Source organism: Oncorhynchus clarkii, chromosome 31 (genome assembly GCF_045791955.1).
Source record: "Oncorhynchus clarkii lewisi isolate Uvic-CL-2024 chromosome 31, UVic_Ocla_1.0, whole genome shotgun sequence".
NCBI classification, from domain to species: domain Eukaryota; kingdom Metazoa; phylum Chordata; class Actinopteri; order Salmoniformes; family Salmonidae; genus Oncorhynchus; species Oncorhynchus clarkii.
The window spans coordinates 10,516,102-10,767,232 of record NC_092177.1 but is presented as its reverse complement, the minus strand read 5'-3'; the positions used below and the strand labels follow the sequence as shown (position 1 = coordinate 10,767,232).

General features: G+C 43.8%; 9 protein-coding genes and 1 pseudogene across 21 annotated transcripts; 6 read left to right on the top strand and 4 right to left on the bottom strand.

The window, feature by feature from the left end:
• The first annotated feature begins 7,538 nt into the window (after nt 1-7,538).
• LOC139391229 (UDP-N-acetylglucosamine--peptide N-acetylglucosaminyltransferase 110 kDa subunit-like) lies at nt 7,539-41,034 on the top strand. 9 transcript variants are annotated; one of them, XM_071138864.1, is made up of 22 exons: nt 7,539-7,937; nt 10,284-10,434; nt 10,976-11,219; nt 11,469-11,537; nt 15,210-15,326; nt 16,021-16,100; nt 19,780-19,975; nt 20,493-20,633; nt 21,586-21,686; nt 21,840-21,993; nt 22,219-22,320; nt 22,919-23,098; nt 23,676-23,834; nt 24,104-24,193; nt 24,765-24,890; nt 28,330-28,500; nt 34,186-34,302; nt 34,966-35,136; nt 35,815-35,967; nt 38,410-38,662; nt 38,960-39,083; nt 39,584-41,034. In XM_071138864.1, exons 1-22 carry the CDS (start codon nt 7,901-7,903, stop codon nt 39,762-39,764), a joined length of 3,117 nt encoding a protein of 1,038 aa, XP_070994965.1. In that variant the 5' UTR covers nt 7,539-7,900; the 3' UTR covers nt 39,765-41,034. The 9 variants fall into 9 exon arrangements, with proteins under 9 accessions (XP_070994965.1, XP_070994963.1, XP_070994964.1 ...); XM_071138862.1 differs by having other exon boundaries at nt 7,550-7,937; nt 22,919-23,116; nt 39,584-41,033; XM_071138863.1 differs by having other exon boundaries at nt 7,550-7,937; nt 19,780-19,990; nt 39,584-41,033.
• Nucleotides 41,035-50,209: 9,175 nt separating this feature from the next.
• On the top strand, nt 50,210-66,256 carry LOC139391001 (germ cell nuclear acidic protein-like). Its single transcript, XM_071138458.1, has 12 exons — nt 50,210-50,299; nt 50,606-50,816; nt 51,150-51,216; nt 51,618-51,667; nt 56,079-56,142; nt 56,226-56,305; nt 56,649-57,107; nt 62,189-62,366; nt 63,360-63,501; nt 64,233-64,368; nt 64,567-64,771; nt 65,935-66,256. Exons 1-12 carry the CDS (start codon nt 50,210-50,212, stop codon nt 66,164-66,166), a joined length of 1,914 nt encoding a protein of 637 aa, XP_070994559.1. The 3' UTR covers nt 66,167-66,256.
• A 7,786-nt stretch (nt 66,257-74,042) lies between these two features.
• On the bottom strand, nt 74,043-82,327 carry LOC139390802 (centrin, EF-hand protein, 2). The gene is made up of 5 exons (XM_071138196.1): nt 81,968-82,327; nt 76,643-76,804; nt 76,297-76,425; nt 75,305-75,442; nt 74,043-74,132 (listed from the first exon to the last, which is right to left on the bottom strand). The coding sequence occupies exons 1-5, from the start codon at nt 81,968-81,970 to the stop codon at nt 74,043-74,045; spliced, it is 522 nt and encodes a 173-aa protein (XP_070994297.1). The 5' UTR covers nt 81,971-82,327.
• A 365-nt stretch (nt 82,328-82,692) lies between these two features.
• Nucleotides 82,693-95,840, top strand: LOC139390736 (NAD(P) dependent 3-beta-hydroxysteroid dehydrogenase NSDHL). The gene is made up of 8 exons (XM_071138071.1): nt 82,693-82,767; nt 82,927-82,985; nt 83,126-83,287; nt 83,521-83,667; nt 83,833-83,961; nt 87,932-88,074; nt 88,312-88,414; nt 94,706-95,840. Exons 2-8 carry the CDS (start codon nt 82,965-82,967, stop codon nt 95,036-95,038), a joined length of 1,038 nt encoding a protein of 345 aa, XP_070994172.1. The 5' UTR covers nt 82,693-82,767; nt 82,927-82,964; the 3' UTR covers nt 95,039-95,840.
• Nucleotides 95,841-103,562: 7,722 nt separating this feature from the next.
• On the top strand, nt 103,563-131,512 carry LOC139390495 (zinc finger protein 185 with LIM domain). The gene is made up of 24 exons (XM_071137623.1): nt 103,563-103,608; nt 103,642-103,664; nt 104,045-104,162; nt 104,861-104,971; nt 105,579-105,605; nt 105,714-105,776; nt 108,147-108,197; nt 108,350-108,430; nt 108,701-108,781; nt 108,905-108,967; nt 109,095-110,201; nt 112,493-112,552; nt 112,833-112,910; nt 114,258-114,326; nt 116,995-117,030; nt 117,768-117,833; nt 119,351-119,404; nt 119,534-119,593; nt 122,711-122,773; nt 123,951-123,974; nt 125,238-125,312; nt 126,178-126,309; nt 130,806-130,911; nt 131,127-131,512. The coding sequence occupies exons 2-24, from the start codon at nt 103,655-103,657 to the stop codon at nt 131,223-131,225; spliced, it is 2,634 nt and encodes an 877-aa protein (XP_070993724.1). The 5' UTR covers nt 103,563-103,608; nt 103,642-103,654; the 3' UTR covers nt 131,226-131,512.
• Nucleotides 131,513-132,176: 664 nt separating this feature from the next.
• LOC139390712 (fucosyltransferase 11 (alpha (1,3) fucosyltransferase)) lies at nt 132,177-137,244 on the bottom strand. Of its 2 annotated transcripts, XM_071138026.1 has the most exons (7): nt 137,064-137,244; nt 136,343-136,711; nt 135,876-136,050; nt 135,350-135,555; nt 134,999-135,145; nt 133,041-133,516; nt 132,177-132,840 (listed from the first exon to the last, which is right to left on the bottom strand). In XM_071138026.1, the coding sequence occupies exons 1-7, from the start codon at nt 137,070-137,072 to the stop codon at nt 132,690-132,692; spliced, it is 1,533 nt and encodes a 510-aa protein (XP_070994127.1). In that variant the 5' UTR covers nt 137,073-137,244; the 3' UTR covers nt 132,177-132,689. The 2 variants fall into 2 exon arrangements, with proteins under 2 accessions (XP_070994127.1, XP_070994126.1); XM_071138025.1 differs by lacking the exon at nt 137,064-137,244 and having other exon boundaries at nt 136,343-137,044.
• A 447-nt stretch (nt 137,245-137,691) lies between these two features.
• On the top strand, nt 137,692-147,646 carry LOC139390713 (ras-related protein Rab-9B-like). Its single transcript, XM_071138027.1, has 3 exons — nt 137,692-137,764; nt 143,886-144,217; nt 146,269-147,646. The coding sequence occupies exons 2-3, from the start codon at nt 144,137-144,139 to the stop codon at nt 146,725-146,727; spliced, it is 540 nt and encodes a 179-aa protein (XP_070994128.1). The 5' UTR covers nt 137,692-137,764; nt 143,886-144,136; the 3' UTR covers nt 146,728-147,646.
• A 22,175-nt stretch (nt 147,647-169,821) lies between these two features.
• Nucleotides 169,822-183,081, bottom strand: LOC139390647 (proteolipid protein 1a). 4 transcript variants are annotated; one of them, XM_071137914.1, is made up of 7 exons: nt 182,863-183,081; nt 180,578-180,764; nt 179,246-179,402; nt 174,163-174,331; nt 171,485-171,558; nt 171,195-171,260; nt 169,822-170,209 (listed from the first exon to the last, which is right to left on the bottom strand). In XM_071137914.1, exons 1-7 carry the CDS (start codon nt 182,864-182,866, stop codon nt 170,129-170,131), a joined length of 738 nt encoding a protein of 245 aa, XP_070994015.1. In that variant the 5' UTR covers nt 182,867-183,081; the 3' UTR covers nt 169,822-170,128. The 4 variants fall into 4 exon arrangements, with proteins under 4 accessions (XP_070994015.1, XP_070994016.1, XP_070994014.1 ...); XM_071137915.1 differs by lacking the exon at nt 182,863-183,081 and adding an exon at nt 182,333-182,348; XM_071137913.1 differs by lacking the exon at nt 182,863-183,081 and adding an exon at nt 180,876-180,927.
• Nucleotides 183,082-205,386: 22,305 nt separating this feature from the next.
• Nucleotides 205,387-211,158, bottom strand: LOC139390494 (protocadherin-20-like; annotated as a pseudogene).
• An 813-nt stretch (nt 211,159-211,971) lies between these two features.
• On the top strand, nt 211,972-217,436 carry LOC139390991 (regulator of cell cycle RGCC). Its single transcript, XM_071138444.1, has 5 exons — nt 211,972-212,125; nt 212,401-212,586; nt 213,522-213,602; nt 214,649-214,711; nt 216,741-217,436. The coding sequence occupies exons 1-5, from the start codon at nt 212,104-212,106 to the stop codon at nt 216,746-216,748; spliced, it is 360 nt and encodes a 119-aa protein (XP_070994545.1). The 5' UTR covers nt 211,972-212,103; the 3' UTR covers nt 216,749-217,436.
• Nucleotides 217,437-251,131: the final 33,695 nt, after the last annotated feature.

Here is a 251,131-nt window from a genome sequence, read left to right as displayed (position 1 = left end):
GTAAATAGTCCGGGTAGTCATTTGATTAATTATTGTGCTGCTGTCCTGGGGCTCTGTGGGGTGTGTTAGTGTTTGTGAACAGAGCCCCAGGACCAGCTTGCTTAGGGGACTCTTCTCCAGATTCATCTTTCTGAAGGGGATAGTTTTGTTATGGAAGGTTTGGGAATCTCTTCCTTTTAGGTGGTTGTAGAATTTAACGTCTCTTTTTTAGGATATTGATAAATAGCCCTTATCGGCCAAATTCTGCTCTGCGTTATTCTCTCTCTCATTCACTCTCATTTATTGACACCAGGAGTTGGTTAAAACAAACTGCCAAAGGCACCAAAGGGACCGTTCTTCTGCTCATAAAAGCCATTTCTCATTTGACAGTTATTAGACTTGAGATGAATTTACTGCTCAGTGAGTAGAATAAGGTTGAGATAGATATCCTAGATCAATGACCAGAAATGCATTTATGTGATATTTTATTTAACCTTAATTTATCTAGGCAAGTCAGTTAAGAACAAATTCTTATTTACAGTGACAGCCTACCCCGGCCAAACCCTCCCCAAACCCCGGATGACGCTGGACCAATTGTTCGCTGCCCTATGGGACTATAAAGTGTTTTTCAATGAACACACTGTTTTTGCACCTACGCCCCCATGTTGCTGGAGGACAATCAGGAGGTTAAATGTCTTCAAACAGAAACAGACAGCTTTAAAAAGGGTAGATTTTTCTGTCTACTTATTTTGTTCGGGGAAACAACCCTGACCACAAAATGTGTGGCTATAAAACATGTGAATCAGTCCGCACCTGACAATCGCCTTAAATAAAGACCAGGGCCATGAATCAAACACACGGCACCTGATATTTAAGAACTAGCAGGAGGTAGCTGGCAGGAGACCCTACATTAACTCTACCTCGGATGTTTTCTCTCTCTCTGGCTAACTGTTTTCCACACAGCATAATTAGTATGTACCAGATCTGGGTTCAAATATCATTAGTTTTCTTTCAAATACTTTAGCTGCCTTTTAATTGAGCATGGTTGTCAAAATGGAGCTAACATAAATGTCCCCAAAGTGAAAACTCTGCCCATGTATATTTATATTTGAAATAAAATGAATACTATTTGAACCCAGATATGTAGGCTACATGTCCAGCCTTGTGAAACCTCTCAGAGGTGTCAACTGAGGTGACAGGAACCCTTAGCCTAATCATTTATCTTGGCTGAATAATGTATAACTATAGTAATGTGACTGACTGAATGTCATGTGTAATCACCTGGATCAGATCTGTGATGGCTGGAAGTATTCCCACAAGTTACCACAACACAGGAAGTGACTCATAACATAAGGGAACCATCTCAGTATGCTAGTGTATCAACAACAACAGTGTGACAGTTTGTCCAGAGCATAAACAGGATACTAACTAGCTTGTTATTTACTCAGTGTATCCATCTTGTAGCTCATTATTTATTGTGTGTATCTATATGGGCATTTCCCCAGTATGCTGTTTATATGGTGACAAATAAGAATCACAGAAATAGTGTTTCCCTACACAGGCTGTTTTATTACATTGAAGTAATTTGATAGAAAAGGTTGTCAACTTTATCTCCTCATTCATTTTCTCAAACAACCTTGAGGATTGGTCCTCAGTCAGAAAAATATCAGGATCAGCTGACAACTATAATATTTGTGTTTCTTCTGCTGCCGTGTTTACTTTACAAAGTCAGTGTACTTTCAAGGTAACTTTGTGGTCCACCTACTGGCTGTTCCACCTACTGGCTGTTCCACCTACTGGCTGGTCCACCTACTGGCTTTTCTACCTACTGGCTTTTCTACCTACTGGCTGTTCCACCAACTGGCTGTTCCACCAACTGGCTGTTCCACCTACTGGCTAGTCCACCTACTGGCTTTTCTACCTACTGGCTGTTCCACCAACTGGCTGTTCCACCTACTGGCTAGTCCACCTACTGGCTGTTCCACCTACTGGCTGTTCCACCTACTGGCTGTTCCACCAACTGGCTGTTTCACCTACTGGCTGTTCCACCTACTGGCTGTTCCACCTACTGGCTGTTCCACCTACTGGCTGTTCCACCAACTGGCTGTTTCACCTACTGGCTGTTCCACCTACTGGCTGTTCCACCTACTGGCTGTTCCACCTACTGGCTGTTCCACCAACTCGCTGTTTCACCTACTGGCTGTTCCACCTACTGGCTGTTCCACCTACTGGCTGTTCCACCAACTGCAAGTCAGGGACAGGGGGAAAGGGGGAAGATCCCAACGTAATCCAACTATATTCTACACAGTATTGTAATCTTCTCTTCTTCTGAGATTGATAATTTATGGTTCCCTAAAGGTGAACAAAAGTGAACAAGAATAGTGAACAAAAATATAAAAGCAACATGCAACAATTTCTAAGATTTTACTGAGTTACAGTTCATATAAGGAAATCAGTCAATTGAAATAAATTCATTAGGCCCTAATCTATGGATTTCACATGACTGGGCAGGGGTGCAGCCATGGGTGCAGCCCAGCCTATCAGAAGGAGTTTTTCCCCACAAAATGTCTTTATTATAGACAGAAATACTCCTCAGCACCGCTCAGATGATCCCGCAGGTGAAGAAGCCGGATGTGGAGGTCCTGGGTTGGCGTGGTTACACGTGGTCTGCAGTTGTGAGGCCAGTTGTAAGTACTGCCAAATTCTCTAAAACAACATTGGCAAGCTTATGATAGAGACATTAACATTAAATTATCTGGGGGACATTACTGAAACACAACCCAACCAAGCCGCACTGCTTCTTGACACAATGCCAATCCCAACCCAGAAGCAAGCCACACCAATGTGTCAGAGGAAACACCGTACACCTGGTGACCTGGGCAGTGTGCCCAGCCTGCCACAAAAGTCACTAGTGCACAATGAGACAAGGATATCCCTGCTGGACAAATCCTCCCTAACAACCATAAATTGTGTACCACCCCATGGGCCTCCCAGTTGCAGCCACCTGCAACAGAGCCTGGACTGAAACCCAGAATCTCTGGTGGCATAGCTAGCACTGCGATGCAGTGCCTTAGACCACTGCTCCACCCAGGAGGCCTAATCAGCCTCTTGACATGCCACACCTGTCAGGTGGATGGATTATTTTAGCAAAATGCTCACTAACAGGGATGTAAACACATTTGTGCACAAAATTAGAGAGAAATAGCCTTTTTGTATGTACGGAAAATGTATGTTATTTTTTAAATTTCAACTCATGAAACATGAGACCAACACTTTACATGTTGCGTTTATATTTTTGTTCATTGTATATTCAACAGGGATACATTGTAGAATAATAATGTATCAATACTATGAAATAACACATGGAATCATGTAGTAACCTAAAAGTGTTAAACAAATCAAAATGTATGTTATATTTGAGATTCTTCAAAGTAGCCACCCTTTGCCTTGATGATAGCTATGCACACTATTGGCATTCTCTCAACCAGCTTCATGAGGTAGTCACCTGGAATGCATTTCAATGAACAGGTATGCCCTGTTAAAAGTTCATTTGTGGAATTTCTTTCCTCCAATAATGTTCTGTACTGATAGTTGTGTCTCTTGTTTGGGGATGTTGTTGTGCTTCTTAGTTAAACCTATTGGACCACATCTTATCTCATGGGTGACCAGAGGGATCTCAGTCCAAAAAATGTAGGGTACGGATGGTCCAGTTTCAGATACCGGCAAATATAGTACCAGTCAAAAGTTTGGACACACCTACTCACTCAAGGATTTTTCTTTATTTTCACTATTTTCAATATTGTAGAATAATAGTGAAGACATCAAAACTGTGAAATAACACATATGGAATCATGTAGTAACCAAAATATGCTTAACACTTGTTGGCTGCTTTTCCATCACTCTGCGGTCTAACTCATCCCAAACCATCTCAATTTGGTTGAGGTCGGTAGATTGTGGAGGCCAGGTCATCTGATGCAGCACTCCATCACTCTCCTTCTTGGTCAAATAGCCCTTAAACAGCCTGGAGATGTGTTGGGTCATTGTCCTGTTGAAAACAAATTATAATCCCACTAAGCGCAAACCAGATGGGATGGCGTATCGCTGCAGAATGCTGTGGTAGCCATGCTGGTTAAGTGTGCCTTGAATTCTAATTAAATCACACAGTATCACCAGCAAAGTACCATCACACCTCTTCCTCCATGCTTCACGGTGGGAACCACATTCATTCACATGATCATTCATTCACCTACTCTGTGTCTCACAAAGAAATGACGGTTGGAACCAAAAATCTCAAATTTGGTCGCATCAGACCAAAGGACAGATTTCCACCGGTCTAATATCCATTGCAAGTGTTTCTTGGCCCAAGCAAGTCTCGTCTTATTGTTGGTGTCCTTTAGTAGTGGTTTCTTTGCAGCAATTTGACCATGAAGGCCTGATTCACGCAGTCTCCTCTGAACAATTTGATGTTGAGATGTGTCTGTTACTTGAACTCTGTGACTCACTTATTTGGGCTGCAATTTCTGAGGTTGGTAACTCTAAATAAGTGCAGCAGAAGTAACTCTGGGTCTTCCTTTCCTGTGGCGGTCCTCATGAGAGACAGTTTCATCATAGCCCTTCTGCGACTGCACATGAAGAAACTTTCAAAGTTCTTGAAGTTTTCCATATTGACTGACCTTCATGTCTTAAAGTAGTGATGGATTGTCGTTTCTCTTTGCTTATTTGAGCAGTTCTTGCCATAATATGTACTTGGTCGTTGCCAAGTAAGGCTATGTTCTGTATCCCACCCTTAACTTGTCACAACACCAATGATTGCCTCAAACACATTAAGAATGGGCTCAGTACTGTATGGCTGCGTTTACACAGGCAGCCCAATTCGGATCTTTTGCCGAATTATAGGTAAAATATATGATCTGATTGGTCAAAACACCAATAATTGGACAAAAGATCAGAATTGGGCAGTCTGTGTAAACACAGCCTATTAGGAACAACCCAGACTGAGAGAGTTTAGTGAATGGGTGATATTTCTGGCCACCCTTGTTTTGGTGAATCTGCCCAGCAGTTAACTTTGGGGTTGAAAAGAAGTGGAGAGTGTGTGCGTGTGTATCCACCCTGACTGGCCCAACCAGTAATGGGGCCTGAACAAAGATAAAACCTGTGAGATAGAATCGCTGCAGACACTGCCCATTACCCATGACATCATTCCCCTTCCCTGGCCCTAGCTGCGTTAGGCGATCGTCAACCGGCACAGCAGAGCCGAGTGGAAAGAGATGGAGGGAGGGGAATGGAATGAATAAAGGGGGGACGAACACACAAGCTGGATGCGGCTGTGCTCTGAGCACACAGAGAGGACTAGAGAGGACCCGACATGGTCAATGATGTCAGCCTTGTTCCCATAGATGGGCTCTGGATAACAAGAGCGGTGCAGAGGATCTCCTTTTCAACATACTCAGGCAGGGCAGAACATAGAATGGGAAGTTAATGACTCTCATATAAGGTCTCAACATCCTTTAGGGTCTCTTTAGACATGTCAATCAGCTGGACAGGCTAGGGGGAAGGGGGTGGAGGGGTTAGGGAGGAGGAGAAGGGGTGAAAATGTTTGGGGTCTGTTCTGTTTGTTCACAGACCCCAGTTTTTCATTTACATGGTAAAGAGCAAGGATCCTGGCTTTTCATTTACATGGTAAAGAGCTGGAGAGTGAGGATACAGGAAAGGGCACAGGTTGAAGAGAGAGAAATAGAAATAAAGATAGAGAGTGGAGAGAAAGGGAGGAGAGAAAGATAGGAAAGAGAGGAGAGCGAGTGGAGAGAAAGAGAGGAGAGCGAGTGGAGCGAAAGAGAGGAGAGCGAGAGTGGAGAGAAGAGAAAGAGAGGAGAGAAAGGGAGGAGAGCGAGAGTGGAGAGAAAGAGAGGAGAGAAAAATAGAGAATGGAGAGAAAGAGGTTGCACACCAGAGATGACATGTTACAGGCCCCTCATGCAATTTTTTAAAAAGTATTTACAAAAGTTATAGCCTTGTTAAACTGGCTACATTTGTGAGTAACAGTGTTGGAAAAAGTACCCAATTAGTATCAAAAGTAAATGTATTTGCTAAAATATACTTAAGTACCAAAAATGTAAGTATAAATAGTTTCAAATTCATTATATTAAGAAAATATTTTTAAATTACAGATAGCCAGAGGCACACTCCAACATCCATAAATAATTTACAAAGAATTTGTGTTTAGTGAGTCCGTCAGATCAGAGGCAATAGTGATGATAGTTCTATTGATTAGTGTGTGAATTTGACCCTTTTCCTGTCCTGCTAAGCATAAAAAAATACTTTTGAGTGTCAAGAAAAATGTATGGAGTAAAAAGTACAAAATTGTCTTTAGGAATGTAGTGAAGTAAAAGTAAAAGTAGTCAAAATTATAAATAGTAAAGTACAGATACCGCAAAAAAACCCACTTAAGAAGTGCTTTAAAGTATTTTTTGCTTAAGTATGTTACACCACTGGTGAGTAACATGTATTCACATGTCAATTTCGCCACAAATACAGTCAAAAGTTCAACATGACATGGTTATGCATGAATGGATATACATAGAATGGATATACATAGCTGTGTGTAATTGGATAATAATAAACATGTACGGTATAATAATAATAATAGGCTGTGCATGAAAATCTTGCAGAGCGTTTACATCAGGGGTGTCAATCTCATTCCATGTCTCCAGGTTTTGGATTTTTTTCTTTCAATTAAGCCCAAGACAACCAGGTGTGGGGAGTTCCTTACCAATTCATTAATTAAGTAAAAGGAAGGAGCGAAAACCGCACACTCGGCCTTTCTTTGGAATGAGTTTGACACCTGTGCTTTACATTATTGACATTTCCGTACAATAATGAAATAAATGAAATAATAATGAAAAAAACAAAAAACAATGTATCAAAAGGTGTGTGGCGATTGCCCCCTGTTGGTCGTGGACAAAAATTAAATGCCCAAAGTCGATGGCGCTCACCTTGCCAAAGTGTGCACTATCACTGTACATTACCTACTACTTAGTTGTACATGGACACAACAATTCTCAAACAGGGGGTATAGGAAAAGAATGAATATGCATCAATCGTTCCATCATGTTGCAACGACGGTCAACCACTATGCATCCAGCCCTACCCAGGCAAGTTTAAACTACTTCTAGTTAGCCAACAAACACATGCATTTGTATGTCTTTCAATCAATATCATAACAATTCAGTCTCTCCATCTGCTAAATGCCGTAGTTTCTCTTCACAACCCTGAAATGAACGTCATCTTTCAGAACATTCTCTTCGCCTTCGATTTGCCGCAGTGCACATGCGTCACAAAAAACCTCACTGCGGTTATGTATCCATCCGCGCTAAAATGATTATTTACAAAAAGTTTGCATATACTCGTTTTTAAACGTTGGGTTTGTGCTCTTTGAATAATGAATGAATATTTCATATGTCATCAAAATGTTAATAAATGACGCTCATTTTCTGTATAGTTTGTGGATTTATTATGTTCATTGGATCTATTTTCTGTCAAAAAATGTGTCCCTGGCTGATGCTTATTCGCCATTTTGTGTCCCTTGAGTCGCTTTGTTGAAGACGAAGCAGCACTTCATGATTGCGAATTTGAAGGAATAATTATTTGAGTCCCGTAGCAGTACGTTGATTGTTAGCAGTCAGACGTATATATTACAAGGACAGTAAATCGCTTAGGAGCTAGCCAACTCTTGAAAAGAGAGTGGCTTTCTTCTTGACTAGCTAGCATTGACTCTGGTTAGCATAGCTAGGCTAACAGCTTTAGCTAGCAACAGCTCAAGAAACGTCGACCAATCGACGACTATAATTAAACGTTTCTCTTAATTTGATATCATCAAACCACAACACTGACGACCACCGTGCAAGACTCGAAGACCGAGGAGATGGCGAGCTCCGTGGGAAACGTGGCTGACAGCACAGGTAGAGCTCTCGCTAGCGTTGTTAACATGACACGAGTCTGCTAACATCTTGCAGAACCATTAAAAAAAACTTTATGCCGGCGTGTAAATAATTCAAATGTTGCTTCAACTTCAATTATAGCATGTCACTTAGCCAGGTGTGGCTATGTAGCGATATACACAACACGGATCATGTAGGTAGAACCCGCCAGACATGGAGCCCGAAGGATGTTATTGTATTAGCAAGCTTGACCATAATCTCGCAACATGTAATTTTAGGTATCTTCCCCAACGTTCGATACAATGACATTTAGCTAGGTAACGTGGATAATTATTTGACACTGTGTTTATTGACTATTTTGTCTATAGACCGTTTAGTTTTACCTTTACATTTTTAGGCATCAATCTAATTTTAGCTAGTTAGCGAACGTTAGATGTTGATGGGTTGTTTTTTCCGCCAACTAGCGTACATTTGTAAACCATCACCTCACATTTCATCTAACTATGTACGTTACTTTGGTCCATTTTCATTTAATCGCACAACATTGCGTCTTCCATAATATTTCGTGTCAGACAGTTCTAACTAGCAAATGTTGATGCTTTTTACAACGAAGCTCATCAACATTTGCTAGTTATAACTGTCTAGCTAACTAACGTTAGTTAAAATCCCAAGTGACAATTTTTCTTCAGCTCTTGACTGTTATATAGCTAACAGCGTCTAATCATTTAGCTAGTTAGCTACACTATATATACAAAGGTGTGGACACCCCTTCAAATGAAAGGATTCGACTATTTCAGCCACACCCGTTGACAAGTGTAAAATCGAGCACACCGCCATGCGATCTCCATAGACAAACACTGGCAGTAAAATGGCCTTAACGAAGAGCTCAGTGACTTTCAATATGGCACTGTCATAGGATGCCACCTTTCCAACAAGTCAGTTTCAAATTTCTGTCCAGCTAGAGCTGCCCCGGTCAACTGTAAGTTTTGTTATTGTGAAGTGGAAGTCTAGGACAAACAATGGCTCAGCTACAAAGTAAGTGGCTCACAGAACGGGACCGCTGAAGAGTGTAGAGTGGAAAAATCGTCTGTCCTCTGTTGCAACACTCACTACCGAGTTCCAAACTGCCTCTGGAAGCAACGTCAGCACAATAACTGTTTGCCGGGAGCTTTATGAAATGGGTTTCCATGGCCGAGCAGCCATACCCAAGCCTAAGATCACCACGTGCAATGCCAAGCATTGGCTGGAGAGTTGTAAAGCTCTCCAACATGGAAACATGTTCTCTGTAGTGATGAATCACGCTTCATCATCTGGCAATACGACAGGCGAATCTAGGTTTGACGGCTGCCAGGAGAACGCTACCTGCCTGAATGCATAGTCAACTATAAAGTTTGGTGGAGGAGGAATAATGGTCTGGGGCTGTTTTTCATGGTTCGGGCTACGTTCCTTAGTTTCAGTGAAGGGAAATCTTAACGCTACAGCATACAATGACATTCTAGACGATTCTGTGCTTTGTACTTTGTGGCAACAGTTTGGGGAAGGCCCTTTCCTGTTTCAACATGACAATGACCCTGTGCACAAAGCGGCAGGGTAGCCTAGTGGTTAGAGCGTTGGACTAGTAACCGGAAGGTTGCAAGTTCATATCCCCGACAAGGTACAAATCTGTCGTTCTGCCCCTGAACAGGCAGTTAACCCACTGTTCCTAGGCCGTCATTGAAAATAGGAATTTGTTCTTATCTGACTTGCCTAGTTAAATAAAGGTAAAATAAAATGCGAGGTCCACACATTAATGGTTTGAGATCGGTGTGGAAGAACTTGACTAGCCACCACAGAGCCCTGACCTCAACCCCACTGAACACCTGCTGGGCTCGCCGACTGCGAGCCCAGCATCAGTGGCCCGACCTCACTAATGCTCTTGTGGCAGCAATGTTCTAACATCTAGTGGAGGCTGTGAAGGGGGGGGACCAACTCTATGTACTTTTGGTCATGTAGTGTATCTTTCAAAGGAAGAATGCCTGCTGCTATTTTCAAGGACGGTTGACTTCTTGGCCTATATAACAGTAGCTATCTGACCTGGAGCCCCATATTTGTCTCTAAAACATGACTAATACCCTGTGATTGACAGTCCATTGCTACACAGCGATTTGTATTAAACTATTGATTGATCTACAACGGTGCAATTATTTAGCACCCAGGGGCATTTTTATAAATGGTCTGATTTGATTTCTCAAGTACCTAATCTTGTTTATTATTTTGTCTCTGTCCTTGTGTTCTTCCATCTCTTCTAACGTGTTGTTTCCCCCCTCCTCGGGTTGTTGGGTGTTGGTGATACAGAACCGACAAAACAACGTATGCTTTCCTTCCAAGGGTTGGCCGAGCTGGCGCACAGGGAGTACCAGTCGGGTGACTTTGAGGCTGCCGAGCGCCACTGTATGCAGCTGTGGAGGCAGGAGCCCGACAACACGGGCGTGCTACTGCTGCTCTCCTCCATCCACTTCCAGTGTCGCAGGCTCGACAGGTGAGGTGGACAGCGAGGGTTGTCAGCTCACACTGCAGTCAGTCTACATGGTGCGGCCTGGTCTGGAGAGAATACTGGGCCCACTGTGACTGGCTGGAGCTGCAGCGCTCTGGCTGCTACAGTGCATTTTACTACTACACCTGTGGTGTTGGGGAGTAAGAAATGGCTGGCTGTGCAGCTGGTCTGTCACTAATCTTCATGCGTCTCTAAAATGACTCTTACAGGGGTTGGTGGCTGTTTTCTCTTCTCACAGGTGATCCAGCTGTTGGCTTGGATTTTGCTGTTTTTCTCTGGTGTTTTGGCTTGTTGCTCTTACTATGTACTATAAGCACAAGGAAGTGATTTGAATGAAACAAGTTTTACCCCCCCCCCCCCACACACACACACAATCATTTAGTCGTCCCACTATCTCACAACACACCAGCTAGCGTGTTACTAAATGAGATCTCCCATTGGCCAAAGTACCAGTACTGGACCACACACCACCACATCTCTCCAGTACTGCCTACCCGCCCCGTGACCACCACCTCCGTCCTTCCAGATCTGCCCACTTCAGCACCTTGGCCATCAAGCAGAATCCTATGCTGGCTGAGGCCTACTCCAACCTGGGCAACGTGTACAAGGAGCGTGGCCAGTTGCAGGAGGCTATAGAGCACTATCGCCACGCCCTGCGGCTGAAACCAGACTTCATCGACGGGTACATCAACCTGGCAGCAGCCCTGGTGGCAGCGGGGGACATGGAGGGAGCCGTCCAGGCCTACGTCTCAGCCCTACAGTACAACCCTGTGAGTAGACCTTGGACCCAGTTTGTTGTACCTCATAAGGTAGCAGCCCAGCACAAAACCCAATGTTTTGGTGTTCTGCCAGACCGTGACTCTGAACATGTCTTGCACCTGCAAGCTACCCCAATCTGACATCAAATGTTATTGGTCAAATACACGTATTTAGCAGATGTCAATGAGGGTGTAGATCTGAAATGACATGTGTTGGTCAGTCTATTAGTGTGTTTCTCTAATCTGTTTCCTGTCCCTCAGGATCTGTACTGTGTCCGCAGCGACCTGGGGAACTTGCTGAAAGCGCTGGGGCGTTTGGAAGAGGCTAAGGTATGTTCCAGGGGCTTGACACCGGCACAGCTTTTTGCTTATCTATCTTTTATTTTAAAATTTACTTTGTACTTTGATTTCTTTGTAGATGTTTTGTTTGCCAGTGCTCTTTTGCCCCCCCCCCCCCCCCACTCTACTCATTCACTTGAGTGTGATTTTTCTGTCCCTGATGCCAATCTCAGGCCCCCCCTCCTCCCAACTACGCCTTGGGCAGGCCCTATCGCCCTGGGCAGGCCCCACCCCAGTACACCCTGGCTCTGGGCAGATTCCCCATCCCTCTTATGAGGCTTTTTTTTTAAAGGGGGGGGGGGGATTCTCTAGACCCCCAACCCATTAAACCCTTTTTTTTCTCTCTCTCCCTGTAAGTGACTTTTCAGACCGCTTTATACTTTGTTCCTGTTGAGCTCCACTTCCAACACCCCCACACAACTCCCCTGCTTCCCCTCACAATGCTTTGACCTCTCAACCTCAGGTCATTTCCCCTCCCCTCACAGGAAGAAAGGCTGGGCTTTTCAAATTGCTAGCAATAATGAGGGTTCTGTTAAACTCCTGAAATGATAAAAACAAAGGTGGTTTTGGAGGGATAATGCTGGCTCGGTCTTGGAAGGATAAATGAACTGATGAAGATAGTTCATCTCTGCAATGCAAAAGATAAGATGGCCTCTAACCAAACCACATTACTCCAGTTATTTAACAACAAATCGACAGCTCCGCCAATCAGTCCAGTTTTCCCACTACTCCGTACCATGCAGATTTGCTAGTCTTGTATTTTATGGAGTGCCCTTTGACCCTGTTATTCCATCTTTATTTACCTCCTCTAAGCCATGCATACGTTGGCTATTTTTTTTTTTTTGTGATATCTCTATTCATCTCCCTGATACGATATCTATACCTTCCCTGGGTTGGGTGAAAGCTGGAGCTGTGGAGTTGACATCTTGCTAGGTGACCTGGTGCCAGGCCATCTTATTTGGTGCCAGAAGGGGGAGGAGCTCCAGGGAGCTGCCAGGCCAGCCATCCCTGCGCTGTTGCTCCTCCCCCCCGCGCGCTCGCTAGGTCCGGTGGAGTGTGGCGCTAAGAGCTGCCTTCCTGACACCCCAGCTACACCCCAATCAGAGGCTCCACCCCCCCAACCCCCTACTGGTTATCTTATCTGACTGTCCCTGCTGTAAGAGTGGGTTAATAGAATAGTCAGGACTGTACCACGTTTTCATACCCTATCTCTCACACACCCCTCCTTACAAGAGCCCGTAGTACAGTCTGATGCTGCGTCAGGCAGACAGCTCACAATCTGCACTCCGCCGCCCGCGTTCAGTTGGCTGGGTTAGAGAGAAACCCTCTTTATTTCAGAGCTACCTATGGAGGCTTCTAGATGTCCAAACATTACACAGCTAAGGCTTTTCTTCTCACGCCCCATTGGCCAGGATTCAAGCACAACAGGACAAAGAAAAGGCCAAGCATAAAAAAAAAGCTCATTTTTGAAGAAGAGGTTGAAGGAGAGCGTATGCTATGACATATTATTCCCAAAGAAATGTCATCAGTTCATTTGATGAAGATCAAGCTAGTTATCGTCCCTCCTTTCTCCTAGCTTGGCCATAATATTAATATTAGTGGTTGATAACACATTTTATTGAAGCCTTTCTTCCCTCGTGCCAACCCCCACACCCCCAAAACATCTATTTTTTTCCCTTGGAAAATAAAATAAACATGAATGTTAACAGAGCAGGTTGTCTTATTTTTGTGCTGTTTATTTCTTGGGATGTTTTATTTAATTTCCATATGACAGGAGAAAAAAAAGAATGTATTGTTTGCCAACTTTTACTAACGCTCTTGTTTTATTTTGTCTCTTGGGTTTTTTTCCCACAACTGATGATGTTATTTAGAAGGTTGTTTCAGGTGGGTGATGACATTACTCCTGCTACCGTACCCTAGGTGCCCTGGCTGAAACACGGATCACTAGGGCAGCATCAGTCCTCAACCACCAGCTGCTGAGGCTGCCGCCCTCCCCTCTGACAAAGTCCAAACAATGTGGTAACGGGTTTGTAAACTGCCAGCAAAAGAAAACCCCACGAACTACTACTACGTCATGCCTCTGTCTTTGTGGGTTCCTCTGAAGAGCAGAGAAACAAAACAAGAAAAGAACAGTAAAACAAACAAAAACAGAAAGAGAAGTACAGTAAGCATTCCTTTAAATACCTTAAATTACCATGACAACAGCGGCCAAAACCTATATCAATAAATTCCAAAAATATACCAAACATGGAAGCAATTAGCGGGAAAATGTGAATTTAAAGAAAAAGAACCATCTAACTCTGACTTGTTGGTTGCGTTTTTTTTCCTGTTGATTTGATTTCCTTCTTGGTTTTGGAGCTGCAGCGTTCTGCCGATGGTGCAGACTGCGCTGTGAGTGTGCAGTAACGCAGGGGCTGCGCAGCGAACAAACCTTCCAAGGCCAAAAAGGCCTCAGGCTCAAGCGACGCTTCCCCCCCACTCCCCCCCCGGCCTGCTGGGTACAGACCCTCCCCCCGACGCCCCCTGTCAGCCTGGCACCCAGCGTACCCCCAAACTCCAACAGGACACAATTTGTCTCTCTAAAACAACTCCTCTATTTCCGCATTGCCCTGCAGAGCAGTCCCTGGGCTCTGGTGGTAGATCAGCTCTCCTGTCCTCTTAGGGTATCAGACACTTGGCCGTCTTGATGCCCCTAAATTTCAAACTCCCCTTCTCTGTATTCCCCCTCTATCTAATCAGCCGCTTGGCTGCGGTCTCAATGACCTCTAACCCCAACCCTCTCCCCTGCCGCATGTTGGTTATGAAAGGCATTGTGGGTACAGAGTGTGACAGTCTGGGTAAGCAGGGCGTCTCCCGGGACTCTGGGTCTGCAGCCGGTCCGCAAGGCGGCCGGGGTCAGCGAGCGCAGCGGCGGCGAACAACGACCTTGTGTTGCTAAGCAGCAGCAGGGTCGGTGGCGTGCGGGGTGACTTTGGTTGTAGTCAGACACACACCTAGGACACGCCCGGCCCACGTAGATTTTTGTGCGCACGCATTACAGGGACCTCCACCTGCACGCAGCACCCGCCATTCAAGGTTGTGAGGGATACAGCTATCAAATAGACTGCAACTAATGATTTTACTGGTTGTTTTATACATTTGAATATCATTTTAGGTATTTTCCTTCACTCATATCAGCAGCTTAAGAGCTGTACATTTTCATAACAAAACAGAAGAAAAGTCTAGTCGTTTCGGTTCCTCGTGTTGTGAAAGAGGCCATGATGATAACTGCAGAATGTCGGTCTGCGTGTGGGTGCTGGTTGGATCTGCGCAGCGTAGGAATAAGCAAGGCAGCTTAGCGCCGCAGATTTCAGCGCAGGCGAGCCCATGCTGCACACGCACTTTTTGCTTTAGTTGAGAACGGTCACTAATTCTGTTTCCTCTGCCCTTTTTTTATTTGATTTTTTTTCCCAATTTTTATTTGATTTTTACAACCTCTACCACGACTCTTCCTCTCCTCCTACCACGACTCTTCCTCTCCTCCTACCACGACTCTTCCTCTCCTCCTACCACGACTCTTCCTCTCCTCCTACCACGACTCTTCCTCTCCTCCTACCACGACTCTTCCTCTCCTCCTACCGCGACTCTTCCTGTCCTCTGGTTTTGATTGTTAACCCATTGAAGGCGTGTTACCTGAAGGCTATTGAGACTCAGCCCAACTTTGCGGTGGCTTGGAGCAACCTGGGCTGTGTGTTCAACGCCCAGGGAGAGATATGGTTGGCCATACACCACTTTGAGAAGGTGAGACTTTTCTACACAGCCGATGATGTAAAAACAAAGGACAGACCAGGATAGTCGAGTGTCACTGACTAATGATACATGTCTGGGCTGAAACATTTGATAATTCACACACAATACTATTAATGTCTGAGAACATTTTAAGTAGAGTACTGTGGAATATTCTGTCCCTGTTCACTGGTCTAAAGGGGATTTTTTTTGGGTGAACAAAAGCGAGCGCAGTGGTGGATATAGTCAATCAGAAAATCTATTTTGTTTAATTCAAGTTGCAACAGGAGCAGAGAGAATGTTTAGCTTGGCCTTCACAGAGAAGGTCCTTATCGTAATTATACAGAACCAGAAAGCCAAGACCTTGTCAGCTGCTATCCACAGAATCCGTGTTCCACAGAATACAACAACAATCAGTCTCCTTGAAACTGCAGTCTAGCGTCAGTCCCTTTTCAACAGATATGAGTAACATCCAGCATTACAACTCGTGACCAACCTGTGTCACAAATGGAACACTTAAGATCATGTGGATAGCATGGGGAAAACGTATAGAAATATGCTAAACATTGTGTTAATTACTCTAAACTGAAAAGGAACTTTATTAATCTTAAATATTTCCACATTACAACTGGTGTTTGGAGGAGATGTTTAACACCCTTCTAATACAGTATGTCCTGTCTGTTTTGATGTATTTATGGCTGTTTGTCAGGCTGTGACTCTGGATCCCAACTTCCTGGATGCCTACATCAACTTGGGCAACGTTCTGAAAGAGGCTCGCATCTTTGACAGGTCAGAGACTTTTTCCGTGGCACAACCAGTTAGACCTGAAGACACTCCCTCGTTCACTCCTAATTATCCTCAATTCACCTAGTGAGTCTTAGGCTAATAATAGGGAATGTGTTCAAAATGACACCCTATTCCCTGTGTAGTGCACTACTTTTGACCAGGTCCCGTAGGGCTCCAGTCAGAATTGTGTGCTGTATAGGGAATAGGGTGCCATTTTGGGACGCAGACCTAGGTATGACGCTCTGACACCTTGTAATTACATTTTGAAGAAAGTCAAACACACACACAGAACCATATGCATGGTGGTAGTAGCTTTTGTGCTGGTAGGCAGAGGTAGTGGTAGGTAGTGGTAGGTAGTGGTAGGTAGTGGTAGGTAGTGGTAGGTAGTGGTGGGTAGTGGTAGGTAGTAGTATATTTGGTGGTCAGTGGTAGGTAGTAGTATATTTGGTGGTCAGTGGTAGGTAGTAGTATATTTGGTGGTCAGTGGTAGGTAGTAGCTGTAGATTTGGTGGTAGGTAGTAGCTGTAGATTTGGTGGATGGTAGGTAATAGCAGCAGCGCACAAACCCAATGTTTCTGCCGCAAGTAGAGCTTTTGTCGAGCCTTGGTTCTGGTTTGTACGGGTAGTATATTATGTTGTGGGTAAGTATGTTTTATATTGTATAAATTGTACATAATCTGACTTTCTGTAGTATTTAACCTTTTATTTAAAACTGGAATATATACCATTTTTGGCGACCCAACCATATTCACGTAGAAATGTGAGTTATAGATCTGTCTTTCTCATTGAAAACAAATCCAAGATGTAGAACTGTTCTATGTGCACTATTTCTATTCTTCTCGTACTTTCGGTTTTGTCCACTAGCTGAAAATGCTAAATTTTTGGTTATGGAAAATAAACTCTGCAAAAAAAATCTGAATAACTTCACAGATCTTCATTGTAAAGGGTTTAAACACTGTTTCCCATGCTGTTTCCCATGCATGAACATGCACCTGTACAGACGGTAGGGAATTAAGGTCACAATTATGAAAACTTAGGACACTAAAGAGGCCTTTCTACTGACTCTGAAAAACACCAAAGGAAAGATGCCCAGGGTCCCTGCTCATCTGCATGAACATGCCTTAGGCATGCTGCAAGGAGGCATGAGGACTGCAGATGTGGCCAGGGCAATAAATTGCAATGTCCGTATTGTGAGACACCTAAGACAGCGATCCAGGGAGACAGTACGGACAGCTGATCGTCCTCGCAGAGGCAGACCACGTGTAACAACATCTGCACAGGATCGGTACATCCGAACATCACACCTGCGGGACAGGTACAGAATGGCAACTACAACTGCCCAAATTACACCAGGAACGCACAATCTCTCCATCAGTGCTGAGACTGCCCGCAATAGGCTGAGAGAGGCTGGACTGAGGGCTTGTAGGCCTGTTGTAAGGCAGGTCCTCACCAGACATCACCGGCTACAACGTCGCATATGGACACAGTTCCACCATCGCTGGACCAGACAGGACTGGCAAAAAGTGCTCTTCACTAAACACTAGATGTTGGAACATTGCTGCAGGGACGTGCTTCCATTCAGTCACAAGCATTAGTGAGGTCGGGCATTGATTTTGGCCGATTAGGCCTAGCTTGCAGCCCAATTAGGTTCCAATTCACCTCAAAGGTGTAAGATGGGGTTGAGGTCAGGACTCTGTGCAGGCCAGTCAAGTTCTTCCACACCGATCTCAACAAACCAGTTCTGTATGAACCTCGCTTTGTTCACAGAGACATTGTCATGCTGAAAAGGGAAAGGGCCTTCCCCAAACTGTTGCCACAAAGTAGAAAGCACAGAATCGTTTTGAATGTCATTGTATGCTGTAGCGTTAAGATCTCCCTTCACTGGAACTAAGGAACGTAACCCGACCCATGACAACCATGAGCTTTACACCACTCCAGCTGACACTTGGCATTGCTTATGGTGATCTTCCATAAAAACTGAATTCATTAAGTTCCCGACAAACAGTTCTGGTGCTGGCGTTGCTTCGAGGCAGTTTGGAACTCGGTAGTGAGTGTTGCAACCAAGGACAGATAAAAAAATTTAAAAAATTATGCACTCAGCGTTCCTGTTCTGTGAGCTTGTGTGGACGACCACGTCGGGGCTGAGCCATAGTTGCTCCTAGATGTTTCCACTTCACAATAGCAGCACTTACAGTTGACTGGGACAGCTCTAGCAGAGCAGAAATGACTTGACTGACTTGTTGGAAAGGTGGCATCCTATGACGGTGCCACGTGACAAGGGAGACTTGTTGATGGAAGTTGGGCATCAAGTGTCTTAATGATGCAGAATAAAAATCTCCGGCAACCTGAAAAGCAGCCTCTGGATGGAAAAGGGACAGCGTATGACCATGTATTTCAAAACTGGTGAACAATGAGTCGACACCTCCACCACGCTCTAGTCAGCACACCAGTTGTCGAAGTGGCAAAAGCCCGTCCTCCTCTATTTCTCCCACTGTCCTGTCGACACGGTGAATGGAGAATCCATTGAGTTTAGGGCTGACCCCATTTAGTCGATGGGTCAATTTGTGTGGTTGATAGGCTGTATAAATCACATTGGCTAGCATGGTCTGTCTGCAAGGAACTTGGAACGTTGTATCGACTATTTACTTGGGTTCGGCCTGAAGTTCACGATAGCAAACTTGCTAATTGTATAAAATATTCTCGTCTGTTTCCCAGTGAGCTCCGGGCAGACATGTCTGGAAGTTATCTGTGCAAGGGATGTAAAGTAAACCGGTAGGCCTGTTTTACAACGTTTCTATAGGATCAGAGCATTACTACTTTCTTTTATTTTTATGCTGCGTCTTTATTGAAAGAGAGCTGTAAAGATTTTTCAAATAAGCAACATTGAGATACATTTTTTTTTTTTTCCATGGTTAGGCTCTCTTGAGTCATTTGTGTTATTTAACCAGTGTGCTTAAAGCATCAGATGAGCTCAGTAGCCTACATATAGTTAATATTAATAAAACGCAGGTTGTGTCTTTATTGGGAAAAATAAGTTTTAAAATTTCTAACAAACCATTGAACAAAATAACAAACTCAAGTTTTTTTTTGGGGGGGGGGGGGGGGGGTGACAGCCCAAATCGAGTTGAATAGCCATGAGGGGGCATCTTGCCCAAGAGCCATGTTTCAGAAAAGCAGAGACCATTTCAGCTTTGGGAGTTCCGTTGGTAGCAAATCTGTGATCAGAGGTTCTTTCTATCAAGTGACTAGTAGAATGGAGAGAAGAGATGGCAGGTTCTCCCTTCACCTTAATCTCTCCATGACCCCCCCCCCCCTTACCTCTAATGTTGGTGTTTCCTCTTGGGTAGCCTGAATTTGGTCAGAATAACATGAAGAGTCCAGGGCAGATAAGGTGAAGCCGGAATGCAGTAACTGCCGATCTGATGTTCAATTGTTGTCCGTTTGTAAGAATGATAGCGAATACATTTAGAGAAAATAAAGTACCAAATTATCTCAAAGTTGGCAAAATGGAGACCATCCAGTACAGCACCATCTTAACAAAGACTAATGTTACTACAGCTCAGTAGCACTAGTGCCACTCTGTTCTCTGCTCTGCAGAGCGGTGGTGGGCAGCCTTTAGTAGTATTTGCCTTAGTTGGTACCAGTAGTTTACCCACCCTTCTCTCTTCTTCCAACCTTTCAGAGCGGTGGCTGGCTACCTGCGGGCCCTCAGCCTGAGCCCCAACCACGCAGTCGTCCACGGCAACCTGGCGTGCGTCTACTACGAGCAGGGTCTTATCGACCTGGCCATCGACACGTACCGCCGTGCCATCGAGCTGCAGCCCCACTTCCCCGACGCCTACTGTAACCTGGCCAACGCCCTCAAGGAGAAGGGCAATGTAAGGAAGAACACGGTGTGTGTGTGTGTCCACGCAGTGAGCGACTGCTCCGTTATTCTGCATCCCTACTCCCAGTGTGAGAGGCACGGCTGTCCCAGCAGGCCGCAGCAGTTCACTGTGCCCTGTGCATGCCATGTCCTCCTTGACCCAGTTTAGGAGATGACGGGGGTGTGGTTAGATGGATATGCATGACACACTGGTCTTCGTGATTGTTGCAGCTATCCCTTTCACCACTACTCTAAACAAAGATTATTTTGGGATGCTTAAATGTATTTTGTTCAGCTGCAAATAGATGAAGATTGATATGGGTTCCAGCTGTCTGTTAGCCGTCGCTGTTGTCTCTGTTCTGCCTCTCTGTTGGCCCCCTCTGGGCCTTGGCGTCTGTCTGTTGGGGTTTCCTTTTCTGTTGGCCCTCTTGGGGGCTTGGTGTCTGTCTGAAAATGTGTTTGTGTGGGGTGTCTGTGAATGTGTGTGTCTCTGGTTTAACCATGTGTGGTTTGAACCCCGCCTCTCCCAGGTGTCCGAAGCTGAGGAGTGTTACAACACGGCCCTGCGTCTGTGTCCCACCCACGCAGACTCTCTCAACAACCTGGCCAACATCAAGAGGGAGCAGGGCAACATCGAGGATGCCGTCCAGCTCTACAGGAAAGCCCTGGAGGTGAGAGAGTTAACTATATGGCAGAATGCTCATAGAAAGCATTGACGGTAGCATTGAAAAGTATTTTACCTGATAGGTTAAAGGAAGGCTGTTTTATAAGCCCTTGTTTTGTTTTTTCCGCAATCTTAATCACGTCAGCTCAGTGTTCTCTTTTTAAGGAAGTGTCATTTCATGAATCTGGTCGTGACTGAACCTTTTCAGGGGTGGGGGGGGGGGGGGGGTTATTTCCAGAGTTTACAGCAGGCCCACTCTAACCTGGCTAGTGTCCTGTTGTAGTATGTATTTTAACCTATTAGGTGTCTACTCACTCTGCCCAGAGTGGGTGAAAACGTGCTTTGGCGATCATTTCGCCTCCTTGTGTTATAACATACATTTTACCAAGACAAATATGATTAATTCATGTTCTGAATCGTTCGGTGGTGGTCTTTCTCTAACATACCATTAACATGATATGTAAAAGTGTTGGATTTCATAACGTAGTACATCCGGTAATATGAACGTAACGCGCCAATGTAAACTCAGATTTTTTTTAATATAAATATGAACTTTATCAAACAAAACATACATGAAGTCCTATGAGTGTCATCTGATGAAGATCATCAAAGGTTAGGGATTAATTTAATCTATTTCTGCTTTTTGTCACTCCTCTCTTTGGCTGGAAAAAATGGCTGTGTTTTTCTGTGGCCTGGTGGTGACCAAACATAATCGTTTGTGGTGCTTTCCCTGTAAATCCTTTTTGAAATCAGACACTGGCTGGATTAACGAGAATTTTATCTTTAAAATGGTGTAAAATACTTGTATGCTTGAGGAATTTTAATTATGAGATTTTTGTTGTTTTTGATTGGACACCCTATAACCTGTGTGTGTGTGTGTGGTTGTGGTTTGCTGCGGCCCACTCTAACCTGGCCAGTGTTCTGTTGTGATATGTATTTTAACATGTGGTTCTCTTCAGGTGTTTCCAGAGTTTGCTGCGGCCCACTCTAACCTGGCCAGCGTTCTGCAACAACAGGGGAAACTCCAGGAGGCCCTCATGCACTACAAGGAGGCCATCAGGTCCGTAGACAGACGCCTCCCTCCGTCTCGCCCTCTAATCTCAATCAGTTGTGGTTTGACAATCGACAGAGGCAACTTTTAGGGATGCTGTTTCATTTCAAGGTTCTGAATGGAGTTGATTGGCCTCCTACTGAATTGTTTGTATGTCTGTAGAATCAGTCCTACGTTTGCTGATGCCTACTCCAACATGGGCAACACTCTGAAGGAGATGCAGGATATCCAGGGAGCTCTACAGTGTTACACCAGAGCCATCCAGATCAACCCTGCCTTCGCTGACGCTCACTCTAACCTGGCCTCCATACACAAGGTGACTCATCTGCCATCTCTGTTCTCAACCCCAATTCTAAATCCACTCCTATCAGACCTACAGAAGGGCAGTGAAGTCGACTTCACTTTTCTTCTGTCACTGATATTCCGCAGAACAAAATTGGGTCTGCAATTAGTTTTTTAATGAATGGAAATATTAAATTTCATTTTATTTATAAAGGAAGTTGTGTTATGATTCAGTTATTGTTCCCCCCTCCCCCCTCAGGACTCTGGAAACATCCCAGAAGCCATTGCTTCATACCGTACAGCCCTGAAACTGAAGCCTGACTTCCCTGATGCCTACTGCAACCTAGCACACTGCTTGCAGGTACACACACACACTAGTCTCCTATGTCAAGTTACTGCAGATACGCTCGAGGCCAAATCCTCATGTATTGATGAGTTAAACCAAGTAAGGCTCAAGTTACTGCAGATACGCTCGAGGCCAAATCCTCATGTATTGATGAGTTAAACCAAGTAAGGCTCAAGTTACTGCAGATACGCTCGAGGCCAAATCCTCATGTATTGATGAGTTAAACCAAGTAAGGCTCAAGTTACTGCAGATACGCTCGAGGCCAAATCCTCATGTATTGATGAGTTAAACCAAGTAAGGCTCAAGTTACTGCAGATACGCTCGAGGCCAAATCCTCATGTATTGATGAGTTAAACCAAGTAAGGCTCAAGTTACTGCAGATACGCTCGAGGCCAAATCCTCATGTATTGATGAGTTAAACCAAGTAAGGCTCAAGTTACTGCAGATATGCTCGAGGCCAAATCCTCATGTATTGATGAGTTAAACCAAGTAAGGCTCAAGTTACTGCTCTTTGGTTTACATTTCCCAGATGTTCCACTTCAGACTGCCTCACAAAACTTCTCACACCAACACACACCTCACCATTTAGACAGCAGTCCTCTCCTCTCCCCAGATTGTGTGTGACTGGACAGACTATGATGATCGTATGAAGAAGCTGGTGAGCATCGTGGCTGACCAGTTGGATAAGAACCGCCTGCCCTCGGTGCACCCCCACCACAGCATGCTGTACCCCCTCTCTCACGGCTTCCGCAAGGCCATCGCTGAGAGGCACGGCAACCTCTGTCTGGACAAGGTACAGGCCCTCATCAAAGCAAGTACAGCATTGACCTTCTATTCAGGTGAAAGTTGGGCTGGGATGCTTGCATGGTGAAGGGTAAACGGTAAGGTGGGATGGCTTGGAAGTTACCCGCCTGGCGCATTTTAAGGAAACTTAAGCCCTTAGTCTTTTATTTAGTTGAAAATATACATTAAAAGCAGCCATAGATGGCAGAAGGTGGTTGGGTTGCTTGCAGGGGGAAGAGCTTGGTCCGGTCATAGATTGGTTAGGGTTGGATGTCAAGGTCAGGTTCAGGCTAGTTGTAACTGCGTAATGGACGAGGGATCTGGTTTCAATCTGCCTTGTCTAGTTGGACCACGTGAAAGGAGTTAGGGTTTATGATCTTTGTCTGACAGGCTATGATGTTCCAGTGTCCATACTAGCAATCATTCTATGTAGTATGCTAGAATAGAGCCTTGGACTAGGTTTCAAATGGCACCCTTTTCATTACGTAGGGCAGTATTTTAAGTTAAGTAGTTCACTATATAGGGAATAGGAAGCCATTTGGGATGCATCCTGGTTAGTCTAACGCAACCCCCCCGTCCCTCCACAGATCAATGCGCTCCACAAGCCGGCCTTTGAGTACCCCAAGGACCTGAAGGCCAGCGCAGGGCGTCTGAGGGTAGGATATGTCAGCTCTGACTTCGGGAACCACCCCACCTCCCACCTCATGCAGTCCATCCCCGGCATGCACAACTCTGAGAAGTTTGAGGTGAGGGTTTCTTACTGTTGTGTGACATATTACCACTAGACTGGCAACAACCAATGATTTAAAATGAACAGATGTTTGTTTACTTGGATTTGATTGTCATTTAAATCAATGTTTTTTTTTTTTATTTAACTGAATAAATAATGGATAAGTAAGTGAGGTGTTATAGTGACAAACATTATTTTAAATTTGTTGCTCATAACATGGTTATAACATGTTTGGCTGGGGTTCTAACAGTTGGTCGTAACATGGTTATAACATTCTCTCCCCAGGTGTTCTGCTATGCCCTGAGCCCAGATGACAACACCAACTTTAGGGTTAAAGTGGTGGCCGAGGCCCATCACTTCACTGACCTGTCACAGGTGAGTAAACTCCGATTGAGAACTGAATCTAAGTACTTCAGAAGTAGCTTCATTTTCTCTGTCCACTCAGCCACATCCAACACTTCAGAGTTAAGATTTAAATCCTCTCCCTTCCCTCTCCTCCTGTCTCTCCCTTCCATCTCCTCCTGTCTCTCCCTTCCATCTCCTCCTGTCTCTCCCCTCCATCTCCTCCGGTCTCTCCCCTCCATCTCCTCCGGTCTCTCCCCTCCATCTCCTCCGGTCTCTCCCCTCCATCTCCTCCGGTCTCTCCCCTCCATCTCCTCCGGTCTCTCCCCTCCATCTCCTCCTGTCTCTCCCCTCCATCTCCTCCTGTCTCTCCCCTCCATCTCCTCCTGTCTCTCCCCTCCATCTCCTCCGGTCTCTCCCCTCCATCTCCTCCGGTCTCTCCCCTCCATCTCCTCCTGTCTCTCCCCTCCATCTCCTCCTGTCTCTCCCCTCCATCTCCTCCTGTCTCTCCCCTCCATCTCCTCCTGTCTCTCCCCTCCATCTCCTCCTGTCTCTCCCCTCCATCTCCTCCTGTCTCTCCCCTCCATCTCCTCCTGTCTCTCAGCTCCCGTGTAACGGTAAGGCAGCAGACAGGATCCATCAGGATGGACTCCACATCCTGGTGAATATGAACGGCTATACCAAAGGAGCCCGCAACGAGCTGTTTGCCCTGCGCCCCGCTCCCATCCAGGTGAGATACAGGATTAATTTAGCCGTGTTCATTTCTATACTGAACAACAATAGAAACGCAACATGTGAAGTGTTTGTGCCATGTTTAATGAGCTGCATTTCATTGTTTTAAGGTCATTCCAACGATCCTTTTGCTATTTGATTTAGTATTTTAATACTCCTTGAAGTATAAAACAAATTGTAATCGGCCTTACTGCTATTTGACCATACAAACGCATTGAATAAAATAATGAAATGCATGCTGTAGCGTTAAGATTCCCTTCGATGTAACTAAGGGGCCTAGTGCAAACCATGAAAAACAGCCCCAGACCATTATTCCAACTTTAGTTGGCACTGCATTGGAGCAGGTAGAGAACTCTTGGTATCCGCCAACCCCAGGTTCGTCTGTCAGACTGCCAGATGGAGAAGTAAGATTCATCACTCCACAGACAGCGTTTACGCTGCTCCTGAGTCCAATTGCAGCGAGCTTTACACCACTCCAGCCGATGCTTGGCATTGCACATGGTGATCTTATGCCATGGAAACCAATTTCATGAAGCTCCCAATGAACAGTTCCTGTGCTGACGTTGCTTCCAGAGGCCGTTTGGAACTTGGTAGTGAGTGTTGCAACCGAACAACAGACAATATTTACGGGCTTCAGCACTCGGCGTCCTCGTTCTGTGAGCTTGTGTGGCCTACCGCTTCGCTGCTGAGCCGTAGTTGCACCTAGACTTTTCCACTTCACAATAACAGCACTTACAGTTGACCAGGGCAGCTCTAGCAGGGCAGAACTGTGACTGACTTGTTGGAAAGGTGGCATCCTATGACTGTGCCACGTTGAAAGTCACAGTTCTTAAGGCCATTCTACTGCCAATGTTTGTCTATGGAGATTGCATGGCAGTGTGCTTGATTTAAAAAGATATGTATATATATATATATATATATATATATAATACACACACACATACAGTTGAAGTCGGAAGTTTACATATATTTAAGCTCAGTTTTACAATTCCTGACATTTAATCCTAGTAAAAATTCCCTGTCTTAGGTCAGTTAGGATCACCACTTTATTTTAGGAATGTGAAATGTTAGAATAATATTCGAGAATGATTTATTTCAGCTTTTATTTCTTTCATCACATTCTCAGTGGGTCAGAAGTTCCACAAGCTTCCCACAATAAGTTGGGTGAATGTTGGCCCATTCCTCCTGACAGAGCTGGTGTAACTGAGTCAGGTTTGTAGGCCTCCTTGCTCGCACACTGCCCATACATTTCCTATAGGATTGAGGTCAGGGCTTTGTTGTCCTGCCACAAATGTGGAAGTATGCTTGGGGTCATTGTCCATTTGGAAGAGTCATTTGCGACCAAGCTTTAACTTCCTGACTGATGTCTTGAGATGTTGCTTCAATATATCCACACAATTTTCCATCCTCATAATGCCATCTATTTTGTGAAGTGCACCAAAGCACCCCCACAACATGATGCTGCCACCCCCGTGCTTCACGGTTGGGATTGTGCTCCTCGGCTTACAAGCCTCCCCCTTTGTCCTCCAAACATAATGATGGTCATTATGGCCAAACAGTTTTATTTTTGTTTCATCAGACCAGAGGACATTTCGCCAAAAAGTATGATCTTTGCTCGAATGTGCATTTGCAAACCGTGGTCTGGCTTTTTAATGTAGGTTTTGGAGCAGTGGCTTCTTCCTTGCTGAGCGGCCTTTCAGGTTATGTCAATATCGGACTCGTTTTACTGTGGATATAGATACTTTTGTACCTGTTTCCTTCAGCATCTTCAAAAGGTCCTCTGTTGTTCTGGGATTGATTTGCGCTTTTTGCACCAAAGTACGTTCATCTCTAGGAGACCGAACGCGTCTCCTTCCTGAGCGGTATGACGGCTACGTGGTCACATGGTGTTTATACTTGCGTACTATTGTACAGATGAACGTGGTACCGTCAGGCGTTTGGAAATTGCTCCCATTGGTGTTTGGAAATTGGTCTTGGCTGATTTTCTTTTGATTGTCCCATGATGTCAAGCAAAGAGGCACTGAGTTTGAAGGTAGGCCTTGAAGCCATCCACAGGTACACCTCCAATTGACTCAGGCTAATTGACATCATTTATCAGAAGCTTCTAAAGCCATGACATCATTTTCTGGAATTTTCCTAGCTGATTAAAGGCACAGTCAACTTAGTGTATGTAAACTTCTGACCCACTGGAATTGTGATACAGTGAATAAAAGTGAAATAATCTGCCTGTAAACAATTGTTGGAAAAATGACTTGTGTCATGCACAAAGTAGATGTCCTAACCGACTTGCCAAAACTATAGTTTATTAACAAGACATGTGTGGAGTGGTTGAAAAGCGAGTTTTAATGCCTCCAACTTAAGTGTATGTAAACTAGTTTTAATGCCTCCAACCTAAGTGTATGTAAACTAGTTTTAATGCCTCCAACCTAAGTGTATGTAAACTTACGACTTCAACTGTATTTATACGCCTGCCATCAATAGGTGTGGCTGAAATAGCCGAATCCACTAATTTGAAGGGGTGTCCGTATTTTTGAGTTGCACCCCCTTTTTCAGAACCTTTAATTCGTCAGAGCATGAACTCTACAAGATGTCAAATAAATTCCACAGGGGTTCTGGACCATGTTGACTCCAGTGTTTCCCCACAGTTTTCACATTGGCTAGAAGTACTTGGGGCGATAGCACATTCTTGACGCACACAGGAAACTGAGTGTGGAAAAACCCAGCAGCGTTGCAGTTCTTGACATTCTCAAACCGGTGCGCCTGCCATACCCTGTTCAAAGGCACGTTAATCTTTTGTCTTTCCCATTCACCCTCTGAATGGCACACACACACAATCTGTGTCTCGAGGCTTTAAAATCATTCTGTAACCTGTTCCCTCCCCTTCATCTACACTGATTGAAGTGTATTTAACAGGTGACATCATTAAGGGATCCTAGGGTTCACCTGGTCAGTCTGTCATGGAAAGAGCAGCTGTTCCTAATGTTTTGTACACTATGCTTTAACTGAAACAAAAGAGGCCTAGAAGAAAGGCTGATATTTTAACAAAATCTTATTTTTTGCTCACAAAGTAATTCAAGAAGATCTAACTGCATATTTCCATGAAACTGATTGAGATCAAATGATTGGCAGGCATTCAGTTTGGACATTTCATCGTTAACACATGAAGAATTATAATTTACGATTGACAGTGATGGCCTATTTGGAAATGAGTTAAGCCTTGGTGTTTTGAGGGTATTAAAAATGTCACATTTCCTTGAGACAACATATTTGGGGGTAGGCCTGTTCTACAATGATATTCAGTAGGCTACATCTGTCATTAAACTTTGAATTCTTTTTTTATTTAAGTGCGCTCCCTCATCAAAAAAAAGTCACTACACCACAGCTGGGATATAATGTCCAAATAAAGTTGACTGTGCCAACTGTTCTCTCCTTCTCAGTGTATGTGGTTGGGCTACCCGGGGACCAGCGGAGCTCCTTTCATGGACTACATTGTGTCAGACAAGGAGACGTCCCCCTTCGAGGTGGCAGAGCAGTACTCTGAGAAACTAGCCTACATGCCACACACCTTCTTCATCGGAGACCACGCTAACATGTTCCCCCACCTCAAGGTGAGATTCCTGTTTATCAAGTAAATAAAAGTTTGTTGAGTGGCTTGATTTGAACGTTATTATGTTGCTAATGTGCAGTGATAGGTCAAATTTGCAAGCCCTCACATAATATATAGGGAATTGTTGATTTTGCCAAACAAATTGCAATCAGGGAATCCTGGAGGGACTGTTTTGTCCTGTTGCAATCAGGGAATCCTGGAGGGACTGTTTTGTCCTGTTGCAATCAGGGAATCCTGGAGGGACTGTTTTGTCCTGTTGCAATCAGGGAATCCTGGAGGGACTGTTTTGTCCTGTTGCAATCAGGGAATCCTGGAGGGACTGTTTTGTCCTGTTGCAATCAGGGAATCCTGGAGGGACTGTTTTGTCCTGTTGCAATCAGGGAATCCTGGAGGGACTGTGTTGTCCTGTTGCAATCAGGGAATCCTGGAGGGACTGTGTTGTCCTCTTGCCATGTTTCCTGTGAATGAATGAATTTTATTTTCGTGTCAAATCGCCAGTTGGCAACACATCCCTTGGGTTTAGTTGTCGCACAAACATTACAATAATTCACTATGATAATTACAATTATTCTTCTTGTGTTCTATGCATTGCACATTGCATAGAATGGGGGGGGTTTATGCATAGTAAATTACTTCCCTAGAGCAATAAAATAATATGCATATATACATTTTAATTTTTTTCTGTATATGTTTTTCTGAGTCAAAGGTCAAGTTTCAGCATCAAGGATATCACTGCAGTGAATTTACATATAAAGGTGTAGTAATTGGTCGAGAGCAAGCAGCCTGGCTCAATACTAGGCCCTTTATTATACACTATTTACGTTTAATAATGTTGGTTTGTACCTTTTTATTAATACATGGGACTGTGCTGGTTTGTTATTCCCCTACAGAGCAGCAGACCATTTAAAACCTCTTAGATGTAAGGTCCCCTGTTTTGGGGACCAAAGTGCTCCTGTTACCGGTTCCGACCGTCAATGTTGCTTAAATCGATCTGTGGACGCCGTGGATCAGAATGGCCTGCATTGAACGATAGCCCTGTTTCCCACGGACAGTTTGTTTGTTTTATTTTTAATTTTTAAATGAGCCTGTGACGTAGGATGTGAAATCTGAAACCACTTGAAGCTGGGATGTCCTTCCTACCATTTCATTCGCTCTTCCGACTGTCCATTAACTCAACCCTACATCGCAGCCACTGACAAAGCACATTCCTGTAATCGTTACGTCGTAGCGCATTCATGTAAAATAATGAATAGAATAAAACACTTTCTGTTTATCATAGACGGAGAAGATGAATATGAGATTAATGGCGGGTTCAGGAAGCCAAGCTAGAGCCCTGAGACGTTCGCAGCGATGGGGGCAGACGTTTTGATCAAGAGAGACCATTGTGCATATTTTCATTTCTCTCTAACACTAAACATACAAATATGTACTTTACAGTTATAAGGAAGGCAAAATTGTATAATTAGTCATTTTTATAATGCTTTATTTAGAAAGCATATGTCATTTCAAACCTTATTCATACATTATTGTTGAATAGGAAATGCATCATAAAATGTTTCATATTTGTAACTTTGTGCTTGTCTTCAAGTGAATACTCCTCAACAATTTATAGTTATTTTTATCAGAAAGTATGCAGCATTAATTGTTATTGTTTATGGCCTTATGATAATGAATGACTTTGCGGCATTATGTAGATGACATTTAGCTGGTTAAAGACCTTCAGCTTGGCTTGGCCGATCTTAAATGAATGCTAAATGGTGATAAAACCAAGTTTGTTTTTCTCCAAGTCTCGTAGAATTGACCCTGAAGATCTGCGTATCTGCACATTGAAAAACCTAAGAACCGGTACATATTTTACAATCAGGAGAAATGTCTGTCTGTCTCCATTCCATGGAGTCTCACTGGCCTGTTATGAAATGTGTAATTAGATTCTTTAATTTGTTACATTGGTAGAGGAGCAGTATACCATGTCGCAAACACCCGCCTATAACTCATCACTGATAGTCAGACCAAGGTCCTTTTCCCAGATTTATTTTCATCGTAGTAAAAGAGGAGCCACCATTCTCAAAGGAGTCTATAGATAAAGGAGATTTGGCCTTTGATGGATTGTGCTGTAGCAAGAAGGGTCTCAACTTCATTCAGCTGCGCTCCAAACCTCCCCTTGGAAGTCAATGAGGAAATTGTCTAATTTCTATGTGTGTGTGTGTGTACATGTGTCCATACACGCACACATTATATATATTTTTGGGAGCACATTGGATTCACTGCAGAGCTCTTGAAAGAATGTCCGTGTAGTTGTGTTGTGATGAAACAGTCCCGATCGATAGAGTACGCCAAAGATGAAAGTTGGCATCACTCAGGGCTTTTGGCAAGTCTGGGTTGCATGCATAGAGCTGGTGAGTGTAAGATTGAGAGGGGAAACAAAGGATTTGTTCAAATGCATCTTATATCCTGAAAACTTGCCGTACTATGCATTTGTCTAAAATGGGAGGGATTTCTCAGGGTTGGGTATGTAGAGCAAGACATCATCCGCGTAGAACGAAATCTTGTGCTGAAGGCCGCCTGCAGAAACACCCATAATACTTGGATTGCGCCTTATCATTGTGCCCAACAAATAGAGCAGGGGCGACAGTGAGCATCCTTGCCTTGTGCCACGTCCCAAAGGGAATCTATCAGAATTCAGACCGTTAGTACTCACCATGGCATTTGGGTGAGAATATAAGGACTTAATCCATTTAATAAAGTTTGGGCCCATATTGAACTTTTCTAAGACTGAGAACAGTTCCACTCCGTCCTGTCCCAACACCTTCTCAACATCCAGTGACGACAGTGGTCTTCTGTGCGTTTTACTTGATCTATAATCTAAAAAAAGATGGTGAATGAAGAGTAAATGTTTCTAATAAATATAGTTTGATCCGCTTTTATTACTTTGGGAGGAAGTGTTTTCGTCTTTTGCCGAGCAATTTGGTAGTTATTTTATAGTCAGAATGGGCCGGAAGGACGTGCAGGATAGAGGGTCCTTGTCTTTTATAGCAACGCTGTAATGAGGGCTGTGGACATAGTCTGGGAGAGCTCCTGTTTTTAACAACACTAATAGTCTGGGAGAGCTCCTGTTTTTGCAACAAAAAAAAATCATCCTGCATGAAAATAGGGCTAAGCTGGGGCCCAAAAGCTTTGTAGAACTCTCTGGGGAAATCCATCTGGGCCTGGGGACTTGTTAGGTGGCATGGAGATGATTGCTTCGATGATCTCAGGAGTGAAAGGGGAGTTGAGCTCTTGGTGGGTCTCTGATAGTTTTGGTTGCGAGTATCCCTCTAGGAAGGAATGGAATTCTGCATCTGTATGTGTTCTCTCAGAAGTATATAATTTGCAGTACAAATCATGGAAAGTTAAATGCATTTTATTTGGATCGTATGTGAACTCGTCATCTGCTGTTCAGATGGCGATGATTGTACGCTCTGACTGCTCTTTTTAAATTGGCAAGCAGTCTGCTAGGCCTATTGCTATACTCATGTTTTTTCTGTTTTAGTACATCTCCTGAGTATAGTCCAAGTTTAGTTTAGCTTTGGCTACTTTAAGTTGACTCCAGGAGGTGCTGCCTGGGGATTATTTATGTACTTTTTCACTGTGTTCCAACTCCCTGAAGATCTAATCTGTGTGCGTTCATTGCCTTGTTCTTAGAGGAAGCATATGCAATTAGATGACCTCTTAAGTGTGGCTTTGGCAGCGTCCCACATTGTCCGGAGAAATGGGAGAGACGTTGTTTGTAGTTGTCTATCCATGTAGTAACCGATGTATGGAATGCTTCGTTTGATAACATGGAGCTGTTGAATTTCCAGCTCTTTGACCTCAGGATGTTTTTAGAGGTCGGGGCAGACAAAGACATGATCTGAAAGTGCTGTGTGTCCGATTTTGTAGAAGTGGCAGACTTTATGGAAACCTCTCTATACGAGAGTAGGTGTTATGGACATTGAAGTAGTATGTATAGTCCATGGATTAGCTATTAGTCTCTCTCCAGATATTTATCATACCCATCTCTTTAAGAGTTCCACAGTATTGAGCTCATGGCGAGGATCTCCTTCCAGAGAGACATCAGGGATTGTCAGGGATTTACTCTGTTTCACAGAAACATGGCCCTCTCGGGATATACTGTCCCAATCCATACTGCCATCTGTGTTCTCAGTACATTGCGCAGACAGGAATAAAGAACTCTCCGGGAAGAAGAAAGATGGTGGTGTATGTTTCATGATTAACTACTCATGGTGTGATTGTGACAACGTACAGAAACTCAAGTCCTTTTGTTAACCCGACCGAAAATACCTCACAATCAAATGCCGACTGTATTTCCTTCCAAGGGAAATTTCTTGTATCATCCCCCTAAAGCCGATACCACGACGGCCCTTAAGGAATCACACTAGACTTTATGCAAACTGGAAACCACATATCCTGAGGCTGCATTTATTGTAGCTGAGGTTTTTAACAAAGCAAATTTGAGGGAAACGCTTCTGAAATTCTACCAACATGTTAGTACTGTAGTACGGCAAATCTGATCACAACTCTGTTTTGCTCCACCCTTCCTATGGGCAGAAACTCAAACAGGAAGTACCTGTGCTAAGGTCTATTCAACGCTGGCCTGACCAATCGGAATCCATGCTTTAAGATTGTTTTGCACATGCGGACTGATGTGATCCGGGTAGCTTCTGAGAATACCATTGACAAATGCACAGATACGGTGTCTTGGTTAATCAGGAAGTGTATAGGAGATGTTGTACCCGCTGTGACTATTAAAACCTACTCAAACCAGAAACTGTGGATAGATGGCAGCATTTGTGCAAAACTGAAAGTGCGAACCTCTGCATTTAACCATGGCAAGGTGGTTCCCAGACTGGGAATATGGCTGAATACAGCCTGTAGTTATTCCCTCCATATCAAATATCAAATCAAACAGGCAAAACATCAGTACAGAGACAGTGGAGACAGCTACACCTGCAATTACATCTGCTAAATATGTGACCAATAGAATTAGATTTACTACTAAATGTTTGACATCAGATATCTTCTGGCTTTCAGCCAGACGTCTAGTGAGCTCTGGATGGGTTATCTGTACAGCTGCCATTTTTCCTCCCCTTGTGCTTCCTCATAGTTTTTTCTTCTCCCCTCTGCTTCAGGTGAACATGCTGCTCTTCCTTCTGAAAAAAGCATGCATCACAACTTTGTTCATTTGCACAATTTCTCTCATTCACTTAAGCGTGTAAATGTCCACACTCACTGACAATGGCATTCGGTAGCTACTAGCTCTGCTTGTGTAACTTTGAACTGGATTTGGCTGTGCAAAAAGTTTGTTCGTTTTCCTTCAGCTAACGATGGCTATGTGACTTCGCTATTAGTTTGTGCTAATTTTGTTAGCATTCCGGTGATGGAGGCCCAATGGGCTTTTCTTGCGTTGTCAATGCTCTCTTGTGTGCTATGGCGGTAATTATTATTCCCAGGGCACCCTTGAAAATGAGACCCTGGTCTCAATGGGTTTCCCCTTCTTACGGAAAGCTTACATAAAAATAAACTGACATCTGAAAGGAAAAAAGGTGTGCTTTGATGAATGAAAAATAATGCTTTTAGGTCTTCAACCCCGACTTCACATGCAGTTCACCTCTTCACCTCCCAGTATTCTTTTTATTTTCTTCAACAGAAAAAGGCGGTGATTGACTTCAAGTCAAACGGCCACATCTTTGACAACCGCATCGTTCTGAATGGTATCGACCTCAAGGCCTTCCTGGACAGCCTGCCTGACGTTAAGGTGGTCAAGGTGAGACGGTGACATGGTGAATAGCCCTAACCCTTCCTGAACAAGCCTGTCTGACGTCAAGGTGAGACAGTGACATAGTGAATAGCCCTAACCCTTCCTGAACAAGCCTGTCAGACGTCAAGGTGACATGGTGAATAGCCCTAACCCTTCCTGAACAAGCCTGTCTGACGTCAAGGTGAGACGGTGACATAGTGAATAGCCCTAACCCTTCCTGAACAAGCCTGTCTGACGTCAAGGTGAGACGGTGACATAGTGAATAGGCCTAACCCTTCCTGAACAAGCCTGTCAGACGTCAAGGTGAGACGGTGACATGGTGAATAGCCCTAACCCTTCCTGAACAAGCCTGTCTGACGTCAAGGTGACATAGGGAATAGCCCTAACCCTTCCTGAACAAGCCTGTCTGACGTCAAGGTGAGACAGTGACATGGTGAATGTTCTGTGAACATATTTATATTGGGCTATGAACTATTGGGCTATGAACTATTGGAAAGGTAGTTCGTAGTCCAATGTCATTCATAGTCATTGTCTGTTCCTTGTTGTGTCCTTTAAATTTGAACAGTGAAAACCTGCCCTTATCCTCCAGAAAGTATGATGCAAATGCTTTGTGGATCACTGACTCCTTCCTTCCTTCCTTCCTTCCTTCCTTCCTTCCTTCCTGTCCAGATGAAGTGTTCCATTGAGGAGAGTGGCGCAGCAGAAACCAACGGGGCTCTGTCCATGCCTGTCATCCCCATGAACACAGCAGCTGAGGCCATCATCAACATGATCAACCAGGGACAGATACAGGTCACCATCAACGGATTCACCGTCAGCAATGGACTGGCCACCACACAGGTACTGGAGGGAGGCACACGCGCACGCACACACACACACACACAGGAAATGGATAAGAGTGAGTGCCATGCTGTTATTTTGCTGTTTGTAGTGAAGCAGTGAGGTCCCTGTGTGGTTGACCTTTGATCCCAGCCATGTGACATGACGAGGTTCTGTAGTGTTACATCTCATGTATACTGTGTGTTTTCAGATACTTCCAGGGGAGGAGGTTGTAGTATCAGGGTCTGTAGTGTTACATCTCATGTATACTGTGTTTTCAGATACTTCCAGGGGAGGAGGTTGTAGTATCAGGGTCTGTAGTGTTACATCATGTATACTGTGTTTTCAGATACTTCCAGGGGAGGAGGTTGTAGTATCAGGGTCTGTAGTGTTACATCTCATGTATACTGTGTTTTCAGATACTTCCAGGGGAGGAGGTTGTAGTATCAGGGTCTGTATCCCTCCAGGTATGATACAAAGACTGGCTAGTACTGGATAAAGACATTGGGTCACTTGCATGTCTACTTTTGGGTCTTTTGGGGAATTTGACACCTGGGAAAGCGGTTCCAGTACTGTAGTGAACAGGGGTCAGAACAGGGGTGTAAGGTTAACACGGTCACTATGCACTGGCCTCTCCTCTGCCCCCGTCTATCTCTCTGCTCATAATAAATCTCTCCATCATAACCTCCTCCATCTCAGCTCAACAACAAGGCGGCTACAGGAGAGGAGGTTCCTCGTACCATCGTGGTGACAACCCGCTCCCAGTACGGCCTGCCTGAAGACTCCATCGTCTACTGCAACTTCAACCAGCTCTACAAGATCGACCCTCCCACCCTGCAGATGTGGGCCAATGTAAGCATCATGCTAGGAACCCCTTTCTCCTGTTGTCTGAGATGTTAATGTTGCTTCAGGAATACCCCGTTTCCTGACTCAGGGTGTCTGAAATGGCACCCTCGTTCCTATGTGACGGGGCACTAGCTTTGACCAGGCCCTATGCCCTGGTCAACAGTAGTGTACTATATAGGGGCCCTGGTCAACAGTAGTGTACTATATAGGGGCCCTGGTCAACAGTAGTGTACTATATAGGGGCCCTGGTCAACAGTAGTGTACTATATAAGGGGCCCTGGTCAACAGTAGTGCACTATATAGGGGCCCTGGTCAACAGTAGTGTACTATATAGGGGCCCTGGTCAACAGTAGTGTACTATATAGGGGCCCTGGTCAACAGTAGTGTACTATATAGGGGCCCTGGTCAACAGTAGTGTACTATATAGGGGCCCTGGTCAACAGTAGTGTACTATATAGGGGCCCTGGTCAACAGTAGTGTACTATATAGGGGCCCTGGTCAACAGTAGTGTACTATATAGGGGCCCTGGTCAACAGTAGTGTACAATATAGGGGCCCTGGTCAACAGTAGGGTACTATATGGGGGCCCTGGTCAACAGTAGTGTACTATATAGGGGCCCTGGTCAACAGTAGTGTACTATATAGGGGCCCTGGTCAACAGTAGTGTACTATATAGGGGCCCTGGTCAACAGTAGTGTACTATATAGGGGCCCTGGTCAACAGTAGTGTACTATATAGGGGCCCTGGTCAACAGTAGTGTACAATATAGGGGCCCTGGTCAACAGTAGGGTACTATATGGGGGCCCTGGTCAACAGTAGTGTACTATATAGGGGCCCTGGTCAACAGTAGTGGTACTATATAGGGGCCCTGGTCAACAGTAGTGGTACTATATAGGGGCCCTGGTCAACAGTAGTGGTACTATATAGGGGCTCTGGTCAACAGTAGTGGTACTATATAGGGGCTCTGGTCAACAGTAGTGTACTATATAGGGGCCCTGGTCAACAGTAGTGTACTATATAGGGGCCCTGGTCAACAGTAGTGTACTATATAGGGGCCCTGGTCAACAGTAGTGTACTATATAGGGGCCCTGGTCAACAGTAGTGTACTATATAGGGGCCCTGGTCAACAGTAGTGTACTATATAGGGGCCCTGGTCAACAGTAGTGTACTATATAGGGGCCCTGGTCAACAGTAGTGTACTATATAGGGGCCCTGGTCAACAGTAGTGTACTATATAGGGGCCCTGGTCAACAGTAGTGTACAATATAGGGGCCCTGGTCAACAGTAGGGTACTATATGGGGGCCCTGGTCAACAGTAGTGTACTATATAGGGGCCCTGGTCAACAGTAGTGTACTATATAGGGGCTCTGGTCAACAGTAGTGTACTATATAGGGGCTCTGGTCATCAGTAGTGTACTATATAGGGGCCCTGGTCAACAGTAGTGGTACTATATAGGGGCTCTGGTCAACAGTAGTGGTACTATATAGGGGCTCTGGTCAACAGTAGTGGTACTATATAGGGGCTCTGGTCAACAGTAGTGTACTATATAGGGGCCCTGGTCAACAGTAGTGTACTATATAGTGGCCCTGGTCAACAGTAGTGTACTATATAGGGGCCCTGGTCAACAGTAGTGCACTATATAGGGGCCCTGGTCAACAGTAGTGTACTATATAGGGGCCCTGGTCAACAGTAGTGTACTATATAGGGGTTCTGGTCAACAGTAGTGTACTATATAGGGGTTCTGGTCAACAGTAGTGTACTATATAGGGGCTCTGGTCAACAGTAGTGTACTATATAGGGGCCCTGGTCAACAGTAGTGTACTATATAGGGGCTCTGGTCAACAGTAGTGTACTATATAGGGGCTCTGGTCAACAGTAGTGCACTATATAGGGGCTCTGGTCAACAGTAGTGCACTATATAGGGGCCCTGGTCAACAGTAGTGCACTATATAGGGGCCCTGGTCAACAGTAGTGTACTATATAGGGGCCCTGGTCAACAGTAGTGCACTATATAGGGGCCCTGGTCAACAGTAGTGTACTATATAGGGGCTCTGGTCAACAGTAGTGTACTATATAGGGGCTCTGGTCAACAGAAGTGCTCTATATAGGGGCCCTGGTCAACAGTAGTGCACTATATAGGGGCTCTGGTCAACAGTAGTGTACTATATAGGGGCCCTGGTCAACAGAAGTGCTCTATATAGGGGCTCTGGTCAACAGTAGTGTACTATATAGGGGCTCTGGTCAACAGTAGTGTACTATATAGAGGCCCTGGTCAACAGTAGTGCACTATATATAGGGGCTCTGGTCAACAGTAGTGCACTATATATAGGGGCTCTGGTCAACAGTAGTGCACTATATATAGGGGCTCTGGTCAACAGTAGTGCCATTTAAATTCCGTTTCAGACACACAGCACCTCTTACTGACCTCGTCTCCGGTCTCTCCTGTAGATCCTGAAGCGTGTTCCCAACAGTATTCTGTGGTTGCTGCGTTTCCCTGCGGTGGGCGAGCCCAACATCCAGCAGTACGCCCAGAACTTCGGCCTGCCCGGCTCCCGCATCATCTTCTCTCCCGTGGCGCCCAAGGAGGAGCACGTGAGACGGGGCCAGCTGGCCGACGTGTGTCTGGACACGCCCCTCTGTAACGGACACACCACCGGCATGGACGTCCTCTGGGCCGGGACACCCATGGTTACCATGCCAGGTGAGACAGTGTATGATCGCAGAGACGTCTCCTCCTGAAGTGTTCACTACTCTCCATAAATTAGAACGTCTTGACTTCGGTTAGAGGGGGTTTCTATGTCCCAGTTATTTCCTGTTCTAATGCATTAAGGGAACTACGGAGAAAGGGGAGAGATAATTGGGATGCACGGTTCCGTGTGTTGTAATAGCAGTGGTGTGTGAACGACAAGTCGGTCTTTAAATGTGCCGTGTGTTGTAATAGCAGTGGTGTGTGTGTGAACGACAAGTCGATCTTTAAATGTGCCGTGTGACCATACAGGTGAGACCCTGGCGTCGCGCGTGGCAGCCTCTCAGCTACAGTGTCTGGGCTGTCCCGAGCTCATCGCCCACACCAGACAGGAATATGAGGACGTGGCTGTCAAACTGGGCTGTGACATGGAATAGTAAGGACCTCTGACCAACACACACTCCAGCTAGCTCTCTCTAAATCTCCCCCTCTTCTCACACTCCATCTGTCTCTCCATCTCTTCTGTGGTTGAGCATCTCTCCCTCTTCTCACCATTGTTGTAACTGACCCGGTTCTCACCATTGTTGTAACTGACTCGGTTCTCACCATTGCTGTAACTGACTCGGTTCTCACCATTGCTGTAACTGACCCGGTTCTCACCATTGCTGTAACTGACCCGGTTCTCACCATTGCTGTAACTGACCCGGTTCTCACCATTGCTGTAACTGACCCGGTTCTCACCATTGCTGTAACTGACCCGGTTCTCACCATTGCTGTAACTGACCCGGTTCTCACCATTGTTGTAACTGACCCGGTTCTCACCATTGCTGTAACTGACTCGGTTCTCACCATTGCTGTAACTGACCCGGTTCTCACCATTGCTGTAACTGACCCGGTTCTCACCATTGCTGTAACCTACCCGGTTCTCCCCCCCAGTCTGAAGATGATCCGGTCCCGTGTGTGGAAGCAGCGCATCTGCAGCCCTCTGTTCAACACCAAGCAGTACACTATGGATCTGGAGAAGCTCTACCTGCAGATGTGGGAGCGTCACGCCGGCGGCGGCAAGCCAGACCACCTGGTCAAACTGCAGCCCGTCGAGAGCAGCGAGAGCGCCTGAAGTCCCGGACTCGGGGTACGTCCCAAATGGCACCTTATTCAGTACACTGCTTGTGACCAGGACCTAAAGAGGACTTGGACAAAGGTAGTGCACTACAAAAAAGGAACAGGGTGCTATATGGGATGCAGCCCCCGACCAGATGTCCCCCCCCCCCCCACCCTGACCTCTAACCTCACCACCTGACCCTGTCCAACTCCAGCCCCTCCAGAGCAGTGGAAGAGTCTGGGCTGGAACTCTGACCCCCACTCGCCCTTCACTCTACCCATCCTGCCCAAAGCTTCGCGCCCATCTGCTCTTCTTTAGCACCTTTCAACCCCGCATCCCCTCCCCTGTGACTTGGACTCTTCTCTGTTGTAGAGCCTACAGGTGTGTCCACCGTGTCGTCACCTCATCCCACCTTCCCCCTCCTCCACTCTAGTCATATCCCATCCATCTCTGTTTCCCTGAGCCAGACTGAGCCTGAAGCACTTTGCTCTTCACCTGAGACTCTTCCCCAAACCACATCTTCCATACAGGGTAGGAGAGGACGAGGAGGAACACTCCCCCTCTCCATCCCGCCCTCCATCCAGCGCCTGGAAGAGACTCCCGTGGCCTTTTCTCTTCTTCTCTCTGTGTGTATATGGGACTTGTTACACAAGTCTGCATCAATGTTTTTCCATGTTAATATAATAATTGAATGTGGAGACTGTTGCACCGCAGTCTGAACATCTAGTAACTCCGGTCTAAAAACGGTGAATCCGCTTAAACATGTTTCAACATTTTGTTTTTAGTCTTGCGGCTGCTCTTGGTTTTTCTCCTCTTAGGCTATTGGTTATTCAGGATGAGAGTAGATGTCGGTGTTTATTATCACATTTCAGAGAGAAAGATCATAACCACTCCCTCCCCCCCACCACCACCACCACCAAATGCCAACTTTAAGGATTTTGTCATGTTTCAATGTAAGAAAACAAAAAAATGACTCTCAATTGCTTTGTCCTCTTGTTCGATGTCACTCACCATGCTGGTTAAGACCAAACTGTATGGATAAACTGGACAGACGGGAGGTTCTTGTCAGTATGACCCATTTGTTTCACCCGTAGTTATGCCCACCTTTCCCTACATAATGATTGATTTTATCACTCCAACCAGGAATGGCCTACAAAGTATTTTCTAAGCAGTTTTAGTTTTGTACTTGTTTTTCTGTGAACTGTTTTACTGAAGCTTTGTCTGGTATGCTGCAAGGCTCGGACTCCATTTCTGTTCAAATAAAGAAAAATATGGTAAACCTCTTGGAATGTGTGATAGTTTTGCTGCTTTAATCAGGGTAGTGTATGGGCACGTTCCCCCAATACTGCTTCCACCTTACAAATATGTTTTTCTCAATTTGGTATAACATTTTTTTTTAAACCATGTAGATTTTCAAAATGTATACACAAGACACAGAACTGTTGCTGTAAATGTTCAGAATGGTGTACACAAGACAACTGTTGCTATGTCTGCTACTGTTCTCTCCACCTCCACTGATATGTCTGCTACTGTTCTCTCCACCTCCACTGATATGTCTGCTACTGTTCTCCACCTCCACTGATATGTCTGCTACTGTTCTTTCCACCGCCACTGATATGTCTGCTACTGTTCTCTCCACCTCCACTGATATGTCTGCTACTGTTCTCTCCACCTCCACTGATATGTCTGCTACTGTTCTCCACCTCCACTGATATGTCTGCTACTGTTCTTTCCACCGCCACTGATATGTCTGCTACTGTTCTCTCCACCTCCACTGATATGTCTGCTACTGTTCTCTCCACCTCCACTGATATGTCTGCTACTGTTCTCTCCACCTCCACTGATATGTCTGCTACTGTTCTTTCCACCTCCACTGATATGTCTGCTACTGTTCTCTCCACCTCCACTGATATGTCTGCTACTGTTCTTTCCACCTCCACTGATATGTCTGCTACTGTTCTCTCCACCTCCACTGATATGTCTGCTACTGTTCTTTCCACCTCCACTGATATGTCTGCTACTGTTCTTTCCACCTCCACTGATATGTCTGCTACTGTTCTTTCCACCTCCACTGATATGTCTGCTACTGTTCTCTCCACCTCCACTGATATGTCTGCTACTGTTCTCTCCACCTCCACTGATATGTCTGCTACTGTTCTTTCCACCGCCACTGATATGTCTGCTACTGTTCTCTCCACCTCCACTGATATGTCTGCTACTGTTCTCTCCACCTCCACTGATATGTCTGCTACTGTTCTCTCCACCTCCACTGATATGTCTGCTACTGTTCTCTCCACCTCCACTGATATGTCTGCTACTGTTCTTTCCACCTCCACTGATATGTCTGCTACTGTTCTCTCCACCTCCACTGATATGTCTGCTACTGTTCTTTCCACCTCCACTGATATGTCTGCTACTGTTCTTTCCACCTCCACTGATATGTCTGCTACTGTTCTCTCCACCTCCACTGATATGTCTGCTACTGTTCTTTCCACCTCCACTGATATGTCTGCTACTGTTCTCTCCACCTCCACTGATATGTCTGCTACTGTTCTTTCCACCTCCACTGATATGTCTGCTACTGTTCTCTCCACCTCCACTGATATGTCTGCTACTGTTCTTTCCACCTCCACTGATATGTCTGCAGCAGCTGGTGTTCGTTCAGTAACATACACGTTCAGCAACTGTAGTCTAGACATTTTGAGCAGACTGGAAGTCGACAAATTCGGATGATTCTTGTCAGCCAGTAAAGTTCAAATTCATAAGGTGGAAATGTAGTAGTCAGAGATACTTTATAAATTACCTGCAGAGCATTTTCAAATATAATTTTCTCTAGGTTTATGTTGTCAGGACCGCAGTTTCTAAACCATACATGCACTGTCTCTGATATCTTCAACCTTCTCCGGAAGAGAGATGTATTTTTATTAACAATAATTAGTCAATACATCGGTACATTGGGAAACATATAGAGTATACAAAGGACAGTTGGGCTAGGAGGTACAATAACACATTACACAAACACCTTAAAGGATATACACATCATTTTAACAGTTTTTTTTTTTTTGTAAGAATATTTCATTGTCTTAAAATATTGAAATCAGGCATTTGCTTTTTGCAAACGCAAGCTTCTGCTCAGCCAGTTTTTAATCTGCAGAGTGTCTTTGCCTGCATGTTTGCCTTCCTGTGGTCTCACAAAAGTAGTCAATTTAATTCTCTGGCTTCTTTGTTGGATGTTCCTGCAGTCAGCATGCCAATTGCAGGCTCCCTCAACTTGAGACATCTGTCATTGTGTTGTGAAACACATGCACATTTTAGTGGCCTTCTATTGTCCCCAGCACAAGTTGCACCTGCGTAATAATCATGCTGTTTAATCAGCTTCTTGATATGCCAAACCTGTCTGGTGGATGATTTATCTTGGCAAAGGAGAAATGCTCATTAACAGGGATGTAAACACATTTGTGCACACGGAACATTTCTGGGATCTTTTATTCCAGCTCATGAAACACGGGACCAACTCTTTACATGTTGCATTTCTATTTTTGTTCAGTGTTGAAGCTGGGACCTAGAGACTGAAAAACAGCTTCTATCTCCAGGCCATCAGACTTAGTGGAATTATATTTCCTACAAACGTTTCATCTTAAATGTCGCCATAAGAAGAATTAAATGTGTCGTTTTATGCCAGCAGCATACCACCCTGCAGACCACCCTGCAGACCACCCTGCAGACCACCCTGCATACCACCCAGCATACCACCCTGCATACCACTGCTGGCTTGTTCTGAAGCTAAGCAGGGTTGGTCCTGGTCAGTCTCTGGATGGGTGACCAGATGCTGCTGGAAGTGGTGTTGGGGGGCCAGTAGGAGGCACTCTTTCCTCTGGTCTAAAAAAATATCCCAATGCCCCAGGGCAGTGATTGGGGACACTGCCCTGTGTAGGGTGCCGTCTTTCGGATGGGATGTTAAACGGGTGTCCTGACTCTCTGAGGTCATTAAAGATCCCATGGCACTTATCGTAAGAGTAGGGGTGTTAACCCCGGTGTCCTGGCTAAATTCCCAATCTGGCACTCAAACCATCACGGTCAACTAATAATCCCCAGTTTACAATACACTCATCCCCCTCTTCTCGCCTGTAACTATTCCCCAGGTCGTTGCTGCAAATGAGGTGTTCTCAGTCAATTTACCTGGTAAAATACAGATAAATAAATGAGTCACCTCTTGCCAGCCTGTGCCCAGTACCCTGCCACATAGAGACTGCTGTTTTACATACATAGTCATAGTCACTGGTCACTTTAATATTTACATACAGTTTTACTCACTTCATATGTATATACTGTATTCTTGTCAAGGCTCATCCTATGTAACTACTGCTGTACACACCTTTTCTATTCATATACTGTCTATACACACCCTCATATATATATATAAATATATATATGAGATGTGATTTTATCCACTTGTGTGAAACGGTAACAGGTGGGAATTATTTGCCAAATGAGCATCATTGGAGCAAGTCTGAACTCAAAAGGAAGAAGCTCAATTAGATTTCCTTGACTCCTGGCATCCTCTCTTCTTGCCTCCTCCTCAAAACCTATTGGAGGAGAAGTTAAGAGGGAAGGGACCTCTGACGTTGTCATCCAATGGGTTTTTGAGAAGGAGGCGAGGAAATAAGACACGAGGAGTCAAGGAAACACAATTGAGATTCTCATATTGATATACTTCTTTCAAATACTATACCTTGTGTCCGACCTCTATTTAAACAACAACTGGTGTTGAATAGTCAGGTAGAAACTCTCATGTGAAACAGCCAAAATCACAAAGAACAAATAAAACTTCCATTTAGATCTTAAAGGGCAACTCTACCACTTTTCAACCCAATGCCCCAGGGTAGTGATTGGGGACACTGCCCTGTGTAGGGTGCCGTCTTTCGGATGGGACGATGCATTATCTCCAGTACAATAACAGTTTCTACATATGTTAAGAAAAGAGGTAAGCAGCAATGTTGAATGACCAACATCTTCCAAAGATGCTCTAAGTGTAAGCAGAGAGAATCTGCAATAAATGGGCAACAGCTCTTGCTTTTTTTCATTCAACCTTTTATTTATATAGCTTATTCTCATTGAGATAATCTATTTAGGCCAAGAAAAGAAACAGAACATGTCCTAAACAGAAATGAACTCGCATATCCAGAGTAGGGTTGTAAAAGATTTGATGAAAATATGTGACCGCAGGTAAACTGTAGAAAAAGAAAACAACAAGAAATGTATTGTATAGAAAATACATGTTTATCTGTCATGTCACGTGTAGGTGGGGTTACTGCTCGACTACATTGCAGAAGCCAGATCTTACAACGCATGGATAGGTTGGAGGAGGCCGGTGGCACCTTAATTGGGGAAGACGGGCTCATGCTATTGGCTGGAGTGGAATCAGTGGAATGGTATCAAATACATCAAACATATGGTTTCCATGGTTTCCATGTGTTTGATGCCATTCCATTTGCGCCGTTCCAGACATGATTATGAGCCGAACACACAAGCCAACACTTCCTGTTTTTCCACTTCGTTCGTCGTTCAACACCGTTTCCATTTAATTGAACATTCCACTATGTTTTTTTTGTACTGAACACAGCCCGGACAGCAGCACCTAGATCCTCTATCCCCCAATGAAATATCGACCTATCAGCAAGGCTGGTAATTATTTTAAAATACTTACTGCACGAATGTGGAATTATATTTCCTACAAACGTTTCATCTTAAATGTCGCCATAAAAAGAATATAATGCGTCATTTTAAATAACTTGAGACTACAATTGTATTAAAACATATACTCAGTCACGATTAGCTTGATTTAGTTACACATTTTAGATGTGGACAGTTCAGGGATATTTTCTTCCCCCCCTTGATGAGATAAGATACTGTGTTAATGGATTACATCAATTAGAAATGAAACAGTAGGTACAGTGCCTTCGGAAAGTATTCAGAACCGTTAACTTTTTCCACATTTTATTACGTTACATTTTATTACGTTACATGGATTAAATATAAAATATTCCTCAGAAATCTACACAGAATACCCCATAAAGACAAAGCTAAAACAGGTTTTTAGATGTTTTATTTGCAAATGTATATCAAACACAAAACAGAAATATCTTATTTACGTAAGTATTCAGAACCTGTGCTATGAGACTCCAAATTGAGCTCAGATGCATTCTGTTTCCATTGATTATCCTTGAGATGTTTCTACAACTTGATTGGTGTCCACCAGTGGTAAATTCAATTGATTGGACATGATTTGTAAGGGCTAAACACGTGTCTATATAAGGTCCCACAGTTGACAGTGCATCATTCTTAATTGGAAGAAGTTTGGAACCACCAAGACACTTCCTAGAGCTGGCCGCCCGGCCAAACTGAGCAAGAAGGGCATTGGTCAGGGAGGTGACCAATAAACTGATGGTCACTCTCACAGAGCTCTAGAGTTCCTCTGTGGAGATGGGGGAACCTTCCAGAAGGACAACCATCTCTGCAGCACTCCACCAATCTGGCCTTTATGGTAGAGTGGCCAGACGGAAGCCACTCCTCAGTAAAAGACACATGACAGCCCAATTCATGCTGTGGGGATGTTTTTCAGTGGCAGGTACTGGGAGACTAGACAAGATCAACGCAAAGATGAACAGAGCAAAGTACAGAGAGATCCTTGATGAAAACCTGCTCCAGAGCGCTCAGGACCTCAGACTGGGGTGAAGGTTCACCTTCCAACAGGACAATGACCCTAAGCACACAGCCAAGACAATGCAGGAGTGGCTTCGGGACAAGTCTCTGAATGTCCTTGAATGGCCCAGCCAGAGTCCGGACTTGAACCTGATCGAAAATCTCTGGAGAGACCTGAAAATAGCTGTGCAGCAGCGCTCCCCTTCCAACCTGACAGAGCTTGAGAGGATATGCATAGAAGAATGGGAGAAACTCCCCAAATACAAGTGTGCCAAGCCTGTAGTGTCCTATCCAAGAAGACTCGAGGCTGTAATCGCTGCCAAAAGTGCTTCAACAAATTATTGCGTAAAGGATATGAATACTTATGTCCTTTTTTTTAATACATTTGCAAACATTTCAAAAACACTTTTTAGCTTTGTCATTATGGGGTATTGTGATGTCATTATGGGGTATTGTGATGTCATTATGGGGTATTGTGATGTCATTATGGGGTATTGTGATGTCATTATGGGGTATTGTGATGTCATTATGGGGTATTGTGTGTAGATTGATGAAGGGGAAAACATTATATAATTTATTATAGAATAAGGCTGTAACGTAACAAAATGTGTAAAAAGTGAAGGGGTCTGAATACTTTCCGAATGCACTGTACATCAACATGAATTTTTCATAAATAAAATATGTAGGGTAGATTTGTAAACGAGGAAATACTTTATTTCAGCACTATGGAATGAGTGTCAAATAATTACATATTTGCTTCGTCTGCTCAATGAGAAGATTTGATTTATACTGAAGATTTTATCCTGTAGAGGGAAAAAATGGTCTTGAAAGATTTTGGGAGAAAGTATGACTTAAAGTTAACATTGACATCAGCTTTAGGGAGCGGTAATACAGTAAACAATAATGGTTGTAACTGAGATTGGTTGTGCGAGTGATTTTAGCACATATAGATCATACAGTAGCCATCGATGGTTGCAATAGCCACTATATTTCTATCCGCAGGACAGAATATGTTGTTGACTTAGGTCTCTCTTTATGCAGTGTGGTGTTGTCTCTCTTGTTGTGATGTGTGTTTTGTCCTATATTTATATTGTATTTATTTATTTATTTAATCCCAGGCCCCAGTCCCCGCAGGAGGCCTTATGGTAGGCTGTCATTGTAAATGAGAATTTGTTCTTAACTGACTTGCCTAGTTAAATAAAGGTTAAATAAATAATAAACTACATTGTAATGTGCTATCACTCTTGTGAACAGTCGTTGTGTCTTTGACAATTTCCATGATCATTGAAAAATCTGCCACAATAGCTGCAACAATGGTCTTTCTCCCCTCTGTGAATCTTCACGTCTGCTCAAGGTCCTACTCAGAGTGAAGCATTTTCCACATTATTTGCACCAATATGATTTTTCCCTTGTGTGAACTCTCATATGCCTGCTTAAGGCTACACTCTCAGTATATCCTTTTCCACATGATTTGCATTGATATGGTTTTACACCTCTGTGAACCATCATATGATTGGACAGGGTTTTACTAAGGCTGAAGCACTTGCCACATTCTTGAAACCAATATGATTTCTCTCCTGTGTAACTTCTCATGTGATACAGTATGTAAGATTTACTTTCTCTGGGAAGCATTTCCTACATTCTTTGCACCCGTATGATTTCTCTCCTGTGTGACTCATATGTATTTTGAGAACACCACTCTTAGAGAAACATTTGTGACAAACATGACAAGTTTTTCTTCAGTGTGAGTTTGCAGATTATGTATCATTTTGTTTCTGTCCGTCCTGCCTCCAGCACTGGTATGGAACCTTTCTCCTTTCTTTGTCTGTTTTCTCTTTGATTTGAGTATCTTAGACCCTGACAGTAGTCCTCCACTCTCCACTTCATCATTGAAAGATTAGTGGAATCTGTGTGGGTAGCTGGACCGGTCTGATGACTGACAGTGAAGGTGAACAGGTGGTCACGGGTCAGGTGACAGAGGAATGGATGAGACTGAGGCAGGAATTCCTTTAACCATAAAGTGGTATATTTACTGAGTAGTGTGGATTCATGGACGCACAGAACTTCTGGATCAGATGGAGTTAAGGAAGAGAAAGCAGTGAGCTCAGGCAATGGCAATTTCCTCCTCTTATGGAGTTGAGATCTGTCTGACATTTCCACCTGACCTAATTAAAGCACCCCTGGCCCAGCTGAGTAAATGGCAATGAATTAAAGGATTATTCCACCAACTCCATGGGCCTTTTCTACACTTTCCCTGTTTTCACTCTGAGCTGCAGAACAATCTGGATTTACTGCAGAGAGGTTGAGAGTCACTGGTTGGTTCTGATATTCTGTAATCCTCTCCATCAGAGTCTGTTTTCTTCTGTTATGTTGGTGGGTTAGAGAGTCCCTCTCTCCGTCCTCCACAGTTTGGGTTTGGTGAAGATGTGAGGGCTGAGGTGGGTTCTCCTGATCACAGTCATTTTCCACATATGCAGGAGAGAATTTGAACTCTATGATATTAGCCTCCCCCAGTCCTTGAAGCTGCTCTTCCTCCTGACTGGTCCTGAGTTCCTCTTCCTCCTGTTCATTTTAATGTGTGTGAGCTCTGGGTACTCCTGCCTCAGACTGGGGCTCCGCTCCTCAGTGCTGCTCAGGTAAAACCTCTTCAGATATGGGGAGAGTGAGCATTTGGGGATCTGATAAAGTCGCTGATAATTCAATAAACATTTGGTCTAAAACTAAATCCCAAAGTGTTCTATTCTAGGTCCTATCTAAAACATGCAATTACAAAATTTAAAAAGCTAACCAGTTTATTGGTTTTAGTACACAGAGAATATTGCTATGGGATTCAACATTACAATTGCAGCGTTGCCTTTCTACTTGTATATTTACAATCGTGTACCTTTGGCTTCTTCTATCTTGCCAAGATGAATGATTTATGTTAATACAATTGCAAGTCGTCAATTCAAACCTGTTCTGTGTAACTTTATCTACGTCATTACCACGAGTTTTCCGCTCGGCCTATGAGAACTTCCGGTGCACCGTTTTGAATCTTCGTTTGGTCTCTTTCGGTTGCTATCCGAGACTTGGGCCCAAAGCAAATGTATTGACCATCATCTTCAAAGGTAACGTTATGTCCCGATTTGCGAACATCTGATATTGAATAAACAAATAGTAATGCATATTGAGTTAAACTTGAGAAACGGTAACGTTTAGAATGTATTTACAGTCGTGGTTATAAGGGTTTTAGTGGCAGGCATTAGCTAGCGTCCAATCCGGTATCATTGGGTCGTTCATATCCCCTCATTGAAGTTTACATTTAAACTGGTTTGGTAAGAGTTAGTCTAATGTTGCAATACCTCAAATCACGTCTATGGAAGCCTGGATCTCGACGATGCTAGGTAAGAGTTATGGGTAGGTTTAGGTTAGTTGGGGTTAGGCTTTAGGTTAGTTAGGGTTTAGGTTAGGGACGTCCCAAGGATATATCGGATAGCACACACCATTAGCTCGCTAGGCTACTACTTACACCCCACCCCGTGCATAATCAAATACCTAGCTAAAATACATTTGCCTGCTACAAGAATGTGTCTTGCTACTAGCTATTGTTAGCTAATCAAGATACTGCATCATCAAAATGTGTCTTCTTTGTTTTCATTGCCCAAAGAGGGCTGGCCAGGGCATTGCTAACTATCCGTGGGTTTGCAGCCCGGACATGTTGTTACCGTGTTGTCTCCAGATAATAGTCATATTGTCCCCCTTACAGAGAGAGAGAGACCATGGATGATGATAATCACAGATTATTTCAAAGAGTTGCAGAGAAACTGGGCTGGTCAGAGAAGGGAGGATTGGAAACAGCAGAACAACAGGTATGTTGTGGTTACTAAGGCACATGAATTACAACCACCAGTGATTATCTTAATCAATTGCACACAATTTCCTATGACCAGGTCAAAAATAGTGAACTATATAGGGAATACAGTGAATAGTGCACTATATAGGGAATACAGTGAATAATGCACTATATAGGGAATACAGTGAATAGTGCACTATATAGGGAATACAGTGAATAGTGCACTATTTGTTTTGACCAGAGTCCTATAGTCCCCGGTCGAAAGTAGTGCACTATATGGAGTAGGGTGCCATTTCAAACACATCCTGTGTCTTCTCTGCAGCTGATTAAGAGCGTCGGTAAGACTCGGCGTCTGGCCACAGGCTGTCATGGCTCCAGGGGTGCTCAAAACCTTCCTCCCCCAGTCCAGATACATCTGCTCGACGCCGAGGAAGAGGATGACAGAGGCTCAGGGAAAGAGAACCAGGTCTCCAAGGGCAACGGTTACAGGACCAAGGTGTTCATGGAGTCCAGTGACGATGATTTTGACCAGTGTAAGTGAGAGTCGGTGGGTTGGGTTACTAGACTATTAGGATATAAAGGGCTGTTTCCAAGAGGGCTGTTAAACATGTTCTCTGTTTCTGTGCTGAAGGGTGTCACCTTGTTGTGAGTTATATTAAACCTGAATTGGTTTTTGCTTGACTTTACCTACGACTGCTGTCTTTTTGTTCACCTGGAAGATTCCTTTACACCTGGTCCAGAGCTGTATGAGCATTGGCCAACTCCTGATTATGGTTGTCATGGTGCCAACCATGTATGCCTATGACAGCTATCCATTGAAATACTGTAGTTGAATGAATTAATCTCCGTGTTCTTCTTGTCTGTAGTTCTTGTGGAGCAGGCTACACCCAAAACTGCTTCTCGGAAACATTGCAGTTCTGCTAAGAAAGTCAGGTAAAGTAGTGATTTGTCCAGCTAAGGTTGGCACAATTACCGTATACTTGTGTAACTGACGGTTATGTATGAAGACCGTCATGAAAATAAAATAACCGTAAAAACCAAAAAAGATGGGACGGCATTAGTGCCCTGTTGAGTCCGTTTCAAACATGGTGGATAAATTAAGATAATTCACTTTACCATAAAAAAAGTGGTCAGTTCTGGTCTGCTTAATGGGGTGATTCTCTCATAGACACCAATACAATAGCAACTGACTGTAAAATGAGGGAGTGGGGTGTCTTGTTTCCTGTTTGGTATTGTGTTGCAATAATTTCCAATAGTGCCCTTAATCCCCTTTTCTCTATCATTCAATTGGACTAAATGTGTTATTGTTTCTTCTCTGATTATCTCCCCTCTAGTGAACCAGTCCTTGTATTAAGCTCAGACAGTGATGACCACTTTGAAAACTGTAAGTATCATACTGGTGCCTTGACATAAGTATTGGGGAAGTCATGTTTTGATCATTGTCATCATATTTTGAAACCCAATGAGACTTCAGAATTCTTCATTGAAACAATGTTGTATGTAAATGGATCTTTGCCATGTCTAATTTGGTGTATGTCATTTCTAAGTCAAAGAACAGAAGTCTTTCTGACTGTCCGGGGCCCGGTTTCCTAAATGCATCTAAGTTCATTGTTAGAACCTTCGTAGGAGCATCGTTAAATCTCACAGCTGTTTCCCAAAACAGTCCTTACTAAAGTTGTACTTGAAAACACTTACAGTGGGGAGAACAAGTATTTGATACGCTGCCGATTTAGCAGGTTTTCCTACTTACAAAGCATGTAGAGGTCTGTAATTTTTTATCATAGGTACACTTCAACTGTGAGAGACGGAATCTAAAACCAAAATCCAGAAAATCACATTGTATAATTTTTAAGTTAGCATTTTATTGCATGACAAACAGTCGTATGAAAAAGTTTGGGCACCCCTGACAATTTCCATGATTTCCATTTATAAATAATTGGGTGTTTGGATCAGAAATTTCATTTTGATCAATCAAATAACTGATGGACACAGTAATATTTCAGTAGTCAATTGAGGTTTATTGGATTAACAGAAAATGTGCAATATGCATCAAAACAAAATTAGACAGGTGCATAAATTTGGGCACCCCAATAGAAAAATCACATCAATATTTAGTAGAGCCTCCTTTTGCTAAAATAACAGCTAGATGCTTCCCATAGCCTCTAATGAGTGTCTGGATTCTGGATGAAGGTTTTTTGGACCATTCCTCCTTACAAAACATCTCCAGTTCAGTTAGGTGTGATGGTTGCCGAGCATGGACAGCTTGCTTCAAATCATCCCACAGATTCTCAATGATATTCAGGTCTGGGGACTGGGATGGCCATTCCAGAACATTGTACTTGTTCCTCTGCATAAATGCCCGGGTAGATTTTGAGCAGTGTTTTGGGTCGTTGTCTTGTTGAAATATCCAGCCCCGGTGTAACTTCAACTTTGTGACTGATTCGTCAACATTATTCCCAAGAATCTGCTGATATTGAGTGGAATCCATGCGACCCTCAACTTTAACAAGACTCCCAGTACCGGCACTGGCCACACAGCCCCACAGCATGATGGAACCCCCACCAAATTTTACTGTGGGTAGCAAGTGTTTTTCATGGAACGCTGTGTTCTTTTGCCGCCTTGTTATGACCAAATAACTCCATCTTTGTTTCATCAGTCCACAGCACCTTATTCCAAAATGAAGCTGGCTTGTCCAAATGTGCGTTTGCATACCTCACGCAACTCTGTCTGTGGCGTGTGTGCAGAAAAGGCTTCTTCCGCATCACTCTCCCATACAGCTTCTCCTTGTGCAAAGTGCGCTGAATTGTTGAACGATGCACAGAGACACCATTTGCAGCAGGATGATGTTGTAGGTCTTTGGAGGTGGTCTGTGGGCTGTTTTTGACCGTTCTCACCATCCTTTGCCTCTCCGATATTTTACTTGGCCTGCCACTTCTGGCCTAAACAAGAACTGTGCCTGTGGTCTTCCATTTCCTCACTATGTTCCTCACAGTGGACACTGACAGCTGAAATCTCTGCGGTAGCTTTTTGTAGCCTTCCTCTAAACCATAATGTTGAACAATCTTTGTTTTCATGTCATTTGAGAGTTGTTTTGAGGCCCCCATGTTGCCACTCTTCAGAGGAGAGTCAAAGAGAACAACAACTTGCAATTGGCCACCTTAAATACCTTTTCTCATGATTTGTTGTGGAAATGTCCTCTATTACCAAATCATGAGAGCAAACCACACACAGGTCAGAGTTATCATGAAGTCCATCTTTAATTATATGAGCTTCACCATAGCCCTGTGACTCTTAGATCAATTCAGTGTCATAAATGAATTATCTGAGAGTGCTTACATAATGGCAACTGAGATCCTTTATAGCAAAGACACACATAGCCAGACAGCATTGGCTACAAATTATCGTTCAGTTTGGTCTCCTAAACTAAGTTCTTATCTCGTTCTTGGTACCACTTAGAACCAAAAACATTACCTCATCCAATGGCATATATCAAATACACCCCCTCCTGGACAAGCTCACAGAGAGACGTGACTGGCACACAGACATTGTGGAGCCACCTAACTGGTTCCCCATTAATCACACCATCCCTTCACATGGTTTAGGAATAGTTAGACACATTCACAGATAAGACTAACCTGACGTCTTCCCTCTCTGGGCCCAAGTAACTTATCTCACATAAGCATGCTTATGAATATAAATAAAATATCTTATTTATAAATGTTACCTAAAGAATTCTGATTCTGCCACGACAGATTGGATGCACTTGTCTATGAAGTTCGAGGCTTAATGAGCTCACCAAACCAATTGTGTGTTCCAATTAATGAGTGCTAAGTAGTTACAGGTATTCAAACCAACAGAATGACAAGGGTGCGCACATTTTAGCCTATTTTTCACATGTGATTTCATTTCATACAACTTAATATTGCTCGACTAAAAATCTTTGTCTGGACAATACCCCAGTACTCAGCTTTTATTAGAAAATGAATGGCATGCCACTGTGATCATTTTCTGTGACGACAGAGTAAATTATTACGCAGCCTCAGAGGGCTGCCCAAACGTTTTCATACGACTAAGTATTTGATACATCAGAAAAGCAGAACTTAATATTTGGTACAGAAACCTTTGTTTGCAATTACAGAGATCATACGTTTCCTGTAGTTCTTGACCAGGTTTGCACACACTGCAGCAGGGATTTTGGCCCACTCCTCCATACAGACCTTCTCCAGATCCTTCAGGTTTCGGGGCTGTCGCTGGGCAATACGGACTTTCAGCTCCCTCCAAAGATTATAGACTATAGGCCTATATTATAAATAGCCTACCTACATTATAGATTATAGGCCTATATATTATAAATAGCCTAACTACAGTATAGACCTATATATTATAAATAGCCTACCTACATTATAGATTATAGGCCTATATATTATAAATAGCCTAACTACAGTATAGACTATAGGCCTATATTATAAATAGCCTACCTACAGTATAGACCTATATATTATAAATAGTCTACCTACAGTATAGATTATAGGCCTATATTATAAATAGTCTACCTACATTATAGATTATAGGCCTATATTATAAATAGCCTACCTACATTATAGATTATAGGCCTATATTATAAATAGCCTACCTACAGTATAGATTATAGGCCTATATATTATAAATAGCCTACCTACAGTATAGATTATAGGCCTATATATTATAAATAGCCTACCTACAGTATAGACTGTAGGCCTATATTATAAATAGCCTACCTACAGTATAGACTGTAGGCCTATATTATAAATAGCCTACCTACACTATAGACTATAGGCCTATATATTATAAATAGCCTACCTACAGTATAGATTATAGGCCTATATATTATAAATAGCCTACCTACAGTATAGACTATAGGCCTATATATTATAAATAGCCTACCTACAGTATAGATTATAGGCCTATATTATAAATAGCCTACCTACACTATAGACTATAGGCCTATATATTATAAATAGCCTACCTACAGTATAGACTGTAGGCCTATATATTATAAATAGCCTACCTACAGTATAGACTGTAGGCCTATATATTATAAATAGCCTACCTACAGTATAGACTGTAGGCCTATATATTATAAATAGCCTACCTACAGTATAGACTGTAGGCCTATATATTATAAATGTTTCATAATGTGAAGCCTAACTTTCAAAATCTTAATTTAATGCTTTATTATAGGCTAAGCGGTAGAATAACCCACCCCAATATTTTCAGCCATAGATGGTGATATCTCTTTAGGAGCTGATCTGTTGTCAGTATTATGAAATAATTCTAATGTTAAGGTAAGATTTGAATGGAGAAAGCTGATCCGAGAGCAGCGTTGCCTTTCTTTCAATCCTATCAGTATGGAAACATTCTCCAACAACGTACTTGGTGAATGTTCTCTCTGCGTGGGGTTTTGGGAAATGTATTTTACGTCTTGGGCCGTTGTAGGAAAGAGGCATCGTTAAAACACTTGTAAGTTCCATCACTATTGGGGAAACCGGGCCCCTTCCACATCTCCAAACTTGTGTCATTGTCCCCACGAAGAAATCGGGGAGGGGACTGTAGATCGATCTCCACCCGCCTGTTCATACATTCGTACGTTAGTCACATGATTTTGACTCATCTCTGGTGAATGATGAGGTAATTAACGGAAATGTGTTAGTCACAGCAGAGAGGAGAAGGCCAAGCGAGCGGTATAACTGGCGCTGATGCATTATGGGGGATGACATGTTTACTGTTCCCTTGTGTCTCGTCTGGTGCCCCTGAAGTCCTGAGCCGTGTGAAAACTCCCAAGCCGAAGCCCAAGGAAGCGGAGCGTAGCAGTGGAGACAGGTACAGTGGTCCCAACCTCTTACCGTGAATATGGTCCCTATCCTGTGTTAAATACTCAGGTTTATCTCCTGTTTTTTCCTCAGCCTCAGAAACTTCATTGTCGCCAGCTTTTCCTCCGATGATGACTTTGTCGTTGAGAGGAAGAAAAAACCTTCCTCTAAAGGTAACAACGACTGCTTCCCTAGTGGCAATATATTCCCTATGTAGTGCACTGCTTTTGACCAGGGCGAGTAGGGCTCTATTCAAAAGTGGTGGACTATTTAGGGTATAGGTTGCCTTTTGACACGCTGTCGTTGACTGTCCTCATACATGCTTGTAATAATCTGAAATCTGTTTCTAATAAGTTATTTCTACTTGATTTCAGTTCAGCACTGTGATTACTTCTATTTGCATAGCCAGACTTGAAGTAATACCCAGGACGCCTTGGTTAATATGATATATTGTCACGGCTAGGGGGAGTTGTTCGGCCGACAGCGTTACATGGAGACTCATCCTGTCTTCTACAGGTGCCTTTAAGACCCCTAAGCCGCCATCCTTCCAGACCCCGGTCAGAAGACCCTTGTCCCAGTGTGACACTCCAGTTTTCCTCAGTGACAGTGAAGAAGACGATGGTATTGTGATGAAGAGCACGTGGAGGACATGCCACCCTGTGCACCAGCCGCCGCCACAGACGCACAAAGTCAACGTCCTACAAAGTAACCAGAAGGACAACATCTTCTTTCCCTCTCCCTGCCCTCCTCCTCTGCTGTCCCTCTCTCCCAGCTCTCCTCCTCTCCACTCCTCCTTCACCCCCTCCCTGACCCCCCTTCCACAGTGGACCCACTCAGCCCCGTCGAAGCTGGAGGACTCAGCCAGCTCAGAGGAGGAGTTCCTCAGCTTACTGGACAGAATTAAGAAGAACCACAAGACCGGCAACACCCCAACACCTAAACCCAACACGGGTAACACCCCAACTCCCAACACAGGTAACACCCCAACACCTAGACATAACACAGGTAACACCCCAACACCTAGACATAACACAGGTAACACCCCAACTCCCAACGCGGGTAACACCCCAACTCCCAACGCGGGTAACACCCCAACTCCCAACGCGGGTAACACCCCAACTCCCAACGCGGGTAACACCCCAACTTCCAACGCGGGTAACACCCCAACTCCTGAACACCTAGACATAACACGGGTAAGGCCCCAACACCCCAACACAATAGGGGTACCGCCCCAACACAATAGGGGTACCGCCCCAACACAATAGGGGTACCGCCCCAACACAATAGGGGTACCGCCCCAACACAATAGGGGTACCGCCCCAACACAATAGGGGTACCGCCCCAACACAATAGGGGTACCGCCCCAACACAATAGGGGTACCGCCCCAACACAATAGGGGTACCGCCCCAACACAATAGGGGTACCGCCCCAACACAATAGGGGTACCGCCCCAACACAATAGGGGTTCCGCCCCAACACCATACGGGTTCCGCCCCAACACCATACGGGTTCCGCCCCAACACCATACGGGTACCGCCCCAACACCATACGGGTACCGCCCCAACACCATACGGGTACCGCCCCAACACCATACGGGTACCGCCCCAACACCATACGGGTACCGCCCCAACACCATACGGGTACCGCCCCAACACAGGTCACAGTAATAAATCAAATCATATGTTTGTCACATGCACTGAATACAACCTTACAGTGAAATGCTTACTTACAAACCCTTAACCCTTAACCAACAATGCAGTTAATAAAAAGTTTGAAAGTATTTACAAAAATAAGCTGAAGTAAAACATTCAGAATAATTAAAGGAGCTACAATAAAATAAGTAGTGATGCTATATACAGGGTGTTACGGTACAGAGTCAATGTGGAGGCTATATACAGGGTGTTACGGTACAGAGTCAATGTGGAGGCTATATACAGGGTGTTACGGTACAGAGTCAATGTGGAGGCTATATACAGGGTGTTACGGTACAGAGTCAATGTGGAGGCTATATACAGGGAGTACCAGTACAGAGTCAATGTGGAGGCTATATACAGGGTGTTACGGTACAGAGTCAATGTGGAGGCTATATACAGGGTGTTACGGTACAGAGTCAATGTGGAGACTATATACAGGGTGTTACGGTACAGAGTCAATGTGGAGGCTATATACAGGGTGTTACGGTACAGAGTCAGTGTGGAGGCTATATACAGGGTGTTACGGTACAGAGTCAATGTGGAGGCTATATACAGGGTGTTACGGTACAGAGTCAGTGTGGAGGCTATATACAGGGTGTTATGGTACAGTCAGTGTGGAGGCTATATACAGGGTGTTACGGTACAGAGTCAATGTGGAGGCTATATACAGGGTGTTACGGTACAGAGTCAATGTGGAGGCTATATACAGGGTGTTACGGTACAGAGTCAATGTGGAGGCTATATACAGGGTGTTACGGTACAGAGTCAATGTGGAGGCTATATACAGGGTGTTACGGTACAGAGTCAATGTGGAGGCTATATACAGGGTGTTACGGTACAGAGTCAATGTGGAGGCTATATACAGGGTGTTACGGTACAGAGTCAATGTGGAGGCTATATACATGGTGTTACGGTACAGAGTCAATGTGGAGGCTATATACAGGGTGTTACGGTACAGAGTCAATGTGGAGGCTATATACAGGGTGTTACGGTACAGAGTCAATGTGGAGGCTATATACAGGGTGTTACGGTACAGAGTCAATGTGGAGGCTATATACAGGGTGTTACGGTACAGAGTCAATGTGGAAACTATATACAGGGTGTTACGGTACAGAGTCAATGTGGAGGCTATATACAGGGTGTTACGGTACAGAGTCAATGTGGAGGCTATATACAGGGTGTTACGGTACAGAGTCAATGTGGAGACTATATACAGGGTGTTACGGTACAGAGTCAATGTGGAGACTATATACAGGGTGTTACGGTACAGAGTCAATGTGGAGGCTATATACAGGGTGTTACGGTACAGAGTCAATGTGGAGACTATATACAGGGTGTTACGGTACAGAGTCAATGTGGAGGCTATATACAGGGTGTTACGGTACAGAGTCAATGTGGAGGCTATATACAGGGTGTTACGGTACAGAGTCAATGTGGAGGCTATATACAGGGTGTTACGGTACAGAGTCAATGTGGAGGCTATATACAGGGTGTTACGGTACAGAGTCAATGTGGAGGCTATATACAGGGTGTTACGGTACAGAGTCAATGTGGAGGCTATATACAGGGTGTTACGGTACAGAGTCAATGTGGAGGCTATATACAGGGTGTTACGGTACAGAGTCAATGTGGAGACTATATACAGGGTGTTACGGTACAGAGTCAATGTGGAGGCTATATACAGGGTGTTACGGTACAGAGTCAATGTGGAGGCTATATACAGGGTGTTACGGTACAGAGTCAATGTGGAGGCTAAATACAGGGAGTACCAGTACAGAGTCAATGTGGAGGCTATATACAGGGAGTACCAGTACAGAGTCAATGTGGAGGCTATATACAGGGTGTTATGGTACAGAGTCAATGTGGAGGCTATATACAGGGGGTACCGGTACAGAGTCAATGTGGAGGCTATATACAGGGAGTACCAGTACAGAGTCAATGTGGAGATTATATACAGGGGGTACCGGTACAGAGTCAATGTGGAGGCTATATACAGGGAGTACCAGTACAGAGTCAATGTGGAGGCTATATACAGGGAGTACCAGTACAGAGTCAATGTGGAGGCTATATACAGGGAGTACCAGTACAGAGTCAATGTGGAGGCTATATACAGGGTGTTACGGTACAGAGTCAATGTGGAGGCTATATACAGGGTGTTACGGTACAGAGTCAATGTGGAGGCTATATACAGGGTGTTACGGTACAGAGTCAATGTGGAGGCTATATACAGGGTGTTACGGTACAGAGTCAATGTGGAGGCTATATACAGGGTGTTACGGTACAGAGTCAATGTGGAGGCTATATACAGGGTGTTACGGTACAGAGTCAATGTGGAGGCTATATACAGGGTGTTACGGTACAGAGTCAATGTGGAGGCTATATACAGGGGGTACCGGTACAGAGTCAATGTGGAGGCTATATACAGGGGGTACCGGTACAGAGTCAATGTGGAGGCTATATACAGGGGGTACCGGTACAGAGTCAATGTGGAGGCTATATACAGGGAGTACCAGTACAGAGTCAATGTGGAGGCTATATACAGGGAGTACCAGTACAGAGTCAATGTGGAGGCTATATACAGGGTGTTATGGTACAGAGTCAATGTGGAGGCTATATACAGGGGGTACCGGTACAGAGTCAATGTGGAGGCTATATACAGGGAGTACCAGTACAGAGTCAATGTGGAGATTATATACAGGGGGTACCGGTACAGAGTCAATGTGGAGGCTATATACAGGGAGTACCAGTACAGAGTCAATGTGGAGGCTATATACAGGGAGTACCAGTACAGAGTCAATGTGGAGGCTATATACAGGGAGTACCAGTACAGAGTCAATGTGGAGGCTATATACAGGGTGTTACGGTACAGAGTCAATGTGGAGGCTATATACAGGGTGTTACGGTACAGAGTCAATGTGGAGGCTATATACAGGGTGTTACGGTACAGAGTCAATGTGGAGGCTATATACAGGGTGTTACGGTACAGAGTCAATGTGGAGGCTATATACAGGGTGTTACGGTACAGAGTCAATGTGGAGGCTATATACAGGGTGTTACGGTACAGAGTCAATGTGGAGGCTATATACAGGGTGTTACGGTACAGAGTCAATGTGGAGGCTATATACAGGGTGTTACGGTACAGAGTCAATGTGGAGGCTATATACAGGGTGTTACGGTACAGAGTCAATGTGGAGGCTATATACAGGGAGTACCAGTACAGAGTCAATGTGGAGGCTATATACAGGGAGTACCAGTACAGAGTCAATGTGGAGGCTATATACAGGGAGTACCAGTACAGAGTCAATGTGGAGGCTATATACAGGGAGTACCAGTACAGAGTCAATGTGGAGGCTATATACAGGGTGTTACGGTACAGAGTCAATGTGGAGGCTATATACAGGGTGTTACGGTACAGAGTCAATGTGGAGGCTATATACAGGGTGTTACGGTACAGAGTCAATGTGGAGGCTATATACAGGGTGTTACGGTACAGAGTCAATGTGGAGGCTATATACAGGGTGTTACGGTACAGAGTCAATGTGGAGGCTATATACAGGGGGTACCGGTACAGAGTCAATGTGGAGGCTATATACAGGGGGTACCGGTACAGAGTCAATGTGGAGGCTATATACAGGGGGTACCGGTACAGAGTCAATGTGGAGGCTATATACAGGGGGTACTGGTACAGAGTCAATGTGGAGGCTATATACAGGGGGTACCGGTACAGAGTCAATGTGGAGACTATATACAGGGGGTTACTGGTACAATGTGCGGGGGTACAGGTTAGTCGAGGTAGTATGTAGGTAGAGGTAAAGTGACTATGCATAGACGTTAACAACGGTGTAGCACCGACGTAAAAGGGGGGCAATGCAAATAGTCTGGGTAGCCATTTGATTAGGTGTTCAGGAGTCTTTTGGCTTGGGGGTAGAAGCTGTTAAGGAGCCTTTTGGACCTAGACTTGGTGCTCCGGTACCGCTTGCCGTGCGATCGCAGAGAGAGAACAGTCTTTGACTAAGGTGGATGGAGTCTTCTGCAATTTTCTGGGGCCTTCCTCTGACACCGTCTGGTATAGAGGTCCTGGATGGCAAGAAGCTTGGTCCCAGTGATGTACTGCCCTCTGTAGTGCCTTGCGGTCGGAGGTCGAGCAGTTGCCATAATGAGTGTAATTCAGGGGGATCTTTCTGTAAAATGGGGAGGCACATACCTAAAAAGGTGTTAGATCAGAGAGGGTAACGTAACAGAGTAAATATGCACGCTGGTATACTGCTCACTGCCAGCTGTGGTCTTTAATTGGTACATTTCCTTTTTCGTTTCTATATCGTGTCATCTCATTGGCTACTTCCTGGTGTGTGTCAATCCAGGGCCCAATCAGAAGCCCCCCCCGTCAGCTCCACGGCAAAAAGCCTCGAAAGAGGTGTGCCCTCGGCCGTTGGTGAGAACGCCCTTGGATCTGAAGACCCCGGTGCGGCCGCTCGTCTCCAAACCCGCTGTGTCCCAGCCGGAATCCAGACTCAAGACCAGCGGCCTTTCTTCCTCCAGGTAATACTGACCAAGGCCTGGGAGTGTAGCTCAATACTCTACTGACCAGGGCCTGGGAGTGTAGCTCAATACTCTACTGACCAGGGCCTAGGGCAGGGTGTAGCTCAATACTCTACTGACCAGGGCCTGGGGCAGGGTGTAGCTCAATACTCTACTGATCAGGGCCTAGGGCAGGGTGTAGCTCAATACTCTACTGACCAGGGCCTAGGGCAGGGTGTAGCTCAATACTCTACTGACCAGGGCCTAGGGCAGGGTGTAGCTCAATACTCTACTGACCAGGGCCTAGGGCAGGGTGTAGCTCAATACTCTACTGACCAGGGCAGGGTGTAGCTCAATACTCTACTGACCAGGGCCTAGGGCAGGGTGTAGCTCAATACTCTACTGACCAGGGCCGAGGGCAGGGTGTAGCTCAATACTCTACTGACCAGGGCCTAGGGCAGGGTGTAGCTCAATACTCTACTGACCAGGGCCTAGGGCAGGGTGTAGCTCAATACTCTACTGACCAGGGCCTAGGGCAGGGTGTAGCTCAATACTGTCTCCTCTCCTTCACCTGTTCTACACTGATCTAAATACATAGGTTCAGTGAAGTGTTTGTGTGAGGCTAAATCTGGCTGTTTTTTTCTCCTCAGTGTGTTGGACTCCTCAGTGTATCAGCAGGGTGTATGACTCCTGGGTGTTTCTCTCCTCAGTGTATCAGCAGGGTGTATGACTCCTGGGTGTTTCTCTCCTCAGTGTATCAGCAGGGTGTATGACTCCTGGGTGTTTCTCTCCTCAGTGTATCAGCAGGGTGTATGACTCCTGGGTGTTTCTCTCCTCAGTGTATCAGCAGGGTGTATGACTCCTGGGTGTTTCTCTCCTCAGTGTATCAGCAGGGTGTATGACTCCAGCCTGTGTTTCTCTCAGTGTATCAGCAGGGTGTATGACTCCAGCCTGTGTTTCTCTCCTCAGTGTATCAGCAGGGTGCATGACTCCAGCCTGTGTTTCTCTCCTCAGTGTATCAGCAGGGTGTATGACTCCTGGGTGTTTCCTCCAGTCTCTGTCTGGACCAGGCTCCAGCCGCAACTTCAAACAGACCAAGGAGGAGCTCACCAGCAAACTGTATCGCCTGTACAACACCAGCGTGTTCGACAGCAAGGTAAACACACACTTTAACTATACATAGTGTTAGTTTTTACCCTGTTATTAAGAACCTGACTGACAACTATGAAATGCTCAAACCAAGTTTACTCATCCAGTGGGTCAGACAGGTGAACAGACAAAGACATGTTCCCACCAGCACCAGTATAGATACTCTGATTTAGGTCAACTCCTCCTTCCCCCTAAACATCACATCTTTATTGCTAGGCAGGAAGTTAAGTGATGTGGACAGTAAACTGTTCCTTCTCCCTTAATGTGACCTGACCTCCCATTCCTCACTCATCCACAGCTCTCCACCCATTCGATTGCCTTTCCATTTACTCAGTAACATCCCAGCTTCATCGACTCCACCATATACATTCTTCCTACCATTAAGTTCTGGTGTAACGACCAGACAGTGGCCCTTCTCCTTTCCAAAGGATCCCTGATGTCCAACAATAACATGCTCTGACAGAAAGTAAACGTTCTACGTTCCCCTCTCTCCCTCAGTGACATGAATAAGGATATTTCATATTTTCACGTTTAGAAGTCAGAACCCATCAACAGGCTATATATACAGTGTTAAACACACAGGTTATAAGCATACATATACTGCCAGATCACTTGGAGAGTGATAAAGATGGAATCTTATAAAGTGTTTTGTGTTGACTTGCATCTTACCATCATGTGACCTGGGATTATCTTGCATGTTTTACCTCTTCTTTCCTTTGTAACGTCTTTGTTCCCCAGCTGCCCAGTAACATGTCAGTGAGCTGGAATAACAAGATGAGAAAGACTGCTGGCTACTGCATCACAGGGCAGGAGAGAGGAGGAGGGAACCGATACGCCCGTATCCAACTCTCGGAGAAAGTCTGTGACTCTGCAGGTAAGGCTTCACTGGTTGAAGAACTAATGACATTAAATGTATGTTATAACATTTTAAATTAGGTTCTAATGTAAGTCATTTAAAGTTCAACTTTAATGTTAATAGACTGTGTCTGTATGTCGCCCACCTTCCCTCATTCCCTCTCTCCTTCCTCTCCTCTCTCTTCCAATCCCCATCCTCCCCCTTCTCTCCTCCCAGACCGCCTGCGTGACACGTTAGTCCATGAGATGTGCCACGCTGCCACCTGGTTGATCAACAGTGTGAGGGATGGACACGGCCCCTTCTGGAAGCTGTACGCCCGCAAGGCCACGCTGGCACACCCCGAGCTGCCCGTGGTCACCCGCTGCCACAGCTACGACATTAACTACAAGTACCAGTACCAGTGCAGCCGCTGCAAAAACACGTAGGTCAACACTAACTTCCTGTCTGTCCCCAGCTTACACTTAACCCAATGCTAGTTTTAGTGCTGCAAATGAAATGGAGTTTGGGGATATTAAAATGGATTTATTTAATCCAAGGAAACAGAGTCATTCCTTCAAATGAAGCAGTTGTCCTGTGTGGCTCAGCAGGGGTCACGTACACCAACAATATATACTCACTGTGTTAATCACTGCGGATAAGTGTCCACTAAATTGCATTATATTATTGCTCTATTAGTTGCCTGAGACTAAACTACCGTATGTATTGTCACAGTTTATAGTTATACTGTCAGACTAGGTAGTTCAAGCCCTCAATCTACCATGGATTCCCATCAATTCATGGCTAAACTCTAAAACCAGTTGATGGCTAAACTCTAAAACCAGTTGATGGCTAAACTCTAAAACAAGTTGATGGCTAAACTCTTAAACCAGTTGATGGCTAAACTCTTAAACCAGTTGATGGCTAAACTCTAAAACCAGTTGATGGCTAAACTCTAAAACCAGTTGATGGCTAAACTCTAAAACCAGTTGATGGCTAAACTCTAAAACCAGTTGATGGCTAAACTCTAAAACCAGTTGATGGCTAAACTCTAAAACCAGTTGATGGCTAAACTCTAAAACCAGTTGATGGCTAAACTCTAAAACCAGTTGATGGCTAAACTCTAAAACCAGTTGATGGCTAAACTCTAAAACCAGTTGATGGCTAAACTCTCTAAAACCAGTTGATGGCTAAACTCTAAAACCCAGTTGATGGCTAAACTCTAAAACCAGTTGATGGCTAAACTCTAAAACCAGTTGATGGCTAAACTCTAAAACCAGTTGATGGCTAAACTCTAAAACCAGTTGATGGCTAAACTCTTAAACCAGTTGATGGCTAAACTCTAAAACCAGTTGATGGCTAAACTCTAAAACCAGTTGATGGCTAAACTCTAAAACCAGTTGATGGCTAAACTCTCTAAAACCAGTTGATGGCTAAACTCTAAAACCCAGTTGATGGCTAAACTCTTAAACCAGTTGATGGCTAAACTCTAAAACCCAGTTGATGGCTAAACTCTTAAACCAGTTGATGGCTAAACTCTAAAACCAGTTGATGGCTAAACTCTAAAACCAGTTGATGGCTAAACTGTTCTCTTCCTCCCCTCTGTAGACTCGGTCGTCACTCTAAGTCCCTGGACACCCAGAGGTTTGTGTGTGCCCTCTGTACGGGTCAGCTGGTCCTGCTCACCCCAGCCAAGCCCCGGGCGCCCACGCCCTTCGCCAACTTTGTCAAGGAGAACTATGGCAGTGTTCGCCAAAACCTGGCGGGTCAGAGCCACGGTGAGGTAATGAGGAAACTCAGTGTTGACTTCGCCACCAAGACTAAACTCAGCCAGAACTGAGAAGGAGAGAGAGAGCGTGTGAAAGATGAGGTGGAATCATTCTAACCTGGATTAGACCTACATTACTCTCGTCTCCTGGACTATAAAGCACTCTTGATAAAGCACTCTTGTTCAGTAGTATCTGTAAAACCCTGTCTGAACATCTTCATACCTTGAAGATTTCCACTGCTCTGACGCAATGGTGGGATCCTTCTCTGTCATCCATCCTAATGTCTTAGATTAGTGGGATCCTTCTCTTTCATCCATCCTAATGTATTAGATTAGTGGGATCCTTCTCTTTCATCCATCCTAATGTCTTAGATTAGTGGGATCCTTCTCTTTCAACCATCCTAATGTATTAGATTAGTGGGATCCTTCTCTTTCATCCATCCTAATGTATTAGATTGGTGGGATCCTTCTCTTTCATCCATCCTAATGTATTAGATTAGTGGGATCCTTCTCTTTCATCCATCCTAATGTATTAGATTGGTGGGATCCTTCTCTTTCATCCATCCTAATGTATTAGATTAGTGGGCTCTTTCATCCATCCTAATGTATTAGATTAGTGGGATCCTTCTTTCATCCATCCTAATGTATTAGATTAGTGGGATCCTTCTCTTTCATCCATCCTAGTGTCTTAGATTAGTGGGATCTTCAAGTTGATAGGTCTGTCTTAAATACCTCTGTGTATGTATCAGGTTTTCAGAGGCAGCTATGGTGAGTCTGTCATTCCTCTGTAGCTGGCGTCTCACCGTTACAGTGAAATGAGCCAGGAGACACACTGGACAGTGATTTAAAGGCATCGTGAATCAGTCATATTGTTGAGCCTGCCTGTGACATGGATTCATACCCTTCAAATATCATTTTGTGACCAACTGCTTTGAATTACTTGAAATATGAATCAGGAAGTAGTTCCATGAAGGTTCATACGGTGAATAGAAGGCCGATCTGGCAACTTCACATACAATTTATGTTACATTTTGAATGTTTATCTTGTTTTTTTTCATGTTTTGTTTTTGAATAAAGATTTCATGTTTTACATGTCGGTGTCAACTGTACAGTATGAAGATCAGTGATGTTAGTTTACCAGTGTGAACATTAGTGATGTTAGTTTACCAGTGTGAACATTAGTGATGTTAGTTTACCAGTGACAACATTAGTGATGTTAGTTTACCAGTGACAACATTAGTGATGTTAGTTTACCAGTGACAACATTAGTGATGTTAGTTTACCAGTGACAACATTAGTGATGTTAGTTTACCAGTGACAACATTAGTGATGTTAGTTTACCAGTGACTCATCAGTGATGTTAGTTTACCAGTGACTCATCAGTGATGTTAGTTTATCAGTGATGTTAGTTTACCAGTGTGAACATTAGTGATGTTAGTTTACCAGTGTGAACATTAGTGATGTTAGTTTACCAGTGACAACATTAGTGATGTTAGTTTACCAGTGACAACATTAGTGATGTTAGTTTACCAGTGACAACATTAGTGATGTTAGTTTACCAGTGACAACATTAGTGATGTTAGTTTACCAGTGACAACATTAGTGATGTTAGTTTACCAGTGACTCATCAGTGATGTTAGTTTACCAGTGACTCATCAGTGATGTTAGTTTATCAGTGATGTTAGTTTACCAGTGTGAACATTAGTGATGTTAGTTTACCAGTGACAACATTAGTGATGTTAGTTTACCAGTGACAACATTAGTGATGTTAGTTTACCAGTGACAACATTAGTGATGTTAGTTTACCAGTGACTCATCAGTGATGTTAGTTTACCAGTGACTCATCAGTGATGTTAGTTTACCAGTGACTCATCAGTGATGTTAGTTTACCAGTGACTCATCAGTGATGTTAGTTTACCAGTGACTCATCAGTGATGTTAGTTTACCAGTGACTCATCAGTGATGTTAGTTTACCAGTGACTCATCAGTGATGTTAGTTTACCAGTGACTCATCAGTGATGTTAGTTTACCAGTGACTCATCAGTGATGTTCGTTTACCAGTGACTCATCAGTGATGTTAGTTTACCAGTGACTCATCAGTGATGTTAGTTTACCAGTGACTCATCAGTGATGTTAGTTTACCAGTGACTCATCAGTGATGTTAGTTTACCAGTGACTCATCAGTGATGTTAGTTGACCAGTGACTCATCAGTTATGTGAGGAATGTTATTCTTCTCCTGTTCATTACAGCCATTCTGTTTGCTTTGGTTCATGTACCCTTCATTCAGAGGGCAAATGGGCAAGGCACAAAATGTAAGTGCCTTTGAACGGGGTATGGTGCCAGGTGCACCGGTTTGTGTCAAGAACTACAACGCTGCTGGGTTTTTCACGCTCAACAGTTTCTCGTGTGTATCAAGTGTGGTCCACCACTAAAAATGACATCCAGCCAACTTGACACAATCTGTGGGAAGCTTTGGAGTCACCTTAGTCTGTGCCCTGACGAATTGAGGCTGTTCTAATGGCGGTGTGCAGTATGGGTAAAATTGTGACTGACTGATCTACAAATAATATTGAATACTACTTTTTTAAGCAAGGTGATTTGTAGTTCTGTTACTTGGCAGTCTCCTGCAATGTCAAACAAGAACATTGTATGGTTAGGAGAAACATGGACACCGGGCCTATAGCTCCCTTCTTTCTGGCCCATTAGCCATTTCCCCTTGGTTGAGGATTTAGGATTGGTCTGTCCCCACACTGCCTGCCGCTTCCACTAATCTAATAACCCCCAGTCATTGGCTGGAGCTGCCTAAATTCTCTCCTGTCATTGGCTGATGGAGCTGACCATAACTTGGTTGGTTTGGCCGGTAGCAGCCTCTGCAGCTCCGTGGACCGGTAACCATACACCAGTAGGAGCAGCGATATCCCCAGGTTATAGGTGGTGATGGTGGTGGCTATATCCAACAGTGGACCCAGCAGGGGAGCAGACCAGTGTCTGGAGGGCCAGGGTAACTGCTGTCTGCCTGGAGCAGAGGAGCCCACCTCTACCCCTGGTGTCCCAGCACACCAGCAGGAAACAGGCAGGGAGAACCACACCACTGTGAAGAGGCTCAGACAGACAGGGAGCCAGGATGAGAGCTCTGCAACAGGGAAGAGAGATGTTAACCTCCATAGGAGGGGGTGGGAGGAAGAAGATAAGTAACAGGTTAACTATTGCTTTCATGAATGTTGGGCAGCTCAATAGGGCACTACCTATTGAGTCAATAGACTACAGAAGGGTATTTTGCGTCAACACAATACTTACACACAGACATACAATACTGTACAGACGTACAATACCAGTCAGTTCAGATGCACCTACTCATTCAAGGGTTTTTATTTTTTCATTTTCTACATTGTTGAATAATAGTGAAGACTTCAAAACTATGAAATAACATATGGAATCATGTAGTAACCATAAAAGTGTTACACAAAGCAAAATGTATTTTAGATTCTTCAAAGTAGCCACCCTTTGCCTTGATGACAGCTTTAAACACACTTGGCATTCTCTCAACCAGCTTCACCTGGAATACTTTTCCAACAATCTTGAAGGAGTTCCCACATATGCTGAGCACTTGTTGGCTTCTTTTTCTTCACTCTGCGGTCCAACTCATCTCAATTTGGTTGAGGTCAGGTGATTGTGGAGGCCAGGTCATTTCATGCAGCACTCCATCACACTCCTTGGTCAAATAGCCCTTTTACAGCCTGGAGGTGTGTTGGGTCATTGTCCTGGGGAAAAACAGATGATAGCCCCACCATCACACCTCCTCCATGCTTCACGTGGGAACTACACATGCGGAGATCATCCGTTCACCTACTCTGCATGTCACAAAGACACAGAGTAGGTGAAAGGAAATCTGCACAATTTCCTTTAAATAGCCTACAATTGTAAAGTATTTGAGTTATTGTATTCTAGTATTTAAAATTAAAAAAACTTTCCAAATGTCTTTGAAAGTAATTGAAATACCCTAAATAGTATTTGAACCCAGGTCTGGCTGACAGACACTCACCTTCAAGCTGTCTCAATGTGGTCGCTCACCTTCAGCTGACTCACTGTGGTCGCTCACCTTCGGCTGTTTCAATGTGGTCGCTCACCTTCAGCTGACTCACTGTGGTCGCTCACCTTCGGCTGTTTCAATGTGGTCGCTCACCTTCAGCTGTCTCACTGTGGTCGCTCACCTTCAGCTGTCTCACTGTGGTCGCTCACCTTCAGCTGTCTGAATGTGGTCGCTCACCTTCAGCTGTCTCACTGTGGTCGCTCACCTTCAGCTGTCTCAATGTGGTCGCTCACCTTCAGCTGTCTCACTGTGGTCGCTCACCTTCAGCTGTCTCACTGTCTTTTTTTTCCTCCAAGAAGTATGATCTTTGTCCCCATGTGCAGTTACAAACCGTAGTCTGGCTTTTTTTTTTGCGGTTTTGGAGCAGTGGCTTCTTCATTGCTGAGCGGCCTTTCAGGTTATGTCGATATAGAACTCGTTTTACTGTGGATATAGATACTTTTGTACCTGTTTCCTCCAGCATCTTCACATGGTCCTTTGCTGTTGTTCAGGGATTGATTTGCACCTTTCACGGAACGCGTCTCCTTCCTGAGCGGTATGAGGGCTGCGCGGTCCCATGGTGTTTATACTTGCGTACGACTGTTTGTACAAATGAACGTGGTACCTTCAGGCATTTGGAAATTGCTCCCAAGGATAAACCAGACTTGTGGAGGTCTGTGGAGGTCCGAATTTATTTTCTGAGGTCTTGACTGATTTCTTTTGATTTTCCCATGATGTCAAGCAAATAGGCACTGCGTTTGAAGGTAGGCCTTGAAATACATCCACAGGTACACCTCCAATTGACTAAAATATGTCAATTAGCCTATCAAGTTTCTAAAGCCATAATTTTCTGGAATTTTCCAAGCTGTTTAAAGGCACGGTCAACTTAGGTTATGTAAACTTCTGACCCACTGTAATTGTGATACAGTGAATTATAAGTTTAAAAATTTGTCTGTAAACAATTGTTGGAAAAATTACTTGTGTCATGCACAAAGTAGATGTCCTAACCGACTTGCCAAAACTATAGTTTGTTAATAAGAAATTTGTGGAGTGGTTGAAAAACAAGTTTTAATGACTCCAACCTAAATGTATGTAAACTTCCGACTTCAACATGCCAATTCTACAATCTCTTTTCAGGTTTCACTCATGTTCCTTAGGAGCTTTCCAGTGAGAACATCTCGTAACATGGTGGGAGCAACCAACCCATATCCTGCACCTCTCAGCTCTCACCACCTCAGTCAGTGTAATAGAGTAAACTCTGGAGTCTTACTGTACCTCCCTGATCTTCTCATCCCCCCCTCCTTCTCCCTCTCTCTCTCCACCCAAACTCTCTCTCTCCCTCTCTCTCCTCTCTTTTACTATCTTCTCTCTCCTCTTTTACTCTCTCTACTCTCTCTCTCCATGCTCTCTTCTCACTCTATTTCCTCTCTCCTCTCACTCTCTCTCTCTCTCTCTCTCTCTAATCTCTCTACTCTCTCCTCTCTCTCTCTTTTTCCATGTGAACACTCACTGCAGTCCCCTGTCCCTAAAGCACATCACAAATACCACTGAGCCAATAGTTTGTTGCTGCTATCAAATATTACATGTGCCTATTCACAGCTCTGTCGTGGAGGAAGATATTGTATAGTGATGTAACTCTGCAGGAGTGCATTCTGGGTAAGCGTCACAAATGGCACCCTATTCCTAGTCCACTACTTTGGACCAGGGCCCATAGTGCTCTGACCAAAACTAGTGCACTATGTAGGGAATAGGGTGCCATTTTGGACTGGCTGTCAATATTTGCCCGATAGCACATAAAGGACTGGCTTTTAGGGAATCTAGAAACATTTACAGCATCTGTTACCCACAGGGCCTCTGTTAATAAAAGCATGTCAGACAACGAGTGCTGATCTAGAATCAGTTGTCCCTTTTTAGAATATAATGAATAAGATTATACGGTCAGTGAGGGTCTGATCTTAGACCAGCACTACTACTTTGGGATGAAATGCTTTGTGAATACGGGCCCTGAATGCATCTTAGAATGAGTCCACTCTTAGCAATAATGTACTAACATTAGACTAGAGATTAAACATGGACATCTGTAACACTAGAATGGACACTGGCATCCTGCCAACATGGCTGTAGGACAGCCATCTTGGTCAGGGGAATCTTTCTTTCTAGAGACTCCGCCAACATGGTGACACAGTACATGGCTCTCTATGATCAGAACATGGTACAGATCTCTATGATCAGAACATGGTACAGATCACTATGGTCAGAACTTGGTACAGATCACTATGGTCAGAACATGGTACAGATCACTATGGTCAGAACATGGTACAGATCACTATGGTCAGAACATGGTACTGGTCCTCTATGGTCAGAACGTGGTACTGATCACTATGGACAGAACGTGGTACTGATCACTATGGTCAGAACATGGTACAGATCCCTATGATCAGAACATGGAACAGATCACTATGATCAGAACATGGTACAGATCACTATGGTCAGAACATGGTACAGATCACTATGGTCAGAACATGGTACTGGTCCTCTATGGTCAGAACGTGGTACTGATCACTATGGACAGAACGTGGTACTGATCACTATGGTCAGAACATGGTACAGATCACTATGATCAGAACATGGAACAGATCACTATGATCAGAACATGGTACAGATCACTATGATCAGAACATGGTACAGATCACTATGGACAGAACATGGTACAGATCACTATGGTCAGAACATGGTACAGATCACTATGGTCAGAACATGGTACAGATCACTATGGTCAGAACATGGTACAGATCACTATGGTCAGAACATGGAACAGATCACTATGGTCAGAACATGGTACAGATCACTATGGTCAGAACATGGTACAGATCACTATGGTCAGAACATGGTACTGATCCTCTATGGTCAGAACATGGTACAGATCTCTCATCATGTACAGTACCATAGAGGGGGGGAGGTGACTAGGGGTAGAGGAGGTGGGCTGTTGGAGGGGAGGAGGTGACTAGGGGTAGAGGAGTTGGGCTGTTGGAGGGGAGGAGGTGACTAGGGGTAGAGGAGGTGGGCTGTTGGAGGGGAGGAGGTGACTGGGGGTAGAGGAGGTGGGCTGTTGGAGGGGAGGAGGTGACTAGGGGTAGAGAAGGTGGGCTGTTGGAGGGGAGGAGGTGACTAGGGGTAGAGGAGGTGGGCTGTTGGAGGGGAGGAGGTGACTAGGGGTAGAGGAGGTGGGCTGTTGGAGGGGAGGAGGTGACTGGGGGTAGAGGAGGTGGGCTGTTGGAGGGGAGGAGGTGACTGGGGGTAGAGGAGGTGGGCTGTTGGAGGGGAGGAGGTGACTGGGGGTAGAGGAGGTGGGCTGTTGGAGGGGAGGAGGTGACTGGGGGTAGAGGAGGTGGGCTGTTGGAGGGGAGGAGGTGACTAGGGGTAGAGGAGGTGGGCTGTTGGAGGGGAGGATGACTAGAAGAGGTGGGGTAGAGGAGGTGACTAGAGGAGGTGGGCTGTTGGAGGGGAGGAGGTGACTAGGGGTAGAGGAGGTGGGCTGTTGGAGGGGAGGAGGAGGTGACTGGGGGTAGAGGAGGTGGGCTGTTGGAGGGGAGGAGGTGACTGGGGGTAGAGGAGGTGGGCTGTTGGAGGGGAGGAGGTGACTAGGGGTAGAGGAGGTGGGCTGTTGGAGGGGAGGAGGTGACTAGGGGTAGAGGAGTTGGGCTGTTGGAGGGGAGGAGGTGACTAGGGGTAGAGGAGGTGGGCTGTTGGAGGGGAGGAGGTGACTAGGGGTAGAGGAGGTGGGCTGTTGGAGGGGAGGAGGTGACTAGGGGTAGAGGAGGTGGGCTGTTGGAGGGGTACAGGCTGGTCTTCTAACCCCACAACACCCTGGTCTAGTTTCAGTACAGGCTGGTCTTCTTCATGATGCGGAGGAACTCTCCCTGGTTCACCTCTCCGTCTCCATCCCTGTCTGCCTCCTCGATCATCTCCTGGAGGTTGGAGTGGAGGAAGGAGGAGAGGGATGGGGTGGGAAGGGAAGAGAGAGGGAGGGGAGGGGGGTGGGAAGGGAAGAGAGAGGGAGGGGAGGGGGATGGGAAGGGAGGAGAGAGGAAAGAGGGGAGGGATGGGAAGGGAGGAGAGAGGAAGCAGGGGACAGGGGAAGGAGAGGGAGAGCGATGAGGAAGGGGGACAGGGAAAGGATAGGGATGGGAAGGAAGGTGAGAGGAAGAGGGGATGGAGAGGGAGTGGGATAGGAAGGGGGGAGAGAGGAAGGGGGGACAGGGGAAGGAGAGAGGAAGCAGGGGACAGGAGAGAGGAAGCAGGGGACAGGGGAAGGAGAGTGAGAGAGATGAGAGAGAAAGCAGGGGAAGGAGAGGAAGAGAGATGAGAGAGGAAGCAGGGGAAGGAGAGGGAGAGAGATGAGAGAGGAAGCAGGGGAAGGAGAGGGAGAGAGATGAGAGAGGAAGCAGGGGAAGGAGAGGGAGAGAGATGAGAGAGGAAGCAGGGGAAGGAGAGGGAGAGAGATGAGAGAGGAAGCAGGGGAAGGAGAGGGAGAGAGATGAGATGAGAGATGAAGGAGAGTGAGAGAGATGAGGAAGGGGGGTGACAGGGGAAGGAGAGGGAGAGAGATGAGGAGAGAGGAAGGGGGGTACAGGGGAAAGAGAGGGAGAGAGAGGAGGAGAGAGGAAGGGGGGTACAGGGGAAGGAGAGGGAGAGAGATGAGGAGAGGGGAAGCGGGGTACAGGGGAAGGAGAGGGAGAGAGATGAGGAGAGGGGAAGCGGGGTACAGGGGAAGGAGAGGGAGAGAGATGAGGAGAGAGGAAGCGGGGTACAGGGGAAGGAGAGGGAGAGGGGAAGCGGGGTACAGGGGAAGGAGAGGGGAAGCGGGGTACAGGGAAAGGAGAGGGAGAGAGATGAGGAGAGAGGAAGCGGGGTACAGGGGAAGGAGAGGGAGAGAGATGAGGAGAGAGGAAGCGGGGTACAGGGGAAGGAGAGGGAGAGAGGAAGGGGGGTACAGGGGAAGGAGAGGGAGAGAGATGAGGAGAGCAGTGGACCAGTATATTTCTTTTGACAAATTAAAACTATCTTGTAACCTATCCCATATCATCGTGTGTGTGTGTGTGTGTGTGTGTACACAGTGCTGTCCAGGTGTATGTCTCACCTGCAGTTCCTCGTCAGTCAGGTTCTCTCCTAGTTCCTTGGCGACCCTCTTCAGGTTCCTGAAGGAGATCTTCCCCGTCTCATCATCATCAAACAGACGGAATGCTTTCAGGATCTCCTCCTTAGAATCCTTCTCAGCCTAGGTTGGTAGACAGTTACAACACAACGTAATACAACACAATACAGCATGGTGAGACAATATCACAAAAATACCCCGTAATACAACACAATACTCTGTATAGTTGGGAAGTAAAATGTACAACTCCTATCCAGTGGTGGAAAAAGTACTCAATTATCATACTTGAGTAAAAGTAAAGATACCTTAATAAAAAATGACTCCAGTAAAAGTGAAAGTCACCCAGTTAAATACTACTTGAGTAAAAGTCTAAAAGTGTTTCATTTTAAATATATTTAAGTATCAAAAGTAAACAAATTTTCTCAAATATACTTAGATATCAAAAGTAGAAATAATTTCAAATTCCTTATATTATGCAAACCAGACGGCACAATTTGTTGTATTTATTTGTAATGTATGGATAGCCAGTGGCATGCTCCAACGCCAACATTAATATACAAACAAAGCATTTGTGTTTAGTGAGTCCGCAGTAGGGATGACAAGGGATGTTTTCTTGATAAGTGTGTGAATTGGACAATTTTCCTGTCAAAATGTAATGAGTACCTTTTTAAAATGTTTGACACTTTTGTGTGTCAGGGAAAATGTATGGAGTAAAAAGTACATTATTTTCTTTAGGAATGTAGTGAAATAAAAGTAAAAGTTGTCAAAAATATAAATAGTAAAGTACCCCAAAAAACTACTTAAGTAATACTTCAAAGTATTTTTACTTCAGTACTTTACACCACTGCTCCTATCAATTTTTTTTTATTTGCTAAATTGTAATGTTATGTTACAAGCACTGACAGTGTTTGCTCTTGACAGTACATTTTTTATTACAAGAACAGACATTTATTTATTCACTATGTTGTTTTTCTTACCATCTTCTGAGTCATGACAGTGAGAAAATCAGAGAAGGAGATCTTTCCTGTTCCGTCCTTATCCGCCTCCGTTATCATCCTCTTAATTTCCTCTTTCTTCGGCTCAAACCCCAGCGCCCTCATAGCAACCTAGAGAGAGACAGATTGATAGAGAGATAAAAACAGATGAGTTGGTTAAAATCAGGTGTGTTAGTGTTGAGATGGAACAAAAGCACACCTTAGCTCCCCAGGACGATATTTGTTGACCGACACTGTATTACTAAGCATTATGGGTACTGTAATACATTATGTTACGCAAACATTGTCCCTGTGCATAACCCCTAACCCTGAACCTCTGACCCCTGACCTTTAGCTCCTTGACTTCAATGTGTCCGGAGGCGTCGGTGTCGAACAGTTCAAAGGCCTCTCTGATCTCCTGTTTCAGCTCCTCAGTGAGCTCTGACTTGGGGCTGGACTTCTTCCTGGGGGGAGGGACCGGACCTAGGGACGGCCTCTTTACACTGGTTGCCTAGCGATGACATCAAGGAAGCACATTAAGGGTTGATGGGCATCTCAATGGTTTTAAGGGGATTCCTTGTCTAATCTCCTTCAGTGCAGCTATGCTAGACTATTGATATGCAGCCGGGAGATAGAGACAGGGACAACCTTAGAACGGTGTATTTTCAGTTGTCGTCTTGTATTTTTTGTACCAAAAAATGTGTAGCAACAACAATGTTTTTGCTCCAGCCCTGCTCTAACACACAGTATAGTCTAAATACTGCAACAACTGATAGCAAATCCTTGTTTTTGATAGATGAATCTGAGAGTGGGTACCAATTATTCACACTGATGCAATCAATCCACCAACACAACTGATTTTCCATTCTGATAATACAGTAGCAGTAGACAGTCACACTTGGCCTATATGTTTCTACCATCTGCTGGTATACGCTTAAAATTTCAGCTGATTTAATTTATCCACAATAGAGTACCACAGTATGTGTCATAATACCCATAAAGCCTAGCGGTCAAACATGGAAATGGTTCCAATATTTTTTTCACCATTTTTCCCATAGGGGAAACACTTCAAATAAGGGCTGTGTTTCGTGTAGGCTTACCCTGGTGTGATGTTTTGATAACCGTGTAAATCCCTCTCAGACAAGGTGACGTTTATCAATATATTCGCCTGTATTTACCCCCCCCCCCCCAGCTAGGTTTTATGGGTATTATGACACGTGATCCTAACTGATCTAAGACAGGGAATTTTTACTAGGATTAAATGTCAGGAATTGTGAAAAACTGAGTTTAAATGTATTTGGCTAAGGGGTATGTAAACGTCCGACTTCAGCTGTATTCTAGAGAATACAGACCATTTCCAATGAATATTTTGAGTTTTGTGAATATACACCCTTCTGTAAAAAAAAAAAGCAGACACTGAATATCCCTTTGAGCATGGTGAAGTTATACATTTCGATTTTGGATGGTGTATCAATACACCCAGTCACAGCAAAGATATAGGCGTCCTTCTTAACTCAGTTGCCTGTGAGGAAGGAAACCACTCAGGGATTTCACCATGGGGCCAATAGTGACTTTAAAAAGTAACTACAACATTGTAGTTACTCCACAATACTAACCTAAATAACAGTGGAAAGAAGGAAGCCTGTACAGAATATAAATATTCCAAAAGATGCATCCTGTTTGCAACAAGACACTTAAGTAATACTGCAAAGAAAATGGCAATAAAGACGTTTTTTTCCCCAAATAAAAGGGGAAATTTTGCCTGTGCTTATAGCTGTATTCTGTTTCTTTTTTATCTTAAACTCACTAGTCCTTGCCGATGACAAGCATACCCATAACATGATGCAGCCACCACCATGCTTGACAATATAAAGAGTGGTACTCAGTGATATGTTGTGTTGGATTTGCCCCAAACAAAAAAACTTTTATTCGGGGAAAAAAATGTTTTTGTTGCCATTTATGAATGTGTTATTCAATGCATTTCTATGGGGTATAATAGTAAAGGCCTATTTTTTTGTATATATTTTTAATACCTAAAGGGGACCTAAAATTCCCAAATTAAATAGCTAAATGATCCATGGTATGATCATCTTAAAACAATTCCATATGTTACAACCCCCCCACCTCCCCACAGTCTGGAGTGGAGACTTTTATCTCCCTCACCAACTTCAAACATCTGCTATCTGAGCAGCTAACCGATCGCTGCAGCTGTACATAGTCTATTGGTAAATAGCCCACCCATTTTTCACCTACCTCATCCCCATACTGTTTTTATTTATTTACAGTGCCTTGCGAAAGTATTCGGCCCCCTTGAACTTTGCGACCTTTTGCCACATTTCAGGCTTCAAACATAAAGATATAAAACTGTATTTTTTTGTGAAGAATCAACAACAAGTGGGACACAATCATGAAGTGGAACGACATTTATTGGATATTTCAAAAATTTTTAACAAATCAAAAACTGAAAAATTCAGCCCCTTTACTTTCAGTGCAGCAAACTCTCTCCAGAAGTTCAGTGAGGATCTCTGAATGATCCAATGTTGACCTAAATGACTAATGATGATAAATACAATCCACCTGTGTGTAATCAAGTCTCCGTATAAATGCACCTGCACTGTGATAGTCTCAGAGGTCCGTTAAAAGCGCAGAGAGCATCATGAAGAACAAGGAACACACCAGGCAGGTCCGAGATACTGTTGTGAAGAAGTTTAAAGCCGGATTTGGATACAAAAAGATTTCCCAAGCTTTAAACATCCCAAGGAGCACTGTGCAAGCAATAATATTGAAATGGAAGGAGTATCAGACCACTGCAAATCTACCAAGACCTGGCCGTGCCTCTAAACTTTCAGCTCATACAAGGAGAAGACTGATCAGAGATGTAGCCAAGAGGCCCATGATCACTCTAGATGAACTGCAGAGATCTACAGCTGAGGTGGGAGACTCTGTCCATAGGACAACAATCAGTCGTATATTGCACAAATCTGGCCTTTATGGAAGAGTGGCAAGAAGAAAGCCATTTCTTAAAGATATCCATAAAAAGTGCAGTTTAAAGTTTGCCACAAGCCACCTGGGAGACACACCAAACATGTGGAAGAAGGTGCTCTGGTCAGATGAAACCAAAATTGAACTTTTTGGCAACAATGCAAAACGTTATGTTTGGCGTAAAAGCAACACAGCTGAACACACCATCCCCACTGTCAAACATGGTGGTGGCAGCATCATGGTTTGGGCCTGCTTTTCTTCAGCAGGGACAGGGAAGATGGTTAGAATTGATGGGAAGATGGATGGAGCCAAATACAGGACCATTCTGGAAGAAAACCTGATGGAGTCTGCAAAAGACTTGAGACTGGGACGGAGATTTGTCTTCTAACAAGACAATGATCCAAAACATAAAGCAAAATCTACAATGGAATGGTTCAAAAATAAACATATCCAGGTGTTAGAATGGCCAAGTCAAAGTCCAGACCTGAATCCAATCGAGAATCTGTGGAAAGAACTGAAAACTGCTGTTCACAAATGCTCTCCATCCAACCTCACTGAGCTTGAGCTGTTTTGCAAGGAGGAATGGGAAAAAATTTCAGTCTCTCGATGTGCAAAACTGATAGAGACATACCCCAAGCAACTTACAGCTGTAATCGCAGCAAAAGGTGGCGCTACAAAGTATTAACTTAAGGGGGTTGAATAATTTTGCACGCCCAATTTTTCAGTTTTTGATTTGTTAAAAAAGTTTGAAATATCCAATAAATGTCGTTCCACTTCATGATTGTGTCCCACTTGTTGTTGATTCTTCACAAAAAAATACAGTTTTATATCTTTATGTTTGAAGCCTGAAATGTGGCAAAAGGTCGCAAAGTTCAAGGGGGCCGAATACTTTCGCAAGGCACTGTATTTTTCTGCTCTTTTGCACACCAATATCTCTACCTGTACATAACCATCTGATCATTTATCACTCCAGTGTTAATCTGCATAATTGTAATTATTCGCCTACCTTCTCATACCTTTTGCACACAATGTATATATAGACTCCCCTTTTTTCTACTGTGTTATTGACTTGTTAATTGTTTACTCCATGTGTAACTCTGTGTTGTCTGTTCACACTGCTATGCCTTATCTTGGCCAGGTCGCAGTTGCAAATGAGAACTTGTTCTCAACTGGCCTACCTGGTTAAATAAAGGTGTTCTCAACTAGCCTACCTGGTTAAATAAAGGTGTTCTCAACTAGCCTACCTGGTTAAATAAAGGTGTTCTCAACTAGCCTACCTGGTTAAATAAAGGTGTTCTCAACTAGCCTACCTGGTTAAATAAAGGTGTTCTCAACTAGCCTACCTGGTTAAATAAAGGTGTTCTCAACTAGCCTACCTGGTTAAATAAAGGTGTTCTCACCTGGCCTACCTGGTTAAATAAAGGTGTTCTCAACTGGCCTACCTGGTTAAATAAAGGTGTTCTCACCTGGCCTACCTGGTTAAATAAAGGTGTTCTCACCTGGCCTACCTGGTTAAATAAAGGTGTTCTCAACTAGCCTACCTGGTTAAATAAAGGTGTTCTCAACTAGCCTACCTGGTTAAATAAAGGTGTTCTCAACTAGCCTACCTGGTTAAATAAAGGTGTTCTCAACTAGCCTACCTGGTTAAATAAAGGTGTTCTCACCTGGCCTACCAAGGTGTTCTCAACTGGCCTACCTGGTTAAATAAAGGTGTTCTCAACTAGCCTACCTGGTTAAATAAAGGTGTTCTCAACTAGCCTACCTGGTTAAATAAAGGTGTTCTCAACTGGCCTACCTGGTTAAATAAAGGTGTTCTCAACTAGCCTACCTGGTTAAATAAAGGTGTTCTCAACTGGCCTACCTGGTTAAATCAACTAGCCTAAACCTGGTTAAATAAAGGTGGCCTACCTGGTTAAATAAAGGTGAAATAAAAAAAATAAAAATAAAAAAAAGTGCGAGGGACCATCGCTGACGACCTAATCTGCACCCATCCCATCATCCATAGCAACACAGGGCAGGCAGGAATATTGAGGTTGCGCAACTTTTATTTTCTGTTAAATAAATCAAATACATTTTTCTCAAAGATTGGCCTACGTTTAGGTGATATCTGACACACAAACATATTTTGTGTTGAAGTTTGAACAAGTCAGACTCAACCTGTAATGCAAAGCAGATAGACCAGGTAACCAATTGATTAGCTATTTAGCAGTCTTATGAATTGGGTATCTGAGCCTGTTGGTCCGAGACCCGGTACTCTGGTAGCAGAGAGAACAGTTTAGGTTGGCTTTTTTACAGTGTTGCCTTCCATAGGGCCATTTCAATGTAAAGTCAGATCGTCTGGGGGAAACGTGCCATAAATAGGGAGACAATGTATGTCATTTTTAAAAAAGCATGACCAGCCCTAAAGCTGATTATTTACAGATAGCTGGCAACAGAATGAAAGCTTTCAGGACATGGGGAAATATGCATCATTACTTTTTTAATTCTGATTATTCACATCCCATTACTAGCCCTATCAGATAATATACACGTTCTTCCATTGACCGAGTAATAAGCAAACCTATTATTCCTATCGGTCAGCCAGTTAGGGGTAATTCAGGTTGTGGTAGCCTGTGTAGCGAGGCCTTTTGTAATTTGTAGTATAAGCACAAGGAGCATCAAAACAGAACCGCTCCACCATGGACATACTCACCATTTCAGATGATCACTCGCGAAGGCAGCAACAAGAGAACCGTAAAATTACTAAAGAGTGTTTTGTGTAGTCTATTGATGTCGCTCCTCTCTCCCCTCCCCTCCTATCATCCAGACAGAGATGAGATCATAGACAGAAAAACGGACCGTTTATTACACGAGAGCAGAAACAGATATGCCGTTATTAACAAGCATAGTACAATGTTATAATAGGGTTAATATAATGTTTGAGTAATAAATTAAGAAAATAAAATTAAGATTTCCAGTCAATGAGCGCAGTATTCAGTCAGTGCTATGATCATGTTGATTAGTCTGTGACTGTGCACTCGATTTAGCTTATTCTGCACGCCGGGTGTGCAAAATGAAATATTCAGAATGGAAACAATTCGTACTACGAAGCTAACTCAAGGGCATCTAATTGGGCGAGAATATTACTGGTTGTTGACGACATGTGGTATAAAACGCTATACGACAATTGGCTGGATTGATCGTTGAAGCTCTGATCCAGAATCTGTTTTCCGTGCGCCAACTCATCTGATACCGAGGTGTGTGAAATATAAAAACGGTTTAGGGGCTTTTACACTCTACTCACTGTGGGTGTGGTCTCACTGTGATTAAGTCCCGGTTGGTCAGAGCAGTGGCGTTCTTTGACGTAGGCTCCACTCCATTGGCTGTTCGAGCATGCCACCTTCACAGCCGAACTCCCGTCCACCCAATGAGAGCGCATCTCGCGCTCAGCGGATACAGGGTTTATTATTTGTTCGCGCGACGTTTCATACTTTTGCAAAACAGATTCAACTGGTAAAATGATACGTTTTTCACTTATTTGATAGCATTTTAGTGTCTTTTTTATTTGAAAACTTGAAATAGCCGAAAGATGTTTGAATGTAGTCTTCATCCTGCTTCCATTGTCCATGTGACATGATCTTGTCAAACTGTTTTCGGTCTTTTCTCTTCCAGTTTGTCTCCCAACACCGACGTCTCACCTGCAGTTTATCATGGCCACACGCATACGACCTGTGAGTACACAGCAGTTTGTAAAAAATATCACATTCTGAGCTGTATGCCACATGCTCAGCTATGTATTTGTTCTTCTCATATGTTTATTTGTGTCTCTCTTTCTGTCTTTACTGAATGTTGTCCCTCTATCCCTGTACAGAGCAGTAAGCGGTGTGCAGTGATAGGAGGTTCTGGGTTCCTGGGTAGACACCTGGTAGAGAAGCTGTTGGGTAAGGGCTATACTGTGTCGGTGTTTGACATCAGACAGAGCTACGAACTACCTGGTGTCACCTTCCACCAGGGAGACCTCTGTGACAAACAAGTGAGTGTCTGGCTGGCTGGCTGGCTGGCTGTCTGTCTGTCTGTCTGTCTGTCTAGCTGTCTGGCTGTCTGTCTAGCTGTTTGTGTCATGTTATATGACATTGTTATGGTCTATGGACATTGAACTGTGGCCTGTGTGTACACATGAGGTCAGTGTGTGTCTTTTGCTTGTGTGTGGGTTCTATGTGCGTCTGCATCTGAACATCATTGTGTGTGTGTGTGGCCCTATCACAGGCTCTCCTAACAGCCCTCCAAGACGTCTCCCTGGTGTTCCACTGTGCCTCTCCAGCCCCAGCCAGTGATGACAAGGCTCTGTTCCAGAGAGTCAACATCCAGGGGACACAGACTGTCCTACAGGCCTGCACTGAGTCTGGAGTACAGGTAGGGGGCAGTATAGAGTTAGTATTGGACAGAGAGGAGTGTCATACAATATATTACAATAAAGACAGACTATATTCAATAAAATAAATGCTCTGTTAAAATACTTGGACTTTCTGCAATTACTGATCTAGTAAATAGCTAGTCAGTTCTGTCTGTCTACTACAGAAAGTGGTACTGACCAGCAGTGCCAGTGTGGTGTTTGAAGGAACAGACATCAAGGATGGGAGAGAAGACCTTCCCTACGCCAAGAAGCCCATCGACTACTACACAGAGACCAAGATAGAACAGGAGAAGGTGAGGACACTACTACACAGGTCAAGATAGAACAGGAGAAGGTGAGGACACTACTACACAGAGACCGAGATAGAACAGGAGAAGGTGAGGACACTACTACACAGAGACCGAGATGGAACAGGAGAAGGTGAGGACACTACTACACAGAGACCAAGATAGAACAGGAGAAGGTGAGGACACTACTACACAGAGACCAAGATAGAACAGGAGAAGGTGAGGACACTACTACACAGGTCAAGATAGAACAGGAGAAGGTGAGGACACTACTACACAGAGACCGAGATAGAACAGGAGAAGGTGAGGACACTACTACACAGAGACCGAGATGGAACAGGAGAAGGTGAGGACACTACTACACAGAGACCAAGATAGAACAGGAGAAGGTGAGGACACTACTACACACAGACCAAGATAGAACAAGAGAAGGTGAGGACACTACTACACAGAGACCAAGATAGAACAGGAGAAGGTGAGGACACTACTACACAGAGACCAAGATAGAACAGGAGAAGGTGAGGACACTACTACACACAGACCAAGATAGAACAAGAGAAGGTGAGGACACTACTACACACAGACCAAGATAGAACAGGAGAAGTTGAGGACACTACTACACAGAGACCAAGATAGAACAGGAGAAGGTGAGGACACTACTACACACAGACCAAGATAGAACAGGAGAAGGTGAGGACACTACTACACAGAGACCAAGATAGAACAGGAGAAGTTTAGGACACTACTACACAGAGACCAAGATAGAACAGGAGAAGGTGAGGACACTACTACACAGAGACCAAGATGGAACAGGAGAAGTTTAGGACACTACTACACAGAGACCAAGATAGAACAGGAGAAGGTGAGGACACTACTACACAGAGACCAAGATGGAACAGGAGAAGGTGAGGACACTACTACACAGGTCAAGATAGAACAGGAGAAGGTGAGGACACTACTACACAGAGACCAAGATAGAACAGGAGAAGGTGAGGACACTACTACACAGAGACCAAGATAGAACAGGAGAAGGTGAGGACACTACTACACAGGTCAAGATAGAACAGGAGAAGGTGAGGACACTACTACACAGAGACCAAGATAGAACAGGAGAAGGTGAGGACACTACTACACAGATACCAAGATAGAACAGGAGAAGGTGAGGACACTACTACACAGGTCAAGATAGAACAGGAGAAGTTGAGGACACTACTACACAGAGACCAAGATAGAACAGGAGAAGGTGAGGACACTACTACACAGAGACCAAGATAGAACAGGAGAAGGTGAGGACACTACTACACAGAGACCAAGATGGAACAGGAGAAGGTGAGGACACTACTACACAGGTCAAGATAGAACAGGAGAAGTTGAGGACACTACTACACAGAGACCAAGATAGAACAGGAGAAGGTGAGGACACTACTACACAGAGACCGAGATGGAACAGGAGAAGGTGAGGACACTACTACACAGAGACCAAGATAGAACAGGAGAAGTTGAGGACACTACTACACAGAGACCAAGATAGAACAGGAGAAGTTGAGGACACTACTACACAGAGACCAAGATAGAACAGGAGAAGTTGAGGACACTACTACACAGAGACCAATATAGAACAGGAGAAGGTGAGGACACTACTACACAGAGACCAAGATAGAACAGGAGAAGGTGAGGACACTACTACACACAGACCAAGATAGAACAGGAGAAGGAGAGGATGCTTGTTTATTTTGTGGAAGAGGCTTATTTGTAGAATAGCTTGGTCATAGTTATATTGATGTTACCAGAGCATTGCTAGGGGGGAGAACCTGCCTACACATGAAGACATTGATGCCGGCCCCCTTGAACTTTGCGACCTTTTGCCACATTTCAGGCTTCAAACATAAAGATATAAAACTGTATTTTTTTGTGAAGAATCAACAACAAGTGGGACACAATCATGAAGTGGAACGACATTTATTGGATATTTCAAACTTTTTTAACAAATCAAAAACTGAAAAATTGGGCGTGCAAAATTATTCAGCCCCCTTAAGTTAATACTTTGTAGCGCCACCTTTTGCTGCGATTACAGCTGTAAGTCGCTTGGGGTATGTCTCTATCAGTTTTGCACATCGAGAGACTGACATTTTTTCCCATTCCTCCTTGCAAAACAGCTCGAGCTCAGTGAGGTTGGATGGAGAGCATTTGTGAACAGCAGTTTTCAGTTCTTTCCACATATTCTCGATTGGATTCAGGTCTGGACTTTGACTTGGCCATTCTAACACCTGGATATGTTTATTTTTGAACCATTCCATTGTAGATTTTGCTTTATGTTTTGGATCATTGTCTTGTTGGAAGACAAATCTCCGTCCCAGTCTCAGGTCTTTTGCAGACTCCATCAGATTTTCTTCCAGAATGGTCCTGTATTTGGCTCCATCCATCTTCCCATCAATTTTAACCATCTTCCCTGTCCCTGCTGAAGAAAAGCAGGCCCAAACCATGATGCCACCACCATGTTTGACAGTGGAGGACGCATGACTTTCAGGGTGATGAGCTGTTGCTTTTACGCCAAACATAACGTTTGCATTGTTGCCAAAAAGTTCAATTTTGGTTTCATCTGACGCACCTTCTTCCACATGTTTGGTGTGTCTCCCAGGTGGCTTGTGGCAAACTTTAAACGACACTTTTTATGGATAATTTCATGGTATCCAATTGTTGTAGTAGCTACTATCTTGTCTCATCGCTACAACTCCCGTACGGGCTCGGGAGAGACGAAGGTTGAAAGTCATGCGTCCTCCGATACACAACCAACCAAGCCGCTGCTTCTTTAACACAGCGCACATCCAACCCGGAAGCCAGCCGCACCAATGCGCCGGAGGAAACACCGTGCACCTGGCCACCTTGGTTAGCGTACACTGCGCCCAGCCCGCCACAGGAGTCGCTGGTGCGCGATGAGACAAGGCCCAAGCCCTCCCTAACCCGGGCGACGCTAGGCCAATTGTGCGTCGCCCCACGGACCTCCCGGTCGCGGCCGGTTACGACAGAGCCTGGGCGCGAACCCAGGGACTCTGATGGCACAGTTGGCGCTGCAGTACAGCGCCCTTAACCACTGCGCCACCCGGGAGGCTTTTATGGATATCTTTAAGAAATGGCTTTCTTCTTGCCACTCTTCCATAAAGGCCAGATTTGTGCAATATACGACTGATTGTTGTCCTATGGACAGAGTCTCCCACCTCAGCTGTAGATCTCTGCAGTTCATCCAGAGTGATCATGGGCCTCTTGGCTGCATCTCTGATCAGTCTTCTCCTTGTATGAGCTGAAAGTTTAGAGGGACGGCCAGGTCTTGGTAGATTTGCAGTGGTCTGATACTCCTTCCATTTCAATATTAGCGCTTGCACAGTGCTCCTTGGGATGTTTAAAGCTTGGGAAATCTTTTTGTATCCAAATCCGGCTTTAAACTTCTTCACAACAGTATCTCGGACCTGCCTGGTGTGTTCCTTGTTCTTCATGATGCTCTCTGCGCTTTTACTGGACCTCTGAGACTATCACAGTGCAGGTGCATTTATACGGAGACTTGATTACACACAGGTGGATTGTATTTATCATCATTAGTCATTTAGGTCAACATTGAATCATTCAGAGATCCTCACTGAACTTCTGGAGAGAGTTTGCTGCACTGAAAGTAAAGGGGCTGAATAATTTTGCACGCCCAATTTTTCAGTTTTAGATTTGTTAAAAAAGTTTGAAATATCCAATAAATGTCGTTCCACTTCATGATTGTGTCCCACTTGTTGTTGATTCTTCACAAAAAAATACAGTTTTATATCTTTATGTTTGAAGCCTGAAATGTGACAAAAGGTCGCAAAGTTCAAGGGGGCCGAGTACAGTGCCTTGCGAAAGTATATGTTACATATACTCTACATACTCCACATCAGCTCCACATTAAATAAGTCATGTTCTCCTCTATCCATCTTGTCTCTCTGTGCTGTCTCAGCTGGTTCTGAAGGCCTGTGACAAGGAGAAGGGTCTCCTGACAGTGGCCATCCGACCTCACGGTATCTTCGGCCCCCGGGACCCCCAGCTGGTGCCCATCCTGGTCGACACGGCACGCAGGGGCAAGATGAAGTTCATCATCGGGTCAGTCATACACAGGACTGGAATGGAACATGGACTCTTCCCTAGACATAGTGGGATCGATCAAAGTTAATGTTTTATGTTGTCTCTGTTGATGTAGTCTTTCTGCCTCTCTCTCTCTCTCTTTCTTTGCCTCCCTCGCTCTGTTGCCTCCCTCGCTCTGTTGCCTCCCTCGCTCTGTTGCCTCCCTCGCTCTGTTGCCTCCCTCGCTCTGTTGCCTCCCTCGCTCTGTCTCTGTAGTGATGGTTCTAACCTGGTGGATTTCACTTTTGTGGACAATGTGGTTCATGGACACATCCTGGCAGCTGAGAGTCTAAGGCCAGAGTCTCCTATCTGTGGCAAGGTAGGTACCCTCTATATGGCCTCGCTCATACGCTAGACTGGATGATGATGATCAATGGGGTCAACTGTTCTGTGTTCGAAGAAAGAGATGCCTTTCGCACTCACACAATATTTGTTGGGTTCAGACTAACCTCAATTGCTAGCGAATATAGAGAGCATGGGACTTTTAAGGTTCTATCGGCAGAAATATGATTCTGAGGTAATCTGCTTTAAAGACTCACCCTGATTGGTTATTGAATGGTGTCAACAAATGTGATCTTGTATTCTTTTGACCAACAGGAGTTTGAGTTTTTAGAGTACTATGTACTGTAGGTAGAGAACATTGAACAGAACAAGGCTATATCAGTAACTCAATTCGAACAAAAATGCAGATACAACGTTAAAGCCCCAAGCTCTCAATACAGAGCCTGGAAATACTGTCTACCAAAGTGGGACTTGAAAGGGGCTAAAATCGAGGTGGGAGAGAGCCTGCACTTCTATATTAGATGGGATGCTGAAAATAGCTATTGAAAATGAATGTTCAATGACAGCGACCTTATTATTTTGGGGTTAGGGTTATTTTTGGGAAGCCCAATTGATTCTGAGTTTGGGCATATAAAGTTTAAATGTGAAAACTAGTCCAAAATGCGTACTTTCTGATTTTTCCCGAACTCACTTCCTTGTTTAGCCTAAATCACTTGGTCTGCTTGCACTTTGAATTCCATAATGTAGAGTGGAGGTTCTAAGGGTCATGCTAGATCCGGGATGGGCAACTTCTTTTTTTTTTTTTAGGAACTCAGTCGGGCGGGGTCTTTAATTTACTGTTGAGAGTTAGATAGTGGAATACCCAAAGTGCAATTTGGAAATGTGGTTGTGATTCAGCAGTGTTTCTCTTGTCAGTCACTGACAGTCAGTCAATTAGCCCATATCAGCAAATCTTAGCTGGCCGCTAAATCAACAACAATCTAAACTTTGTTCCGGCTGGGGGGGCCCCCATTAACAAAATCAATCCGTCTCACTCAGATATTATTTAGTACGCAGACCTGCGGCCCCTCCTTTTTTACATTTGACCTTTATTTAACTGGGCAAGTCAGTTAAGAACAAAATCTTATTTACAATGACGGCCTACCAAAAGACCTCAAAAAATACATTAAATATAGGACAAAACACACATCACGACCAAAGAGACGACACGGGCCACCCGAGTGGTGCAGAGATCTAAGGCCCTGCATCGCAGTGCTAGCTATACCACTAGAGATCCTGGGTTCAAGTCCAGGCACTGTCGCAGCCGGCCGTGACCGGGAGACCCATGAGGCGGTGCATTGGCCCAGCGTTGTCTGGGATAGGAGAGGGTTTGGCCAGCAGGGATATCCTTGTCCCTTCGCGCACTAGGGACTCCTGTGGCAGTTGCCAGGTGTACTGTGTATCCCCCGACACTTTGGTGTGGCTGGTGTCCAGGTGGGCATTGTGTCAAGAGGCAGTGTAGCTGGTGTCCAGGTGGGCAGTGTAGCTGGTGTCCAGGTGGGCAGTGTGGCTGGTGTCCAGGTGGGCAGTGTGGCTGGTGTCCAGGTGGGCAGTGTGGCTGGTGTCCAGGTGGGCAGTGTGGCTGGTGTCCAGGTGGGCAGTGTGGCTGGTGTCCAGGTGGGCAGTGTGGCTGGTGTCCAGGTGGGCAGTGTGTCAAGAGGCAGTGTGGCTGGTGTCCAGGTGGGCAGTGTGGCTGGTGTCCAGGTGGGCAGTGTGGCTGGTGTCCAGGAGGGCAGTATGTCTAGAGTCAGTGTGGCTGGTGTCCAGGTGGGCAGTGTGGCTGGTGTCCAGGTGGGCAGTGTGTCAAGAGGCAGTGTGGCTGGTGGGCAGTGTGGCTGGTGTCCAGGTGGGCAGTGTGGCTGGTGTCCAGGAGGGCAGTATGTCTAGAGTCAGTGTGGCTGGTGTCCAGGTGGGCATTATGTCGGGAGGCAGTGTGGCTTGGTTGTGTTTTGGAGGACCCACTGCTCTCGACCTTCGCCTCTCCTGAGTCCGTACGGGAGCTGCAGCGATGAGACAAGACTGTTACTAACATTTGGATACCACGAAATTGGGGAGAAAACGGGGTAAAAAAATAAAATATATATATAAATATATATATATACATATAAAAAGAGAGAACACTACATAAAGAGAGACCTAAAGACAACAACATAGCAAGGCAGCAACACATGACAACATAGCAAGGCAGCAACACATGACAACATAGCAAGGCAGCAACACATGACAACACAACATGGTAGCAACACATGACAACATAGCAAGGCAGCAACACATGACAACACAACATGGTAGCAACACATGACAACATAGCAAGGCAGCAACACATGACCACAACATGGTAGCAACACATGACAACATAGCAAGGCAGCAACACATGACCACAACATGGTAGCAACACATGACCACATAGCAAGGCAGCAACACATGACCACAACATGGCAGCAACACATGACCACAACATGGCAGCAACACATGACAACACAACATGGTAGCAACACATGACAACACAACATGGTAGCAACACATGACAACAACATGGCAGCAACACATGACAACACAACATGGTAGCAACACATGACCACAACATGGCAGCAACACATGACCACAACATGGCAGCAACACATGACCACAACATGGCAGCAACACATGACAACATAGCAACACATGACCACAACATGGTAGCAACACATGACCACAACATGGTAGCAACACATGACAACACAACATGGTAGCAACACATGACAACACAACATGGCAGCAACACATGACAACATAGCAAGGCAGCAACACATGACAACACAACATGGCAGCAACACATGACAACACAACATGGTAGCAACACATGACCACAACATAGCATGGCAGCAACACATGACAACACAACATGGTAGCAACACATGACCACAACATGGTAGCAACACATGACAACATAAAATGGCAGCAACACATGACAACACAACATGGTAGCAACACATGACAACACAAAATGGCAGCAACACATGACAACATAGCAAGGCAGCAACACATGACCACAACATGGTAGCAACACATGACAACACAACATGGTAGCAACACATGACCACAACATGGTAGCAACACATGACAACATAGCAAGGCAGCAACACATGACCACAACATGGCAGCAACACATGACAACACAACATGGTAGCAACACATGACCACAACATGGTAGCAACACATGACAACAACATGGTAGCAACACATGGCCACAACATGGTAGCAACACATGGCCACAACATGGTAGCAACACATGACAACACAACATGGTAGCAACACATGACAACACAACATGGCAGCAACACATGACAACATAGCAAGGCAGCAACACATGACCACAACATGGCAGCAACACATGACAACACAACATGGTAGCAACACATGACCACAACATGGTAGCAACACATGACAACATAACATGGCAGCAACACATGACAACACAACATGGTAGCAACACATGACCACAACATGGTAGCAACACATGACAACATAACATGGCAGCAACACATGACAACACAACATGGTAGCAACACATGACAACACAACATGGCAGCAACACATGACAACATAGCAAGGCAGCAACACATGACCACAACATGGTAGCAACACATGACCACAACATGGTAGCAACACATGACCACAACATGGTAGCAACACATGACAACATAACATGGCAGCAACACATGACCACAACATGGTAGCAACACATGACAACATAGCAAGGCAGCAACACATGACCACATAGCAAGGCAGCAACACATGACCACAACATGGCAGCAACACATGACAACATAGCAAGGCAGCAACACATGACCACAACATGGTAGCAAAACATGACAACACAACATGGTAGCAACACATGACCACATAGCAAGGCAGCAACACATGACAACATAACATGGCAGCAACACATGACCACAACATGGTAGCAACACATGACCACAACATGGTAGCAACACATGACCACATAGCATGGCAGCAACACATGACAACATAACATGGCAGCAACACATGACCACAACATGGTAGGACCACAACAGCAACACATGACCACAACATGGCAGCAACACATGACAACATAACATGGCAGCAACACATGACCACAACATGGTAGCAACACATGACAACACAACATGGTAGCAACACATGACCACAACATGGCAGCAACACATGACAACATAACATGGCAGCAACACATGACCACAACATGGTAGCAACACATGACCACATAGCATGGCAGCAACACATGACAACATAACATGGCAGCAACACATGACCACAACATGGTAGGAACACATGACCACATAGCAAGGCAGCAACACATGACAACATAGCATGGCAGCAACACATGACCACAACATGGTAGCAACACATGACAACACAACATGGTAGCAACACATAGCAAGGCAGCAACACATGACAACACAACATGGTAGCAACACATGACAACATAGCAAGGCAGCAACACATGACCACAACATGGTAGCAACACATGACAACATAGCATGGCAGCAACACATGACCACAACATGGCAGCAACACATGACAACACAACATGGTAGCAACACATGACAACATAGCAAGGCAGCAACACATGACAACATAGCAAGGCAGCAACACATGACCACAACATGGCAGCAACACATGACCACAACATGGCAGCAACACATGACCACATAGCAAGGCAGCAACACATGACCACATAGCAAGGCAGCAACACATGACCACAACATGGCAGCAACACATGACAACATAGCAAGGCAGCAACACATGACCACAACATGGTAGCAACACATGACAACACAACATGGTAGCAACACATGACAACATAGCAAGGCAGCAACACATGACAACATAGCAAGGCAGCAACACATGACCACAACATGGCAGCAACACATGACCACAACATGGTAGCAACACATGACAACATAGCAAGGCAGCAACACATGACCACAACATAGCAAGGCAGCAACACATGACCACAACATAGCAAGGCAGCAACACATGACCACAACATAGCAAGGCAGCAACACATGACCACAACATAGCAAGGCAGCAACACATGACAACATAGCAAGGCAGCAACACATGACAACACAGCGTGGTAGCAACACATGACCACAACATGGTAGCAACACATGACAACATAGCAAGGCAGCAACACATGACAACACAGCGTGGTAGCAACACATGACCACAACATGGTAGCAACACATGACCACAACATGGCAGCAACACATGACAACACAGCGTGGTAGCAACACATGACAACACGACATGGTAGCAACACATGACAACACAGCGTGGCAGCAACACATGACCACAACATGGTAGCAACACATGACAACACAACATGGTAGCAACACATGACCACAACATGGTAGCAACACATGACCACAACATGGTAGCAACACATGACCACAACATGGTAGCAACACATGACAACACAACATGGTAGCAACACATGACAACACAACATGGTAGCAACACAACATGACAACAACATAGCAAGGTAGCGACACAAAACATGGTACAAACATTATTGGGCACAGACAACAGCACAAAGGGCAAGAAGGTAGAGATAACAATACATCAGGCAAAGCAGCCACAACTGTCAGTAAGAGTGTCAATGATTGAGTCTTTGAATGAAGAGATGGAGATAAAACTGTCCAGTTTGTTGCAGCTCGTTCCAGTCGCTAGCTGTAGTGAACTGAAAAGAGGAGCGACCCAGGGATGTGTGTGCTTTAGGGACCTTTAACAGAATGTGACTGGTAGAACGGGTGTTGTATGTGGAGGATGAGGGCTGCAGTAGATATCCCAGGGGGGAGTGAGGCCTAAGAGGGTTTTATAAATAAGCATCAACCAGTGGGTCTTGCAATGGGTATACAGAGATGACCAGTTCACAGAGGAGTATAGAGTGCAGAGATGTGTCCTATAAGGAGCATTGGTGGAAAATCTGATGGCTGAATGGTAAAGAACATCTAGCCACTCATGAGTTCTGATTTGTTGTGGCCCCACCTTCTTCAAAGTTGCCCATCCCTGGACTAGATGGTGATGGACTGAGAGATCAGCCAATGAAAATCCAGCAGCAGGTTTTCCCGCTCTGCCATAGGCTCCGATCAAGTCCCTTTCTGAGGCGCTGTGAAACCAGGCGGTTCCATAAAGAAAGACGGCAGGAGGATGAGACTAGGTTCTAACCAATGTATGGCTACAGAGAACGAATAGAAATGTCTTAACCTGACTCTGGTCTTTCTCATCTGTCCCCCTCCAGGCGTACCACATCACTAATGACGAGCCTGTCCGGTTCTGGGACTTCATGTCAGATATTCTAGTAGGTCTGGGCTACGCTGCTCCGCGCTACCACCTTCCCTACACACTAGTCTACGGGCTGGCTCTGCTGCTGTGGCTGCTGTCTCTGTTACTACGCCCCCTAGTGTCCTTCAAGTCCACCTTCACCCCCATGAGGGTGGCCCTGGCGGGTACACATCACTTCTACAGCTGCTCCAGAGCCAAGCAGGACATGGGGTACAAGCCTGTGGTCGGTCTAAAGGATGGGATCAGACGTACGGTGGAGAGCTATCCTCATCTACGACATGGAGCCTGATGGCTGTACCTGCAGTATGGTAGCCTGGAAACCAAACTGACATGCTCTGTGAAACAATGGTGAAATGGATCGTATCAGTTTGGATTCCAGGCTAGTGGTATGAATCCTCACGGCTGAGTCCTAACTTGAGATCTATGCACACAACTTAGTCATTTTAGTCAAATCATACACTGATGGCAATGGGAGGAAAACATTAAGCTAGGAGTTGTGTGTACAGTTCCTCAAGTTAAGATTCAACCTTGAGGACGGTTTCATACTCTCACCAGTGTCTTGAGTCTTGATCGTTAGGTTAAAAAAAGAAAAGGTGTAATTTTCAAACTCACAGATTTTTTTTGTCCCATAATACTAACTGAAGGTCTGAGCCGTTGACATGAGTGCTTTCGGTCGTGTCTGTAGACCTGTATGAGGATCTGTGAACTCACCTTTCCTACAACAGTCACTCTTCCATTTAGTGTCTGGTTTCAGTACCTCCTGTCACCAATAGACAGCAGCCAATAGACAGCAGCCAATAGACAGCAGCCAATAGACAGCAGCCAATAGACAGCAGCCAATAGACAGCAGCCAATAGACAGCAGCCAATAGACAGCAGCACACATTTCTTCTCTGTGGAATGTGGATGCACAACCTAACATGGAGATGTTTCCAACACTTCCTTTTGCCATTATTCATGAGCACTCATTTAGATGTACGAGTGATACTGTTACTGTGACCGGTTTCCCCCTACAGCTGTCTTCTATTCTCTTATACAAATCACAAGGAATCATGCAGTTTGTTCATTTCAAATAAAAATCCATTATCTTAACATTGCATTGTTTATTAAAACACTAAGAATGTGTTTGTATGTGAACCAACATTGTCAACATGTTTGTTTACCCTCATTAGAAAATATAGTTACAGACAAATGTTTGCATGTTTCAACCCTTATAATCGAACATTACTCAGACAAGCCCCGCCCTTATATTTACCAAAGTCGATATCACAGGATTAATGTTAGCGTGCCGTGTGTTTAAGACGAACTGTATTACAATGTATGTCATAGAACAGTAGTACACAGAAAGGGATGGGCCACTGTTCTCTGTCCGTCAGCCTCCCTTTTCTACATTCCAGCTGTCTTACTGTCATCTTCCCCTGTAACACTTATTACAGCGGATCACAGTGGTGCATGAGCTTCAACGCCTCATATAGGTCTGTCACAGTGACTTTGGTGCATGTTTGGCATTCCAGCTGTTGGTGTGGTGAGCAGTGATTTTAGCATGCAAATCTTGGGGCAAAAAAATGAATAAAAATGGGATACATGCCAGCAAAGCCCACAACACTAAACAATACATTACTTGCACTATAACGGTGACAAACTGTTCCCACAGATGGCCTACATAAAACTGTCCCAACACCTTACCACTGCTACACCTGTCTATCAGCAGAGTCCCAACACCTTACCACTGCTACACCTGGCTATCAGCAGAGTCCCAACACCTTACCACTGCTACACCTGGCTATCAGCAGAGTCCCAACACCTTACCACTGCTACACCTGTCTATCAGCAGAGTCCCAACACCTTACCACTGCTACACCTGGCTATCAGCAGAGTCCCAACACCTTATCAGAAGAGACCTTACCACTGCTACACCTGGCTATCAGAAGAGACCTTATCACTGATACACCTGGCTATCAGCAGAGACCCAACACCTTACCACTGCTACACCTGTCTATCAGCAGAGTCCCAACATCTTACCACTGCTACACCTGTCTATCAGCAGAGACCTTACCACTGCTACACCTGTCTATCAGCAGAGTCCCAACACCTTACCACTGCTACACCTGTCTATCAGCAGAGTCCCAACACCTTACCACTGCTACACCTGGCTATCAGCAGAGTCCCAACACCTTACCACTGCTACACCTGGCTATCAGCAGAGTCCCAACACCTTACCACTGCTACACCTGGCTATCAGCAGAGTCCCAACACCTCACCACTGCTACACCTGGCTATCAGCAGAGTCCCAACACCTTACCACTGCTACACCTGGCTATCAGCAGAGTCCCAACACCTTACCACTGCTACACCTGGCTATCAGCAGAGACCTTACCACTGCTACACCTGGCTATCAGCAGAGACCTTATCACCGCTACACCTGGCTATCAGAAGAGTCCCAACACCTTACCACTGCTACACCTGGCTATCAGAAGAGACCTTACCACTGCTACACCTGGCTATCAGCAGAGTCCCAACACCTTACCACTGCTACACCTGGCTATCAGCAGAGACCTTACCACTGCTACACCTGGCTATCAGCAGAGACCCAACACCTTACCACTGCTACACCTGTCTATCAGCAGAGTCCCAACATCTTACCACTGCTACACCTGTCTATCAGCAGAGACCTTACCACTGCTACACCTGTCTATCAGCAGAGTCCCAACACCTTACCACTGCTACACCTGTCTATCAGCAGAGTCCCAACACCTTACCACTGCTACACCTGGCTATCAGCAGAGTCCCAACACCTTACCACTGCTACACCTGGCTATCAGCAGAGTCCCAACACCTTACCACTGCTACACCTGGCTATCAGCAGAGTCCCAACACCTTACCACTGCTACACCTGGCTATCAGCAGAGTCCCAACACCTTACCACTGCTACACCTGTCTATCAGCAGAGTCCCAACACCTTACCACTGCTACACCTGGCTATCAGCAGAGTCCCAACACCTTACCACTGCTACACCCTTACCACTGCTACACCTGGCTATCAGCAGAGTCCCAACACCTTACCACTGCTACACCTGGCTATCAGCAGAGTCCCAACACCTTACCACTGCTACACCTGGCTATCAGCAGAGTCCCAACACCTTACCACTGCTACACCTGGCTATCAGCAGAGTCCCAACACCTTACCACTGCTACACCTGGCTATCAGCAGAGTCCCAACACCTTACCACTGCTACACCTGGCTATCAGCAGAGTCCCAACACCTTACCATTGCTACACCTGGCTATCAGCAGAGTCCCAACACCTTACCACTGCTACACCTGTCTATCAGCAGAGTCCCAACACCTTACCACTGCTACACCTGGCTATCAGCAGAGTCCCAACAACTTACCACTGCTACACCTGGCTATCAGCGGAGTCCCAACACCTTACCACTGCTACACCTGGCTATCAGCAGAGTCCCAACACCTTACCACTGCTACACCTGGCTATCAGCAGAGTCCCAACACCTTACCACTGCTACACCTGGCTATCAGCAGAGTCCCAACATCTTACCACTGCTACACCTGGCTATCAGCGGAGCCTTGTCTGGCAGCGAAACAGTTAATTCAGCCTCATTTACTGCCTTTAAAACAAAACATGGCTGATATGGCTGACTTGCTTAAACAAATGTAGTTTCTACTGAAAATTGAGATGTACAAACTATGGCATAAGGGGACAGTGAGTGGATAAGAGGCTATCCATAATTTCGATTAAGACATTAATGAGCGAGTTAGGACGGACGTAGTCAATATAACTATTTGTTCAGCACTTTTGAAATGTACAGAGACAGAATTCAGAACATGGGCCGTTGTTACAGGATTCTCCCTGTACACCAAGTCAGAACCATAGGATAAATAAAAGGTTATATAAGCAGATAATGAAAGCTCTTACAATATTTGATGATTACATTTCTCTAAAACAGGCTATAGGCTACATGTTTACTACCAAGTCAGGACAGTAGGTGAAATTAAGAGGGGCAAATAGACCAAATTATTAGGGTGAGGCACATGGGCTACTAACAGCTTACTACACAACATACACTTACTATTACTTTCTTAGCTACAGTGTACATACACTACTGTTCACAAGTTTGGGGTCACGTAGAAATGTTCTGGTTTTTGAAAGAAAGGCACATTTTTTTTGTCCTTTAAAAATCATCAAATTGATCATAAATACAGTGTAGACATTGTTAATGTTGTAAATGACTATTGTAGCTGGAAACGGCAGATTTTTAATGCAATATCTACATAGGCATACAGAGGCCCATTATCAGCAACCATCACTCCTGTGTTTCAATGGCACGTTGTGTTAGCTAATCCAAGTTTATCGTTTAAAAAGGCTAATTGATCATTAGAAACCCTTTTGCAATCATGTTAGCACAGCTGAAAACTGTTGTTCTGATTAAAGAAGCAATAAAACTGGCCTTCGTTAGACTAGTTGAGTATCTGGAGCATCAGCATTTGTGGGTTCGATTACAGGCTCAAAATGGCCAGAAACAAAGAGCTTTCTTCTGAAACTCGTCGGACTATTCTTGTTCTGAGAAATGAAGGCTATTCCATGTGAGCAATTGCCAAGAAACTGAAGATCTCGTACAACGTTGTGTACTACACCCTTCACAGAACAGCGCAAACTGGCTAACCAGAATAGAAAGATGAGTGGGAGACCCTGGTGCACAAATGAGCAAGAGGACAAGTACATTAGAGTGTCTAGTTTGAGAAACAGACGCCTCACAAGTCCTAAATTGGCAGCTTCATTAAATAGTACCCACAAAACACCAGTCTCAACGTCAACAGTGAAGATGCCACTCCGGGAAGCTGGCCTTCTAGGCAGAGTTATTCTGTCCAGTGTCTGTGTTCTTTTGCCCATCTTAATCTTTTCTTTTTATTGGCCAGTCTGAGATATGGCTTTTTCTTTGCAACTCTGCCTAGAAGTCCAGCATCCCAGAGTCAACTCTTCACTGTTGACGTTGAGACTGGTATTTTCCCGGGTAATACTTAATGAAGCTGAGAGGAAGAGAGAGCAGGAGGGTGGGGGTTCAGATGTGATACCAGACATTATCCTGTTGGTGTGGTGAAGGAGGGAGACAGAGAGAGAGGAGGGTGGGGGCTTCAGATGTGATACCAGACATTATCCTGTTGGTGTGGTGAAGGAGGGAGACAGAGAGAGGGGGGGTTCAGATGATATCAGACATAATCCTGTTGGTGTGGTGAAGGAGGGAGACAGAGAGAGGGGGGGGGGAGGAGGTTCAGATGTGATACCAGACATTATCCTGTTGGTGTGGTGAAGGAGGGAGACAGAGAGAGGGGGGTTCAGAGGAGGTTCAGATGTGATACCAGACATTATCCTGTTGGTGTGGTGAAGGAGGGAGACAGAGAGAGAGAGGGGGGGGGGGGTTCAGATACCAGCCATTATCCTGTTGGGGTGGTGAAGGAGGGAGACAGAGAGAGGGGGTTCAGATACCAGACACTATGCTGTTGATGTGGTGAAGGAGGGAGACAAGAGAGAGGGGGTTCAGATACCAGACATTATCCTGTTGGTGTGGGGAAGGAGGGAGACAGAGAGAGGGGGGGTTCAGAGGGGGTTCAGATACCAGACATGATCCTGTTGGTGTGGGGAAGGAGGGAGACAGAGAGAGGGGGTTCAGATACCAGACATTATCCTGTTGGTGTGGAGAAGGAGGGAGACAGAGAGAGGGGGTTCAGATACCAGACATTATCCCATTGGTGTGGGGAAGGAGGGAGACAGAGAGAAGGGGTTCAGATACCAGACATCATCCTGTTGGTGTGAGGAAGGAGGGGGACAGAGGGCGAGAGACAGAGGGATGGAGGGCGGTGGTTGGGTTGAAATGCCTGACATTGCTTCCAGTATAATGCGCCATGGTGAGACTGTCACTGATGTCACGGCTGAGCTGTTCAACTGGTTTACCCCTGAGAGAGAGAGAGAGAGAGAGAGAGAGAATGGGGGAGAGAGAGAGAGAGAGAACGGGATGAGGGGGGTTTGAGAAAAGCATGCTGGTACAATAGACTTCACAGTTTACACTGACTATCAGCTGAAGGGAAACTTTGCCACTAAAACCCACTCAGTTTCCTCATACTTCCACTAAAGTGACCCTGTATGACTGAGTAAAGAGACATTCATGTGTAAATGATAGAGTCCCTGAGAGTTGCCATGCGACATTCCTCCCAATACCCCACCTTATTCCCTTTGAAAAGGCTGGGTGAATGTATGCATGGTATGTGTGTGATTGGTTCTGTAGCTATTTTATTTGTTGTTTTATTTTATTTGACCTTTATTTAACTAGGCAAGTCAGTTAAGAACAAATTCTTATTTTCAATGACGGCCTAGGAACAGTGGGTTAGCTTCCTTGTTCAGAGGCAGGGGTGGGGTTATGTACTGTAAACTCAGAACACTAGCTGGTGTGGACACTCATTGTAAGGGCTAATCTTATTATGTTGCTATTGACAACTGCTTTGGAGTAGATCGTAGATGTTGGAAGCAGGCGTTCTGAGAAAGTGTGTGTCATCACACACACGGGCGGCTCTCGTCTGGGAGCCAACACCCTGCTCTGCCTACTCCTTCACCTCATGGTCCCATAGTTTACCCATTACCCAGGTCTGTCTTTCAATAGACTGTTATTAACTTAAACAGACTCTATCAAGATGAGGTATGTTTTAATGGGGCTACAACATAATTGCCTCTAAGTTTTGAAGGAGAAATAGAGAGGCTTATTGAACTCATAACATTACAATGCAAATAACAGTCCTGCTGTTTTCTTTGGGATTGTGAAACACTTTGAAGTACAGTAGACTTGAAAGTGTGACCCCAACTCTTAGAGAATAGCTACAATCACTGTTCTCAGATGTGTTGTCTCTGTTAGAGAATAGCTACAGTCACTGTTCTCAGATGTGTTGTCTCTGTTAGAGAATAGCTACAGTCACAGTTCTCAGATGTGTTGTCTCTGTTAGAGAATAGCTACAGTCACTGTTCTCAGATGTGTTGTCTCTGTTAGAGAATAGCTACAGTCACAGTTCTCAGATGTGTTGTCTCTGTTAGAGACACCCCCCACACCCCACCCTGGGTGATGGCGTAGCCTCTCTGACTGGCTGAGCTAGTCTGTGTCCACGCCCGTACCTGTTCAAACACCTGTCAGCTTGTCACAGAGAAAACACTTTCCCTCGCTCAGTTCACACACACACCCGTCAGTCTACACACCTGTCTGTCTTTACCTATACTCTCAGCTGCTCTCACTCTACCTGTGTGGGATTCTCTATCGTTTGGGAAGACCGTCTGTGGATACAGTACCCAGTGAAAGTAGGTACGTTTTTACTCTGATTTCCGTCTAGGTACCACGTTTGTCCGGGTGTAGAATGTGGATTCTCTCTTCCTGACCCTCTCTTTTTAAATCAGCGTAGATCATGAATAATATCCTATCTTTTGCCAGCTGTTTATGTCATTCCGTCCCATTCCCTTTACCGTACCTTATCATTTAACTTGGCGCTCTGTGCTGCCGGTGTATTTCATGAAAAAATGTGTCATGTGTGTAGACTGGTGTGTATCGTGTGTGTAGACTGGTGTGTATCGTGTGTGATCGATACAGTCTATTTGGTCTGTCATCACCTCCAAAAGATTTTTTTTTTACCTTTATTTAACTAGGCAAGTCAGTTAAGAACAAATTCTTATTTTCAATGACGGCCTAGGAACAGTGGGTTAACTGCCTGTTCAGGGGCAGAACGACAGATTTGTACCCAGTCAGCTCGGGGGTTTGAACTTGCAACCTTCAGGTTACTAGTCCAACGCTCTAACCAATAGGCTACCGTGCCGCCCCAGATAGTCAGAAAGAGACATTTTACCGCATCAGGATATATATATATTTAACTACTGGGAGGTCATTTGCATGGTGAATTTGGCAGCACTCTCTTTCCATTTGCATAAGGTTAACTTTGCCAGTCATTTGATAAGGAAAAATCTTAACATTGTTTTATTAGAATTCCCACTTGCTTTCAGTTCCCTGAGGAGAAATGTGAATGAGCCATTTGTGTTCGATTAGAGATGAGAGAAAGATAATTCTATCCAGCCACCTCAACAAATATTTAAATAGAAAATGTGGGGGAAAGATCAAGCAGACCAGGTGTTCAATAACATCTTGAATCCTGCTTCTATGACCCTATGTTGAGAAATTATGTTTGCTCTAATTTGTGTGCCTGTGCGTGCCTGTGCCCATCTATCTTTGGCTGACAAAGGGCCTGTTTGGTAGAAAGTGGTTGGACAGGCTCATCTGCATGGTTGGAATGCCGATTGCATGTTCCCGTTCCTTAAGGGAGGGGAGAAATACTGCAGTCCTCCTTTTGACAGAGACCAAACAGTTCTAGGACAAACTAGAAGGGTAGCCCCAACCTACAACCCTGAGTGTTTCAGTCCAGCATCTACACAATTACTGTAGACCAAGAGGCCCAATCCTATCAGAGGACCAAGTGGGACAGAGACTAAAGCTTGTTTCTCTGGACCGGACCTCTCTTACTAACCTGTGTCTGTGTTGCTATCTGTGGTACTCAGGGAGCTAGGAATCACAGGAACCAGACTGGGAGCCAGTTAGAGGAATCACAGGAACCAGACTGGGAGCCAGTTAGAGGAATCACAGGAACCAGACTGGGAGCCAGTTAGAGGAATCGCAGGAACCAGACTGGGAGCCAGTTAGAGGAATCACAGGAACCAGACTGGGAGCCAGTTAGAGGAATCACAGGAACCAGACTGGGAGCCAGTTAGAGGAATCACAGGAACCAGACTGGGAGCCAGTTAGAGGAATCACAGGAACCAGATTGGGAGCCAGTGGAGGAATCACAGGAACCAGATTACAACCACCTACTATGTCAAAAGGTGAGTTGACCGGCTTTCTGTCTGAGCTGATTTCAATATGATGTGTGTGTGATAGTGTGTTTCCTACCATTGTCAGATGTGGTAGTAGATCAACTCCATAAAAAGGGGATGAAGTGACAGATACCATGTTTATTATAACAACATTTCATCTATTCATCCTGTGTGATGAAGAATGTATCAGACGTTGTGTTTTCTTATTCAGATGTGTGTGTGATTGTTTCACTGTGTGCATGTGCATTTGTTCATGTCTGTGTGTGTTTATGCCTAACGTGTGTGTGTGTGTGTGTGTGTGTGTGTGTGTGTGTGTGTGTGTGTGTGTGTGTGTGTGTGTGTGTGTGTGTGTGTGTGTGTGTGTGTGTGTGTGTGTGTGTGTGTTTCAGAGGGGGAAAGAGCATCAGTGTTGAAGACCACTAAGGTTCGGACCAAGCTGAAAGGAGATGGCAGCTGGATGCAGAGACTCGGTGAACCCCAGTCTGAAACAGAGGAGGAGAAACCATGGTAACACACACAGACAGACAGACAGACAGACAGACAGACAGACAGACAGACAGACAGACAGACAGACAGACAGGAGGAACCATGGTCAGACAGACAGACAGACAGACAGACAGACAGGAGGAACCATGGTCAGACAGACAGACAGACAGACAGACAGACAGACAGACAGACAGACAGACAGACAGACAGACAGACAGACAGACAGAACCATGGTGAGACAGACAGACAGGAGGAACCATGGTGAGACAGACAGAGAAACTAAGTCATTAGTTAGTCATAATATTGTGGTTTACTGACAGATCTCTCTCTGTGTGGTAGCAATTAACCTGGGGATGAGGTTAGACTAGTATGGACTGTGTTCAACTTCTCTCTGTCTCTCTCTCTCTCTCTCTCTCTCTCTCTCTCTCTCTCTCTCTCTCTCTCTCTCTCTCTCTCTCTCTCTCTCTCTCTCTCTCTCTCTCTCTCTCTCTCTCTCTCTCTCTCTCTCTCTCTCTCTCTCTCTCTCTCTGTCTCTCTCTCTCTCTCTCTTTCTCTCTCCCTATGTCCCTCTCTCTCTCTCTCTCTCTCTCTCTCTCTCTCTCTCTTCTCTCTCTCTCTTCTCTCTCTCTTCTCTCTCTCTCTCTCTCTCTATCTCTCTCTCTCTCTCTCTCTCTCTCTCTCTCTCTCTATCCCCCCTCTCCCCGTCCCTCTCTGAGCAGGATAGCAGAAGTCAGAGTGAATCGACTGAATGGAGCCCCTATAGACACCAGCCCAGTGGCCTCTCCCACCTCCAAGACCCCTCCCTCCCCCACCAGACCTGCAGAAGACGGGTAAACCCTGACACCCACCTCAACATGACACACTGACACCCACCTCAACACTATACACCCACCTCAATACTACACACTGACACCCACCTCAACACTACACACTGGCACCCACCTCAACACCACACACTGACACCCACCTCAACATGACACACTGACACCCACCTCAACACTACACACCCACCTCAATAATACACACTGACACCCACCTCAACACTACACACTGGCACCCACCTCAACACTACACACTGACACCCACCTCAACACTACACACTGGCACCCACCTCAACACTACACACTGGTACCCACCTCAACACCACACACTGGCACCCACCTCAACACTATACACTGACACCCACCTCAACACTACAGACTGGTACCCATCTCAACTCCATACACTGACACCCACCTCAACACTACATACTGGCACCCACCTCAACACTACACACTGACACCCACCTCAATACTACACACCCACCTCAATACTACACACGGACACCCACCTCAACACTACACACTGACACCCACCTCAACACTACACACTGACACCCACCTCAAAACAAACAACAAAACTTATAAACTGACCTTTGGTTCTCGTTCCTAAATATAGAACACCGTCTCCAGGATACCTTATCAGGTATAAAAGACTTCCACCATTGCATAACTTGATCAAAAGCATATACAATGGATTAAATTAATTCATTGTGAATGAAAGGTGAATTAATAATCTTATCCATTTTTTCAGAGGGATTTTCACCAAGACAGACACCAAGCCCGCTGCCACCTCATCTACATTCAATAGCTTGAGGTAAATAAAAGTAATGTCAGAGTCTACTGGCAGCAGTAATGTCAGAGCTCTACCTGGAAGTAGTAATGTCAGAGCTCTAACTGGCAGCAGTAATGTCAGAGCTCTAACTGGAAGTAGTAATGTCAGAGCTCTAACTGGCAGCAGTAATGTCAGAGCTCTACCTGGAAGTAGTAATGTCAGAGCTCTAACTGGCAGCAGTAATGTCAGAGCTCTAACTGGCAGCAGTGATGTCAGAGCTCTAACTGGCTGCATTGATGTCAGAGGTCTACTGGCAGTAGTAATGTCAGAGTCTACTGGCAGCAGTAATGTCAGAGGTCTACTGGCAGCAGTAATGTCAGAGGTCTACTGGCAGCAGTAATGTCAGAGCTCTAATTGGCAGCAGTAATGTCAGAGTCTACTGGCAGCAGTAATGTCAAAGTTCTAATTGGCAGCAGTAATGTCAAAGTTCTAATTGGCAGCAGTAATGTCAGAGTCTGCTGGCAGCAGTAATATCAGAACTCAACTGGCAGAAGTTATGTTAGTGTCTATTGGCAGCAGTAATGTCAGAGGTCTACTGGCAGCAGTGATGTCAGAGCTCTAACTGGCAGCAGTAATGTCAGAGCTCTACTGGCAGCAGTAATGTCAGAGCTCTACTGGCAGCAGTAATGTCAGAGCTCTACTGGCAGCAGTAATGTCAGAGCTCTACTGGCAGCAGTAATGTCAGAGCTCTACTGGCAGCAGTAATGTCAGAGCTCTACTAGCAGCAGCAATGTCAGAGGTCTACTGGCAGCAGTAACGTCAGAGCTCTAACTGGCAGCAGTAATGTCAAAGGTCTAACTGGCAGCAGTCATGTCAGAGTCTACTGGCAGCAGTAATGTCAGAGCTCTAACTGGCAGCAGTAATGTCAGAGCTCTTCCTGGCAGCAGTAATGTCAGAGGTCTAACTGGCAGCAGTAATGTCAGAGCTCTAATTGGCAGCAGTAATGTCAGAGGTCTACTGGCAGCAGTAATGTCAGAGGTCTACTGGCAGCAGTAATGTCAGAGTCTACTGGCAGCAGTAATGTCAGAGGTCTACTGGCAGCAGTAATGTCAGAGCTCCTCCTGGCAGCAGTAATGTCAGAGCTCTAACTGGCAGCAGTAATGTCAGAGTCTACTGGCAGTAGTAATGTCAGAGTCTACTGGCAGCAGTAATGTCAGAGTCTACTGGCAGCAGTGATGTCAGAGCTCTACTAGCAGCAGTAATGTCAGAGCTCTACTGGCAGCAGTAATGTCAGAGCTCTACTGGCAGCAGTAATGTCAGAGCTCTACTGGCAGCAGTAATGTCAGAGTCTACTGGCAGCAGTAATGTCAGAGGTCTACTGGCAGCAGTAATGTCAGTGTACTGGAAGCAGTAATGTCAGAGCTCTAACTGGCAGTAGTAATGGCAGAGGTCTACTGGTAGCAGCAATGTCAGAGGTCTACTGGCAGCAGTAATGTCAGAGCTCTAACTGGCAGCAGTAATGTCAGAGGTCTAACTGGCAGCAGTAATGTCAGAGTCTACTGGCAGCAGTAATGTCAGAGCTCTAACTGGCAGCAGTAATGTCAGAGTCTACTGGCAGTAGTAATGTCAGAGTCTACTGGCAGCAGTGATGTCAGAGCTCTATCTGGCAGCAGTAATTTCAGAGCTCTACTGGCAGCAGTGATGTCAGAGCTCTAACTGGCAGCAGTAATGTCAGAGCTCTACTGGCAGCAGTAATGTCAGAGGTCTAACTGGCAGCAGTAATGTCAGAGCTCTAACTGGCAGCAGTGATGTCAGAGTCTACTGGCAGCAGTAATGTCATAGCTCTAATTGGCAGCAGTAATGTCAGAGTCTACTGGCAGCAGTAATGTCATAGCTCTAATTGGCAGCAGTAATGTCAGAGCTCTAACTGGCAGCAGTAATGTCAGAGTTTACTGGCAGCAATGATGTCAGAGTCTACTGGCAGCAGTGATGTCAGAGTCTACTGGCAGCAGTAATGTCAGAGGTCTACTGGCAGAAGTAATGTCAGAGTCTACTGGCAGCAGTGATGTCAGAGTCTACTGGCAGCAGTGATGTCAGAGTCTACTGGCAGCAGTGATGTCAGAGTCTGCTGGCAGCAGTAATGTCAGAGTCTGCTGGCAGCAGTAATGTCAGAGTCTACTGGCAGTAGTAATGTCAGAGTCTACTGGCAGCAGTAATGTCAGAGTCTACTGGCAGCAGTGATGTCAGAGTCTGCTGGCAGCAGTGATGTCAGAGTCTGCTGGCAGCAGTAATGTCAGAGTCTACTGGCAGCAGTAATGTCAGAGTCTACTGTCAGCAGTGTAATCAGTCTATCGTTCAGACAACCAATGCCCTGTTAGATGGCTTGATTACATGGTGTCCCTCTATTTGCAGTGTGTCAACATCCAGCTTCACCAAGAGGCCTTCAGAGAGCTACAAGAGAATGTGAGTAAACCTTATGCAATTCTTATGAGTAAACTCAGTGAACGTGCTTGAGTGTGTGACGCTGTGTGTGGTAAAGGATTAACAGAGATAACTGTAGTGACTTAAGGGGATGTGTTTGATAAGTGTTTGTGTGTATGTGTTCTTCCCTCCAGAGCTCCTCACACAGTGCGTCCCACCTCAAACCTCCCAGTTCAAACTGAGGACCAGCTTTCCCCAGAGGAGAAGGAGAAACGGTAAGACACACACAATGCATCCCAAATGGCACCCTGTTTCTCGTTATAGAGATCTACTTTTGACCAGGGCCCTGTACTGTTTTGGGCCCTATATAGGGAACAGAGTGCCATTTCAGATGCTGTCTACAAAACTCTTATTTTACCTCAGAAAATAGACGTTGAGGAAAACAAGTCTCATCTCTTTCTTTACCCCTCTCTCTTTACTTCCTGCGTCTCTCTCTCTCACTTTCTCTCTCCGTCTCTCTCTGTGTCTATCCATCTGTCCATCAGGGAGGAAGCAGCCATGGATGTGCTCAGGACTTCTTCAGCCCGACAACGCTCCTACGTCCTCTCAGCTGCCAAGAAATACGAGTATGTGATCGGCTATATATCCATCTCCCTCTCCCTCTCTCTCTCTCCTCTATTTCTGTCTCTATCTTTTTATCTCGTTATCTGTCTCTCTCTCTTGTATCTTATCTCCTGTTCTCCTGACAGTTCTACAGAGAAACCACTAGAAACCTCCCTGACCCCAGATGTTTCATCTTTTGTGGCTAAAAGGTAACTGATGCCTCTCAATGGACTGTCCTGTTTTGTTCCTCATGGAAAATGATGATGATGTCTGAAATGAAAGGCTTGACTGGAGATGTTTAGTTTTTCTGTCTTGTTGTTTCTTGTGTGTCTAAAGGGTGGTGCTCACAGACAATGACGACTCTGTCTTCACTGAGACTCCCTCTGTCCCCAAAGAACCAGCTGCTCCATCTCTGAAAGACGTCTCTCCTGTCTCTGTGAAAGATGTCTCTCCTGTCTCTGTGAAAGACGTCTCTCCTGTCTCTGTGAAAGATGTCTCTCCTGTCTCTGTGAAAGATGTCTCTCCTGTCTCTTTGAAAGATGTCTCTCCTGTCTCTGTGAAAGATGTCTCTCCTGTCTCTGTGAAAACAGTCTCTCCTGTCTCTGTGAAAACTGTCTCTCCTGTCTCTCTGAAAGACGTCTCTCCTGTCTCTCTGAAAGACGTCTCTCCTGTCTCTGTGAAAGATGTCTCTCCTGTCTCTCTGAAAGACGTCTCTCCTGTCTCTATGAAAGATGTCTCTCCTGTCTCTGTGAAAGCTGTTTCTCCTGCCTCTGCGAAAGACGTCTCTCCTGTCTCTGTGAAAAGGGTCTCTCCTGTCTCTCTGAAAACTGTCTCTCCTGTCTCTCTGAAAGACGTCTCTCCTGTCTCTCTGAAAGACGTCTCTCCTGTCTCTGTGAAAGATGTCTCTTCTGTCTCTGTGAAAGACGTCTCTCCTGTCTCTGTGAAAGACGTCTCTCCTGTCTCTGTAAAAGACGTCTCTCCTGTCTCTGTGAAAGCTGTCTCTGTGAAAGCTGTCTCTCCTGTCTCTGTGAAAGACGTCTCTCCTGTCTCTGTGATAGACATCTCTCCTGTCTCTGTGAAAACTGTCTCTCCTGTCTCTGTGAAAGCTGTCTCTCCTGTCTCTGTGAAAGACGTCTCTCCTATATCTGTGAAAGACATCCTCCTTCCAGCCCCCGTCATAGTTGACACCCCAGCAGTGATTGGCCCTTATGAGGGCATGAAGCCAGGGTGTACCAAAATGGCTACTCCACTTCCTGAGTTGAAAGTTGAGGTGATGAAAAAACTGTCCCCAGAGAGTGGTGTCCCGTTGAAAGACGTCCCCCCAGTCCCCTCTGTATTAGTGTCCCCTGTCCCATATAACCCAGTGAAGAAGAATCCTGCCACAGTGGACACACTGACAGCCCTGTCTGACACACTCATCTCCTTCGACACAGGTTCATCCAGGTACAGTATTGATTCATTAATGTATCTATTTATTTGAATTACAATGATCAGATATGTTGCACCACAGTGTGTGTAGTGTTGAGACCAGAGCCATGTATTTACATTATGGGTAGGCTATACACGGCTCTGGGTGAGAGTAGCCCCACAGTCTGCGGAGCCAGAGGACAGGTAGGAAACATCAGAGAGAGACTTCCTCATTCACGTCATCGTGGGCGATATAAAACCGGTACCAAACTGTGACAAAATGTTTTGCAATGAAAATGAGTGTTTTTTAATTGGACACATTTAGGTTAGTCCCTCCCTGTTTAGTCCCTTTTTCCCCCCATTTGGTTTCTAGTGAGTACACCCCTGATGACAGCTGTCATTGTGTACTTCTACACTGAGTGTACAAAATATTAGGAACATCCTTCTAATATTGAGTGGGGCATGGAATCTACAAGGTGTCGAATTGTTCCACAGGAATGCTGGCCCATATTGATTCCAATGCTTCCCACAGTTGTGCCAAGTTGACTGGATCCTTTGGGTGGTGGACCATTCTTTTTATTTATACATTGTGGGTTTTTTTTTTAATAAATAAAAATGTTTGTGGGTATATCAACTTTATTATTGCAGATAGATTGTAGCTTCCATCAATGTAATTGTCTGCATCATTTCCAATTCCTTATATATATTTTTTGTAAATATATACAGCACCAGTCAAAAGTTTGGACACAGCTATTCATTCAAGGGTTTTTCTTTATTTTCACTATTTTCTACATTGTAGAATAATAATGAAGACATCAAAACTATGAATTAACACATAATGAATCATGTAGTAACCAAAAAAGTGTTAAACAAATATTTGATATTCTTCAAAGTAGCCACCCTTTGCTTTGATGACAGCTTTGCACACTCTTGGCATTCTCTCAACCAGCTTCACCTGGAATGCTTTTCTAACAGTCTTGAAGGAGTTCCCACATATGCTGAGCACTTGTTGGCTGCTTTTCCTTCTCTCTGCGGTCCAACTCATCTCAAACCATCTCAATTGGGTTGAGGTCGGGTGATTGTGGAGGCCAGGTCCTTCTTGGTCAAACAGCCCTTACACAGCATGGAGGTGTGTTGGGTCATTGTCCTGTTGAAAAACAAATGATAATCCCACTAAACACAAACCAGATGGGATGGTGTATCGCTGCAGAATACTGTGGTAGCCATGCTGGTTATTAAGTGTGTCTTGAATTCTAAATAAATCACTGACAGTGTCACCAGCAAAGCACCATCACACTTCCTCCTCCATGCTTCACGGTGGGAACCACACATGCAGAGATCATCCGTTCACCTGCTCTGCGTCTCACAAAGACATGACGGTTAGAACCAAAATTCTCAAATTTGGACTCATCAGACCAAAGGACAGATTTCCACCGGTGTAATTGTAACAGTATAACTTTAGACCGTCCCCTCGCCCATACCCGGGCGCGAACCAGGGACCCTCTGCACACATCAACAACAGTCACCCACGAAGCATCGTTACCCATCGCTCCACAAAAGCCGCGGCCCTTGCAGAGCAAGGGGAACTACTACTTCAAGGTCTCAGAGCAAGTGACGTCACCGATTGAAACGCTATTTAGCGCGCACCGCTAACTAAGCTAGCCATTTCACATCCGTTACATAAAGTCCATTGCTCGTATTTGTTGGCCCAAGCAAGTCTCTTCTTCTTATTGGTGTCCTTTAGTAGTGGTTTCTTTGCAGAAATTCGACCATGAAGTCCTGATTCACACAGTCAACTCTGAACAGTTGATGTTGAGACGTGTCTGTTACTTGAACTATGTGACGAGTCCCTTACTTTTTCCCCCTTCCACTTGCCTCTTCCATTTTTGCAGTAATGCTGTAATTATTTGGTTGTAATTTTGGGTAGAGTGGAACATTCTTGATATACACAGGAAACAGAAAACCCAACTGCGTTGCAGTTCTTGACACAAACCGGTGCGGCTGGCACCTACCCCGTTCAAAGGCACTTAAATCTTTTGTCTTGTCCATTCACCCTCTGAATGGCACACCCACATTCCATGTCTCAATTAAAAAGCAGGTGTTGTTAATGTTTGGTAAACTCCATCCTGCTGGGGATGTACCTACACTAGAGCCAATAGAGGAAGTGATCAGTCAACTTTCACACAGGATGAAATGTGATCTTACACAGGTCTTAAGAGAGAGAGAGGCGAGAGAATAGAAAGAGAGAGGCCCGTTGATGCTATAATAGTTTGTTAGATGTAAACTGTTGTGTTCTTCAATTCAAGTCCTCCCTGTCTTGTCTACAGAGTGCATGGTGAGCCGATCCCTCAGCTCATGACTGATGATCTCCTCTCTCTCACTAACGGGTTCGTTCAAAATAATTTATTACTTTTGAAATTAAGTTATTTAATACAATGTATCCACACAGCCACATGGTGGTACTAGAAGCATTTTAATGCTATTTTCTCACCTCCCCTCTCCTCTCTCCTCTTGTCCTGTCCTCCCCTCCTCTCCCCTCCCCTCTGCTCTCTTCCTGTTCTCCTCCTCTTCTCTCTTCCTGTCCTGTCCTCTCTTCGCTCCCCTCTTCTCTCTTCCTGTCCTGTCCTCTCTTTGCTCCCCTCTTCTCCTCTCTTCTCCTCTGTGTAGTCTAGAACAGGAGTTGGTAAAGCCCATCCCTCCCATCCCAGGATCTTGGAGTCAGGAGCTTCTCTATGGATCAGACAGGTAGTTAGAGAGGAGACCCCTTATATCAGACACTCATTCTTTCCTCCATACACCACAGTGCACATGTGTCTCTCTCTTTCTCTCTCTCAATTTCAATTCATGGGGCTTTATTGGCATGGGAAACATGTCAACATTGCCAAGGCAAGTGAAATAGATAAACAAAAGTGAAATAAACAATACAAAAAAAATACAGTAAACATTACACTCACAAAAGTTCCAAAAGAATAAAGACATTTCAAATGTCATATTATGTGGAAATTGTTGAAGTTAAAAAGGGAAAATAAATAAACATAAATATGGGTTGTATTTACAACAATGTTTGTTCTTCACTGGTTGCCCTTTTCTTGTGGCAACAGGTCACAAATCTTGCTGCTGTGATGGCACACTGTGGTATTTCACCCAGTAGATATGGGAGTTTATCAAAATTGGGTTTGTTTTCAAATTCTTTGTGGGTCTGTGTAATCTGAGGGAAATATGTCTCTCTAATATGGTCATACATTTGGCAGGAGGTTAGGAAGTGCAGCTCAGTTTCCACCTCATTTTGTGGGCAGTGTGCACATAGCCTGCCTTCTCTTGAGAGCCAGGTCTGCCTACGGGGGCCTTTGTCAATACTATGCTCACTGAGTCAGTACATAGTCAAAGCTTTCCTTAAGTTTGGGTCAGTCACAGCTCTCTCTCTCTCTCTCTCTCTCTCTCTCTCTCTCTCTCTCTCTCTCTCTCTCTCTCTCTCTCTCTCTCTCTCTCTCTCTCTCTCTCTCTCTCTCTCTCTCTCTCTCTCTCTCTCTCTCTCTCTCTCTCTCTCTCTCTCTCTCTCTCTCTCACTCACTCACTCACTCACTCACTCACTCACTCACTCACTCACTCACTCACTCACTCACTCACTCACTCACTCACTCACTCACTCACTCACTCACTCACTCACTCACTCACTCACTCACTCACTCACTCACTCACTCACTCACTCACTCACTCACTCACTCACTCACTCACTCACTCACTCACTCACTCACTCACTCACTCACTCACTCACTCATGTGTAATGCTGTGTCTGATGGACCAGTGGTTAGGGAGTCATTTACTGACCAACTGTGTCTGTCGTTCTGATGGACCAGCAGTTAGGGTCTGATGGACCAGCATTGTGTTATTGACTGCATGTTTGTTTATTCCATGTGTAACTCTGTGTTGTTGTTTTTGTCACACTGCTTTGCTTTATCTTGGCCAGGTCGCAGTTGTAAATTAAAACTTGTTCTCAACTGGCCTACCTGGTTAAATAAAGGTGAAATAAAAAATAAAATAAATAGGGGGCATTTTACTCACCAACTGTGTCTCTGGTTGTCTCTCCCTCAGGCTCAGTTATGCCGAGTCCGAGGAGGAAGAGGAGGAGCCGAGAGACGAGAAGCCAGAGGACACACACAGGTACGTCCCACATTGACCTATTCCCTAGTCCCTAGCCCCTAGCCCCTTAGTCCCTAGCCCCTTAGTCCCTAGCCCCTTAGTCCCTAGCCTCTCTCCCTACCCTCTACTTCTACTACCTACCATTACTACTAAATCTACTACTACTACCACCTACCACAACTAAATCTACTACTACTACCTCCTACCACAACTAAATCTACTACTACTACCTACCACAACTAAATCTACTACTACTACCTACCACAACTACATCTACAACTACTACAACCTACCATTACTAAATCTACTACTAAAAAATCTACTACTACTACCTGCCCCTACTAAATCTACTACTACTAAAAAATATACTACTACTACCTGCCACTACTAAATCTACTACTACTAAAATATCTACTACTACTACCTGCCACTACTAAATCTACTACTACTAAAAAATCTACTACTACTTGCCACTTCTAAATCTACTAGTACTACTACTACCTGCCACTACTAAATCTACTAGTACTACTACTACCTGCCACTACTAAATCTACTACTATTTACTACTACTACTACCACTAACTGTCACTACTAAATCTACCATCCATTTCAATACTAAATCTACTACTAATAACTACGACCTGCCACTACTAAATCTACTACTACTAAATCTACTACCTGCCACTACTAAATCTACTACTACTAAATCTACTACCTGCCACTATTAAATCTACTACTACTAAATCTACTACTACTAAATCTACTACCTGCCACTACTAAATCTACTACTACTAAAAATTCTACTGCTACTACCTGCCACTTCTAAATCTACTAGTACTACTACTACCTGCCACTACTAAATCTACTAGTACTACTAAATCTACTAGTACTACTATTACCTGCCACTACTAAATCTACTAGTACTACTAAATCTACTAGTACCTGCCACTACTAAATCTACTAGTACTACTAAATCTACTAGTACCTGCCACTACTAAATCTACTAGTACTACTAAATCTACTAGTACCTGCCACTACTAAATCTACTAGTACTACTACTAACTGCCACTACTAAATCTACTAGTACTACTAAATTTACTAGTACTACTACTACCTGCCACTACTAAATCTACTAGTACTACTAAATCTACTAGTACTACTACTACATGCCACTACTAAATCTACTAGTACTACTAAATCTACTAGTACTACTATTACCTGCCACTACTAAATCTACTAGTACTACTAAATCTACTAGTACTACTACTACCTACCATTACTAAATCTACAACTACTACTACCTCTACTACCTGCCACTGCTAAATCTACTACTACTAAATCTACTAGTACTACTAGTACTTGCCACTACTAAATCTACTAGTACTGCTAGTACCTGCCACTACTAAATCTACTAGTACTCCTAAATCTACTAGTACTACTAAATCTACTAGTACTACTAGTACCTGCCACTACTAAATCTACTAGTACTACTAGTACTTGCCACTACTAAATCTACTACTATTTACTACTACTACTACCACTAACTGTCACTACTAAATCTACCATCCATTTCAATACCAAATCTACTACTAATAAATACGACCTGCCACTACTAAATCTACTACTACTAAATCTACTACCTGCCACTACTAAATCTACTACTACTAAATCTACTACTACTAAATCTACTACCTGCCACTACTAAATCTACTACTACTAAATCTACTACCTGCCACTACTAAATCTACTACTACTAAATCTACTACTACCTACCACTACTACCTGCCACTAGTAAATCTACTACTACCTACCACTACTACCTGCCACTACTAAATCTACTACTACTCCTACTTCACCTACTACTACTAAATATACTACTACCTACCACTAGTAAATCTACTACTACCTACCACTACTACCTGCCACTACTACTTCATCTACTACTACTACTAAATCTACTACTACCCACCACTACTACCTGCCACTACTAAATCTACTACTACTACTACTTCATCTACTACTACCTACCACTAGTAAATCTACTACTAACTACCACTACTACTGCTACTACTAAATCTACTACTAACTACCACTACTACTAAATCTACTACTGATACTAAATCTACATCTACTACTACCTACCACTACTAAATATACTACTACACCTACCACTACTAAATATACTATTACATCTACTACTACCTACCACTACTAAATATACTACTGATACTAAATCTACTACTACTACTACTAAATATACTACTATTGCTACATCTACTACTACTACTACTACTACAACCACCTGCCACTACTAAATCTACCACTACCACTAAATCTACTACTACTACTAAATCTACTACTACTACTAAATCTACTACTACCACTAAATCTACTACTACTACTAAATCTACTACTACCTACCACTACTATATCTACTACTACCTACCATTACTAAATCTACTACTACTACCTACCACAACTAAATCTACTACTATTACCACCTACCACAACTAAATCTACTACTACTACCACAACTAAATCTACTACCACCTACCACAACTAAATATACTACTACTACTACCTACCACAACTCAATCTACTACAACTACCTGCCACTACTAAATGTATTACTATTGTACTTCAATGTGCTTCATTCTAACAGTACCATATAATTATCGTATTTCAACAGAGATATTGACAGTCCGACCCCTAGTACTGACTCCAGGTGAGATATACTGTACCTGTCTACTGAGAGAGAGAACACCTGTTAGATATACTGTACCTGTCTACTGAGAGAGACCACCTGTTACATATTCTGTACCTGTCTACTGAGAGAGAACACTGGTTAGATATACTGTACCTGTCTACTGAGAGAGAACACCTGTTAGATATACTGTACTGCTCTACTGAGAGAGAACACCTGTTAGATATACTGTACCTGTCTACTGAGAGAGAACACCTGTTAGATATACTGTACTTGTCTACTGAGAGAGAACACCTGTTAGATATACTGTACTGCTCTACTGAGAGAGAACAACTGTTAGATATACTGTACCTGTCTACTGAGAAAGAACACCTGTTAGATATACTGTACCTGTCTACTGAGAGAGAACACCTGTTAGATATACTGTACTGCTCTACTGAGAGAGAACACCTGTTAGATATACTGTACTGCTCTACTGAGAGAGAACAACTGTTAGATATACTGTACCTGTCTACTGAGAGAGAGAACACCTGTTAGATATACTGTACCTGTCTACTGAGAGAGAACACCTGTTAGATATACTGTACTGGTCTACTGAGAGAGAACACCTGTTAGTTATACTGTACCTGTCTACTGAGAGAGAACACCTGTTAGACATACTGTACCTGTCTACTGAGAGTGTTTAAGCTTGGATGCACACGGCTCATGACGAGTCAGAGCTTTAAATTATCTGTTTTAATCTGTTTTCTGTTTTACAGTGTGAATGAAAATGTGTTGGAGGACCTTGAAGGCGACTTTATCCCCATCAACACGAACACAACAAGGTATTCGAAAGTTAGTCGGTTTTCACTGTGTGCTTCCTATACGAGTGTCTGTTTTCACTGTGTGCTTCCTATACGAGTGTCTGTTTTCACTGTGTGCTTCCTATACGAGTGTCTGTTTTCACTGTGTGCTTCCTATACTAGTGTCTACTTCCACTGTTTGCTTCCTATACTAGTGTCTGTTTTCACTGTGTGCTTCCTATACTAGTGTCTGTTTTCACTGTGTGCTTCCTATACTAGTGTCTGTTTTCACTGTGTGCTTCCTATACTAGTGTCTGTTTTCACTGTGTGCTTCCTATACTAGTGTCTGTTTTCACTGTGTGCTTCCTATACTAGTGTCTGTTTTCACTGTGTGCTTCCTATACGAGTGTCTGTTTTCACTGTGTGCTTCCTATACTAGTGTCTGTTTTCACTGTGTGCTTCCTATACGAGTGTCTGTTTTCACTGTGCTTCCTATACTAGTGTCTGTTTTCACTGTGAGCTTCCTATACTAGTGTCTGTTTTCACTGTGTGCTTCCTATACTAGTGTCTGTTTTCACTGTGTGCTTCCTATACTAGTGTCTGTTTTCACTGTGTGCTTCCTATACGAGTGTCTGTTTTCACTGTGTGCTTCCTATACGAGTGTCTGTTTTCACTGTTTGCTTCCTATACGAGTGTCTGTTTTCACTGTGTGCTTCCTATACTAGTGTCTACTTCCACTGTGTGCTTCCTATACTAGTGTCTGTTTTCACTGTGTGCTTCCTATACTATTGTCTACTTCCACTGTTTGCTTCCTATACTAGTGTCTGTTTTCACTGTGTGCTTCCTATACTAGTGTCTGTTTTCACTGTGTGCTTCCTATACTAGTGTCTGTTTTCACTGTGTGCTTCTTATACTAGTGTCTGTTTTCACTGTTTGCTTCCTATACTAGTGTCTGTTTTCACTGTTTGCTTCCTATACTAGTGTCTGTTTTCACTGTGTGCTTCCTATACTAGTGTCTGTTTTCACTGTGTGCTTCTTATACTAGTGTCTGTTTTCACTGTTTGCTTCCTATACTAGTGTCTGTTTTCACTGTGTGCTTCCTATACTAGTGTCTGTTTTCACTGTGTGCTTCCTAAACTAGTGTCTACTTCCACTGTTTGCTTCCTATACTAGTGTCTGTTTTCACTGTTTGCTTCCTATACGAGTGTCTGTTTTCACTGTGTGCTTCCTATACTAGTGTCTGTTTTCACTGTGTGCTTCCTATACTAGTGTCTGTTTTCACTGTTTGCTTCCTATACTAGTGTCTGTTTTCACTGTTTGCTTCCTATGCTAGTGTCTGTTTTCACTGTGTGCTTCCTACACTAGTGTCTACTTCCACTGTGTGCTTCCTATACTAGTGTCTGTTTTCACTGTTTGCTTCCTACACTAGTGTCTACTTCCACTGTGTGCTTCCTATACTAGTGTCTGTTGGCAAACCCCATACCTCTTCCAATGTTAAATTGAGCTCAGTCTCCAGACTAACTGTGGTGACCCCCCCCCCCCCCCCCCCCTCTCTTCAGACATACGTGGAAGAGGTCCTGGGACGTCAACCCTATCACTACCACAGACAAGAGGTGAATGAACCTCCTCACAGATCATCACTTATACACATCCACAGTGCCCCCTCCCAAGCTCCTAACCAAGCCCACGTCAAACCACCCAACCATCCAGTACTAAAAGTATTTTATGTTCTCTCGTCTCAGTGAGGAGGAGGAGCCTGAGGAGCAGGATCCACAGGTGTCCCTGGTTACGGTTCAGAAACAGTAAGCCCCCCCCCCCCCACACACACACACACACACACACACAGCTCACCCCTTTCACACACAACACTGCACTGAGTCACTTGTCACACACATAGCCTGAGCCTCTTTCTGTCCTCAAGTAGAAACACCCTCAGCCTCTGTTTATAACCTCCATTTGTAACACCCTCAGCCTCTGTTTATAACCTCTAGTAGAAACACCCTCAGCCTCTGTTTATAACCTCTAGTAGAAACACCCCCAGCCTCTGTTTATAACCTCTAGTAGAAACACCCTCAGCCTCTGTTTATAACCTCTAGTAGAAACACCCCCAGCCTCTGTTTATAACCTCTAGTAGAAACACCCCCAGCCTCTGTTTATGTCCTCTACTAGTAACACCCCCAGCCTCTGTTTATAACCTCTAGTAGTAACACCCTCAGCCTATGTTTATAACCTCCAGGTAACACCCTCAGCCTCTGTTTATAACCACCAGGTAACACCCTCAGCCTCTGTTTATAACCTCTAGTAGTAACACCCCCAGCCTCTGTTTATAACCTCCATTAGTAACACCCCCAGTCTCTGTTTATAACCTCTAGTAGTAACACCCTCATCCTCTGTTTATAACCTCTAGTAGTAACACCCTCATACTCTGTTTATAACCTCTAGTAGTAACACCCTCAGCCTCTGTTTATAACCTCTAGTAGAAACACCCTCAGCCTCTGTTTATAACCTCCAGGTAACGCCCTCAGCCTCTGTTTATAACCTCTAGTAGTAACACCCTCAGCCTCTGTTTATAACCTCCAGGTAACACCCTCAGCCTCTGTTTATAACCTCTAGTAGTAACACCCTCAGCCTCTGTTTATAACCTCTAGGTAACACCCTCAGCCTCTGTTTATAACCTCTAGTAGTAACACCCTCAGCCTCTGTTTATAACCTCTAGTAGTAACACCCTCAGCCTCTGTTTATTACCTCTAGTAGTAACACCCTCTGCCTCTGTTTATAACCTCTAGTAGTAACACCCTCAGCCTCTGTTTATAACCTCTAGTAGTAACACCCTCAGCCTCGCTTTATAACCTCTAGTAGAAACACCCTCAGCCTATGTTTATAACCTCTAGTAGAAACACCCTCAGCCTCTGTTTATAACCTCTAGTAGAAACACCCTCAGCCTCTGTTTATAACCTCTAGTAGTAACACCCCCAGTCTCTGTTTATAACCTCTAGTAGTAACACCCTCAGCCTCTGTTTATTACCTCTAGGTAACACCCTCAGCCTCTGTTTATAACCTCTAGTAGTAACACCCCCAGCCTCTGTTTATAACCTCTAGTAGTAACACCCTCAGCCTCTGTTTATAACCTCTAGTAGTAACACCCTCAGCCTCTGTTTATAACCTCTAGGTAACACCCTCAGCCTCTGTTTATAACCTCTAGTAGTAACACCCTCAGCCTCTGTTTATAACCTCTAGTAGTAACACCCTCAGCCTCTGTTTATAACCTCTAGTAGAAACACCCTCAGCCTCTGTTTATAACCTCTAGTAGAAACACCCTCAGCCTCTGTTTATAACCTCTAGTAGTAACACCCTCAGCCTCTGTTTATAACCTCTAGTAGTAATACTCTCAGCCTCTGTTTATAACCTCTAGTAGAAACACCCTCAGCCTCTGTTTATAACCTCTAGTAGTAACACCCTCAGCCTCTGTTTATAACCTCTAGTAGTAACACCCTCAGCCTCTGTTTATAACCTCTAGTAGTAACACCCTCAGCCTCTGTTTATAACCTCTAGTAGTAACACCCTCAGCCTCTGTTTATAACCTCTAGTAGTAACACCCTCAGCCTCTGTTTATTACCTCCAGGTAACACCCTCAGCCTCTGTTTATAACCTCTAGTAGTAACACCCTCAGCCTCTGTTTATAACCTCCAGGTAACACCCTCAGCCTCTGTTTATAACCTCTAGTAGTAACACCCTCAGCCTCTGTTTATAACCTCTAGGTAACACCCTCAGCCTCTGTTTATAACCTCTAGTAGTAACACCCTCAGCCTCTGTTTATAACCTCTAGTAGTAACACCCTCAGCCTCTGTTTATTACCTCTAGTAGTAACACCCTCTGCCTCTGTTTATAACCTCTAGTAGTAACACCCTCAGCCTCTGTTTATAACCTCTAGTAGTAACACCCTCAGCCTCGCTTTATAACCTCTAGTAGAAACACCCTCAGCCTATGTTTATAACCTCTAGTAGAAACACCCTCAGCCTCTGTTTATAACCTCTAGTAGAAACACCCTCAGCCTCTGTTTATAACCTCTAGTAGTAACACCCCCAGTCTCTGTTTATAACCTCTAGTAGTAACACCCTCAGCCTCTGTTTATTACCTCTAGGTAACACCCTCAGCCTCTGTTTATAACCTCTAGTAGTAACACCCCCAGCCTCTGTTTATAACCTCTAGTAGTAACACCCTCAGCCTCTGTTTATAACCTCTAGTAGTAACACCCTCAGCCTTAGTTTATAACCTCTAGGTAACACCCTCAGCCTCTGTTTATAACCTCTAGTAGTAACACCCTCAGCCTCTGTTTATAACCTCTAGTAGTAACACCCTCAGCCTCTGTTTATAACCTCTAGTAGAAACACCCTCAGCCTCTGTTTATAACCTCTAGTAGAAACACCCTCAGCCTCTGTTTATAACCTCTAGTAGTAACACCCTCAGCCTCTGTTTATAACCTCTAGTAGTAATACTCTCAGCCTCTGTTTATAACCTCTAGTAGAAACACCCTCAGCCTCTGTTTATAACCTCTAGTAGTAACACCCTCAGCCTCTGTTTATAACCTCTAGTAGTAACACCCTCAGCCTCTGTTTATAACCTCTAGTAGTAACACCCTCAGCCTCTGTTTATAACCTCTAGTAGTAACACCCTCAGCCTCTGTTTATAACCTCTAGTAGTAACACCCTCAGCCTCTGTTTATTACCTCCAGGTAACACCCTCAGCCCAGTGAACCATAACACTGAATTGGTGCTGCTGTATATAGGTCAGATACATACCCGTTAGCCCTTTCCCTAACATCTCTAGTAAACTGATCTCTTTACACCCATCACTATGTACATGACGTTACCGTGTCTTCCTATATGAGCGGTATGTATGATATGGTGTTTGTGTTGTAGGTCATCTGACAGTGAATCACCATGGGATAGATGGAGTGCACCAACTGTCTACAAAGAGAAGAGGTATGACCACCCCTATAGGACGTATTAGTCTTTATTTTACAACACAATGCCTTTAATCATTGACTAACATTATCAGGATAATGCTAGAAGCATGTTAGAGAGAGGAAGGAGAGACAGGGAGAAAATACCAGAGAGAGAGAGAGGAAGGAGAGAGAGGGAGAAAATACCAGTGAGAGAGAGAGGAAGGAGAGAGAGGGAGAAAATACCAGTGAGAGAGAGAGGAAGGAGAGAGGGAGAAAATACCAGAGAGAGAGAGGAAGGAGAGAGAGGGAGAAAATACTAGAGAGAGAGAGGAAGGAGAGAGAGGGAGAAAATACTAGAGAGAGAGAGAGAGAGGAAGGAGAGACAGGGAGAAAATACCAGAGAGAGAGAGAGGAAGGAGAGAGAGGGATAAAATACTAGAGAGAGAGAGAAGAAGGAGAGACAGGGAGAAACTACCAGAGAGAGAGAGAGAGGAAGGAGAGAGAGGGAGAAAATACTAGAGAGAGAGAGAGAGGAAGGAGAGACAGAGAGAGAGGAAGAAAATACCAGAGAGAGAGAAAGAATGAGAGCGAGACCAAAGAAAGAGCGACAGAAAAATAGAAAGAAAGAGAGGGAGAGAGAGAGACAGAGAGAGAGAGAGAGAGACAGAGAGAGAGAGAGAAAGGTAATGGTTAACTGCAGTTTGACTAGAAGGGGAGGAGAGGTCGGTAAGGTAACACTACAGAAGTGTCAGACCACACCTGTCTTAGCCAGTAAAGCAACCAGAGAAACATAATCCCTGCCATTCATCTACCTATCCTCTGGAAGGGGGGACGACTGGCAGAAGGAGACACCCATAGCTTACTACAGATGAGAAGTGACTAAAGTAATGTTAAATAGACTTGGAGGAGAACGCAGAGCTAGGTGTGTTTCTTAGAAATCTGAAAGGTTAGCTGGCTGACTATTGGCAGACGGAGACACACTCTTAGGGAAACATACAGCTTAGCATCAGAGTTGAGGAGGAACAAGTTAGAGACTTGGAACCCACTGGGCTCACACTGGTTGAATCAACATTGTTTCCACGTCATTTCAATGAAATTACATTGAACCAACGTGGAATAGACGTTGAATTGACGGCTGTGCCCAGTGTGGCTATTGGAAGCCATTCTCTAGAAGTGGGTGTTCTGACGATATTACCGTCTCTTCTTCATCACAGAGACCCAGAGCCTTCAATGGATCGGTGAGTCTTACACAGCAACATGTTAATATCTCTTCATGTTTCCTCATGTCTGTCAAAGCATTCCTTTCCATTGTCTGCTGTAATCTCACATCTTCACAACACGCTCTTTGTTGCTGTGTTTAAGGAAGGGACAAGTGGAACAGGAACATAATGAATGTTATAGTTGGAGATACCTAAACTATGGCTTCTATGATAGTAAGGAATCTATTGGTAGTAAGATAGGAAACCAAATACATGTGATATTTTGGGACACTAAAGATAAATGTAGGAGACACTGTGAGGGTCATAGCACATCCAGGTTATCCAGGATAAATTGTGAAGGTCATAGCACATACAGGTTATCCAGGAGAAACTGTGAGGGTCATAGTACATCCAGGTTATCCAGGAGAAACTGTGAAGGTAATAGCACATACAGGTTATCCAGGGGACACTGTGAAGGTCATAGCACATACGGGTTATCCAGGAGACACTGTGAAGGTCATAGCACATACGGGTTATCCAGGAGACACTGTGAAGGTCATAGCACATACAGGTTATCCAGGAGACACTGTGAAGGTCATAGCACATACGGGTTATCCAGGAGACACTGTGAAGGTCATAGCACATACAGGTTATCCAGGAGACACTGTGAAGGTCATAGCACATACAGGTTATCCACTAGTCGTACCTTTTCAGTACCTGGGAATGTATAATATAGTAGTGGTGGTAAGAGGGAGACCCAGTAAGAGATTTAGGCCAAAGCAGCTGTATTATCCATCTGTATTGGATCTAAGGTTTCCTTCCTGACTGTTGTGTTGAGCTCTGTATCAAGCCTCTCTGGTACATACTAGTATAGTCTGTCCATACCAATATAGTCTGTCCTCTGTATCAAGCCTCTCTGGTACATACCAGTATAGTCTGTCCATACCAGTATAGTCTGTCCTCTGTATCAAGCCTCTCTGGTACATACCAGTATAGTCTGTCCTCTGTATCAAGCCTCTCTGATACATACCAGTATAGTCTGTCCTCTGTATCAAGCCTCTCTGGTACATACCAGTATAGTCTGTCCTCTGTATCAAGCCTCTCTGGTACATACCAGTATAGTCTGTCCTCTGTATCAAGCCTCTCTGATACATACCAGTAGAGTCTGTCCTCTGTATCAAGCCTCTCTGGTACATACCAGTATAGTCTGTCCTGTGTTTTTCTGTCCCATTCTGTTTCTCTGCTATGTTCTATTTGACCCATAATGACACACTGTCTGATATACAGTATTATTTCCTCTAGTTCTAGCTCCTACTCCAGGACCTTGGACAGTTCTGCCAACCAGAGACCCACGTCACCAGACACCGAGTCCAAGAAGTGAGTGAATCATGAGAAGGATGGGAATATAACTTTAGAAGTACAGTGGGTTATACCAGTTACTCTAGTATTGATGGTTACTATGTGATGGTTCCTATCAACGTGATGGTTACTATGTGATGGTTACTATCAACGTGATGGTTACTATGTGATGGTTACTATCAATGTGATGGTTACTATGTGATGGTTACTATGTGATGGTTACTATCAATGTGATGGTTACTATGTAATGGTTACAATCAATGTGATGGTTACTATCAACGTGATGGTTACTATGTGATGGTTACTATCAACGTGATGGTTACTATGTGATGGTTACTATCAACGTGATGGTTACTATGTGATGGTTATTATCAATGTGATGGTTACTATCAACGTGATGGTTACTATCAATGTGATGGTTACTATGTGATGGTTACTATGTGATGGTTACTATCAATGTGATGGTTACTATGTGATGGTTACTATCAATGTGATGGTTACTATGTGATGGTTACAATCAATGTGATGGTTACTATGTGATGGTTACAATAAGTATCTCTCTCCTCCCCCTTCTCTCTCCTCCCCCCTTCTCTCCCCCCCCTTCCCTCTCCTCCCCCTTCTCTCTCCTCCCTCCTTCTCTCTCATCCCCCCTTCTCTCTCCTCCCCCTTCTCCCCCTTCTCTCTCCTCCTCCCTTCTCTCTCCTCCCCCCTTCTCTCTCCTCCCCCCTTCCCTCTCCTCCCCCTTCTCTCTCCTCCTCCCTTCTCTCTCCTCCCCCCTTCTCTCTCCTCCTCCCTTCTCTCTCCTCCTCCCTTCTCTCTCCTCCCTCCTCTCTCTCCTTCCTCCTTCTCTCTCTCCTCCCTCCTTCTCTCTCTCCTCCCTCAGGGGTTTTGTGTACCTGAAGGAGTACGTGAACGCTACAGACCTAACCAAGCACAACACCAGAGACAACGTTCCTGACTATGTAACGTCTAGTTCTACCAGCCATTCCTACAGCAGCCCCTCCTCTTACACCAGGTAGCACTACTTTGACCACACCACACTTTGAAAATAACTCCTTGGCCCTTGTTGTTCAAATCTGAAGGAACACAGATAGGTGTAATCAACACGGCAGAAGGAAGCTAGCTACAAGACGAGATAGGTGAGGTGGGGTCATCACCCTATTCAAATCAAACTTTATTGCTTACACCTATCCAGTTCCTTCAGATTGGCAAATAAGTGGTATGGACACCAAGGTTATTATATAGTATATCAAAACTGAAACTAAAATAAAACAAAAATTGGAAAAACGATTTAGTAAACTGAAATAAAAATAAAAACGCAACATTCGAAAAACTGAAACTATTATCTTTGACTGCAAAACAATTCAATCAAAACCATCATAAATTAAGTCAGTTTAAGTTTTTTCCATCTAAATTTTAGCCAAAAATATAAAACGGGGCTTTCAAGCTTTTTTTTCCTGATCAAATCAAATCAAATCAAATTGTATTTGTCACATACACATGGTTAGCAGATGTTAATGCGAGTGTAGCGAAATGCTTGTGCTTCTAGTTCCGACAATGCAGTAATAACAAGTAATCTAACTAACAATTCCAAAACTACTGTCTTGTACACAGTGTAAGGGGATAAAGAATATGTACATAAGGATATATGAATGAGTGATGGTACAGAGCAGCATAGGCAAGATACAGTAGATGGTATCGAGTACAGTATGTACAAATGAGATGAGTATGTAAACAAAGTGGCATAGTTTAAAGTGGCTAGTGATACATGTATTACATAAGGATACAGTCGATGATATAGAGTACAGTATATACGTATGCATATGAGATGAATAATGTAGGGTAAGTAACATTATATAAGGTAGCATTGTTTAAAGTGGCTAGTGATATATTTACATCATTTCCCATCAATTCCCATTATTAAAGTGTCTGGAGTTGAGTCAGTGTCAGTGTGTTGGCAGCAGCCACTCAGTGTTAGTGGTGGCTGTTTAACAGTCTGATGGCCTTGAGATAGAAGCTGTTTTTCAGTCTCTCGGTCCCAGCTTTGATGCACCTGTACTGACCTCGCCTTCTGGATGATAGCGGGGTGAACAGGCAGTGGCTCGGGTGGTTGATGTCCTTGATGATCTTTATGGCCTTCCTGTGACATCGGGTGGTGTAGGTGTCCTGGAGGGCAGGTAGGTTGCCCCCGGTGATGCGTTGTGCAGACCTCACTACCCTCTGGAGAGCCTTACGGTTGAGGGCGGTGCAGTTGCCATACCAGGCGGTGATACAGCCCGCCAGGATGCTCTCGATTGTGCATCTGTAGAAGTTTGTGAGTGCTTTTGGTGACAAGCCGAATTTCTTCAGCCTCCTGAGGTTGAAGAGGCGCCGCTGCGCCTTCTTCACGATGCTGTCTGTGTGAGTGGACCAATTCAGTTTGTCTGCGATGTGTATGCCGAGGAACTTAAAACTTGCTACCCTCTCCACTACTGTTCCATCGATGTGGATAGGGGGGTGTTCCCTCTGCTGTTTCCTGAAGTCCACAATCATCTCCTTAGTTTTGTTGACGTTGAGTGTGAGGTTATTTTCCTGACACCACACTCCGAGGGCCCTCACCTCCTCCCTGTAGGCCGTCTCGTCGTTGTTGGTAATCAAGCCTACCACTGTTGTGTCGTCCGCAAACTTGATGATTGAGTTGGAGGCGTGCGTGGCCACGCAGTCGTGGGTGAACAGGGAGTACAGGAGAGTGCTCAGAACGCACCCTTGTGTGGCCCCAGTGTTGAGGATCAGCGGGGAGGAGATGTTGTTGCCTACCCTCACCACCTGGGGGCGGCCCGTCAGGAAGTCCAGTACCCAGTTGCACAGGGCGGGGTCGAGACCCAGGGTCTCGAGCTTGATGACGAGCTTGGAGGGTACTATGGTGTTGAATGCCGAGCTGTAGTCGATGAACAGCATTCTCACATAGGTATTCCTCTTGTCCAGATGGGTTTAGGCAGTGTGCAGTGTGGTTGAGATTGCATCGTCTGTGGACCTATTTGGGCGGTAAGCAAATTGGAGTGGGTCTAGGGTGTCAGGTAGGGTGGAGGTGATATGGTCCTTGACTAGTCTCTCAAAGCACTTCATGATGACGGATGTGAGTGCTACGGGGCGGTAGTCGTTTAGCTCAGTTACCTTAGCTTTCTTGGGAACAGGAACAATGGTGGCCCTCTTGAAGCATGTGGGAACAGCAGACTGGTATAGGGATTGATTGAATATGTCCGTAAACACACCGGCCAGCTGGTCTGCGCATGCTCTGAGGGCGCGGCTGGGAATGCCGTCTGGGCCTGCAGCCTTGCGAGGGTTAACACGTTTAAATGTCTTACTCACCTCGGCTGCAGTGAAGGAGAGACCGCATGTTTTCGTTGCAGGCCGTGTCAGTGGCACTGTATTGTCCTCAAAGCGGGCAAAAAAGTTATTTAGTCTGCCTGGGAGCAAGACATCCTGGTCCGTGACTGGGCTGGATTTCTTCCTGTAGTCCGTGATTGACTGTAGACCCTGCCACATGCCCCGTGTGTCTGAGCCGTTGAATTGAGATTCTACTTTGTCTCTGTACTGGCGCTTAGCTTGTTTGATAGCCTTGCGGAGGGAATAGCTGCACTGTTTGTATTCGGTCATGTTACCAGACACCTTGCCCTGATTAAATGCAGTGGATCGCGCTTTCAGTTTCACACGAATGCTGCCATCAATCCACGGTTTCTGGTTAGGGAATGTTTTAATCGTTGCTATGGGAACGACATCTTCAACGCACGTTCTAATGAACTCGCACACCGAATCAGCGTATTCGTCAATGTTGTTATCTGACGCAATACGAAACATCTCCCAGTCCACGTGATGGAAGCAGTCTTGGAGTGTGGAGTCAGCTTGGTCGGACCAGCGTTGGACAGACCTCAGCGTGGGAGCCTCTTGTTTTAGTTTCTGTCTGTAGGCAGGGATCAACAAAATGGAGTCGTGGTCAGCTTTTCCGAAAGGGGGGCGGGGCAGGGCCTTATATGCGTCGCGGAAGTTAGAGTAACAATGATCCAAGGTCTTTCCACCCCTGGTTGCGCAATCGATATGCTGATAAAATTTAGGGAGTCTTGTTTTCAGATTAGCCTTGTTAAAATCCCCAGCTACAATGAATGCAGCCACCGGATAAATCGTTTCCAGTTTGCAGAGAGTTAAATAAAGTTCGTTCAGAGCCATCGATGTGTCTGCTTGGGGGGGGATATATACGGCTGTGATTATAATCGAAGAGAATTCTCTTGGTAGATAATGCGGTCTACATTTGATTGTGAGGAATTCTAAATCAGGTGAACAGAAGGATTTGAGTTCCTGTATGTTTCTTTCATCACACCATGTCACGTTGGCCATGAGGCATACGCCTCCACCCCTCTTCTTACCAGAAAGATGTTTGTTTCTGTCAGCGCGATGCGTGGAGAAACCCGTTGGCTGCACCGCTTCGGATAGAGTCTCTCCAGTGAGCCATGTTTCAGTGAAGCAAAGGACGTTACAGTCTCTCATGTCCCTCTGGAATGCTACCCTTGCTCGGATTTCATCAACCTTGTTGTCAAGAGACTGGACATTGGCAAGAAGAATGCTAGGGAGTGGTGCACGGTGTGCCCGTCTCCGGAGTCTGACCAGAAGACCGCCTCGTTTCCCTCTCTTTCGGAGTCGTTTTTTTGGGTCGCTGCATAGGATCCACTCCGTTGTCCTGTTTGTAAGGCAGAACACAGGGTCCGCGTCGCGAAAAACATATTCTTGGTCGTACTGATGGTGAGTTGACGCTGATCTTATATTCAGTAGTTCTTCTCGACTGTATGTAATGAAACCTAAGATGACCTGGGGTACTAATGTAAGAAATAACACGTAAACAAACAAAAAACTGCATAGTTTCCTAGGAACGCGAAGCGAGGCGGCCATCTCTGTCGGCGCCGGAAGAGGTTTGAGCTTCTGAATCTGGCAGGTAAATGCTGCCAGGAGATGCCGATGTTTCAAATAGGCCTATCTAGTGCATCACTGTCATTAGTGATCACTAGCTAACACGGAAGAAATCCAAGGGCGAGCACTGGGCCAAGCTACAACAGCTTGTGAAGTTGCTGGAACCGAGGGCGAGCACGGAGCGTAACTGGGCCAAGCTACAACAGCTTGTGAAGTTGCTGGAACCGTTCTCAATCCACACACGACCAACTTCAAAGTGGCAGCCTGATGTGTCTGATGTGGTGCCGTGCCATCTCAACATTGGCTACTTTCTAAAACTGAAACTAAGTTTACAAAACAAAATAGAAATGTTTTTTTTAAAACTGAAACTAAATAAAAACTAACTGAAACTAAATTTCAAATAAAACTCTAAAAAGGAATACCGGTAGACATAATAACTAATATTAAATAACTATAATAACCTTGATGGATACACATACCAGTTTGTCTTTCCTTGGCTGGAAACTTGTATGTAAAGGCTTTGATCGAATAGAGCTGTGTCCCATGCTGAACACGTCTCTCCCCCTCTACAAGGTCTACCACGACGTCTGCCTGTACGTACTGTGGAGAGCAGGTGGGCAACGATGCCAAGATCACCATCGAGCACCTCAACATCTCCTGCCACCCAGCCTGCTTCAAGGTAACTAAACCTGGTTATAAACATGTTATACTCTGGTTATAAACATGTTATAGGTTATACACGTTCACCCTGTATCAGCTGTAAAGGTTGCGGTAGTTGTAAAAAGGGTTGTTTCAGTGGTATTAGCAGCTGTGTTGCTAGCAGGTAGCATCATCGCAGACTAGAATATAGTCTTGGCTTTGCTACATTAACAATATGCTATGTTGTCATTGCAGTGTGGTGTTTGCAGTAAGCCAATGGGAGACTTTCTGTACAACATGTTCCTGCACAAAGGGACAGTCCACTGTGAGAGCTGCTACTCCAACGTCTTGTAGATTGCTTCTTCCCCTCGTCTCTTTTCCTTCATGGCCACAGAGGTGACAAGACTGGATGGCTGATATAACTGCTCTCTCCTATCAAGACCTGTCGTCTGCTAACAGACAGGGAACACTGCACCTTTAATTTGACAGGAATTTCTGTGTGTCACATTTTGTTTTCAGACCTTTGTTTGGGTCCTACTGAATTGAATGAGGTTAACACTGAAGTACTATGGGAGTTATTATATGGTTTAGGGTTGGTAAAGATAATAAAATGATCATATTACTGATATAGTTTAATCTTCCGTCCGTTTCAATGTCCACTTAAAGGCCCAGTGCAGTCAAAAACATGATTTCCTGTGTTTTATATTTCCACACTATGAGGTTGGAAAAATACTGTGAAATTGTGAAAATGATGATAATTCCCTTTCAGTGTAAGAGCTGTTTGAAAAGACCACCTGAAATTTCAGCCTGTTCTGGTGGGATGGAGTTTAGGACTGTCTGGTGACATCAACAGGCAGTATACGTTAATAGACCAATAACAAATAGAGTTTCAAACCTCTCTGCGAATAACAGCTAGTTTTCATGTGAGATATCCCTCCCATTAGGCTCGTCCAGTTAGGACTCAGACCACTCCCAGACAGTCCGAGCTAAATTCTTGCTTGAGAAATTGCTCTTTGCTAAGAAGCTATTTTTATTTTATTTTACACCATCTTAATTGAAAACAATCACAGTAAGATACTTAATTGTTACCCAGAAATGGTTTGACATTGAGATAAAAATGGCTGCATTGTGCCTTTAATGTTGTAACTTGGTGAATGTATTGTGAAATATCAAGATACTGTATGTAAAAGTCTCTAAATATTATAACATAATGACAAGATTTAACTGGGAACTGGATATGTAGATTGGCAGTTGGGTACAATTTTCTACTTTCAGTCTTGACTATGCAAAGAAAATAACTACAGATTTTCGATCAAATTTTTATTTTTTAAATTGTTTTTGACGCTTTTAACTCAGAAAAACAATAAAATTGATTTATATAAACATGATAAATATAGAGTATAAAAAATGTTGTACATTATTGAGTGTTGAAAAGACAAGTATTGGCAACAGGTTTGAGATAACAAAACATTACTGTAACTTGGACACACATTAGGCCCTTTTGTGCCACAGATGAGGCTACCAGGCACCTCAAGTGGACAACATTAAAAAGCAGTACTGTATATATATATTTTTGTACATCTTCTCTATCCTTTACAGTCTACACTGCCGATAGTTCAGTAGCAGTTCATTGATTCTTATCGCTGGTCCACTTTGGCCACGCCCCACTGGTTAAGGGGTGCAAGTCTCTAGACAAATAGATGGCTTTCTTTCCTTGTCCTCTTTCTGTCCAAAAAAACACTGGCAATAAGGAAGTTTCTCAGTTACCTCTGGCTCTCCTACTGTATGTGGTTCCTCAGCAGTGTAGGGTTCGACTAGTTATGCCTGTCCTCTGGCCCTCCTCATAGCCAACTCCTGGATGTGATGCCAGAGCAGTGCAGGGTCTGACTCGTTATGTCTGATGAGAGATTCCAATCCTTCAGCCTGATCTAAGCTCTGCCAGTAGTCCTGCGGCCACATCTGGACCCAGCTGAAAAAAAACACACAAATAAATAAGGCTAATAAGCACAGAAGTTTATTTGAAATGTTAGGAGAAAAAAAACACTTGTGTGTGTGGATTTTAAGACATGTTAAGACACTCAATGGAGGAATATCTCTCAATGTAAACAGCACACTGTCATAATGTACTATAAGGTTAAAGCCTTTATTTCTGAGACTGGTGGTGTCTACCTGTCATTGATGTGTAGATCCTGACGGTCTCCATACCCCGGGCTGGGTAGAGGACATCCCATATGAGAATTATTGGCCATCTTAGGCTGGGGGGGCGGGCTCTTCTCTGGGGCTTTCCTATAGGCCCGTTCAGCTGCCAGTCTGGTATTCTCCTGGTCACAGACATAGCACTCAAAGCCGTTGAGGTAATTGGGTTTGCTCATGTCGTTCACGCCCCACTCCCTGCTCTCCAGTGCCTCCATCAGGCCAACGTTGGTAACATGGCTCGGGTTCTTAAACTGTAAATACTTAGCATACTCTTCATCGTTCTCATCCAACGCCTTGAGGAACTTGGCTAGGTCCTGAGGTGATGGGAAGTCATCAATAAGGATGACAGAGAGGTCGTTGGGCATCCAGTCAGCTACTGATGAGGAGCCGCGGTAGACTGGTACACAGCCCTGGTGGAGAGGGCGCCATAGCTTCTCTGTCATGTAGTCCTGGAGGAAATCAAATTAAATCCAACTTTATTTAAAGTGCATTTTAAATCACAACATGCTTTACAGTTAAAACAATGAAATGACAGAGACAAAAATAAATAAAAAGACAATACGCTATGAAAGTAACCAGGAAGTGACTACGCCTTTTAGTTAAAAAAAAAAAAAAAAAAAAGATTTCATGGATCTTCAATGGGAAAAATTGTAGTGCAACAGTCTTCATGCGGTAGAAGTAAATCCATCCACAAACAAATAATTGTTTATATCCTGAACAAAAAAAATAATTTCAAAATGTACTTCATTACAGTTCATATAAGGAAATCAGTTAATTGAAATAAATAAACGAGGCCCTAATCTATGGATTTCACATGACTGGGCAGGGGCGCAGCCTAGGAGGGCTGCCCACCCACTGGGGAGCCAGGCCAAGCCAATCAGAATACGTTTTTACCCACAAAAGGGCTTTATTACAGACAGAAATACGCCTCAGCTCCCCCCCTGATGATCCCGCAGGTGAAGAAGCCGGATGTGGAGGTCCTGGGCTGTTGTGGTTTCATGTGGTCTGCGATTGTGAGGCCGGTTGGACATACTGCCAAATTCTCTAAAGCGACGTTAGAGGCGGCTCATGGTAGAGAAATTAACATTCAATTCTCTGGCACCAGCTCTGGTGGACATTCCGGCAGTCAGCATGCCAATTGCGCGCTCCCTCAAAACTTGAGACATCCATCTGTGGCATTGTGTTGTGTGACAAAGCTGCACATTTTACAAGGTGCACCTGTTTAATGATCATGCTGTTTAATCAGCTTCTTGATATGCCACATCTGTCAGGTAGATCTTGGCAAAAGAGAAATGCTCCCTAACAGGGATGTAAAAACAAATTTCTGTACACAATTTGAGAGAAACACTCAAACTTTTTGTGCTTATGAAGCATTTCTGGGATCTTTTATTTCAGCTACCGAAACATGGGACCAACACTTTACATGGTGAGTTTATATTTTTGTTCAGTGTACATTTTCAATTAGTTTTTAATATGAGGCGACTTTACTGAATGGCACCTTTTGACATAACGATGAGGGGGAGAAAGTTACAGAGGAACAAAGACCCCCCCCCCCCCCCTCCCCAAAAAAGGCTAACCTCTCACCTTTATCAATATAATACGGGAGGTTAGCTTTTTTTTTTCTTCCTCAAACTTTTTTACGATTAAGTCATGATTATCCATAATTATAGTAGTATCCACATTCACGTAGAAGTGTTCGGAAACATCTTCAAAATGACACAATACATTATTCACCATTCAGTTCATATTGTATAAGGGAGATTCATTTTAAAAAATTAAAACACAAAGGATGTCTAAAACAAAATCATTAATTGAAGGACAAGCTAAAAAAGCAAGTTTCAAAATGCCTAAAAACCTAAATTGTCTCTATCATTCCATTGCTCCTCTCTCTCTCTCTCTCTCCCAATCTCACTCCCTCCCCTCTCTCTTACCTGACACAGGCCATTCTCCAGGGCCAGGTGGAACTTGTAGCGTGCCGTGAAGCTCATAAAGCTGGCGTCCTCCCCTGTGGCCGTGCTTGTGTCCTCCAGGTACTGAGGGAGGGGCTTACTGTTCAGACATTTCCCATACGAGTCCACCTGGAGGGAGGGGGGCAAGAGAGAGAGAGTGAAAGAGATAGACATAAATGTCAAGAGAAAGAGAGACAGCGAGAGCAAGACTAAAGGGCTCAATTCATAAAAATGGTTGCCAGTCTTTCAAATCATTAGATAATAAAAAACAGACCACATTCCTTCATATCAAAACATCTAGTCTAGGAGGGAACACATTCCATATCACTGTACCTCCATGTACTTCATGAGTTTCTGTACGTATCTGTCCCTGTCAGAGGGGACGTCACAGTGTGACTGCATGTACATGATTGGGGCCAGACCCTCTCTCCTCCAGTGGTTCTTCTGCTCCAGAGACACGGCTACAGGCTGGAGCAGGTATCCCAGGGAGGGCAGCCACTGCAGGGTCAGAGGGTAGTCTGAGCCTCTCCTGAAGGTGGCTGTGGAGTTGAACATCCAGAAAGATCGAAGGGAAATGTATGGTTTATTAACACATGTTGCTTTGAGAAAAATACAATTCAAAACAAAGCTTTGATTGCTAATTATATTCATTCAAGTGAGTGCTGTCCTTTGAGACTGCATCCCAAATAACACGCTATTCCCTATATAGAGCCCTATGGGCCCTGGACAAAAGTAGTGCACTATATAGGGAATAGGGTGCTATTTGGGATGCAGACTTCATTTTTTTATGTGAGCGACTGTTGGCTCCGAGTACCCTTTATTTACACAAGATAAGAGTTGACACGCTGTCGTCCTGTACCTGTGTAGTTAAACAGCCTGATGCCTGGGCTGTGGGACAGGACGTAGTTGTTCATGGGGGACTCCTCGTGGAATAAGGCCCAGGTCTGGTGAGAGGGTCTGGGAAGAGGAGCCTCGTAGGCCCTGAAGTCTGTCCCATAGAAGATGATGGAGGAGGTACGTCGGTACAGTTGAACCTATAGAGATTTAGGATGGTGCTAGTTTATACATATCCACATTGTAGTCAATACAAACTGAAATCCATGGTCATGAAAAAGACACGGGGCTATTATTAATAACATATTATAAATGACATGTATTAACAGATCACAAAGAAAACACTAGCCTGGTCCCAGATCTGTTTGGTGTGACAATGGCCATAGCCATAGGAATTGGCAAAACAGCACAAACAGATCTGGGAACAGGCTAGGACAACACACAACAGTATACCCCATTGGAAGACCTAGCTATAATACTAGAACCACAGACCTTCCTATTGCGTGTGACCAGACAGGAGGAGGTGTGACAGTCGATGCGTTCTGTGTCTCCGGGGAAATGAGGGAAGAGTCCTGCACTCCACCACAACAGGATGGGCAGGTCCTTGTTGCCACGTGAGTCATTGTTGCCGGGGCCGCGGTAGGAGGCAATGGAAGAGAACTCCATGTCAGACAGTGCACTCTGCGGTTGGAAGGCACCCTGATCTGCATCCATGGAGTCTCCAATATCCACGGGGCCCCCAACGTTAAGGGGGTCCTGGGACCAGGAACAGGGCAGGGTGGACAGGAGACACAGCAGCCCCAGACATAGCCACACACAGCAGGGCACCAGCCTGGACCCCAGCTTCCCCTCCACAGACATCTGAGAACCATTATATAGATCTGACATCGTGTTTTTATTTTGATTCTGTCTGCTTGTACACTGCACACCAGTCAAGTATAGAGCCATAGTCTATGGATGTTATTGGCCAATATATATGCTTCATGCTGGCATGCAATAGATGGCTCTGGTCTGTCCATACCAGGTTAACTTACATGATAGCTACACAGTGATTTTTCACTATATACAGCCACTAAATATACTGATCTGCTGTAGCTAGCCAGCCAGCTACGTCAAAGTACGGATCAAAGCCATCTCTCTGGCTGAAACAACCACTTTTTGGGACGCAATCAGACATATTACAAGGGTCATAATAAACCGCACGTATTCTTACCGTTATCATTACAATAAACACATGAGTGTAGACGCGTTCTTCTCTCTTTTTCTCTCTCTCTCTCTGAACTCAGGAATTTCTTCGGGAAATGTGTATTTGGGTGGAGAAAACAAAGGGGGAAGCAGCGAATAAAGGGAAATAATCTGGGATCTTCCTCTAGTATGCGTCTCCACGCCAAATCAACTTTTAACGCATTACTACCATCTACAGTTCTGGAGTGGAATCACACATTGACTGTGCACTTTCACGTTATTTTCTTCAGCGATAAACATCTAAAGAACACATAAAATAGAGAACATATACAGTCAAATCAGGGCCATTTGAACATGTCGAGGTATCCAGACTCACAGAGGATGGACCAAATTTGACAGCAAAATAAATAAATGGACCAGGGATGGGTGGGTAGCTCGGGCTTTAGGACCAGGAGTTGCGACTGAACTCTGGGGCGTATTCATTACGCATATTCTGTTGCAAAACGGTTCTTAAACAGAAGCGAACTGAATTAAACGGGGCCGAACAACCTGCATATGTCCAATAGCAACTATTGTTTTCGTTGCAAAACGCACCTGTTTTGACTGACGATTACCCTGGACTGTAAAAGACTGGGGACGCACTGCAACCCCAACAAGCGAGTTCAAAGCACATCACATTTCAGATGCAAAACTGGGCAAGCCACGACTCATATCATGGTATAGAATGAGGTAACGAAAACGATTTTACTCCTTAAATTAATGCAGTCACATGTAGTAATATTGATTATGTTGCACGTTTGATCAAATCGGTCTGTTTATTCGTAGTTTAGTTGAATAATTCAGAACAATTGATGTCAACATCACAACCCATCCACTAAATATAGCTTGCTAACGGTAACAGTCTGTCTGGCTTTTTGTTTTTTTAAATCATCATCATCATCATCATATAGTCGCCATTTCATTTGCTAGCTATTCATCCCTATATCTAGCTAGATGTCCCGTGTAATACATTTACGAAATGGGAACACGCAGATGTGATTCTCTACAATAAAATGGCATCAGAACAACTATAGCAGTTAGTTGAGGTTAGCTACTACGTTAATTGGTTGATTCTCGTGAAACCAGTTGTATCCATGGCGCTAGCAAATTGAGTTAGAAAACCATGCTGTGTCTGCAAGAATAACATATACATCTAAAGATTAAGATGCCTAGTTTATGGCACAGTGTCTATGTTTATATACATTTGACATTTTCGCCTGAATTGTATGCACCGAAATGCTTCCAGATAAAATTCTGGGGTCATTTAAAAAAATAAAACTTTACTTTAGAAAAACCTAGCTAACTTATTTGAATAAATTACAACATATTTTGCTGTAGTTTGTCCATAAATCATAAAATTGTATACGTTAATAGAAGTTTACATTCATCTAATATTTGTTGTGTCTTCGCACATGTTTCTCATTACAATAACACTTGTTTTCAATTTGTATTCCCCATGATGCGTCAGAAGGAGCAGTCCTTAGATGAACGCAAGTTAATTTAATTTATTCACATTTTTTAAATAAAAAATCAAATGTAACCTTTTTATATGCCTTCAGAAGGAGAATCTTATTCTCAAACACCGTCTTTATGACACTTAACCATCTCATTACCCTAATGACTAAAAAAACTTAGACCCTTAAAGACCTTACCAACATGGAGGCATGAATGGGCTTTACTGATGTGGTCAATTGTTTGGAGTCATAATGGCTGTCTCCTATCACTGGTAGATTGAGCTAAGGGCCTGTCATTACAAAACACACTTCTCATTCCTGCCCCATTTTTAGGGTCAGTTTTGGTAATGATAATAAGCTAATTCTAATGTGTTATGCTGGTAACGTTAATTATTTACTAGGACCACTGCTTACACTCATTGTATAGATTTGTTTTTGTAAAACAGTAATTTGATTAAGTAGGGGGTAGTCAAGAAATCTGGGTTTATAAACCCCATTTTAATTGACTTAAAGCCACAATCTGGAGTTTGTTTTTCAGCAAAGAGCAACCACCACTTAAAGGAGGATATTCCCCAATTTGACATGTACCTGTTTAAGCACTTACCTATACTTTTGTTAGATATTCCATGACAGTTGCTTGTCCATATTTAGATATTATATAGGCATATCATGTTATGCCATTTGCTCGCAGGATCCCATTCAATTTAGAAATGCATCTAAAATACCTTAGAACCAAACACATCCATGTCCTAATATGCCAATATTACCCATAAAGACCTTTTGGTTTATTTAAGTCACTTTTTTTGTCATTATGCTTTAATAAGGGGTGTTTTAGTCAATTGCATTAAAATCTGTGATTTTAGTGTTATGCAAATCATTTGGGATTAACAAATGACAGTTGGATGATGTACTGGGTTACTGAATCTCTGATAGAGCTCAGTACAGTTTTTCAATGGCAAACTATGCAACACTCATTACTGAAAAATGCATTTTCATCTCCAAAACCTGCTTATCATTACCGTAATGCACCAATTTTTAGGAAAAATCAAATGTATACTTTTGCCATTTTGGCTTAATCTTAGTTTGTCTTTTGTTTATCCAATTGTGTACATAAAAATAACATATACATACACAAGTAATTGTGACAATATGTCAGAAAATATTGTTGTGGTAATGAGTGAAATTACTAAATAAATGTTTATACAATTTTAAATATTTGATTTCAGTGTCATGTTTTAACTCAGGCCTTTTTATTAGGTGAGGAATGTAAAAACATGTTTTTTTAAAATAAATTTACTTGTTTGACTTTTTTGGACTTCCAAAACTATTGCGGTAATGAGAATTTTTGCATTGGTAATTGTGGTAAAAATGCTTAATATCTTATCAATAAACATAACAATAATTATGACATAGATAAATACAGATCCTAATCTTAGACAAATTATGGTGGAACCTTTTTGTTGTTATTGTTGTCATGTGTTCCTGAGTCAGTCGAGTGCTCATCTTCCTGACTCATGTTTGTTGTTATTAAAGTCTCTGGTAGTGGAGGATACCTTCTGAGTTGTTGTGGGTTAGCGAACTATCTATTGGGATATCTCATGTGGCATAATAAGAAGCAGTTTACTAAATCAAGAACCATGTCACTTGCAGCATTAATACTTATTTCTCCCCTGTGATTTTCAACCATACTGTACACGGGTTCAGGGTTATTTCCTGTCTCTACATTATCAACAACATGGGGATCGTGATGTACAGCAGAGGAACTTTAGCTCATCAGTAGTACATTTTACGACTTGCCAATCTCCAGCTCGACCAATCCCTGGGTTTGTGAGAGGGGGAGTTTCTTCTTAGAGTCATTCACCCCTATCAGGTGTCCCTGAGGACAACCACCCTGGTGACCTTACACATATCTCTTCACCTAGTTCATCTCAGACAGGAGGGACATCACTTCCAAATAGTTGTTCTGTTGTTAGTCTAGGTTTCCAGATTTATGACGCTCCATATGCAAAGAGTTTTGGAAGAGAGATTGTTGTTGTATCAGTATGTTTGTTACATTTAAAAAAAAATCTGCTGCTATTTGAGTTTGTCAGTTTTAGTAACCATTCTCTTTTGTTCTGTCTCTAGCTAGTCTCTCTCTCCACTTCTCCTCCTGGTGAAAGACAGCTACTTGATGTTGTTTTGTCTAGGCCTAAGTTGTTGTGTTCATTGTCAGTATCTTCCAGCATGTATCTCTGAGGTTGCTGTTAGGTCTTCGGCCTCTCATGAACACAACTTTGCAGTATTTTGTTTTTGTTGTTTGTTATATTACTTGTTCAGAACATTTCTTTCATTATTACCTACAGCTGAAAATAACTTTTGGATATTAGATAGGTGGTCCCTCACCAGCATTTCGACCAGAAATGTGGCTTTGCTGAATTGGATCTCTTGTTCGTACCCCCAGAGGCATTTCCACTGCTCCAAGATGCCGTGGACGAGAAGAGTCCGACTCAGAAGGCATGCATATCATCCACCTGTTCTGAGTATATTACTCTTAAATGTTCAGTCCCTGGAAAATAAAGTAGATGCGCTCAGGGCGAGGATCTCCTTCAAGAGAGACATCAGGGACTGTAACATGCTCTGTTTCATGGAATCATGGCTCTCTCCAGGTATACCGTCCCTGTCCATACAGCCAGCGGGGTTCTCCATACATCGCATGGACAAGAAGAAAGAACTGTCTGGGAAAGAGAGATGCGGAGGTGTGTTTTTCATGATTAACTACTCATGATGTGATTGTGGTAACATACAGGAACTCAAGTCCTTCTGTTCTCCCGATATGGAATACCTCACTATCAAATGCCGACCGCATTACCTCACCAAGATAATTTTCTTTGGCTATCGTCACGGCCGTTTATATTCCCCCGCAAGCCAACACATGACGGCTCTCGAGGAACTACGCTGGACTTTGTACAAACTGTAAACCGCATATAATGAGGCCACATTTATTTTGGCTGGGACTTTAATATAGCAAATCTGAGGAAAAGTTTTATAAACACATTGCCTGCGCTACTCGCTCATCAATAATTATTGACCATTGCTATTCCCCTTTCCAGGAAGGCTACAAGGCCCTCCCCCGCTCTACCTTCGGCAAATCAGATCACACCTACATTCTGCTTCTCCCTTCGTATAGGCAAAAACTGATACAGGAAATACCCGTGGTAAGGACTGTTCAACATTGGTCTGACCAATCGGAATCTATGCTTCAAGATTGTTTTGATAACGCGGACTGGGAAATGTTCTGGGTTGTCTAAAAAAACAACATTGATGTATACGCTGACTCAGTTACTGAATTGATCAGGAAGTGCATAGAGGATGTTGTTCCCACTGTGACGAGTAGAACTTATCCAAGCCAAAAGGCAGCATTCACGCAAATTTGAAAGCACGAACCACTGCATTTAACCACGGCAAGATGACTGGGAACATGGCTGAGTAAAACAGTCCAGCTATGCCCTCCGTAAGGCAATCAAACAGACACATCTTCAGTACAGAGACAGTGGAGTTGCAATTCAACGGCTCAGACATGAGACGTATGTTGCAGGGACCTTAGACAATCACGGATTATAAAGTGGAAACCAGCTACGTTGCGTACACCGACGCTCTCGACAAACTAAACACCTTTTTGCTATGTCTGCTTCCTCAGAGCATGTTTAGACCAGCTGGCTGGAGTGTTTACGGACATATTCAATCTCTCCCTATCCCTGTTTGCTGTCCCCACTTGCTTCAAGATGTCCACCATTGTTCCTGTACCCAAGAAAGTGAAGGTAACTGAACTAAATTACTATCGCCCCCTAGCACTCACTTCTGTGCTTTGAGAAGCTAGTTAAAGATCATATCACCTCCACCTTACCCGACCCACTTCAATTTGCATACTGCCCCAACAGATCCACGGATGACACAATCGCCATCGCACTGCACACTACCCTATCCCATCTGGACAAGAGGAATACCTATGTAAGAGAGCAGTAGTCGATGAACAGCATTATCTTCAACACCATAGTGCCTTCCAAGCTCATCACTTTGGGGCCCTGGGTCTGAACACTGCCCTATTCAACTGGGTCCTGGACTTCCTAACGGGTCCCCAGATGGTGAAGGTAGGCAACAACACCTCCGCTACGCTGATCCTCAACACAGGGGCCCACAAAGGCCCCCCTCCTATACTCTCTGTTCACCCATGACTGCGTGGCCACACGTCTCCAACTCAATCAAGTTTGCAGACGACACAACAGTAGTAGACCTAATTACTAACAATGACGAGACAGCCTACAGGGAGGAGATGAGAGCCCTGGTGGAGTGGTGCCAGGAAAATAACCTCTCCCTCAACGTCAACAAAATGAAGAAGCTGATTGTGGACTTCAGGAGACAGCAGAAGGAGCATGCCCCCATCCAAATCGACGAGCCCCAGTGGAGAGGGTGAAAAGCTTAAAGGTCCTCGGGGTGCACATCACTGACCACCTGAAATGGTCTATCCACACAGACAGTTTGGTGAAGAAGGCGCAACACCGCCTCTTCAACGTCTAGGAGGCTGAAGAAATTTGGCTTGGACTCTAACAACCTCACAAATTCTACAGATGCACCATTGACAGCATCCTGTCAGACTGTATCACCACCTGGAATGGCAACTGCACCGTCTGCAATTGCAGGGCTCTCCAGAGGGTGGTGCTTTCAGCCCAAACATCACCGGGGGCACACTGCCTGCCCTCCAGGACTTCTACAGCACCCGGTGTCACAGGAAGGCCAAGAAGATCATCAAGGACCTCAGCCACCCGAGTCACGTCCTGTTCACCCTTCATCTAGAAGGCGGAGACAGTACAGGAGCATCAAAGCTGGAAAACCATTTTCTATCACCAGGCCATCAGACTGTTAAATAATCACCACTAGCTGACCTCCGCCCAGTTCCCTGCCCTGAACTTAGTCACTGTAACTAGCCGGCTACCACCCAGTACTCTATCCTGCACCTTAAAGACTGCTGTACTATGTACATAGTCATTAAACACAGGTCACTTTACTAATGCTTACATACTGTTTTACTCACTTCATATGTATATACTGTATTCTAGTCAAGGCTCATCCTATATAACTACTGCTGTACACACCTTTTCTATTCATATACTGTCTATACATACCATCATAAACATATTTATTTTCCGGACTCTGACGTTGCTCATTCTAATATTTCTTAATTACCTTTACATTTCAGGGATGTGTGTATTGTTGGGCATTAATGTGCTGTTGGAGCATAAGCATTTCGCTACACCTGTAACATCTTACAAATACCAATAACATTTGATAGTTAAAAAAAAATCTCTCTGCTCATCCTTCAGGTTGCATTGACCCTGCTAGTACTAGCCCAGTAGCCTAGCATCGAGGTGGAGGCTGGGTCACAGTGATCAGTAACCCGGCTAGGAGGCTCGACTCCAGGCTAGCCAGCCTGCCAGCGGAGGGAGGGGGCCTGGTCCTGGAATGGCCTGGTGAGCTGCACCGCCTAGCAGCAGAGGAAGGTTTGTGATGAGCGGGAAGCCTGCTGTTAAAGGTGATCCTGCTGGGGGACGGCGGCGTGGGAAAGTCTTCCTTAATGAACCGCTACGTCACGGACCGCTTCGACTCCCAGTCCTTCCACACCATCGGGGTCGAGTTCCTCAACAGAAACCTGGAGGTCAGATTTAGAGCAGTTTCTGAATTAGTATTTTTTTTAAATTCTTCACATTATCTCCTTGCCACATTCTCAAACTGTAAAATAAGGGGAGGGACCTTGGACCTTCTCCTCCAATGAGATTGGAGCCAAGCTCTGTCTGAAATTGAATAATAATAATAATAATTGTGTCCCTTTCTGGAAATGTATTACATCTCAACTAACCACAGCACCGCGTCACAACATAAGTGCATAAATACCTTCAGTTCATCTAGAAAGTATTCAGACCACTTGACTTTTTCCACCATTTTGTTACATTACAGCCTTATTCTAAAATGGATTAAACAAAAATGTCCTCATCAATCTACACACAATACCCCATAATGAGAACACAGGTTTTTAGCTTTCATAAACTTATTTACATAAGTATTCAGACCCCTTGATATGAGACTCGAAATTGAGATCGGGTGCATCCTGTTTCTATTGATCATCCTTGATGTTGCTACAACTTGGAGTCCACCTGTGGTTAATTCAATTGAATGCACATGATTTGGAAATGCACACACCTGTCTATATAAGGTCCCCCAGTTGGCAGTGCATGTCAGCAAAAACCAAGCCATGAGGTCGAAGGAATTGTCCGTAGAGCGCCGAGACAGGATTGTGTCGAGGCACAGATCTGGGGAAGGGTGCCAAAAATGTCTGTAGCATGGAAGATCCCCAAGAACACAGTGGCAGAAGCTTGGAACCACCAAGACTCCTTCTAGAGCTGGCAGCCCGGCCAAACTGAGCAATCAGGGGAGAAGGGCCTTGGTCAGGGAGGTGACCAAGAACCCGATGGTCACTCTGACAGAGCTCCAGAGTTCCTCTGGTGGAGATGGGAGAACCTTCCAGAAGTACAACCATCTCTGCAGCACTCCACCAATCATGTATTTTATGGTAGAGTGGCCAGATGGAAGCCGCTTGTCAGTAAAAGGCAAATGACAGCCCACTTGGAGTTTGCCAAATGGCACCTAACGACTCTTAGACCATGATAAACAAGATTCTCTGGTCTGTTGAAACCAAGATTGAACTCTTTGGCCTGAATGCCAAGCGTCACATCTGGAGGATGGCACCATTCCTACGGTGAACCCCAACCCCACGGTGAAGCATGGTGGTGGTAGCATCGAGGGAAAGATTGAATGGCGCAAAGTACAGAGAGATCCTTGATGACAACCTGCTCCACAGCGCTCAGGACCTCAGACTTGGGCGAAGGTTCACCTTCCAACAGGACAACGACCCAAAGTATACAACCAAGACAATGCAGGAGCAGCTTTGGGAAAAGTATCTGAATGTCCTTGAGTGGCCCAGACTTGAACATCTCTGGAGACACCTGAAAATAGCTGCGCTGCGACGCTCCCCACCATCCCGACAGGGCTTGAGAGGATCTGCAGAGAAGAATGGGAGAAACTCCCCAAATACAGGTGTGCCAAGCGTGTAGCATCGTACCCAAGAAGACTTGAGGCTGTAATCACTGCATAATGTGCTCCAACAAAGTACTGAGTACTCAGCTTTTTGTTTTTAATACATTTGCAAAAATGTCTAAACCTGTTTTTGATTTGTCATTATGGTGTATTGTGTCTAGATTGAGGGGGGGGGGGACAATGTAATATATTTTAGAATAAGGCTGTAACGTAACCAAATGTGGAAAAAGTCAAGGGGTCTGAACTTTCTGAATGCACTGTATGTACATACATTAATCAGCACTAACTACAGCAGACAACGTGGGTACAGTTTCTAATTCAGTTTGTGAATTGGGGGGGGGGGGGGGGTTGAGCAGTTATTTGTTCGATTGATGTATAGTCTTATTGCACCCTATTCTCTATATAGGCTAGTGCAGTGGACTACTTTTTGACCCCACAGTATGTGTTTTTATTAATGTATTATATGCTGTGTTACTGTCATTTATTCCTCCTCCCATGTCTAATGTTTTATCTTTATGATTGCTGTGCATATTATGTACAAATCTAATCCTTTTTGGGAGCAATAAAGGTTTCTCTTTGGTACAATAAACGTTTTCATTCACTTCCTCTCTCCAGGTGGACGGGCGCCTGGTGACCCTTCAGATCTGGGACACGGCGGGTCAGGAGCGCTTCAAGTCCCTGAGGACGCCGTTCTACCGTGGCGCCGACTGCTGCCTCCTCACCTTCGCTGTAGACGACCTGCACAGCTTCCAGAACCTGGCCAGCTGGAAGAAAGAGTTCATGTTTTACTCTGACGTACGAGACCCAAAGAGGTTCCCCTTCGTTGTTCTGGGCAACAAGGTGGACAAAGAGGGGAGAGAGGTGGGGGAGGACGAGGCTCAGGCCTGGTGCGAGGAGAACGGCTGTTGTCCCTACTTCGAGACCAGTGCAAAGGACGATACGAACGTGGGAATGGCGTTTGAGGCAGCGGTACTGGAGGTTCTGGCGGCGGAGGATCAGATCGACCACACATTGTTGAGTAGCACTATCGATCTCCACGGCAACCGTAAAGTACCGCGCTCTTCTTGCTGCTGATTGGTTGAAAGGATTGGTCGGAGCTAGCCCCTCCCCGAGTTCTCTCTGTCTAGCCTGTAGCACTCTGGGAGCTCTCCACTGATGATGATGCAGGTACAAGCTACTGAGACAACTTGATTATCAACACCGCTGATTTTAAATAGTGTTGTGTTGTCGGTACAGACTGATTTGGAAGAGTATTGGATAATCAATACATCTGATTTTGAAAGGTTATCAATGAGGTACAATGTAACAGGTACACCGTGTTGTTCAACTCTGTCTGCGTTCTGCAGTATATCACAACACTGCTGTCTACATCCAGCCAGCTTTAGCTTCATGTACCTGCCCTGTTCTACATCCAGCCAGCTTCATGTACCTGCCCTGTTCTACATCCAGCCAGCTTTAGCTTCATGTACCTGCCCTGTTCTACATCCAGCCAGCTTCATGTACCTGCCCTGTTCTACATCCAGCCAGCTTCATGTACCTGCCCTGTTCTACATCCAGCCAGCTTCATGTACCTGCCCTGTTCTACATCCAGCCAGCTTCATGTACCTGCCCTGTGAATTGTTTTCACCATTTACGCTCATCCCTCCTACATAAGTCATTTTAATCTGATAATATTCATGTGTCCTTTCTGTACTCCTCTCCAAGAGCACAGGCTGCTTGTGGCACAGCAACATGCTCATTCATTAATCTCTTTAAGTCTTCTGAGGTCTCAGAGGTACTCTGACCAGAACATGACCATCACCCTGTCAGATCTCACAGATACTCTGATCAGAACATGACCATCACCCTGTCAGATCTCACAGATACTCTGATCAGAACATGACCATCACCCTGTCAGATCTCACAGATACTCTGACCAGAACATGACCATCACCCTGTCAGATCTCACAGATACTCTGACCAGAACATGATTCGGACATAGACCTGGTCTGTTGACTGATATAATATAATATAATGACATAGACCTGGTCTGACTGACTGGTATAATATAATATAATATAATGACATAGACCTGGTCTGTTGACTGACTGGTATAATATAATATAATGACATAGACCTGGTCTGTTGACTGACTGGTATAATATAATATAATATAATGACATAGACCTGGACTGTTGACTGACTGGTATAATATAATGACATAGACCTGGTCTGTTGACTGACTGGTATAATATAATATAATATAATGACATAGACCTGGTCTGTTGACTGACTGGTATAATATAATGACATAGATCTGGTCTGTTGACTGACTGGTATAATATAATATAATGACATAGACCTGGTCTGTTGACTGACTGGTATAATATAATATAATATAATGACATAGACCTGGTCTGTTGACTGACTGGTATAATATAATGACATAGACCTGGTCTGTTGACTGACTGGTATAATATAATATAATATAATGACATAGACCTGGTCTGTTGACTGACTGGTATAATATAATATAATGACATAGACCTGGTCTGTTGACTGATATAATATAATATAATGACATAGACCTGGTCTGTTGACTGACTGATATAATATAATATAATGACATAGACCTGGTCTGTTGACTGACTGGTATAATATAATATAATATAATATAATGACATAGACCTGGTCTGTTGACTGACTGGTATAATATAATATAATGACATAGACCTGGTCTGTTGACTGACTGGTATAATATAATATAATATAATGACATAGATCTGGTCTGTTGACTGACTGGTATAATATAATATAATGACATAGACCTGGTCTGTTGACTGACTGGTATAATATAATAGAATATAATAACATAGACCTGGTCTGTTGACTGACTGGTATAATATAATGTCATAGACCTGGTCTGTTGACTGACTGGTATAATATAATATAATGACATAGACCTGGTCTGTTGACTGACTGGTATAATATAATGACATAGACCTGGTCTGTTGACTGACTGGTATAATATAATATAATGACATAGACCTGGTCTGTTGACTGACTGGTATAATATAATATAATGACATAGACCTGGTCTGACTGACTGGTATAATATAATATAATGACATAGACCTGGTCTGTTGACTGACTGGTATAATATAATATAATGACATAGACCTGGTCTGTTGACTGACTGGTATAATATAATATAATGACATAGACCTGGTCTGTTGACTGACTGGTATAATATAATATAATGACATAGACCTGGTCTGTTGACTGACTGGTATAATATAATATAATATAATGACATAGATCTGGTCTGTTGACTGACTGGTATAATATAATGACATAGACCTGGTCTGTTGACTGACTGGTATAATATAATATAATGACATAGACCTGGTCTGTTGACTGACTGGTATAATATAATATAATATAATATAATGACATAGATCTGGTCTGTTGACTGCCTGGTATAATATAATATAATGACATAGACCTGGTCTGTTGACTGACTGGTATAATATAATATAATGACATAGACCTGGTCTGTTGACTGACTGGTATAATATAATATAATATAATGACATAGACCTGGTCTGTTGACTGACTGGTATAATATAATATAATGACATAGACCTGGTCTGACTGACTGGTATAATATAATATAATGACATAGACCTGGTCTGTTGACTGACTGGTATAATATAATATAATATAATGACATAGACCTGGTCTGTTGACTGATATAATATAATGACATAGACCTGGTCTGACTGACTGGTATAATATAATATAATGACATAGACCTGGTCTGTTGACTGACTGGTATAATATAATATAATGACATAGACCTGGTCTGACTGACTGGTATAATATAATATAATGACATAGACCTGGTCTGTTGACTGATATAATATAATATAATGACATAGACCTGGTCTGACTGACTGGTATAATATAATATAATGACATAGACCTGGTCTGTTGACTGACTGGTATAATATAATATAATGACATAGACCTGGTCTGTTGACTGACTGGTATAATATAATATAATGACATAGACCTGGTCTGTTGACTGACTGGTATAATATAATATAATGACATAGACCTGGTCTGTTGACTGACTGATATAATATAATATAATGACATAGACCTGGTCTGTTGACTGACTGGTATAATATAATATAATGACATAGACCTGGTCTGTTGACTGACTGGTATAATATAATATAATGACATAGACCTGGTCTGACTGACTGGTATAATATAATATAATGACATAGACCTGGTCTGTTGACTGACTGGTATAATATAATGACATAGACCTGGTCTGTTGACTGACTGATATAATATAATATAATGACATAGACCTGGTCTGTTGACTGACTGGTATAATATAATATAATGACATAGACCTGGTCTGACTGACTGATATAATATAATATAATGACATAGACCTGGTCTGTTGACTGACTGGTATAATATAATATAATATAATGACATAGACCTGGTCTGTTGACTGACTGGTATAATATAATGACATAGACCTGGTCTGTTGACTGACTGGTATAATATAATATAATGACATAGACCTGGTCTGTTGACTGACTGGTATAATATAATATAATGACATAGACCTGGTCTGTTGACTCACTGGTATAATATAATATAATGACATAGACCTGGTCTGTTGACTGACTGGTATAATATAATATAATGACATAGACCTGGTCTGTTGACTGACTGGTATAATATAATATAATATAATGACATAGACCTGGTCTGTTGACTGACTGGTATAATATAATATAATGACATAGACCTGGTCTGTTGACTGACTGGTATAATATAATGACATAGACCTGGTCTGTTGACTGACTGATATAATATAATATAATGACATAGACCTGGTCTGTTGACTGACTGGTATAATATAATATAATATAATGACATAGACCTGGTCTGTTGACTGACTGATATAATATAATATAATGACATAGACCTGGTCTGTTGACTGACTGGTATAATATAATGACATAGACCTGGTCTGTTGACTGACTGGTATAATATAATATAATGACATAGACCTGGTCTGTTGACTGACTGGTATAATATAATATAATATAATGACATAGACCTGGTCTGTTGACTGACTGATATAATATAATATAATGACATAGACCTGGTCTGTTGACTGACTGGTATAATATAATGACATAGACCTGGTCTGTTGACTGACTGGTATAATATAATATAATGACATAGACCTGGTCTGTTGACTGACTGGTATAATATAATATAATATAATGACATAGACCTGGTCTGTTGACTGACTGGTATAATATAATAGAATATAATGACATAGACCTGGTCTGTTGACTGACTGGTATAATATAATATAATATAATGACATAGACCTGGTCTGTTGACTGACTGGTATAATATAATATAATGACATAGACCTGGTCTGTTGACTGACTGGTATAATATAATATAATATAATGACATAGACCTGGTCTGTTGACTGACTGGTATAATATAATGACATAGACCTGGTCTGTTGACTGACTGGTATAATATAATATAATATAATGACATAGACCTGGTCTGTTGACTGACTGGTATAATATAATATAATGACATAGACCTGGTCTGTTGACTGACTGGTATAATATAATATAATGACATAGACCTGGTCTGTTGACTGACTGGTATAATATAATATAATATAATGACATAGACCTGGTCTGTTGACTGACTGGTATAATATAATATAATATAATGACATAGACCTGGTCTGTTGACTGACTGGTATAATATAATGACATAGACCTGGTCTGTTGACTGATATAATATAATATAATGACATAGACCTGGTCTGTTGACTGACTGATGGAATATAGTATAATATAATGACATAGACCTGGTCTGTTGACTGACTGGTATAATATAATATAATATAATATAACATAATGACATAGACCTGGTCTGTTGACTGACTGATATAATATAATATAATGACATAGACCTGGTCTGTTGACTGACTGGTATAATATAATATAATATAATGACATAGACCTGGTCTGTTGACTGACTGGTATAATATAATATAATGACATAGACCTGGTCTGTTGACTGACTGGTATAATATAATATAATATAATGACATAGACCTGGTCTGTTGACTGACTGGTATAATAGAATATAATATAATGACATAGATCTGGTCTGTTGACTGGTATAATATAATATAATGACATAGACCTGGTCTGTTGACTGACTGGTATAATATAATATAATGACATAGACCTGGTCTGTTGACTGATATAATATAATATAATGACATAGACCTGGTCTGTTGACTGACTGGTATAATATAATATAATATAATGACATAGACCTGGTCTGTTGACTGACTGGTATAATATAATATAATGACATAGACCTGGTCTGTTGACTGACTGGTATAATATAATATAATGACATAGACCTGGTCTGTTGACTGACTGGTATAATATAATATAATATAATGACATAGACCTGGTCTGTTGACTGACTGGTATAATATAATATAATATAATGACATAGACCTGGTCTGTTGACTGACTGGTATAATATAATATAATATAATATAATGACATAGACCTGGTCTGTTGACTGACTGGTATAATATAATATAATGACATAGACCTGGTCTGTTGACTGACTGGTATAATATAATATAATGACATAGACCTGGTCTGACTGACTGATATAATATAATATAATGACATAGACCTGGTCTGTTGACTGACTGGTATAATATAATATAATATAATGACATAGACCTGGTCTGTTGACTGACTGGTATAATATAATATAATGACATAGACCTGGTCTGTTGACTGACTGGTATAATATAATGACATAGACCTGGTCTGTTGACTGACTGGTATAATATAATGACATAGACCTGGTCTGTTGACTGACTGGTATAATATAATATAATGACATAGACCTGGTCTGTTGACTGACTGGTATAATATAATATAATGACATAGACCTGGTCTGTTGACTGACTGGTATAATATAATATAATATAATGACATAGACCTGGTCTGTTGACTGACTGGTATAATATAATGACATAGACCTGGTCTGTTGACTGACTGGTATAATATAATATAATGACATAGACCTGGTCTGTTGACTGACTGGTATAATATAATATAATATAATGACATAGACCTGGTCTGTTGACTGACTGGTATAATATAATATAATGACATAGACCTGGTCTGTTGACTGACTGATATAATATAATATAATGACATAGACCTGGTCTGTTGACTGACTGGTATAATATAATATAATATAATGACATAGACCTGGTCTGTTGACTGACTGGTATAATATAATGACATAGACCTGGTCTGTTGACTGACTGGTATAATATAATATAATGACATAGACCTGGTCTGTTGACTGACTGGTATAATATAATATAATATAATGACATAGATCTGGTCTGTTGACTCACTGGTATAATATAATATAATGACATAGACCTGGTCTGTTGACTGACTGGTATAATATAATATAATGACATAGACCTGGTCTGTTGACTGACTGGTATAATATAATATAATATAATGACATAGACCTGGTCTGTTGACTGACTGGTATAATATAATATAATGACATAGACCTGGTCTGTTGACTGACTGGTATAATATAATGACATAGACCTGGTCTGTTGACTGACTGATATAATATAATATAATGACATAGACCTGGTCTGTTGACTGACTGGTATAATATAATATAATATAATGACATAGACCTGGTCTGTTGACTGACTGATATAATATAGTATAATGACATAGACCTGGTCTGTTGACTGACTGGTATAATATAATGACATAGACCTGGTCTGTTGACTGACTGACTGGTATAATATAATATAATGACATAGACCTGGTCTGTTGACTGACTGGTATAATATAATATAATATAATGACATAGACCTGGTCTGTTGACTGACTGATTTAATATAATATAATGACATAGACCTGGTCTGTTGACTGACTGGTATAATATAATGACATAGACCTGGTCTGTTGACTGACTGGTATAATATAATATAATGACATAGACCTGGTCTGTTGACTGACTGGTATAATATAATATAATATAATGACATAGACCTGGTCTGTTGACTGACTGGTATAATATAATAGAATATAATGACATAGACCTGGTCTGTTGACTGACTGGTATAATATAATATAATATAATGACATAGACCTGGTCTGTTGACTGACTGGTATAATATAATATAATGACATAGACCTGGTCTGTTGACTGACTGGTATAATATAATATAATATAATGACATAGACCTGGTCTGTTGACTGACTGGTATAATATAATGACATAGACCTGGTCTGTTGACTGACTGGTATAATATAATATAATATAATGACATAGACCTGGTCTGTTGACTGACTGGTATAATATAATATAATGACATAGACCTGGTCTGTTGACTGACTGGTATAATATAATATAATGACATAGACCTGGTCTGTTGACTGACTGGTATAATATAATATAATATAATGACATAGACCTGGTCTGTTGACTGACTGGTATAATATAATATAATATAATGACATAGACCTGGTCTGTTGACTGACTGGTATAATATAATGACATAGACCTGGTCTGTTGACTGATATAATATAATATAATGACATAGACCTGGTCTGTTGACTGACTGATGGAATATAGTATAATATAATGACATAGACCTGGTCTGTTGACTGACTGGTATAATATAATATAATATAATATAATATAATGACATAGACCTGGTCTGTTGACTGACTGATATAATATAATATAATGACATAGACCTGGTCTGTTGACTGACTGGTATAATATAATATAATATAATGACATAGACCTGGTCTGTTGACTGACTGGTATAATATAATATAATGACATAGACCTGGTCTGTTGACTGACTGGTATAATATAATATAATATAATGACATAGACCTGGTCTGTTGACTGACTGGTATAATAGAATATAATATAATGACATAGATCTGGTCTGTTGACTGGTATAATATAATATAATGACATAGACCTGGTCTGTTGACTGACTGGTATAATATAATATAATGACATAGACCTGGTCTGTTGACTGATATAATATAATATAATGACATAGACCTGGTCTGTTGACTGACTGGTATAATATAATATAATATAATGACATAGACCTGGTCTGTTGACTGACTGGTATAATATAATATAATGACATAGACCTGGTCTGTTGACTGACTGGTATAATATAATATAATGACATAGACCTGGTCTGTTGACTGACTGGTATAATATAATATAATATAATGACATAGACCTGGTCTGTTGACTGACTGGTATAATATAATAGAATATAATGACATAGACCTGGTCTGTTGACTGACTGGTATAATATAATATAATATAATGACATAGACCTGGTCTGTTGACTGACTGGTATAATATAATATAATGACATAGACCTGGTCTGTTGACTGACTGGTATAATATAATATAATATAATGACATAGACCTGGTCTGTTGACTGACTGGTATAATATAATGACATAGACCTGGTCTGTTGACTGACTGGTATAATATAATATAATATAATGACATAGACCTGGTCTGTTGACTGACTGGTATAATATAATATAATGACATAGACCTGGTCTGTTGACTGACTGGTATAATATAATATAATGACATAGACCTGGTCTGTTGACTGACTGGTATAATATAATATAATATAATGACATAGACCTGGTCTGTTGACTGACTGGTATAATATAATATAATATAATGACATAGACCTGGTCTGTTGACTGACTGGTATAATATAATGACATAGACCTGGTCTGTTGACTGATATAATATAATATAATGACATAGACCTGGTCTGTTGACTGACTGATGGAATATAGTATAATATAATGACATAGACCTGGTCTGTTGACTGACTGGTATAATATAATATAATATAATATAATATAATGACATAGACCTGGTCTGTTGACTGACTGATATAATATAATATAATGACATAGACCTGGTCTGTTGACTGACTGGTATAATATAATATAATGACATAGACCTGGTCTGTTGACTGACTGGTATAATATAATATAATATAATGACATAGACCTGGTCTGTTGACTGACTGGTATAATAGAATATAATATAATGACATAGATCTGGTCTGTTGACTGGTATAATATAATATAATGACATAGACCTGGTCTGTTGACTGACTGGTATAATATAATATAATGACATAGACCTGGTCTGTTGACTGATATAATATAATATAATGACATAGACCTGGTCTGTTGACTGACTGGTATAATATAATATAATATAATGACATAGACCTGGTCTGTTGACTGACTGGTATAATATAATATAATGACATAGACCTGGTCTGTTGACTGACTGGTATAATATAATATAATGACATAGACCTGGTCTGTTGACTGACTGGTATAATATAATATAATATAATGACATAGACCTGGTCTGTTGACTGACTGGTATAATATAATATAATATAATATAATGACATAGACCTGGTCTGTTGACTGACTGGTATAATATAATATAATGACATAGACCTGGTCTGTTGACTGACTGGTATAATATAATATAATGACATAGACCTGGTCTGACTGACTGATATAATATAATATAATGACATAGACCTGGTCTGTTGACTGACTGGTATAATATAATATAATATAATGACATAGACCTGGTCTGTTGACTGACTGGTATAATATAATATAATGACATAGACCTGGTCTGTTGACTGACTGGTATAATATAATGACATAGACCTGGTCTGTTGACTGACTGGTATAATATAATATAATGACATAGACCTGGTCTGTTGACTGACTGGTATAATATAATATAATGACATAGACCTGGTCTGTTGACTGACTGGTATAATATAATATAATATAATGACATAGACCTGGTCTGTTGACTGACTGGTATAATATAATGACATAGACCTGGTCTGTTGACTGACTGGTATAATATAATATAATGACATAGACCTGGTCTGTTGACTGACTGGTATAATATAATATAATATAATGACATAGACCTGGTCTGTTGACTGACTGGTATAATATAGTATAATGACATAGACCTGGTCTGTTGACTGACTGATATAATATAATATAATGACATAGACCTGGTCTGTTGACTGACTGGTATAATATAATATAATATAATGACATAGACCTGGTCTGTTGACTGACTGGTATAATATAATATAATATAATGACATAGACCTGGTCTGTTGACTGACTGGTATAATATAATATAATATAATGACATAGATCTGGTCTGTTGACTGGTATAATATAATATAATGACATAGACCTGGTCTGTTGACTGACTGGTATAATATAATATAATATAATGACATAGACCTGGTCTGTTGACTGACTGGTATAATATAATATAATGACATAGACCTGGTCTGTTGACTGACTGGTATAATATAATATAATGACATAGACCTGGTCTGTTGACTGACTGGTATAATATAATATAATGACATAGACCTGGTCTGTTGACTGACTGGTATAATATAATATAATATAATGACATAGACCTGGTCTGTTGACTGACTGGTATAATATAATATAATGACATAGATCTGGTCTGACTGACTGGTATAATATAATATAATGACATAGACCTGGTCTGTTGACTGACTGGTATAATATAATATAATGACATAGACCTGGTCTGTTGACTAACTGGTATAATATAATATAATATAATGACATAGACCTGGTCTGTTGACTGACTGATATAATATAATATAATGACATAGACCTGGTCTGTTGACTGACTGGTATAATATAATATAATATAATGACATAGACCTGGTCTGTTGACTGACTGGTATAATATAATATAATATAATGACATAGACCTGGTCTGTTGACTGACTGGTATAATACAATGACATAGACCTGGTCTGTTGACTGACTGGTATAATATAATATAATGACATAGACCTGGTCTGTTGACTGACTGGTATAATATAATATAATGACATAGACCTGGTCTGTTGACTGACTGGTATAATATAATATAATGACATAGACCTGGTCTGTTGACTGACTGGTATAATATAATATAATATAATGACATAGACCTGGTCTGTTGACTGACTGGTATAATATAATATAATATAATGACATAGACCTGGTCTGTTGACTGACTGGTATAATATAATATAATGACATAGACCTGGTCTGACTGACTGATATAATATAATATAATGACATAGACCTGGTCTGTTGACTGACTGGTATAATATAATATAATATAATGACATAGACCTGGTCTGTTGACTGACTGGTATAATATAATATAATGACATAGACCTGGTCTGTTGACTGGTATAATATAATATAATGACATAGACCTGGTCTGTTGACTGACTGGTATAATATAATATAATGACATAGACCTGGTCTGACTGACTGATATAATATAATGACATAGACCTGGTCTGTTGACTGACTGATGGAATATAGTATAATTTAATACACTGACATAGACCTCCAAGTGAAGCTGGCCTTTTCCACAGTTCAGTTTAAGAACTGACAACATTGATTACACACATTACTGTACCAGGAAAAATGTTTACTGCACAAAGGAACTACATTTTCCTTGATTTTCTCCCAAAGGGAAAGATGTTTCTGTTCTGTCGTATCTGTTAACACTGGGTACATATGAGGTATCTACGGTTGTGGCCAAAAGTTTTGAGAATGACACAAATTTTCATTTTCACAAAGTCTGCTGCCTCAGTTTATATGATGGCAATTTGCATATACTCCAGAATGTTATGAAGAGTGATCAGATGAATTGCAATTAATTGCAATGTCCTTCTTTGCCATGCAAATTAACGGAATCCCCAAAAAACATTTTAGCCCTGCCACAAAAGGACCAGCTGACATCATGTCAGTGATTCTCTCGTTAACACAGGTGTGATTGTTGACGAGGACAAGGCTGGAGATCACCCTGTCATGCTGATTGAGTTCGAATAACAGACTGGAAGCTTCAAAAGGAGGGTGGTGCTTGGAATCATTGTTCTTCCTCTATCAACCATGGTTACCTGCAAGGAAATACGTGCCGTCATCATTGCTTTGCACAAAAAGGGCTTCACAGGCAAGGATATTGCTGCCAGTAAGATTGCACCTAAATAAACTATTTATTGGATAATCAAGAACTTCAAGGAGAGCGGTTCAATTGTTGTGAAGAAGGCTTCAGGGCACCCAAGAAAGTCCAGAAAGCGCCAGGACCGTCTCCTAAAGTTGATTCAGCTGCGGGATCGGGGCACCACGCGTACAGAGCTTGCTCAGGAATGGCAGCAGGCAGGTGTGAGTGCCTCTGCACGCACAGTGAGGCAAAGACTTTTGGAGGATGGCCTGGTGTCAAGAAGGGCAGCAAAGAAGCCACTTCTCTCCAGGAAAAACATCAGGGACAGACATATTCTGCAAAAGGTACAAGGATTGGACTGCTGAGGACTGGGGTAAAGTCAATTTCTCTGATGAATCCCCTTTTCGATTGTTTAGGGCAGGGGTGTCAAAGTCAAATGGACGGAGGGCCAAATAAAAAAATCAGCTACAAGACGAGGGCCGGACTGTTCGAATGTTCATTGAAAAATTTTTAAATGACGCATATAGTCTAGTGAACCTAATTGAACCTACTGAAAACCTAACAAATATATTACAATATGATCAGATAAATAAAGCAATATTTTCTTATGGCTCTGTCAGTAATCTTTAATTTTCAACAGACACAAAAGACAAATTTCCTTTATATAAATATCCCCATAACATGAACATTAAATGAAAGAAACCGGTATTCAAGGCACCATCAGTAGACTATATTTTCTATTTTAGCAAAAGTGGGCTAAATTTACTTCAAAGAAAAAACAATAATAGCAATTTTCTATCATCCACTCAACTGAAATATTTTTAAAATATAATTGGATTGAAATACAAAAAAATAAAGTGCAAAAATCTATTAATCAAAAACAACACTTTGTTTAAGGAGAAGTAACATGCAGTGAAAACAAATATTAAATTTTAACTTTTAAACTTGAACTGAGTAAAAACTCTAAATATGTGATTGCACAGTAATGTTCACTTGTTTGAGGTTGAGGGTGATACTTGGTGGTGTCCCATCTTTTCCACAAGTTCATCAATGTTCGGGGTAAGGCTCTGAGCTGAAGAAATCCTCAGAATTGAGTGGAGGTGTTCAGCAGTAAGTCGACTTCTGTGTGATGTTTTGTTCAGGTTCATCAAAGAAAACAGTTGTTCACACAGGTATGTGCTGCCAAACATAGACAACGTTTGAGCAGCCTGGATGCGCAGCTGGGGCATTGTGCCGGGGAGGAAACGGGCGAACTCCGCAGCACCCACTGCCGCATATTTTGCCCTCAGTGCATCATTGCATTGGAGGTCAATCAACTCCATTTGGAGGTTTGGTGGTGAGCTTTCCACGTCAACAGCAAATGGGTTACCGAGCAGTTCCAACCTGCTTTTTTGTGCTTCAAAGTCAGCAAATCGGCGTCGAAAGTCAGCGGCAAGCATACCTATTTTATCAGCCAACTGTGTGCTCGGGAACGCACTGGTAGAGAGCTTCTCTTTCATGGTCTGGCAGCTGGGAAAGTGGCTCAAATTTTCTTTCCGCATCTGCGTCTCCCACAGAGTCAGTTTGGTTTTAAATGCCTTCACTGTACTGTACATATCAGAGATGACACGATCCCGACCCTGCAGCTGCAAGTTTATTGCATTCAGATGACTCGTAATGTCACACAGAAAAGCCATTTCACACAGAAACATTTCGTCTCGGAGTTGTGTTGTGTCTTTCCCTTTGCTGTCCAAGAACAGACAAATCTCCTCACGAAGCTCGAAACATCTTTGAAGCACCTTTCCCTGGCTTAGCCATCGCACCTCTGTGTGATAAGGCAAATCACCATGCTCCGTTTCTAACTCCGTCAGAAATGCCTTGAACTGGCGGTGATTCAAACCTTTGGCTCTGATAAAGTTAACTGTGCGCGTGATGATGCTCATTACATGCTCCATTTTCAAGGCTTTACCGCACAACGCTTCCTGGTGTATGATACAATGATAAGCTGTCAGCTCACCTGTCGCGTTTTCCTCTTGCATCTTTTCCCGTATCTTCGCCACCAGTCCGCTCCTGTGTCCACACATCGCAGGTGCTCCGTCGGTTGTCAAACCCACGAGTTTTTCCCAAGGCAGCTCCATCTCATTTACACATCTTGACACCTCTTCATACAAATCATGCCCCGTAGTTGTGCCATGCATAGGACGTAAAGCCAAAAACTCCTCTGTCACGCTTAGGTTGGAGTCCACTCCGCGGATGAAAATTGACAACTGGGCAATGTCAGAAATGTCGGTGCTCTCATCCACAGCCAAGGAATATGCAATAAAATATTTTCCCTTTTTCACAAGCTGCTCTTTTAGATTGATGGACAACTGGTCTACTCTCTCGGCAATGGTGTTTCTGCTCAGACTCACATTTAAAAAGAGTTGCCTTTTTTCTGGGCAAACTTCGTCACAAACTTTAATCATGCAGTTTTTGATGAAATCCCCCTCCGTAAATGGCCGGGCTGATTTAGCGATCTCTTCTGCCAAAATAAAACTGGCCTTGACAGCAGCCTGGCCTTGTGATTTGGCTTTTTTGAACAGAGCCTGTCGAGATTTGAGGCCTCGTTTTAATTCCTCTGCCTTTTGTAGCCTTTGTTCCATGTCCATATTCTTGTTTTTGTCCGCGTGTTTCGTTTCATAATGTCGTCTCAGATTATACTCTTTCAGTACCGCCACACTTTCTCCACACAGAAGACACACAGGTTTTCCAGCTACCTTCGTGAACATATACTCCGACTCCCACCTTGTTTGAAACCCCCGGTTCTCAGTATCCACCTTCCGTTTTGCCATTTTTGATGGGTATCTGAAAGTTAATTTTACTGTGATGCTGACGACTGCTGTGCCAATAAATATTGAAATGAAGCAGCCTACTGCTCGGTGCGTCACCTTTGCATTGTGGGAAATGTAGTATTGGTGCGTGTAAAAGATCTGCGGGCTGCCGGCTTGCTGCGGGCCGGTTCTAATAATAAATCAAGATCATCCCAGGGGCCGTAAAAAACCTTCTTGCGGGCCGGATGTGGCCCGCGGGCCTTGACTCTGACATATGTGGTTTAGGGCATCCGGAAAAAAGCTTGTCCGGAGAAGACAAGGTGAGCTCTATCATCAGTCCTGTGTCATGCCAGCATCCTGAGACCATTCATGTGTGGGGTTGCTTCTCAGCCAAGGGAGTGGGCTCTCTCACAATTTTGCCTAAGAACACAGCCATGAATAAAGAATGGTACCAACATATCCTCCGAGAGCAACTTCTCCCAACCATCCAGGAACAGTTTGGTGACAAACAATGCCTTTTCCAGCATGATGGAGCACCTTGCCATAAGGCAAAAGTGATAACTAAGTGGCTCGGGGAACAAAACATCGATATTTTGGGTCCATGGCCAGGAAACTCCCCAGACCTTAATCCCATTGAGAACTTGTGGTCATTCCTCAAGGGGCGGGCGGACAAACAAAAACCCACAAATTCTGACAAACTCCAAGCATTGATTATGCAAGAATGGGCTGCCATCAGTCAGGATGTGGCCCAGAAGTTAATTGCCAGCATGCCGGGGTGGATGGCAGAGGTCTTGAAAAAGAAGGGTCAACACTTGACTCTTTGCATCAACTTCATGTAATTATCAATAAAAGCCTTTGACACTTATGAAATGCTTGTAATTATACTTCAGTATTCCAAAGTAACATCTGACAAAAATATCTAAAGACACTGAAGCAGCAAACTTTGTAGAAATTAATAATATCCTATAGGACTAACACTTCCTAGAAAGCCTGTGTGTGAGAGTTGTAGGAGACACTGGCTGTAATTTCATCCCTTACCCACTACGGTACATCCTTTTTTGTGAGATCCCTTTCATTTTTTCAGTTTCTCTTGACACTTCAATGTTAAGGATATAATGTTCTTAGTCAATAAAGTGTATTCCCTGTAGAGAAGCCAGTTTTTGTTTGGCAAGTGGCAGATCCATTTCTAATTTCAGAAGTGCATTTGTTCTGATATTTACTGTGTGTTTTCTACCATGTAACGTGTGTTTGGGTTGGTGTGTCACTAAGGAAGAGTGATGTTTGTTTCTCAGCCCTACTGCCTTGCCGGTCTTCCGCCTGGACCCTGTTCTGGAAAGTTACACATCTTTGTATCTTCACTTTTACCAATCTAATCAGGACTTTATAAAACACACAAACATAACTAATCTGCCTCTCAATTCAAATGACATGACTGTCTGGTACAGCAGAGGGGTCCACTGGGAAAGAGCCAGACATTCAATGAAACTTCAGCATTGTGTTATGCTGACTCTGTTCTCATGTTACATCTGTATCTATTGAAGGTGTTGATTTTTACTCGGCCCGTGGTATTTAGGAAAAACTGTTTAAACAAAATAACTATTTATTATGTTCCAGGTCATGGTACGTAACAGAAGAGACGTATTAACTGACACGTGAATGTCTTGTTTTAACAGTTAACTATACTATATTTTTTAAAGTCAGACGTCACATTTTACTGCTAGTTAAACTATATCCCTGAGAATGTGTTAAGTCTTTCACACTGTTTTAACAGACAGTTCTTGTCTCCTCACCGTCTTGTCTCCTCACCGTCTTGTCTCACCCGTCTTGTCTCATCCCCACTAACCAATGCTGATGACCCTGTGTTTGTTTTTCAATGTACTCCGTTTCCTTTGGAGTACACAAAGGACATGGTTAATGTACATTGTAAATGGCATTCATTTGAATTCCTGAAATAATACTGTACCAACTGACTGAAATCATGTAAACTCCACCCAAGTGTTTAGTCTGCTTTGAGCTGAGTAAAAGATGTAGAACTATCATACAGTTGTGATGCAGGAATAGAACTATATATCTGTTGATTGCTTGTTGCAAATCCAATATCAAAACTTCGTTAAAACCACTCTTCCCCTCGTTGCCCTGTGGAGCTTAAGACTGTCCCTTTACAGAGCTGCTTCCCAAATGGCCCCCGATTTAATACAATATATGGTGCACTACTTTTGACCAGAGCCCCATGGCCCCACTATATAGTAGGTAGCCTAGTGGTTAGAGCATTGGGCCAGTAACTGGACGGTTTCTAGATCTGAATCCCCAAGCTGACAAGATAAAAATCTGTCGTTCTGCCCCTGAGGAAGACAGTTCCATCAGGCGCCGAAGACGTGGAGGTCAATTGAAGGCAGCCCCGCCGCATCTCTCATTCAGAGGGGTTGTGGGTTAAATGTGGAAGACACACATCTCTGATTCAGAGGGGTTGTGGGTTAAATGCAGGAAGACACATTTCAGTTGAATACATTGTTGTACAACTGACTAAGTATCCCCCTTTCCCTATATAGGGAATCGGCTCTATGGCCTCTGGTCAAAATGATGGCACTATATAGGGAATCGGCCCTATGGCCCCTGCTCAAAATGATGGCACTATATAGGGAATCGGCCCTATGGCCCCTGGTCAAAATGATGGCACTATATAGGGAATCGGCCCTATGGCCCCTGGTCAAAATGATGGCACTATATAAAGAATTGGCCCTATGGCCCCTGGTCAAAATGATGGCACTATATAGGGAATCGGCCCTATGGCCCCTGGTCAAAATGATGGCACTATATAGGGAATCGGCCCTATGGCCCCTGGTCAGAATGATGGCACTATATAGGGAATTGGCCCTATGGCCCCTGGTCAAAATGATGGCACTATATAGGGAATCGGCCCTATGGCCCCTGGTCAAAATGATGGCACTATATAGGGAATCGGCCCAATGGCCCCTGGTCAAAATGATGGCACTATATAGGGAATCGGCCCTATGGCCCCTGGTCAAAATGATGGCACTATATAGGGAATCGGCCCTATTGCCCCTGGTCAAAATGATGGCACTATATAGGGAATCGGCCCTATGGCCCCTGGTCAAAATGATGGCACTATATAGGGAATTGGGCCTATGGCCCCTGGTCAAAATGATGGCACTATATAGGGAATCGGCCCTATGGCCCCTGGTCAAAATGATGGCACTATATAGGGAATTGGCCCTATGGCCCCTGGTCAAAATGATGGCACTATATAGGGAATCGGCCCTATGGCCCCTGGTCAAAATGATGGCACTATATAGGGAATCGGCCCTATGGCCCCTGGTCAAAATGATGGCACTATATAGGGAATCGGCCCAATGGCCCCTGGTCAAAATGATGGCACTATATAGGGAATCGGCCCTATGGCCCCTGGTCAAAATGATGGCACTATATAGGGAATCGGCCTTATTGCCCCTGGTCAAAATGATGGCACTATATAGGGAATCGGCCCTATGGCCCCTGGTCAAAATGATGGCACTATATAGGGAATCGGCCCTATGGCCCCTGGTCAAAATGATGGCACTATATAGGGAATCGGCCTTATTGCCCCTGGTCAAAATGATGGCACTATATAGGGAATCGGCCCTATGGCCCCTGGTCAAAATGATGGCACTATATAGGGAATCGGCCTTATTGCCCCTGGTCAAAATGATGGCACTATATAGGGAATCGGCCCTATGGCCCCTGGTCAAAATGATGGCACTATATAGGGAATCGGCCTTATTGCCCCTGGTCAAAATGATGGCACTATATAGGGAATCGGCCCTATGGCCCCTGGTCAAAATGATGGCACTATATAGGGAATCGGTTGCCATATGGGATGCAGTCAGATTGATGTAGGTGTGAATACTATCCAATACTGTACAACAATAAAACCAAACATGAAACATACCAAATACAGGAACTGACTTGTATGTGGTTCTTCTTTTAGAAGAAGCCCAACTCCTAACCAACACGCCCCCACCGTGTACAAGTCATTTACTATGCATTTAAGCTGGAACGCAAGTTATGTAAACATACATTAACAGGAAACAACTTCATAGTACTGCAGAGCCCATGTATGGCTCCAACACTTGAAAGAACTTCATTGTACTTACTTCACAGTCTATGTTTAGCTTGATTCAGATAATCTGTAATAAATACAAAGAATCTGTATTTTAACATGGAATAATATCCTGACAATAAAACTGGCCTGGTCCTAAAATGACTAGCTAGATCCAAAGCAGGAGGAAGTAGATGTATACTCTGCAGGAATTTCAACAACAGCTCCCAAACTAAACCACCCACTGGGCTAAGAAGACAAACTAAACCACCCACTGGGCTAAGAAGACAAACTAAACCACCCACTGGGCTAAGAAGACAAACTAAACCACCCACTGGGATAAGAAGACAAACTAAACCACCCACTGGGCTAAAACGACAAACTAAGAAGGCACAATAAGGTGTGTGGGTTTAAAGAGCAACAATATAAAACAAACATTTTTTTTTTTTTTTTTTACATTTTAGGGACAAATCTTGAGGGACAGTTTCCCGGACCCAGATTAGTAGGCTTAGTCCTGGATTAAAAAGCAAAGAGCAATGGAGATTCTCCACTGAACGTGCTATTAAATCCAGGATTAGGCTTAATCTGGGTCTGGGAAACTGGCACTTCACGTTTAGGGAGTCAGCTCCAACTGATCCTTCTTATGGGTTACCATGGAAGAATGAGGGAGTCAGCTCCAACTGATCCGTCTTAGGGGTTACCATGGAGGAGTGAGGGAGTCAGCTCCAACTGATCCTTATGGGTTACCATGGAGGAGTGAGGGAGTCAGCTCCAACTGATCCTTATGGGTTACCATGGAGGAATGAGGGAGTCAGCTCCAACTGATCCTTCTTATGGGTTACCATGGAGGAATGAGGGGGTCAGCTCCAACTGATCCTTCTTAGGGGTTACCATGGAGGAATGAGGGGGTCAGCTCCAACTGATCCTTCTTAGGGGTTACCATGTAGGAATGAGGGGGTCAGCTCCAACTGATCCTTCTTAGGGGTTACCATGGAGGAATGAGGGGGTCAGCTCCAACTGATCCTTCTTAGGGGTTACCATGGAGGAATGAGGGGGTCAGCTCCAACTGATCCTTCTTAGGGGTTACCATGGAGGAATGAGGGCGTCAGCTCCAACTGATCCTTCTTAGGGGTTACCATGGAGGAATGAGGGGGCCAGTCAGGAGGTAGACAATCAGATATGATGTGAGTAAAGGGAGCACATTGTCCCTCAACTGTCTTGGAGTCTTCTGTATAGCTCGAAGCTCTTCCGCTTCTTATTCCTCCTCGTCCACCGGTCTGACTGCCAGGTGGAGGGAGCTGAGTATCTGTAGTCTGACTGCCAGGTGGAGGGAGCTGAGTGTCTGTAGTCTGACTGCCAGGTGGAGGGAGCTGAGTGTTTCTGTAGTCTGACTGCCAGGTGGAGGGAGCTGAGTGTTTCTGTAGTCTGACTGCCAGGTAAAGGGAGCTGAGTGTTTCTGTAGTCTGACTGCCAGGTGGAGGGAGCTGAGTATTTCTGTAGTCTGACTGCCAGGTGGAGGGAGCTGAGTATCTGTAGTCTGACTGCCAGGTGGAGGGAGCTGAGTGTTTCTGTAGTCTGACTGCCAGGTGGAGGGAGCTGAGTGTGTCTGTAATCTGACTGCCAGGTGGAGGGAGCTGAGTGTTTCTGTAGTCTGACTGCCAGGTAAAGGGAGCTGAGTGTTTCTGTAGTCTGACTGCCAGGTGGAGGGAGCTGAGTATCTGTAGTCTGACTGCCAGGTGGAGGGAGCTGAGTGTTTCTGTAGTCTGACTGCCAGGTGGAGGGAGCTGGGTATCTGTAGTCTGACTGCCAGGTGGAAGGAGCTGAGTATCTGTAGTCTGACTGCCAGGTGGAGGGAGCTGAGTGTTTCTGTAATCTGACTGCCAGGTGGAGGGAGCTGAGTGTTTCTGTAGTCTGACTGCCAGGTAAAGGGAGCTGAGTGTTTCTGTAGTCTGACTGCCAGGTGGAGGGAGCTGAGTGTTTCTGTAGTCTGACTGCCAGGTGGAGGGAGCTGAGTGTCTGTAATCTGACTGCCAGGTAAAGGGAGCTGAGTGTCTGTAATCTGACTGCCAGGTGAAGGGACCTGTGTGTCTGTAATCTGACTGCCAGGTGGAGGGAGCTGAGTATCTGTATAGAGAGGAGAGAAACAGAACACACCACCAGTCCCAGGAGCACATGGATTCCTATAACACCAAGTCAATCAACAACAGCATGGCATAGGTTCTCACACAAAACATTTATATTGAGAGGTAACCGAGTTGGTTCAGTGAGCTATGCTTGTGAGATGAGCAGCCTAGTTTCCCGTGGCAGATTTCACATCAATGTGAATAAATAAAAGCCACGTTGACTAGCTGGTCAGAGCACACAAGGTTTGGTTCTGGGCTCTGACAGTAGTAGCCAAACCTTTGAGTAGCACGGACGTCATGGGTTCAATATCCGGTCGTGACAAAAACAGAGAGAACAATTTCTTTAAAAAAGGACAGACCATCTTTTATTGCCAAACCAACATATCATAAAACACAAAGAAACAAAAAAACAGACAACCAGCCAGCCGTCAGTTCACAAAACCAACCTGAGCTGTTGGATCAAGCTTCCACCCAATTGGATAACCTATACTCACAGTATGTTACAATATATTTTGTTAGCAAGAGATTAAACAAATTGTGAATTGTCATTAAGATTAGTACATTTACCTACAGTAAGTACTAGGGGTGTTATACAATAACTACTAATGTTTTCTAGACAGCTACAGAGACAAAACTATATAAAAACTGCGTTGTTTTGCCTCTATAACAGACCCCTTGCGTATACTGCCAGAAGGGGGAGCAATGATAATATCACCTCAATGCAGAGCCATACAGAGTCAAGCATCTTCAGAGATGTTTTAAACTTCTAAATAACATGAAGGCTGCTAAAAAAAAAAAAAATTGAAGCACCTGTAACAACTTTATTATCTCAACATTAAAAACAGAGATATTAAGGACTTCTCCTATTGATCTGTACCAACCAGAAATCTATGGCACAAACTCACTAAAAATGTTGTCCCTTTTCTCTCTCAGAGATATCCCTTCATTCAAACAAAATGTTAACCCTTTTCTTTCCAAGTCCCTTCACAGGATCCATCACCTCCAGCAGATGGGATGTCGTGCAGCACTGGGTTCGTCACAGCAGGGTTGTAATTCAGGCCTTTGAGGGAAGCCTTCAGCCTTTCTCCTGTCTTTGTCATGAGACCCTCTCCCTATGACATGCAATCTGACCCTTGCCATAGACCACGGTCCCTATAGTAACAAAGGGGCCTTGTCACACAGACCTCCCTTCCACCCCCTACCCGGGAGCCGGGGCAGGTGGACCCTAGGAACCCCCTCTGATTGGTTAGTTTTCTAAGAAGTCCTAAGGGGGGCGGCCTCCATTGTTGAGGCCTTTCTGCCTCCCGTGAGAAAAGGCCCTGAGGTCAGAGAGAAGAACTGCAAACGCACACATGTCTGGCACCACGGCAACCAGATGTGAGGGACTGTACCCATGGTAACCGATTATAATCCCAAAGTAGTCCCTAACCAAGTAGTCCCTAACCAAGTAGTCCCTAACCAAGTAGTCCCTAACCACGAGAGTCAGTGGGACATTTATAACTTGAATACTTTTGTCAAATAAAATAATCTTTGTTATATTACTAGGTAGGTTTCTACATGTGACTTACGTTTTAAAAAGTGAAGAAAACATGGGAGTATACGTCAGGCACACTAACTGCAGTATATGAGGAACATTACTTTACAAACCCATGATAAAATACACATGTAGAATAACAAAAATACAGAAAACTTCTAACTTGAAGAAGACAGCTTCAGAGCAAAGTAAATATGACAGGAGAAGAACAGTGTGACAAAGCAGTAGACGAAGGTAGTATACGTCTGGGTTTTGACCAAACCACCCATGAAGAAGACAGCTTCAGAGCAAAGTAAATATGACAGGAGAAGAACAGTGTGACAAAGCAGTAGACTAAGGTAGTATACGTCTGGGTTTTGACCAAACCACCCATGAAGAAGACAGCTTCAGAGCAAAGTAAATATGACAGGAGAAGAACAGTGTGACAAAGCAGTAGACGAAGGTAGTATACGTCTGGGTTTTGACCAAACCACCCATGGTGTTACGAAGACACAGTACATGGAAAGGTTGGTGGGTCGTGAAGGGAAAAATGGAAAGAATGGGAATCGTTCAAGGAATCAATCACTCAAGTCCAAAGAATCAACTCCACCGGTGGTGTTGAGGATAGGCAGAGGGGTGTTAGGGAGTCATAGTGTCCCCTCTGGGTGTCTCTGTGCCGGATCGAGAGACTGGAGAGTGGAGAGTCTTAACACCGTGTGCCTATGCCCTTTCTCCCCAGGTACCGCAGCACCGCAAAGTTATAGGTGGTGGACACCATGTAGGTGAGCTAGAGAGAGATGGAGAGAGAGACAGAGAGAGAGAGAGAGAGAGAGAGACAGAGAGACAGAGAGAGAGAGAGAGAGACAGAGAGAGAGACAGAGAGAGAGAGAGAGAGAGAGAGAGAGACAGAGAGAGACAGAGAGAGACAGAGACAGAGAGAGAGAGAGACAGAGAGAGAGACAGAGAGAGAGAGAGAGACAGAGAGAGAGAGAGACAGAGAGAGAGACAGAGAGAGACAGAGAGAGAGAGAGAGAGAGAGAGAGAGAGAGACAGAGAGAGACAGAGACAGAGAGAGAGAAAGAGGGTAAGAAAGAGCCCAAAAAGAGACAGATAAGACAGAATTTCGAGCCCCATTTCATGCACCTATTATGTTCATCAAAGTCACCTATTATGTTCATCAAGGTCACCTATTATGTTCATCAAGGTCACCTATTATGTTCATCAAGGTCACCTATTATGTTCATCAAGGTCACCTATTATGTTCATCAAGGTCACCTATTATGTTCATCAAAGTCACCTATTATGTTCATCAAAGTCACCTATTATGTTCATCAAAGTCACCTATTATGTTCATCAAAGTCACCTATTATGTTCATCAAAGTCACCTATTATGTTCATCAAAGTCACCTATTATGTTCATCAAAGTCACCTATTATGTTCATCAAGGTCACCTATTATGTTCATCAAAGTCACCTATTATGTTCATCAAAGTCACCTATTATGTTCATCAAGGTCACCTATTATGTTCATCAAGGTCCATGACAATCTCAGTATAATTCTGATCTACAGTAGGCTACATTAACAGTGTACTGACATGGTAATGTAACTATGGGATCTTCCCAGCAGGAAAAGTACCAGCCGTTATGACGTTATTAGGTATATATTCTGTCATTCCTGAACACCTACTCTGACTATGTCACATGGGACACAACTCTATTGTAAAGCTGTAACCAATCTGCTCCCAGTGTAGAGATTAGGGCGGGGTCACTCACCAGAGCCAAGAGTGTGATGCCAGCCCCGGCAAACGCTGCGATGTACAGGTCGTAGGTCACACGGAACTGTAAAAGGACAAATCAGAGTCAGAGATGAGTCAGAGTGATCATGTGTCATTCTGGAAATATGTCAGAGACGTTCTAGACTCTAGAGACCCATTGTTTTTAACATGTTAACGTTCTAGACTCTAGAGACCCATTGTTTTTAACACGTTAACGTTCTAGACTCTAGAGATCCATTGTTTTTAACACGTCTGCCAAGTTCTATCATGAGAGACTGTATGACCCACCTCTCTGGTTTTGCAGACAGTGGACAGTGTCATTCCACAAGCTTTGCCTGGCAATGCATTCCATGGTAAGAGCCCTGAAAGAGATAAAAAATATATACACATATCCGATTCCCTGCTCTAAAATGTCTGCTTTCACAGTTGGTAATGTCAGGGTATGGTATGGTCTGGTAATGTCCGGTCTGGTACGGTATGTTTTGGTAATGTCCGGTCTGGTACGGTATGTTCTGGAATGGTCTGGCAGGGTAAGTAATGTTCTGATACGGTATGGTACAGGTATGTTCTGGTACGTCTGGTAAGGTACAGTCTGGGACGGCCTGGTACGGTACTGTAAGGTCTGGTATGTTCTGGTACATTATGGTCTGGTAAGGTCCGGTAAGGTACAGTGTCCCAGCCCAAAATAATTGTGAGGGTAGAACTTACCGGTAAACCGTGAGCCTATCACAATTAACATATATTGCCTAGAAAAATATAGGCCATGAAAAATGAGCGAATTGCATTGTGGGTCGACGAAAACACTTTTTGCCAAGGCGGAGAGGAGTGGCCGAGACCGCGGCGTGCGCAGACAACAGTGGATGCATCAATTCAGGCTACAAGTGGAGGCCTAATGACAATCCCAGAATGTCATTACAATACAGCAGCTGTCGGTTTCCATTCATCACATTGTTGGTGCACAGCGCACTGTTGGGGTTTGGATGCTCGAATTATTTTCTGAGTGAACTAATGTGCACAGGTAGCCTACAGGAGCGTCTTTGTTAAGTGATTGTTTGACAATCAGATGAAAACATCATGACTGGTTGTGTTTCTGCCACATTAAAAGGTAATACATGTTAAACGTGGTATGACCAACCTTTACTAGACCCACAGAGATCATACAGGGCATTCAGAAGGTATTCAGAAGGTATTCAGAAGGCATTCAGAAGGCATTCAGAAGGTATTCAGAAGGCATTCAGAAGGTATTCAGAAGGTATACAGAAGGTATACAGAAGGCATTCAGAAGGTATACAGAAGGCATTCAGAATGCATTCAGAAGGCATTCAGAAGGCATTCAGAAGGTATTCAGAAGGCATTCAGAAGGCATTCAGAAGGCATTCAGAAGGTATTCAGAAGGCATTCAGAAGGTATTCAGAAGGTATACAGAAGGTTTTCAGAAGGTATACAGAAGGCATTCAGAAGGCATTCAGAAGGCATTCAGAAGGTATTCAGAACGCTGGACTATTTCCACGTTTTGTTTTACGTTACAGCCTTTATTCTAAAATAGATTCAAACAGTTTTTCCCCCCTCAACAATCTACACACATTACCCCATAATGACAAAGCAAAAACAGGTTCAAATTTGTTGCTAAATTTATTAAACCTTAAATATCACATTTACATATGTATTCAGACCCTTTACTCAGTACTTTGTTGAAGCACCTTTGGCAGCGATTACAGCCTTGAGTCTTCTTGGGTTTGACTCAAAAAGCTTGGCACACCTGTATTTGGGTAGTTTCTCCCATTATTCTCTGCAGATCCTCTCAAGCTCTGTCAGGTTGGAAAGGGAGTGTTGCTGCACAGCTATTTTCAAGTCTCTCCAGAGATGTTCGATTGGGTTCAAGTCCGGGCTTTAGAAGGGCCACTCAGAAACTCATCCTGAAGCCACTCATGCATTGTCTTGGTTGTATACTTAGGTTCATTGTCCTGTTGGAAGGTGAACCTTCGCCCCAGTCTGAGGTCCTGAGCGCTCTGGAGCAGGTTGTCATCAAGGATCTCTCTGTACTTTGCGCCATTCAATCTTTCCCTCGATCCTACCACCACCATGCTTCACCGTGGGGTTGGGGTTCACAGTAGGAATGGTGCCATCCTCCAGATGTGACGCTTGGCATTCAGGCCAAAGAGTTCAATCTTGGTTTCATCAGACCAGAGAATCTTGTTTCTCATGGTCAGAGTCTTTAGGTGCCATTTGGCAAACTCCAAGTGGGCTGTCATTTGCCTTTTACTGAGAAGTGGCTTCCATCTGGCCACTCTACCATAAAGGCCTGATTGGTGGAGCGCTGCAGAGATGGTTGTCCTTCTGGAAGGTTCTCCCATCTCCACCAGAGGAACTCTGGAGCTCTGTCAGAGTGACCATCGGGTTCTTCTCCCCCGATTGCTCATTTTGGCCAGGCAGCCAGCTCTAGGAAGAGTCTTGGTGGATCCAAACTTCTTCCATTGAAGTATGATGGAGGCCACTGTGTTCTTGGGGACCTTCAATGCTGCAAACATTTGTTGGTGTCCTTCCCCAGATCTGTCTCGGAACTCTATAGACAATTCCTTCGACCTCATGGCTTGGTTTTTGCTCTGACATTCACTGTCAACTGTAGGACCTTATATAGGCACGTTTCCAAATCATGTCCAATCAATTGCATTTACCACAGGTGGACTCCAATCAAGTTGTAGAAACAGCTCAAGGATGATCAATGGAAACAGGATGCACCTGAGCTCAATTTGCAGTCTCAGAGCAGATGGTCTGTATACTTATGTAAATGTCATGTTTAAATGTTTTTTTATTTTATACATTCACAAAAAATATAATCCATTTCAGAATAAGGCTGTAACGTAACAAAATGTGGAATTAGTCAAAGGGGTCTGAATACTTACCGAATGTTACCATATGAATGAACATAGCAGATGATATAGTGAGGTGATGTTCTCTTTCCTTACCGTACTGCCTGGCGTCGATACAGAGCTGGTTGATGCTAGCTGGGGTCTCAGTCAGGACGGTGATGGTGTGGCAGGTAGCGTCCATGTTGTAGAAGAAATAGACAGGCAAGGCAGAGAAGGCAAACACCAACAGCCACACCACCGCCAGAAGGTACGTTATCAATATAAACTGCAGATGAAGAGAGAGATTCATGTTTGGATATTATTAATTTTAACAGGCCAAAAATGAATCAAGAAGTGCAACTTTCACAGGTTTCTTGAGCTCTCATTTCCACCCTCACTCTCTTACCTCTATCCCACTGGACTCAGCCCCACTATACCTTCACACCATCCTCTCAACTACCTCCTCACCCAACCTTCCTCCATCCTCATCTTCTAACCTCCACCCCATCCACACCCTGTTACCATCACCCCTCCAGCCTGTTACCATCACCCCTCCACCCTGTTACCATCACCCCTCTACCCTGTTACCATCACCCCTCCAGCCTGTTACCATCACCCCTCCACCCCAGCCTGAAACCACCACCCCTCCACCCTGTTACCATCACCCCTCTACCCTGTTACCATCACCCCTCTACCCTGTTACCATCACCCCTCTACCCTGTTACCATCACCCCTCTACCCTGTTACCATCACCCCTCTACCCTGTTACCATCACCCCTCTACCCTGTTACCATCACCCCTCTACCCTGTTACCATCACCCCTCTACCCTGTTACCATCACCCCTCTACCCTGTTACCATCACCCCTCTACCCTGTTACCATCATCACCCCTCACCCCCTACCCTGTTACCATATCCTGTTACCATCACCCCCTCCACCCTATCCTGTTACCATCACCCCTCCACCCTATCCTGTTACCATCACCCCTCCACCCTTTTACCATCACCCCCTCCACCCTATCCTGTTACCATCACCCCCTCCAACCTATCCTGTTAACATCACCCCCTCCACCCTATCCTGTTACAATCACCCCTCCACCCTGTTACCATCACCCCTCCATCCTGTTACCATCACCCCTCCACCCCATCCTGTTACCATCACCCCTCCACCCTGTTACCATCACACCTCCACCCTGTTACCATCACCCCTCCAACCCATCCTGTTACCACCACCCCTCCAACCCATCCTGTTACCACCACCCCTCCACCCCTCCACCCTGTTACCATCACCCCTCCACCCTGTTACCATCACCCCCCCATCCTGTTACCATCACCCCTCCACCCTGTTACCATCACCCCTCCACCCTGTTACCATCACCCCCCCATCCTGTTACCATCACCCCTCGATCCTGTTACCATCACCCCTCCACCCCATCCTGTTACCATCACCCCTCCACCCCATCCTGTTACCACCACCCCTCCACCCCATCCTGTTACCATCACCCCTCCACCCCTCCACCCCATCCTGTTACCACCACCCCTCCAGCCCATCCTGTTACCATCACCCCTCCACCCCATCCTGATACCATCACCCCTCCACCCCACCCTGATACCATCACCCCTCCACCCCACCCTGTTACCATCACCCCTCCACCCCACCCTGTTACCATCACCCCTCCACCCCACCCTGTTACCATCACCCCTCCACCCCATCCTGTTACCATCACCCCTCCACCCTGTTACCATCACCCCTCCACCCCAGCCTGTTACCATCACCCCTCCACCCCAGCCTGTTACCATCACCCCTCCACCCCACCCTGTTACCATCACCCCTCCACCCCACCCTGTTACCATCACCCCTCCACCCTGTTACAATCACCCCTCCACCCTGTTACCATCACCCCCCATCCTATTACCATCACCCCCCCATCCTGTTACCATCACCCCTCCACCCTGTTACTATCACCCCTCCACCCTGTTACCATCACCCCCCCATCATGTTACCATCACCCCTCCATCCTGTTACCATCACCCCTCCACCCCATCATGTTACCATCACCCCTCCATCCTGTTACCATCACCCCTCCACCCTGTTACCATCACCCCTCCACCCTGTTACCACCACCCCTCCACCCCATCCTGTTACCATCACCCCCTCCACCCTATCCTGTTACCATCACCCCCTTAACCCTATCCTGTTACAATCACCCCTCCACCCTGTTACCATCACCCCTCCATCCTGTTACCATCACCCCTCCACCCCATCCTGTTACCTTCACCCCTCCACCCCACCCTGTTACCATCACCCCTCCACCCCATCCTGTTACCATCACCCCTCCACCCCATCCTGTTACCATCACCCCTCCACCCTGTTACCACCACCCCTCCACCCCATCCTGTTACCATCACCCCCTCCACCCTATCCTGTTACCATCACCCCCTCCACCCTATCCTGTTACAATCACCCCTCCACCCTGTTACCATCACCCCTCCATCCTGTTACCATCACCCCTCCACCCCATCCTGTTACCATCACCCCTCCACCCTGTTACCATCACCCCACCACCCTGTTACCATCACCCCTCCACCCCAGCCTGTTACCATCACCCCTCCACCCCACCCTGTTACCATCACCCCTCCACCCTGTTACCATCACCACTCCACCACAGCCTGTTACCATCACCCCTCCACCCCAGCCTGTTACCATCACCCCTCTACCCTGTTACCATCACCCCCCCATCCTGTTACCATCACCCCTCCACCCTGTTACCATCACCCCTCCACCCTGTTACCATCACCCCCCCCCATCCTGTTACCATCACCCCTCCATCCTGTTACCATCACCCCTCCACCCCATCCTGTTACCATCACCCCTCCACCCCATCCTGTTACCATCACCCCTCCACCCTGTTACCACCACCCCTCCACCCCATCCTGTTACCACCACCCCTCCACCCCATCCTGTTACCATCACCCCTCCACCCCATCCTGATACCATCACCCCTCCACCCCATCCTGATACCATCACCCCTCCACCCCATCCTGATACCATCACCCCTCCACCCCATCCTGTTACCATCACTCCTCCACCCTGTTACCATCACCCCTCCAACACAGCCTGTTACCATCACCCCTCCACCCCAGCCTGTTACCATCACCCCTCCACCCCAGCCTGTTACCATCACCCCTCCACCCCACCCTGTTACCATCACCCCTCCACCCCACCCTGTTACCATCACCCCTCCACCCTGTTACCATCACCCCTTCACCACAGCCTGTTACCATCACCCCTCCACCCCAGCCTGTTACCATCACCCCTCCACCCTGTTACCATCACCCCTCCACCCTGTTACCATCACCCCTCCACCCCAGCCTGTTAACATCACACCTCCACCCCATCCTGTTACCACCACCCCTCCACCCCATCCTGTTACCATCACCCCTCCACCCCTCCACCCCATCCTGTTACCACCACCCCTCCAGCCCATCCTGTTACCATCACCCCTCCACCCCATCCTGATACCATCACCCCTCCACCCCACCCTGATACCATCACCCCTCCACCCCACCCTGTTACCATCACCCCTCCACCCCACCCTGTTACCATCACCCCTCCACCCCACCCTGTTACCATCACCCCTCCACCCCCTCCTGTTACCATCACCCCTCCACCCTGTTACCATCACCCCTCCACCCCAGCCTGTTACCATCACCCCTCCACCCCAGCCTGTTACCATCACCCCTCCACCCCACCCTGTTACCATCACCCCTCCACCCCACCCTGTTACCATCACCCCTCCACCCTGTTACAATCACCCCTCCACCCTGTTACCATCACCCCTCCACCCCATCATGTTACCATCACCCCTCCATCCTGTTACCATCACCCCTCCACCCTGTTACCATCACCCCTCCACCCTGTTACCACCACCCCTCCACCCCATCCTGTTACCATCACCCCCTCCACCCTATCCTGTTACCATCACCCCCTTAACCCTATCCTGTTACAATCACCCCTCCACCCTGTTACCATCACCCCTCCATCCTGTTACCATCACCCCTCCACCCCATCCTGTTACCTTCACCCCTCCACCCCACCCTGTTACCATCACCCCTCCACCCCATCCTGTTACCATCACCCCTCCACCCCATCCTGTTACCATCACCCTTCCACCCTGTTACCACCACCCCTCCACCCCATCCTGTTACCATCACCCCCTCACCCCCCCTCCACCCTATCCTGTTACAATCACCCCTCCACCCTGTTACCATCACCCCTCCATCCTGTTACCATCACCCCTCCACCCCATCCTGTTACCATCACCCCTCCACCCTGTTACCATCACCCCTCCACCCTGTTACCATCACCCCTCCACCCCAGCCTGTTACCATCACCCCTCCACCCCACCCTGTTACCATCACCCCTCCACCCTGTTACCATCACCACTCCACCACAGCCTGTTACCATCACCCCTCCACCCCAGCCTGTTACCATCACCCCTCTACCCTGTTACCATCACCCCCCCATCCTGTTACCATCACCCCTCCACCCTGTTACCATCACCCCTCCACCCTGTTACCATCACCCCCCCCATCCTGTTACCATCACCCCTCCATCCTGTTACCATCACCCCTCCACCCCATCCTGTTACCATCACCCCTCCACCCCATCCTGTTACCATCACCCCTCCACCCTGTTACCACCACCCCTCCACCCCATCCTGTTACCACCACACCTCCACCCCATCCTGTTACCATCACCCCTCCACCCCATCCTGATACCATCACCCCTCCACCCCATCCTGATACCATCACCCCTCCACCCCATCCTGATACCATCACCCCTCCACCCCATCCTGTTACCATCACTCCTCCACCCTGTTACCATCACCCCTCCAACACAGCCTGTTACCATCACCCCTCCACCCCAGCCTGTTACCATCACCCCTCCACCCCAGCCTGTTACCATCACCCCTCCACCCCACCCTGTTACCATCACCCCTCCACCCCACCCTGTTACCATCACCCCTCCACCCTGTTACCATCACCCCTTCACCACAGCCTGTTACCATCACCCCTCCACCCCAGCCTGTTACCATCACCCCTCCACCCTGTTACCATCACCCCTCCACCCTGTTACCATCACCCCTCCACCCCAGCCTGTTAACATCACACCTCCACCATTTCTCCCACTCTCTCACCGTGCTACTAAGACAGCGTCCACACAGGGTGCTCCTGAACTCTCCGAAGGTCTGCTTGGCGGCGCTGGTGGTGTAGAATCCCTCCGCCAGCAGTACGATGCAGTAGAGGAAGAAGAATGAAGCCAAGCCATAGATAACATACTGGAAGTATTGGATACTATGTTGGAAGAGCAGAAGAGGAGGGGCAGGAGAGAAGGAAGAGGAGGGGCAGGAGGGTGAAGGAAGAGGAGGGGCAGGGGAGAAGGAAGAGGAGGGTGAAGGAAGAGGAGGGGCAGGAGGGTGAAGGAAGAGGAGGGGCAGGAGGGTGAAGGAAGAGGAGGGGCAGGATGATGAAGGAAGAGGAGGGTCAGGGGGGTGAAGGAAGAGGATGGTCAGGAGGGTGAAGGAAGAGGAGGGTCAGGAGGGTCAGGAGGGTGAAGGAAGCGGAGGGTCAGGAGTGTGAAGGAAGCGGAGGGTCAGGGGAGAAGGAAGAGGAGGGGCGGGAGGGTGAAGGAAGAGGAGGGGCAGGGGAGAAGGAAGAGGAGGGGCGGGAGGGTGAAGGAAGAGGGGTAGGGGAGAAGGAAGAGAAGGGGCAGGAGGGTGAAGGAAGAGGAGGGGCAGGGAAGAAGGAAGAGGAGGGGCAGGGGAGAAGGAAGAGGAGGGGCAGGGGAGAAGGAAGAGGAGGGGCAGGAGGGTGAAGGAAGAGGAGGGGCAGGAGAGAAGGAGGGAAAAAAGTATTAGGACACATCACTACAGTAGGACTATGATGTCTACCGTTAACTAGATGTCTGCCGTTAACATGAGGTCTACCGTTAACATGATGTCTACCGTTAACAAGATGTCTACCGTTAACATGAGGTCTACCGTTAACATGAGGTCTACGGTTAACATGAGGTCTACGGTTAACATGAGGTCTACGGTTAACATGAGGTCTACGGTTAACATGAGGTCTACGGTTAACATGAGGTCTACCGTTAACAGTAGGTCTACCATTAACATGAGGTCTACCATTAACAGTAGGTCTACCACTAACAGTAGGTCTACCATTAACAGTAGGTCTACCATTAACATGAGGTCTACCATTAACATGAGGTCTACCATTAACAGTAGGTCTACCATTAAAAGTAGGTCTACCATTAACTTGAGGTCTGCCGTTTAGTTCAATGTACTTATACAGCAGACTCAGACATCTAAACAAGGCCAATCCTGGTCCTGGATCGCCAAAACAATTGAGGTTTTTGTTCCAGCCCAGCTATAACAAAGCCTAGGTCTTGGCCACCCCTATTCTAATCAGTTGCAGGTATTCCTAGGGGGGTAGTTTAGGGATAAAGCAATAGCCTTTGAGCCACTCACAGGTAGGCCAGGGTAATGTAGTCCTGTAGGTTACGGGCGAAGTATGTCTCGATGAGTCTCTCCGTCTCAGTGAGGGCCTGGTGACCACAGCCACAGAACAGAGCGATCCCTGAGAAACACAGCAGAGTGGCCACCAGGGAGCAATATGGTACTCCTCCCAGGCACTTCATACAGCAGTCATAACAACCTATAGGACAGGACATAAGGACATAGGGGTTAATGTAGGGTTACGTATGGGTTACCTCTAGAGAAGCATAGGGCAATCCTCCCAGGCACTTCATACAGCAGTCATAACAACCTATAGGACAGGACATAACGACATAGGAGTTAATGTAGGGTTGATGGGTTACCTCTAGAGAAGCAGAGGGCAACCACCAAGGGAGTGGTAATGAACACACATCACTGTGACTATATGGATGGATAAACAACTGTATACTGTAAGGATCTGGCTACAGTTATTACACTATCCAGCTGTGGTCGTAAAATCTCTCATCCCTGGGTTACTCTTTGTGGCTTTGGACTGCTCTGTTCCCTATGCACAGTAGTGTTCAGTCTGTCAGCTAGCTACGGGCATTCTTCCCCAGAGTCATGTGCTGTGAATGGGCCCTTAGGATGTGAGGATCTGTCTGTCCCAAACCCAGCACTAACCCTGGCTCCAATCAGCGCTCACACCATGGAGAGTGGGAGAAAAGAGGGAGGACAGAGAAAAAGACTAAGAAAAGAGAGAGGCTGCTTGTGTGACTGCAGAGACAATGTTCTTTGTCCCGGTGCAGTGTGGGAAGACAAGGGACACCAATGTCAAGCAAACAATAGCCAGAGCCACCTCCAGCACCCACACTGTGGTTTATAGGAGCAGAAGGAGGCTTGTGACAACCAGAGGGATATCCAATAGTCCGTGGTGGAAGTGGGGAAAGGCAGGGGGAGATCACGCTCTCCCTCAGAAGACTGGCTGGAGCTGGTACCATTATTACAGTTGGCACAGATGGCAGGAAGGGGCACCATGCACATGCACTCCGTGACTCCAGGGTTTGTGTGTGTGTGTGTGTGTGTGTGTGTGTGTGTGTGTGTGTGTGTGTGTGTGTGTGTGTGTGTGTGTGTGTGTGTGTGTGTGTGTGTGTGTGTGTGTGTGTGTGTGTGTGTGTGTGTGTGTGTGTGAGTGATCAGGCGGTCTTCCAGGTTGCATAATCACTCCAGTGTGGAAATGAGTTTATACCAATTAAAAAGTTTGCCAATGAAAGAACACGGAATAAGAGCCAATTTATGGTTGATTGGAAAATGTGGTCAGAGACTCCGTATGGATGGTGTGCTGCAATTACGGAGACATCAGAAGCACGCAGAAGCCAAATTGAGCTTTGGACCGCATCACCTTGCTCCTCTCAAATGTTGTAACAATGCGGAGGGCTCCATATAGTTCCGCATTGACATGATTAGTTGACGGTGGGTGATGGCGGGATGTCCTGTATAAACACAAACTCACTTCCTTGACAACAGCTCCGCGAAGCGCAAGAAGTATAAATGCCCTGCCTTCTGCAGAGGCCGTATCGTATCACTTTAAATGCTTCGCGGCCAATGCAGACGTAAGATTGACCACGAAGCGTCTTTTACAAACACACTGCCGAAAAGCCTCTTCAGTAACATGACTTGATATTCAGCACTTTACTTTTCAAGTCTCAACACCTATGTTCAAGCAATTTTGTTATTTTGACAAAATAGCAGTACTTATCATACACATAGGAAGGAAAATAGCATAGTCACCCAGCAACAGGTCCAGTGGTTTTCTACCTAGTTTAAAACAGTTCCACTTCTCTATTTGCACAATTCTAGCCTCAAAAGTCCCCTCTCGAGAACTGCAGAGAGGAACTATACTAATAAAGATACGGACCTATTAGGGACCTCAAACAACTTCTCATGGACATCACAGACCTTTATGCCCGAGAAGCAAGTGAAACAGGAACTGAAGCCTATTAGTGTTCAAATTGTTGCAAAGTGGCCTATAATTAATTAACTTGCTACTTTCCTAAAACCAATAGCACTTAGAACACATTGGGTTGGTAAAAAGTATGAAGACATTGTAAGTGAAAGACAATGCACTTCTGAAAAGTAGGCTAGTTTGTACCTCTCGAAAGCATTAAACAAATCACTTATCAGCACTTTTCATGCCAGCCATAATATAATATAATTCCAAAATCATTCAAAGAATACCAACGAAAATGTACAGTTTGGTTTGTGGTTGGTTGGCTATTAATAGCCATTTAGAGGTACCATAACAAATGTAGACGACTTACCCATGTTGTCTCTGGTAGGATGTGTGCTCAATACCGGGGTTCTGTGCTGCTTTCCACCCCAGCTGCTCGATGATATTATGCACGACTTGTCCTCAGCACCCGTATATCAATCTCAACTCGCTGTCTCTTTCTCTCTCTCTCCAACAATGAACAGACAGACCCGCTGATGGCTGAAAGTCGAATCTTAAAGAAACAATGTCGCTTTTCAATGAACTAGGGGTCCGCACTAGAACTGGCCGGGTTCAAGACTGAGGATAATGAAGGTCAACTTCTCTCGCCGTTGGAGAAATGTACTTCAGTTCATTGTTAGTAAGCAGCACCACGTGCATTTGCATATCATTGTGGTAGCATATCCAAGATGTGTTCCCAGAAAAGATTCCACATTATTTTCTTTCTTTCTTTTGTTTTCAAGTGTAGCCTAGTCTAATAGGCCTAGCAGTGGTGATGTAGGACTACTGTTTCATGGGATAATAAACAAAACAACAACCTACTATACTAGCCTTGTATGAACCATCCTGATCTCGCTAGCTTACATTTTGTTTACGGGCTCCTAACCAATTGTGCTATTGTGTGTTTATTGCGTTATTTGTAACTTATTTTGTACATAATGTTTCTGCCACCGTCTCTTATGACTGAAAATAGCTTCTAGATATCAGGACAGCGATTACTCACCTCGTACTGGAAGAATATTTTTTCTTTAACGAGAAATATCGGGGACGTAGGTCGGCGTGCCTTGTAAGGATCCGACGGCGATTGAGTAATCCCCCTCTACCATCAGTCCTATTAGCCAACGTGCAATCATTGGATAACTAAATGGATGAGCTGTGATCCATACTATCCTACCAATGGGACAATAAAAACTGTAATATCTTATGTTTCACTGAGTCGTGGCTGAATGACGACATGGGTAACATACAGCTGGCTGTGTTTTTGGTCCATCGGCAAGACAGAACAGCTGCCTCCGGTAAGACAAGGGGTCTGTGTCTATTTGTAAATAACCGCTGGTGCACAAAATCTAATATTAAGGAAGTGTTGAGGTGCTGCTCACCTGAGGTAGAGTATCTCATGATAAGCTGTAGACCACACTATTTACCTATATTTCTCGTAGCTGTCTACATACTACCACAGACTGATGCTGGCACTAAGACAGCACTCAACAAGCTGTATAAGGCCCAAAGCAAACAAGAAATTGCTCATCCAGAGGCGGCGCTCCTAGTGGCCGGGGACTTTAATGCAGGGAAACATAAATCCGTTTTACCTCATTTCTACCAACATGTTAAATGTGTAACCAGAGGGGGGAAAAAACTAGACCACCTTTACTTCACACACAGAGGCAAATCTGACCATAACTCCATCTTCCGGATTCCTACTTACAAGCAAAAACTAAAGCAGGAAGTACCAGTGACTCGCTCAATAAGGAAGTGATCAGATGACGCAGATGCTAAGATACAGGACTGTTTTGCCAGCACAAATTTGAATATTTTCTAGGATTCTTCCGATGGCATTGAGGAGTACACCACATCAGTCACTGGCTTCATCAATAAGTGCATCGATGACGTCGTCCCCACAGTGACCGTACGTACATACCCCAACCAGAAGCCATGGATTACAGGCAACATCCGCACTGAGCTAAAGGGTAGAGCTGGCGCTTTCAAGGAGCCGGAAGCTTATAAGAAATCCCGCTATACCCTCCGACGAACCATCAAACAGGCAAAGCGTCAATACAGGACTACAGTGCCTTGCGAAAGTATTCGGCCCCCTTGAACTTTGCGACCTTTTGCCACATTTCAGGCTTCAAACATAAAGATATAAAACTGTATTTTTTTGTGAAGAATCAACAACAAGTGGGACACAATCATGAAGTGGAACGACATTTATTGGATATTTAAAACTTTTTTAACAAATCAAAAACTGAAAAATTGGGCGTGCAAAATGATTCAGCCCCTTCACTTTCAGTGCAGCAAACTCCCTCCAGAAGTTCAGTGAGGATCTCTGAATGATCCAATGTTGACCTAAATGACTAATGATGATAAATACAATCCACCTGTGTGTAATCAAGTCTCCGTATAAATGCACCTGCACTGTGATAGTCTCAGAGGTCAGTTAAAAGCGCAGAGAGCATCATGAAGAACAAGGAACACACCAGGCAGGTCCGAGATACTGTTGTGAAGAAGTTTAAAGCCGGATTTGGATACAAAAAGATTTCCCAAGCTTTAAACATCCCAAGGAGCACTGTGCAAGCGATAATATTGAAATGGAAGGAGTATCAGACCACTGCAAATCTACCAAGACCTGGCCGTCCCTCTAAACTTTCAGCTCATACAAGGAGAAGACTGATCAGAGATGCAGCCAAGAGGCCCATGATCACTCTGGATGAACTGCAGAGATCTACAGCTGAGGTGGGAGACTCTGTCCATAGGACAACAATCAGTCGTATATTGCACAAATCTGGCCTTTATGGAAGAGTGGCAAGAAGAAAGCCATTTCTTAAAGATATCCATAAAAAGTGTTGTTTAAAGTTTGCCACAAGCCACCTGGGAGACACACCAAACATGTGGAAGAAGGTGCTCTGGTCAGATGAAACCAAAATTGAACTTTTTGGCAACAATGCAAAACGTTATGTTTGGCGTAAAAGCAACACAGCTCATCACCCTGAACACACCATCCCCACTGTCAAACATGGTGGTGGCAGCATCATGGTTTGGGCCTGCTTTTCTTCAGCAGGGACAGGGAAGATGGTTAAAATTGATGGGAAGATGGATGGAGCCAAATACAGGACCATTCTGGAAGAAAACCTGATGGAGTCTGCAAAAGACCTGAGACTGGGACGGAGATTTGTCTTCCAACAAGACAATGATCCAAAACATAAAGCAAAATCTACAATGGAATGGTTCAATAATAAACATATCCAGGTGTTAGAATGGCCAAGTCAAAGTCCAGACCTGAATCCAATCGAGAATCTGTGGAAAGAACTGAAAACTGCTGTTCACAAATGCTCTCCATCCAACCTCACTGAGCTCGAGCTGTTTTGCAAGGAGGAATGGGAAAAAATGTCAGTCTCTCGATGTGCAAAACTGATAGAGACATACCCCAAGCGACTTACAGCTGTAATCGCAGCAAAAGGTGGCGCTACAAAATATTAACTTAAGGGGGCTGAATAATTTTGCACGCCCAATTTTTCAGTTTTTGATTTGTTAAAAAAGTTTGAAATATCCAATAAATGTCGTTCCACTTCATGATTGTGTCCCACTTGTTGTTGATTCTTCACAAAAAAATACAGTTTTATATCTTTATGTTTGAAGCCGGAAATGTGGCAAAAGGTCGCAAAGTTCAAGGGGGCCGAATACTTTCGCAAGGCACTGTATCTCAAAGTGCTGTACAGAAACCCAGCCTAAAACCCCAAACAGCAAGCAATGCAGGTGTAGAAGCACGGTGGCTAGGAAAAACTCCCTAGAAAGGCCAAAACCTAGGAAGAAACCTAGAGAGGAACCAGGCTATGTGGGGTGGCCGGTCCTCTTCTGGCTGTGCCGGGTGGAGATTATAACAGAACATGGCCAAGATGTTCAAATGTTCATAAATGACCAGCATGGTCGAATAATAATAAGGCAGAACAGTTGAAACTGGAGCAGCAGCACGGTCAGGTGGACTGGGGACAGCAAGGAGTCATCATGTCAGGTAGTCCTGGGGCATGGTCCTAGGGCTCAGGTCAGTTGAAACTGGAGCAGCAGCACGACCAGGTGGACTGGGGACAGCAAGGAGTCATCATGTCAGGTAGTCCTGGGGCATGGTCCTAGGGCTCAGGTCCTCAGAGAGAGAGAAAGAAAGAGAGAAGGAGAGAATTAGAGAACGCACACTTAGATTCACACAGGACACTGAATAGGACAGGAGAAGTACTCCAGATATAACAAACTGACCCTAGCCCCCCGACACATAAACAACTGCATTATACCAACATGTATCAGCAGACCACCATAGTCCCTGTGCCCAAGAACACCAAGGTAACCTGCCTAAATGACTACCGACCCGTAGCACTCACGTCTGTAGCCATGAAGTGCTTTGAAAGGCTGGTCATGGCTCACATCAACACCATTATTCCAGAAACCCTAGACCCACTCTAATTTGCATACCGCCCCAACAGATCCACAGATGACGCAATCTCTATTGCACTCCACACTGCCCTTTCCCATCTGGACGAAAGGAACACCTACATGAGAATGCTATTCATTGACTACAGCTCACCTGTACTCCCTGTTCACCCATGACTGCATGGCCAAGCACGACTCCAACACCATCATTAAGTTTGCAGACGTCACAACAGTGGTAGGCCTGATCACCGACAACGATGAGACAGCCTATTCAGCCTATTCAGAGACCTGGCAGTGTGGTGCCAGAATAACAACCTATCCCTCAACATGATCAAGACAAAAGAGAAGATTGTGGACTACAGGGAAGGGAGGACCGAGCAAGTCCCCATCTCATTGACGGGGCTATAGTGGAGCAGATTGAGAGCTTCAAGTTCAAACTAACATGGTCCAAACACACCAAGACAGTCGTGAAGAGGGCACAACAAAGCCTATTCCTCCTCAGGAGACTGAAAAGATTTGGCATGGGTCATCAGATCCTCAAAAAGTTCTACAGCTGCATCATCGAGAGCAACCTGACTGGTTGCATCACCGCCTGCTCGGCCTCCTTGCCGCAAGGCACTACAGAGGGTAGTGCATACGACCCAGTACATCACTAGGGCCAAGCTTCCTGCCATCCAGGACCTTTATACCAGGCAATGTCAGAGGAAGGCCCAAAGAATATCCAAAGACTCCAGCCACCCTAGTCATAGACTGTTCTCTCTGCTACCGCATGGCAAGAGGTACCAGAGCGCCAAATCTAGGTCCAAAAGGCTTCTTAACAGCTTCTACCCCCAAGCCATAAGACTCCTGAACAGCTAATCAAATGGCTATTTGCATTATCTGACTATTTGCATTGTCCCTCCACCCTCATTTTTACACTGCTGCTACTCTCTGTTTATTATCCATGCATAGTCACTTTACCTCTACCTACATGTACATATTACCTCAATACCTTGACTAACCTGTGTCCCCACACTTTGACTCTGTACCGGTACCCCCTGTATATAGCTTCACTACTGTTATTCTATTGTTGCTCCTTAAATAGTTAAACATTTTCTTATTTTTAATTTATTTTTTACTTCAGTTTATTTGAGTAAATACTTTCTTGACACTTTTTTTCTTAACTGCAGTGTTGGTTAATGGCTTGTAAGTAAGCATTTCACTGTAAGGTGAAATGTGACAAATAACATTTGATTTGATTTGAAAAAGAATGAAAGCTGGCGAGATCAGGATGGTTTGTACGAGGCTAGCAGCCTACAGGAATTGAGCAAATAAATAAATAGGCTATTGACATCTTGTAAAATGTCATTTTTGGTTATCTTCTAGCCCACCGATTGCTGGACTGATCAGATGACATGATGGGTGGTGGGTCATGGATGTTTGTTGTAAAGGTTGGTGATGTAACATATCACTTTTCAAGATGGCATAGCAGTCGGACTTCCCTTCCCATCCCTTGTAAACATAGTTTTTACTTGTTTTTTTCCGTATATATATTTAATATTTTAATATCACTTTCTATCTACGGACTGAATATACTCTCCTGCAACCTGCCTCACCCAATGTGGTACGGATCTGCTATTTTTATACTTATCAACTCATCAAAGGCTAGCCCGCGAACTGGCTACCAGCTAACTGGCTACTAGTTAGCCACGGCCCGCTAGCTGTCTAAAGTACATCGGACTGTTAGCTTAAGAGGCCCATCGGACAAATTCTTTGGCCACTATACCCACCATACGGAGCACTGCTGATCCGTCGTCTGAACTGGAACCCCAACAGAAGCTAGCCAGCTAACTAGCTACTAGCTAGTAGTCAGCTAGCCACTGCTAGCGGTCATCAGCCACCTCTAGCATGGACAACTCTCGCCAGCCTGCACAGTGCGACTCAAACCAGATTAAATCTGACTTATTTTTCTCCATATCTCCGGATTCCTACCGCAAGCTCTAAAACTTTTTTTTTCTTCACCTGGATCATCACAACTAGCTAGCTGCTATTCGAGTGGCCACTCCTGGCTAACGTCGCTGTCCCGACGCAAGAACCAATTAGCCTGGAGCTAGCCTTGCTAGGCCCATCTCCCGGCTAGCCAAAGAGGTCCATCAGCCACTACTTGGGCTACAATACCTCTTTTTGCCAAGTCATCACGACTGGACCACCGACGTGATTCGCCCAATGGGGTTTTTCTCAACTGGCTCTGCCATCACTTCGTCCCCGGATATCCCATACGCTAGCATGCTAGCCGCGGCCTGCTAGCTGTCCAGAGCATATCGGACTGTTAGCTTAAGATGCCCACCGGACAAATTCTTTGGCCACTATATCTATTCTGCCAATTGGCCTGGTTTACCACACGGAGCCCTGCTGATCTGCCTGCCGATGTAATAGCACGAGGGGGCCACAACAGACTTTCTTCCGTTGCGACGTCCCTCCAAGGCCCATCTGTTAGCTTGTTAGCCCCGGCCCGCAAGCTGCCTGAAGCCACTCACTGGACTCCTATGATCACTTGGCTACGCATGCCTCTCGCTAACGTCAATATGCCTTGTCCATTGCTGTTTTGGTTAGTATTTATTGCCTTATTTCACTCTAGCCCTGCTCAATCGCCTTATTTAATACTTTAGTTCCACCTACCACACATGTGGTGACATCACCTGATTTAAATTATATTTCTAGTGACAATATCTCTTTCATCGTCACTCTATACACAGGTTTACCCTCGCTGTATCCACATCCTACCATATCTTTGTCTGTACATTATGCCTTGAATCTATTCTACCGTGCCCAGAAGTCTGCTCCTTTTACTCTCTGTTCTGAACGTACTAGACAACCAGTTATTTTAGCCCTTATCCTACTCCTCCTCTGTTCCTCTGGTGATGTGGAGGTTAATCCAAGCCCTGCAGTGCCAAGCTCCATTCCCATTTCCCATGCGCTATCATTTGCTGACTTCTGTAACCGTAAAAGCCTTGGTTTCATGCATGTTAACCCGGATGTCCTAGCCGTGTCTGAATCCTGGCTCAGGAAGACCACCAAAAACCCTGAAATTTCCATCCCTAACTATAACATTTTCCGATAAGATAGAACTGCCAAAAGGGGCGGTGTTGCAATCTACTGCAGAGATAGTACGACAGAACTCTGCAGGCTATCCAGGTCTGTACCCAAACAATTCAAGCTTCTTCTTTTAAAAATCCACATTTCCAGAAACAAGTCTCTCACCGTTGCAGCTTGCTATAGACCACCCTCTGCCCCCAGCTGTGCCCTGGACACCATATGTGAACTGATTGCCCCTCATCTATCTTCAGAGCTAGTGCTGCTAGGTGACCTAAACTGAGACATGCTTAACACCCTGGCCATCCTTCAATCTAAGCTTGATGCCCTCAATCTCTCACAAATGATCAATGAACCCACCAGGTACAACCCCAAATCCATAAACATGGGCACCCTCATAGATATCATCCTAAACAATTTGCCCTCCAAATACACCTCTGCTGTTTTCAACCAAGATCTCAGCAATCACTGCCTCATTGCCTGCATCCGTAACAGGTCCGCGGTCAAACGACCACCCCTCATCACTGTCAAACGCTCCCTAAAACACTTCGGCGAGCAAGCCTAATCGACCTGGCCCAGGTATCCTGGAAGGATATTGACCTCATCCCGTCAGTAGAGGATGCCTGGTCATTCTTTAAAAGTGCCTTCCTCACCATCTTAAATAAGCATGCCCCTTTCAAAAAATGTAGAACCAGGAACAGACCTGACTGCCCTTGACCAGCACAAAAACATCCTGTGGAGTTCTGCATTAGCATTGAATAGCCCCTGTGATATGCAACTTTTCAGGGAAGTCAGGAACAAATATACACAGGCAGTTAGGAAATCGAAGGCTAACTTTTTCAAACAGAAATTTGCATCAGGTAGCACAAACTCAAAAACGTTCTGGGACACTGTAAAGTCCATGGAGAATAAGAGCACCTCCTCTCAGCTGCCCACTGCAAGAATTTCAAGAAGCATTTTTCTACGGCTGGCCATGCTTTCCACCTGGCTACCCCTACCCCGTTCAATATCCCTGCACTCCCCAGAGCAACTCGCCCAAGCCTCCCCATTTCTCCTTCACCCAAATCCAGATAGCTGATGTTCTAAAGAACTGCAAAACCTGGACCCGTACAAATCAGCCGGGCTAGACAATCTGGACCCTCACTTTTTAAAATGATCTGCCGAAATTGTTGCAACCCCTATTACTAGCATGTTCAACTTCTCTTTCGTATTGTCTGAGATTCCCAAAGATTGGAAAGCTGCCGTGGTCATCCCCCTCTTCAAAGGGGGAGACACTCTAGACCCAAATTGCTACAGACCTTTATCTATCTTACCCTGCCTTTCTAAGGTCTTCGAAAGCCAAGTCAACAAATAGATTACCGACCATTTCGAATCCCACCGTACCTTCTCCGCTATGCAATCTGGTTTCAGAGCTGGTCATGGGTGCACCTCAGCCACGCTCAAGGTCCTAAACGATATCATAACTGCCATCGATAAGAGACATTACTGTGCATCCGTATTCATCGACCTGGCCAAGGCTTTGAACTCTGTCAATCACCACATTCTTATTGGCAGACTCAACAGCCTTGGTTTCTCAAATGATTGCCTGGTTCATCAACTGCTTCTCTGATAGAGTTCAGTGTGTGTTCAGTGTGTCCGGACCTCTTGTAGTCTCTATGGGGGTGCCACAGGGTTCAATTCTCGGGCCGACTCTCTTCTCTGTATACATCAATGATGTCGCTCTCGCTGCTGGTGATTCTGTGATCCACCTCTACGCAGGCGACACCATTCTGTATACTTCTGGCCCTTCTTTGGACACTGTTCAATGCCATACAACTCGCTTTCCGTGGCCTCCAACTGCTCTTAAATGCAAGTAAAACTAAGTGCATGCTCTTCAACCGATCACTGTCCGCACCTGCCCGCCCATCCAGCATCACTACTCTGGACTGTTCTGACTTACGTGGACAACTACAAATACCTAGGTGTCTGGCTAGACTGTAAACTCTCTTCCAGACTCACATTAAGCATCTCCAATCCAAAATTAAGGCCGCTGTGTGAGAACATTAGGCCGTTGTGTGAGAACATTAGGCCGTTGTGTGAGAACATTAGGCCGCTGTGTGAGAACATTAGGCCGCTGTGTGAGAACATTAGGCCGCTGTGTGAGAACATTAGGCCGTTGTGTGAGAACATTAGGCCGCTGTGTGAGAACATTAGGCCGCTGTGTGAGAACATTAGGCCGTTGTGTGAGAACATTAGGCCGCTGTGTGAGAACATTAGGCCGCTGTGTGAGAACATTAGGCCGCTGTGTGAGAACATTAGGCCGTTGTGTGAGAACATTAGGCCGCTGTGTGAGAACATTAGGCCGCTGTGTGAGAACATTAGGCCGCTGTGTGAGAACATTAGGCCGCTGTGTGAGAACATTAGGCCGTTGTGTGAGAACATTAGGCCGCTGTGTGAGAACATTAGGCCGCTGTGTGAGAACATTAGGCCGTTGTGTGAGAACATTAGGCCGCTGTGTGAGAACATTAGGCCGCTGTGTGAGAACATTAGGCCGCTGTGTGAGAACATTAGGCCGTTGTGTGAGAACATTAGGCCGCTGTGTGAGAACATTAGGCCGCTGTGTGAGAACATTAGGCCGCTGTGTGAGAACATTAGGTCGTTGTGTGAGAACATTAGGCCGCTGAGTGAGAACATTAGGCCGCTGTGTGAGAACATTAGGCCGCTGTGTGAGAACATTAGGTCGTTGTGTGAGAACATTAGGCCGATGTGTGAGAACATTAGGCCGTTGTGTGAGAGCATTAGGCCGTTGTGTGAGAACATTAGGCCGCTGTGTGAGAACATTGGGCCGCTGTGTGAGAACATTAGGCCGCTGTGTGAGAACATTAGGCCGTTGTGCATCCCTTAGTGGCTGTGTGTGAAACAGTTGGTTTCTGCTGCTTTGAAACTACACTGAACAAACATATAAACGCAACATACAACAATTTCAAAGATTTTACTGAGTTACAGTTCATACAAGGAAATCAGTACATTTAAATAAACTAATTTGGCCCTAATCTATGGATTTCACATGAGACTGGGAATACAGATATGCATCTGTTGGTCACAGATACCTAAAAGGTAGGGGCGTGGATCATAAAACCAGTCAGTATCTAGTGTGACCATTTGCTTCATGCAGCGCGACATCTCTTTCTCATAGAGTGGATCAGGCTGTTGACTGTGGCCTGTGGAATGTTGTCCCACTCATCTTCAATGGCTGTTTGAAGTTGCTGGATATTGGCAGGAACTGAAACACTCTGTCGTACACGTCGATCCAGAGCATCCTAAACATGCTCAATGGGTGACATGTCTGGAGAGTATGCAGGCCATGGAAGAACTGGGACATTTTCAGCTTTCAGGAATTGTGTACAGATCCTTGCGACAAGGGGGCCATACATTATCATGCTGAAACATGAGGTGATGGCGGTAGATGAATGGCACGGCTATGGGCCTCAGGATCTCGTCCCGGTATCTCTGTGCATTCAAGTTGCAATCAATAAAATTAATTGTGTTCATTGCTTATGCCAGCCCATACCATAACCCCAACATTTTTTATTTAGCCTTTATTTAACTAGGTAAGTCAGTTAAGAACAAATCTTATTTTCAATGACGGCCTGTGAACAGTGGGTTAGCTGCCTTGTTCAGGGGTAGAATGACAGTTTTACCTTGTCAGCTCGGGGATTCAATCTTGCAACCTTTCGGTTAATAGTCCAACGCTCTAACCACTAGGCTACCTGCCGTCCCACCATGGGAGCACTCTGTTCACAATGTTGACATCAGCAAACCGCTCGCCCACACAACGCCATACACGTGGTCTGCGGTTGTGAGGCCGGTTGGACATACTGCCAAATTCTCTATAACAACGTTGGAAAAAACTTATGGTAAAGAAATGAACATTCAGTTCTCTGGCAACAGCTCTGGTGGACATTCCTACAGTCAGCATGCCAATTGCACGCTCCCTCAATAAGACGTTTGTGGCATTGTGTTGTGTGACAAAACTGCACATTTTATTGGCCTTTTATTGTCCCCAGCACAAGGTGCACCTGTGTAATGATTATGCCATTTAATCAGCTTCTTGATAAGCCACACCTGTCAGGTGGATGGATTATCTACACGAAGGAGAAATTCTCACTAATAGTGATGTTAACAAATTTGTGCACCAAATGTTTTAGATAAATAAGCTTTTTGTGTCTTATAGAACATTTCTGGGATCTTTTTTTTCAGTTCATGAAACATGGGACCAACACTTTACATGTTGAGTTTATATTTTTGTTGAGTGTAGTCAAACAGTTTACGCCTATTCCCCCTCAGGAGACTGAAAAGATTTGGCATTAGCAGATCCTCAAAAAGTTTAGGCCTCCAACAGCCAGGTACTACAGAGGGTAGTGCGTACGGCCCAGTTCATCACTGGGGCCAAGCTTCCGGCCATCCAGGACCTCTATACTAGGCCCTAAAAGGAAGGAAGGCCCCTAAAAATGGCCAAATACACACCATTTTTATGCTGCTACTAATCTCTGTTTATTATCTTTGCATAGTCACTTTACCTCTACCAACATGTACATATTACCTCAATTACCTCGACTAACCTGTGCCCCCGCACATTGACTCTGTACCATAACACCCTGTATATAGTCTCCTCACATTGACTCTGTACCGTAACACCCTGTATATAGCCTCCTCACATTGACTCTGTACCGTAACACCCTGTATATAGCCTCCACATTGACTCTGTACCGTAACACCCTGTATATAGCCTCCACATTGACTCTGTACTGTAATACCCTGTATATAGCCTCCACATTGACTCTGTACCGTAACACCCTGTATATAGCCTCCACATTGACTCTGTACCGTAACACCCTGTATATAGCTTCCAAGTTGACTCTGTACCGTAACACCCTGTATATAGCCTCCACATTGACTCTGTACCGTAACACCCTGTATATAGCTTCCAAGTTGACTCTGTACCGTAACACCCTGTATATAGCCTCCACATTGACTCTGTGCCGTAACACCCTGTATATAGCCTCCACATTGACTCTGTACCGTAACACCCTGTATATAGCCTCCACATTGACTCTGTACCATAACACCCTGTATATAGCCTCGTTAGTGTTATTTTAATGTTGCTCTTTTAATTATTATTATTATTATTATTATTATTTTTTTTTTAAAAAAATTCAGTTTATTTTAGTAAATACTTTCTTAACACTTATTTTTCTTAACTGCATTGTTGGTTAATTAAGGGCTTGTAAGTTTTTCACTATAAGGTCTACCTACACCTGTTGTATTTGGCACATGTGACAAATAACATTTGATTTGATGAAACTCCTGTTGTTGATCAAGTGTGTTCTTCCTTTCACGTCTCTTTCTTGGACTGCAAGGCAGTGACAGTATACTTTATTTCTTGCACCTGTGGTTGTGGCCACTTGACAGAATTAACAGTGCATCAATTTCCTTTACACATCGTAGCCACTAGGCGGCAGCATTACACATGATAAGCTTGTTCCATATGTGCAGTAGGTTACACTGCTCTACATAGGCTCTAATCAGCTAAATGTATTAGCCTCAGAAACCCAGGATTGTCACGTTTTGAGTCAACGAGACAAGATTTGGAAGGATGGCCGCATGAAACTAGATCCATTCCATCTTCATCTGCTAAATCAAATTCCCTATTCTTAAGGCTGTGGTCATTTCTATGCCTGGTGATTACCTGAGAAATCCTCAGACCAAAGCTCCTCCTGTGAATAGGAATAGACTTCCGGTAGACCAGTGGTCCTCAACTGGTTTTGCCTCGGGACCCAAATTGATCCAAGTTGTCTCAGTCTGGACCCAAATTGATCCAAGTTGTCTCAGTCTGGACCCAAATTGATCCAAGTTGTCTCAGTCTGGACCCAAATTGATCCAAGTTGTCTCAGTCTGGACCCAAATTGATCCAAGTTGTCTCAGTCTGGACCCAAATTGATCCAAGTTGTCTCAGTCTGGACCCAAATTGATCCAAGTTGTCTCAGTCTGGACCCAAATTGAACGGGGTTGTCTCAGTCTGGACCCAAATTGATCCAAGTTGTCTCAGTCTGGACCCAAATTGATCCAAGTTGTCTCAGTCTGGACCCAAATTGATCCAAGTTGTCTCAGTCTGGACCCAAATTGAACCAGGTTGTCTCAGTCTGGATCCAAATTGATCCAAGTTGTCTCAGTCTGGACCCAAATTGAACCAGGTTGTCTCAGTCGCGACTGAATATTCAGGTCAAGAAAAAGAGTCACCAAGATACAATCTGGAAAACTATTTGTAAACTATTTGTAAACTATTTGTAAACTATTTGTAAACTATTTGTAAAGCTATATTGATGGTAGATATAGTCATTATATGACAAGGAAAGAACAACATTCCCACCTCTTTCATTGTCAATAATGACATTCCCACCTCTTTCAATGTTCAATAACAACATTCCCACCTCTTTCATTGTCAATAACAACATTCCCACCTCTTTCATTGTCAATAACGACATTCCCACCTCTTTCATTGTCAATAACGACATTCCCACCTCTTTCATTGTCAATAACAACATTCCCACCTCTTTCATTGTCAATAACAACATTCCTACCTCTTTCATTGTCAATAACAACATTCCCACCTCTTTCATGTCAATAACAACATTCCCACCTCTTTCATTGTCAATAACGACATTCCCACCTCTTTCATTGTCAATAACGACATTCCCACCTCTTTCATTGTCAATAACGACATTCCCACCTCTTTCATTGTCAATAACAACATTCCCACCTCTTTCATTGTCAATAACAACATTCCCACCTCTTTCATTGTCAATAACAACATTCCCACCTCTTTCATTGTCAATAACAACATTCCCACCTCTTTCATTGTCAATAACGACATTTTTCCTATATTTTTGATGAACAATGTTAATAAACTCTGGTTTGAGACCACAATATCAACCACAATAGCAGTGCTAATAGCTCTTTATTTAAAAAATATTATACAAAATGTAAAATACAAAAATGTAAATACATTATAATTTCTACCCACTTCCTACCTGGTTTAAGTTATTTAAATTCAGACTGGAGTATTTTATTTATTACATTTTTTACTCAGACACTCCGACCCACCAGTTGAGAATCGTTGCAGTAGAATATAGATAGAAGAGACTCTCTTCCGCCATGGAATACACGAAGATGACTCACAGGGTTCTAGAAAATAATATAACCACTCCTCTTTGGTGCTTTTGGGAATTCACTCACATTCCATTGAACTGTGGATTCTCTCTGATACTTCTGTGAGGCTTTTTCAACGTCCAGTTGACCACTGTGTAAACCAAGTCACACACTAATGAGGAATGAGGATATAAACACATAGAGGAAACTAGTAGGTGATTTATAGTGACTACCTGGATGTCTATCTTTTGAGGTTGCACAGAGTGATCAAGAAGTGCTGAATAGAATGACTGATATTTTACTGGGGTTGTAGAATGCAGGAGAGAGAGTAGCAGGACACGCATGTTGCTGAAAATGTCTTCTGCTTAGTGTACATTTAACTATTCTCAAAGTCCCCAAAGCTCACCACACACACACACACACACACACACACACACACACACACACACACACACACACACTTCAAACCGAGCATGATTACAGGTGGAATTTCCCAAGGTGCCAAACTCCAACGTATCAACGACAACGTTGTCAGATTATGTGATAAGGAAATTCTCTCAACCTAACATCTTTTTTTTTAAATTTCCTTTTATATCACCTGTCTTAAAACTTGTGAAGAGGCTTCGAGAACTGACTGACAGTTGTTGTTGTGTTTTCAACGCTGGGTGTAAAGTAAACATTGATTTGTGTTCTATTTCATCTTGTTGTTGCTAATTGGACATGTTACAGCATGAAGTGTTTTTCATGTTGTTTCTTCTTAACTTTGTGACTCGCAGGATATGTCTTGTTTGATGTTTTCCCTCCTTATAAACAACAGTCAACAGATACTAAGGAATAAGGATCTGCCAGAGTACCTGCAGATAAGAACCGTGTCAGTTATCAGTCCTCTCCCCGGATCATCTTCACTTCAGTAAGGTGAAACAGTCTCAAAGACGTAATGAGGGGAGCAGACACAACTCCCTATTCTATAATCACATCTGGTCTACACAACAGGCAACACAACTCCCTATTCTATAATCACATCTGGTCTACACAACATGTCGGGTCATTTCTATAATCACATCTGGTCTACACAACAGGCAACACAACTCCTCCTTCTTCTATAATTACATCTGGTCTACACAACAGGCAACACGTCTCCCTATTCTATAATCACATCTGGTCTACACAACAGGCAACACGACTCCCTATTCATTAATCACATCTGGTCTACACAAGAGGCAACACAACTCCCTCTTCTATAATCACATCTGGTCTACACAACATGTCAGGGGTCTCTTCTATAATCACATCTGGTCTACACAACAGGCAACACGTCAGGGGTCTCTTCTATAATCACATCTGGTCTACACAACAGGCAACACGTCAGGGGTCTCTTCTATAATCACATCTGGTCTACACAACAGGCAACACGACTCCCTATTCTATAATCACATCTGGTCTACACAACAGGCAACACGACTCCCTACTCTATAATCACATCTGGTCTACACAACAGGCAACACAACTCCCTATTCTATAATCACATCTGGTCTACACAACAGGCAACACGTCAGGGGTCTCTTCTGTAATCACATCTGGTCTACACAACAGGCAACACAACTCCCTATTCTATAATTACATCTGGTCTACACAACAGGCAACACCACTCCCTATTCTATAATCACATCTGGTCTACACAACAGGCAACACGTCAGGGGTCTCTTCTATAATCACATCTGGTCTACACAACAGGCAACACAACTCCCTATTCTATAATCACATCTGGTCTACACAACAGGCAACACCACTCCCTATTCAATAATCACATCTGGTCTACACAACAGGCAACACAACTCCCTATTCTATAATCACATCTGGTCTACACAACAGGCAACACCACTCCCTATTCTATAATCACATCTGGTCTACACAACAGGCAACACAACTCCCTATTCTATAATCACATCTGGTCTACACAACATGTCAGGGGTCATTTCTATAATCACATCTGGTCTACACAACAGGCAACACAACTCCCTATTCTATAATCAGATCTGGTCTACACAACAGGCAACACAACTCCCTGTTCTATAATCACATCTGGTCTACACAACAGGCAACACGACTTCCTATTCTATAATCACATCTGGTCTACACAACAGGCAACACAACTCCCTATTCTATAATCACATCTGGTCTACACAACAGGCAACACGACTCCCTATTCTATAATCACATCTGGTCTACACAGCAGGCAACACAACTCCCTATTCTATAATCACATCTGGTCTACACAACAGGCAACACAACTCCCTATTCTATAATTACATCTGGTCTACACAACATGTCAGGGGTCATTTCTATAATCACATCTGGTCTACACAACAGGCAACACGACTCCCTCTTCTGTAATCACATCTGGTCTACACAACAGGCAACATGTCAGGGGTCTCTTCTTTAATCACATCTGGTCTACACAACAGGCAACACAACTCCCTATTCTATAATCACATCTGGTCTACACAACAGGCAACATGTCAGGGGTCTCTTCTTTAATCACATCTGGTCTACACAACAGGCAACACAACTCCCTATTCTATAATCACATCTGGTCTACACAACAGGCAACATGTCAGGGGTCTCTTCTATAATCACATCTTGTCTACACAACAGGCAACATGTCAGGGGTCTCTTCTATAATCACATCTTGTCTACACAACAGGCAACATATCAGGGGTCTCTTCTATAATCACATATTGTCAACACAACTGGCAACATGTCAGGGGTCTCTTCTGTAACGTTGTCCTGAACAGGGCCTTTGACAGGGAAGAGAGCTGACACGACTCTATTCTATAGCAGACCATCACATCTGGTCTACACACTACCTTTCTAACAGTGAGCTCTGTAACATTGCACCCTTCTGATCAAGGCTCCTGACAACAGCAGAAGAACTAGTCTCCTCATTTTAGAAGTACAGTACAGTGTGTTCTGTCGTGACTGAGTGAAATGTGATCTAGCAGTACACTAGAGTGAGAATGCCAAATATCAGGTGATGGAGGGAGGACTTGCTCTGTGACTTAAGATGGTGGTGTTTCTTGCTGCTGCTGCTTCTCACCTGTCTGTTGATCCATACAAACCCACACCCTCCCCCATCTGACCCCCCCCCCCCCCCCAATCCACCGTCCCAGCCTCTCACCTGTCTGTTGATCTATACAAACCCTCACCCTCCCCCATCTGCCTCCCCCAGTCTTCAGGACTAGAGCTGCTCTGTGTTTCTCTCCTCACTGTCATCATTAAGGGACTAGAGCTACTCTGTGTTTCTCTCCTCACTGTCATCATTAAGGGACTAGAGCTGCTCTGTGTTTCTCTCCTCACTGTCATCATGTCTCTGGACCCACTCACTGTCACAGTCATACTCTGGACCTAGTTTTGTCCCATGGAATAAATGTTTTTCCTCATAATCCTGGACTATCGGACCACCATTTTATTACGTTTGCAATTGCAACAAATAATCTGCTCAGACCCCAACCAAGGAACATCCAAAGAAAGTCGTGCTATAAATTCACAGACAACACAAAGATTCCTTTATGTCCTTCCAGATTCCCTCTGTCTACCCAAGGACGCCAGAGGACAAAAATCAGTTAACCACCTAACTGAGGAACTCAATTTAACCTTGCACAATACCCTAGATGCAGTTGCACCCCTGAAAACTAAAAACATTTCTCATAAGAAACTAGCTCCCTGGTACACAGAAAATACCCGAGCTCTGAAGCAAGCTTCCAGAAAATTGGAACAGAAATGGTGCCACACCAAACTGGAAGTCTTCCGACTAGCTTGGAAAGACAGTACCGTGCAGTACCGAAGAGCCCTTACTGCTGCTCAACCATCCTATTTTACCAACTTAATTGAGGAAAATAAGAATAATCCGAAATTCCTTTTTGATACTGTCGCAAAGCTAACTAAAAAGCAGTATTCCCCAGGAGAGGATGGGTTTCACTTTAGCAGTGATAAATTCATGAACTTCTTTGAGGAAAAGATTATGATTATTAGGAAGCAAATTACGGACTCCTCTTTAAATCTGCGTATTCCTTCAAAGCTCAGTTGTCCTGAGTCTGCACAACTCTGCCAGGACCTAGGATCAAGAGAGACGCTCAAGTGTTTTAGAACTATATCTCTTGACACAATGATGAAAATAATCATGGCCTCTAAACCTTCAAGCTGCATACTGGAACCTATTCCGACTAAACTACTGAAAGAGCTGCTTCCTGTGCTTGGCCCTCCTATGTTGAACATAATAAACGGCTCTCTATCCACCGGATGTTTACCAAACTCACTAAAAGCGGCAGTAATAAAGCCTCTTGAAAAAGCCAAACCTTGACCCAGAAAATATAAAAAACTATCGGCCTATATCGAATCTTCCATTCCTCTCAAAAATGTTAGAAAAGGCTGTTGCGCAGCAACTCACTGCCTTCCTGGAGACAAACAATGTATACGAAAGGCTTCAGTCTGGTTTTAGACCCCATCATAGCACTGAGACTGCACTTGTGAAGGTGGTAAATTACATTTTAATGGCATCGGACCGAGGCTCTGCATCTGTCCTCGTGCTCCTAGGCCTTAGTGCTGCTTTTGATACCATCGATCACCACATTCTTTTGGAGAGATTGGAAACCCAAATTGGTCTACACGGACAAGTTCTGGCCTGGTTTAGATCTTATCTGTCGGAAAGATATCAGTTTGTCTCTGTGAATGGTTTGTCCTCTGACAAATCAACTGTAAATTTCGGTGTTACTCAAGGTTCCGTTTTAGGACCACTATTGTTTTCACTATATATTTGACCTCTTGGGGATGTAATTCGAAAACATAATGTTAACTTTCACTGCTATGCGGATGACACACAGCTGTACATTTCAATGAAACATGGTGAAGCCCCAAAATTGCCCTTGCTAGAAGCATGTGTTTCAGACAATAAGGAAGTGGATGGCTGCAAACTTTCTACTTTTAAATTCGGACAAAACAGAGATGCTTGTTCTAGGTCCCAAGAAACAAATAGATCTTCTGTTGAATCTGACAATTAATCTTAATGGTTGTACAGTCGTCTCAAATAAAACTGTGAAGGACCTCGGCGTACTCTGGACCCTGATCTCTCTTTCAAGGATAGCTTTTTTCCATCTACGTAACATTGCAAAGATCAGAAACTTTCTGTCCAAAAATGATGCAGAACAATTAATCCATGCTTTTGTCACTTCTAGGTTAGACTACTGCAATGCTCTACTTTCCGGCTACCCGGATAAAGCACTAAATAAACTTCAGTTAGTGCTAAATACGGCTGCTAGAATCCTGACTAGAACCAAAAAATGTGATCATATTACTCCAGTGCTAGCCTCCCTACACTGGCTTCCTGTCAAAGCAGGGGTGATTTCAAGGTTTTACTGCTAACCTACAAAGCATTACATGGGCTTGCTCCTACCTATCTCTCTGATTTGGTCCTGCCGTACATACCTACACGTACGCTACGGTCACAAGACGCAGGACTCCTAATTGTCCCTAGAATTTCTAAGCAAACAGCTGGAGGCAGGGCTTTCTCCTATAGAGCTCCATTTTTATGGAACGGTCTGCCTACCCATGTCAGAGACGCAAACTCGGTCTCAACCTTTAAGTCTTTACTGAAGACTTATCTCTTCAGTGGGTCATATGATTGAGTGTAGTCTGGCCCAGGAGTGGGAAGGTGAACGGAAAGGCTCTGGGGCAACGAACCGCCCTTGCTGTCTCTGCCTGGCTGGTTCCCCTCTTTCCACTGGGATTCTCTGCCACTAACCCTATTACAGGGGCTGAGTCACTGGCTTTACTGGGGCTCTCTCATGCCGTCCCTGGAAGGGGTGCGTCACCTGAGTGGGTTGATTCACTGATGTGGTCATCCTGTCTGGGTTGGCGCCCCCCCTTGGGTTGTGCCATGGCAGAGATCTTTGTGGGCTATTATACTCAGCCTTGTCTCAGGATGGTAAGTTGGTGGTTGAAGATATCCCTCTAGTGGTGTGGGGGCTGTGCTTTGGCAAAGGGGGTGGGGTTATATCCTTCCTGTTTGGCCCTGTCCGGGGGTGTCCTCGGATGGGGCCACAGTGTCTCCTGACCCCTCCTGTCTCAGCCTCCAGTATTTATGCTGCAGTAGTTTATGTGTCGGGGGGCTAGGGTCAGTTTGTTATATCTGGAGTACTTCTCCTGTCCTATTCGGTGTCCTGTGTGAATTTAAGTGTGCTTTCTCTAATTCTCTCTTTCTCTCTTTCTTTCTCTCTCTCGGAGGACCTGAGCCCTAGGACCATGCCTCAGGACTACCTGACATGATGACTCCTTGCTGTCCCCAGTCCACTTGGCCGTGCTGCTGCTCCAGTTTCAACTGTTCTGCCTTATCATTATTCGACCATGCTGGTCATTTATGAACATTTGAACATCTTGGCCATGTTCTGTTATAATCTCCACCCGGCACAGCCAGAAGAGGACTGGCCACCCCACATAGCCTGGTTCCTCTCTAGGTTTCTTCCTAGGTTTTGGCCTTTCTAGGGAGTTTTTCCTAGCCACCGTGCTTCTACAGCTGCATTGCTTGCTGTTTGTGGTTTTAGGCTGGGTTTCTGTACAGCACTTTGAGATATCAGCTGATGTACGAAGGGCTATATAAATACATTTGATTTGATTTGATTTGATTTGATCATTAAGGGACTAGAGCTGCTCTGTGTTTCTCTCCTCACTGTCGTCATTAAGGGACTAGAGCTGCTCTGTGTTTCTCTCCTCACTGTCGTCATTAAGGGACTAGAGCTGCTCTGTGTTTCTCTCCTCACTGTCATCATTAAGGGACCAGAGCTGCTCTGTGTTTCTCTCCTCACTGTCGTCATTAAGGGACTTGTGTACCATAGCTTGATACCCCACACAGACAGTTCATGGTTTTATAGCTACTTTAGGTTTACATTGAGTGACTATTCAGTTCAGCTACTGTCTACTTAGGGACACAAGTCATTTTCATGTTTTGTTTTTGTTGTTTTATCTCTTACAGAAATAAACTGCTGGTACAAACACAAACATAAATGGAGGTTTTAGTTTTCTATTTTGACATGCAACTGTCTCCCAGCTTTGAAAATACTGGATCGAAGTACAGTATGTTGGGTCTTGTTAGGCATTTTGCGTTCGGCTGACACTGGCACACAGTATGAAGATCTGACCAGCGTTGGACTAGTAACCGAAAGGTTGCAGAAAGGTTGCAAGTTCAAATCCCCGAGCTGACAAGGTACAAATCTGTTGTTCTGCCCCTGAACAGGTCCACTCATTGAAAATAAGAATTTGTTCTTAACCTACTTGCCTTGTTAATTTTAGGCAAAAAAATTATGGAAAGTGAACATAAAGATCTTGTGATTAAAACCACTTTCACTTTGTTTTCTTCTCTTCACTCTTTAGTACAAGACGAGTTTTGAATTTGTATCCCTTATTCAACATTGATGTGTCCCTAAGTAGACAAGTTAATAATTACCTTGAATGTCTCTGATTTCATTCTCACTTACATTTTGATGAGATAAAGGCTGTCACAAATGGTACCATATTCCCTATATAGTATACTACTTTTAACCAGAGCCCTACCAAAGTAGGCCACTATGTAGTGAATAGGGATTAGAGCCCTACCAAAATAGGACACTATGTAGTGAATAGGGATTAGAGCCCTACCAAAGTAGGCCACTGTGTAGTGAATAGGGATTAGAGCCCTACCAAAGTAGGCCACTATGTAGTGAATAGGGATTAGAGCCCTACCAAAGTAGGCCACTATGTAGTGCATAGGGATTAGAGCCCTACCAAAGTAGGCCACTATGTAGTGCATAGGGATTAGAGCCCTACCAAAGTAGGCCACTGTGTAGTGAATAGGGATTAGAGCCCTACCAAAGTAGGCCACTGTGTAGTGAATAGGGATTAGAGCCCTACCAAAGTAGGCCACTATGTAGTGAATAGGGATTAGAGCCCTACTGATAAAATGTATGTTGGATTGTATCAGACATTTAACCAGAGTGTTTCAACTTAGAATATTGAAAGAGATAGAGACTCCTTTGTGTGAAACAGTGAAAATGTATTTAATTGTAGAATTGATTTCATACTTTTTACATGATATACAAGAAACGTCAACTACATATAGTATAGAGTCCAGTCAGAATAAGCCTCTCTTTCATTATAATGCTTCTCCTGAAGAATATCTCTCCTGAATGCGTAGAGGAATCTGATTCTCATTTACCCCCCTCCTCTGCTGTCGTTCCCCTCTAGATCTCTTCCTCTGTTTCATGTATAAAACAACCGTCACCAGAAACAGACAGAGCGAGGCCACCATGATGCCCAGGCCTACCAGCAGGATCAACCGGGCATGTCTGTCGCAGGCGGGCGTCTCAGCCGGCTTTTCAGAGGGCATCTGTGCCAGTCTGTAGAGCAGGGATCTGGGTAGAGTTTCCAGGTGACATGGTTCCAAGGTGTCGTTGACCAGCAGATTGACCCAGACGGTGGTGTGGAGGGGCACTGGTTTCCCACCGTCACCACGATGAACAGATGGTGCATCCCCAGGTCCTTACCCATGAGCCTCTGGGCTAAGGTTACATTACCGAACCGAGCGTCCAGCTGGAAGGGACTGCTGCTGCTGTCACCGTGGTGATGGGATGATGGAGAGGTGCCCGGTGATTCCCGCGCTGCGATGGTGTATTTGATCTCCGAGTTTAACCCTGAGTCCTCGTCGATGGCGTAGATCTTGGTTACCATGGTGCCCGTGGTGGTCCCCGTGGAGATGGTGAGACATGACAGGTTGCTGCTGGGAAGGATGACCTGGGGCTGGTTGTCGTTGACATCCTCGATGAACACTGTTACCCTGGCGACGGAGGTCAGGGCGTCCGTTGTCGGTGGCGAGCAGATCTAACTCGTAGCGGTCCTGTTTCTCGCAGTCGTCATCGGCCATGTAGCGCAGCGTCCCCTGGACGTTGTCTATGACGAAGGGGCCGTCACTGCTGTTCACCACCCTCACCTCCACCTCCCCGTTAAGCCCTGTGTCCACGTCCGACACCCCCACCTTCCCCACCTGGGCCAGGGGAGGTATATTCTCAGGGAGGAAGAAGATGTTGTGAGGGGTGAGGAAGTCAGGAGCGTTATCATTCTGGTCCAGGACGGTGATTGTCACCATCACGGAAGACTCTACTGGAGGAGAGCCGTTATCTCTGGCTACAACTGTCAATCTGTGAACATCCTGTTGTTCCCTGTCCAGGAGTACAGAAACCGTCAGCTGACCTGTGTTTTGGTCGATTCTAAAAATGACCGCCGCCATGTGTGATAGTTGGCCCAGTTTGTAGGTGACCTGCCCGTTCAGACTGCTGTCTGCGTCCTGCGCGCAGACTCTCAGCAGAGACGCCCCAGGAGGGTTATTCTCCTCTATGTCTATCAGATAGTGACTCTGGAGAAACTGTGGAGCATTATCATTCACATCCACCACCCTCACCTGGATCTCTCTCCTGGGGAACCCCTGAGCTGCAGGCTCCCCGACACCATCACGCATCACTACAGAAACATGATTTTCACTATTCATCTCATAGGCTAAGGGCTTTGATGTCGACAGGAGGTATTTGCCATTCTGCCGGCTCAAAGAGAACGGCCCCTCTCCTTCAATGGAGAGATACGATGAGCCTCTAACACTACTAGTATCCCCCGGTAGCTCTAGCAAAGCCAAGACAGTGGGGGGCTGGTTTTCCTGCAACACTATCGTCTGGTTTTGATGCTCTGCTATGAACCTGATCTTTATGCCATTTATGCCGTGTCTGCAGGGAGGCAGTGGGGGCCGCTGGCTAACACTTTCAACACCACCTCCTCTCCCCTGTCACTAACACTGTCACTGTGGCGGTCTCTGAGGTCTCCTCTCAGGCTGATCAGGCCAGTGTGACTGTCCAGACTGAAGAGTTCCCTGGCCCGTTCTGAGACCTTGGGGCTGAGGGAGTAGGTAATGGCAGCGTTGGGGCCCAGGTCTAGGTCTGTGGCTCTGACCCTGGCTACTACTGTGTCTCTGGGTGATTCCGCTATAATAACCACCTTCTGGGTGCTGTCCAGGCTAAACTCTGGGCAGTTATCGTTCACGTCATTTACTTTTATGAATAACGTTGCTGTGACCCCATGGACCCGACCCGGACCCCAGCTCCTCTGGAACCGAGAACTGAACGGAACCGTAGCCTGAGATGGAACATGACAAGTACGTTCTAAAGGAGAACATAGAAGTGGAAAACGTGACTTGGAACACTAGAAGACATTGGTGTGAAGTAAACTACTGATATGTACCATGTTCTAAAGGAGAACCCGAATAGGGAACCTAAAACACTGGAGAACATTGTTGTGAGGTTGGAAAAACATTCATATGAGGAAATGATCCTCCTTGGAAGGCTATGAAGGAAACAGCTTCCTTTTGTGATCTATTATTAACAGTGGTATTACTAGCTCAGTGGTTACTGTAAAAGAAGGGACTGTGCCGTGTCCTAAATGGCACCTTATTCCCTATTTAGTGCACTTCTTTTGATCAGCGCCAAAGAGTAAAAAGGTGCACTATTTAGGGAATAGGGTGGCATTGGGGACGTAGTGGGACTGTAATATAATCTGGGGCATCTCACCCTCTTTTTCCTTACTGTTCAAACCTACTGCACCATGACTAATGACAAAACATGCTTGTGGAATTATATTTTTTAAAAGCATTTAACAAAACATACACACACACCATTTATATGACAATTTACATATTGACATGATGATGTTCCATGTTAATAGTGAATAATAGCTATCATCAAGCATGTTTTTTTTTTAAATCTAATGATTTTTACAGTAATTTTTACAGTAATTAGCATAGACCATTACATAGATACAAGATATGACATGACAGATCAATTGCCCTATGGTTTATTAAGTGATAAAGTGACTGACTAATGGTTGACTGACCTGAAGGAGTCCCGCCCAGGTCATAGTATCATCTGTCACATGGCCCGTAGCCTCCACACATGACACCTGTCCTGGTTAACATCTGCCTGTCCGGGTTACCTCTGCCTGTCCGGGTTACCTCTGCCTGTCCGGGTTACCTCTGCCTGTCCGGGTTACCTCTGCCTCCACCACTGCTAAGAGTAGGGAGGAGAACTGGGAGGTAGCTGTACCTATAGCCTACCTGGGTACAGTTAACACCCTCTCCTTTTCTCCCACCCCTCCCACCTGTCACTCTGCCAGACTAGTGTAGGGAGGAAGACTGGGGCTGGATCCCTGTAGCCTACCTGGGTACAGTTAACACCCTCTACTTCTCTCCCACCCCTCCCACCTGTCACTCTGCCAGACTAGTGTAGGGAGGAAGACTAGGGCTGGATCCCTGTAGCCTACCTGGGAACTGCTGTGCCAACACTCACACACCTTGTGCCCCTCCCACTACAGGTAACCTAATAAGCTGATTGAACAGTGTGTAGCAGCCAATCAGAACAACTGGTTACTCAGTATTCTTTTCCTTCTTCCTGTAGCATTTTTCTCTGGTTTAGTGGTTTGAGGAATTGACTAATTGAAAGTAAATGTAAAAGGATTATCTGAATGGTTCTGGTGAACAGAACAACAGAATATGAGATGTTAGATATGATATACAACAGGATTATCTGAATGGTTCTGGTGAACGGAACAACAGAATATGAGATGTTAGATATGATATACAACAGGATTATCTGAATGGTTCTGGTGAACGGAACAACGGAACAACAGAATATGAGATGTTAGATATGATATACAAAAGGATTATTTGAATGGTTCTGGTGAACGGAACAACAGAATATGAGATGTTAGATATGACATACAAAAGGATTATCTGAATGGTTCTGGTGAACGGAACAACGGAACAACGGAATATGAGATGTTAGATATGACATACAAAAGGTTCTTCTCTGTAACCGTGGTAACATATGTACTGTTATACATGATGAGAAAGAAGTCCGTTTTAGGGAAAGTTATTCTACCACAAAGTTCCAATTCCACCTGTGTCAACTGTGGCCACAAATGGCAAGTGATCACTGTGGTCACAGAGTGCTTCCCCAATTCTAAAATTGGCCGACTAAAAATAGAAATATAACTGTAAAAGGGCTATAATCTTTCCTCCCCAGATGTGTAGTGTGTGTCTATGTTGTTCATACAACCAGTAAATCAGTCAGTAGGACAGAGGCCTGCGTTGGCAGTGACATGAATTGTAACGTTTCATTCTCACTTATTGAGTGACCCCTGTTGGTTGGTTAGCATAGTTTCAGGTGACTTTACAATAATGGGCCTTTACAGTGAAAATACTTGGGGGTTAATTTACAAAAATCATGATAAGAAGTAACTTTATAATTAGACATTTAAGGTGGGCTAATGTTAGTAAAGATGCTTTCCTGGGAAAACAGCAATATGATAGACAGATTGGCTGTTTATAATAGATAATAGGCAACAGTAGCCCTACAATTTATTACAAAAAGGTTGAAATCATAGATCAAATATTTTAGCAAAATCACATCATTCTGTTCTTTAATTTCCTTCCGAGATGATTTTTGTGACCCATTGAAAACACCGTGAGTTGTACAGGGCCATCAACAGAGTTTAATAACTCTCAGGGCTCAGTCCTGAAAACCAGGGGCCGAGGGGTTTGTGTTCTGAGAAATTTAATTTCTGCAACTCTACGTCATTTTACATGACTGGAGACATTACAATAATATTTCTTTATAAGATGTCAAACTATTCTGACATTTACACACTGAGATCAATAAAACGAACGACCTATGTCTTAAATGCGACCAATCGCATTGGTCAATGAAAAGAGTGGATACACTGATTTTATGCCTACAATATGAGGAGGAAATTATCCACCCATTTTCCAGTGGCACTCACCTATTCAAACACATTTTTCCCCGCAATTGTATTTTGAAATATTGCGAAATACCGTTCAGCTGCTGCCTGCTGTTTCATTGACAGCCACAACTCAACAATCAGCTGTTATATATTTGCCACCGCCTATTTGCGGGATTCCAGACTGTAGACGAGCCCTGTGCGCTCATAATGTGACAAAACACAATCTAAAGCATTTCATTTAAATTTTAAATACACTATTGATCCTCTGAGGCTAAATTATACTAGTGTAGTATTTGACATGATTTTATTTAGAGACAGGAGTAATTATATCATTTGACAAACGTATTTCATTTTATCTACAGCACTTCCAGCACCCCTTCCTGCAGCGCTATGTTTTCTTCCATGTTCCAAGGCCAAATAAATGAATCAACACTTCTTCTTATTCATTCAATCGATTGTGATCAGTAACCTCATATGAGGTTATTGGGTAGGTAGGCCTACTGTTACTATAATACTTCAAATAATCTATCAGAAAGTAGCCTAGCCTACAATTACGATAATAAATTCAGTAGGCTGTCAATGAAACCAGTAGTGGTTTCAGCTATATTGTTATTGAAACGTCGTATACCATATGACCTTGTTAAACAATAAAAACACATGTCAAATGACTTGAATAGCCAATGGGGAAAGTGTACAAATGTGTATTCGCATCAGTAGGCTAAGTGACTGAAATGCATCAGAAAAGTATTGGAAGGTTCAGGAAAACATCAGGGAAGCTCATAAAGTAGACTGTAGTCGTGTGTAGAGAAGAGCTGCCTTGCTTTACATAGCGAGACTAATGATCATGAGCACTCAACTCAATTTAGCTGACATTTCCCAGTCTAATTTTAACCAAATATCCAAACGGACATTCAGTGAAAACTAAAATCGGAGTTTCCATGCTTGTCTCAAGGCAGTCCCAATCAAAACGGTGCTGGAATCACCAGTTGACCACACATTGATTTACAGTTATTATAACCAGTGGTGTAGTGCTGTTTGTTTCAGGTAGTCTATTAAGCCATCGTTTCTGAATGAAAGTTGGTACCGACATGACGCCTATTGTATAAAATAATTTTAGAATATACATACAATACAACATCCAAATTGCATGATTGTCTATGTCTACACATACTGTAAGAGGCTAAATGAACATTGTCTCCTTTTAAAAATCCCAAAACACCAAATGAGGCCTACCTTATTATAAATTAGGTCATTATCACTGTCAATCGTGAATGATAATTATTCACGTTTTACAGGTGAAACGTCCGTGCTGCATGCATGCCAACCATTTGATCCCAGTCAGTTTCATGGGAATAGGCATTTTGATATTCTTGGATGATGTAAGGGTGACTAACAGGCCTAACGAATCAGATGTTGAGAGCAAAAAAATATATATATATTTCAGCACAATCATCCTAAATTGTTACAAGAAATGACATGGTGTTTTTGGTATAAGTGTAGCCTGACATTATCATGCTATTATATTCTGTTTGTTATGTAGAATACTAATGAATCATTAAGTGACCTTGCGAGACACAGCACCATTCTGAGAAGTGGATATAATGGTTGGATGGCTTTGGAAGTTTCACAAAACCACAGTTCCATTACCTAAGTGGTGCATTCAGTTGACCACAATTTATTTTTACACCATTGCAGCATCAGCGCAAAAATATTTGTGGCGTAAGCCCCGAAAGCTAGGTCCTGGTGACGTTCAGGGAGTTGCATAAGCATCTATCTTGGGGTTTTCTGAGACTGTTCCGTTCATTAATTTTTCCTCTCCCTTTACTGTTACTTTCGAGACGCCCACTCACTACTGTAACCACAGAAGCCGCGCGCAGTGACCTGATTGGGTGCTGCAGAGAGCGTCTTTTCCGGTTGTGAGTAGAGTCTATGGAGGCTTTATAAACAGAAGACCCCACCTATCAACTTGAAACTTCCCTTCTTGAACAGTTTCTGTCTTCTATTAGTCATAGACGCACAATTCCAGCTTTTCAGAATGTCTACAGAGAACTTTTCAGGCGAGTCTTGAGCGTTGACTTGATGTTTTACATTTCTATTATTAGGTTATTGATTATTGCAGCGTTGTTCATTGTATTTTATTCCTGCTGTTGTAGATTTAATGTGGATTGATTTTGTTTGGTATACATTATTTAGTTTTTAATGGCAAATTTTGAAAAACTTTGAATCTCTTTAGTCCTATTATTAATAGGCTGATTAAAATAAACGTGTAAAATAATTCATGAATTGAAGTATTCCCACTCTAATTTAAACCATTTTCTAAATCCCCTATCAGACTTGGAGCTGGAGCTAACTGATCTGCTCCAGGAGTTCGCTGACGTGGTTGAGGAGTTGAGAGAGCCTTCCCAAAGCGTTCCGTACGAATACGAGCTGCTCTTGTCTGAAGCCAAACGGCGCACCGGGCTAGGGGACGACGGCTCAGTGGTCAGCGACAGCGGCGTGGAGGACAATAGTGACTGCAGTGAGTAGCCTTTAGGTCTAAACCTTTATGGTCGTGTGTCCCATACATGCGTGGGGTTTGTGCGTAAACGATGAATCAGATGGAGAATACGCCTATGGGTATCCGCGGTTTGAGCCCCTTTCCTCAACCCACACTTGACATCTTATTTTTACTGGCGACAGCATCGGTTCACGAACATGCATCAACTTCACATGAAATTAGAGAGTCACACAAAAGAACACTGTTTCAACTAATGCACGTTTTCTCCATGACATCTAATGGATTTGTATTACTGTCTGCGCATGAAGGGTTGCGTTATCTTAACACATCCAATCTGAAATCTTTAAACATTCAATCTGAAAGTTATATTCAACATTAGCTACCAGAATGGTCTGCTGTAGCTCAGTTGGTAGAGCTTGGAGTTTGAAATGCCAGGGTTGTGGTTTTGATTCCTGGGGTCACCCATATGTAAAATGTATGCAGGTATGCTTTGGATCAAGTGTCTACCGAATGGCTTATATTTAATCAATAAGGCCTGAGAGGGTGTGGTATATGGCCAATATACCAGGCTCAGGGCTCTTCTTATGCACAACTGCTTGGCTTCAGATCTGGTATAGTCATATACCACAAACCCAGAGGTGCCTTATTGCTATTATAAACTGCTTACCAACGTAATTAGAGCAGTAAAAATATATGTTTTCTCATACCTGTGGTATACAGCTTTCAGCCAATCAGCATTCAGGGCTCGAACCACTCAGTTTATAATATATATTAGTCGTGCCACGTGTAGATGTGTTCTTGTGGTCTAACCTCTCTCTCTCTCTCTCTCTCTCTCTCTCTCTCTCTCTCTCTCTCTCTCTCTCTCTCTCTCTCTCTCTATCTCTCTCTCACTCTCTCTCTCTCTCTCTCTCTCTCTCTCTCTCTCTCTCTCTCTCCCTCTCTCTCTCTCCCTCCAGGCAGTGAGACGTTTCTGGGTAACGGTTTGAACGCCAGCGAAGAAGAGATCCACACTGCAGGCATAACAGTGACGCCCAAAGGTAAGGAGACCAATACCATTACATCTCAACCCATCACCATGTAAACTAGCTCGGAGCTATCTAACCAGATGGAGTTGTAGTAGGACATCACTATCAGTCCATACACAGATCACTACCACTTTCACACAGATAATTAGAGCATTTACAATAGATCACTATTGATTTGAGTTTACACAACAAAGCTGGGCCGCTGTGCTTCTACAGCCTGTCTCCTGCAGGGCTATTGAGCCTCATCATTGGGTGGTGGAGCGGGGGTTTAGGGTAGGAGCAGCTGTGTGTGGCTGGGTGAAAGGGGGCCACATTGTCTAATGTAGATGAGGGAATAATGTTCATTGAAAGACCACAGAGTGCTGGTTGAGGGGGCACCAGTCTGCCTGTCTCCATTATACTGGCACACGTGGCACTACTTAAGACATACATTAGACATACATAAAACTACTTAAGACATACATTAGACATACATAAAACTATACATACATAACACTACTTAAGACATACATTATACATACATAACACTACGTAAGAGACATACATTTGACTTACATAACATTACTTAAGCGATGCATTAAACATACATAGCAATACATAAGCCATACATAAGCTAAACATAACACTAGAATATCCACGTCAGTCAGTCTGAGGTGTGCTGCAGGCGCCTCACTGGCTCAGTGGAGTTTTATATTATGGGCTGTTTAAGAGGAGATTTTTTATAAAACAGCTGAATAAGAGTCTGTGAATCTTATTTTCCATCTTGGCTAAACCAGGGGTTGTGTCCTGACTCCTTCATTGTGTTCCAAATGGTACCCTATTTCCTATATAGTCCACTACATTTAACCAGGGCCCTAAGGGCTCTAGGGAATAGGGTGTCATTTGGGATGCAGTTTCTTCTTATATAATTCTGGGAGTTGGATCCCATTTCCTGCTCTGGTCCAAAGGAGGAAATGCCAGTGAACATAGAGCTGCTACTGCTGCATCTCTCCACAGAAATGTTCCATTCAACCACTCTGGTTTTCTCCATTCTCACATGCTCTCCATTTTCTCTTCAGCCAGAATGGGAGACACAGGAGACCTACAGAGATTCATCGACAGTTTGGACCGGGAACTTGCTGGTATGCATCTCAAAACAAAACAAAAATCCTCCACAGCTGGACAATCTCTTTATATCTCTTTAGTCTAGTGTTTCAATCTCTTTATATCTCTCTAGTGTAGTGTTTCAATCTCTTTATATATCTTTAGTCTAGTCTTTCAATCTCTTTATATCTCTCTAGTGTAGTGTTTCAATCTCTTTATATCTCTCTAGTGTAGTGTTTCAATCTCTTTATATCTCTCTAGTGTAGTGTTTCAATCTCTTTATATCTTTCTAGTGTAGTGTTTCAATCTCTTTATATCTCTCTAGTGTAGTGTTTCAATCTCTTTATATATATCTAGTGTTTCAATCTCTTTATAGTGTCTAGTGTTTCAATCTCTTTATATCTCTTTAGTTTAGTGTTTCAATCTCTTTATATCTCTTTAGTCGAGTGTTTCAATCTCTTTATATCTCTCTAGTGTAGTGTTTCAATCTCTTTATATCTCTTTAGTCTAGTGTTTCAATCTCTTTATATATCTTTAGTCTAGTGTTTCAATCTCTTTATATCTCTTTAGTCTAGTGTTTCAATCTCTTTATATATCTTTAGTCTAGTGTTTCAATCTCTTTATATATCTTTAGTCTAGTGTTTCAATCTCTTTATATATCTTTAGTTTAGTGTTTCAATCTCTTTATATCTCTTTAGTCTAGTGTTTCAATCTCTTTATATCTCTTTAGTCTAGTGTTTCAATCTCTTTATATATCTTTAGTCTAGTGTTTCAATCTCTTTATATCTCTTTAGTCTAGTGTTTCAATCTCTTTATATATCTTTAGTCTAGTGTTTCAATCTCTTTATATCTCTTTAGTTTAGTGTTTCAATCTCTTTATATATCTTTAGTCTAGTGTTTCAATCTCTTTATATATCTTTAGTCTAGTGTTTCAATCTCTTTATATATCTTTAGTCTAGTGTTTCAATCTCTTTATATATCTTTAGTCTAGTCTTTCAATCTCTTTATATATCTTTAGAGATGCTAACACGTAGAGCAGCTCGTAGCCAGTAACCTACAAGCCGCATAGTGCACTGCTTTTGACCAGAGCCCTATGAGGTAATAAAGCCCTATGAGGGAATAGGGTGCCATTTGGAACTCAAACTGGGTCTCATCCTTGTAGTATCCAGCTGAATCCCAGCTCCTCTAGTGTCTAAATGCAGTATCCAGCTGAATCACAGCTCCTCTAGTGTCTAGATGCAGTATCCAGCTGAATCACAGCTCCTCTAGTGTCTAAATGCAGTATCCAGCTGAATCACAGCTCCTCTAGTGTCTAAATGTAGTATCCAGCTGAATCCCAGCTCCTCTAGTGTCTAAATGCAGTATCCAGCTGAATACCAGATCTCCTCTAGTGTCTAAATGCAGTATCCAGCTGAATCCCAGCTCCTCTAGTGTCTAAATGCAGTATCCAGCTGAATCCCAGATCTTCTCTAGTGTCTAAATGCAGTATCCAGCTGAATCCCAGATCTCCTCTAGTGTCTAAATGCCATGTCTGCAGGGTTGAGGTGGGCTATCTACACACCCTCCAGCAGTGATAGTAGTCTACAGTACATGACTATCTTACCACTATCAGCAGAGAGGCAGTGCTCTTTGAGAACACACAGAGATGAAGACACACACACACACACACACACACACACACACACACACACACACACACACACACACACACACACACACACACACACACACACACACACACACACACACACACACACACACACACACACACACACACACGCCCACACACATACACACACGCACACGCGCACACACACGCGCACACACACACACACACAGACATGCACGCCGACTCACACACACATGCCCGCACACATACACACACGCACACGCGCACACACACGCGCACACACACACACACAGACATGCACGCCGACTCACACACACATACACACGTGTTATCAGACACAGATAAGTGCTGTTCCCGATGAATCACAACTGTCCTCGGCATCTGTACCAGACTGCTGCATGCTAATGACTGTGCGTTTGTTTGTGTCTGTCTGACAGAGATGTGAGCGGAGAGACGGAGAGAGATGCGGAGAGACGGAGACTGAGAGAGAGAGCTGCTGAGACCACGGGGAGAGCCAAGAGAGAACAGACCAGAGGCTGCACGGCTGGCTACCTGTGAACACACAACCACACTGATCTAAAACAGTTCTGTTCTGTTCGGAGAAAGCCAGCTCTCTCTTGGCCCCTTTGGGGGGGGGGGGAAAGGATAAACATGAGGAATTAAAAGAGCATCATGTTCCAATATCTAGAACACCACTGGACCTGAGGTGGGAGACTACATCCCTTCCCTCAGACTGGCGACGTGTTCACACCTAAATCATGCTGTTTTATAGTCAACGTGAATCTCTTCAATAGGAGAACATGATGTGTGTGAAATGGCATCCAAGTACAACACTTGCTAATCACAAGATCTATAGTGGGAAACGTAGGGTCTATGCCAACCTGCTGTTTCCTGATGGAAGGCCTTATAATAGTGACACCCGTTGTCCTCATCACAACCCAATGTGTTAGACCTCCCCCATGTATAGTCATTCTTCAAAATGAGTTTTATATTGTAAAGTCGAAAGTGATGTACAGTATTATATTGTCTATACTACAAACAGACCACTGCCTAACCCGATGATGATGATGATGATGATGATGATTTTTGTACAGATGAATGCACAGATTAATAAAGATAGTAAAAAAAAACTACTTTTGCTGTATTTTAAAGTTATTTAAAAGCAATTGAATAGTCTAAAAACAAGTGGGTGGAAAATGTTCGGTGAAAAGTAAGTGAGCAAAATGTAATTTCACATGATATCATTAATCAATCAATCAAGGAATCAAATGTATTTATAAAGGCCTTTTTACATCAGCTGATATCTCAAAGTGCTGTACAGAAACCCAGCCTAAAACCACAAACAGCAAGCAATGCTGATGTAGAAGCACGGTGGCTAGGAAAAACTCCCTACAATGGCAGAAACCTAGGAAGAAACCTAGAAAGAAATCAGGCTCTGAGGGGTGGCCAGTCCTCTTCTGGCTTTGCCGGGTGGAGATTATAACAGAACATGGCCAAGATGTTCAAATGTTCATAGATGACCAGCAGGGTCAAATAATAATAATCAGTGTTTGTAGAGGGTCCAACAGGTCAGCACCTCAGGAGTAAATGTCAGTTGGCTTTTCATAGCCGAGCATTCAGAGTTAGAGACAGCAGGTTAATGACATTGGATTTATATAGCACTTTTCCAATTTCTCAAAGCTCTTTACATTGTTTGGGGGGGGGGGGGGGGGGGGGCATCAGCTATGTCACAGAGGAGATATGAGTGAATATGTTGAATAGATCAAATAATAAATACAAAAATAGAGGAATTACGCGTGACTGCTGGCTTCTACTTCTCTTTTAGTCTTACTGCTAGTATCACACCTACAACTGCCTGTACCCTCCGTTCACCTTACTCTGTCTGCCTGGGCCTTTCTTCACTTCCTGTTGTTCTCCACTTCCTGTACGACTCCTCTGATTGGTTGGCAGAAGTGAAACTCCAAACAAAATCAGGAAACACAAATCTATCCCTGGCACTGCTCGCAGACAGTTAAAGGTGGGAAGTGCGTCAGTAGAGTGTGATGGCATAACAATAGTGATTTAGTCTATGTTTAGCATTGTTGTCCGAGGATCAGAGGGTCAGGGATGAGACTATAACTATTGCTGCTCTCTCTAAGAGGCGACTACTGAGAAGCTGAATAGTTGGTAATTTAAAGACTTTAATTATATTCTATTTGTCTCTACTGACACCCTATTTCCTAGATAGTTCACTATTATATGCATCTCAATTGACACCCTAAGGGCACCCAAATGGCACCCTATTGACACCCTAATGACACCCGAATGACACCCAAACGACACACTATTGACGCCCTATTGCCACCCTAATGACACCCGCAGGACACCCTATTTACACCCGAATTACTCCCAAATTACACCCTATTTGCACACTAATGACACCCACACGGCACCCTATTTACACCCCAATGACACCCGAATGACACCCTAATGACACCCTATTTACACCCTAATGACACCCAAATGAGTTTCTACCTTATGTAGTGAGATGTGTACATATCCACAGACCCTAAGGAGATGTGCTTTAGTGCTCACGTCTTTGCTAACTGGTGGATGTGGTTACAGACGTGATGCGTAGCATACCATGCTATCGTTAACATGCTATCGCTAACATGTGACTGTCACTAAAGCTGTGGGCTGAATCAGTTATTTTTAATGAACTAACAAACAACCCTGTACATTCTGTGAAGATAATGTATGACTTGGTAGTAGGCTACATTAGCTGTATGACTTGGTAGTAGGCTACATTAGCTGTATGACTTGGTAGTAGGCTACATTAGCTGTATGGCTTGGTAGTAGGCTACATTAGCTGTATGACTTGGTAGTAGGCTACATTAGCTGTATGACTCCGTAGTAGGCTACATTAGCTGTATGGCTCGGTAGTAGGCTACATTAGCTGTATGACTCGGTAGTAGACTACATTAGCTGTATGACTCGGTAGTAGGCTACATTAGCTATATGACTCGGTAGTAGGCTACATTAGCTGTATGACTCGGTAGTAGGCTACATTAGCTATATGACTCGGTAGTAGGCTACATTAGCTATATGACTCGGTAGTAGGCTACATTAGCTGTATGACTCGGTAGTAGGCTACATTAGCTGTATGACTTGGTAGTAGGCTACATTAGCTGTATGACTCGGTAGTAGGCTACATTAGCTGTATGACTTGGTAGTAGGCTACATTAGCTATATGACTCGGTAGTAGGCTACATTAGCTGTATGACTCGGTAGTAGGCTACATTAGCTATATGACTCGGTAGTAGGCTACATTAGCTATATGACTCGGTAGTAGGCTACATTAGCTGTATGACTCGGTAGTAGGCTACATTAGCTGTATGACTCGGTAGTAGGCTACATTAGCTGTATGACTCGGTAGTAGGCTACATTAGCTGTATGACTCGGTAGTAGGCTACATTAGCTGTATGACTTGGTAGTAGGCTACATTAGCTGTATGACTCGGTAGTAGGCTACATTAGCTATATGACTCGGTAGTAGGCTACATTAGCTGTATGACTCGGTAGTAGGCTACATTAGCTGTATGACTCGGTAGTAGGCTACATTAGCTGTATGACTCGGTAGTAGGCTACATTAGCTGTATGACTCGGTAGTAGGCTACATTAGCTGTATGACTCGGTAGTAGGCTACATTAGCTGTATGACTCGGTAGTAGGCTACATTAGCTGTATGACTCGGTAGTAGGCTACATTAGCTGTATGACTCGGTAGTAGGCTACATTAGCTGTATGACTCGGTAGTAGGCTACATTAGCTGTATGACTCGGTAGTAGGCTACATTAGCTGTATGACTCGGTAGTAGGCTACATTAGCTGTATGACTCGGTAGTAGGCTACATTAGCTGTATGACTCGGTAGTAGGCTACATTAGCTGTATGACTCGGTAGTAGGCTACATTAGCTGTATGACTCGGTAGTAGGCTACATTAGCTATATGACTCGGTAGTAGGCTACATTAGCTGTATGACTCGGTAGTAGGCTACATTAGCTGTATGACTCGGTAGTAGGCTACATTAGCTGTATGACTCGGTAGTAGGCTACATTAGCTGTATGACTCGGTAGTAGGCTACATTAGCTGTATGACTCGGTAGTAGGCTACATTAGCTGTATGACTCGGTAGTAGGCTACATTAGCTATATGACTCGGTAGTAGGCTACATTAGCTATATGACTCGGTAGTAGGCTACATTAGCTGTATGACTCGGTAGTAGGCTACATTAGCTGTATGACTCGGTAGTAGGCTACATTAGCTGTATGACTCGGTAGTAGGCTACATTAGCTGTATGACTCGGTAGTAGGCTACATTAGCTATATGACTCGGTAGTAGGCTACATTAGCTATATGACTCGGTAGTAGGCTACATTAGCTGTATGACTCGGTAGTAGGCTACATTAGCTATATGACTCGGTAGTAGGCTACATTAGCTATATGACTCGGTAGTAGGCTACATTAGCTGTATGTTAGAATACATTAGATCCACTGAATGTACAGAGTGAGGCAAAGTGGGGGGTGAGAGAGAAATAGAGAGAGAAACACTTAAACAATAGTCACCAATAGAGGAGTGTGTCCCTGTCCCTGAGCTGCCTGTCTGCTCCAACCAGATAAAAGAGATGTGCTGACTGATTGAGGCCACAACTGTGCAGGGAGAACAAACTTGGTTTGCTGCCAAAATGGCGCCATATTCTCAATATTGTGCACTGCTACATAGGGCTCTGGTCAAAAGTAGTGCACTATGTAGGGAATAGGGTGTCATTTAGGACATGTCACAGAGAGAATAGAACACAATTTTTGGCCTGGCATCAACATTGTGGATTGTCTGTAACTTCCAATTGAAGTTTGGGTTTTAGGACTAATGAGGCAGTTTCCTGTACAGCGTAGTGTGGGGGTGAGAGCTGTCCAAAAAGGAAGAGACACAATGATGAGGAAAACAATCCAGTCAGTGGTCAAGTTCAGATTGAAACCGAAAGGGCCGTGGCTTGGCCCTTCTCACTTCACTATTCCAAAATTGTGTCAGGGATTACTTCAGCATTCTAATAAATTGTCACTAGTGATTTTCAACAGGGATTCCCCTCTGAGTGACAATTATATTTCTCATAGAGCATATGAGGTGAAATGCTTTTCATTAGCGATCTGGGCCAGATAAAAAGAAAACAGGCTAGAAAAATTAGGATTATTAAAACGGTCGGCACAATCATATGCTACATATGGGGCGGCAGGGTGGCTTAGTGGTTAGAGCGTTGGACTAGTAACCAGAAGGTTGCAAGTTCAAACCACCGAGCTGACAAGGTACAAATCTGTTGTTCTGCCCCTGAACAGGCAGTTAACCCACTGTTCCTAGGCGTCACTTAAGAATTTCCTGGTTTTTGAAAGAAAAGCAAATTTTTTGTTCATTAAAATAACATCAAATTGGTTCGAAATACAGTGTAGACATTGTTAATGCTGTAAATGACTATTGTAGCTGGAAACGGCTGATTTTTAAAAATCGAATATCTACGTAGGCGTACATTATCAGCAACCATCACTCCTGTCTATCAGCAGAGTCCCAACATCTTACCACTGCTACACCTGTCTATCAGCAGAGTCCCAACACCTTACCACTGCTACACCTCCAATGGCATGTTGTGTTAGCTAATCCAAGTTTATCATTTTAAAAGGCTAATTGATCATCAGAAAACACTTTTGCAATTATGTTAGCACAGCTGAAAACTGTTGTGCTAATTAATTAAAGAAGCAATAAATTATGTAGGATGCCAGAGAGATATGTATACTGTAGCTAAGAAAGTAATACTAAGTGTATGTTGTGTAGTAAGCTGTTAGTAGCTCATGTGCCTCAGCCTAATAATTTGTACAGTGTACAGAGTGAGGAGGACCTGTTTATTGCGCTTATACCACGGTTGCCAAAGAAGACAAAGTAAACATGGAATTACATTTTATAAAACAACATATTTCTTTGACTGAGCATTTGGCACATGACTGAGCCTACAGTACTGGTACATACCAATGCGGTATTGTAAACACATCGTTTGTGGTCGGTGTGTGCTTGTTTTCAAACTTTTTTGTACAGCTTTGACAGTGTTACCGATAGTAATACACTGTAAGAACGGCCCATGTTCTGAATTCTGTCGCTGTACATTTCAAAAGTGCTGAACAAAAAACTATATTGACTACATCTGTCGTCGCTCGCATATTAATGTCTTAATTGAAAATTCAGATTCTCTTATCCGCTTGTCGTCCCCTTATGCCATAGTTTGTACATCTCAATTGTCAGTAGAAACCACATTTGTTTAAGCAAGTCACATATCAGCTATGTTTTTTGAAAAGGAAGTAAATGAGGCTGAATGAACTGTTTCCCTGCCAGACAAGGCTCCGCTGATAGCCAGGTGTAGCAGTGGTAAGGTGTTGGGACTCTGCTGATAGACAGGTGTAGCAGTGGTAAGGTGTTGGGACTGCTGATAGACAGGTGTAGCAGTGGTAAGGTGTTGGGACTCTGCTGATAGCCAGGTGTAGCAGTGGTAAGGTGTTGGGACTCTGCTGATAGCCAGGTGTAGCAGTGGTAAGGTGTTGGGACTCTGCTGATAGACAGGTGTAGCAGTGGTAAGGTGTTGGGACTCTGCTGTTGGGACTCTGCTGTTGGGACTCTGCTGTTGGGACTCTGCTGTTGGGACTCTGCTGTTGGGACTCTGCAGTTGGGACTCTACTGTTATGACTCTACTGTTGGGACTCTGCTGTTGGGACTCTGCTGTTGGGACTCTGCTGTTGGGACTCTGCTGTTGGGACTCTGCTGTTGGGACTCTACTGTTATGACTCTACTGTTGGGACTCTGCTGTTGGGACTCTGCTGTTGGGACTCTGCTGTTGGGACTCTGCTGTTGGGACTCTGCTGATAACCAGGTGTAGCAGTGGTAAGGTGTTGGGACTCTGCTGATAGCCAGGTGTAGCAGTGGTAAGGTGTTCGGACTGCTGTTGGGACTCTGCTGTTGGGACAGCTTTCTGCCCTAACAGTTTGTGGGCACCGTTTGTCACCGTTATAGTGCAAATAATGTATTGTTTAGTGTTGTGTTGTATAGTGGCTTTGCTGGCATGCATTTCACTTATCTTTCTTTTTGCCCGACCAAGATTTACATACTAAAATCGCCACTGGCTACAATATATACCGTCATTGGTTTTATGTAAAAAGTAGCTATGTTTTGGGAGGATGTGAGAGTGCAAGCTCAACATGACTTTAACCCAGTCACATCTCCACTCCCTACCACTATCTGTGTCACCTGCAGAGATCTGTGTTATAGTATCGTTGCATTAGTGACATCACTCTGTTGTCTGACGGCAGTGTAATTATCATTATCAACTCCCAGCAAATTACCTTCAATATGATGTGAACGTAATGTATTACATTCATCAAGTAATTGGTGCTAATGCTAATTGGTTTCCTAGGATTGTTTGTGGGTGATGATTGTCTGTCTGTGAAAGTCAAGGGTCCTATTATATATGGTTCACATTGTTTAGAGTCAGTCTATTAGACAGTCAGTTGAACTAAATTTAATTGATGTTTGCATCAAACTCAGTTTTGGGGAAGCTACCCTGAAAATATAGCGGCATCTAGTGGTCAAAACCGGGTACTTTCACACGACTTTATGGTAAATAATGCAAGCAACTTCAATTACTAATTTCTTTCAACAGGGGGAAACAAACATCACTAGATTCACAGGGAATACATTACATAGTATGGAGTAGCAATGCTCCAAGCCACCGCCCCATACTACTTGTCAAACATAGAGAACTGATATTGTTTACTGGTTGTTGGGGTGTGATTGGTGTGGGGGTACGTGGAAAGCTTTTGACAAAAAAAAAAGTTGATTCCTCATGTCTTACTCATTGTTGCTATATTTATTGAATATTATATGAATCCTATAAATTAAAATGGCCAATTTGGGTGCAATCAACAGCTTAATTTCTCTAAGATACATAAACAAATCAATGCTTCAGGAATGGCAACCTTTTTCTAACTACAGAAACAATTTCAGAACAATCTGAGATGATGGTGTCATGAATTGCCGAAATGACATGAAACGACTCATCGGTTAAAATGAGAGATGAACAGTGGCGTTCTCTTGAGATCTGCCATAATGGTCTCAGCTAACAAAGCTCTCACAGGGGATCAGACGCTGGCATCCTATTCCCTATATTACATCACTTTTTCATAGGGCTCTGGTTACAAATAGTGCACTATATAGGGAACTGGGTGCCATTTGGGACGCGGAGAGACTGTTTCCCCCAGTTGGAATCACACGGCCTGCCTGGGAGAGAGTTACATGATAGAACTGACTTAGTGAGTTCCAGAGTTCCAGAACGCTCCGGAGTTCCAGAACGCTCCGGAGTTCCAGGTTCTGAGGCGGAACCTGGAGAGGTGAGGGCTGAAGGGTCACATAGAGTTGATAGAGGATAACTTTACCCCAGTAATATAATACTTGTGGGATGTCATAATATGAGATGGTATTTGTGTAGAAGGATAGGGAAGTATCGGGACGTAGTCTTTTTACAGTATCATGTGATGATGACCTCACATGTAGTTTCTGTTGTTTTAATTGGGTGACAAACTCAATGTCACATTCAAGGTTAAAACCGTTCCTTTTACACATTGAAGTGAACAGTAAGATTGATTGTTTAGGGACACAACCCACTTTAGAAGAATTTGCATATTCCCTTTTAAAATGTCAAAATACCTGTCCAAAGTGATGAATTAAAAGAATGCAGCTGTGATCCACACAGATTCCCTTTAAAATCCCCATGGTCAACACAACACCACACACAGAGCACTCAGGAAGTATTTTGGCTTTCTATTTCTATATAAAATGCTATGCAAAGCCACTGAAACTCCATAGGTAGCCCTGCTATTATTTAGTCTTGCTATTTCCTGCCGAGCTCTGTGTCTCAGTCCTCACCCTATTGTGTGAGACAGGAAACCATTGGAAATCTTCGCCCAGATATTCATTTCAATGGAATGTGAATGGCTTGGCCGTCTACCAACTTGCAATTTGTTGACACCATACTCTACCTTTCCACAAAATGTTCTCTGAAAATCTCTGGCACCTTACATTACGTTACTTTCCCTCTAAATTCCATAGGGACATTTCTAGGACATCATTATTGGAATAAAAGGATTAGGTTCAAGGAAGGACTTATGACAGATTCAAAATGTGACAACTGACAAGGAGCCCCATGCCCCATGCTTGTTAAAATCATAGAGATCAACCATGGATGAAGTAGGGGAAATGTGTTTGTTCATCCATCTGTCTGGATGAGTAGATTGACTAAAGTTCTGCTTGTTTAACTCTGTCAGGATCAGGACATGTCAGACGTTGTTGATATGTCCGTGTCTGCGTGCACACTGTTATAGAGAATACGTTTCAATTGAACGGTCCACTGCAGCCATTCTTATTTCAATATCATTTCATTTATGGGTAACAATTAACTACAATTAACTACGTAATAAAACAGTCAAAAACAAACAAAAATAGCTTCTTAGCAAAGAGCAATTTTTCAAGCAAGAATTTTACTAGGACTGTCTGGGAGTGGTCTGAAACTAGCTGTTATTGGCATAGAGGTTTGGAACTCTCTTTCTTATTGGTCTATTAACTCATTTACTGCCTGGGGATGTCACCAGAGGTTTGGAGCTCTCTTTCTTATTGGTCTATTAACTCATTTACCACCTGGGGATGTCACCAGAGGTTTGGAGCTCTCTTTCTTATTGGTCTACTAACTCATTTACCACCTGGGGATGTCACCAGAGGTTTGGAACTCTCTTATTGGTCTATTAACTCATTTACCACCTGGGGATGTCACCAGAGGTTTGGAGCTCTCTTATTGGTCTATTAACTCATTTACTGCCTGGGGATGTCACCAGAGGTTTGGAACTCTCTTATTGGTCTATTAACTCATTTACTGCCTGTGGATGTCACCAGAGGTTTGGAACTCTCTTATTGGTCTATTAACTCATTTACTGCCTGGGGATGTCACCAGAGGTTTGGAACTCTCTTTCTTATTGGTCTATTAACTCATTTACTGCCTGGGGATGTCACCAGAGGTTTGGAACTCTCTTATTGGTCTATTAACTCATTTACTGCCTGTGGATGTCACCAGAGGTTTGGAACTCTCTTATTGGTCTGTTAACTCATTTACCACCTGGGGATGTCACCAGAGGTTTGGAACTCTCTTATTGGTCTATTAACTCATTTACTGCCTGTGGATGTCACCAGAGGTTTGGAGCTCTCTTTCTTATTGGTCTACTAACTCATTTACCACCTGGGGATGTCACCAGAGGTTTGGAACTCTCTTATTGGTCTATTAACTCATTTACCACCTGGGGATGTCACCAGAGGTTTGGAACTCTCTTATTGGTCTATTAACTCATTTACCACCTGGGGATGTCACCAGAGGTTTGGAACTCTCTTATTGGTCTATTAACTCATTTACCACCTGGGGATGTCACCAGAGGTTTGGAACTCTCTTATTGGTCTATTAACTCATTTACCACCTGGGGATGTCACCAGAGGTTTGGAACTCTCTCTCTTATTGGTCTATTAACTCATTTACTGCCTGGGGATGTCACCAGAGGTTTGGAACTCTCTCTTATTGGTCTATTAACTCATTTACCACCTGGGGATGTCACCAGAGGTTTGGAGCTCTCTCTTATTGGTCTATTAACTCATTTACCACCTGGGGATGTCACCAGAGGTTTGGAACTCTCTTATTGGTCTATTAACTCATTTACTGCCTGGGGATGTCACCAGAGGTTTGGAACTCTCTTATTGGTCTATTAACTCATTTACTGCCTGTGGATGTCACCAGAGGTTTGGAACTCTCTTTCTTATTGGTCTATTAACTCATTTACTGCCTGGGGATGTCACCAGAGGTTTGGAACTCTCTTTCTTATTGGTCTATTAACTCATTTACTGCCTGGGGATGTCACCAGAGGTTTGGAACTCTCTTATTGGTCTATTAACTCATTTACTGCCTGTGGATGTCACCAGAGGTTTGGAACTCTCTTATTGGTCTATTAACTCATTTACTGCCTGGGGATGTCACCAGAGGTTTGGAACTCTCTTATTGGTCTATTAACTCATTTACCACCTGGGGATGTCACCAGAGGTTTGGAACTCTCTTTTGTTATTGGTCTATTAACTCATTTACTGCCTGGGGATGTCACCAGAGGTTTGGAACTCTCTTATTGGTCTATTAACTCATTTAGTGCCTGGGGATGTCACCAGAGGTTTGGAGCTCTCTTATTGGTCTATTAACTCATTTACTGCCTGGGGATGTCACCAGAGGTTTGGAGCTCTCTTTTGTTATTGGTCTATTAACTCATTTACTGCCTGGGGATGTCACCAGAGGTTTGGAACTCTCTTATTGGTCTATTAACTCATTTACTGCCTGGGGATGTCACCAGAGGTTTGGAACTCTCTTATTGGTCTATTAACTCATTTACTGCCTGGGGATGTCACCAGAGGTTTGGAACTCTCTTATTGGTCTATTAACTCATTTACTGCCTGGGGATGTCTCCAGAGGTTTGGAACTCTCTTTCTTATTGGTCTCTTAACTCATTTACTGCCTGGGGATGTCACCAGAGGTTTGGACTGCCTGGGGATGTCACCAGAGGTTTGGAACTCTCTTATTGGTCTATTAACTCATTTACTGCCTGGGGATGTCACCAGAGGTTTGGAACTCTCTTATTGGTCTGTTAACTCATTTACCACCTGGGGATGTCACCAGGCAGCCCAAAACTCTATCCCACCAAAACAAGCTGACATTTCAGGTGGTCTTTACAAACAGCCCTTACACTAAAAAATACCTTATAATTATTTATAATTTCACAGTATTATTCCAACCTCATAGTGTGGAAATGAATCAGGTTTTTAACTCCACTGGGCCACTGAAAAAACTACAACCAGAGTCAACTATCACTCCTGCCATCTGATGGTCAAACACAGCCAATGCAGCCCTGAGATATACAGATGGACATGCTTTGGTTTCTTTTTTATTTAACTAGGCAAGACAGTTAAGAACAAATTCTACTTTTCAATGATGTCTAGGAACAGTGGGTTAACTGCCTTGTTCAGGGGCAGAGCAACAGGTTTTTACCTTGTCAGCTTGGGGATTTGATCTTGCAACTTTTACAAATACTAGCTACCTGCCGCCAACACTCTAACCACTGGGCTACCTGCCGCCACTGGGCTACCTGCCGCCACTGGGCTACCCTGCCGCCACTGGGCTACCCTGCCGCCACTGGGCTACCCTGCCGCCACTGGGCTACCCTGCCGCCACTGGGCTACCCTGCCGCCACTGGGCTACCCTGCCGCCACTGGGCTACCCTGCCGCCACTGGGCTACCCTGCCGCCACTGGGCTACCTGCCGCCACTGGGCTACCCTGCCGCCACTGGGCTACCTGCCGCCACTAGGCTGCAGCTTCACAGAACGCAATGTTCTGAACACTAATTAAATGCTTCTGGAATTGAACATTCTCGAAGGGGAGTGCAATTGATTAGTTCTAGAACTATAATTGAATTAATTAGTTCTAAAATGAAAAATTTGAGAATGAAATGTTGTAAAAGTGGAATGGTTAGTTGTAGAACTGGTTTGTCTTGATAGGGTACAGTCATTCTACCACTAACCAGCGTTATATACAGAAATACTCCACACCCATGAAATAAATGACTTCCAAGCGGTCTACTAGCTATTAAAACTAAAGTGCAGTTTTAAAGTTAATCTCATGCTATTCTAGACATTTTGCCATGGTGCAGAGAGGAAATTGTACATGCTACATGCTATTCTATGAATTTGTCATGAGGTTGAGACAAAATGTAGCATATCTAAAGCTAATTAAAGCTAAAATATAGGTATGTTGGCTGTGAGATGTCTTGTTTGCTAAGTGAACCAATGAAATAAGCAGTGGCATGGTGCATATAGCCATAGAACCACAGTGACATATGCCTCAGTGCGGTCCCATTCGTGGCTTATCGGGGGTGTGGCTTTCAGTTAGTTATTTTTGGTAACCCATCCCCCATGAGAGTGAATGTCAATCCAGTTGATCTGTTATGTTATATTTCATAACATCTGACTAACCAAGTAAACTGTTTGCTATGAATTCTATTTGATGGGGTTCAGGTAAAAATACTAATAATGTAATAATTGGAACACTAACAAGTAAAGAACATAAAACAAATATATATGCAATACATACATCTATTTAGCTCAATCTGATTGTGTCTGATTGTGTGGGCCTGGCTTCCTGTGGATGGGCCTGGCTCCCCAGAGGATGGGCCTGGCTCCCCAGTGGATGGGCCTGGCTCCCCAGTGGATGGGCCTGGCTTCCTGTGGATGGGCCTGGCTCCCCAGAGGATGGGCCTGGCTCCCCAGAGGATGGGCCTGGCTTCCTGTGGATGGGCCTGGCTCCCCAGAGGATGGGCCTGGCTCCCCAGAGGATGGGCCTGGCTCCCCAGAGGATGGGCCTGGCTTCCTGTGGATGGGCCTGGCTCCCTGTGGATGGGCCTGGCTCCCCAGTGGATGGGCCTGGCTCCCCAGAGGATGGGCCTGGCTCCCCAGAGGATGGGCCTGGCTCCCCAGAGGATGGGCCTGGCTCCCCAGAGGATGGGCCTGGTTCCCCAGAGGATGGGCCTGGCTTCCTGTGGATGGGCCTGGCTCCCCAGTGGATGGGCCTGGCTTCCTGTGGATGGGCCTGGCTCCCCAGTGGATGGGCCTGGCTCCCCAGAGGATGGGCCTGGCTCCCCAGTGGATGGGCCTGGCTCCCCAGAGGATGGGCCTGGCTCCCCAGTGGATGGGCCTGGCTCCCCAGTGGATGGGCCTGGCTCCCCAGAGGATGGGCCTGGCTCCCCAGAGGATGGGCCTGGCTCCCCAGAGGATGGGCCTGGCTCCCCAGAGGATGGGCCTGGCTCCCCAGAGGATGGGCCTGGCTCCCCAGAGGATGGGCCTGGCTCCCCAGAGGATGGGCCTGGCTCCCCAGTGGATGGGCCTGGCTCCCCAGAGGATGGGCCTGGCTCCCTGTGGATGGGCCTGGCTCCCCAGAGGATGGGCCTGGCTCCCTGTGGATGGGCCTGGCTCCCCAGAGGATGGGCCTGGCTCCCTGTGGATGGGCCTGGCTCCCCAGAGGATGGGCCTGGCTTCCTGTGGGCCTGGCTCCCCAGAGGATGGGCCTGGCTCCCCAGAGGATGGGCCTGGCTCCCCAGAGGATGGGCCTGGCTTCCTGTGGATGGGCCTGGCTCCCTGTGGATGGGCCTGGCTCCCCAGTGGATGGGCCTGGCTCCCCAGTGGATGGGCCTGGCTCCCCAGAGGATGGGCCTGGCTTCCTGTGGATGGGCCTGGCTCCCTGTGGATGGGCCTGGCTCCCCAGAGGATGGGCCTGGCTCCCTGTGGATGGGCCTGGCTCCCCAGAGGATGGGCCTGGCTTCCTGTGGATGGGCCTGGCTTCCTGTGGATGGGCCTAGCTCCCCAGTGGATGGGCCTGGCTTCCTGTGGATGGGCCTGGCTTCCTGTGGATGGGCCTGGCTCCCCAGAGGATGGGCCTGGCTCCCTGTGGATGGGCCTGGCTCCCTGTGGATGGGCCTGGCTCCCCAGTGGATGGGCCTGGCTTCCTGTGGATGGGCCTGGCTTCCTGTGGATGGGCCTGGCTCCCCAGAGGATGGGCCTGGCTTCCTGTGGGCCTGGCTCCCCAGAGGATGGGCCTGGCTTCCTGTGGATGGGCCTGGCTCCCCAGTGGATGGGCCTGGCTCCCCAGTGGATGGGCCTGGCTTCCTGTGGATGGGCCTGGCTTCCTGTGGATGGGCCTGGCTCCCCAGAGGATGGGCCTGGCTTCCTGTGGATGGGCCTGGCTCCCCAGAGGATGGGCCTGGCTTCCTGTGGATGGGCCTGGCTTCCTGTGGATGGGCCTGGCTCCCCAGAGGATGGGCCTGGCTTCCTGTGGATGGGCCTGGCTCCCCAGTGGATGGGCCTGGCTCCCCAGTGGATGGGCCTGGCTTCCTGTGGATGGGCCTGGCTTCCTGTGGATGGGCCTGGCTCCCCAGAGGATGGGCCTGGCTTCCTGTGGATGGGCCTGGCTTCTTGTGGATGGGCCTGGCTCCCCAGTGGATGGGCCTGGCTTCCTGTGGATGGGCCTGGCTTCCTGTGGATGGGCCTGGCTCCCCAGTGGATGTGCCTGGCTTCCTGTGGATGGGCCTGGCTCCCCAGTGGATGGGCCTGGCTTCCTGTGGATGGGCCTGGCTCCCCAGTGGATGGGCCTGGCTTCCTGTGGATGGGCCTGGCTTCCTGTGGATGGGCCTGGCTTCCTGTGGATGGGCCTGGCTTCCTGTGCCTACGCCTCTGTACTGTACTTGGCTGGTTCAGTTGCAAGGTAGACTTGTGGCTACATGATTGAGTGATACTCCATAGAGATTTACACTACAGCTAGTGTGTGGTGTTAGCCCTGTGTCTGTACTCATAAAGGCAGCCCGGTGTGCTTCCCAAATGGCACCCTATTCCCTATATAGTGCACTACCCTATGGGTCATGGTCAAAAGTAGCACACTATATAGCGAATAGTGTGCCATTTTGGATGAAGGTTGGGAGTATATAGGAGTGTGTCTCTGTGGCCCCAGTGATTTCTCCATCTATCTCTCAGAGGCCATATCATTACTGAGCAGACAGCTAGGCTGCTAGAGTCTGAGCTGCAGCTGGGGGCATAGAGCTACTGCTGCTACTGGAGAATAATAACACACTGGACTGGAATATAATATACTGTAACTACTTTAATATACTATAACTACTGGACTGGAATATAATTACTGCACTGTACTGGAATATAATATACTGTAACTACTATAATATACTATAACTACTGGACTGGAATACAATATACTGTACTGGACTGGAATATAATATACTGCACTGTACTGGAATATAATATACTGTACTGGACTGGAATATAATAGACTGTACTGTACTGGAATATAATATACTGTAACTACTTTAATATACTATAATTACTGCACTGTACTGGAATATAATATACTGTACTGGACTGGAATATAATATACTGTACTGTACTGGAATATAATATTCTGTAACTACTATAATATACTATAATTACTGGACTGTACTGGAATATAATATACTGTAACTACTATAATATACTATAATTACTGGACTGTACTGGAATATAATATACTGCACTGTACTGGAATATAATATTCTGTAACTACTATAATATACTATAACTACTGGACTGGACTGGAATATAATATACTGTACTGGACTGGAATATAATATACTGTAACTACTATAATATACTATAATTACTGCACTGTACTGGAATATAATATACTGTACTGGACTGGAATCTAATATTCTGTAACTACTATAATATACTATAATTACTGGACTGTACTGGAATATAATATACTGTAACTACTATAATATACTATAATTACTGGACTGTACTGGAATATAATATACTGTAACTACTATAATATACTATAATTACTGGACTGTACTGGAATATAATATACTGCACTGTACTGGAATATAATATTCTGTAACTACTATAATATACTATAACTACTGGACTGGAATATAATATACTGTACTGGACTGCAATATAATATACTGTACTGGACTGCAATATAATATACTGCACTGTACTGGAATATAATATACTGTAACTACTATAATATACTATAATTACTGGACTGTACTGGAATATAATATACTGTAACTACTATAATATACTATAATTACTGGACTGTACTGGAATATAATATACTGCACTGTACTGGAATATAATATTCTGTAACTACTATAATATACTATAACTACTGGACTGGAATATAATATACTGTACTGGACTGCAATATAATATACTGTACTGGACTGCAATATAATATACTGCACTGGACTGCAATATAATATACTGCACTGGACTGGAATATAATATACTGTACTGGACTGGAATATAATATACTGTACTGGACTGGAATATAATATACTGTACTGGACTGCAATATAATATACTGTAACTACTATAATATACTATAACTACTGGACTGGAATATAATATACTGTACTGGACTGGAATACAATATACTGTACTGGACTGGAATATAATATACTGGACTGGACTGGAATATAATATACTGTACTGGACTGGAATATAATATACTGTACTGGACTGCAATATAATATACTGCACTGGACTGCAATATAATATACTGTACTGGACTGCAATATAATATACTGTAACTACTATAATATACTATAACTACTGGACTGGAATATAATATACTGTACTGTACTGGAATATAATATACTGTACTGGACTGGAATATAATATACTGGACTGGACTGCAATATAATATACTGTACTGGACTGCAATATAATATACTGTACTGGACTGGAATATAATATACTGCACTGGACTGGAATATAATATACTGGACTGGACTGCAATATAATATACTGTACTGGACTGGAATATAATATACTGCACTGTAATGGAATATAATATTCTGTACTGGACTGGAATATAATATACTGTACTGGACTGGAATATAATATACTGTACTGGACTGGAATATAATATACTGTACTGGACTGGAATATAATATACTGTACTGGACTGGAATATAATATACTGTACTGTACTGGAATATAATATACTGTACTGGACTGGAATATAATATACTGTACTGGACTGGAATATAATATACTGTACTGGACTGCAATATAATATACTGTACTGGACTGGAATATAATATACTGTACTGGACTGGAATATAATATACTGTACTGGACTGGAATATAATATACTGTACTGGACTGGAATATAATATACTGTACTGGACTGGAATATAATATACTGTACTGGACTGGAATATAATATACTGTACTGGACTGGAATATAATATACTGTACTGGACTGCAATATAATATACTGTACTGGACTGGAATATAATATACTGTACTGGACTGGAATATAATATACTGTACTGGACTGGAATATAATATACTGTACTGGACTGGAATATAATATACTGTACTGGACTGGAATATAATATACTGTACTGGACTGGAATATAATATACTGTACTGGACTGGAAGATAATATACTGTACTGGACTGGAATATAATATACTGTACTGGACTGGAATATAATATACTTTAGGAATGTAGGGAATTTTTGCTGAAATTCATCAAAAAAGTTAGCTTTTAATAGTGAACCTTTTTTTGTGGGATACACATAAGGCAATTCTAGGTCTTGTGGCATATTTTGGTTAACCTATCCCCAATTCAATGACATTGCAACCCTCTGCATGCACAGTGCATTCTTCCGTCATATGCACAGTGCATTCTTTCATCATATGCACAGTGCATTCTTCCATCTGTAGTGTCTGGACTATCAATAAATGTGACGACTGTTATTTTATCAAATCAATTCTCTGTGTGTAATTATTATTATGTGGTTAATCTAATCATGTAAACTTGAATTAACTAGGAAGTCGGGGCACCACGAGAAAATGTTTATAGAGTCTCTATAACCCGAAACGACTCTTCAGATATTTTCACATCTTATCAAAACAGTCGCTTATTAATGTATTATTATTACCTCATCAGTTCTCATGCCTGAATGTCGCAAACCCTTGGATATCTGCACGAACCCTAAGATATCTGCACAACAAACCCTAGGATATCTGCACGAACCCTAGGATATCTGCACAAACCCTTGGATATCTGTACGAACCCTAAGATATCTGCACAACAAACCCTAGGATATCTGCACGAACCCTAGGATATCTGCACAAACCCTAGGATATCTGTACGAACCCTAAGATATCTGCACAACAAACCCTAGGATATCTGCACGAACCCTAGGATATCTGCACAAACCCTAGGATATCTGCACAACAAACCCTAGGATATCTGCACGAACCCTAGGATATCTGCACGAACCCTAGGATATCTGCATGAACCCTAGGATATCTGCACAAACCCTAGGATATCTGCACAACAAACCCTAGGATATCTGTACGAACCCTAAGATATCTGCACAACAAACCCTAGGATATCTGCACGAACCCTAGGATATCTGCACAAACCCTAGGATATCTGTACGAACCCTAAGATATCTGCACAACAAACCCTAGGATATCTGTACGAACCCTAGGATATCTGCACAACAAACCCTAGGATATCTGCACGAACCCTAGGATATCTGCACAAACCCTAGGATATCTGCATGAACCCTAGGATATCTGCACAACAAACCCTAGGATATCTGCACGAACCCTAGGATATCTGCACAAACCCTAGGATATCTGCATGAACCCTAGGATATCTGCACAAACCCTAGGATATCTGCACGAACCCTAGGATATCTGCACAACAAACCCTAGGATATCTGCACGAACCCTAGGATATCTGCACAAACCCTAGGATATCTGCATGAACCCTAGGATATCTGCACAAACCCTAGGATATCTGCACGAACCCTAAGATATCTGCACAACAAACCCTAGGATATCTGCACGAACCCTAGGATATCTGCACAAACCCTAGGATATCTGCATGAACCCTAGGATATCTGCACAACAAACCCTAGGATATCTGCACGAACCCTAGGATATCTGCACAAACCCTAGGATATCTGCATGAACCCTAGGATATCTGCACAAACCCTAGGATATCTGCACGAACCCTAAGATATCTGCACAACAAACCCTAGGATATCTGCACGAACCCTAGGATATCTGCACAAACCCTAGGATATCTGCATGAACCCTAGGATATCTGCACAAACCCTTGGATATCTGCACGAACCCTAGCCTAAATGATGAATCAGCGATATACAAATTGGCTTAATTATTTATTTCCTAACTAACTAAATAATCACAGAAATAAATAACAAACTAACAGCAGATATTTGGGTTACTACATGATACAAAGAAAAAGTCCCCAGCGGACGAAGACGGTATGATGGCTTGGTAGACAAAGGAAAGGGGTGGGGACTGAGAAAGAGCGGGAAAGACAAAATGGATTCACTACAGACAGTTGATAATTATATGAATTGAAATGCTAATCCTTTGCACATGAACGGCCACTCATTCGAGAATAATTGCAATGTATATATTTACTCCTGTATGTCGTTGTTGTCTTCTCTGTTGGAATTGCCAGTCCGTCTGCTGGATAGTCAGTTCATCAGAGAGTCTGGTTAACTTCCCCAGAAGTCACAATGTGCTTCGTGATTGTAGCTTTCTCCGCGGCTCTGGATAGTGTCTGTTGTCATGGATACGTCAGGCCTACAAATGGTCGTTGCATAGAATAGATGCTTCCGCAATTGTCGTTATTCTTGTCCTAGGCTTCGTACATTTCCGGGCTGCAGACTGGTAGTTCGACGGCATAGGATTTCTTACCTCTGTTGTGAATCAATAGTCTCAGAGTTGAACCATTTCCAGCTGTGTAGCCAATGCTCCACGCTGAATGTTCTTGTGGCCTATAGAGTTGTAGTTCTTAACCAATTCACATGTAGTGTCAGCTGCATTTTTTTCTAGTCTAATTGTCTATAGAATTGTAGCCATTTCAATGTGGGGACTCCGTCCCAGCGTTCTCTGACTTAATGTACATTTTGTAGGAGGTGGTATTATACTCTGTGGAAAAAGGGCGATTCCATGATTCCTGATGTAATATCTGGCCTCACGGGGAACATGGCCACTGGCTAGTTAAAACTTTACATCTTAACAAGTATCTCATTTAGAAGTCCAATATAACATTATATCTTCTCACAAATAGTTTCATATTTACTAATTCATTTTATCCAACATCTAGGTGTAAACCTGACAGCTGGGAATAGTACACTTTAAGAGATACAGTTATGTGTGTTTCCTGTCCTTCATGAGATCACCAAATGAAACACACTCAACATGACTGTCCCGTAAGTGTCCACGGACCACTCCCACATTCTCAAAAATAGAAATATTGTTTAATTATTCAAACTTTTGATGTCCAAGGGTCTCTTTGTGTTCCCCAGTTTACATTCCAATCTCGAACACTACAGAGCATAGGGGCAGCGTATTTTACGACCGCCATAAAACAGCCGACTTCCTGCTCTCGTCGTCTACGAGGGAAAATAAGCTGTAGAGCGGACCCACTGTAACCTGATCCTTCAGATCGATGACACATCACATGTACAGCTGATTCTCAAGATCTTGCACACTAATGAGATGCTATTGAGCCCACACTACTACACAGTCTGAGCCAAGGACTACATGCTTTCTGGTAAGTTTTGATGCAATACTGGGTGGGGTAAATATATTTTATGTGACATACATGATTTTTTTGTCAACTAGTAAATAGTAGCCTACAGCAAAGTGTGTTTAAATAATTTCTAACTTGTTAACCATTTCTGCTAGTTAGTTTTTTGCTACCATGTGGGTTTTTAGCTTGCTTGAGCCTGCTTACTGAGGAGTGTTAATTCACCTGTTTCCATACATGTTTCATTTTAAAACGTTTATCTTACAAAGGAGCTGTTTCATCTAACTGCTAAACAATTTATCTGTACATGGAATTGTATTTATTTATTTTTTACAATTATTTTTCTAATCTTTACAGGAAAATGCCACTTGCACTATCTGACGTATGGAGACATTTCACTGCAGATAATGTAGACGGAAAATCTGTGTACATTTGCAAATACTGTGCCAAATCATATGTGAAGAATACAACGAAGATGCAGAATCATCTGGCCAAGTGCATAAAGTTCCCTCAGTGCTCACAACAAGCAACCTCTGACAAAAGTCCCTCTACTTCTATTCGAGGTGAAAATGATAAATCAGACACCTTAGCGATAGCAACAGCTTATGGCCCTCCTGGAATCAGTAGGGCCATAAGCTGTGTGGATAAGGTAGTAGTTGTGGAATTGTTTGGTTAGATTACTCGTTGGTTATTACTGCATTACTGCACAAGCATTTCGCTACACTCGCATTACCATCTGCTGACCATGTGTATGTGACAAATAAAATTTGATTTGATTTGGCCCTCCTGGAATCAGAAGTTTTTTTGAGTCAATGCGGGAACGTGGTCAGAGAAAACCTGATGAATGTATTGCTTGAGCTGTGTACGCAACTGGGTCACCTCTGATGCTCACAGGCAATGTGTATTGAAAGAGATTTCTGAATGTTATTCACCCAGCATACACCCCTCCAACCAGACATGCTTCATCTACTAATTTGCTGGATGCAGAGTTCAACAGAGTTCAAGTGAAGGTCAAGCAAATCATAGTGAAAGCAGACTGTATTGCAATCATCAATGATGGGTGGTTGAATGTTCCTGGGCAAGGAATAATTAACTACATAATCTCCACCCCTCAACCAGTATTCTACAAGAGCACAGAGACAAGGGACAACACACACACTGTTCTCTACATTGCAGATGAGCTGAAGGCAGTCATCAATGACCTTGGACCACAGAAGGTATTTGCACTGGTGACAGACAATGCTGTGAACATAAAGGCTGCTTGGTCTAAAGTGGAGGAGTCCTACCTTCACATCACATCACACCCACTGGCTGTGCTGCTCATGCATTGAATTTGCTCCTCAAGGACATCATGGCACTGAAAACAATGAATACACTACAAGAGAGCCAAGGAAATGGTTAGGTATGTGAAGTGTCATCAAGTTATAGTAGAAAACTACCTCACCAAGCAATGTGAGAAGAATAAGAGCACCACATTGAAGCTGCCCAGCAACATCCGTTGGGGTGGTGTTGTCATCATGTTTGACAGTCTCCTGGAGGTGAAGGAGTCTCTCCAAGAAATGGCCATATCACAGTCTGCCGATATGGACGGCCCCATCAAGAGGATCCTCCTGGATGATGTATTTTGGGAGAGAGTGGTAAGCAGCCTGAAACTCCTGAAACCTACAGCAGTAGCCATTGCACGGATTGAGGGGGACAATGCCATCCTGTCTGATGTTCAGACTCTGCTTGCAGATGTAAGAGAAGCAATCCGTACTGCCCTGCCCACTTAACTGTTGCTCCAAGCAGAGGAAACTGCACTTCTGAAATACATCAAAAAGTGTGAAGACTTCTGGCTGAAACCCATACACACCGCAGTGTACATGTTGGACCCCATGTATGCTGGCAAGAGCATCCTGTCTGATGCAGAGATCAACAAGGCCTATGGTGTCATCACTACTGTCTCGCCACCTTAGCCTGGATGAGGGAAAGGTTCTTGGCAGTCTGGCGAAGTACACTTCCAAGCAAGGGCTTATGGCAGCCGTGCCAACATATCTCATCCGCCACCTGGTGGAAGGGACTTTGTGGATATGAGGCACTTTCCCCTGTTGTCTCCATCATCCTCCAAATCTCACCAACATCAGCCGCCTCAGAGCGCAACTGGTCCTTGTTTGGGAACACACACACCAAAGCACACAATAGGCTGACCAATACAAGGGTTGAAAAACTGGTGGCCATCTGGGCAAATTTGAGGCTTTTTAAGCCTGACAACGAGCCATCCTCAACAAGGTTGGAAAGTGACAGTGAAGATGAGGCATCAGAGTCTGATGTTCAAGAGGTGGACATTGAGGAGGTCCAGGGAGAAGACATGGAAGCCTGAGAGGAAGACAATCAAAGCTTTAGTTTTTACAGATGTATGTTGAAGACGTTTTTGGGAGATGCGATGGATCATTGGGATCATTCAATACTCCCTTTATTTTGTTGTTCAGTGAAATCATCCCATGTGAAGAGTCAACTCTTTACATTAAAGTTCAATTCCTAACTAAATGTTGTTGTTTTTTTCTCTTGGAAGGATTTAATCATTTGCAATTATGTCTACTAATGATAAAGTAAAAGGTTTATATTTCTGTCTCTATATGATATGGTAAATATATTCAATGCAAAAAATATCTACATTTAAATGGTATTTATATTAATTTGCATATATTTCCATGAATTCCCATATATTCCTGTTCATTCCCATATATTCCAATGAATGTGTTAGAGTGCAGACATGTGTACACATACTGTATAGAGTGTAGTATCAGAGTGTATAGAGTGTAGTATCAGAGTGTAGTATCAGAGTGTATAGAGTGTAGTATCAGAGTGTATAGAGTGTAGTATCAGAGCGTATAGTGTAGTATCAGAGTGTATAGAGTGTAGTATCAGAGTGTATAGAGTGTAGTATCAGTGTATAGAGTGTAGTATCAGAGTGTATAGAATGTAGTATCAGAGTGTATAGAGTGAAGTATCAGAGTGTATAGAGTGTAGTATCAGAGTGTATAGAGTGTAGTATCAGAGTGTATAGAGTGTAGTATCAGAGTGTATAGAATGTAGTATCAGAGTGTATAGAGTGTAGTATCAGAGTGTATAGAGTGTAGTATCAGAGTGTATAGAGTGTAGTATCAGAGTGTATAGAGTGTAGTATCAGAGTGAATAGAATGTGGTATCAGAGTGCAGACATGAGTACACATACTGTATAGAGTGTAGTATCAGAGTGTATAGAGTGTAGTATCAGAGTGTATAGAATGTAGTATCAGAGTGCAGACATGAGTACACATACTGTATAGAGTGTAGTATCAGAGTGTATAGAGTGTAGTATCAGAGTGTAGTATCAGAGTGTATAGAGTGTAGTATCAGAGTGTATAGAATGTAGTATCAGAGTGTGTAGTGTAGTATCAGAGTGTATAGAGTGTAGTATCAGCGTGTATAGAGTGTAGTATCAGAGTGTATAGAGTGTAGTATCAGAGTGTATAGAGTGTAGTATCAGAGTGTATAGTGTAGTATCAGAGTGTATAGAGTGTAGTATCAGAGTGTATAGAGTGTAGTATCAGAGTGCATAGAGTGTAGTATCAGAGTGTATAGAGTGTAGTATCAGAGTGTATAGAGTGTAGTATCAGAGTGTATAGAGTGTAGTATCAGAGTGTAGTATCAGAGTGTATAGAGTGTAGTATCAGAGTGTATAGAGTGTAGTATCAGCGTGTAGTATCAGAGTGTATAGAATGTAGTATCAGAGTGCAGACATGGTTTAATCTGCTGGATTCTCAATAGGAAGTCATCATTATCTTGTGGTGCTCAGTAGAACATCACAACAATCCAACAAGCCAACAAGCCAAACAAGAACTAAAATGACTGAACATCAACCACTATAATTCTCAGTTATGGCATTTAACTGGGAGATAGAAAGGAAAGTGTATCTGAGAGCGAGACACTGTATATATATAATATTACATTTGTAATGTCTTTATTGTTTTGAGACTTCTCTATGTGTAATGTTTGCTGTTGATTTTTGTTGTTTATTTCACTTTATACATTCACTTTGTATATTGTCTACCTCACTTGCTTTGGCAATGTTAACACGTTTCCCATGCCAATAAAGCCCTTGAATTGAAATTGAGAGAGAGAGAGAGGGGCAAATGGAGGTACAGGAGGGAAAGAGATTGAAAGTGGCCTGCAGCAAGAGGTGCAGATTGTGTCTTTGTGAATGTGAGCGAGACAGAGAAATAGAGAGAGAGAGAGAGAGAGAGAGAGAGAGATAGACAGGTGCAGAGAGAGAGATAGACAGGTGCAGAGAGAGAGATAGACAGGTGCAGAAAGAGAGAGATAGACAGGTGCAGAGAGAGAGATAGACGGGTGCAGAGAGAGAGAGATAGACAGGTGCAGAGAGAGAGAGATAGACAGGTGCAGAGAGAGAGATAGACAGGTGCAGAGAGAGAGATAGACAGGTGCAGAGTGAGAGATAGACAGGTGCAGAGAGAGATAGACATGTGCAGAGAGAGAGATAGACAGGTGCAGAAAGAGAGAGATAGACAGGTGCAGAGAGAGATAGACAGGTGCAGAGCGAGATAGAACGAGAGAGAGAGATAAACAGGTGCAGAGAGAAGAGAGAGAGATAGAGAGGTGCAGAAAGAGAGAGAAGCATAGAGGAAGAGAGAGAGAGAGACAGGTAAAGAGCGAGAGAGAGAACGAGAAAGAGAGAGGTGCAGAGAGAGAGAGAGAAGCATAGAGGAAGAGAGAGAGAGAGAGAGAGACATAGACAGGTAGAGTGAGAGAGAACGAGAAAGAGAGAGAGAGATGTGCATAGAGGAAGGGAGAGAGAGAGAGAGAGGTGCATAGAGGAAGGGAGAGAGAGAGAGGTGCATAGAGGAAGGGAGAGAGAGAGAGAGCGCGCGAGAGAGAGAGAGATGCAAAGAGGAAGGGAGAGAGAGAGAGAGAGAGGGAGGTGCATAGAGGAAGGGAGAGAGAGAGAGGTGAATAGAGGAAGGGAGAGAGAGAGAGAGAGGTGCATAGAGGAAGGGAGAGAGAGAGAGAGAGGTGCAGAGAGGAAGGGAGAGAGAGAGAGGTGCATAGAGGAAGAGAGAGAGAGGTGCAGAGAGCAAGGGAGAGAGAGAGAGAGGTGCAGAGAGGAAGGGAGAGAGAGAGAGAGAGGTGCAGAGAGGAAGGGAGAGAGAGAGAGGTGCATAGAGGAAGAGAGAGAGAGAGGTGCAGAGAGGAAGGGAGAGAGAGAGAGAGAGGTGCATAGAGGAAGGGAGAGAGAGAGAGAGAGGTGCAGAGAGGAAGGGAGAGAGAGAGAGGTGCATAGAGGAAGAGAGAGAGAGGTGCAGAGAGCAAGGGAGAGAGAGAGAGAGGTGCAGAGAGGAAGGGAGAGAGAGAGAGAGAGGTGCAGAGAGGAAGGGAGAGAGAGAGAGGTGCATAGAGGAAGAGAGAGAGAGAGGTGCAGAGAGGAAGGGAGAGAGAGAGAGAGTTGCAGAGTGGAAGGGAGAGAGAGAGGTGCAGAGCGGAAGCAACAATAATAGTAGTTGTTCACGAGCCGTGTCTGTCTGCACACCTCCCCTCTCTCCTCCCCTCACACCTGCACTCATCTCTCTACCTCACTGCATGTGGGACTGTGTAATTTGGTACATTCATTTCCTGGTGCTGGTTTTGACACCGGAGCTGTCGAAACAGTTGCAAACACCCGGCACAGTACAGTACAGGGCCAGGGAATCTCAGTCTATATCTATTAATGATATCAGCTTCAAACATGGCTACTGAACCGTGAAATAAAAACAGACTACTGTAACACTTTTTTATACAGGTATCCTGTCAAAACACTGTTACAACTGGTATCCTGTCATAACACTGTTATAACTGGTATCCTGTCATATCACTGTTATAACTGGTATCCTGTCATAACACTGTTATAACTGGTATCCTGTTATAACTAGTATCCTGTCATAACACTGTTATAACTGGTATCCTGTCATAACACTGTTATAACTGGTATCCTGTCATGACACTGTTATAACTGGTATCCTGTCATATCACTGTTATAACTGGTATCCTGTCATAACACTGTTATAACTGGTATCCTGTCATAACACTGTTATAACTGGTATCCTGTCATAACACTGTTATAACTGGTATCCTGTTATAACTGGTATCCTGTTATAACACTGTTATAACTGGTATCCTGTCATAACACTGTTATAACTGGTATCCTGTCATAACAGTGTTATAACTGGTATCCTGTTATAACTGGTATCCTGTCATAACACTGTTATAACTGGTATCCTGTTATAACTAGTATCCTGTCATAACCCTGTTATAACAGGTATCCTGTCATAACACTGTTAAAACTGGTGTCCTGTCATAACACTGTTATAACTGGTATCCTGTCATGACACTGTTATAACTGGTATCCTGTCATAACACTGTTATAACTGGTATCCTGTTATAACTGGTATCCTGTCATAACTGGTATCCTGTTATAACACTGTTATAACTGGTATCCTGTCATAACACTGTTATAACTGGTATCCTGTTATAACTGGTATCCTGTCACGACACTCTTTTAACTGGTATCCTGTCGTAACACTGTTATAACTGGTATCCTGTCATAACACTGTTATAACTGGTATCCTGTCATAACACTGTTATAACTGGTATCCTGTTATAACTGGTATCCTGTCACGACACTCTTATAACTGGTATCCTGTCGTAACACTGTTATAACTGGTATCCTGTCATAACACTGTTATAACTGGTATTCTGTCATAACACTGTTATAACTGGTATCCTGTCATAACTGGTATCCTGTTATAACACTGTTATAACTGGTATCCTGTCATAACACTGTTATAACTGGTATCCTGTCATAACACTGTTATAACTGGTATCCTGTTATAACTGGTATCCTGTCACGACACTCTTATAACTGGTATCCTGTCGTAACACTGTTATAACTGGTGTCCTGTTATAACTGGTATCCTGTCATAACACTGTTATAACTGGTATCCTGTCATAACTGGTATCCTGTCATGACACTGTTATAACTGGTGTCCTGTCATAACTGGTATCCTGTCATGACACTGTTATAACTGGTATCCTGTCATATCACTGTTATAACTGGTCTCCTGTCATAACACTGTTATAACTGGTATCCTGTCATAACACTGTTACAACTGGTATACTGTCGTAACACTGTTATAACTGGTATCCTGTCATAACACTGTTATAACTGGTCTCCTGTTATAACTGGTATCCTGTTATAACTGGTATCCTGTCATAACACTGTTATAACTGGTATCCTGTTATAACTGGTATCCTGTCATGACACTGTTATAACTGGTATCCTGTTATAACTGGTATCCTGTTATAACTGGTATCCTGTCATAACACTGTTATAACTGGTATCCTGTCATAATATTGCTATAACTGGTATCATAATATAACTGGTATCCTGTCATGACACTGTTATAACTGGTATCCTGTCATAACTGGTATCCTGTCATGACACTGTTATAACTGGTATCCTGTCATATCACTGTTATAACTGGTCTCCTGTCATAACACTGTTATAACTGGTATCCTGTCATAAGACTTACAACTGGTATCCTGTCGTAACACTGTTATAACTGGTATCCTGTTATAACTGGTATCCTGTCATAACACTGTTATAACTGGTATCCTGTCATAACACTGTTATAAATGGTATCCCGTCGTAACACTGTTATAACTGATATCCTGTCATAACACTGTGATAACTGGTATCCCGTCGTAACACTGTTATAACTGGTATCATGTCATGACACTGTTATAACTGGTATCCTGTCAAAACACCATTATAACTGGTATCCTGTCATAACACTGTTATAACTGGTTTCCTGCCGTAACACTGATATAACTGGTATCCTGTCATGACACTGTTATTACTGGTATCCTGTCATAACACTGTTATAAATGGTATCCTGTCCTAACACTGTTGTAACTGGTATCCTGTCATAACACTGTTATAACTGGTTTCCTGTCGTAACACTGATATAACTGGTGTCCTGTCATGACACTGTTATAACTTGTATCCTGTCATGACACTGTTATAACTGGTATCCCGTCGTAACACTGTTATAACTGGTATCCTGTTAGAACTGGTATCCTGTTATGACACTGTTATAAATGGTATCCTGTCATGACACTGTTATAACTGGTATCCTGTTATAACACTGTTATAACTGGTATCCTGTCATAACTGGTATCCTGTCATGACACTGTTATAACTGGTGTCCTGTCATAACTGGTATCCTGTCATGACACTGTTATAACTGGTATCCTGTCATATCACTGTTATAACTGGTCTCCTGTCATAACACTGTTATAACTGGTATCCTGTCATAAGACTTACAACTGGTATCCTGTCGTAACACTGTTATAACTGGTATCCTGTTATAACTGGTATCCTGTCATAACACTGTTATAACTGGTGTCCTGTCATGACACTGTTATAACTTGTATCCTGTCATGACACTGTTATAACTGGTATCCCGTCGTAACACTGTTATAACTGGTATCCTGTTAGAACTGGTATCCTGTTATGACACTGTTATAACTGGTATCCTGTCATGACACTGTTATAACTGGTATCCTGTTATAACACTGTTATAACTGGTATCCTGTCATAACTGGTATCCTGTCATGACACTGTTATAACTGGTGTCCTGTCATAACTGGTATCCTGTCATGAAACTGTTATAACTGGTATCCTGTCATATCACTGTTATAACTGGTATCCTGTCATAACACTGTTATAACTGGTATCTTGTCATAAGACTTACAACTGGTATCCTGTCGTAACACTGTTATAACTGGTATCCTGTCATAAGACTTACAACTGGTATCCTGTCGTAACACTGTTATAACTGGTATCCTGTTATAACTGGTATCCTGTCATGACACTGTTATAACTGGTGTCCTGTCTTAACTGGTATCCTGTCATGACACTGTTATAACTGGTATCCTGTCATATCACTGTTATAACTGGTCTCCTGTCATAACACTGTTATAACTGGTATCCTGTCATAAGACTTACAACTGGTATCCTGTCGTAACACTGTTATAACTGGTATCCTGTTATAACTGGTATCCTGTCATAACACTGTTATAAATGGTATCCCGTCGTAACACTGTTATAACTGATATCCTGTCATAACACTGTTATAACTGGTATCCCGTTGTAACACTGTTATAACTGGTATCCTGTTATAACACTGTTATAACTGGTATCATGTCATGACACTGTTATAACTGGTATCCTGTCAAAACACCATTATAACTGGTATCCTGTCATAACACTGTTATAACTGGTTTCCTGCCGTAACACTGATATAACTGGTATCCTGTCATGACACTGTTATAACTGGTATCCTGTCATAACACTGTTATAACTGGTTTCCTGTCGTAACACTGATATAACTGGTGTCTTGTCATGACACTGTTATAACTTGTATCCTGTCATGACACTGTTATAACTGGTATCCCGTCGTAACACTGTTATAACTGGTATCCTGTTAGAACTGGTATCCTGTTATGACACTGTTATAACTGGTATCCTGTCATGACACTGTTATAACTGGTATCCTGTCATGACACTGTTATAACTGGTATCCTGTTATAACACTGTTATAACTGGTAATCTGTCATGACATTGTTATAACTGGTATCCTGTCATGACACTGTTATAACTGGTATCCTGTCATGACCCTGTTATAACTGGTATCCTGTCATGACAATGTTATAACTGGTATCATGTCATGACACTGTTATAACTGGTATCCTGTCATGACACTGTTATAACTGGTATCATGTCATAACACTGTTATAACTGGTCTCCTGTTATAACTGGTATCCTGATATAACTGGTATCCTGTCATAACACTGTTATAACTGGTAATCTGTCATGACACTGTTATAACTGGTATCCTGTTATAACACTGTTATAACTGGTAATCTGTCATGACACTGTTATAACTGGTATCCTGTCATGACACTGTTATAACTGGTATCCTGTCATGACACTGTTATAAATGGTATCATGTCATGACACTGTTATAACTGGTCTCCTGTCATAACACTGTTATAACTGGTACCCTGTCATAACACTTATAACTGGTATCCTGTCATAACACTGTTATAACTGGTATCCTGTCATAACACTGTTATAAATGGTATCCCATCGTAACACTGTTATAACTGATATCCTGTCATAACACTGTTATAACTGGTATCCCGTTGTAACACTGTTATAACTGGTATCCTGTTACAACTGGTATCCTGTTATCACTGGTATCCTGTTATAACACTGTTATAACTGGTATCATGTCATGACACTGTTATAACTGGTATCCTGTCAAAACACCATTATAACTGGTATCCTGTCATAACACTGTTATAACTGGTTTCCTGCCGTAACACTGATATAACTGGTATCCTGTCATGACACTGTTATAACTGGTATCCTGTCATGACACTGTTATAACTGGTATCCTGTCATGACACTGTTATAACTGGTATCCTGTTATAACACTGTTATAACTGGTAATCTGTCATGACATTGTTATAACTGGTATCCTGTCATGACACTGTTATAACTGGTATCCTGTCATGACCCTGTTATAACTGGTATCCTGTCATGACACTGTTATAACTGGTATCATGTCATGACACTGTTATAACTGGTATTCTGTCATGACACTGTTATAACTGGTATCATGTCATAACACTGTTATAACTGGTCTCCTGTTATAACTGGTATCCTGTTATAACTGGTATCCTGTCATAACACTGTTATAACTGGTAATCTGTCATGACACTGTTATAACTGGTATCCTGTTATAACTTTGTTATAACTGGTAATCTGTCATGACACTGTTATAACTGGTATCCTGTCATGACACTGTTATAACTTGTATCCTGTCATGACACTGTTATAAATGGTATCATGTCATGACACTGTTATAACTGGTCTCCTGTCATAACACTGTTATAACTGGTACCCTGTCATAACACTTATAACTGGTATCCTGTCATAACACTGTTATAACTGGTATCCTGTCATAACACTGTTATAAATGGTATCCCGTCGTAACACTGTTATAACTGATATCCTGTCATAACACTGTTATAACTGGTATCCCGTTGTAACACTGTTATAACTGGTATCCTGTTACAACTGGTATCCTGTTATCACTGGTATCCTGTTATAACACTGTTATAACTGGTATCATGTCATGACACTGTTATAACTGGTATCCTGTCATAACACTGTTATAACTGGTATCCTGTCATAACACTGTTATAACTGGTTTCCTGCCGTAACACTGATATAACTGGTATCCTGTCATGACACTGTTATAACTGGTATCCTGTCATAACACTGTTATAAATGGTATCCTGTCCTAACACTTTTATAACTGGTATCCTGTCATAACACTGTTATAACTGGTTTCCTGTCGTAACACTGATATAACTGGTGTCCTGTCATGACACTGTTATAACTTGTATCCTGTCATGACACTGTTATAACTGGTATCCTGTTATAACACTGTTATAACTGGTATCCTGTCATTACACTGTTATAACTGGTATCCTGTCATGACACTGTTATAACTGGTATCCTGTCATGACACTGTTATAACTGGTATCATGTCATAACACTGTTATAACTGGTCTCCTGTTATAACTGGTATCCTGTTATAACTGGTATCATGTCATAACACTGTTATAACTGGTATCCTGTTATAACTGGTATCCTGTCATGACACTGTTATAACTGGTATCCTGTTATAACTGGTATCCTTTCATGACACTGTTATAACTGGTATCCTGTCATGACACTGTTATAACTGGTATCCTGTTATAACTGGTATCCTGTCATGACACTGTTATAACTGGTATCCTGTCATGACACTGTTATAACTGGTATCCTGTTATAAGTGGTATCCTGTTGTGGTGGCAGAATTCGGGGTGAGCTGTTGTAACTTCTCAAGTTACAACACTTCTCAACTTGTGTTGGACTGTAATGTTCTGCCTTTCATAGACTCCTGTTATGTCAGCACCCTAAACACAAGGCCATTGTGTTCTGTAACTGTGTCGTGTACAAAGATCTGTTGTGTAACACTATGATAACAATATGATTGTATTATCACCTCCCTCTATATAAGGGACATGGAACCATTCAGTCGATTTCTTCCCTGTGAAATCAGACATAGATCTCCCCTGCAGCTGTTTGTTCTAGTACATCATTAAATAGTCTCTGCCTTAATCTTTGGATTGAATTTTCCACAACACTGTCATCAGACTGTTATAACTGGTAGCCTGTCATCAGACTGTTATAACTGGTAGCCTGTCATAAGACTGTTATAACTTGTATCCTGTCATAAGACTGTTATAACTGGTAGCCTGTCATAAGACTGTTATAACTGGTAGCCTGTCATAAGACTGTTATAACTGGTAGCCTGTCAGAACTCATTATAGGAATGTCTTAAGGCCTGTTACAACGTGTACAGCACAGATATAGTTCCTCATTCCATTCAGGAGAGAGGTTGTTTATTAAGGAGTACAGTGGCCGTATTAGGACAGCCTCAGAGTAAGAAGGAATTACCAACTGCTTGTGATTCTGAGGCTGTCCAGATTTTAAATGTTTTATTTAAACCTTTATTTAACTAGGCAAGTCAGTTAAGAACAACATCTTATTTACAACGACGGCCTAGGAACAGTGGGTTAACTGCCTTGTTCAGGGGCAGAACAACATATTTTTACCTTGTCAGCTCAGAGATTCAATCTAGCAACCTTTTGGTTACTGGCCCAACACTCTAACCACTAGGCTACCTGCCTCTAACCACTAGGCTACCTGCCTCTAACCACTAGGGTACCCTGCCACTAACCACTAGGCTACCCTGCCACTAACCACTAGGCTACCTGCCTCTAACCACTAGGCTACCTGCCTCTAACCACTAGGCTACCTGCCTCTAACCACTAGGTTATCTGCCTCTAACCACTAGGCTACCTGCCTCTAACCACTAGGCTATCTGCCTCTAACCACTAGGCTAACCTGCCTCTAACCACTAGGCTACCTGCCTCTAACCACTAGGGTACCCTGCCACTAACCACTAGGCTACCCTGCCACTAACCACTAGGCTACCCTGCCAATAACCACTAGGCTACCTGCCACTAACCACTAGGCTGCCGTCCCAATATGGATACCTTAACGATATCTGTGTCCCCAATGAACACCCTATTCACTACAACTCTGACCCTACAAGGCCCGCTGGTTTTCTGTCCTGCTTGAAAAATGAATTGCACACACCTGGTATCACATTTCTAAATCAGTGCCTGATTAGCCAGGGGAAACAATGAAAAGACACAGTGGAACTTGCTTGAGGTTCACAGTAGAGTTTGAGGACCCCACGTAGTGTTCTCAGAGACATGTTTTAAGACAGTTGGAA

Bases quoted from the DNA above. Each gene is read 5' to 3' on its own strand.
- LOC139390647 (XM_071137913.1), bottom strand. The intron at 179,403-180,577 runs GTGAGTGGCTCA...CTTCCAACATAG, and splicing joins TACATTACCCTGGCCTACCT to TATCCAATACTTCCAGTATG. The intron at 171,559-174,162 runs GTAAGGAAAGAG...TATCTCTTTCAG, and splicing joins TATCGACGCCAGGCAGTACG to GGCTCTTACCATGGAATGCA.
- LOC139391229 (XM_071138857.1), top strand. From the start codon at position 7,901: ATGGCGAGCTCCGTGGGAAACGTGGCTGACAGCACAG. The intron at 10,435-10,975 runs GTGAGGTGGACA...CCGTCCTTCCAG, and splicing joins CAGTGTCGCAGGCTCGACAG to ATCTGCCCACTTCAGCACCT. The intron at 28,501-34,185 runs GTGAGATTCCTG...TTTCTTCAACAG, and splicing joins ACATGTTCCCCCACCTCAAG to AAAAAGGCGGTGATTGACTT.
- LOC139390495 (XM_071137623.1), top strand. The intron at 105,777-108,146 runs GTAAATAAAAGT...CTCTATTTGCAG, and splicing joins TCTACATTCAATAGCTTGAG to TGTGTCAACATCCAGCTTCA. The intron at 126,310-130,805 runs GTAGCACTACTT...CCCCTCTACAAG, and splicing joins AGCCCCTCCTCTTACACCAG to GTCTACCACGACGTCTGCCT.
- LOC139390712 (XM_071138025.1), bottom strand. From the start codon at position 136,798: ATGGCTCTATACTTGACTGGTGTGCAGTGTACAAGCAGACAGAATCAA. The intron at 135,556-135,875 runs GTACAGGACGAC...TCAACTCCACAG, and splicing joins CAGGCTGTTTAACTACACAG to CCACCTTCAGGAGAGGCTCA. The intron at 133,517-134,998 runs GTAAGAGAGAGG...GATTTCCTCCAG, and splicing joins TGGAGAATGGCCTGTGTCAG to GACTACATGACAGAGAAGCT.
- LOC139390802 (XM_071138196.1), bottom strand. The intron at 76,426-76,642 runs GTCAGGGGTCAG...GTCTCTCTCTAG, and splicing joins TTGAAGTCAAGGAGCTAAAG to GTTGCTATGAGGGCGCTGGG. The intron at 74,133-75,304 runs GTGAGACATACA...TCCAACCTCCAG, and splicing joins TGACTGACGAGGAACTGCAG to GAGATGATCGAGGAGGCAGA.
- LOC139390736 (XM_071138071.1), top strand. From the start codon at position 82,965: ATGGCCACACGCATACGACCT. The intron at 82,986-83,125 runs GTGAGTACACAG...ATCCCTGTACAG, and splicing joins TGGCCACACGCATACGACCT to AGCAGTAAGCGGTGTGCAGT. The intron at 83,962-87,931 runs GTGAGGACACTA...GTGCTGTCTCAG, and splicing joins CCAAGATAGAACAGGAGAAG to CTGGTTCTGAAGGCCTGTGA.
- LOC139390991 (XM_071138444.1), top strand. From the start codon at position 212,104: ATGTCTACAGAGAACTTTTCAG. The intron at 212,126-212,400 runs GCGAGTCTTGAG...ATCCCCTATCAG, and splicing joins GTCTACAGAGAACTTTTCAG to ACTTGGAGCTGGAGCTAACT. The intron at 212,587-213,521 runs GTGAGTAGCCTT...CTCTCCCTCCAG, and splicing joins GGAGGACAATAGTGACTGCA to GCAGTGAGACGTTTCTGGGT.
- LOC139390713 (XM_071138027.1), top strand. From the start codon at position 144,137: ATGAACCGCTACGTCACGGACCGCTTCGACTCCCAGTCCTTCCACACC. The intron at 144,218-146,268 runs GTCAGATTTAGA...TCCTCTCTCCAG, and splicing joins TCCTCAACAGAAACCTGGAG to GTGGACGGGCGCCTGGTGAC.
- LOC139391001 (XM_071138458.1), top strand. From the start codon at position 50,210: ATGGATGATGATAATCACAGATTATTTCAAAGAGTTGCAGAGAAACTG. The intron at 56,306-56,648 runs GTAACAACGACT...TGTCTTCTACAG, and splicing joins GAAAAAACCTTCCTCTAAAG to GTGCCTTTAAGACCCCTAAG. The intron at 62,367-63,359 runs GTAATACTGACC...TTCTCTCCTCAG, and splicing joins AGCGGCCTTTCTTCCTCCAG to TGTATCAGCAGGGTGTATGA.